The 288,358-nt window shown below is 41.2% G+C and overlaps 6 protein-coding genes and 1 long non-coding RNA gene across 23 annotated transcripts; 2 read left to right on the forward strand and 5 right to left on the reverse strand.

Moving 5' to 3' along the window:
- Window positions 1-767: 767 nt before the first annotated feature.
- On the reverse strand, window positions 768-6,734 carry LOC148055928 (uncharacterized). Its single transcript, XR_015705159.1, has 3 exons — window positions 6,499-6,734; window positions 5,573-5,714; window positions 768-3,254 (listed from the first exon to the last, which is right to left on the reverse strand). It is a non-coding gene; the product is annotated as an uncharacterized LOC148055928 (long non-coding RNA).
- A 3,821-nt stretch (window positions 6,735-10,555) lies between these two features.
- Window positions 10,556-90,339, reverse strand: ATM (ATM serine/threonine kinase). 7 transcript variants are annotated; one of them, XM_087759235.1, is made up of 63 exons: window positions 90,200-90,339; window positions 88,321-88,422; window positions 88,123-88,235; window positions 86,734-86,879; window positions 86,163-86,327; window positions 77,497-77,662; window positions 76,969-77,207; window positions 75,996-76,159; window positions 75,458-75,627; window positions 73,635-74,006; window positions 72,880-73,074; window positions 72,450-72,545; window positions 71,201-71,426; window positions 69,309-69,440; window positions 68,428-68,553; window positions 68,225-68,314; window positions 67,019-67,190; window positions 65,623-65,822; window positions 65,000-65,082; window positions 64,735-64,890; window positions 64,212-64,287; window positions 63,930-64,060; window positions 61,517-61,637; window positions 60,033-60,209; window positions 59,073-59,242; window positions 58,532-58,778; window positions 57,798-57,916; window positions 56,339-56,465; window positions 54,880-55,079; window positions 52,801-52,975; window positions 50,866-51,030; window positions 50,455-50,587; window positions 48,221-48,316; window positions 46,669-46,840; window positions 46,072-46,213; window positions 45,261-45,437; window positions 44,683-44,857; window positions 41,463-41,550; window positions 40,951-41,106; window positions 39,904-40,012; window positions 39,030-39,118; window positions 38,832-38,934; window positions 37,667-37,815; window positions 36,163-36,267; window positions 35,529-35,648; window positions 34,220-34,454; window positions 31,627-31,794; window positions 28,688-28,807; window positions 27,446-27,663; window positions 26,469-26,676; window positions 24,850-24,963; window positions 24,300-24,458; window positions 22,993-23,131; window positions 22,542-22,624; window positions 21,089-21,229; window positions 19,985-20,101; window positions 18,402-18,551; window positions 16,989-17,154; window positions 15,571-15,657; window positions 15,378-15,492; window positions 13,708-13,771; window positions 12,900-13,036; window positions 10,556-12,766 (listed from the first exon to the last, which is right to left on the reverse strand). In XM_087759235.1, exons 2-63 carry the CDS (start codon window positions 88,390-88,392, stop codon window positions 12,586-12,588), a joined length of 9,207 nt encoding a protein of 3,068 aa, XP_087615361.1. In that variant the 5' UTR covers window positions 88,393-88,422; window positions 90,200-90,339; the 3' UTR covers window positions 10,556-12,585. The 7 variants fall into 7 exon arrangements, with proteins under 7 accessions (XP_087615361.1, XP_087615359.1, XP_087615360.1 ...); XM_087759233.1 differs by having other exon boundaries at window positions 10,556-12,769; XM_087759234.1 differs by lacking the exon at window positions 90,200-90,339 and adding an exon at window positions 89,347-89,370 and having other exon boundaries at window positions 10,556-12,769.
- Window positions 90,340-90,343: 4 nt separating this feature from the next.
- Window positions 90,344-119,465, forward strand: NPAT (nuclear protein, coactivator of histone transcription). 3 transcript variants are annotated; one of them, XR_015705158.1, is made up of 19 exons: window positions 90,512-90,563; window positions 93,857-93,975; window positions 95,606-95,666; window positions 97,147-97,219; window positions 97,700-97,740; window positions 98,791-99,021; window positions 99,531-99,615; window positions 100,777-100,909; window positions 101,420-101,511; window positions 101,595-101,682; window positions 103,627-103,723; window positions 104,256-104,387; window positions 105,200-106,894; window positions 108,612-108,727; window positions 108,817-108,925; window positions 109,995-110,052; window positions 112,174-113,329; window positions 114,214-114,378; window positions 119,330-119,465. XR_015705158.1 is itself a non-coding variant. In XM_087759240.1 (18 exons), the coding sequence occupies exons 1-18, from the start codon at window positions 90,527-90,529 to the stop codon at window positions 114,289-114,291; spliced, it is 4,401 nt and encodes a 1,466-aa protein (XP_087615366.1). In that variant the 5' UTR covers window positions 90,344-90,526; the 3' UTR covers window positions 114,292-116,804. The 3 variants fall into 3 exon arrangements, 2 of the variants coding, with proteins under 2 accessions (XP_087615366.1, XP_087615367.1); XM_087759240.1 differs by lacking the exon at window positions 119,330-119,465 and having other exon boundaries at window positions 90,344-90,563; window positions 114,214-116,804; XM_087759241.1 differs by lacking the exon at window positions 119,330-119,465 and having other exon boundaries at window positions 90,344-90,563; window positions 99,534-99,615; window positions 114,214-116,804.
- On the reverse strand, window positions 116,920-136,488 carry ACAT1 (acetyl-CoA acetyltransferase 1). Of its 2 annotated transcripts, XM_087759242.1 has the most exons (12): window positions 136,391-136,488; window positions 131,843-131,890; window positions 128,584-128,701; window positions 127,545-127,640; window positions 126,126-126,226; window positions 123,464-123,607; window positions 121,454-121,604; window positions 120,789-120,884; window positions 119,877-119,990; window positions 119,413-119,477; window positions 118,620-118,777; window positions 116,920-117,294 (listed from the first exon to the last, which is right to left on the reverse strand). In XM_087759242.1, the coding sequence occupies exons 1-12, from the start codon at window positions 136,442-136,444 to the stop codon at window positions 117,174-117,176; spliced, it is 1,266 nt and encodes a 421-aa protein (XP_087615368.1). In that variant the 5' UTR covers window positions 136,445-136,488; the 3' UTR covers window positions 116,920-117,173. The 2 variants fall into 2 exon arrangements, with proteins under 2 accessions (XP_087615368.1, XP_087615369.1); XM_087759243.1 differs by lacking the exon at window positions 128,584-128,701 and having other exon boundaries at window positions 136,391-136,452.
- Window positions 136,489-142,159: 5,671 nt separating this feature from the next.
- On the reverse strand, window positions 142,160-176,636 carry CUL5 (cullin 5). Of its 6 annotated transcripts, XR_015704631.1 has the most exons (20): window positions 176,269-176,634; window positions 169,400-169,509; window positions 166,945-167,044; window positions 165,390-165,566; window positions 162,116-162,257; window positions 160,858-161,003; window positions 160,701-160,781; window positions 159,384-159,477; window positions 155,846-155,976; window positions 154,975-155,082; window positions 154,295-154,359; window positions 151,967-152,099; window positions 151,297-151,428; window positions 150,523-150,646; window positions 149,593-149,768; window positions 149,313-149,474; window positions 148,491-148,609; window positions 147,041-147,164; window positions 144,298-145,830; window positions 142,160-142,764 (listed from the first exon to the last, which is right to left on the reverse strand). XR_015704631.1 is itself a non-coding variant. In XM_087756938.1 (19 exons), the coding sequence occupies exons 1-19, from the start codon at window positions 176,290-176,292 to the stop codon at window positions 145,636-145,638; spliced, it is 2,343 nt and encodes a 780-aa protein (XP_087613064.1). In that variant the 5' UTR covers window positions 176,293-176,634; the 3' UTR covers window positions 142,160-145,635. The 6 variants fall into 6 exon arrangements, 5 of the variants coding, with proteins under 5 accessions (XP_087613064.1, XP_087613069.1, XP_087613065.1 ...); XM_087756938.1 differs by having other exon boundaries at window positions 142,160-145,830; XM_087756943.1 differs by lacking the exons at window positions 169,400-169,509; window positions 176,269-176,634 and adding an exon at window positions 169,259-169,277 and having other exon boundaries at window positions 142,160-145,830.
- A 9,636-nt stretch (window positions 176,637-186,272) lies between these two features.
- On the reverse strand, window positions 186,273-196,508 carry RAB39A (RAB39A, member RAS oncogene family). The gene is made up of 2 exons (XM_087757061.1): window positions 196,148-196,508; window positions 186,273-186,871 (listed from the first exon to the last, which is right to left on the reverse strand). Exons 1-2 carry the CDS (start codon window positions 196,468-196,470, stop codon window positions 186,445-186,447), a joined length of 750 nt encoding a protein of 249 aa, XP_087613187.1. The 5' UTR covers window positions 196,471-196,508; the 3' UTR covers window positions 186,273-186,444.
- A 27,018-nt stretch (window positions 196,509-223,526) lies between these two features.
- On the forward strand, window positions 223,527-245,092 carry SLC35F2 (solute carrier family 35 member F2). 3 transcript variants are annotated; one of them, XM_087758886.1, is made up of 9 exons: window positions 223,621-223,733; window positions 225,204-225,260; window positions 229,931-230,106; window positions 230,668-230,795; window positions 236,166-236,325; window positions 238,019-238,175; window positions 238,975-239,027; window positions 239,703-239,857; window positions 243,736-245,092. In XM_087758886.1, exons 3-9 carry the CDS (start codon window positions 229,962-229,964, stop codon window positions 243,952-243,954), a joined length of 1,017 nt encoding a protein of 338 aa, XP_087615012.1. In that variant the 5' UTR covers window positions 223,621-223,733; window positions 225,204-225,260; window positions 229,931-229,961; the 3' UTR covers window positions 243,955-245,092. The 3 variants fall into 3 exon arrangements, with proteins under 3 accessions (XP_087615013.1, XP_087615011.1, XP_087615012.1); XM_087758885.1 differs by lacking the exon at window positions 225,204-225,260 and having other exon boundaries at window positions 223,532-223,733; XM_087758887.1 differs by lacking the exons at window positions 225,204-225,260; window positions 238,019-238,175; window positions 238,975-239,027 and having other exon boundaries at window positions 223,527-223,733.
- The last annotated feature ends 43,266 nt before the right edge of the window (window positions 245,093-288,358 follow it).

Genomic DNA, 288,358 nt, shown 5'->3' on the forward strand with positions numbered 1-288,358 from the left:
CCTCCCCTGCTGGAAACCGCTGTTCCCACAGGCTGCCCGTCAGGGGCGGGAGAGCGGGAACAGCGACGCGAACACGCCGTGTTTACCGTGGGTTTGAACGCTTATTTAAACCATCCCTTTCCCGGAGAGGCTGTCAGCGCTCCTCTCACCAGCGGAGGACCGCCACGGTTCCCGAGAGCCGGCTGGCCCGGGGGCGGCGGGCCCTCAGGGAGCGCTTCCCCGCCGGAGGAGAAGGCCGCGCCCGGCCCGGCCCGGCCCGCCGTGCTTGGCGGCGGCTGCAGGCCCCTCCGCCTGCGGGTAGCTCTCACCCCTTCTCCCGCTGCCGCCCTGCCCTGCCCTGCCCTGCCCTGCCCTGCCGGTCGTGTTCCCCGGGAGGGGAGGGCGGCAGGCCCGCCCCGCCCGCCGCGTTGAGGCGCCTGAGGCGGGCAGAGGCCTCCGGAGCCCCCCGGAGCCCCCAGCCGAGCCAGCTGGCGGGAAGCGCGTTTGTCATGTAGTGGCGTGAAGTTCAGCGGGTGAAAATACCTGTCCGTCAGAGTGAGGGGGGGAATAAGCGCCGTGGAAAGACAGATGAATCCAGAAATGTAAAATGGAGGTTGTTTCATCGTTCAGGCGTTGGGATAGCCGCCTGTCGTCTTCATGAAAGCTGTTCAGATTTTTGCAGTACTGTGTTTGATAAACAAGGGTGAATGAGTGGACAACCCTGGGATTTGTCAGTAAATTTTGAGCTTTTAATACTGTACAAACATTTTAAAAAGCACCACCTTTTGTGTACTCAAAACTACAGACCAAAACGAGAGGTGGAAGCCATGGATCTTTGGGCTTTCTTAAACCAATTCATTTTGGAAAGTAAGCTGTTTTATAGATGAGCTGGTTTTATTTTTGTATATGGTAGAGTTCTGATCACATCTTAACAAAGAAAGATGAAAAATGAGTATGAAGGTGAAATAAATTTGTTGGCTAGAAATATTCCCCGAAGCTGGGTACTTGGATGGATGGTGACAGGCAATGTCTTTAGCCAGAAGGTCTAAGCATAGGTAATTAGCAACAAGAAATACTGACTCAGCATGCACACCATCTCATTAGTGTTTTGGATAATTTTCTACATGTAATTTTCTGATGTTTTGTTGTGGAGATGTTTACACATAGTAGAAAATCTTGTGTCTTTCCCCACATGAACCCTTATTCTTTTTCTCCCTCTGATAATGAGGTTTGTGTAGGTATCATCACTGACAAGGCTGTTCTCCGCTCACTGAAAATGTGTGATCTCATTAGCAAGAATGGAAACTGAGTTTATGCATCAAAACGAGAAAAGGTCATTAATCACTGCCTGTGATTAATCCTGCTGAAGCAGAAACATTGATAGCTTTTTCTTTTAATTAGAGGGTGTATCTTTTGTATTGCTCCAGAGATAATAGAAAGTATGTTCTATTTTATGAGGATCAGAATCACAGTATTTGGACACCTAAAAGACCCTTTAGCTCATGCTTTTTGTGCCACTGATAATGCAGATTTGTTCATTACTAGATACTTTTCCCAGTCTAGTGTTTAAGTCTTCCAGGAACTATTCTTGATTTTCAGTTTAAGCAGGTTTCGTTCTTGCTTCTTAGCTTTATTGCTGGTTTTAGCAATATTTTTTGTCTTAAGTAGTTCTTTTCCTCCCTGTACTGAGAAATGTGTATCCCATTTATCTTTTCAAGAAACCAAGATTTTATTCTGCAAGTCTTTCTGTCAATTTGAATCCTTCTGCTTTTTGGAAAAGATGCATTCCTGCTCCGATTAGTTTGTGTGATACAAGCCTTGGTCACGAAACGTGGCCACAGGCAGGAAGAGCACTATGTCCAGGTCTGTTTGTCTCAAGTCAGATTTGGTGAAAATGTGCGATAGGATTTTGTATTCCTTTAGCCATGTTATTTTCCTTGGTTTTTACTTGTGGGAGTCTGCAATGCCAGCTTGATCTCTGAAGAAAGGTTCAGAGGAGTGGTTTGCAGAGGCATTTATAACTGCAAGTCACTTGTGCAGCCAAACTAGTTTAATTGTACATGTTGTCATGGTGAGTGACTGTGGGAATGATCTGCTTGCAGTTACAAATGACCTTTAAAAATGAGGTCTTTATCTCACCTTGTATGACCTAAGAGTTGCAAGTATAGGAGGCATTATAAAAACATAGATATGTGGTACATTTATAGATGACAAGGGGTTCGTGTGGAACTAAAAAAAAAAGGTCTGTAATATGTAATTAAAGACCATGTCATTATATACAGGATAAAATAAGTTGAATTAACATTGGATAAGAAATCATGTGTATTCCAAGCGTAAGGATGGTCACAGAATTATTCCTGACTCCCACTGGTATCCTGTTCAGACTCGGGTCCACCTCTCGTCTCCTTTCTGCTGTCTAATGATACCTAAGTCTGTTTTCTGGATCAGCTCTAGTGAGAGGCCTCTGAGAGACCTGCTCCCTCCTGCTTTGCCTTCCGTTATCCCTGCTTGTTTCCTTCCTTGCACTTCTGCGTGTATGCTTTTTTCTTCTTCAGGGTCAGGTACTTACAGAGGTCATTCTTCCACAAGTAAGGACCTGTCCTACATGCTTGCTTGTCCAACAGGTGACTGTAATGCATCACTTACACGTGTATCCTCTGTTGTTGCTTAGAAAGCTGCATTCTCCGTCTGCAGTGTCAAACTCACTTTGTTGTCTTTGGATTATTGGTCGTTATGAGACAGAATACATGGAGCAGATGTCCTCTTGAAAACTGTCCAGAATCATCTACTCTACCTGTTACTTAGTATCTTTGAGTTTAACGTCAGTTTTTAATCTACTTTCCCTCCCATGGAAGATCTCAAGGTCCTTACAGAATTACATTGGTTTACAATACCATTGCAATACCGTTGTTTTTTGGCATTATAGCCATTGCTAAGAACTCACTGACAAGCATCAAGGAGGAGAAGAAAATAATCTGGAAGCTCAGGTCAGTTACCCTAATATGCTGCACTGCAGTGTTTGAAAACATCCTTGCTCTTCTACTAGCAGACACAGATCAACCCATGGATCAGTGGGGTTTATGGTGTTACATACCCTCCTTTTTGTCGCGGTACATAGCCTGTGGTGAAGGATCCATTATGGGGACTTCAGGTACACAGGGACAGCCCCCATCAGGGGGACAGCACTGTATTGCTGGAGGAAAGTGTTCTTCAAGAGTCACGAGTAGTTACTGATGGCTAGAAAAGAATTCAAGGAAGGATCTGGATATGATGACCTGATTTTATTAAAAAAAAAAAAAAAAAAAAGATGTTGGGTAGGATTAAAACATTATTTTTAGGAGTAGCTCTGTAAATCTAAGCTGGAGAAGAAGATTTGAGTTTTACTCGGTGAGTTTTTTCAGGACAAATAAATTGGGGGATGTAGGTGCTCTATTGCAACATCCTGTCTAAGTAATGAATGGGGGACTGTTCTTTATACTGATACGTATTTCTCTCTAAAAGCTCTTTCACTATTAGCTTATTCTAATATTGAAATAAACTATTTCTACTAACAATGTGTTCAGTTTCTCTTACACAAATACGATGTATTAGACCATTTCGAAGACTGATTCTTAAATTCTGTAAGGTTGGACATAGGAAAATCTGCTCACAGCTTTTTTCCAAAACTGTAAAATACAAAGACAGTGGCTTTTTTGGTGTATTTGCACTTCTCTACAGGATGTGCATATAAATCAATACAACAAAGAACTTGCAAGTTTTAGAGGAACAGATCCTCCTCTTCTGGTGAAGAGCATTTACTCTCAGGAGATAAGGGCTGTACAAGTTACACAGTACAGTGCAAAGTCAGATACTTACATTCTACTAGTGGCTTGTCTCACTGTTTTCTGTTTGTGGTGTAAAACAAGGCTCATTACAGTAACATAAATCAAACAGTATTTTTGATTGCCCCCAGTCTTTTCTGGGTCCCACAGTTACGGATGCACTGTGAGGTTGAAAACAACTGAAACTATGATCCAAGGGAAAACAAAGCTGAAGATCAAAGTAAAGGCAAACAAAACAACAGTGAAGAAAGAAAGGAAGAAACCAAGCACACAGAAGGCAGCTGTCTTTTAGAATTAATTATAATGGACTGGAACCGATTTCTTACAAGCCACTTGAAAGCTGTTTGCTAATTACACAAATATTTATAGGCCAAGTTGACTTCCTTTGCTTATTCCTGGGAGACTGTAGATGGTGTATTCTTTAAGCAGCTTTGTCTGCTTGCTAGACACCTCATTACGTTTTGCATGTTTTCTAGTTTCTCTAGTAAAGGACCTAAACCTGATCAAGAGCCTGTTTCTGCAAGTACTACCAAGTAATTGAAATAGAGTATTCCCAGTAATATACTGTTTCTGGCTTCATTTCTCAGTGGGATGGAAGCATTGTAGATTATGATTTTTCTACTTGCAGGCAGAGTTGCCAGGTGTTGCAGCAGGTGCTTTCATCAAATTCAGACTAGATCCTGTAAGTATCATTTTATGGTATGTGATATTCACTGTGGTATTCATTCTGGATGCACAAAATTGTCACTGCATTAAAGTATTAAGTGTATTTGCATACATTAAACATATTCAACTAAGCAAGTCAAGGTGGATGAAACTAGATTCCTAAATCCACAATCTCTGCAGTCCTAAGCACTTCTCAGTCTTACTGACTTGGAGATTTGTGGGTGGTCTGCTCCTACTAAGAGCACAGCTTTTTTATCTCAGTCGTAGTTTTTCTGTTGATTTCAGTTGAATCTGTTTTTTATGGCAGACTTTCAGTGGCCAGATTTATTCCACCTGTCTTTGGTCACTTAGCAGAGATATATCAGCAAGGACCATAGTTGTTCAAGGTCCCTGTGTAGTCAACAGGAAGAAATTGTTATCTGTATGGCAATTAGTATCTTAGCTGTTGTAAAATTGCTCTGGGGAAGTACCTTTCTAGCTCTGGTAGCTACAAAGCGAGCCTATGGTGCATAGGCTTCTGACGTAGGTACTACAGTGAGATTTGAAAAATGGTATGAAATGCTTAAATATTCTTCTACTTGGAATGTCTTGGTACACGCATCTGCTTCAATTTAGGCATAAAATACTTGCCTCTTGATTTTTGATATTTAAATGACTTTAAATATCATAGTCCTATGTAAATATCTCATGCTTTTAAGGTATTTAATTAAGAACTAAGAATTATGGCTACAACACCTGAAATTGCTGGAAGGAAGCTAATTTATTGCCAAAATTATTGCCTGGCTGTCTGGCATTTTTACTAAATTTCTGATTTTCTTCCATAATTATTTGGTTTCTGTTCCAAACCTCCTCCTCCTTATTTAACTTTGCCTTATGAACAAAACATCATTAGCATACCTCACATCAATTATACATGAGGGTAAGGAAGCGTTAGACGCTACTTAGACTTCTGTTCAAGTTGTAGTGTAGAGGCCAGGGTGAAAAGTTAATTTATTTTTTACAAGATGATTCCCTTCAGTAAGAGTTAGCATGAAGTCAGGAAAGAGTATGTAGGTAGGAATTACAGAACCATTTCATAACTTTCTAGAAAAAAAAAAAATACGTACCATCTGTGCAGTGAGTTAGAACTCCAGATGAAAGTACTTATGAAAGGCAAATATTTTGTGTCAGACTCTTCATTGCCAATCATGATTCAGCATTTGTTTCTGAAGTTCAGTGGTCGTCGCTCCAGACGCAGGTGGTATTCATCTTTAGAAAATAAGCAAATACTAGCCACTCTTATCATGTAGGTTGACACCGTCTAAGAAAACTGTCTTTCCACAGTAAGGTATCATACGCAATTATTGCCATGAACCCGCCTCTATAGCAATATGTAGCAAGGCAATCAGTCAGTTGAATCCCAAAGCCTTAAAAGTCCATTAAAGCATGGTTTGAAATATGCAACTGTTGCAGTCATCGAGATTTCTGTGTACTTCATCTATTCTTTTGAATTACTCTAAAGATTGACTAGTTTTATTGTCTTTTATTGTTGGCATATGGTTTTGTTAATCAAGGTTGTAACACAACTGCTGGTGTACTTAATGTAGTTTAGAATTAAGTTTATTTTGTTCTTGACTGTACTTTTTGAAGAGAAACAGACAATCTCATAACGGCAATTGTGGTTCTTTGCGGCGCTTTCTTTCTGTCTATATTTAGGACTTCCAGTATTAGGAAATGTGTGTCTTCTTGCACATAACAAAAAATGTCACAAAAGCCAGACATCAATGTGTGGGAGTGGTCTCATGTACCTTTCAGGATAAGCAGCTGGTTCATATTATTCCGCAAGGATATATCACTTGCAGAGCATAAAAAAATTGAGCGCTTTACGAAAGGAAGCCCTAATTTTCTTCTTAGTGGATGATAAAGCATTTTTCAGTAAATTCTAATTAGTTCATAGAGCAACTTGGAAGACCAGTATCAAAATAATGAGTTATTCATAAATTGGATATGTTAAATGCATTGTGACAGCAAGCATTTAAAGTAAATGACTTACTTTATATACGGAACATGTTGTAACAGCCTCCTCCTCCAGCTAAGAAATCCATTCAACTCCTCAGTGTATAGTCAATTGGATCACTTGCTTACTGAGACATTCATATTTCTAATAAAGAGTAATTGGACAATGCAATAGGACAGAAATGTAAAAAGAATTTTTCTTTTTATACCATCAGATTAATTTATAAAAATGATTTTACAGACATGCAATTTCTTAAAGCATTATTTAACTTTAAAAGCTTCAAGCACGCCTATAATTAAGTGATGAGTAGTTCTTTCACAGCAGCAAACTATAAAAAGACCCCTCAGCTACATCTTTAATGCAGATGCTGTAATGAAAACAGGAAACAATGAGTGAAGTACGGGAGATACAGGCTGAAAGTCGCATCCAGTAAGGGCTTTTGGAATAAAAAAAAGGATACTTTGAAACCATTAGAATCAAGACTCAAAAAATGGTGTGGGAGTGAGAAGGAAAGCGGGTGAGAAGGGCAGTGGGAACAGTGCAAACAGGGAGCCCACAAGCTTACTTATGTGTTTTAAATAAAGTAAAGCTGGTAATTTGGAACTGAATGATGACAGAACACTTTTGCTTTAAGTAATCGTTGTATATCCTGAGGAGAACCACAAAGGTCTGTTTATCTTTCTGTATATAATGTCTACCTTAACACAACACCTCATGTATTGTCATTGCTTTATGAGACCTTGTGTGTAAATGACAGAATTAAGATAAACAGATAAGAGATAATTGTAAACAGATGCGTGTCACATGGAGGTTTGCACCCACAGTGGTTTTCACAGACCTAAATAAATTGATTTAAAACTGGTTTTAATTACACCGGTAGGACTGCTGTGTGCTGATAGGGCATCAGTTAGGCCTCAGTTTCTGTGTTTTGACATAGCCAAGGGGCTTTTAGTGTGTATGATCTACTTACGTATTATGCAATGTATAGGTGTGTTAACATACATTATCAACTGATTAAGGTAGTGAGGCAAGTCAAAAAAACAAAACAAAATCATATAAAGAGCCAGATTCTCTTCTTATTTAGGGAGTGCAAACCAGAGTACTGGAATCGCACCCTACCTTCCCTGAGACAGGCCCAGCAGGCAGACAGGACGCGTGATGGGGAGGATTCCCGATCCTCTCTCCGCCCGGCTGAACACAGTGATTTAAGGGATAGGGGGCAATGGCGACAAGTTCCTGCCCGGCGCAGCAGGTCCGTCTCCTCTGTGACTGCCCCACCTTCCCAGGTGCCCTTGCATAATAGGTGTGAGGCTCTGCAAGTGGAACCGAACGAGGAGGATGGTTCATCTAGCTGGGAGGTGTCACCGAGGTTAAGTCAGCCTATGCCCTGCATCAAAACTGCTTCCATGAAGAAAAAAACACGGGTCATTGTCGTAGGAGACTCACTCCCTTCTGAAGGGAACAGAAGGCCCAGTATCCAGACTGGACCCACTTCTCAGGGAAGTCTGCTGCCTCCCTGGGGTCCAGGTTAAAGATGTGAAGAGACAGCTTCCTGCCCTGGTACGGCCCTCAGATTATTATCATTACTGATTTTTCAGCTAGGCAGCGATGAAGGTGCAACAAGAAGTCCGAGGGCAATCAAGAGTGACTTCAGGGCCTTGGGACGACTGGTTAAGGGATTGGGAGCACAAGTGGAGTCTCCTCTCTCCTTCCAGTTGCAGGGAATGATGAGGGAAGAAAGAGGAAGAGCCAGCAGATCAATACCTGGCTCCGAGCCTGGTGTTACCAGCAGGATTTTGGGTTTTTTGATCACGGGTCGGTCTACACAACACCAGGCCTGCTGGCAACAGCCAGTCTCAAAGGGGGAAAAGGATCTTTGCACAGGAGCTAGCAGGGCTCATTGAAAGAGCTTTAAACTAGATATGAAGGGGGAAAGGGATAAAACCAGGCTTACTAGAGATAAGCCTGGGGGCAGCACGCCAATGTTGTTTGAGGGATGGTGTTCTAGCAAGGTCCTTCGGTCTGCCATCTCAGTGGAGGTAGGGAATGGAGATCCATGCGACAGCAAAGACGCAAGGGCTATGGCTATGTTAGAAACCACGGATGCACCTGAGAATGGTCACATAGGAATTAGGGCTTCTCCTCCCCAAAAAGGTGGTGGGATCAATAGCCCAACTGAAGTGCATCCACACCAGTGCATTCAGCACGGGCAACAAACAAGAGGAGCTGGAAGCTACTGTGCAGCAGGAAAACTAGGATATAGTTGTCATCATGGAAACATGGTGGGATGACTCACACAACTGGAGTGCTGCAGTGGACGGCTATAAACTCTTCAGAAGGGATAGGCAAGGAAGGAGAGGCAGCAGGGTAGTCCCTGTATGTTAGGGAGTGTTTTGACTGTCTAGAGCTTGTTGATGGTGGTGATAGGGTTGAGTGCTTATGGGCAAGAATCAGGGGGAAGGCCAACAAGGCAGATACCATGGTGGGAGTCTGTTATAGACCACCCAACCAGGATGAAGAGGCAGACGAAATATTCTATAAGCAGCTGGGAGAAGTCTCACAATCACTAGCCCTTGTTCTCATGGAGGACTTCACCTTACCAGATGTCTACTGGAAATACAATACAACAGAGAGGAAACAGTCTAGGAGGCTCCTGGAGTGTGTGGACGATAACTGCCTGACACAGCTGGTGAGGGAGCCAATGAGGGAATGTGCCCCGCTGGACCTCTTGTTTGTGAACAGGGAAGGACTTGGGAGTGATGTGATGGTTGGAGGCCATCTTGGGCACAGCGATCACAAAATGATGGAGTTTTCGATTTTTGGAGAAGTAAGGAGGCAGGTCAGCAGAACTGCTGCCTTGGACTACTGGAGGGCAGAATTTGGCCTGTTCAGGAGCCTGGTTGACAGAGTACCTTGGGAGGCAGTCCTGAAGGGCAGAGGAGTCCAGGAAGGCTGGGCATTCTTGAAGAAGGAAATCTTACAGGCACAGGAGCAGGCTGTCCTCATGTGCCTAAAGACGAGCTGGCACAGGAGAAGACCGGCCTGGCTGAACAGAGAGCTTTGGCTGGAACTCAGGAAAAAAAGGAGAGTTTATGACCTTTGGAAGAAGGTCCACAGGGATGGACCGGGAGGACTACAAGGATGTCGTGAGGCTGCGCAGGGAGAAGATTAGAAGGGCCAAAGCCCAACTAGAACTTAATCTGGCTACTACTGTAAAAGACAACAAAAAATGTGTCTATAAATACATTAGCAACAAAAGGAGGGCTAAGGAGACGCTACAGCCTTTATTGGATGCGAGGGGAAATGTAGTGACAAAGGATGAGGAAAAGGCTGAGGTACTCAATGCCTTCTTTGCCTCAGTCTTCAATAGTCAGACCAGTTGTTCTCTGGGTACCCAGCCCCCTGAGCTGGAAGACAGGGAGAGGGAGCAGAATGAAGCCCCCATAATCCAAGGGGAAATGGTTAGCGACCTGCTACACCACATAGACACACACAAGTCTCTGGGGCTGGATGGGATCCACCCAAGGGCACTGAGGGAGCTGGTGGAAGTGCTCACCATGCCACTTTCCACCATTTATCAGCAGTCCTGGCTAACCAGGGAGGTTCCAGATGACTGGAAGTTAGCAAATGTGACACCCATCTACAAGAAGGGTCGGAACGAGGATCCGGGGAACTACAGGCCTGTCAGCCTGAACTTGGTGCCAGGGAAGGTCATGGAGCAGATCATCTTGAGTGCCATCATGCGGCACGTGTGGGACAACCGGGGGATCAGGCCCAGCCAGCGTGGGTTTATGAAAGGGACATCCTGCTTAACTAACCTGATCTCCTTCTATGACAAGGTGACCCGCTCAGTGGATGAGGGGAAGGCTGTGGATGTTGTCCACCTGGACTTTAGTAAGGCCTTTGACACTGTCTCCCACAGCATTCTCCTGGAGAAGCTGGCTGCTCGTGGCTTGGATGGGTGCACTCTGCGCTGGGTTAAAAACTGGCTGGATGGCCGAGCCCAGAGAGTGGTGGTGAATGGAGTCAAATCCAGTTGGCAGCCGGTCACAGGGGAGAGAATCGGAAGAGTAAAAGTGAGAAAACTCGTGGGTTGAGAAGAACAGTTTAATAACTGAAATAAAAGAAAGTAAAATAGTAGTGGTAGTAGTAAAAATAATAAAAATAATAGTAAAAATATACAAAGCAAGTGATGCACAACGCAGTTGCTCACCACCCGCTGACTGATGCCCAGCCTGTCCCCAAGCAGCGATCACTCCCGCTGGCCAGCTCCCCCCAGTTTATATACTGAGCATGATGTCATACGGTATGGAACAGCCCTGTGGCCAGTCTGGGTCAGCTGTCCTGGCTGTGCCCCCTCCCAGCTCCTTGTGCACCGGGCAGAGCATGGGAAGCTGAGAAGTCCTTGACTGGTGTAAGCACTACTTAGCGACAACTAAACCATCAGTGTGTTATCAACATTATTCTCATAATAAATCCAAAACACAGCACTATACCAGCTACTAGGAAGAAAATTAACTCTATCCCAGCTGAAACCAGGAGACAAGCACTTTTATGCAATATTCATTTATATGATAGCAAGAGTTCTAGTATTAAATAACCCAAAAAATGCCTAAATAACTTCCTCTGTAAGAAGCATGAGAAGAATTTCCAGAAATACTGTCAGATTTTTTTAAGTTTGTGCTTAAAAATAAAAATTCTTTAAGTGCTTTTTGTTTAGTCCTTTCCTACCTGCCATTCTGTAATTGCCTGGTAGGACTTTTCTCCCTTTCCTAAGCGTCATTTAAAACTCACATACACGGTGCGTGGTCCGTCAGTTAAGTTTCATTTTCAGAGAACAAATCACTGTATCCCTGGATGAGAGTTCTTCCCCACAGAAATGCCAGGATGCACTTTTGGTTCCAAGGATCAACAGAACTTTATGTCAGCTTCATGAAAACATAATACAAAAGACTCGTCTTGCCATGCTGACATTAACTTACAAAACAAAGATACAGCATAAAAATTGTGGGAACACTGTACAAATAAAAATCAGTGAAATGCTAATTAGAACAGAAATTCTTCATTGATACTACTGTAAAAATGCATAAAGTATAAACTAAGATAATGTGAGAGTACGCTAAATTTTATTCGCCTTTTTAAATACAAAGATGATTCGGGAAGATTTATTAAATGTACCAGTAACTGTTATTTGAGTGGTTTCTCCTATTACCTGTATTCACTGACTATCCAATTACAGTAGGTCTTTTTACTTAAGAAGGAGCAATGTCTTCTGTAAAACTGTGTGCACTCAGACTGAGATTTCTGTGCTCAAGATACAACTTTAATGTTTCCGACAGGCGTTTATTCCAGATACAGAATGACTGCTTTGGAGGCATACCTGGTACGCTAAGCTTCATTGTACAGTCAGTCTATTTTATCAAGGTCTGACCTACAAAAGCTAAATATTTTTTATTGTTTTATACTATTGAAGTAATGTTATAAAAATAAAGTACGAACATAATTTCATTTACAACAGGAAAACAAGCAGTCATGTTATACTTGGCTCAAAGTCCCTATCTATATAAAGAAGTGTCCATTTAACTAAGCTAAAAAAAAAGCAACCCCAAGAACCCTCAGTTCATTAAACCTGAGGTTCTCTGGTTTTCGTTTATATTCACTGTAGCACTATCTTTAAAGTATAACACCCCCCACTTTTGAAATGCACTTTAGCTAGTTATTTCACGACTCCTGGTTTTTAGATCATCCATTCTACATGCTGATGTTACCATACAGAATTATTATATACAAGACTCCAGCTATTTAACATATACACAGAAGTGATGAATCTTAGGCTTTAAGAATATTACGCATCCAGTGCGCCCAAGTGAAGTCCTTGCAGGACACAAGGAACATCAAAGCACTGGTTGGTGTTTTATACCGTATGGTGAACATAAGCGGACAAAAAATGTTTTCTCGGTAACAGGTTATTGAAAAAAAACCCAGAACATCCACCGAATACTAATTCGTATATGCCTTCACGGTTGCTCCTGGTATAAGTTTTAATTGTGAAATACCAATTTGAAATGTTAAGACGTTGCATAAAAATAGGTTTCTTCTAAAAACATGCTGGATCCTTCCAAGTCAGACCCAGGCTTTCCATCCAGGGAAGAGCTGGCTCAGATTCTTAGGGTCCATGGCCTGCTGTATGAGGAGGTTCACCTGCCCTCCCACACTGAGCACTGTTCCCTCCTCAACACCTTTCAGCTTCTCCTGAAGTCTCATCAGAACTCGCTCAGCCACTTTGTTAAAACTCTGGTCATCACTGCTGGCAGAATAAAAGAAGAAAATCAGGTGCACTAGGAATGGACCCTGAACAACACGAGCAACATTCAGTAAGAAAACCGTAAAGCAAGGCAACAGTGCAGTAGGCAGAGAGTAAGAAAAAAATCTTGCACCTGGCTTTTCTTTTACATGTTTGTGGATCAGTATTGAGTGTAGCGCTCATGTCAGCCTCATCCTCCGGTCTCTGCTGCAAATACAAAGCTTTCAAGGGGTTCATGGTCCAGTCGAAAAGAGGATCGTAGAGCAGCACCTACACAGTAAATAGAACTCTATTTAATTCAAACTGTTAATCACAGCTAGTCCAGTGCCCTAGCAGGAAGAGAAACACTCAGCTGGTAATGCTCATGCTAACCACAATATTAGGACCCCCCCCCCCTTTTTTTTTAATCCACTAGAATTGGGCTAAATTGCTTAGTAGACAATCCAACAATAAAACTGCATCTGATCATTTGCAAGTATTTGCGTTGTTCATACTTGACTCAGTTTTGCCACTCAGTACCATCTCAGCAATGAAAAGGTCATTTTTTAATACACTTCTAAGCACATAATTATTTTTTAATGCATAGTATAAGCTGCTTTAAAAATCAGTTTAATTCTCGTCTTTGTGACTTATGCAAAAAGGATTTAATTCAAATCGGCACTAGTCATGCTGGGAATGTTGCACTATGGCTAAGAAGCATTTAGATATTGAAGAGAGAAAACTGCATATGCCTGAAATGAATAGTTCCCATACAAAATGCAAACTGGTCTTGATTTTATGGGAGATTATACGAATTAACAAACCCGACCAACACTACTAAATTAAAATAGAACAAAAAACGCCTGCATGAATATTTGGTATAGTAATGCGTATGAAGACAAAGACAAGAAACTAAAGATATTCTGGCAGGTTATTATCAGAAAGAATGAAAAAATGCTTACCTCTACAATAGTCAGCAAAGCTTCTTGAGAATTTCTCATAACAGCCATTGTTTTCTCACAGCATCTAGAAAATATTTTGCTGTATTTTCAGGTTCTTTTCAGTAAAATGGAAGGGTATTTTCATCATTTAAATAATGGATATTTGTACCCTTGTTAAAGGTTAATTTCTAACAAATGAGTAACCTCTCTGATGTTTCCATTTTGGAAAAAAAAATGGAGACCTTTAGAAATGTGAGACCAGAAGGAGAGTGGGTAGTTCACTGATTATATTCCCTAGGGGAAAGAGATTACCTGTTTCACTGTCTGAAATGTTTCTATACGGAGACTTAACCACTGAGTTAACACTGACTGTCGAGGTACACCACGATGGCAGAACTGCTCGGCTGGATGAAAACGTGTGTGCCAGAGGCGCTCAGCAACGCGTCGGAGAATCTTGGTAGGGTTCCTTAACATGAAATGAGCAGATCCAGTAGCCAGAGACATCAAGCTATTTCTGAAATCTCTCCAATGAGTTTAGATGCAGAAATGGCTACCTACATTCACTCCCAAGTAAACTAAGCTCGTGGAACGAATACGAAACTTTCCTTATGGGACAGGTACTCCAGTGAAAAGAGGGATTAGGCCTCCTGTCTACTTCAGGATGAGAACACACACAACAAAGTTAACAATGTTCACACCCAATCCTGAGATGACTTGTTCAGACACTCACACCTATACTGTTAATTGCAAGCCAGTCTGGCTGAGGCAGAAACAGTATCTGCACCAGTGCCTCTCATACTGTATTTACTTCAGCTGGAGCCAAACAATTCATGTTTTTCTGTATCATGGGGCAAAAGTTTCAGAAGTAACACAGAACTGTGAATTTGACAGCAGCACATTTAGAATAGAAGTGGCAGTGACTGTTCCTTCACAGGACAAAGGTATATTAGGAACTACTTACTAACGTTAATTGCTACCTTACAAAGACAACACTTACACTATGTACTTTTTTAAAGACATGAAATTTGGGGGTTGCAAGCACTACGATCATGAACATGATGAAAGTCTTGAATGAGAGAAACGTCCTGCTTCTTAGAGTTCTCTTGGGTCATTCACAGGAGATAGGATGGAGGTTGACAGAAACTCAGGCCTTCTGGGACTTTTCTGTTTTGCAGGCTCAAATCTATTGTGGGATTTATATTTTGCACTTGCAAAGTGATATCAAATATATGATCCAAAAGAGGAAAAAGACTGCAAATTACTTACATAAAACTGAACAGAAATAAGAGACATAACAAAATGGTTCAAAGAAACTTAATAGCTCTGAATATATAGTAGAGCTCTGACAGAAATACATAGTTCTGAAGGAGCTATGTAATCCAACAGCCTAAATCAAGGGATGAAATTTAGCTGTGGAGTCTTTGGAAGCACTGAGACATCCCTGAATTCCACAAGAGGGTGACAATAACCCATTAGTTAGTGAAGAATATGAAAAGCTGAGCAACAGTAATGAACTTGTAATCGGTTATATAAATGAGAGCATATGAGTTAGAGGACAGCATTTAGGTTTGGATATTATCAGCAGAAATCTGAGTCTCCTCTCAAGCATCACAACTATTTAACATGTAGCAATCATAATGCCGGAAGTACTCTGCTGCCTCCTTACCCCTGTGCAATACAGGAGCACTTACCTTCTGAAGACTCCTTCAACGCCAGTAATACCCATTCCGTCCACAATGTCCCTGGTTAATCTAAATGGAACGGTCTCTGGTGTGGGAAGGATTTTGCCTTGCTCAAAAGCAACCCCTAAATGAAAGGATAATAAATGTTCTAAAAAGTGTTAAAGTAAAGAAAAATTAAGGTTCTCTTGCCTGTCCCACTTACCCAGATCTATATGCACTAGTTCTGCTGTTTGTTCATCTATCAAGATATTCTGAACATGTCTGTCTCCAAGTCCAACAATGTAGCCAACTAAAAGAAAAAGGTAAGTGCTGAAACCATATTTACGTGCCATAAAACCCAGGAAAAATTTAACAAAGAGAATATTATTAGAATCAGTGTAACACGTGCAAACAAATTAAAAGTGAGAATATTTCTTCCCTCATGCATACATATTACTCCAGAAAAGAGCAAAAGCCATTCCACAAATCCAAAAAGAAAAGGTTAACTGAATGCAATTGCAAAAAGGTTATTCTTATACAGATGTGTATTGTTTTATCTACTCCACAGACTTCTTGCCCATTTCTCTCTGTAGATAGGTTAACCGAACAACTTCACAGCTTTCAAAAAAAAAAAAAAAAGATAAAAGCAAGTGGACAATAAAATTAGGGTTTGCGATTACTACTATTTTTAAGAAAACCTTTTAATTCACAGTATCATATAATCCAGAAAACAGGACTGGACTTAATTCAGTCCATAATTCAGTTGGGGCAGCTCAACTACACCTAACTAGTTCCTGAGCAATTCTTGTCTAGAGTCAGTTTTAAAAGTCTCCAGTGATACAAATTTTAAGATCTTTCATGTAAGCCTATTTCAGTGCTTTACCGTCCTTAAATGTAGAAACTCTCCAAACTATATCTCCCTTGCTGCAATTTACACCTATTACTGTTCTTCTATTAGCTGATGGACGTGGATAGCAGTAGTATTTCCTACAAAATCTTTCATCTCAATTCTGCTGAATTGTGGAGTTACTTAATTTTTTTCAGCAAAAAAGGGGGTATATAAAAAACATGCTAACATCTAAAATAGGATCTACTGCAATGTATACAATCTGCTATCAAATGTCTTCCAGAGACTCAATACAGAACCGAGTCATCCAAAGGAAATCCACAATCCAAGTCCATATATTTCCTTATTAAGACAGAAAAATCAAAGGAAAAATGCCAAAGCTTAAAAAACCATTTCAGCCATGGCTAATGATGCCAGTACAAAGTAAAAGATTAAGCTTTTCAACTCAGGTAAAACATTTGAGGCTACAGATGAAATGAATAAACGTTAAATCGAAACAACAGAATTAGTCAGCAGAAATTTAAAAACACTACAAGAACCTAAAAATACAAACCACTATATAAAGCAAAGAAACAAAGAATTTCATTCTTTCTACTGCAGAAAGGGATGTGGGGAGGGCATGAATCAGAAATCTTAGTTACAAAAATAATGCTGGTGTTCTTGCTGGCATTTTTTGCCCCCTAATCCCCCTTTTCTGACATGTGACAAAAGCAGAATAGCCATTACCTCTGAAATGGTATAAATTCTTTGCCTACATAATCTAAAAAGTCAATGTTAATAATCCAATCGAATACCTATAGAAGATGTAGCCACACTGCGAGTGTACGCCAATCGTTTTTCAAACCACACAGCTGGATCCAGGAATTTTTCCATGCAGAAATAACGAAACACAGGCTGAAAGTTCTCACAGACTTCCATGAAGATGTTGCATTTCTCTTCAGAATGTTTCCTCTGTGCATCCTTTAAATAAATAAGAAATGTTTTCCCCACGACTGACTACTTTGAAAGGAAATTACCTCTTCCTATGAAAGAAATACATTCCCCCTTTCTACCCCTCTTCCCTCCATCAAATGCTGCTCTCACTCCTTTCTCTCTCTGAGCTATGAATTAATGTCTTTTTTACAGCAATCATTAATGCACCTATCTATCTGTTTTACTAAATAATTATATTTTCATACACAACTCATGGGCTACATGTAAAAAACATGCTCCCATTTCTTTGGCTCCAAGTGTATCTATTTTATATGCACGTACAGGTAAATTCATCTTGTCGGGAGATCCTTCCCCTTGCACTCTGTTCTGGTAGCTTTGCTTATCTGATGGCTCATGTCACTGTGAGAAACTCATTCTCACTTATTCACATGCAAAAACTTAACAAAGTGAAAATTAAATAGCCTCACATCCTGTTAGTGCTATACAGATTTAAAATGAAATAATTTCTTGCACAATCATGGTGATATAAAGTAAAATTTGCAAATTTTCTAAACATATGGTCAGGTGGTTTGTGGAACTAAATTAAACCAGCTGAATCCATCTAGCAGCTAGCTACCATCACAAGAACGAACCTTCCCCTACTTGTATCCACTGAAACAGATATTTTTCTGCCAGTTTACATAAGCTTAGTCTTTTTTTGCCTTAGCTCCCTGAACTGACTCACTGTGGGGGATGGAGGGTACCTGGCTGTCACGGTGGAGGAGAAGCCGGACCCCTTCACACTGTCTAACAGCAATTAAGACATTACATTAATCTCAGCTGCACTCTAAAACCATATTTTTATTTTCAAGGACTCGTATTTAGAATTTTGGTTTATTCATGAAAATAAAATGATTTTTCAATGCAATGAGAAACATGACAAATATAAATTAAATCTGTAAGACAACTTTATACTGACTCTGTTGGGTCTCTGTAATGATCAATTCCAATAGATTTATGTTCTAGAAAAGAGTTCACAGACTTCTTGGAGATTCAGCTGTATTAAAATCTTCCCTGCAACAGTCATTCATTTAGCAATTTTTGATTTTGTAAAAACTCTTCCCAGGCTGCATTCAGATTAGTCGGAAGAACTATTAATTCCATGCCACTGGCCATAGTCATTATTATATACTAAAAGCATAATATATAATTCTCTGCAAATACGTTAAAAAACCCCAAACCCTCTGTGTAAAAGAATGTAAGCCAGATATTTTTCTTTAATTATTTTGACTCACCATCATCATTTTCTGACACTGATAACCGGAGTAATCATTTGGCCTGTATCTCTTGTGAGCTCCCTCTTCGACATTCACCAGAAACTCCCCAATGGGGGTTGTTCCCGAGCACCACTCAAGAACACCACTTCTCTGAGAAAGGGGAACCACCTGTAAAAACAAACCCACTGCTGCATGGGGGAGGGTTACACACACACAACTACAAATACATGCATGCTGCAGAGCACAGGTGCATATTTGTGTTTGTTTAAAAAGAGCAAAGACCAAACCATACAGCTGACCACAATATAGCTTCTAAATATGCATGTATACATATATAAAATACACTCAAGGTTTTTCTATCAAATACTTGCAAATTTCTTCCTCGCCCAGAGAACTTTCCACTAAGTACTTCAGTACAACTTAATGATTATACTCAATTTGCATGTTTGCGCCAGTATTCTGGATGACCTGTGATTGTCAACGGCTTGCTATGCTTGAATGGGATAATACAAGCATTGGGCAAATTGCACATAAAAAGTAAAATCTGGAGCAAACACATGGTAGCTGCGTGAACGTGTTAGGCTTGTCTTTGCTTCCCATCCTAGAGAACAGGTTCTCACTTCATAACTGGCTGTAACAGTAACCTCAACTGCTGTAGCAGACAGAATTGGCCAGAATGAATGATCTCCTGTCCTTGGAGAAATAGCTACTGCCCGTTTCCTTCAATTTTCTTTTCTTATGAAAGTCTCTTTACCTCATAACACAACCCCCGTTCTCTTTTTCCCTGCTCTCGTTCATTTTTATACACATAAAAACCTGAGTCTTCATTGAAAATTATTCAAAAATGTGACTCTTAACTCTACCTGTGAATTCTTAAAACTATGCTAGCAATTCAGATAAGCTCCTTTAGAGACTCTGGAGTGCACATTTCTCATTTGTCAAAGACAAGAACTTTTACTTGGAGAGTACTTATTCAGAGGTCACCTTCACAGCTATTATTATAAACCCAGCACATAAAAAGGAAGGAGGAGAGGAAAGTTCCTGTTCAAATATGTTTTCTGCATTCACAGTAAGAATTTATTCCTGTATTCCCAATTCCAACAAAAGCAGCTCTGCAATTCAAATTCTGCATGAACAGACCCTAGATGGGACTTCTGGATTCAATTGTAAGGAATACTGCAAGACTAAAGTTAATTATTAACTAATTAAGGAATATCAGAAGACTAAAATTAATGAGAATTCATAAACAAACTCACATGCTCAAGTTTAACAACTAGCAACTTACAATTCAAGGACAGTGCATGACAATTTCTTTTCAATTATAAGTTCATATAAAGAAAACTTTGAAGAGTATTTAAATATATATTTGGCATCAGAATTCTTTTTAATGATTTGGAAAAAATTAAATTGTAATAATTGTTGTAATTGTAATAATTAAATTGTATTAATTATTTATTCCATACCTGAAGGAGCAGTGACTATTTTAATTACACATAAATAAAAACACAGTTCTATTGTCTTTGGGTTAAAAAGAGGACAGTGGGGAAATACGCTTTATCAGTAGCATTTATTCCTCTGCTGCAGCAGCTGTTCAGGGTTACCTTGTATCTTCGGATAGTTAATTTTCTCTTTCGTGTTTCCGTGTTCTGCTGGAGCAATGTATTGCACATCTGGAAAACCTGTTGCATAACAGCATCTTGTCTCAGGTCATCACGCCCCTTCAGCATAAACAGAAAAAGCAGTTAAAGAACACTTTCCAGCATCCGACTTCTTGTTCAGTAACTTTAAAAAAATACTTTAAAAAATTCCACAAAAGACAAGGTACTCTCCCACAATAATCACCTGTAATGAAATGTAATTAACAATTGCTTTTTCTCTGTATTTGGTTTTCTAATAGTGCTCAGCTGCTTAAGCAGAACCATCATTAACTTAAATCATCACCTTTTTCTCCTTTTTTTTGACAAATGTTATTTGATTAAGGTTTCAATCAACCTACAAGCCTTATGTACCCTTTTAAAAACCAGATGTTTCATTCACCGTATTTAGCAATCCAGCACACAGCTGAAGCAGCATCAGCTGGTACTGCAGTTCTGATTATTGGATGCAGACATAGTGATTCATGCTTCTCTCAAACTTTCAAAACTACCCCATACTTAACAATAAAACAGAATTCTCCCAGCAGCTGCTGAATGTTTACATTCAAAGACAGACAGAATGGAATCAATTGAGTTTAAAGAGAAATAAATTTCTTTTAGAGATTTGTGTTTCTATGTGCATGTTTTTGATTGTCTCTGAATTGTAATTCTTTTTATACGGGGAAGAAAGAAAAAAGGAGGTATTTCAGACAAAACGTTGATGGCTTTTATTTGCTGTACGCTCCAGGTCACTAGTTGAGACATGACCACGCAAGTTGCAGGTCTGGTAGTTGTCAGGTAAGCTACTGTATATTACATGCATTGTTGAAAAACAATTACAAAAATATTTAATATTATTACTTATTATTATATTATATTATTAATTATATTACTTATTATTACTTTGCAGTTTCCTTTGGTAAAGCATTCCTGAACTGAGAAAACTGACACTGAACTGTGAAAAGTCTGCTCATGGTACAGAAGTGATACATGAGAAAACTGACACGACAACTTCAAAAACATGCTAACATGTCAAGTGTCTGAGATGTCATGACAACCAACAGAACCTACCTTAACCAGCTGCCTCCTTTCTTTACCATCTGATCCTACACAATCTATTATTTTAGGCAGATTCACGCCTCCTGCTAACCGAAATTCTGGCTTAAAAGACCTTATTGTCACCAAATTTTCATATTGTCCTGTGGGATCCACCTGAAATTATAAATCAGTTTAAAATTAATATAAATATTGCCTCCATTTCACTCAGAGAAAGTGGTAATGAGTTGTTTGCAAACCTCGTCAGCAGACTATATGCTAAATGTTAATATGAGCGTTCCATCATCTACAAGGATAATACCCACAAAGGCTACAAAAATATCCTGAGCAAAGGAGTGAGTTTGATTCCTCTTCGTCTACTTCATTCGTAGAGGCGACCTGGTGCTGCAGACTGCCACTGAACAAGCTCTGACACAATTTCAGCCTGTCCCAAGTAGCACTCTCTCAACAAAATGTTCACATACAGCTGGGGGGCATTAGGCTTACATTAGGCTGCAAATGGACCCAATCTACAATCATAAAACTGTTGCGATCTATGGGATCTGTATCTTCAGCCATCCTCCATATCCTCATGCCACAAAGCAACCCTGCTCAGTTATCTGTAAGGAAATATTGCTCCAGCTGATTACATTACAGACCTCCAACTATTTCAGATAGTTTGTACTGGAGAAGAAGAAAGGCAAAGAAAACAACAATCAAGTTGTACAAAGAAGCAACACCTGGGGCCAACAAGAGCCCTACAAACAAATGCTATTTAGCACGGGTGGCAATTTCTGGCCTCTGAAGTCAAACGGCATAATGTCCCTTGGGTTGTTTTATTTAGCTTTATAGACATAGCTCGAGGGACTTCAACATAGGGAGGTTTGGCTTCGTAACATGTTAATTTTAGGTGGCTGGCCCAAAAAGCAACTCTACACTCCTGAAACTGGTAAGTTTCCGAGGTAGAGCATGTAGCATCTGAGTGCCGACACACCCATCCAATCAACCACTTATGCTAATGGTAATGGATCATTCACCATTACTGAATAGTAAAACCATATAAGCTGGCTATTTAGGAACAGCCAAAGAGGCGTATCTACTAATTCTCATAACTTTCTGGACATTAAGTTCCTCCCTGAAATTCTGAGCTTGACCTTACAAAATAAGATCCTCTCTGTGATTTAGGTAGCTCATCACCCCTTTTGATAATGAAAGCCTAGTTAGCGATAACAGTGGCAGTGACAAAGCCATCTTCATACAATACGCCACTACCCAGCAAATGCAAGCCTTGGGGTCGGGGTCTTCCAAAACCTAAGGACAGCATCTCACGCTGCATCTCCCACCTGACAGGAAAGTACCCCTGGTAGGCTGACCTGTAAAGAACACGGGAATTTCATGAAGAGATATATGCCCGGACTGCCATTTTAAAAATTTGAAGTTGATTCTAAGATTTGATATTATAGTGTATATTTATTTCAACTTCAGTCACCTTAATTTCCATGGTAGGAACAACAACATCCTCCAAGTTCTTCAGTTTAATAATTGGCTGGTCAGCTGGAATAGTTATTCCTTCTGTAATAAAAAGAAATTCATATTTTTAAATTCAGAACTATAAACGTACATCAAAGTTCACAAAAACCAGTTTACATTGCTTTTGAGACGCAAAACCTCACTGCACGCTTCTGTCGAGCTGATGAACATGACCACAGCACAACTGGAGTTTTCTGGAGTTTCGTACTCAGACAGCCTGAACCTTACAGTGCAAATAACTACTATGACCTTTAATCCAGACTAAGTTCTACATTTAACAAAAATAGGACACAGTGTTAGCACAGTATCTCCTTTAACTAAGTATCAATATTTAGAAATATACATTTTAATCCAAGAAAATAAAATATATCTTTGCTATTAAAAACAAAAATAATTTTTCCAAGACTTACTTCTTTCAGATTTCCATGGAGTAGCATCTACATTTGCTAACGTGATGTAAGCATCACAAAGTGCTTCAACGTCTCTAACCATACGAGCTCTCCTTTTTCTTACAATATTGATTATATTGCTAGCAGCCTCCATTCTGTCCTAAAAAAACCCAGTGGAATACAAATATCAGATCCTGCAAACTACACCTTGTAAGATTAAAGATGCATCATAATGTGCAGTCAAATAAGTACAATTGAGATATACCCTATGAAAACAGAGAAAATTGCAATAATGGACAGCCCTTCGTGATATGAACAGAAATAATTTGAAGAGAAGTTCTGTGTTGTCTAATCTGAGATAATGAATAAAGTGAAATATTATTGGGGATGGAGAGGGAGTAAATCTGTCCAGGCAGAGTGCAAAAAATCTGCAAAAATTCTTCAGAAAAAGGGATGGGCAGTTTTGGATGGTCTTCCACCACCTTCTTGCTTTTGTTATATCCTCCCAACTGAAGAAAAAAGCCTGTAAGCAAAAGGCGAAAATCTGACCATGCATCCCTTCTGTGCCTAACTCTGAGAGACTTAGTTGAGTTTAGCATAATCCTACTCCTAAGGGTGGGACCACAAAAGAACTACAAATCTGAGAGAAAGGCAAAAAAAAGGCCACAGAAAAATGTGGTGAAAAATTATCAGTGGGGGCAGTAAGAGGGTAATGACAACCAACCATGCCAGGCCAATAGTGACGGGGGCAAGAAGGGGCATTACTCTATAGATAAGATGATTCCAAAGACAGGTTCCAACAAAAATTAAGCAGTAACAACATTAACATGAAGCCACAGTTTGGTATTACCCATCATCATGGCTTTTAACATATAAAGGTCATATAAAAGAACAAAAGATATACTGCACAGGGCTAAATACTTAGAACAGATGTTATCACTCAAAGCAGAAAAAATACTCAATTCAAGATGTACTTTTAACAATAAAGCCACTCAAGTCTTTGTTGCATCTAAAATGCCTTTTACAGAATCACACATCAAGGACATTTATCCCAAAACTCTTCACAATAATTGCGGCTATTTATTGCAGGAAATGTTAACCATGTTTTGTTCAACCCCATAATTACTTCTTTCAATAATAATTACCAACGTATGCACAAAAGGAGGTGTTTTTTATTATTAAAAGTACTTTTTCCTCCTACTCTTTCTTAACAAAAGTCAGCTGATGAGCTCTACACTAAAATACCCTTTGACACAATTTTTTTTTTCATTTTTTAACAAAATGAAAGGACTGAATGTGAGTAATAGAATAGAATTTTTTGTAGTCACCACATCAAGCTGGGAGATTTCTTTCGGTGCATTTTTAATTAACTTATTTCTTCTTATTGTGTCTGGTTTTGTGAGGAGTTCATCTTTGTTAGCATTTGCCAAAGCTAATATTATAAACAAAGTATGATGTGGATGATCCAGTGAAATTCTAGACATTAGCTGTTAAGAAAAACAAAAAGATCCCATTATTGAAAACTGTACAGTAGAAAAAAAATTACTTAATTAACATTATTAATTCTTCTGAACTTCTAAAGTTCCTAATAAGAAATAAAAAGTAATACTTAGATGGTATTTCCACAACATTCAAAGTATATTCCTATACCAGCATAAGACTATTCTTATACAACAAGAAAATCAATTAAGTAGCAAGCAAAAAAGTCCCCAACCCTCTCCGCCCACTATACTGATTTTGCATCACTCATTTTTAATACACCTTTATCACCTACATAACTCATTCAGCCATAACTGCACAAAGGAAGATACACATTGTTTAGAAGTACACACTACTAAGCCAATTAAGATATCTTTAGATACGAAAAGCATAAATTACGTTATTCAGAACTTCATGAAATCCTAAACCACCCATCATCTTAGTTCCCATCCGAGCAGCCAGCTGGTACATCAGAGGCAAAAACTTGTATGAAGGGATCTTCTCTGCATTTTTCTGTAGTAGAGAAAATTCAATTAGAAAGCTGTACTAAACACCACAAAAAAATTGTAATCATAAAATACCAAAGAGCTAGCAATTTTGGTTTTGCATTTTTTTTTAAACTGAGAATAATCATTGATGTGTGATCAAATGGCAGTCTAGTGAGTATCACATCATCTTGGTCCATGTCTCCTGAATGCTGCAAGTCCTTCGTAAGTGTCGTGGTTTAACCCCAGCCGGCAACTAAGCACCACGCAGCCACTCGCTCGCTCCCCCCTGGTGGGATGGGGCTGAGAATCAGAAGAGTAAAAGTGAGAAAACTCATGGGTTGAGATAAAGACGGTTTAATAGGTAAAGCAAAAGGCACGCGCGCAAGCAAAGCAAAGCAAGGAATTCATTCGCTACTTCCCATCGGCAGGCAGGTGTTCAGCCATCCTCAGGAAAGCAGGGCTCCATCACGCGTAACGGTTACTTGGGAAGACAAACGCCATCACTCTGAACGTCCCCCCCCTTCCTTCTTCTTCCCCCAGCTTATATACTGAGCATGATGTCATACGGTATGGAACAGCCCTTTGGCCAGTCTGGGTCAGCTGTCCTAGCTATGCTCCCTCCCAGCTTCTTGTGCATGGGAAGCTGAAAAGTCCTTGACTGGTGTAAACTCTACTCAGCAAGAACCAAAACATCAGTGTGTTATCAACATTATTCTCATCCTAAATCCCAAACAGCACTATACCAGCTACTAAGAAGAAAACTAACTCTATCCCAGCTGAAACCAGGACAATAAGACAACTACTATTTTGTATTCTGTTAGAGCAGAGCTTAGATATATTGATTCAGAATTCATTTCCAGATTCTTTGTGGCAAGAGACAATCCTAATTAAAAAAAAATACAATCTTGTTTCAGGCAAGAAGCAATTATGTGGTAAAAATATGAGTAAAGGAACACTTTCTATTTTTCAAAGTTAATTATAACACAAAGTGAAGAATTCAATTATACAGATCTCTCTTATAAACAGATCATTCAGGTAAGAATTAACAGATTTCCTGCACAATCCTAGAAAGGATAGAACCAGCCTGAGAATGAGAACTTTACTGGTCCCTGGCTACTGTCTTATAGAGACAATCTAAAAGCACATCCTTTCACCTACGAGCTTATATAATATAAACTAGAATAACGTACTAAAGGATGTTGAAGATGGGTAGTATCCAAGGTATGTAAAGAACAAGGTGACAACAGTGAAAGATCATGAGATATGCTTAATCATACAGACTTGTGAAATTAAAATGCTAAATTAAATTAAGTTAAATAAAAATGCACTGAGAATTACAACTCTCACTGATGGAAAAACTAACCGATGAGCAACGATGACTGAAAAAAGCAAGTTTTGAGGGAAAAGTTAAGGAGATACATAGGAAGCATACTGCACAGCACTATAATTCATCTTCTAGAAACACAGAAGAAGAAAGACAGATAATTTAATGTCAAAGCATAATAAGGAAAAGCAACAGCAGACATATACCTTCATCATTTCATTGACTCCATCAACTCCAGAATTTTCAAGCCACAGGGAACAGAGTCGGAAGATCCACATATCATGTTCTTCTCCACTTAGTAAACAGCTGATGTAGTTCTCCACTGCTTTACACAAGAAACGTTTACAATCCTTAGTTAGGGCACGTATGGCACATTCATCCAGTTCAAGTTCTCGCTGAACCTTCACTGTATATCTATGTGAACAGACATTTTTAAACAACAAATTAATCTCTTAATGAACTTACAAGCAAGGCTGTCCCTACTTCTCTTGCTTACTAATTTAACATTTTTTTACTTGTTTTGTATGTACAAGCACAGTAAAATAAACAACTGAGAAACCAAATTGTGGAAGCTATTTCTTTGGTGTATGTCCACACAGACCCACCACTCTAAGTAAATTTTCAGTCAGTGTCTTTTTTCTTTTTTTATGATTTAATCTCAATACTGGTGTAAATGTGAATATGCAGTACAGATCATTGTGTAAGGACTTCAGTTTCCAACTGCTGAAGTTCAAATTTTTCTGCTCACTTGCAATTGCTCTTACTAAATCTTTGAGTTCTGTATTAAGATTAATTCTACACTTTCACCAAATGTGTGATGGAGAAAAATCTCAAACATTTATTTTTTACTCTGTAACGTTTTCTCTGTCAAATAAACTAAACAGATCTAGGGAATAAATGTGTATTCTGGCCCATGATCATCCATACTGTTTAACTGTTGTAACGCTCCTTGGCTTAGTTTTGGCCCACACTATCTAGCACTCTCCTAGACCATGTTCAGGCACAGTTCAGAAACTATTTGCAACAAGCACTACAGATTCGGCCACTATTTTGTGAAAAGAAGGAAAAATTCAGCTGTAGAGATGTGACCCGTGCTGTAGCACTTGCCCAGAAAGACAGAGAATTAGTAAAGATGGAGCCTTTGATGGCTCCATAGTAACCACCTCTTCATTTGAATCCTCACCTGTTTGTCTGAACTCTGCGCTCCCTTAGGAGGCCAACCTCCTCCTTGGCCTTCTTCAGTAATGCCTGCTTATTTTCAAACTCTGAGGATTTCATGTAATTCTCAATTCGCTGGTACTGATTATCTGAGAAACGAGCCAAAGACAGGAAAGCCTTCATCTTTCCTTTCTTCAGCTCATCACTGCTGTCTCCACTGTGGCTTGCAGCAATTTCTACAGCCTAAAAGGGAAGTTACAATAACGATAAGACTGATAATCAGATTAACAGTGCTGCATAATACTTGATTAAACTCTATTATCATGGAAAAACAGAATGGTTGAGGTTGGAAGGGACCTCTGGAGGTCACCTTGTCCAACCCCCCAGCTCAAGCAGGGTCATCGGCTTGACCAGATTATTTAATGTTGCCTATGATGGAATATATATACATACAAAATAAAACCTACCAAGCTGAATATTTTTCTCCTAAGTGAATTTCATCTTTGAGGAGTGTTTCAGTGCAAACAGTCAAAAAGATTATCCTGTATGAAACAGCTTTAATAACCATACAGGAGTCTCCTACAGATATCTATCTTTTAGAGTGACTAAGCATGAAGTTTTACAATAGTTTTACAACCTTCTATCATAAGATGGTGAGAAAAAAATACAGGACAGTCCAAAAAGTGCCAAAAAGAAAAGGAAATTATATGTGAAAGTTTAATCATCAGAGTGAAGAAACCATGTAGAGAATAACAGAGAAAAACAACTATGTAGAGTTTCACAAATTAGCAGGAAATAAAGAAATGCAGAGTAGGCAAATATTAATAAAAATGTTTCTACTACTGACAAAGAGTTTAAAAACAAATATAGTACTTTGAAACACTAGTACAAGACTTTGCAGCACCTGGAAAGAGACTGCTGCAAATACAATCCCCATACTGAAAACATGTTAAGTGACTGATCTGTCCTAAGAAGGAGAGGACGGGGATGGGGTGGAATAGGAAACAGGACTAGCAGTCATTATCACCGAACTTTTAAGCCAATATTACACAGAAGTTTCACTATGAATTCTGCAAAGCCATATTCTGAATATTTTATAAGATTACAATGTTATACAATACTACTTGAAACAATAATATTTTTATAAGAATCCGTATTTTCAATCCAGAAAAAGAAAAGCTGCATTGTAAAATTTACTTGTCATTTTAACAACATATTTTAGCAGAGCATTATCTTGAAGACTGCACATTTCTAAGACTGGATGCACCTTTTCTAAGTATTTCTGCATGATGACTGTAGGGTTTTCCAAGCACGTTTCTGCTAACCAGGTTCCACACAGCCTCAGACACTCTGTATACATCAATTTCAGATGAGGATCATTCTCAACCTTTGAGAAAGCAAGTTTTGGGAAAAAAAGAAAAAAGAAGGAGGCATCAAATAAAAATACTTTTTACATATGAGGTAGGGAATTTATAAAGCTTTTAAACCCTGAATATAATTCAATCACTCGAGTTTATTACACATAATATATCTACAGAGTCATTTACCATCCACATCTACAGTAGTCAATAACCTTAAATCACATTCACATTCTATGTTAGACTAAAGGAGAGCACACATTTTTAAATACCTGACAGTTTGAACAATGAAAAACAGAATAAAACAATGAAAAAATGTAATAAAAATTAAATAAGTTCACAGCATGTTTCCAGAATTGTATTTTCTAATATCCCCATTTAGTCTGAAGTACCATAGTACACTCTGTAGGAAACATTCAGGAATTGCGATAACTATGTGTGATCATTAAATTTTTCAGACAGACCTCTACATAGAAACTTGGTTAAAAGTGCTCCAAGAAGATGATGGACCAGGTTTCCAAAGGACTTATCTCCAGATTGGAAGCTCAGCTTCAACTGTATAGTATGACAAGTTTCCAAAATACTTTTAGTATAGGGTACATATTAAAGACCACCTAATCAAGATGGCAACAGTGACTGTGAAATACTGAAGGATATCATAAGCTGCAAAAACACAAAACCTCATTAGGTGGACAGGGTAAACATAACACTGGAAGGTGAGAGAAGGACTAAATTTTTGGAGGCCCTTGTCAACTGATTCACGGAGCAATCATGAAAATCAAAAGAGGAGCAGCAACTCTTGATTTTGCCCTGGTATGTATGGAGAACTTGGCCCAAAACTCTCCAGCTTTTCTGAAGTGTGATATTCTTTAATAATGTATCCAGTTTCAAAGAGAATGTTTATTACCCTCCAAAAAATACCCTAAGAAAGCCATCATGGCTACACAAAGGTAAGGATGATGAAGAAATTTTTACATCAGTACACAAAATGAGGTTTTGTCCAAGTGAAAAAGAAAATATATTAAAAAAATCATAAAATATCCTGTCAAATAAAAAAATAAAATCCCACCATCAAGCTGTCCAAAAAACCCAAACAACTTGAAGACAACTCAACAAATAATAAAAAAGCATTTTTTAAACATATGAGGAGCAGCTAGCCACCAGACAGCCCACTTAATAAAAAGACAACAGTTATAAAAAAACAGCACCCTGAGAAGATAAAGCAGAAAAGAAATTAAATTATTTGCATTTGTGTTCACTGCGGAGGAGCTTGAAGAGTCCCACTGCAAAGCCTTTCTTTAGGAGGGATTCAAAGGTCTGTCTGCTATTGAACTGTCAACAGCAAAGGCTACTGAAAAAACGGACAAAATGAAAACTATCAACTCACTAGGATCAGAATGTATTTTTCCGAAAGGTCTACAGCAATTCACAGATGAAATAACTGAACTACTAAAAGAGGTATAGAAGTTTTTGCTTAAAACTGCCTTAATATACGAGAAGTGGCAGGTGGCAGATGTGACATCAATATTTTAACAAGTTCCAGGGAAGCACAGGTCAGTAAGACTCTTAGCAGAAGCGGACAAATTAGCAACAAAAAACTTGGCAACTTCCAGGCAAAAACTTTGTGATACAGCTTCAGCCCCACTGAAATAGAAGCCTCAACTCATACTCCCACCTTTGCACAGACTCCCTACAGACATCAGGGAAATGCCTGCAACATAGGTATGCTTCTTTAGCATAATAGATACTATTAGTGTCTCCCTGTATTAGTCTTTTTTTACATGATAAGGACCAGAGATAAAATCTTCATTATTACTCTTCTTCTAACAAAAACGTGTACACCATTACAGTTCCCAGCATAATACGCATCAGGAATAGTGTGGCCAGCAGGACCAGGGAGGTGATCGTCCCCCTGTACTCAGCACTGGTGAGGCCGCACCTCGAGTACTGTGTTCAGTTTTGGGCCCCTCGCTACAAGAAGGACATCAACATGCTGGAGTGTGTCCAGAGAAGGGCAACGAAGTTGGTGAAGGGTCTGGAGCACAAGTGTTATGAGGAGCGGCTGAGGGAGCTGGGGTTGTTTAGCCTGGAGAAGAGGAGGCTGAGGCGGGACCTTATTGCTTTCTACAACTGCCTGAAAGGTGGTTGTAGCGAGGTGGGAGTCAGTCTCTTCTCCCTAGTAACAAGTGACAGGACAAGAGGAAACGGCCTCAAGCTGCACCAGGGGAAGTTTAGGTTGGATATTAGGAAAAACGTCTTCACTGAAAGGGTAGTCAGGCATTGGAACAGGCTGCCCAGCGAAGTGGTTGAGTCTCCATCCCTGGAGGTACTTAAAAGAGGTGTAGATGTGGTGCTTAGGGACAGGGTTTAGTGGTGGACTTGGCAGTGCTAGGTTAATGGTTGGACTTGATGATCTTAAGGGTCTCTTCCAACCTAAATGATTCTATGATTCTATGCCTAAATGATGCTGATTGGCCATTAGTTTCTTTAACTATTTGCACAGAACAAGATGATACACTTCTATGTAACAGTTTTGTTTAAAACAAGTTAATTTTTTATCAAGGGAAACAATCTCTGATTTTAAAAAGCTACATATTTCACAGTGGTGGCACTGGAGGCAAAATAATTAATTCTAACATTTGCCACTCTTACCGACTCGCTTTGAAAACCCCTGATAAGAATTGCTAATACAGATTTTTTTTGCTTTCAGACATTTTGAGAGTACAAAACAGATTTAGTAATATGGCAGACAGCCTTTTAATTTTCTTCCAAGGGAAAACTTCAGAAAGTGGAAACAAGATCTTAAATAATTTAATTCCCATAAGTATATACGTTCTATAACACATACCTGAAACCAATCTGCATCTAATTTTTTTATCATCCTTTTAAGAATATTCAGTGCAAGACTCTCTTCCTTTTTAGCCCAGAAAACCTGAGCTTCTTCTAGTTGCCATTCAGAAACTCCATATCCTGTTGGATTGTATTGCTTGATCTGAAACATAGCTCTTTCTGGAAGCTGAAATTGAAAAAACATAAACAATTATTTACGTCAAATACGTTTATCTCACAGCAAGTTTTGTTTTTAAACTCCATCTTCATTTGCTCTACTTGTGCAGCATATTCTGCCTATTCCAATGCTAAGAATTTATTTGCAGCAAAGAGATGAAGTTATTTTTCTATATACTTGCAGAAAATCCTGATTTACAACAAAAATAGACTATGGAACTAAACTTCACAAAACCCAAAATAAAGTATCAATGTTTAATATTTTAAATTACTTGAAGGTATAAAGTATAGAAATTCTACAATCAGTACCTACTGAAAAAATTAGCTTAGTGATTTTAGCTTAGTGATTATTATTACATCCTAAGAGACCGCAGAAAAATACTAAGAAAAATGGCACCACCATACAATAATTCTTTTGTATGCCTACTTCACCAGTGATATGAGTGAAGAGGTAACATTCTCATTATTTAGTAATCTAATATCACTGTGATAGTACAAAGAGCAAACTATCTTTTTAACAATGTCAAAGATCAAGACTAAAGTGTATTTTCACAAGTTGTCCAACCAATAGCTGAATCAATCAAACTTTTAAATAAGCAAGGTAAACAATTAAAATGTAAGAATGCCTGTAAATGACAATGTAAGTTTGGGTCCTTCAATTAGTGGTCAGTGTGATGATTCTGTATGGCACTCTATTCCTTCTCCTGATGGATGGTAGTGGCACCAAAGAGGAATAGAAGCCATTAGTTGCAAAGAGAGCTTCCTCAAGAACATTCCTACATCCAGACGCTTAGTGTTGTCAACTACTAGTGTGTCAAAAGGAAAGGGTTATCATCCTACGATTTGAAAGACTGATAAGACCCAGAAGTATGCTCCAGACATTGCACATGACCTACAACACTGGAGGGGCTGGAACAACAGTGTTTTCAGAAACACACTGGCTCAATCTTTCAGAACCTTCTAATCCTCCCCAAATATGGTGCTGCAATTTTAATTTCCTGTAACTAAAAAACAAAGTGAAAAAAATTAACCTCTGTTGAGGCTCTTACAGGACACTCATCACCACAGTGTTAGTGGCTGGGCAGGCATGAGATAAAAATATTCTGAAGAAGTAATTTTCCCAAACAATTCTGGAGGCACTGAGTAAACCTTGCAAATTTATGAAATCAAAGCCAGCTGTTCTACTGATTTCATCATTATTCACAAAAAGAGTTAGAACCTTCCTGAAATCAAACTTTAATACAGTTTCACAGATGTGAAGTGTTAAACATCTTTCTAGGTTATATATTTAGCTGGAACTATTTTCTGCAGAGGTCCTCAGAGGATATTGTTGCTCTATAAATTCTTGTTGAGTTACTCCTCCAGATGCATTACCTAGAACAAGCCAAGGCCTCTGGACCTTAAGTGCATTAGCAGCTGCAGAAACCATTGATAGTTCAAATCCCATTAAGTCATTCACAGAGAGAGATTTCCCACAGTGCAATGGTGCTTGGAGACTATAAAACCTTGAAGACAACACTAAATATACAGATGCAATGGAGTTCTTCTTGCAGCTTTACTCTGGAACACTACAACAGTATGATGCAAGTGAAAGCTGGATATATAAAACTGCACCAAAATACAGTAACAGAGCTGTAAGAGCATTCTTCACCAAAAATTTCATTTTTATATTATCTACATCATAGAGTAGCTTACAGTTATGAACAAAATTCAGAAAACATACCCATAAATACATTTTATGAGTAAGTTCTACATAGTTCAAGTACAACTAATTCATTCATTGAATAAACTTAGAATACAGTTAATCTTTAGTACTACTAAAAATGAAGTTCTTTTATAAACTAAAAAACTAAACATCCGTCATTGATGGATACTCTGCTCTTGTGAGGCTCCACTTGGAGTGCTGCGTCCAGCTCTGGGGCCCCCAACATAAGAAGGCCATGGACCTGTTGGAGCAAGTCCAGAGGAGGGCCACGAAGATGATCAGTGGGCTGGAGCACCCCTCCTATGAGGACAGGCTGACAGAGCTGGGGTTGTTCAGCCTGGAGAAGAGAAGGCTCCACGGAGACCTCATAGCAGCCCTCCAGTACCTGAAAAGGGCCTACAGGAAAGCTGGAGAGGGACTTTTTACAAAAGCATGTAGTGATAGGACAGGGGGTAATGGGTTTAAACTGAAAGATTTAGTTTAGATATAAGGAAGAAGTTCTTTACTGTGAGGGTGGGTGAGGCACTGGAACAGGTTGCCCAGAAAAGTTCTGGATGCCCAATCCCTGGAAATGTTCAAGGCCAGGTTGGATGGGGCTTTGAGCAACCTGGTCTAGTGGAAGGTGTCTCTGCTCATGGCAGGGAGGTTGGAACCAGATGATCTTTAAGGTGCCTTCCAACCCAAACCATTCTATGATTCTGATTCTATTATCTTTCCCAGAATTTGTTACCTGTGTATTTTTAGCAGTTCTTGCCAATCTAGAGAGCTCCACTAGATGTTTGGTCAGGATGTCTTTAATACATTCTCTTTTGGTATTTTCACCCTCTTTCTCAAGCAAGATCTCCAAAATTACAGTGCGCAGAGACATGATAGGTTCCTGGAAACGGAAGTCACTGTCCTTGAGAAGCTCGGACTGTTTCTGCCATTTCAAATAAACATCATTCAGTTGTTGAGTAGTAACAGATCTGCAATTGTTACCAAAAGAAAAAAGATCTGTTATTAATTCTTGCTAAATATTAGTGAAGTGCAAGATGAGTAACAAAAGTAAACTACCGAGGTAGTTCACAATCTACAGTTCAAAACCAAGAAACAGTCCATAAGACCTTACGATGATTAACGTGCAGAATAAATTCTCAGGCTTCTGGTTTTAACAAACATGAAGATTAAGAGATCAACGTCAGTAAGGTGAACAGCTCCACTGTAAACATTCTTGATTAAGCATCAAAAACTGTTGTGTTCAAGGTCCATCAGCAAAGGGAATCACATTCAAACATAGGGCTACTTAACAGATTAGAGACCAAGATTCCTATTTTATTATATAGGTTGCATATGGATTAATGTAAGAATAAATTCCAAACTGTGACACTGTAGCTGTGTAGGTTGTCGTTATATGTATTATTTTCTTAAGCAATTCATTAACTGCACATAGCAATGGTTCATAAGGTCCTGGACAAGCTAAATGATTGTAGGATGACTATAAGCTACCAAACTGATATCACTATAGCGGAAAAAATTCAATGTTAATAGCACTACAGAAATAAATACCTTCCTATGATTAAAAAGCAACGTTAAGAATTCAGGTAGAATACTGATGGTAATAGTGGTCCATGAAGAAAGCGATTCAAACTGAAACAACTTTCAATAGATCTATGGGTATCATCAAGGAAATGGAAAACATTTTTAGAAAGGAAACGAGAAGAGGATGACTCAGTTACTTTGGTAAACCAAAGGCTAGGAGATATGACTACCTTAGAGTATACCAGGGAACTCAAAACAAAGGAAAGAAAACAATTCTTTAAAATACAATATTGGCATAATATCAAAGAATTGAAACTAGACCACAAATAAATCCAGTCTCGAAATAAAGAGAATCTAGACTTGTCTTCACACAGTAAAGCTAAAATCCAGATGATTTTTAAGATGATATTTGAGACGTTCCTGAATAAAATTTGTTGAGATAATTTTATTTTTGTGCTAGACTTGATTACCAAAAATCCTGAGAACCGAGAAAGGAGTATGAAACAAGCTTAAAAAAATACCTGGAGAACAGCAGACCTATATTTTCCAACTCTCCAATTAGCTGTAGTCTGCAAAGAGTTGGATATAATGAATAAACAGACTCAAGACTGCCTTTGCACAGCTCTTCTACTTCATTCACTCTACGGATTTAACAGAGAAATAGTAAATTATTATTTTTTTTAATATCCACAAGTAATTCCAAATATCCATAAGATAATTTTGATACAGTGAACAGAATTTAATCAGCAAAACTATTCGGTTTGGAATTATTTTGTATTACCATTAAAGTTCAAAAATATAAGTTTGTCAATAAATGAAAACACAGTAAGCATATACAAACTCCAAAGCCTATGTCATAGCTTAGCTGAAGAAGAGCAGCCAGCATTCAAATCCACTTAAGAGGACTGGAAAGTAAGGGATGTATACTACAGGAAATGTATCTTCAGTTAGCACACAAATTGTATATGCACAAAAGACAAATTTAAGTTAAAAAACTTAGAAATGAAGTTGCAGTCCGGAAGTATTAATTATATTCTTTATTTAAGCCCATAAAACCCTATAATAGTCTTTTATACATAACTTGTGACTACAAACGCACACACACTCTCTGTCTCTCTCTCTCTCTCTAACAGCAGGATAGTTGCATAGAGTTACCTGGCATCTTTAAGACTGTCATAGAAAGCAGAGAATTCCTTATCTCGTAAAGACTGAAGAGCATCATACAATGATTCATGGTACCCTGGTCTTCCTGTTTCATTTCTTAAAAATAAAAGTAACATGAAAAAAAGGAAAATTAAATTTTTCTACAAAGAAGTTGATTTTATCTCTATGACAAATATTTTTAGTAGTACATTTTCTGCAGTTGGATGGATTGCTGTTTTGCATGATAAAAAATAATAATGCAACCCTTTAAATTTTAGATTAACTTAGTATTTTATAAATTCAAGCTGTTCTTTTAAAATACACAAAACAAACTGCACAATAAAAATTTAATCATAACACATTTCTCACAGTATTATGCTGAAAGATATATATTATGGTATGTATACAACTTCAGTTCAGAATCAATAATTTTTTACATTTGACTTCAGAACTATTTTTAAAAAGGAAAAAAATAAAGAAAATCAGAAGGCTGAAAAAACCCATCGTGTTCAATTTAATTTTCTCTTCTTTGCCCTTTTCTCTCTTCTTTCTTCTTCTCCTTGACCCTCCTCTTTCCTGCCATCTCATTCTCTCTTTTCATGGTACATGTTGTTTTTCTGCTCCTGTATTAAAGCTGAATATTCTGTTTACCCAAGAGGTTTATACAGACCCTAACCCAGGGACAAAGAGAGCCCACCTGTATGAAGTTTGTTTTAATTGTGGCATGGCATATGCCCTTCAACAGGATATGTCTGTGAAGTCCTCCAAGTGCTTCTAAACAATGATCTTAAGACAGTGCAGAAGAGAATGAACATACCAAGAGTATTTTCCCCAGACCCATCTCTCTGTAAGAGAGTCTTAGGAGAAAAATCCTCCATTCTTCTGACTACTAGAAGTTAATGTAGAAGGAGTTATTGAAGAATCCATCATGTAACTTCTGCTTTTGCCAAAATCTAGGCAATCTATTCTGTATTCCTCCTAAAATGTGCAATGATGTAGCTGTACTAGGAAGGGACAGAGTTCACACTATATCCTGGCCAGTCATATGAAATAACTAATGCCAGGCATCCAACATTACACAAGGAAGGAGATTACTCCTTATGAGGGCGTAGCCATGAATCAACACCGGTGTTTGCTTATCCAGGTCTTGATAACCTCTTGTGGCTTACCAAGTAATATTTTCCCTGTTTGCTTATAAATTAAACATTAAAAACTATCTGTCCCTCATATGTACTTAAGACACATCTACTACATGAGTCAAAAATGGAAAATTTCAGTTTATAGTTATAAGCAATCAAAAAGAAGAATCAACTCCATACAGTTTCCCAGGAAAATGAAAAGTGACGTGCATACAGAACAGACAGGTCTAAGTGAAAAAGACCGCTTTCCAATTCAATGATTAAGATAAATTAGGTGACCTGTTTCATAGAAATTATATTCTAATGCCATCTTTTTGCTTGGAACTGAAACCATTGCCTTTCACTTAAAGAACTAGCAAAAAAGTAAGTTAGTTTACTTGACAGAAGAGATGTGGCCCCACTGCATATTTCTCCATGCTGCCTGGTAGCGTATTTCCTGCAGTTCCGCACACCACTCAGTGTTTTCATGTTCCAGTCCTTTTAAATACGTGGAAAGAGTATGGCAAAGCCCAAAATTCTGCAAAGCCTGGAATTAACAAAATTACTGAAAGTTGGTTTTCCTTCTTTAATAAGCGGAACTGTTTTTTAAAAAGGCTTTGGTTTACCTTTGGAAACAAAGAAGCCTTTGCAGGTAAGGTAGAACCATAAGTATTTCTAAACTCAGCACTATATAAGAGGAAAACTTTTTAATAAGACTACTAATCACACTATTGATACCTGCAACCCCAGAAAAACAGTTTCATTACTACTGTGGCTGGCATTCTTTGAAACAAATTTCCATGGTGTGTTTCAAATGAACTATCTGCTCATATTTCTCCATTCCATCATTTCTGCGTAGTAAGCCAAAACTGGTTTTACTTCTTAATGAACTGTTTTTCCTGGTGGGGATTTGAAAAAGTTTCCTACAACTCCTAAACTCCTATCTGAAGACCATAATGACTTTACAATTGTGACCGCTTATCCAGGTATGTGTGCAGCCATTACGAAGGAGAAACACAACGGAATTTTAACAATGATACTAAAGAATTTGGGGTAGGAAAAGAAAAGTACCATAGGAAAATGAAATGACGGGAAACACATAGACCTGTGCTATGTTATTACAGAACTGGTATAAGCATTTTTAGGCTAAAAAAGCAACGTATTTTTAAGGGATGAAAATAAGACAACATCAATTCTATTTGTTTACTTATTTTATCAGAAATACCACAGTTTCAGTGAGATGGTTGCCATAATGGAGTCATTTTAGGAGCTGGCCAAATTCTGTATAAAATTAAATATATTTCTTTTGAAATATTTCACAAAATTCATTACCCAAGATAAGGATTACAGGTGAGTGACAAGAGGACTAGAAGCCTTACTGTTTTCAGGATAAATATTGCATTGTCTTACATTATACAGTTTGGATGCCTATGACAGTGGGCTGGACTGGATGACCAAAAAGATTTCTTTTAGTCCTAAAACAATTTTGCATTTACTACAAATGACTCTCAGTATGATGGATATCAAGTCCTACATTTATTTCCTATTATAAAATAAAATTACCTCTATTATTCCTGCCTGGCGAGTAGATGGAGAGAGGCTTGCCTCAAGGTCATATGTTACAAGGGCTTTCTCCCATACTGCTTCATGCTCATACGTCCTTATCCTGTTGTAAGTTAACAGGAAGTTTTCAACTTAAGTTCCTTACTAATAAATGAAAGCAATACCTTTAAAGAACATAAGAACATTAATAAATTATACCGTGCTAATGGCTGTAACATTCTTCCTCCACCGCAGCCATAGAGACTGTCAGGTTCTCCAATGCTTCTATATATGTCCATGAGAAGGTCCTAGAACATGCGCCATAAAACGAAGAATTATCTCTTTTGGAAATAGTTCAAGTGAGTTTTATACATATCGTGTAAGTTTATAAATACAAGTCCTTCCATGTAACATGTTGTTATCATTGCTTAATTTTCCTTTATGCAGTATCTGAGCCTGCTATCATCACAGGATGATAAACTACTAAAACTCTTCAGGACTACCTAACTTCTCTGGCAAGTTACTAAAAAAACAGCACTGGGCCTTAGGTGGACTGGTTGTGAAAAGCAAAAGGCAGTGGTACTGAATAAGCATCAGACATACCAGCTAAGCAATGCATTTTGAAGATATGCAAGCACAGTTCTTGAATAATGAACTATGGAAAGAAGTAACTTAGACAAGGCTACTGAATCAGATTTTATGTATCAAATAAACTTGTAGGAGATAATACTACTTTGGTTTTGATTATTACAACTTGCTACACCACTTGCTGATTTCTAATGAACATATCTCTCTGACAAAACAAACTGAAAAATACTTGGCTGGTTACCACCATGAGGTCACTTCTTTCAGGGAACAGTCTGCTTTGCTGCAATTTAAAATTTGCCAGTTAATTCGTGTTTCAGGTGAACGAATACTCAATTTAACTCGTCCAGCAAGGCCATTGAGTTCACTTTGAATTAGAGCATGAAGAGAACTTTCAAGTACAGTTTTTGAAGTTCAACTAGATCTGCCTTCAGCTCAGATAAAACCTACTGTTAATTGTAATTATATGAGAAGGTTTGCTTTCAGATGATGAAGCACACACACGTACCTGTAAACTTATGCCGGTTTCTTCTTTACTTTTTTCATTCAAAATAGTAATAGCTGTTCTTTGACTTTCTTCTTCAAACGTCAAACTCTTAGCTGCTTTAAAAGACGACCTAAAAGAAATGTTTCAACTGGTAAAGTTAAATGAAATTTCATACAAAGAACTAAAGAAATTCTGAAACAACACTTCAGAAGTAAGGGGCACAAACACCAAATGCAAGATCAGGCCATATCGCCACATTATTTAAAATGGCTTTCCACCAGAATGACAAAGTGATCAGCTGAACTGAGAATATCAACATCAAGGGATTTCAACATCAAGGGGGTTTTTCAGAGGAAAAAAGCCCCACCTCGTAATGTCTAATCTTTTATTAAATCAAACTGCTTTTGTGAATGCCTGAAGCAAGAATGCTCTCTTCTGGGAAAGAATAAAAGCAACTACATAATATATATGCTTACAACCATACCTTTGTTATACATTCACTGCCTTAGAGTTATCTGTTGTCAAAATGAAGCTAGTAAACTAGTTCCATATTTTGATCTTGCTAGACCAGAAGACAAAGATAATTGTCCATTATAGAAAAAAACTCCTTCTACAAGGATCATTCAGCTCTACCCACACAATTCTGGTCATCTTTCTGTGGTTTCTTTCTCCCCTTGATTCACTTCTGGCTGTAATTTAACCACTAGTATACTATTAATTATGAGAAACAGAATCTGAAAAGTGTTCACTTTAGAAAGTGAGATTCAATACATTTTAGTATTCAGAAGCATTAGCTTTAGTGAAGTTTCTCCAGAACACACACTATTAAGAAAGTTTTCTGGTTAGAAGTCAAAATGAGACTATTTTGAGTGTGTCACAGCTAACAAACTAGCAAGGTTAGGATCACATTCAAGGACTGGTAGAAGTATTTTCCAGGTCAATACACACACCTAAGGAATTTTTTTAAAGTTTCCTTGACTTTTCATGTAACACAACACTACTGGCACACACAAAACATGATCCATTTTACCAGAAATGTCAAGAAACTGCATTCCTCTAGCCTTGTACCTTTCTTGCTGTTTGTCTATATTTATCTTGTCTGCGTAGATCTCTGCATAGAGCAAGGCTGTGAAGTGAGCAGCACAAGACTGTGCTGCTATAGCAACCTCAAGATAATTCAGATCTAGCCAGAAGCTGTCATCAAAAACTGTACCTGAAACAGATCTGATTAAATAAAGACTTTAATATTGCTGTAACAGACCTTCTCTCTAACATTAAACAGAATAAATCCAATCAAACTATAAAGCCTTCCAAAGGCTCATTTTATCTTAGCCCCCACCAAAACCCATACCACAAAAAGTTTATCAGGCAAAAAGTTTTTAGAAAACTCTTTCAGCATAGTTAGAACCCTTTAAGGCTAGCCATATCACTTCTGTAACAAATGCAAGGCCACTACTATAACTTCATTCTTTTAACTGACATGTTCTCTACCACATCCTTCTTCCTTAATCTAGAGGATCAAGAGATCTTAGAACAGTCATAATTAAATTAAAGCAACGTTTTTGAAAGCTATAATTCACCTCTTTTGTCTTCTTAAGTAATCAACAACAGCAAGCATGGCCCGTCGAGGTACTTTATCCAAACTTCTTAAATTATGGGTTTCTTGCTCTGGGATGTATATTTCAAAAGAAAGAATATATTTAACTTTTATCAGAACATATCCATTTACAAAATAAAAACGTGTATTTTGTACTCCAGAAAATAACTAACAACCTCCTTGGACAGCATTTCCAAAATTAAATTAATAGTTTGTCACAAAATGTATTTCCCCTCCTGATATGATGTTAGTGACATTACAGTAGTTTATGCCGCAATTTTCTTTATCAAATTATCTTTGCATTAATAATTTGTGCATTCTATTTCTTCTTATAGAATTCAGAAATGATCCAACATCATTGCACGAAGCTCCATAACAGACCTATTCCCTTAGGCTTGAGCCATATAAAGTTATTCCAAAGCCACAGAAATACTTATTAGTAGCTTTATTGTAGATTTTATAGAGTGTGTATGCTTATACAAAAAACACTATCTCCCACACACAGACACATACTTTTAAAGAATTTATATTTCCATGCCTTGCTTCTGGATTTAAAAAAAAAAAAAAAATAAAAAAATCAGATGGCTACAGGTTGTATTCTGGTCATTGGGTTAATAACTTTTTCATTTTTCTGGACATTTTTAATTTATAAATTACAAGAAGCAAGAAATAGGGAAAGCATAAGCAAAGGTTTGATTACTACTACACTACAGTAAGATGCAGAACTAGAAATTTCTCCTAAAGAAAGCAAAAGCAACATAAAAAAAGAAGTATCTGGGCATTTTGTGTGTTCCAACAAACAGAAATGAACAACACTTACTTTCCACTGCTACCAAAGACCTTATAGAAGGAACACCAACTCCTTCTTTGTAAGTCATCTCCCACATGCTTAACTTTCAAAAGACATACAGTAGGGATATCTGACTCTCAGTTCCTAATGCACTATGACGTTTTGCTCTCCGGATCCATTCCCATGCACTGCATTACTTGCAAATGTTAAACATAGTGTCTCGCATGCAGGGTCCGTTCTGTTAGCACTGTACAGTCAACACCCCAAAGAGATTGCTACTTCCTCTTTCATAATTTGATCAGATGAATAATTGAAAATTTCTGAATGAATTATATTTGGGGACCAGAAAGTATTAATAAGTCAGGGGAAGAAAAAGGCACTGGCCAAGAAAACCAGAAGAAAAAACTTTATTCTTCAGGATTTGTTGAACAACAGACCAAATGACTACAATGGTAACTATAAGATGTCAGCATGGTGTTCATACTCACTTGCTAACAAGAAGTTTACAGACAGAAAATGAAAATGGTGTCTGTTTTTTCATGTCCTCAGATAGAAATTCTAAGGAGAAATAATGGAACAAGTATTTTGAAAGATACATTCAACAAAAAATTACATCTCTTCTGCAAAATAATAGATTCAACTGAGATATGATTCTGGCCAGACTGACATGCATGAAGTCCAAAATATTGTTCGTTTTCAGTTTGGTGGGTCTGACTCTTGTCAAGCAGTCGGCAATTTATGATTAGTTTTGGTTTCTCAGGCAGAGCAGTGATTGGCATGATGTTCACACTATTTATGCTTTAACTTGCCAAGATTAACAGCCAGTTCCTAGAACGTGCATGTCAAAATGGATCAACAGGAAGACTCTTGTTCAGAAGCACTCAACTCTCATGTCTAACTGCTTGGTCTTTGCCACAGTTTCGATCCTGATGGATTGGAATGAAATTTATCTAGGTGTTCTACGAAGATTTTTCTCCTTGTTCTGATAGGGTAAGAGTTTCTCCTTGAAGAAACTGGTAGTCACCAGATGTTTAAAATTTTTGTTTTGAATACTGCTGATGTTCTATTGTTCCAACTTTGTAATTAACATATCTTTCCTCTGTTGGCTAGTGCACCTCCAGTTTATCTGTAAAGAACTACACCGACAATGAGCTGTGACCTATCGTTTCCTCACTGGTGTCACTGAACTAACTGCGAGTTAATAAAACTTAGAAAAATCCCTTCATATTTTTCATAGAACATTTTGGGTTACTCTGTACACCTTAGATAAAGTTGTGCAGTAGTTTCCCTGGATGCTTACAGGAAGGAAATAGGAAATTGTTAATCCTTTTCTATCTTACAAAGTGGGACAATAATAAAAATACCCGGATTGGGGGAACAGCTTGTTACCTGACTTCAAAAATGTGAACCAACACTGCTCTAGTCTTTCTGGCCAGGCTAGTCAGCGTCTATAAAAATACCTTAAAATACACCTAGTATCATTAAGCTTATTTACACCATGCTTAATACAAGCTGCAATACTAAGGGTTCCTTTACCTCTCTGGCAACCTGAAGCTTGCATGACTTGCCTGTAAAGAGACTGCAAGACATGGTACAGACTCACTCATTTGGTGATTTGTCACTGAAGAAGGGAGTTGGAAGATATAGCAGAGTAGCTACTGCACAAAAAAATATTAACCTGAAATTACTGTATTTGTGTTACGTAAGGGACATGCACAAATGAGAAATACATTATTTCAGCTCCTGAAAATAAGTGCATGTACCATTCCCATAGACTAATAACAAAGATCTTATTTTTTACACAGATTTCTGCTAACTTCAATCACAATCTAATTGGAAAGGACAGCAGCCAGCTTGATTAGTAGGTGCTTTGTTTTTAATGGAACTTACTGCATTACTCATACTCAGCTGCAGTTCTTTTGGTTACCATTTCCTTTCATTCTGCTGCAATGGAACAGGTCTTTTGAATCTATAGGGAGACCATTATCAACATTAGGCAGAAGCTAAAGCAAGGGTTAGTCTTTTTCGCAAGGGGAAAATCCAGGTGAAAATTGCCTTTAATCGCTCTTGTTTAAGTAAGAGAGGAATTTAAGTGTCAATTAGTCATTTTAGAAGACAGTCCAAGACTCAGGTTTGTAACACACAACTCTGGATCACATCTGAATTCAGCAAGTAATAAACATTATCCAGTTGTGAATAAGGAAAGAAGCTATACAGAAGAGACTACTTGGGTGCTGCCAGGGAACAGCTTCAAAATTACGGGTATCTTCACAGAAAAAGATGAAACAATTGGACAGAAGCTTCTAAAATTCTGTCTGCCTACAAGTGTGCATCATACATTTCATGTCAGAAGATAATTTTTTTCATAGCCAGAATCCCTCTTTCAGTTGAAACAAAAACATTATGCCATTACCTGAATCGGAATTTGGAGGTGTAGTAGACCTACTAGAGGAGGCGAATTTGCAACAGGCTGTAAAAAACTTCTGGATATGAACTGACAAAAGATTTCTCCAAGATTCATCTGAGTCATGAAGAAGGATATCATGAATCAGGTATGGAAGCAAAGTTTGACACAAGTCTGTTTTCACCTAGAAAACAATCATGCACAGCAGCCGCTAAGAAAAACAACCAAAAGCCTTTCTTTCTCAGGTTATAACAAAACTGACAACTACTCAAACAAACATGTAATGCTTGAGAAAGAACACGTAAGATGAAAAATGTAAACCACTCAGTAGGGCTATGCTGGCATTCAGTTAAAGTAGTCGTATAAAGTTCATCTATGTTTACAATTATCTCTCAAATCTTGTATTTCAAGAGTGTGTTTTATAGGTATCTGCAATATCTGATTATGAAGAATCTGAATTACTGTTACAAAAAAGTAGTAACTTAATAGCAGAAATTACTATTTGCTATCAAGATAAGTAATCATATATTTTTGTGCATCACAGTGCACATACATACACATATACACATAAGTATAATTTAGCTCACCTCACATAGCGGCTTCATTAACTGGAGAATGTCATTTTGCACACCTCCGCTGTCCAGTATTGAACTAGTTAGGCGCTTGATCCAGGTCTCATGACTTTCTCCCAGAGGAATCCAGAGGTTTGTGTCATCCAAAGTTTCTAAAGAAGCCTCTGTATCATTAGCAGGTACTACAAAAAACTAGAAGAAAAATATATATATTGCAAATATAAACAAATTCTCCGGCATTTAAAAAAACATACTGCAATCTGCACAGATTAAAACATATTAAATATTAACTGTGCTTTAATTGATTGACAATATCAATTTTGTTCATGTAAATGTAAAGTTTTCCAAGAAAAATCTGAAAGTACTAAAAATAAAATTTTACTGGTTAACATCAACAAGGCCACATTACACATCACATTTAGGTTACAGATCAAAAGTTTGAAAATTAGGAAATATCTGATTTATGGTTAATTATGCAAGTTTTTTTCTGACCTATTTTCCACTAAGTTTTTGCATCAAATGATACTGGAGTCCTGAGAAAGAATGTATTAGATTACCAAGTAGGTAATCAAAAATTGTCTGTCTAATAATGAAAGTACACAGCTTTCTAATGTCAAATTGGTAATTTCCTATGTGAAGCTGCAAATGCTGAAACAGAAAGGAGAAACATATGTACAAAAGCAATCACATTTGCAGACTGATGAAAAGTCCAAATCTTGCATTCGTCAAAGCCTATCAAAAATATTTTCAAATTTACTTTTTAAAAAAATATTTATGTTTTCTCTACCCCATATGCCATATAAATAAGGCATATCAGAAGAAGTACCTTTTTCCTAGACATTCTGAAAGGCTGTAGATAGATTAACATGGGATCAGCTTTGTTTTTATAAACTTCCCAAAATTCACTGCCAGACTTGGTGGCTAATATATTTTTCAAACAGGAAACAGCAGCGGCTCTAACATCAATACTGAAAGAATAACATACACAACATCATTGTTATTCATTTCATTCAGATATTTTATTTTCAAAATCACATTTATAAATATACAAGGCAAATAATTCCACAACCTAAGAACGTGTGCATCAAATCAGAAAATTCTGGACTAGGATATGCCATTGCACATTTTGTTATAAAGCAGAGCCTTGGTATTTACTCCACAGCACTGCTATCCTCTATAGCACAGAAGACACTTTCTGGTTCGAGTCCAACTAGCGAATTTCTAGGAAACATCTAAGCTTGACTGAGTAAGTAATCTGAGCCTTGAAGAAGCACACGGTTGGACATTAACAGGTGTTATACAAAGAGTTACTAACAGGGGTTAGTAACACAGAGAGTTACCCTGAGGTGATTTGAACAATGTACAACTTAATGGCTCCTATTAAGCTCTGAACTAATTAAATCAAATAAGTAAGTATACTCACCAATTATCTGTTAAAGCAATATTTATTTGAGTTAACATTATGAAGACCCACTGAAGTTTTCTATCTTCAAGTATGTCCATTGCTTTAGAATCCAGTGCATTTTCAGCACGCTGAAGAGCTATGGTGGAGAAATCCACGGGACCTATTTCTCCCAAGCAACTTCCAACAGCCTCTGCAAATGCAGGTAATTTTATAGTTTCACGCACACTAAAACAAGGTCTCACCCTAAAAAGTTGCAGTTAATAGAAACTGCTTCTAGAACTGAGATTATTATGGGGTAAAAAGCTGCAAACATTTATAAATAATCACTTGAGGAGCCTTATGATTAAGATTACATGTATACAAATTTTGCAGCTTAAGAGTCATAAATAATACAGTTATGCTTTCTAACTCAATTTTCTATGAGTGCCTATGGCTCTGGATTTTGCAGTTTGAATCAGATATGGGTTTTATTTTTGCTTGTGTCAGAAACAGGTAAGTGCAAAAGGCCAGAATCACAGCCACTAGGAGACACTCATTTTCATTCCCTAAGGGTATGATAAATACAAACAGTAGCCTGTAAACTCAGTAAAAATTAACCTACGTTTTATGTAAAATGATATATATATGTATGTGTTCCTCATGTGCTTTCCAGACAAAATATTTTATAAAGACACAAGAATACATATAAGAAAAAACAAAACAAAATTGACCTTGAAAATAGTTTTGAGAGAGAGATGTTAACGTTTGTCAGAAAGAACCCAAAATCTATTTTCCTGCTCTTTCCTTCATACTCGGCATGTGTCTTGAAAACGTCTCCATTTTCTACAACACTGTTTTAACCATCAGAGCAAACAAAGAACAGACTGAAGATATACAGGTTGTGTTTTGAATTAAATTTAACAAATCATCTAAGAAAACACAATGCAGAAAAGACTGCAACTTACAGCTTGCAGAGGTGCTGAAGAATATATCATACTGAAGCCAATGTGAGCTTCAATTGCTCAGCATTTGTAATTATCAGTTATTAGTCTTTTAGACAAAAAACGCATTAAGGCAAATGTTCTCATTACTTGTGTTTCTGTCTAGTTTAGACATTTAATTTCAGTAAACATCACCTTCATGGAGGTTTGGATTTTAGCTTTGGTGCTTTGGATCAAACATTACTCTCGTGCTCAATGCAAACGATGAGAATAATTCTGATAATATGGAAGAGGTTTTAAGATGGAGAACAACTATTTTAATTTCCACCAAGACATGCCTTTCAAATTTTCAGATAAGCTCTTCAATTTTTCTTACTATTTTTCAACCTAATAAAGCGACCCATATAACAGCAGATGACTCCTTATTGAGTAGAGAAGAGACCAGAGTCTAAACTCACGACAATTTAAGTTATTAGTCAAAGCTGTAAAATACAGTGACTGAAGACATATTACCCATTTTAAGATTCCTGATGGCTACCTCTAGTAGCAAATGCACACTAGCAGTGGGAAGTAACATTGAGAACAGTTTCGGTTTCAATATGGGATTTGCAATGACAGTCCTGTGACGCCTGTGAGACAAATCAACTTACCCAGCACTGCTTTTTCGCCCGTATGGTTAACTGCCATCTTGCACAGCTGCAGTAAGCTCACCACCAATTTCACTACTACAGAATCTTCTGGCTTTTCTATTATTCAGAAAGAAAAATAAACCCCAAAAATGTCATTGTGTATTTGTAATGTGAACATATTAGAAGAAGCACTGCTTTAGTAATGTTTATCTACAAATGTCATCATGCATTATTAATGTTGAAGAAAGCTGGTATTAAACAGTACATTAAAAAATTATTCATTTTTCTTATTCAGCATGTCTTGAAAAAATTTCTATGCATTTGACTATGCCAAAGAATCCCCAAAACTAGAATACACAAATGCTATTATTTTCAGTGTTTTGATGTAGAAATGATAATCAAATACATGAAATATTAGCGTAAGTTAGTGTAAGAATGTTATTTGAAACAGTGAAGTCATACTATTGTGACTCCACTGACAGCACTTAAGCTAAGATCATCATTCTGTTCTAAATCCAAATCCAAGGAATATGCCAAAATAAGGCTTTCTGCCAGGAATTTCACAGAATTTGACTAGATTTCAGTTGCTTAATTGATTTTGCCAAATTATAAACTCTCGAGATGGATATTTCCTTACATATTTGCTGCCAGCCCAAGGTCTTTTTTTTTTTAAAATAAACATTCCAGACAAAATGGTTTTGCTATTTCCAGGAACAAGGTCTAGGAAAAAATATTATGATTTGCCAATGTAAAAAAGACCAAAAGCAGTATTTTCTTTTAAAAAAAGTCCTGCTGCCCTGTTGACAGGAATGGTAACCTGGAATCAGGCTTTACGCATGTTTACATTTTTATAAAAATGAATACACATATGGCCAAACTGCAGTAGTTATTTCTTAAATGTTATCTTTCAGCATACAGTTTTATAGCCTTTATCAATAACTGTTTTTTTACTTCTTTTTAACATCTAAAGTAATAATGATAATAAAGTTATTTGTAAGTGCCTAAGAGACTTTTAGTATGAGGCAAAATCAAGGCAACAGGCCCATCAAGCCTGCTAACCCACCTCCAACAGGCCCATCAAGCCTGCTAACCCACCTCCAACAGACCAAGAGTAAGCATTTCTTCTCAGGTTTTGCCGGTCAGCAGATTGGGAATTTCTGAGCAGATCTTCATACCTAATAATCTCTATGAGATATGTATAACTCCTTTTAAGGTCCATTATGCTTCTGATCTCCACAATAAGTGGCAGTAAGTTCTATGCTGTATATATTTCGTTTGAAAAAATACTTGGTTTCTCTTGTATAATTGCTGCCAGACAATTTTATCTGTTCTTGTACTGTGATAAAAGTGATAAAAGCTCCCTACTCAGTTTCATCATACCACTCACCAGTTCATACACCTCTCTGCATTCCTATTCAATTTCTTTTCCAAGCTCACAAGGCTCTCCTCTGATAGTTGTTCCACACAAGCTTGTTGCCCTTTTACTAACTCTCTTTTCAAGCAGCATTTCTAGACTAAAATTATAAATAATATTCAAGATGTGGGGACACAATGCACTTAACACCATGGCTTTATGACAGACTACTATTCTTCCCTGAATTTTACTTTGCACTTATTTACAATGAATTACATCAGCTCTTTTTATCTTCCCGTCATACACACAAGCTGATGAAGACTTAATATAGAGGAGAAAAGTGAAACGGTCTAGCACAAGCATCTGAAAACCAAAATAGGAAGGAACAGGGTCTGGACTGAGGGCTGAAACAGAATGCTGGGATGTGGCAAGGTTCAACTAAACTAAATCCTACCATTTTAAAACTTCTGTGAGCTTTACTTTCTAACATACTATGCCTTTAATAAAATCTAGCTTCATTACATTTAAAAGAGTAGGGAGATTCATATACAAGAAAACTCACTAAGCAGCCACAAAGCAATATACTCATATGATACGTCATCCTGGTCATTCACAATCATAAGTGCCCCATTCCAAAAGCTGGAAAGGCATTTTATCCTCTCTGCCATATAACACCTGATGTAATACTTATAATACACTCTGCTAAAGATACTTCAGATTTTGCATGAATAATATACGTCCTTCTACTCTGCATGTGAAATTATAATACGGTTACATTGTTAAACGTACAAAAAACAAGACACAAAAGAAAACATTCAATGTCATATTAGAATAGGGTTATGTCGCTAAACACCTAAATCCAGATACAAGAGAAATAAAATGCATAATCAGATGTCAGTACCCTGGAAATTTTTCAGGAGATCCTTCATCTGATCTTTATATTGTTCCAATTGTTTGCGTAAATCATACAGTCCTTCAAGTCGTGTTAAGGGCAGTGAATCACAAACACCAACTGAGAGAAAGTGATTAATTTCCTGCAAAACAACATTTTGTATTAAGCACATAAAGCATACAAATAAAGGCTTCAAGTAAAGAAGTGGCTCTCAGCAGTCCACAATGTGGATATTAAGAGATGCAAAATAAGAATGGAGACCTACAAATATCTCAGCGTCTGAAACTGGCAATCAAAAGAATCCACATGTCTAATTTAAATCTTTCTCAACTATACCTATAGCTAGAAAATTGTTTTTCTTTTGAAAGTTTGCATTACAAAAACCACTATGCCATGAGACATATTTTAAAATGTAATTACCTCCAAAAGAGAATATGGTCCTTTACTGTATTTTATCTCCTGTTGAGTTGCTCGTAAATCTTTAAAAGCAGGATATTCAGGAAAAGGATCTAAGCATTTGATTGCTTGGTACAGATTTTCATTATCCTTATTATCTATCACCAGATACTTCAACAAGCCTAGGACCTGAACATAAAAAGTAAATGAAAAACAAAAAAGAGAAACATTTTTGAGCCATATTTCTTGTTCAGGTTACAAAGTGTGTATTTCTCCAAGTTCTATTAAACTGAGAACTCTGTACTGGTCAATACAATCATTACAATATTGGCAATGATTTAGCAACACACTGCACCCAAGCAGCCCTTCTGATTTTATTAGGACTTTATTATTCTTACTAATTAAAGTGCCGGTAATTTGAAATCTGGACAAATGCCTAAATATCATAATTTACTGCTCAAATCACTGAACTCTGGCAGAATTCGTTTTATAACAGATCAACAACTTGAATAACTGCTTCCTAAAGGGGTATCATACTTTCTTTGCAAAAACGCTGCTTTCATGCTTTACTTACAAATCAATGCAATTGGATATTCAACCCAGGCAGCTTTGAGGAGTCTACAATCTAAATGATGAGGTTTTTATTCGGAGATTTGTATTTACCTGAAAATGATTAACTAGCCTCTATTCAATGCTAGAAGAAAAATAAAGAGAAGAAACTGAAAAGTGATCACTAGAGGAAGGACTTCCCTGCAGGAGTATGATATGAGAAGGTTTCATATTTGGTATCAGTTCCAATTCAGAGAAACTTCTGCCCAGGGATGCCTTGACATGTTGCCTTTGCAGTTTGTGCATGTACAACTGTTTGCATAGATATATTATAAATCTGATCATGATCATTAAACTGGGAAAAAGATTGCCAGGTTTGCAGCTGGATCAGCATATCCCTCCAGCTGAACTGGAAGTACAAGGAGGACAATGTAGGGCTACACTGCAGCCACGAAGGTGCCTATGGTACCATGGGATCAGATTAAGCCAGAAGGCAACCATGAGGACTAAAGTGCAACAGGCATTCCCTTCTCACCTTCAGCTACTAATTATAAGTCTCTGAATCTAAGTATATTTCCACCCCCAGCAGAATACACATACAAATCATCACCAGAAAGAAACAAGGCTTGTCACATGACAGAAACTGCTTCACTTCCCTTTTAAGGCCTATGTGCTACATTTATTTTTAATAATAATGTGTTAAATAAATAGCTGAACTACTGAAATCTGTTCTTTGCACATATTTCCTCTTTGTCCTCTAGATACCTTTCCCTTCCAAAGGTCTTCATCTTATTTCCTGTGAAATCATCCACAGAGCTTTGCAGGTAACTGCTTGGCTATGCGATGTGCTTGTACTGATTAGCTTGCTATCACCAGCAGTTTACCAACGCTTATCTTTGCTCTGTCTTTTCCTTAGTGGCACCACTGGTTTGCCGTCTCTACTCAACTAAGGTAACAATTTTTCTGAAACTTACCCTGAAGGTTTTAAATCTCTTTCAGATTTGGCTGAAAAAGGTGCACAGATTCAAAGCAGACATAAAAGACATTACACTACCATTAAAGCTCTTTAAGAAAACTTATTTTTTATAGACTAAGTAAATAGAGAATTAGAAAGTAAATGATACAGTAATCTCAGCAATTATGATACAAATATAACTCAATCACTGTTTAAAGCCACAGGAATTAAATATGGAACACAGGATTTGTCAAAATAGAAGTACCAAAAGTAAAGACACTTTTATTTAAAAAAATAAAGGTGTAGTGTTACATCCCAATTAATATTTTTATATAAATCTACAAAACATAGAAAAAAGGAATTAAAATTGAACATGAGTGTAGGTACAGCTTTTACAACAGTGAACATGAACTAAAAAGCTAACAGATAAGGAATAAGCAGAAACTCAAAACTACCTGTTCCTGAATCTCAGGCTGGTCCACAGCAAGAGGTATTAGGGTTCCTACAATAACATGAAGGTGGCTCTCTAGAGCATCTTTGCAACACGTAACCGCTGTGTGGCAAACATGATGAAGAAGATCACAACAGAGTGAAAAGCTGCGCATGGATATCTCTCTGATAATAACAGGTCTGTCACAGGAAACAAAAAAGTGAAATTGAAGAAATACAAATTGTCACTGTCTCAAGTGTTAACCTATTATGCAACAGGGAAGAATAGGGGAAAAAGGGAAATACAAATCAACTTTATAGGAGGAACTGATTCTAAACTTTAAAATTATCAACTCCATCAGCTCTAAGGATTTAGCTCAGGAGACATGGGAGAAATAAAACACACAGAAATTTGACTAATCACTTTAAGAAATGCAGTAAAAAGCTTGAAGAAAAATATATTCCAAAAAGGAAAAAAACCCAAGCCAACCCGAAAAGGCTTTTAGATTATTATTTGCCAGAACAATGTTGACAGAAACAAAGTAGAAAACGTTCTCTGAACCCTCCTCTCTCACATAACCATCAGTTTTAAAAAAAAGATTTAGGTTACAAAGGACACCTGGGGATTATCTAGTCCAGCTTCCTGCCTGAAGTAGGGTCAGCTTCAAAGTCAAATCTGGTTCTCAGGGTTTTGTCGAGCTGAATTCTGACACGTTCCTTGGATGGAGAATCAATAGCCTCTCTGAGCAACCTGCTCCAGTATTTGGTTATTCTCACTGTGAAAATCTTTTCCCTTATGTCCAACCAGAATTTCCCATATTGCGACTTGGTGGGTGCTACCTCTTGTCCTTTCACTGTGCACCTCTAGGAAAAGTCTGGCTCTACCTTCTCTACAAGGTATCTTCCCCTCCAGAAACTGGAGAACAGAAATTAGATCAGCTCCACTTACCCCCTTGGGGGGGTCTTCCACTCAACCCGTACCAGTTTGTCATTATATCTCATGTCCTGGCTGGAGCGGCCCCACACTGGACACAGTGGTCCTACTGCAGCTTCAAATGACTCAGAGGGGAATCACTACTTTCCTCAACTTGTTGGCTACACTCTTGCCAGCACAATCCAGTACACAGTCAGCCTTCAGTGATGAAAGGCACTCATCCAGCTTGTGCGCTAAGACTCCTGGGTCCTCTTCTGCAAAGCTACTTTCAAGACAGTCAGCTCCAAGCCTGCACTCACGCATGGGGTTATTCCATCCCAGGTGAAAGACTTAAGGTTGTCTCTGTTCAACTTCACAATGTACCTGTTGTCCCACTCCTACAGCTAGACAAGGTCCTTCTGAATGGCAGCCTTGCCCTCCAGTGCATCAACTGCCCCCATCCCAGTTTGGTGTTGATCGCAATAATAAGTCTCATCATGGCATAAAATCCACACCTCTCTTCAATATTTCAGGGTATGAAATGCTTCCAACAAGCAAAGCAATCAACTTGCACTTAAATTCAATGACATTTAGGTAAATAACTGTCTTGGAAATCCAAAGCTAAACCTCAAGTAAGAAAATATCTTTAGTCCTTATGAAAGAGAAGAATCTCTGTTTAAATCTTAAGGCTGATGAAGTTTTCTCAATCTGAAGACAAGCTAAGATAACACGTACCAATTCTCACTCATTTTGTTAGCTATTTATTGTTGAGAATGCAAATGTCAATAGTCTTTATTAACTCAATAAGCACATTTTATTTGACATGTGCTTACCTTGCACCTAACTCCACAATCTGAATTTTTCTCCCATATCCTTTAAATTCCCAAACATGCTTTCTGTTATCAAAATCTCCTGACGCTTCTTATTTCTACAATTTGATAGCCTATTATAGATACAAAATTCTGCAGTATAGCGAACATTTAAATACAAGGATAGCACAAAACATTCCACATTTCAGTAAGCTGTAAATTTACATTCTGAAATTATCAAAGAAAAGCAATTTAATTTTTTCTTTCAGCAAATTTCAATTATTTCTACAAATGAATCAACATCTACTAGCAATACTGAAATGTAAGGTTACAAGAAAAAGGAAGCACAGATGGGAAGAACAAGATATAATTACCATATTTACCTGCTATTGATGTGGTGAATCAGGGTGTAAATTACGTCTCGGAGTACAAAAGCCCATGCTCCTCCTAAACCATCTTTTATCTCTTTAAGTAACAGACTAACAAACAAGTGATAAATTATAAGAACTCTGTGTTTTTTGTAAACGTTGTTTGTATCTGATGCATGCTTACAAAGGGCTAGAAGGATTTTCTGGAATGAATCCTACAAATGAATAAACCATGAGTGAAAAAATAATTCACAATGCCAATACAGACATACCTTATATCAAGAAAAAATTTAAGCGATAGAAATATATATATGTGTGTGTGTGTGTGTGTGTGTGTGTGTGTGTGTGTATATTTTTAAAGGACATGGACCAAAAGGCTTTATTATTTTTACTGCTTTAAACAAACAAAAGATCTACATAGAAACCAATTCTCCAAGCAGGACTATAAACCCCATACCTCCTAATTTTCTTTTTTCTTTTTTTTTTTTTTTTTTTCCCTCCATGAGGACAGTCATGCACATTTTTCAGAAAACCAAGCAGTTATGGCAGTTTTCACTAACAGAAGAATCATCAAATAAAAACCTTTAAAACATCGGGTAGTGCTTCAATCTATATTCTTTCAAACATAATGTTCATACGTACAAAATGCATTATTTCATAGAATATATCAATACAGATTGTAGTTGTTAAAACTGTAAACTTAAAAAAAAAAAAGGAACTATCCTAAAGTATTAGGCAGGTTGTGTTACATTTTAAAGAATTTATTCCACTGGCTGGCAATATTAACTTTTACACTCAAAAGGTTTAGACAAACCTGGTCCAGAAAAAGTTTTTCTTCTTATTTTTAGATTGTTTATGGATAGGCAAAGTAAGTTGTTGACAACATATGCAATAAAATAGCATAAACTTTGAAAAGATAAATTTCTAAGGAATGATGTTACAAGACAGTAATATGTTTATGATTTATTGCAAGGGCTGCATAACTTTATATGCCTTCGTATTTGTCTTTAACAACTGAAAATCAAATGGCTAAAAATATCACAGACTGTAAAATCTCACACTGTCAGTAAGGGAAGCAAACTTTAATATCTTAATTGTAGATAGTATTCAGATAAAATTGTCCAAATATAATTATTTTAGAACGTTCTTCAGACATTGCCAAAGAAATAAACTGCATCTAAATTGTGTCTGGTACACACAGATTTTCCCAACCTTTAAAATAATCCTCTCTATTTATGCATTATTTTATATGTATTATATAATGCATGTAATAGATCAAGCATGCAATTTTTGTAAGGTTACTGTGTCCCTGAACTTAGGACTTCTTCCATGTCAGAAGGCAAACAAAAAAACAGAAATGTTTCTAAGGTTGTATTTTTTCCTCATATATACATGATGAAAATGTCTAATTAAACCACAACCTACCCATGAAAGAAATTTTATATTCTACAGAAAATCATCATTACATACTTACAGGGCTTTTAGAAAGAAGTGCTACAAGACTTTTAAATTTGCTTTTATGACAGTTGCTAATATAGTCCAAGGTTCCCTTAATCACATAAGATGGAAAATGAGGAGGATTAGGAGCAGGATCCAGTTCCCTAAATGAATAAAAAATAAATTTATCTTTTTTTCTTCCCAAAATCTAACCCCATGTATTAAACAAGTCTCATTGAATAAACACATAACTCCTAGGAAATCTTTTCTGCTTTCAGTAAGTAAGAAGCACCAAAAGCATCTAGCACAGTGACATACATCTTATTTTTAGTTGCCTGTTGTCCCCCTATGGCAGCTTTCTAAGTTGTAGTTTCTTAACATTCTTCTATTATTTTTTGAAAGCTCATATTGCTAAAAATCCACACATTTTTCTCATCTAAGGTACTTCGTAGGAAAATCTAATTGCAAGTCATGGATAAAGCTTCTGCATTTTGTAATTATGGGAACAATTTGGTTGAGAAAAAAGTAATCACAACTTTCCCCATTATAAAAAAAGGGTAGTCAACTTTTCTGGGGCCTCAAAAAGAAAAGAAATGCATCATGATAGTAACAAAACAGCAAAATCTAAGTTTCACCACTCTTATTCTTACTATTCCCTTCTTAGAAAGAAAAACTTTGGTTAAAAGCAGACACCACAGTCTGTTAATAAACTCACTGAAACAAATTTATAAAGTTCTGAAATCCTCAGCCATTTAACTTTTGGCAGATTTTCATAGAAATGCTTTGGTTTCTTTCAACTTTATAATTCTACAATAAAAATATCTTCTTCAATAACGTCAGAAAGTGTAATGGTTTTCCAAATAGTTTGTATGTAAACACAAAAATCTGGAAAATTATTTCCAGATATAATTATGCAAACAGTGATATTTTTAGGACAACAACAAAGACTGAAGAGCTCATAAAAATGAAAATATTTATGGCATTAGAATATTTCTATTAATTAGGAATTCATTTATTTGGCATTGCTTAAGCAATCTCCTTACCAAAGGCAAGAACTGCCACTGCAAGAACTGTTAAGAAATAGCTCACTTCACTTCTCAGTGACTTCTAAATATTTATAGACCTTTAAAAGAATCACTTTAATTTAGACATTAAAACCTGACCAATTTTACAGAGAGGGCAGTCCATCCAAATCTGAACTAATCTAAATTGGCATTTCCATAGTCCAGCTCACCAACATACAATGGCATTCTCTTGCCCACCCATTCATTCTTTCCATTAACTGAAGTACTACAGAGGTTCTCCTTACTGATACTGGGGAATAACTACGTGAGAGAGCATGCCTATGATACCTCATCACTAATGACAATAAAATCCTTTAATTCTTGACTTGTCTGAGTTGAAGGGCACATTCACTCATCTGCCCTGAAGGGCACATTTTAATGCACAATGTTATACAAACACACTCAACATTTAGAAAATGTACAAACACATACCTTATATATTTACTTAAATGAGCTCCTTCTTCTACCCTGGTATCAGGTGGTTCATGTAAGGTCATCAACAGTTCAACCACAATCTCTGGTAAGTTACTATGAGATAAATTGTCCATTTGCTAGAAGAAGAAAAATAGTGTTTTAATAAGAAAAAAATTTTTTAGCTAAAATAATTTAACTTTGCTTTTCCTTCTGAGAAAACCCATTTTTTCCTGTCTGGATTCTCTATTTGTTCAATTATCCATGACATACAATTCATTCAGAAATTAAGCCTCATTAAGTCTTATCTATGGCAGTCACAGGTAGAACAATTTACTTTCCTACAGTATTTGTTAAAAAAAAAAAAGTTTAATTTTACTGCTAGTTCTGAATATAGTCTGCCTCTGGGGAAAATGGCTCCTCATAAAGCATTAACAAAATACTTAAAGAAGAAAACATGACTTACTTAAACAGATATATGACAGGGAAACTCAGGGTTGTATAACGAATGGTAAAAAAAATTGTTATTACATTCTGAAAAAAATTATACCTCAAGTCAACTGTCTGCCTGAAAGTTTCTATTGAATAGCTACTTGAAAACTACTTGGGATAAAAATTTGGTTAGTTTGGCTTTATTAAAATAATAATTTTGTATCTATAAACTTGAACTATTTACATTTTTACAGAATATATAAAAGTTTCTTTCAGGTCTGTTAAATGCCATAGAGCTCAATTTACACATTTAAAACAGATACCTGTTTTCCTAAGCAGTTTTCATCCTTAAGCATGTCGTAGACTTTGGAAGCCGTATCTCTTTGCTCTGCTACTTCACTCTTTCCATGGCTTTGACAGGCAAAATACGGGAGGATATTCACAAGTATCTTTGGAAAACAGTCTGCTAGAACCTGCCTCCAGTCTTTTTCAATCTTGCTGGCAAGTGATTTCACATCTTCAAATTGACTTCTAATCACCAGGTGTGGAACCAAAACTTTATAACAAGACCTACACGTAGGAAATACATTTCCAGAATGTCCTTGAATTGGGTGTTTTACAAAATCTCAAGCATAATATAGCAAATACCATTCCTCTACTGTATAACTAAACTTGTAATTATTGTTTAGCTGCTGCTATATGAAAAAATCTTACCAGCATAAATCTAATATACAAGATATTGGGAATACATTTTAAAAGTTCTCAATATGTTCTCTTACAACAAAATTCTGATGCATTACTACATTTAGAAATTTGAAATCATGTCATAATTGTAAATAAACTGTTTTCATATAGCAAACTTACCTGTAGAATTCCTCAAGGCTAGTATAGTTCAGGAGAACATAAGGAAAAGCAGACAGGCTATATCCACTGTCATTTATTTTCAGCCACTCCATCACCAAATAGTCTAAATGTGATGTCATGAAGTCTTCTACACTTTTATAGCCGAAAATGTCAGATACTTTTTTCAAAACCTGTGCATGAAATAAGACTGCAGAAATAGCATGCAGAGTGCACGATACTATGGCAAACTGACAGTACTACATCTGCATGTCCCCTCCCAGCCTTTTAATGAATATTTGTATAACTCAGCTCCTATTTAGCATAAGCAATTTTTTTATTATTCGTATTGCTGTATCTTGAAAGAGTGCAATCAAGGAACTACAACTACCCCATATGAGGTGGTATGCAAAGAAAGAACAGCCAGTACACATTTTGCGAGGTAGAAATCATGTGTAAAAACAAGAGGCAATGAATACAAAGAAAGGATAAAATGGAGAGAATGTGCACTAAAAAAAGGACAGGCACAAAAGGCTGCAGTACAAACAGCAATTACTTTAGTATGCACTCATGAACGTCAAAATAAAAGTCCAGAAGACACATACCATCCTCCAATACCACTGGAATTCCAATACCGATTCCATTTATTTTACACATTTTCCACATTGGAAAACTCACTTTACTTCCACTGGGTAGAAAGATTTTTTTAAATGAGATCTGCAATCTTCAATGTATAAAAATTGTATTTCAGATCTGTGCTTTTAACATACAAGATTTACCATTAAAATCGCCTTTTATGATGTCATTATTTTTATGTAGGTCATTAAATAGAATTACAAATTCTTTTAGATATCTAAGTCCCACATTAGTCATGCTTTTACAAAATTTAACAACTTTCAATACTGACAAAAGCATTTTGTACCATTCCAATTTTAATCTAACCTTAATTTATAACCTAAATATAAAATGGAATTTTATACTTGCCTTTTTCACAAGGTGAGGTTCTAACCCATTCTCTTTCACAGACTGGCAAATAGCAAACAAAGCTTGCTTTTCACAGACAGGACTGCAGCACAGAACCATGGTTATAAGCATCAGCAAAACAGCTTTTCCATTACACTGTTTGTCCAAAAGATCTTCAGGACTTACATCACCCCTGACCTTAAATAACAAATAATGGAGAACTTGTACAAATACTCTGTTAAAGCAATCTCCTAGTTAATAAATGAGCATAAATAATTTAAAATTAAGGGCATTGACATAAATACTACTGAAAATCTTGCTTTGTTTGCTTAAAAATTAATTTCCCCAGCTGTATGTTCCACTCCTCAACCAGAAGTTACTGCCTCCAGCATGCCAGCACACATGCCAATACCTCATACACTCCAGTTCATGTTAGAGTATCAGCAGTTTAAACAAAGGCAACGCACTTAACAGAGACAAGATGGAAGCATTGACAAGACAAGTCGTCTTTTTGCTCCTCCCTGATGCATATAGGAAAGAACTGCCTTGTAATTCAAATGCAGTTCTTCCCTATTAAGGCATGGTATTGACAAGTGATGAATATTGAATAAAAGTAACAAGAAACTGCAATGAAAGGGCAGGAGCTAACAGACAACAGCAAGCTGAGGTGACAGAACAGGGAGCCAAGGCAACAGAGAAATGAGATGAGATGACAAAGAGCTGGAGGCAACAGTACAGAGAGATGAAATGAGATGACAGAGAGATGAGGCCTCAGCAGCGAGCCCAAGCTACACGACAGCAGGCAAAGGGAACAGAGAGAAAACATGGCAGCGATGACATGCAGAGAGATGATAGCGTGGCAGAAAAAAAATGGAAAATTTAGATGATGTAGATGACAGCATTATAGCAAGAAGGAGGACAAGTGAAAGACACCAATAGAAAAATTAATAGTTAAAGAAATTCCACAGTAATACACATTACTGATTTCCAGTCACTGCAGTAAAGTAAAATTTTTCCTTCACTTGAAGTTTCTTCTGAATAGCTTAATTTTTTTAAGCAAATTTTGGTTTTGTGAAAATCACTGCTCTAATACCACTGGAAACATGATCTTACTGCAATTTACAAATCTGTTTTTATACTATGTAAACACATAATTTGAATTTACATGGCCTTTTATTCACTATTTATATGTTGTCTAGAATACTGAGGCTCCATTTTTCTTTGATTCTTAAGTGTTACAGTACTGAAACCCGCAACAACCAATAGTATGATATAGAAGAGCAGTCTGGAACATGCAGTGAAAAAGTTTACAAACTTCTAATGTGGGCAAAACAGTGACTGACGGGATGTGTAAGGAATTTCCTGACTACCACCTTGTTTCACCATCTCAGATTATCAGAAGTCCAGAAGAATTAATGTTCTTGGAAAACTAAACACGATCATTTTAAAAGTCATCCTATTCATAAGATGAAAACTAGGCAAAACTAATGACAAGATGTTGGTACCAGATTTCTCATTCCTTCCTGAACTTGGAGATATGCATTCTCAAAAGCCTTTTGTTGGAGCTTCAAGGAAAGAGGTTTTGACATTCCAGAAGAATCTTTCTGTTTCACATCCTGAAACAAACTTCAAAAAAAGAACAATAATTATTAGGATAACATTTAGTCTACAGGTTTACTGCATATTGTATGTATCAAATAAGAAGATTTTTTGAGTATCATTATTTTCTTCTTAACTTTCTGGTACAGCAGTCTTTCCTTCCTCTCCCTCAAACATTATCAATAACACTAAGAATATCTGTTGGGACAAAATGGCGGAGACTAGCCTGAAAACATAAAAGTTTCCTGATCTCTGCTAGTGCAGAAAGACAAACTTCAGTTGGCCATCACAATGGAACATTTCATGTCATGAAGTACTTTGGGAATATATTTATTGAACAGGTGTATATGTAAAATGAGTTTCTCAAATAATTTCTTTTTTGTAGATAAAGGCCCAACCCACTTTGCTCGTTGTAACAAAAATGAGAACACCACAGCGGATTAGATGAAATGTTACTCTAGCCATTTCTAAGTGACTGTTAGCAAATACCTAAGAAAGATCACCATATGCTTGCCTTGTATGCATAATAATTCCTTGAATATAACATTTGACCACAGGTGACCTAGGCAGATCATGAGTTAGAAGTGGTGACTGTATTTAGTATCCTTCAATCATAGAATCATAGAATGCTTTGGGATGGAAAGGACCTTTCAAAGTCATCTAGTCCAACCCCCCTGCAATTGGCAGGGACATCTACAACTAGATCAGGTTGCTCAGAGCCCCATCCAGTCTCTCCTTGAATGTTTTCAAGGATAGGGCATCTACCACCTCTCTAGGCAACCTGTTGCAGTGTTTCACTACCCTCATTGTAAAGAATTTCTTCCTTATATCTAGGAATCTGAATTTACCCTCTTTTAGTTTAAAACCATTACCCCTTGTCTTATTGCTACTGGCCCTGCTAAAAAGTCCCTCTCCATCTTTCTTATAAGCCCCCTTTAAGTACTGAAAGGCTGCAGTAAGGTCACCCCACAGCCTTCTCTTCTCCAGGCTGAACAACCCCAGCTCTTTCAGCCTTTCCTCATAGAAGAGGTGCTCCAGCCCTCTGACCGTTTTTGTGGCCCTTCTCTGGACCCTCTCCAACAGGCCTATGTCCTTCTTGTACTGAGGACCCCAGAGCTGGACGCAGTACTGCAGGTGGGGTCTCACCAGAGCAAAGTGGAGGGGCAGAATCACCTCCCTCGACCTGCTGGCCACGCTTCTTTTGATGCAGCCCAGGATCCGGTTGGCCTTCTGGGCTGCGAGAGCACATTGCTGGCTCATGGCCAGCTTTTCATCTATCAGTACCCCCAAGTCCTCCTTGGCAGGGCTGCACACAATCCCTTCATCCCCCAGCCTGTACTGATACTGGGGATTACCCCAACCCAAGTGCAGGAGCCTGCACTTGTCCTTGTTGAACCTCATGAGATTCACACAGGCCCACCTCTCCAGCCTCTCCAGATCCCTCTGGATGGCATCCCATCCCTCAGGCGTGTCAACTGCACCACTCAGCTTGGTGTCACCTGCAAACTTGCTGAGGGTGCACTCGATCCCGCTGCCTATGTCATTGATGAAGATATTGAAGGCACTGGCCCCAGAATGGACACCTGAGGGACACCACTCGTCACTGTTCAATGTTCACTGTTCAATGATTTCCTCTTTTGTGAATTTGTTGCTTTTTGAACCCCTGTAAACATCCAGACAGTTGAAGGTAGTAGGACAACAGTCAGGATAACTGAATGTTGTACGAAGGAGTAAACCATATTTTCTTAGACTCTTGAACCTGTTAGCTTCACTTGATGTCCCCTAGTCTTTAAACTGGAAAAGACTGCCAATCTTCACTTTGTTCCGCTCCAGATTTTGTAGAGTTATGTTATACCTCCTGCAATTCAACTCTTTTTGTGCTGAAGGGCTCAGTTTATGCAACCAATAGCTGTGCATAAAGCGTTTCATGTTTTTCAACATCCCTCCTCTACTCCTATTCCAGTTCAATTACATCCTTTTGAAAAAGTTTTTATGCTGCACAATGTACCTTATCTATTTCTAGAGAATAAACAACTATTTCCTATTCAAGTTTTGCATAATAAATTTAGTGCAAAATTTGCTATTATATATATTTTACATATATTGTTTATCTCTCTCTCTCTCTCTCACACATCACAGAATAATTGAAATGTAGATAAAGTTTGTACACCTTAACCAAAGTAACTTGGTAGGCTTTTATATTCCATCAAGATTAAAGCCCCAGAAGTACTGAAAAGAGCAGCTAGACAGTAGCAGAACTAACACCCAATTAAGTGAAATTAAGCATTATTCTTATAAAAAAAAGATCTACATTATCACCTGGTAATCAACTTTGCAGCAAGAATGCGAACTTGATGGTGACTATCTGCGAGAAAATGTGGGAAAGCGTCACTCACAGGTAGATCTTTATTTATCACATTAAGGATCGCCCACTTGCAATGAGGATCAGCCTGAAGAAAATTAATATTGTGGTTTAAAATATACAGAAGACCTACAACAGAATATACACTGATGTATGCAAAAGACTTCTAGATACTATTTTTAAGTACACCTTAAGTATATACTTAACATGGTAATGAATGTCAGAAAATCTGGGATTACCTCAAGCAGGGCTTTCATGCAGTTTAAAAGGGCCACTCTGACTGGTGCTGTGCATTTCCCTTCTTGAGCTAAATGCCTAAAATAAGGAAGATTTGAATAAATGAAAAAGTTGCCAACAATTTTGAGAAAAAGTCTAACAAGTTCATTTCTGCTGCTCACAGTTCATTCTTTTATGCTCAAGAGGCACATTTGGGAGGATTTGACATTTTTATTGATAATTTACAATTGTAAACTATTAATTTTTGGTTGCTGAAGTTATGATTTGTTATAATTACTGATGCTATTCAGAGTACAATCAGTTTTTGTTAATATACAACAGTGTAGCATTTATTCTAGTATTATCTTAGGGATGATACGATTCTTTGCTATAAATACAACAGAAAATCTGGAAAGTTAAATGCTGGATAAAGATATCATAGGATACCAACAGCAAGACACACAACAGCACTACAGTCTTCACACTAATAGCAAAGCTAAAAATTTTATGCCCAACAGACTTCTGCATTAAATCGATAAAACATACCAAAAAGATCCAACAACTGTCAGAAATTGTCCTTGGGCATACCCCGTCTCTTCGGCATGTGTGTTGTACTGGGCCAACCCTACTGCTATAGGAAGCAAATTATTTAAAATTACTTTACAAACTTCTTGATCTCGACGGTACAAAGAACACATGGCACTGTGAAAGAAAGAAAGAAAAAAATATCTTGAAACACTAAACAGCCCCCAAATCCTCTAGCTGTTGAACTAAAATAGCTCTACTACATGCTGAATAGTTTCTCTCTTACAGAAGAGGCCTAAGAAGCTTACGAACATCGCCTGCAGGCAACAGGTGTTCTTCAATAGGGAGCTCCTTCAAAAGGACCAAGTACTGGGGAAATAAAAAAAAAAAAAAAAAAAAAAGGAACCAAAATGGAAAATAATACTTAAGAAAATAAGTAGACAGAAAGAAAAACTGTAACACATTTTCAGTAACTTATATGAAATCATGCAGCAAGGATACCTAATGTCATCTCCTACATGTTAGACTGACCATCTTTTCATGCAAAGACTGTTCCACAGTAATATGGCTCATGAAATTTTTAGTTTTGGCAGTCAAAAATATTTCCTTTGTGAACTAAAACACAGATCCTATTCTACTAGAGAGACCATTTCTAGCTGTTTAACAAATAATTAATGATAAAGGCAAGATGTTTATACTTCTCAACTCTTTTGTTTTCTAGCTTACAAATTCAAACTGCTCTTTCCCCAACTACAGCACACTTCAAAACACTAAAAGTAGCCATTTTAATGTCTTCTCAGAGGACCGATGACAAGAGAAAGACAAGAATATACAATTAACAAGAATATACAAATTTAAAAACAATACAAATATAGAAGTGGATCTGCTGTAAAAAAAGCTCACACTCACCACGTGCAGATGCAGTGGCTTAGCACTGTCAAAGTCACTGCCATCAGTAAGCATTAACAGATTCCTCCGTATATCAGAGGCTTGGAAGCTCACTGTCTGAATTTGGACTGTTGTTACACAAATACATAAGAACCTCAGAATTTCAAGGAGAAGTAAATCCTGCTTTGTCAACTGTTCTTCGGCTAACGGACTCAAAGCACCTGAAAATAAGATTTTCACGTAAGAAATGCTTCTCCAAGGACAATAAAGAAGTTGATAACATTTTAGGTCTTTACAAAGCTAATTTAAGTTCTCAGAATAGATAGAGTACTAGCAACCTTTAAGTTTATTTGTTATTGAGCAGTTACTGCATCAGGAACAGCTTCTTGAGTGTGTTTCCCACTTCTACAAAGGCCCTCTCTAAAACAGAAGCTTTTAATTTTATGTGCCCATACATATGGGTGATTTCTCCATCAAGATTACAGTGAACTCAGCAGAATCATCTGCAGCTGTGTTCTTTTGTATCGTTAACTATAACTTAGGATATATTTTAAACTACAGATTCAAAGCTTCCCCAAAATTGAAATGATGGCAATTACCACTATGTTAATATCCTCATTGAACTCTCAATTATAACCTAAACCAAACAGTGACAAATGCCATTCTCCTGTCACATTTAGAACTCTTGTAACTTTCTGCAATTGCAAACTTTATTTATTAGAATTACTTGTCAGATGGTTGGAGAAGATACTTCTAAAGACACTTATTCAACATGATGGGAAAATCAGAGCAGCTGCTGTTTATGGCATTAATATAACACCCTGACTTCCTTCTCATTCAGCAATAAACAGAAGACATAGTCCTGATTAAAAACTAAGATACACACCATTTTAAGAAAGAATTTAAAACAAAAGAGAACACCAGCACTTGTAGCTCCTAACAGGAATAAACAGACAGATTCATGCTCCTGTCCCGCTGCACGTCCACAAATATAAGAAAGCTGACCTTGTCAAGAATTACTGATCAGGAAAAGGAGAAAAGTTAAATAGGACTACTTTTAAGAAAATGAAGTACAGTCTAATGACAGAGAAAGGTATCCTACAGACACACTTTCTAGTCTCCTCTTTGCCAAAATTTCTGCCTGAGTTTGAACAAGTTAGCTAGCTTCTCTGCCTGCATTTTACTATTTATAAAATAAAAAACTTCTTTCCAAATGAGCTAGAACACTTCATTAACATCTTTAAAACACTAATGAGGTACAAAAGAATTATTATTGTTTATGAAGTACCTGGTTCAACCACTTCCTGCTTCAACTAATATTAAAGCAGCACAACTTTGCATCTCACTGTCATTCAAGCAAAGAGCAGTCTGTAGAAACAAGCTTTTGCAAATAGTTTTGGACACAGAGAAGACTTACCGGTTACATTTTGCGTCTCACCAGCTTCATTTGTATCACTGATGTCAGTCACGGAATGATCATCAAATAGATCATCAGATACCTGGTTATCTACTTCCATTATACTCTCCTCAGGATCATTCCCTGTTAGATCCACTTCTCCCAGTTCACTTGGTTTTCCAGTAAATCTCATCTGACAAAAACACCACACCCTTTTAAAGTTGGCTTTTAAGGACAGGAGAAACACCACAGGCATAACACAAGAAAAGACACTACAGTTTCCAGTGAACTAGAATGGGTGAAAACAGTAAGGGCTACACTGAATTGATGAATTTCATCCTTTGTGATAAACCTGTCTTCTACACATGTGAATTGTTTCATTTGAACTATTCTCTTTAGGACACAAGATTCCTAAGACAGATATTAGTCTCTGTGTTTTAGATGGTGCCAAGGACATCGTTAGTATTTGAAAAACAATTCTCTCTACAAGACTAACAGACTTCTCACTCCATAATTACAGAGAAATGAAAGGAAGGCATATAACCTTTTTGAGGGCACACTGATTACTACTTTCCCTACCAGATGACAAGTTAACAGAAGGTAAGACTCTCAGCTTCTCCTCACCTGAAAAAAACAAAGGATTTTGCCTACCTCGACCTGACTAGAGGACAGAGTGCCAAAAAGAGAAATTTTAAGAGTTGTGCTAAACACAGTGATGTGCCACCCTATTACTTTTCTCAGTGAGAAAGGAGAGTCATTTACAGTTAGAAGATTTAATATCTACATAATAAACACCTTTCAAGTGTTTTAAGGCACATAAGTCCATCAAACTACAAAATAAAAAGAAGCTTTTAGAATTTTACAAGTGCATTAAAGTTAAATGTCATGTGTCACAGAAATTCTTGCTGTGGCATAAAATCTGTATATACTTTTACTCTAATACAGTATTAAAAATTTCCAAAAATAAAATAATTTGTTTTTTAATGTGAGCTGGCATGCTGACCTCGATCAAATGTTATCCATCTGCTCTCATTTTTCCCCTACGCCTGTGTTCAAATGCTAAATAGAAATGTTTCCAGTTAGGAATTCTCTATATAACTCAATGTATTTTGATTTATTTTTTTCAGTAGTAAGTATCTCATTTGGTTTGCCTCCAAATTATTATATTGTAAAAACAATCCTCTCGTAGAAGAGCACTGCATTTAGAAACAGACAGAATATACTTACCAGATTTTTGCAAATATCTACGAGATCATTCATAAATTTTGATGTTAACAAATGCAGGAATATATTAGACAGCATCTTATTAGCACTGTTCTGCAAGAAAGCAAGATGTACAGATAGATTAAGTCATTTTTTTTCAGGTATGACATTCAACTTTGTGATCTCATTAATGTAGAAAGAAATATAAATTCCTTTATAAACTTTACCTTGGTACAATTGCATAAACATTTTGTACACTGCATTATTAGAGTCCTCAGTGAGTTGATGTGGGCATCTTCATTTAGTTTGTTTTTAGACTGAGAAATGCTTTCCCCGGCATAATGAATGAGAGACTAGTAAAAATACAACACAGTTAAAATACCTCAGTTAAATTCCTTTATACATTGGCACATACACAGCACACAGAGACAAAAGGACATGATTCTCATACTCATTCATACATTCTCATTCATACAGCTTTGATATTTACACTGTGTGTCAATGAGTTTGGACTTTTTTTTTTTCTTTGACTTTTGTTTCAGTCATTCTGCTCCAGAAGTGACAAAAAGATGGCCTAGACCTGCCTGAAACATTGATATTTTCATCACAAAAGAAAAATACAGCATCTCTCCATAATGTGTAAGTTTTGGGTTTCCATATTCAAGCAAGAAACCACCTCAGACAGTAGCAGTGATAATGATAATGATAATAATAGCTGTCTTCATACTGGTTTAAACCATCAAATGATCTTAACAAATTCCTGCATAAAAGACCTATAAATGAAATGATTTGTTATCCTCTAAGTAGTCCTTTGTCCACATGTCCACAATTATTTTATTTTTTTAAAAGAGGTGACTCAGAAATGGATCAATAGATAGAATACTCTCCACTGCAAAACTCGTGTTCGTGTACTGACAGAATTTCAGTGACTCCTCTCTTTCAGCAGCAGTAACACACTTAAGCCTCTCTCAACTTCCTTTTTTAAAGCAGAAACCAGTGGAAATATTCATGCTCTGAAAATGTGTCAATACGAGTAGAATTTTAAAAATTATTTTATATTTAATGCTTTATTTCATTTTTAATAGCTCCCAAACACACTGCTGCTTACCTTAGCCTTCTGGAACAACTCTGATTTGCAGGCGTCCTCTTCTTTAAATATGCCAGTGTAGCAATAGCAACCAAGAACACCAACGAAGAGACTGACACATCGGACAAGGTGTTCTGCAGCAACAACCTTAGACTAAATTGAACACACAGTATAAATACCAGTGGTTTATCATTAAACTTTTTCACCAAAATACAGAATTCTTTAGAGTCTTTTTAAACAGTTTTATGTACAGATTTCACCAAAATTAATGAAGACTGCATCCTAATGTTTTGCATTGCAGTTGCCTCAGCTCCCTAGCATGTCCTTTTGGCTCTCCATGTTATAATATTCTCTGTACGTCCCATGGCCCTTACACTTCCCTTACACTTCCTTCCTTCACAAGCTTACTGCAGGAGTGTTTGAGAGATCCCTTTTTACCTGTGTAAATTATTTGGATCAAAGGAGGAGAAAGAGCAGACAAATAATTATTTGTCTTACTTTCTCAGGAAGGGAGACCAAAAAGGATTGCTATCACATTCTTGAAAAGCAGGTATCTATAAAGAAAATGGGAAAACTTATGCATACACACCATTGTTACACATACAAAACCAGGGATAAGTTTTATAGCTCCTGGTTGCCAGTACCTTGTTTCAAACTTTGGTACTGCCTCTTTTGGCTCACCAAATATTACAGGACCTTAGCAGTGAACTGCAAGGAAGGCACACCACTATATTAAAACCAAAGCTAGCCTGTCAAAGGAACTGGAAGTTTAAAAAGTCGGCTGCTTTTGTTTTCACAAACTTTACCATTATGTAGCGGCTCTTCCTCTACAAGTCAAGATTTTTCTCCAAAGGAGAGATTCTGTGGTGTTTCAACAAGTAGAAGATACAAATAGAGTCACAGGATAATTTGGGCTGGAAGGGACCTCAGCAGGTCTCTGGTCCAACCTCCTGCTCACAGTAGGGTCAGGTCTGAGGTCAGAACAGGTTACTCAAGGCTTGATCCAGTCAGGGCTTGAAAACCTCCAAGGATGAAGACTGCACCACCTCTCAGGCAGGGCAACCTCTGCCACTGCCTGATTGTCCTCACGTAGATAAAATTCTCCTTGTATCCAGTGTGAACTTCTCTTGACTCTGCCTGCTGTCTCTCATCTTCCTGCAATACACCACTGTGAAGAGCCTGGCTCTGTCTTCTGGACAATCTTATAGGCACTGACAGGCTCCCCCAAAGCCTGTTAGGTGCCCCCAAAGCCACTCTGCTCCAGGCTGAACAAGCCCAGTTTCCTCTGCGTCTCCTCACAGGTCACGTGCTGGAGCCCCCACTGAATGCACTAAATGCATGTCTTGTACTGGGAGGCCGAAAATGGGATGCAGTATTTCAGATGCCGTCTAAAGGCACTGGGTAGAGGGGGATAATCAGTTCCCTTGAGCACTGGCTGTGCTCTTGTTAATATAGTCCATATTTGTAGCCTTCTTGACAATTAATCCTTTACAGAGCTGCCTCTTTTTACAAAACCTAACTATTTGAGACCTCGACGCCTCAGGCTATCGGCTATCGTGGCTGAAAACTGACAAGAGCTTAAAGCATTACAGGGGCACAGAAACTGAAACCAACATCACAAAAAGCAGGGTAACAGTGGTTTATGTGGCAACTTTGCAGACACTTCCACTTCTACACAGCTTCTAGAATGTAGAACGTGTATGTGTATTCCCCCATACTTCTGAAAACTATGGATATTTTGCAAATGATGTAAAGAAATACAGACTTCTCTATTTAGTATTATTGGATACAGTTTTTAAAATGTTTGCAGTTCATTTTTAGCAGCAAAAGGAATGAAAATCTATATACTTTGCCTTGAAAATATATTGTCTGGGAGCAGAAATATAAGGATGTAACAGTAATTTCTAACTTACCTTAGGAGCATAGCTGCTTAAAAGCTTTTCTGACATTGATAAAAGACAGTACTCCAGTGCTTCCCTAAGATTTTGGTCGATGGCAAGTCTTGAGCCAGTCACGTTTTTAGCTGCAACATTTACTGCAAAGTCAGTGAAAATATCCATTTCATCGAAGGTTGTCTGCAGATACAGCTCTTCAACATCAGAAAAATTGTTTTCTTCTTTCCCTTGCAAGTGTTGCATACTCGAAGAGGAGACATAATTTTTAATTTAGCAGCCAGTATACGACTTACAAGTCTTTAAAACTATCATTTAAATGCAAGAAATAAACAACAGCAGAACAAAACATTTTATCCTTTTGTGCTTCCAAACCCTGGTTGATCTTTAATTTCTGAGGTGACTTCCATTGTGGAATGGATGCTATCATTTTAGCTCTGTCTGAAGAAACTGCAAGGAAAAATGAAGCCTGCACACACATCATACGTTCTACAACAGTTCATATAGCAGCATCTGTTTTGTGTTAAGGTGGCTGACCTCAATCTACTTTACATAATTGGAGCAGAAATTCATGAAACTCCCCAAACCAGTATTTTTAACTTCTAGTAGGAAAGTCTTACCTTCCATCACAACAAGTTATACACATTTTAGTTTCATTAAAAGGAAACTGGACATAGTCCAAGAGCCTGAACATATGCATCAGTGTAAGATGCAACAGCCTTCACAGATTGACTCCAACAGACTCAAGTAACGTGTGGCTAGGGCCACAAACATAGGTGGAGTGGCATGAGGACATATGGACAGTAAGTATCTAGCCAACTTTCTACTTAGCATCTATCTTCAAAGAAACTCTTAAGATATATGCTTCCTTTGGAATAGAAGATAATGTTAGAAAGCACGAATACATATTTGTATAAAGTTACAACTTATTCAAAAAATACAATTGTAATGAGTTAAAAATACCTAATGTACTTATGGATAAAGAGCCATATATTTAGCTGTATTGCTGAAGAGAGATGATACACATATTCCTTATAAGGTATTCTGTTCAGTATCTGAAGCTTTGACTCTGTCAGCAAGAGACTATTTTAACATCTGCTTAAAGCACCTTAACAAATTGCAAAAGCCCTATTATTTTTATGGGGTCTGAAAGACATTGTACAGAAAGATGCGAAAGAGCTTGAGGAATTATGCATTTCATTATCTCTGCTTGTTAAAATGACAAATAGAAGAAGCTTAAGTATCTATAATGATTGATTTAAAAACATACCATTTAGCATCATTTCGGAAAAAAATCATGGCAGCTCTAGAGTTCTTCATTGTAAGGCTCACAAGAATTTTTTGTAACGTAAGATAAGGAAAATCACTGTAAAAAAAGAAAATTGTTTTGTATTTTCTTGCAATCAGACAAGCTCTTGGGATTCCTGAAGCGCACCCAAACATTAACCAGATTAACAGTGTAACTTCAAAGAAGCTTAAATATTCACTTAAGATTTCTAACACATATTTCATGTATCTGCTATGCTATGGACAGATAACTAAATTATGTCCCCAGAATGACATTCTACAGTAAGCTTAAAAACCCTGTACACTCTACCAAAGCATTAACATAATACAATTCTGCAAATCCACTTTTCCCTACCCAATTTTCTGTGTTATAGGGTGAGCTTACACATAAAATTATGCCACAAAGACTTTACCTGCAGAGCACAGGGGGCAACTCTGCACATTCTTCCATTTCTTCCTCCAAATAGCAGGACAGTAGCCATTTCATTATTGCCTCCTTTAGCAGAGAATCAAGATTTCTTTCACAATTATTCTGTTCCATTCCTATGTCCAAATTTTCTGGCACTGAATAGGCAGACATCACTAATGATAAACAATGTACAGCAGAACTGTAACAAAAATGGAACACGAGGCATTTGTGAGAAGCAATGTGGTATTTGTTGATCAGCACTCTAAAGCAAAGTCAGTATTTCTGCATGCTCAGGGAGCACCAAGTACATAAGCAAGTTAATAAGCACGCATACTGGAAAACTCCTTCATTAGAATCTTTGCATTTTCAAAAGCCACGTTTTGGCTATTACAGACATTTCCTATCTATTTTAAAGACTGTTTCAGAATACTCATTTCAAAATCAAAATATATTTAGAAGAAAACATACTTTTTAACTTCAAAAAGTCAACATCTCTTTCAGTCAGATTTTAAATTTTTAGTCCATTTTACATTTTTAGTCAATTTTAAATTTGAAGATGCTTGCCTCTCCTGCCTCTGCTTTCAGACTTAATGTATTTATGCCCGTTTCAAATGCTTAGAACACAAACGTCGTCAGTTCATAACTAGAAATACAGCCACAACAACAATAATATTATTTTGAATAATACAGTGGTTTTGGTTGCACAGTAAATAGCAATGTGAATCAGACACAAAATATTATCCTTGCTTCCCATTTTACCTTGAAGGCTTGCATGCAGGTCCTGAAAATATCTTCCAGAGTTCTTTATCTGTTACAACAAGGCTTCCTTGAATCATAGCTCCAAGTAGCCCAAAGCTCTCCACTTCAATTTGCTGGAAACTGACGCTACGAATGGTAAGGGACCAAATCTTTGCCCAGGTTCTTTGGAGCTCCAACTTGTGGGTGCTTTTCAAATCAGTTTTCTGGTTTTGACACAAAGCTACCTCTGTGAGACACTTCAGCACGTATGGGGTCCTTTCTCCTCGGCGCTGCTGAGGCAGTAACTGGTGAAGTACATTGAGTAAGGGAGGTAGCTCACTGTTAGGAAGACTCATGGGATACTTTGATATTAATTGAGCTGTAATCTGTAACCTTGAAAACACAAAGTGAAGCAATTAATATCAAGCATACATAAATTTGCATCTTCAAAAGTAAATGAACAAACAAAGCGTTCTCCGATTGTCATTTCACATTTATACTTTCCAGTATTAAGCGGATTTGTTTATTATCAAAGGTTAAAGATTCAGTATTTCTGTTGTTTTTACTGGTAAAGTCTGCTCATTTAGCCTCATTATCACTAACAATTTCTTACAAGCTGATTTTGCTGATTTCTAATTTCTTGCAAGCTGAGTTCATTGATTTCTGACCACAAGGAAAGAAAATAGCAGGAAAAAAAATTACTTTTCTCCTTCTTCTGGACTAGCCTGTTATACACTCTGACCCAGGGAGTGACCTCAAGGGTGAAATTACATAAACAGGAAACATTACAACAACATCTCTGCAGGTAAGAAAAATAATATTTATCAAATCAACAAAATGTTAAGCTGGGAATGGTGAGTTGGAAGGGTTTTCCTGATAGCAATGGCTGCAACTCTCCTCAAATTAGTAAATTACACTACTCACAGTATTTCTTGGAGATTGCCACCTCCACACAGAATGGCATATTAACTTCTCAACTGGATCCTAAATAGCCACTTTGTCTCAATACTGTGAACAATAAACACACACACATACACACACACAAACCTGCCACCCCAGCTCAGGACCCAATTCACAAGCAGCTACACTGTTCTGGTATCTTGTACAGCAGTTTCCAAGAAAAGTCAGAAAGACAGAGAGGAACAGTAACAGCAAAAAACATCCGGTGTAATCTATCTTAGATAAAGTCAACATTCTTGGGCTTTTAACAACGACTTGACTCCCTGCTACGCTCTCTGCTACCGAGTCCTTCTCCTGCGGCAGTCAGTGGAAGAAGACGTGCAGCTATACCTCCAGTTCAGAAGTCCCTCATGTCAAACAAAACAGCCCTCAGTCAAGGTCCAAGCTAAGATACCAGGCCTTGCACTTCAACAGTTCTCAGGCCCGGTATTAGGGCAAATTGTGTGAACGAGTCCAAAATGGCCAAACTGTTAATGGTTGCCGTCCTATGACACAGCCAGCTTAAGACAGCAGTAAATCTCACGTTAATATCCTAATACTCATAAGCTGGATCACACACACAACACTTACATAAAGACTGGTAATACCTAGCACAAATGACAGGTAAAAAAAACAGAAGCAGTAATATCTTTTACACTACAAGACAGTTTACCAGACCTCATTTGTTATTTCTTAGGAAACCAAAGATATAAAGTTTTTAAAGCAAGAGTGCCAAGAACACTACTCGCTACTTTCCAAATACTGTGAGACTCTAACCTTAGTGCTTAGATATACAATTACAGCACGTGCAGACACCTAATTTGAAAGCACAACATATTCAGGAGAACACTTAAATGTACAAAGATGTCTGTAGTGATATTTGTTTCATGTAAAGGTGTTATTACCAAGGTATGACATCAAAGTCCTTCTGGGATCTTTGCAGGTTGTCTCGAATTACCTCCCAGCCTAGTTCAATCCTCCTGCGCTTGCTTGGTACTGTTCCATCACCGGGCTCTCTTTGTGAAATGGCATAAGGCTGGGCAATTTCCAGAACTTTGGTATCCTCTGTAAAAACCTTTTATAAAGAGAAATTTAAAAGTATGCAAATAAAGCAAAGTAGTATTTACAGGAAAACAGAAATGTTAAACTGGTCCATTTTTTACTGTGTATAAAGCCTCTTAAGAGGCAACCAGAATTATTAATTATTCTTTACTATAACAGAACCTCTGCTTATAGTCTAATAAACAACACTAGTGAAACCCAGCAAAATTTAGCAGTCCACAGATTTCTAAACTGCACAAAAACTAACAACTAAACACAACAGAACACAGACAAAAGGTACTAATAGTTCAGTAAATGATTTTGAGGAAATGCTATAGCTGTATTACTTTAATACAGCACAGTAAATATACAGTCAACTTTATATTCAAATAAAAATGTTACCTGATGACAAATATCAGCCATCAACTCAATCAAATTTTCCTTTACAACAATATTACGTGAGCTTGAAGAATACTTTCCTCTGCTACTGATGAGATTTATTTCATTCACCAGCAGATCATATAGATTATGTAAGATACTTTGCCATTTTGTCGAGTCATATGCACCTGTACATGCAAAAACAATTAAAAGATAACTTGTACCACCCACTTGATACAATATGTAAACCTACCTAGACAACGCAAAATACGGTCAAAATCAGAGTAAAGCACACAAAGCTTAACAAATACAGGCCTGCAAAACAAGTCTTATAATGGAGAATGAATAAAGTAAAAAAGTGAAAAAAGTTAAGAGAAAATTTAATCAGTGTATACAAGTAATTAGGGTAGGAACGACTACAGTTACAGACTACAGTTAAATGCAATGGATAAATTTGGACTAATTATAAACTCTTTGCCATTTGTAGACAAAGTAAAAAAAAATAAAACTTTTAAAAAAAATTATGCTATAGCTGAAATAAGCCATGACAGACAAACACAATTACTGAGTGATGTTCTCTGGCAGTTTTATACAGTAAGTCAGACTCAGACCACAGTAGTAGTTTCTGGGCTTAAATAAACCTGGTAAAATAAGAATACATGTGGCAATCTAAACTCAATCTCAACTATTATTTCCCTTCCACAAAGACTTTGTGTTTTGATTTAGTAATTAAAATGACCTTCTGATAAAAAAAAAAAAAAAAAATCAGTCTTTACAGGACTTAATACAATTAATATTCTCTTAGTGCATACAATTTGAAAACTTATTTTCACTTTCACTCAATATTAACCTATAGCATAAAACTACTGACAAGTAATCATCGCTCCCATTAATGTTTCCAAGACTCAGTATCAAAATTCAGAAAGTTGGCACAATAATTCGAACAATCACATACAGTGATAGGAAAGAAAAAAAAACAGGGAGCTTTTTATTGTACCTTTTCCCTGCGTTTTTGCACCCTTTGGATGATGAATACGAACTTGGAGACGAAATAACTCAATTATTGACTCCTTCAGGGAATCCTTTGGTCTATACTGAGTCCATATATAAAGCACTGTAGGCAAAATTTCTTCTCCTACTTTACAAATTCGTATGCGACAGTTGACAGCAAACTTATTGCAGATGATGTTAATTGCTCCAACAATATGATCCAGGCCTGCAGTATTTCTCTCCTGCCTGCAACATAAACCAAACACTCAAACTTCCATAAGAAATAATCCTATTTCTTTTTACAGATATTTTTTAAATGTAAATACTAGCAAGTAACTATATTCAGAATATTATTTGCCTAACAAATGCAGAAGTTATTAATATTTTAAAGAATTTATTAAATTGGTGTTCAAAGAGAACAAAACATGTCTAAAGAAGTATTACCTGCTGTTACTCAAGTCTAATCCCAAATATGTAAAATAAGTTATTCTCTAAAAGTAGGTATTAGCATACAAAAGGAGCACTTGCAACGTACCTTGCACACTGCATTGCTTTTGAAAAGAAGATAAGCATATCAGAACTCAACCCATCAGTTTGGAAGCAGTACCCCCTCGTAAGTGTGTGAATTATCCTTGCCACCAAGACTCTATTAATCTTGCCAGAAGGTTTGAGGTATAATTGGCCATACAGGATCAGCAATTCTGCAAATGTATTAAAAAAAAAAAGTATATATGATATAGTTTGTATATATGTTGTAAATATACAAATATATATATAAACATATATATTACAGAGGATTACATAAAAAATGCTTGAAGCAAAATATTGCATTAAATATACAGAAACCACCATTCTGAATTCAGCTGCATGTCATTATTCACAGAAGTTAACTGGGGCAAAAAAACCAAAATGTGGTCTTGCCTACACTGGAAGTAAAGTTATATTCATTCTGAGCTGCGATACAATCTGCTTTGTGTTACACTGAGCAAAGTGGCTATAGCCACACGATCAACTTTCACAACTACTCCCACACTCAGCTTCCGCTCTACATTGATTGCTCAGCACGGTGGGCTCCATTTGTTGCAGAATACACAATAAAAGTACTCAGAAACAATTTATAGCCACACATACATTAACAAAGAATTTGGTGCAGCAGGAACAGGTAAACCGATCAGAACAGTTGGTACTGAGGCTGCCCGTATTTCCATCACAAGCAGTTCGGCTAGTTCACTCCAGCCTGCAGACCAACACATCCATGCTTTGCACTCATTTACCAGTTTTCTGAAGGAAAGGCCCCTTCCTCAGATTTTTGCTTTCTTATCTGAAGGCCCATTTAGGAATCACCACACTGTCCTTTCAGCAGCCTCATATAAATCACGGTAGCACATTACTGATCCAACCACCACTATCAGTTTAACACAATACATATGAAAGCCTTGCTGCTATTCCATTTATGCCACCTACAAGTGACATGATACTGTCCCTCAGTGATGTCCTCACCAATGGACAATATCCACTGCAAAGAACCACAGTGGGAAGAAATACTGATTCAGTCCTATGACCTCAGCAGCCATTCTGGGATAATACCTTGAATGAATGGACAGCCACCTCTCAGGCCTCCTCTCTAAGGAAAAATATAGGTAGAATGACCAGTTACTTTACTTTTGCTCTGTAGAGTGACTACGACCTAAAAGAGCCTGACAACCCTCAGCTCTATTGGTCAGTAGCTCATCAGTTTGGGGTGAGTAAGCTCTCCACAGACAGTCAGGATCAAGGCCTCTGAGGCACTCTCTCAGAATCTCTTCTTTTGAATACTCTGCATGGGTGACATTTATGGCATCACCCAGGGCCTTAAGCTCTGGATTCCTGCACTGTGGAAAAGCCAGCTTGGGACAACTATAGATAAATAAATTGCAATGCTACTGCTTCATTGTTGTGTGGGCCTTGGTAGATTTATGGACATCTTGGACTCCAGCAGGACTCTTAATGCCACCTTCACCAAGTCTTTCATAACTCTGGCCTCAGATTCAATAGAGATACCAGCACCTTCTTTCCAAGCAGGCATAGGGTCATTTGCAGAATCTGGGTAACTCTCTGAATCATGGGAATCAGAAACAGTTCATACCCCTATATTACTGGGTCACAAAGCTTTAAGTTGGTGACAAGTGCCCAAGCCTGGTTTAACTGTGTCCCTTCTGCATAAAGGATGGAAGTGGAATGTGCATCAGTGACCTCCCAGCACCCTCAGAACAGTGGGCCCTACACAACTGCAAGTGTGCAACAGCCCACAGCCAATGCTCTCTGTCCCTGGAGGGGATTCTTATACTGGGACCTCCTCAGGTTGGGAAACCACTCCTGCTCACACCTGCAGAGCTGGCTGAACTCTTTTCACATCTACTCTCCATGCTCTCTGCTGACCTTCCCTCAAAGAACACACGTGGCAAGGAAAGCACACAGCTTTACACGAAGTCTAGAATGCAAGCAAAACCTGCAGCAGAACAAGCACATGAACAAAAAAAATAAGAAAACTTGATCCCACAATACCAGTTGATCTCTTCTCACAGCTAAGCCTGCTTCAAGCAGGGGATTGGACTAGAAATCTCCTGAGATTCCTTCCAATGCGAATTATTCTCTAATTCCCTGAGAGAGGCAATACAGCTATAATATATACAGAGATGAACAGGGAAGAAAGGAAATACTGCATTTGATTTTTAAAACCAGGGTCTTAACATAGGAAAAGTATAGCATCCAGCAATATGATCCTTCTGAAGGCAAACAAGGTCTACTGGAAACTAACAAAATCTGGTTGACCTGGCTGAACTAAAAGAGCAGGTACATCACTTCTTTTCTCCATGGAGGAAAAAAAGGCCCAAAAAGTCATAATGATCTCTAAACCCTGCCGTCATGCCTTATCCTCCATGCTCCATTTAGACACCTGAATAGACACTTTGTGGACCAGGCCCCCACACAAGTTGTTGGAAGAGTTGAAAACTCCTTCCCTGCTTGACTGAGCTTCCTCTTTTTTCTCCAAGTCCAACTGCCTGCACATCAGTCACTACTTAAGAGCACAGTCTGCCACCTCTCCAGCACTTCATGTTCCCAAGCCTCTGTCAAGCCTCATCTAAGCGAGCCAAGACCTGCTATCAGTCCTGCTTATAAAGCCTCATGATCCTCTCAAACACAGCTTTCATGCTGTCCTCCATCTCCTCCCCCGTTCAGTGTTGCAGCATCCTCTCTGGGATGCCTGCAACAACATGGGGACCAGATAGGAGGTGAAGAGGGAGGGGAAAGAAGCTGCTGTGGCATCCTCCCCTTCAGAAGAATATGCAGAAGAAAGAAAAGCAAGTCTGTTGGTCCTTGAATATACGTGACAATGCAGTTTTGTTGTTTATTGCCATCCTTCCCACAGTTCTTAGGGTATCAAAGACACAGTTTTCCGTATGTGGTAGCAATACTGGGATAGATCCAGTTCTGCCCTAATTCCTATAGCAGACAGGTGAAATCAAGCTCTGAAAACCCTAAGATGTGCTAACTTCAGTACCAGGGGGTGGCACAGCAAATAGAGCATCTGGACACTTAGATTAAGGAGGACGCAGTGTAATTTGTTAAGCAGCAAAAGTGGAAAGAGGCCTCCTTGGCAGTATCAATTCCTCCTTGTTTTGGTGGCTGGTGTTTACCGGAAGATGGATCGAGAATCTGCTGCTGCTTTGAGTGCCTGAGAGGGTACTGGATGAGGTCTTTGAGCACTAATGGACTATCTCATCCATTGTTGCTATGAATGTGCTCTGAACAAAGCAACTACCTTCCTAGATTAAGGAACAGTTTAGGCTTGCATCCTATGGAGATCACACAAACTGCCCACATTAGTAATCGGCTACCTGGAATTTCTGGCGATGCAAAAGTTTACTTATACATCTGTCTCATCCTGGATGATGACTTGGCATGCCATGATCTTAGTGCACCCTGGGCAACAACAGCATATCAGCAAGCGGAACAGAACATCCTTTTCATCCTCTCCCCCTGTTGGTGACCCCCTCGTTCCAGACTACCTGATGAATAAGAGTGCTTCTCAACTCTACGTGTTATATTCTTATGAACTGCCGGTGCTGTGAAATAAAAGTCACTGTTTAGCACCACACAGAGTCTCTGCACTGGAACATTCATGACCGGCAGAGGTTTAAGGAGCAAGGCTGAACATGCAGCCTTGTCAGTATGCATACGGGTGCATAGGCGAAGGGGCAGTCACCACAGCTGCCTGCTAACTCACTCGATAACAGACATGCTGAATAACTAGAAACCTTTCAACCTACTGTCATGGTTTAGGTCAGGACAGACTAAATGCACACATTTAATTACGCACAGTAATTTGCATATTTATTGCCTCTGAGAAACTACAAACAGAACACTATAGAGTTGCAGAAAAATGGTTCTCTCTCCTTCCCCTCTCCTTGCTGACAAGAGCAGCGGTTGTAAGTGGTCAGGAGCAGCAGAGTGTTAAGCGTGCTGGTTCTGGCTATGCGAGCTTGGTCCCAGGCAGCCCTACAGGTCCTCCACAGTCTAAAGGTAGAACCGTGCTGACACACCACCACCCCTCGGCCCCTTCAAGCTGAGGTAGACAAGTTTTATGAGGTGGAGAGCACCTTCCAGATTGTTTTGTGTTTACTGGTCAGCGGAGTGCTCTGAGCTGTTGTTCATTGATTGGTGCAGCAAGTCACTGCATCATTTAAGCAGGCTCAGCTATGAGATCAGACCAGCCACTGTTGTCAGATCACTCATTCTTGTATGAGTTTGGTTCTGCCATTTCTGCCAGTTACATTGTTTTTTCCCCCGCAACACCTGCCTAACTGTGCTTTATCTGCCAAAAAGTTAGATCCCTAACGCCTGCACAGCAGCATACCAAAGGTCAAATTGTGGGCTCTCTGACATTTGCCTCATTATTCAAGTTATATCAGCCCAGTAGGCCATGACACTTTCTACCCCTTGCTGTACACCCCCCTAGCACTCACTCATTTAATGGTACATGGTGGGAGGTTACTTGCATCATAAGTTACATCCTTTGCGACAGTCTCCAGACTCAAGGCTTGGAGATAATAGAAGATATGGTGTATCTAGTCAATCCCATGTTCATCTGTCCATAATTTCATCATTTTGTGTTTGAAGCGAGATCCATTACCAGATTCAATTACTTCTGGTGTACCATATCTCCACAAAATTTCTTTTTCAAGACCTACTACAGTGCTTTTAGCAGTGGCACAAGCTGTGGGGCAAGCCTCCAGCCAGCTTGCAGTCATTTCTTTAAAATAGCAAGGACATATTGATTCCCCCTACTAGGCCTGTACAAAGATCCAATGTAGTCTACTTACCGCACATCTCCAATCTGGCAGTTTAAATGACAGCTATCACACTCCAACACCTTTTGTGGTTTAGCTTTTTTCACTAATGAACAAATTTCAAATACCTTTATTACTTGTAGAATGGCATGTTTAGACAAATCACTCCTCAGTCTCTTGCCCAGAGACAGGTGGAATCTCATCTCAGATGTTTCATGAGCCCATAAAATTACAAATAGGTCCACTCTACATTCCCAGTCCAGGACTTTGTTGACTGCAGCAACTTGAGTAGCTTGGTCTGACTGATAGGTTTTGATTTGTTCTTTGGCGGCTCTTCTTTTTGGGACATAGCTAATGACGTGTCATACCCATACACTGAGTTTTTTTGCAAATCCCATGTGATGTCTTTCCACAAAGTAGCTATCCAAATAGGCCTCCCTTATCTCTGCCAATTCCTGTTTCCACTGTGTAAGCCAGTCCCAGAGGGCTCTGGCCACCATCCAAGAGTCAGGTAAAATCTCTGCTGTTTCCTCTGTAATGCTGCATCAATGGCCAGGCTTATGCCTTGGACTTCTACATATTGACTTGTCTGTCCTTCACTTTCATCAGCTTCTATCACCTGTTTGTCAGGATTCCAAATGACAGCTTTCCGTCTTTGCCAATGGCCAACAATTAGGCAAGAACCGTTAGCCAATAGGGCATATTATTAATTTTTTGAAAGCCTGTCATATTCCAGGTCTTCTTGAGCATGTGGTAATACCTTGGGTGACACCCCAAAAGTCACGACATTTGGACCAATCCATCAACTCCTCCAGTACGCCAGAGCCTACTCCCTGTTTCCCTTTATGAGTCCATTTATTCCAGGTCACACTTGTGTGGGAAGTCAAAGGCATTTCTCCTTTCAGCAAACAGTGAAGTACCAGCAAGTGAGGAGCCAGCAGCATTTCTGATTCCATTGCCACTACTTCAAATGCTGCCTAGATTCCTTCATTATTGCCAATATTTCTTCTTCTGACAGGGTATAGTTGGTAGCATATAGTCGGATCTTATTGTTGCTCGGGTTGTCACTCAAACGAGCCCATTTTCCTAGTGACTTGGTACAGTGGATTTATGAGCAGACTGTATCCAGGGATGTGTATTTGCCACAATCTCACCATTCCAAGAAAAACTTGTGTTTCCTTTTTATTGATCAGTGGTGCCATTGCTGCGACGCTGTAAATCACGTCAGTAGGAATGCAACAGCACCCATCTTGCCATGTGACACCAAGAAACTATTTCCTGCACAGGTCTCTTCACCTTATCTCTTTTGAGCAGAAACCTTGCATTTAGTAAAATTCTAATTATCTCTTTCCTTTTGTTACACACCTCATGGGCAGTGTTTCCCCATACTACAATGTCATCAATGTACTGTAAGTGTTCTGGGGCACTGCCCTCTTCCAAAACCTTTTGTACAAGTCCATGACAGATGGGCTATGCTTCCATCCTTGTGGCAGAAGGTTCTAGGCATACTGCACTCCTCTCCAGGTAAAGACAAACTGTGCTCTACACGCAGGGGCCAGGGAAACGGAAAAAAATGCATCAGCTGTGTCAGTGGTCATCTACTGGGTAGTGCTCTTTGCTTTGAGTTCCTACTGTAGTTCTAGTATACCTGATACTGCAGTGTTCAAGGGTGATATTACCTCATTCAAATATCAATTATCTCTGATTAATCTCTAGTCCCCACTGGATTTTCACACGAGCCTGATGGGATTGTCAAACAGTGAATGAGTTTGAGCAACTACCCCTCAACTTTCCAGTCCTTTGATAAGACCATGTACAGGACTGAGTTAATCTGTGTTGGTCCAACACTGTCACTAGTGCACTGAGTTGCAACCAGCACCAACTGAGGTGATGTCTGTTGCAGCCCTGACACCTCCTCCTTCTGAGAGAGTCAGGCAGCTGAGCAAAGAAGTGTCCTCATTCATTACTACAGTGGCAATACCAAACACCCACTGATGTCCTCATGGGTCCCTACAATATCTATTCATTAAAAAGTTAGTGCCTAAGATGCAAGAGGCACATGGTCCTAGGTGCTTCCCACGTGGTCCCAGGTCACAGGGCTTCCAGCTTCCTTTAGTAAGACTGAGTTCAGCTTCTACTACATACAGCTTCCACTGGCCTCATGTGACTCCTTTGATGATGCAGCCAATATATACCAATATGATGGCTCCTCATAATTTTTAAGAGTATGACTATCAACATTCAGAAGCTCAGAACTTCCAGCAGATAAGAGTGCCTCATGAAGTATGATCTAACATCACAATTGCTTCTGTCACACTTCCAGGTTCAGTCCATACACAAAGAGACTGAGCTCACTTCCGTGTTCCTAAACTACCTAACTACCACACAACAACTCCCATAGGCTCCTCAGGTAACCTGTATGTACCCTTCCAGTGACACTCAGTCTCAGTTTTCCTTCTCTGCCTTCTTTAGTATCTCTCTTCAACATTCCTGGCTTCTTGTCCCATTCCCTACCTCAGTCCTACCTGAGTACCTGGCTCTTCTTCAGATGCCTTTCCCGGTTATTGCTCTGCACTCCAGCTCCCAGCCTCCTTATCTGCTTAGTCCATGCCTTTGCATTCTGCTCCAGCTTGGAGGCTGACAGCCCTTTCTGTTCTCCCCCGCTCACTGGCTCCTAGGCTCAGGCAGCTTCCCCATACGCTTCCAGCTTCCCCTTCAATCTTCAACTTCCAGTTCTATCTCCATTGCCATATGATACCAACTTCTTTAACTTCTGAGACCCCACCCTCAGGCTCTCCAATCACATTTCCCATCCTGAACTGTTCCAGTTCAGGCACTTCACTTTGACAGTCTTCTGCAGGTTGATTTTGCCTTCCCTTTCACTCCCAGTATCACCAGACCCCTCTTCTGAGTTCTTTGCAGGTTTATTCCCATTCTGTAGTTAAGCAACTCTCTTCAAGCTACAGAGCATTGTCTCATAAAGTGCTTTTCAGAAATCCAAACTTAGACTTCAAAGCACTACATTACGCAAATAAAGGTTTTTATGCTTTCTCCAGAATTGCACATGCAACATTCAATAAACTAGACTGTAAAACTTCTAATACCTTTGCTTTTTTTTTTTTTTTAAATTATGGTGCTATTCCATCAACAAATGAAAACAGATGGGTTGAGAGCTTACTTCATGTCAGTTAGATGATTCAAAATACATAACATTCTTCTCCATGCTAAGTAAGTTACCTGTCTTGGAGGCAAATCCAATCCTCTGAAAAGTGAAAAATTATGCTTGCATTTCCACTCAGTTCAGGTTGCACGCTATACCATTAGTCAACTTTTTAATCTGTTTTTGTCTATTTAAATCTTAAGCTTTCTATTTTTCCTTTATATGGACTTTGTGCATATAACAACAATGAATCAATGCTTTTTTAGGACCTTCATGAGCCCACGAAACTCAGATAATAAAATTTAACAGTAACACATTAACTATATCAAAACTATACCAGCCAATACCTAATAACTTGCAAACAACTGCACACCAACACCAGTTTTACTGAGGCTATTTCCAGCACACACATTGCACGGATTTGTTATACGTGTCAAGCCCTGTGGAGATGATGCACACATAACCTGATTCTATATAAGTACATATGTTTCAGTAAGCAACAGACAAACAGTATGGAGAAAGAAAAAAAAAAAAACAGTTCCTAATCCTTGCTGCTTTGTTTATTTCAACTGTAAGTCTTCAAGGCTGACACTAGTTTACTCCACGGTTTGTGTAGCACCTCACACAACAAGCCATCAAACAAATTAATATGCACCTAAACATGCTTCTATAATAGCAAAAGACATTTGTAAGTAGGCTTAAAAATTTTACCTGACCACTGCTGCTGGGATATCTCACACCAGTATTTCCTTACTGAGAGGATATCTTTTAGGAGTATACCACTACAGTCAGATCCATAAGCAGCACAACTTGTTGGATCTCTTATAATTTCCATGACATAAATCAGAAGTTCCTGACATTTCAGTCTGGGTCCTCCTACATGAAGAAATAATGTGAGACTGTAATTAATCCAAAGTGTGCCAAATAAATCTGGAATTAATTATTTGTAAATGTTTACTTAAAAATAAAAACACCCACCCCACAGTTCAGAAACAGTTCTGTTACGAATCATCTCTTAAACTGTTTCTAAGAAAGAAATTACTTACGAGAGGAGACATCAGTTATAGACACATTGAATAATAAGAAAAAGGCACTGTGAGCATCAACAAGGACAGAGAAGGAGCACAAAGGACTGATTCACGTGAAGATATTTAAATTGTAAACACCTGGAAGCGAGCAAGATGATCCCCACCCTGGTAACTTACTTCAGAGTAAAAATTCAAAGATGAAAGCAAAGTATCAAAACAAAACAGTAATTACTACATGAATACATATTACTAACTTTTATTAGCACATCTGATGAAATACTTGACCAAACTTCCAATTTCTTGCATCTTTTTTTGTCTGGTAGTTTGAGTTGAAGCAGATGCATTTGGTTTTGTCAGCTGGAGGGTTTTCATTTCTTTCTGGAAAGATTTCTGCAGGACACTTCAAAAATAAAAGATATTGATCAAGGATCTGCACATTTATGACTAAAGTAAAATACGTAAATGTCGTTTTAGCCTAGAATGTCAGAGCTTGTTCTTCTTGCAGTTGTAATTATCAAAGACTAAAACCAACTGAAACAGATTACAATCTAAGCATGATGGAAATAGTCTATAAAAGGAGCTATTAGTTTTAAAGATAATCCAGAAGCAACTTGAATAGGAACCAAACTTTCCTTTAAACTTTGCATACTGCTAAACATACAATTTCTAATTAGGAAAAAAAGCAATGCTGTCTTTTTATTTATACTGCAACATTATACAACAAAATAATAAGTACTCTTTATTATTTTTATTGGCGAAAACCTTCAAGTTCTATTTCTCCATCATTTAAAATTAACATATAGATTAGATTTTAGATCTAACAATAGATTAAATTTTTCACTGGCTTCATTGCTGGCAATTACTGGACATTTTCTGGCCTACTATTTGTATTCAGTTTAGAGTCCCTATTTTTGTATTCCTCCTATCTATTTCCAATATATAATTGGCCATCTCAAAAGCAACATAAAAATTTATCAAATACTTCTTACGATATTTTTGGGGCAGCCACAAAACAAGAACTATTCCAATGCTGTCCAATTAAAAAACATAATGGAAAGCTGACCAGACACCAGCCTATGAAAACTAATACTTCAGATGCGCTTTTAACATGTAATTTTACACTGGTCCCAGCTGCTCTAAGAACTTATCACGCTCATGCTCAGTCCAATCTTGTAGTACACCTAGAGGAGATTATATCAAAGATGGGCCTCTACAAACCTCAGCACAGCTTTTTTAATTCACAAGCCACAGTCCTTCTATTGTGTCCTGAAGAACTCAGTAACACAAAAAATTCTAATGAGCTATCTATAATCTACATATGAACTATATGTTGAAAATCAGGTGCAGAGGATAATTTTCAATAAAAGAAAGTAACTATTATTTTTGCAAGTAAAAATGAGCACTCAATTAATGATCAGCTTCCTAGCAGTTAAGTTTTCTGTATGTTACAATTGTTGCATTTTTGACTATTTTAAATTTACTCCCTTTAGAGACGAACATAAGTAACTTCTTGTTTACAAGCTGACAAGAAGTCTAAATCAATCTGCAGAAACATAAGCATTAAAATACACCCAATAAACAAAAGAATGATGTTCCATGTAAGAAAATTGCGACCATTCACAAAGGAAAAAAAAAGAAACTACCTAAATAGAGCATCCCAGTTGAGCTGCTTTGCTTGTTTAGAATCAGAATTCCGGTCCAGCTGGAGAACTGTTTCAGAATCACGGAGAAGTCGCTTGAAATTTTCAATTTCCTTCTGAAAATGTATTTCAAGAAAAAGAATTATTAATGATTCCCTTCATTGCTAATTGAGGCACACACACCAAAAGAACACTTGTTACCCTTCGCTCCACAGCCTTCTCATTTTCAAGGCGTCGACAACAAATGAGCAGATCATGTAATACAAGACTCATGGTTCAGTTTAACAGAAGAGTCATTTGTATCTGCAAACAGAAGAAAAGGATAAACCAGTAATTATTTTACTTAATACAAGTCAAGTCAACCAATCCAAAAGTTGGCAATGCAATATATTGAAAATCCAGTATCAAACAAAACCACAGTATTATTTCACTGAAAAGCTCATTCATCTCTGGGTTAGTCTTATTGGTCATAAGACTGAAGCAAAGTCTCACGTCAAGAATGTAATCCATTCCTACAGGCAGCAATCATGAAGAATAACAGCAGAGACACACACACACGCCCCTTCACATGACTCTTGATTTCCTCCCTTTTCATGAGTGATAACAGAGTAGAGTTGGTCAGATGACATGGAGTGAAATTATAATAAGATTAAAATGACACAGAGCTGAATACGTTCAGGCAAACAGCACGAACTTTCAGTAGCTAGCTGTTTTCAGTAGCTGAACCTGATGCTGCCAGGGGAAGGTAGCGAATTCTCTTGAAAACTCTCTTCCTCTCTCACATCCTACATTTTCATAGGTATGCGCCATCATATTGACAAATCCCTCTGGACTCAACATGTCAAGGGATGCTCGAGTATTACTCATAAGAGGAAACAACTTTTTCCTTCTGTGACCACTTAAAATTATGCCTCATCTCCTTCCACAGAGGTTGGAATCAGCTAGACCTTGCGTTTCTGGTTTACATGAAGTTATGCTGATGCAGATCACGACAATGACATTGTATACAACTCCCATGCTTCTCCTTCTACCCCTTGAAAGCAGCCCCAAGAGAAACTCTGTCTGAAAAAGATAAGTTGGAAGTAACTCCAACCATATGCTGCTGAGGCTGCAATAAGCAATTGAGAATGGGCGTTCATGATGCATGGCACTGCATCATGAGCACTTTAATGAGAATATAAAAATATCCATTCAGACAGGTAAAACTTTAAACATCTATGGTCTTACTTATTTCCTTTGGCTTCAGTCAAGACCAGGCTGGGACTAAGTATGATCAGAGATACGGTGACTGACCAGGTGTGTATGAAAAGGAAAACGTTGTAAGCAGGAAGGCTGGCTGCAGTGTACAGCCGAACTCATTCAGATGATGAGCTGCTCCAGTAACTCGCTGCTTTTGCTGAAGAAGAAACTGAAAGGAGGAAGAAACTCCAATGGCTTCTGAAATGCCGACAGACTGAAAAATGGTCGACAGAGAAACGTGACAACATGGGTTGCATGTTGTAGGGACTGGGTATCAAAGGGGAAGAAGCCAGTTCTCTCGTTCGTATTTAATGGTGTTTCAAGTGCCATAACAACAACAGTGAAGAATTCCTAAGACTGAATCCATCTACTATTTCTCACTAGTTACATAGTTCTCCAACTATTATATTACGACCACGTTCGTCCCCTATAAAAATTACACAGGGCAAGGAAAGAGCATACCCACAAAAGAAACCCAAACAAACGACACACGCCCACGGAGAGGCGTTTACTAACAGGCGTGCAGGGCAATTACAACTAACGGGCGCCCTCCAGCCGCTCCCACCGGAGGAGCTCCGGCTCCCCGACGCCTCCGAGGCCGCCCCCGGCACGCGTGGAGCCCCTCAGGGCTCTGCAGCCGCGGCCGCCGCCCCAACAGCCGCACGCCCGCCTCGCCGAGCCCGGGCCCCTCAGCGCGGCCGCCCTCACCACCCTCCCCCGGGCAAGGGAAGGGAAGGGAAGGCCGAGCAGCCCCTCAGGACCACGAGCCTCGGGCGGGCAGGGGCCGTGTCGCCAGCGCGGCCCGGCGCGGGTCGGAAGGGGAGGGCAGGAGCGGGCCCACCTCCAAGCGGCGTGGCGGGCGGCGGGAGCCGGCCGGGGAGAAGGAACGGCCGCCCGCGGCTGCGGCGCGCACCCTCCCCGCCTCCCGGCGGCGTGGAGCGGCGCGGCGCGGTCCGGTCCGGTCCGGCGCGGGCGGGCGGCGGCTGCGGGCGGACCTGGAAGCGGATGCGCGGCAGCGGCGGGTTCCGGCGGAAGGGGCCGGGCGCGGCGCTGGCTGGCGGAGTTTCCGCGCCTTCCCCTCGGTGGCGGGGCGGCCGCGCTGCGCCTGCGGGAGCTGTGTCCCGCTGCCTGCCTCCCGCCTGTCCCCGTTCCTCTGCCGCCTCGGGCCATGCTGCTGCCGTCCGACGTGGCCCGGCTGGTGCTGGGTGAGTGAGCGAGCGACTGAGGGCGGGCGGGGCGGGGTCGCCGCTCGCCCCTGAGGCGCGGCGGGGGCTCCCGGGGCGGCGGCGGCGCCAGCGGGGCTCTGCTGGGGGCTGTCAGCCGCCGGCAGCGCCCTGGGCGCGGCAGAAGAATGAAGCGGCTGCGCCCTTGATCCTCGGCCGCGTCGCGCTCGTCCCCCCAGGCTGGCGTTGTCACTGCCTCTGCCGCCGGGGCGTAGCCCTGGTCCAGGCGGTCTCCGAGCCGTCCCCCGGCCCCCTCCGGCCCGGTCTCTAGCGGGAAGCAAACGCAGCTCGATCTTGAGGGACTTGGGGCCTCCGGAGCCGCGGCGGGCGCAGGGGGGGCCGCCAGGCCGGGCTGTGCTGCTCCCCGGCCCTGTCCTGACTCGGGTTGTCCCTGAGTTCAGGAAAACGTGGTGGTCTCCGGTGTCCGCCTACAGACAGGTGCCTGGTGAATGGGGTTTCATAAAGCATCCGATTACAGGAGGAATACAAGGATGAGCCAAAATACCAGAGGAGGCTAGGTTAAGGTTCAGCTGGTTTTTCTTTCCCTCCCTGTTTCGGTCACCTGTGAGGCTGCATTGAGAGTTCAGGTTTGCTCAGTGTCTGTGGAAAGCGCAGAGTAAGCGTGTTCGGGATGTCGGCAGCAGACAGTGAATTTTTTAAATGATGTTACGCTTCGGATTATCTGGATACTGCCAAAGATAAGAACAAATAGATGGTAGTCAAAATTATGACCCACGTACTTAAGTCCCACACGTAAGCACCTGTTGGCACAGGTTTCCTGGCAGCTTACATTGTGAGATTCAGTTTTCAGTTGTCCACAGTTTTTTTGAATCCAAAGCCATTAAAGCTGAATCTTTTCTTCAGTGTTCCTCCAGCACAATTTACTTTTTAAATACTACCTGAAATGTTTCTTGCTACTGTCTTGAGAAACAAGGATAGTAAGAGATGCAGTGTTTTTATTACTGTGAAGTAATAGAGGATTTTTAGAAACTGCATGCATTGTAAAAGAAGATTTAAAATCATGCAAGGGAGATCTCTTGCTGTACTTCTCTATAAAAAATGGGTTGTTAGAAGTTTCTGGGTAGAAAGCTGATCTCATGGGCTTACCAGAGACTTGCAGACATAGCATACGAGCGTGGCAACGTCATGTGTACTAGGGATGATCCATCCTATCTTGTGTCTCTTGTGGCATGGTGCATGCATCATGTATAGAAAACTTCTGAGCAGCCTAAGGTTGTAGAACAGGATATTCCTTGTAGCTATTTCTGTCTTCTAATAGGGATTCCTCTTCCATGAGGCATCTCTGAATTTGGGTGGATAAACAGGCTTCCCAGTGCAGTTCTTCCATCTTTTTTTTTTTTTTTTTTATATTTTTTGGTTTTTTGCCCCTCTCTAGATCAGTCTTTCTGGTGCTGTGAAGGTTGATGAATATTGGTTTAAGAAACAAAACTAAAATTGTAAGATGAGCTCACCCATAGAAAAATACATAAGAAAATTTATCTTTTTCTAATTAATGTAAGAGTGAATGTGTACTATGAGTTAGATGTGTGTCTTTACATTTCTTAAGGTAGAACAAAATATTGAATCATTCCTAGTTCAGAAGGTACTGTACCTTTTCTGCCTTTAATTTGGTTTTGGTGATATTAAAGATTATGTACTCATGTCATTACACAGTGTGTGCACAAGCAGTTCAGTTCAGTTGCACAGAAGATCCTAATCCAGGCATTTTTAAACTTTGGAATGCCTTTTTTTGCAGGAAATTGGTGTATGTGCCAAATGTGCCTGTATGCAAGCATTCAGTCATCCCTTGCAATACTGTAGTAGTAGGTTCAAGAAAGAAAATTTGAAACTTTTTACGTAAATGGCCAGATGAGTAAGAGCAGCCATATCAGCACAGATCAAAGCTCCACCTAGCATAATACCCCATCGTCCATTCTGGCTGACAGTGGATGGTATAGTAGATAGGAATAAGACTGGCATAGAATTGTGTTTCCCCAAAGTACACTTTCAGCTTCCAGCAATTTGTGGCTTGAGAATTTTATAGCAAAATGTATTTGAAAAATTAAATAGGACAGCCCTTTCCTTTCCCCAGGTACCACTAATGTTTGCTGTCGGATAGGCCAACTCCTACATCATGATTAAACTCACAGTGGTTATTCCCAAACTGTGTTTAACTTCCAAGTTCGCATATGTGTTGAAGACCTGAACAAGGGCTTATGTGTCTGAAACATAATCTGTTTTTTCCGGCTGCACTTGGGTCTGCTGAAAGATATTTGTCTTCATGCAAACTTAAAGGCCGCATTTTTCTGTAGACATTCCTGAACTGAGGTGGACCATTTTGGGGTCCATTGAAATAGAATGTATCTATCCTGTATGGTGTAATTAGACACATATTTTATCCTTCCTTTAAAACATTGCATGTTCAGATCTGCTACAAGCAAGAAAGAAGAAACATTTTCTTTTGTGGTTCTTTGTTCTAGAATCCTTCATTCAGATTGGTCAATTTCTATCTTTTAATGTTTAGAGTATTTGAAGATTAAAGCAGGGCTTAAGAAGTTTGATTAAAGCAGAACATATTTGCTGCAGAATGGAATTTTGGAAAAGTAAACTTTTTCAGTATATTTCCTGTTAAGGTAACTACTGAGTCTTGGGGTGTGTACAGAGCACAAGTTGCAGCTAGTACATCTATTTGAAATGAAAATTACAGTGGGGGGGGGGGGGGCAATCTTTTCCTGTTATTAATTTTTGTACAATGCCAATTTTTGTAATAAATCTTATACACTGTCGTCCCAGCTGCACAGGTTTTGCCTGTTTTGAAACACAACGATGTGTGGAGAGCTGTTGTTACATAGCAATGCGTTTTATTAACAAAGTATTGTAGAATTCCATTTAATTATCAGACTGGGTTGTTCAGCCCATGTGAGAATTAGTTTGTCAGCCTCCTGAGCCAAGAACTTTTATTTTCTTGTCTGTACAGTACTGTCTGTACTAAAGATAAATCAGAAATTGTTCATATTGCCTCACTTCCAATCTTGAATAGTTTGTAAATACAGTGTAATATCAATAATATTTTGTGCTCTTTCTAGTTTTAACTATTAAAGAAATATTTTGCAAGATATATGTTCTTTCAAGATAACTTCACTTTCCTGGTCTAACATACAAATCTTTACCTGATTATTTCAACACTGTGTGCAGCTGGTTATGTTAATGCTTTGGTACCTATCGAGCAGAAGTAACAAATGAAATAGCAAAATTTTCCATCTGATTTGTTGCAGGGTATTTACAACAGGAAAAACTTCTAGCTACCTGCCGTGAATTTATTTTGGAAAGCTCAGATTTGAAAGAATATGCAGAGCACTGTACAGAGGATGGGTTTATTCCAGCCTGCTTGCTGGTGAGTTTGTATTTGCAAAGCAGAAAGTTAGATTGTCTTGTATCCATGGAAAAGAAAATTGAGATTTCTCAGTGTAACAGTTACTTCTCGAATACTGCTTAAAATGTTTAGTTAGATCGTCCCCTCTGGTTTTGGGGGGTTGTTTTGCATCATGTGGTATTAGCAGTTATTTGGTTTCTAGTATTTAATCTTACTATGAAACATTTAAGTGTAAAATATGCAAATTCATTTCAGCGTATTATGTTTAGTCTGCTTTATAGCTTTGAGGTTGATTTATGGAAGGGTGTTGCAAGGGTTTTATTGATTGCAGGGCTGCTCTTGTAATTTATTGGACATTGCTTTCCTATCCTAGACACGGCAGCTGGTAATGTTCCATTTCAAGTACATATTAACTATTTTGTTAAGGTACCTCAGCTTTATCTAAGGCTACTAAATTTTGTTGACAAAAACTGTGTTTCAGTTCAGCTTCCTCTTTGATCAGTATCGTCTGCTTTGTCCCAGGTGAAATGTGGGACTTTGGGTGTGCATAAATACAGTGTGTAGCTACTTATGTAGATATGTGCATATAGCTACAGGGTAATTAGATACTTTGTTTTTTTTTTTAACATACACAAAATGGGGGTTTTAATATAGTATGCAAATTACAGGGTTTAGATATTGCTATGTATCAACATTTTAATGTTTATATGTGCATCTTCTTCCTTTTTTCTGTTTCATTCTTCTAATATAACAGTTAATTATATTGTCTGGGATTTTGTCCACAGTATTCAAAATTTGTGGAAATCTTTTCTGAGATCCGAAGTCTTGATGCACCTATTCAAAACAGACCATTGAACTTATTTCATTTACAAATGTTTAGTCATCTGTATTTTGGGGGTAGGGAATTGAGAACCAAGCTACGGCCAGCAAAAATTAGAAAAACCAAATGTAAATAGATTATGCAGATTCTTAAAGCTTTTAATTATCTTCCTTTTCTCAGTAGAAACATTTTTCCTGTTTTTCATAGAAAGGTGATGATAGGATAGTGTCTAAGAAAAAATTTTCACTGTACCTCAAAGTACTTGCAATAAAGGGCTGTATTTGTCATACCCTGTTGAGTTCCCACTAGAAAACAAGGCAAGAAGGTACAACAAATAGTGGTAACTTTAAAATCTTAATTCTTTTTGTTTCACCTAAAATAACAGAAAAAATAAATATGATATGAAGGTTAATTCTGTGTGACTTAAGAATTTTACTTCAGACAGAAGTTCTCGTCATGTTTGCATCTTAACGCACGTTGTGTTCCAGGATGATACATACTCATTACTGTTACAGCTGTTCATCATCTTATTTTTGTGGGTTTATTCCATAATAACAAAGGTGAATGGAGGTCATGCAGCTCTAACTGCTGTACCAGTGTTGTGCAATGAGATCAAGCACTTCACGTCTTGTGTTCATAATGGCATTTTGTTCCATAGATAGCTCTCTATCTAGTTTGAGACAACTCAGCACCAGCAGCACAAAGTACAGTTCCTCGTGTTCAGGGTCAGCATGGTATGGTCCTCTAAAGAACTGCTTAAACATAATGTGAACTAGCAGATGAAGTATAAGTTATTAGTGAAGATTCTGAGATCAGTATTTTTTTTTCCAGTCCCTGTGTGGAAAAAACTTGACAACTATTCTTAATGAATATGTAGCCATGAAAACAAAAGGTAAGCCTTCAGAATGAGATTTTATTTTATTTTTCTTATTTATCTGTTGTGAACTCCTTGAGAAAGAGGTAATATCTCCACCTATATATGGACTTAAAGCAATCCCCCATCTATGCTGTAAGTTGAAGGTTTCCATATTATGTAGACAACGGCCAATTAGATCAGCATTTTGTGAGCAAAATTAGTTGATTATCTTAGTTTGGTTTTGCCAACCTGTATTTTCACTTCAAATTTGAGCAGAACTTTTAATGTAATAAAGCACAAAGATATAATAAAGTTTGCCAAATGTATGGGTTTATACTGTTTATTGTTTATACTATAAATAGGAGGGGGGAGTACTGATGTCCTCTCTCTGGTGACCAGCGATAGGACAAGCAGACGTGGAATGAAGCTGTCAGGGGAAGTTCAGATTGGACATTAGGAAAAGGTTCTTCACTGAGAGGGTGGTCAGTCACTGCAGCAGGCTCCCCAGGGAAGTGGTCACGGCACCAAGCCTGTTCAAGGAGCGTCTGGACAACGCTTTTAGTCATATGGTTTAGTTTTAGGTAGTCCTGCAAGGAGCAGGGAGTTGGACTCGATGATCCTTATGGATCCTTTCTGACTTGAGATATTCTGTGAAATAACCAGGAGGGGTCTTACGGTGTGAAATGTTTCTTGTCTTGTTTTTAAAAATAACTAAAATGATTTTCAGAATAACTTAATATTTTGTATGAACATTAGAGACGGAGTTAGAGCATTTCCTGTTTTTAAAAGCAGTTACTGAGCATCTGAATGTTGCCAAGTCTTGCAATTTTTTAATACGTGTTGTACGATCAGATTTTAGTGGTGCTTGGTTCTAAGACTTGCAGTTTAAGACATACCATGTTTGGAACATTTCTGAATATTTTTTTGTTTTCACACTAGGTTTAATTGAAATGCTAACTAAGACACAAACATACTTTCTTCAAAATACTTCGTACTTGGCACCTTGAAAAACTTTATAAATTGATCTGCTTGCATCTTTCCATTTGTACTTAAATGTTCCATGCTTCAAAAATACCAAGTGTTTTTACCTGTTTGGGTGACATCTTAAAATAAAACATTACTTTTAAAGGCCTGTCTGCCAGGTTACAATTTTCAAAAGCACACAAGTGACTTGGGAGTATGAATACCATTTCCAGAAGTGAGTTAGGTTGGGTTAGCCCAGGAGTCAACACCATGTGCAGATTCCATTGAGAATTATCACCATAAATGTTTCTGCCTCAGTTTCATTTAGGCTTCTAAAACTGAGAACTGTATCCATGATGAGTCTGTGTTCATATCAATCAAAGTTCTTTAATTAGGAGTTAGGGCTCTCTAACTGACAGACTATTAAGAAGGCAACTAGACACCTAAAGTTAGATGATCACCCCATGATAATTATTTTGCTTGTGATTTTACTTTTTCTCAATATGTATCTGTTTTAGGCATCTAAATTTGTTTTTTTTATGGTTTATTTTAGAAACAACAAATGAAGTTCCAGCAATGATGTCATCTCTGTGGAAAAAATTAGACTATACACTTTCTCAGATCAGGTAACATAGTTTTGAAATCAAGAAAGTAAAATTTCACTCTAAGAGTGAGTCCCTATGTTGATCAACTCCCCTTATCATTGTATGAGAATGGTTTTGCTCTCTATTGCCTCTGAGAGATGGTGAAAAAGATAGGTATGTGAGAGTTGAGTAGACATTTTAAGATTTTAAGGCAGGACTAGCAGATAAGGAGGGCATTACTGGAGCATGTGGCCTTCCTGTAATAAAACAGCGTACTATGACTCATTTAGAATCTGATGCCATTGTGGTTACTTGATCAAAAATGTAACAGTAAGCTTCGTTTGAAGGATCTGTGACCATTGTTTGAAAAAATAAAAATAACAATCAGTAGATTGAAGCTTTCTGAAGTAATATGTGGTTGGGACCGGACTGACGTTAACCATATGATAGATACCATCACACTGTGTAGCTGAGTGTTTCCGTTGTGCTCCTTTTATTTATGTCACCTGCTTTATTTTTTAGGAGCATGCAGAATTCCACAGGATTTTCTGCTAATCAAAGGAGTAAGTAACTGAGCCAGTTCCATGTGGTCAGTAGGCTTTATGTTCTGTTTATCTGTTTTGGCAAAAAATGGGGGAATGCTGCAGCAATCAATAACGCATCCTTACTCTTACAATGTTGTCAAATCTCTTCTGCAGTGGTTTTTCAGCATGTCTGTGGTCTTCAGTGCAGTCTGTGGATTGCTGTAATGATCAAGAAAGGAAAATGAGAAAAGCTGAGCTTTTTGCAAGGGGCTTAAATTCTCTATATAGCATCTTCTCTGCTGAAAACTTTTTAGAAGTTTACACGGTTAGAAGTTTTAAAAACGGCTGCTTCAGTCCTGAAGCTGTTGAGTTAATTTGTGGTTCATAGAGGAACTGAAAACATAACCAGTCTAATTATGATGCAGTTTCATTTCTGTAGAAGGGGAATATATCAATGTGTTACAATCTTGAAACAATTATTTTTTATGCATACAAACATATATCTAAGCAAAATATGAGAAGATACTTGTTCTATCTAAAATTGTTTCTTTCATTACAAAAACTGCCAAATGAACTCTCAGAAAAGTTATTTTACTTAAAAATAATTTTTTCTCTCTATAGTACTTCTACTGAGTAACCTGTGTGAGAAAAGAGAATGTGAAATATAGGTAGTGATTGTTCTTGGATCTGAGATTCGCTGGACTGGGTGGTGTTCTGTTGTTTAAATTTGTCAGAGTTAGTCTGATAAATAAATGCAAACTTACACAGCCATTCCAGTTAAGGTCAATTATATGAGTGGTATATTATGTTATGAAATACCATTTTGGTATGATTTATTCCTGTAAATATTTAAGCAGTGATACAACCATGGTTACATTGTCTATGTAAGTTGGCTGTACTTCAATTAATTAGGCTCAAATGTGTAACACAGAAGACAAAGATGGATGTTGCTTAGTTTTTGAGTTTCATGAATTAGTTGTTTAAGCACAAAAACGTTTTAGTGGAGCATTCTTAAGTAGGTCTTGGAAAATCAGCAACCTTTTAAAATTCCTTTATCATATATTTTCATCTTGTCTTTGTTATCTCCAGCACGTACAAGAAGTGGAATTGTAGAAATGAAAAGACAGAGAATGCTTCAGCAATCAGCTCCTGCAAACTCAGGATTGTTGTCAGTAGCCCATCAGTCAGGGCTGCAGAATTCCTCTTCCATTGTATCTCCTCAAGTTATTCACAGGCCAACAATAAATCAAAGCATGTCACAGACAAGACTGAATACGTTGTTTATGCACCAGTCACAAACCCAAGAAAACAAGATCACCAGTAAGCTGCACACTTTTTTAAACCTTTTTTTCTGTGAAAAATCTATGGATATAGATGGAAGTTTTCTAAAATCAGGGCTAATCATCTTCCACCAAAAAAGTTTCAGAAAATTCATGCTTTGTTCCCCTAGCTCTTCAAACTGGTTCAGGTGATTAAAATAAAAGGAGCGCCCAAAAGAGAAATGGCTCTTGCATACTTGCTTGCTAATGTGAGTTCAGAGATCAGAAGTGCATTAATTTATCATTATTCTATCCTGTGTTCTCACCCTCACCTAAAACACTTGTTTCAGCAGGTAGGGGTGATCCACATCAAGTGGATGTTTTTCTCAGGATATATTTAAAAGGAATGGTTCTCATTTTCATGATAGTACCAAATTATTTTGTATGAATTCCCAGGAATTGATTGGAACATAATAAGTAATGTGTAGATTTCTGTAGTACTTCAGCAATGTTACTGGAAAAAGTACTGGCATCATGATCTTTTTTTTTCTTTTATTTTCCTTTATAAAGCAGGAGATTTCATACACATTCAAGTTCCAGCATCACAAGAACGAAAGCTTAATTCAAACTTGCTTTCTCCAGGAAGACGAAAAAGGTAAACATGGGGTGGGTTTGGTTTTTTGGTGGGTTTTTTTGGGTTTTTGTTTTGGTTTGGTTTGGGTTTTTTTAAGATCATTTAGAGATTATGCGGTGTTCTGACCTCTAGTGTAAATTTTCTTAGATGGCGGAGTGTTTCACATTTAAGGTCCACTGAGAGTGGCTGGTGTGTGATGTTTCACAAATGAAAGGAAAATCAAAGAACTTAAAATCAGACTGATAGGAGGCTACTTGTGCTTCTTTATTGTATATAGCCGGTCTTTACGTTATTCCAGTATTAGGCATAGGCAAATGATCTTGGAGCCTGAGATTTAGTATTCCTTCCAAAATATCCTTATCAATTATGAATATTCTCAATATTGATATAAATATGCATTTTGTCTGTTTTTTGTCTGCAAAAATTTTCACATTGGCATTAAAAGTGGTGTGAAAAACTGTTCTTACACTAGTTTTGCATTTTTTATTCTTTGATTCCAATGTCGTTTCGTTTTTAATGAGTTGACTGGTCTCTTTGTGTTCCGTTTGTTGTCTTTATCCCTGACTAAATCCCAGTCGGTGGTTTTGCTTACCATTTTTCCAGATCCTTATTCATTTATACCTTTTCCAAGTCCTCTCTATTCCTGCATGATTTTTTTGTATATAAGTGATTTTAGTGCTGATTGATGGTTTCAGAAGACCCTACACCATGATTTCATATAAAAGCATTACATTTCCTATTCATCATCTAAATTCTTATGCAACCTAACATTTGTTTGCTTCTTTGACAACAGCTGCTTCTTCAGAGGTCTTTATTTTCAGTGGTGATGCCCAAATCTTTTTCTTGAGTGGCAGTTAGTTAGAACCTGTACCACTGGTTAAAGTAATGTGTACTGGAGGGGGAAAAATACTGAATAGTGAGCATGGAATTCAATTTGCCGTTGTGCTGTTTACCCACAGTCTGTATATTTGTTTGCAACTTCTATGAAGTCAGACACAATATATGCATATGAAATAATGGAAGAGGTATTGGCTTTTATTGTATTTCCAGTATGTAGTTAATTTTCTGTTGATTAAAATCTTTCGTTTGCTAAGAAGGAAGAGAAACACTTGATTTACCTACCATTAGGTCTGTTGTATTGTATAAGACCATAGCAAACATAAATTTCCTGGAATGTTTCAGTGAATCTCAGAAGAGGAAAAGCATTGCAACATCTGGACCTCTTTCAGCAACTAGAAGTTCTCAAGACCCTGATGAAGTAATAATAGAAAAAGAAAGTGAGCCGCTTGAAGAATTCATAGATGGTAACTTCCCAGTGAGTATATACTTCTGGAAGGTATTTACATTTAAGAAACAAATTCAGACTAAGGAAAACTAGTCTTTTACATGTTGTTTGTCTTGGGTATTATAGAAATTTACTTTAGAAGATAAATTTATAGTTTTGTATTTGAACTAGCTCTTCTATGTACTAAACTAGTGAGGATAGCATGGCTACGTAGAGTGGTTTTTTTCCTCGATTTATTGGCTTTGCTAAGATACCTGTAAGCTGTCAGAATACGGTAATTTTTTAGAGAATGGAAACCAGAAAGCACAGTAAGCCTTGCTGTACTTTAGGAGAGTAGAAGTATGGGAATGTTTTGGGATGATTTTCATAGCAACGTCATGCAGTCACAGACTGGCTGTCTCTCTGTTATAAAGTGTGTTCTTTGTGTTGAATTGATTTTTTTTTTTTTTTTTTTTTTTTACCAGTAAGTTGGAAATTCATGCTCCTTTTCTAGTGATGATAAAAATAGAAACCTGACCACTTTAAAACTGTGTTTTCCAGCAACTGGTTATTGAAAATGCCAGAGAAAAAATCTTGAGCAACAAATCTCTTCAGGAGAAGCTTGCTGAGAACATTAACAAAATCCTGGGCAGGTAATAAAAGGAGCCTCTAAACTTCATATGTATTCTTATTTGATTTATTTTTGAGTTCTGAACTAATGAGTAATGTGTTCCAGTGATGGCAGTGTCGCTCAGGCCCCTAAACAGACAGACAGCGGTCCCACAGAACAGGAGACTTCAATTGATGAAATCCTTGGACTTCAGGTAGGTGTGGATGGCCCTGTTTACATTTTTTGAAGACCAGGCGCATGCGATCAGTTATGGAAACTGTGCTGAACCTGTTTACTGTCTGATACCTGAGATTGCTCTCCTCTTTCCTTTCTTTCCTTTTATTTGTTTGTTTGGTTTACAATACAGCTAAGCCTATCTAATGGCTAGCTTCTGCCCAGGGGCAGTTTCACTATGCCAGTTCCCTGGCATAGGCATTAACTCTTATCTTGTTGTACGGTGGTGGGCAGGTTCGAGGAGCTGAACTGACAGGATACTAGTATTTTGCTGGGGTTGATTTTGAGCCAGTTTAGCACTCTGCATTCTTTCCCAGTGCCTGTACAAGGCAGCATAAGCATGCAGCAGGGTCAAAAGCCAAGGGAGTAGGACAGCTTCTGGCAGTGGTTAGTTGTTAATGTTACCCACAGACTGAGATATAAATACACTGTCCCACAGTCACCAGCTGTCTGCTTGTCACTGGATCTTTGGTACCAGTAATTGGGTACCAACTTCTGACTGGGGATCTGATCAATAGCTTTGTAAAAAAAAAAGGAATTTAAAATATCTTGTGGTTGCCAAACATGTTTAGTCTGATCTGATTTTCTGATTTGCTGTAAGATAAGCATGGATTGTCTAGTATAGCAAGAGAAATTGTCTTTGGAGCCTAAATAAGGATGCTTTTTCTTCAAATTTAATATTTTCTTGCTTTTGGAGGTGATATACATTCTACTTCTACAGGCTAAACTTTTAGTGTTCTCCCTTCGTTCTTCTAGAACCCTCGAGCTGGCAATCACAGGGTTATAAAGGGGTCTTAATGAGGGAATTATAATGTTCATGGCCCTCGTGAAAAGGGCAAGAGAGTAGAGGCAGTTGCCTGTTTACAAAGTAGAGGTGTCTGGTTTTTAAAAGCTGTTCTTCTGTCACTTGGTGATTTTTAGGTCAATTTTTGTCAAAATATGGAGCTGAAAAGCTGTATTCCATTTTTCTGAGCAGAAGAAAATCAAAGCAGCTTCTTGGTTCAGTTAGAGTAGCTAAGACAAAATAATCAAGCATATCACATGGGATATCCACCCTTACAACCACCACATCAAAAGCTGCAGAGTACTTAAGAGGGTCTCCGGGAAGTCAGACTTTGTATTTCAACATTTGAATATGTATTGAACGGCCTGCTCATTTTCTTCCTGGGCTGCTACCAAACAAGTCAGCTTGAAACAGGAACCTTAGAGCAGTGTCCTGTGTAGCTGTGCCTTCCAACTGCCTTCCGCAGAAAAGTAGTTGGAAGTTATATTATAGAACATGTAATAGGTAAATGAAATAAAACTTCCCTTTGCTTAGCCTTGTATTCTAGATATGTACAAACCCAAGAAATGAGGGTTAATTTGGGGATTTTTTTTTTTTACCAGTGGTTGGCTAGTGCAGGCTCACAGCATTCATACCATCTCCATAAGCTTCCAGCGTAGCCCGAGATTTAGTCCTTCTTAAACAATGCTCCTTCTTAAACAATTACTCCGCTATGCTGAACACGTTTCAGACTCAGCAGGACATGGTGCTGGGCCACCTCGTCTAGATTGTGCTAGAAAGGTTGGACCAGATGAGCCTTGAGGTCCCTTCCAACCTGGTATTCTATGATTCTATGAATGCTGGTCATTATGTGGAGAATACTCCTATGTGCATGTGCAGGGTGCAATGTCTGAGAAAGATGTTTGGATTTCGGGAGACTTTATTTCATAGAATCATAGAATACATTTCTTCAATCACTGATATTTTTTAACAGACATTAAAGTTGTGGCAGAAATGTTCCCAGCATTAGTCTTTATGTTTCTGTGCTGAGCAGAAGTAATACAACTAAAGACAATTTGAAAAGAAAACAATTCTTGTCTGTTTTTCTTTAAGTTATTAAAGTAGCTGTCTAACCATTCTGTATGTCTTGTCTTTTCTCAGGGTGAAATTCATATGTCAGAAGAGGCTATACAGGACATTCTAGAACAGACAGAATCAGATCCAGCTTTTCAGGCACTCTTTGACTTGTTTGATTATGGTAGGGTATATTGTTCTCAATTGTACCATTACTATAAAGCATCATGAATGATGAGTTTTCCTAAGTATTGCTTGAAGAAGCCAAAGGTAGTTCAGCTGGCCTCCTTTGCAAGAAAAATGGACTGTATGGCATCTGTGTCCCTCCATTCAGAATTAGATTTTTATATACGTTTATACGTGATTATCAAGTACAGCATTTTATTGTGGCTGAAATTCTGGTTTTGTGCTGGCTCAGTGATCGTTTTATTGCTGTTATTTTAGACTCTTCTGGTCTAAAGGATGGTTGTTCATACTTGTTTTTCTATTCTGTTGTAAAGTTTTTCTATTTGTCTGATCAGGGATATCCTGACATAAAATCCAAGGATGTTTTTATGCTATTTCTGGATTTGTAATGAATATAGAAAAATAGTTCTTTGAGTTTAGGATGGCATTTCTTGAATTTGAAATCTCCATGCTTCATTTAAAATATAATAATCACATTTGTGTGTAAAATGACATATTTAGTCATTCTTTATGCTTTATTTTGAAAATAGGAAAGAGCAAAGTAAACAAGAACTTACCTGCTGGTATTTCTGGTCAGAGTGGAGTAGAAAATACAATCCTCGTGGATGAGGATAACCTGGAAACACTTGAAAGTTCTTTGGGAACAGAAGAAACTAGTAGATGTAGGTTGTTCTCTTTTTCTCTAAGGTTTCTTCTAGTATATTCACGTTTCACTATGAAAGTATTTTCAGACAATTTGTATGTTTCAAAATCTTTCTGTTTTCAGTGGTAATATCCAATTTGACATTTACATTGCATGAACATACAGATACACCTAGTCTGTTAGAAGGTTTCAGTCTATTAAATTCAACAGTATTCCATCAGTGTACTTCCAAGTTGTACTTGATAAGCTCCTAAATGAAATAAGAATATCTGCAAAACTGTTTTCTCATTCAAAACAGAGATACTTGGCAATTTTCACTGCGGAACACGTAAATGTAAATATAAATATAATATTTTACATCTAACCATACTAATCTTTTCTCTCTAGTCTGTAATGTATTGGTTAATTAATACACAAAAAGAGTCTTACTCTGGACAAAAGGTATGTTCAGTCTGTCTACCCCATTCTTAACAGTGGTCAGTCAGTAGCAGATATTTAGAGAAAGTATATGAGAAATAGAGCTGAGAGGTCTTTATCCTGAGGTGGTTTTTGTGCTTCTGGAAATCTGATTTAGTGACTTGAGCCATTTGCTTATTATGTGTATGCTTATTATTTACGTACAAAATGATTTGCCAGATTGCCTAATCTATGTAAACTAACCATACATTTCATATACTTTCCACTCAGCTTGAAAGTAAGGATGAGTAGCATTATTCGTGCTTAGTTTCATGTGAAACGGTTTTCCATTCAACTGATAAGTTGCTTCTAAAACGTTGTGAAAGGACCATCTGTTCTAATTACTACGGAACTTACTTATTCTCTGTTTTACAGGTGATAATTCTAGAGAATCACTATCCTGTAAAAGCTTTCAGTTAGGAGAAGCATCATGTGCCTTGAAGACCAGCATTAATGATGAGGATGTGGCTAAGAAAAATACAACCAACGAACAGTTGCATGGAAGTTGTAGACCAAGGAAGCCAACTGAAGTATTTAAAACCGTTACCCCTGAACACATTGGAGAGCTTGAAATCGCTTTTGACTCTGTGCCGGGTTTGACTGAACCTAACAAGAGACAGACTTCTGATAGCGAATGTAATGAACACTGTGGAGATTCTTATGATAAAAAAGAGTTGTCTGCATTAGTATCTGAAAGTGAAAGAGCTATGGAAATTGAAAAAGGCCCACTAAGTCATAGTGCTCAAAGTAGTCCTAATTTAGAATATGTTCATTCTGATAGTCCGCAGATTTCTTTGATATCATTGGCGGAAGGTACTACAACCAGTGAAAACAAAACACATTCTGGAAGTAAATGTCACTTATCACCAGATACATCACTATCTGAAAAAACACTTATGAAAAGCCCTTCTGATGGGAGCCCTGGCCACAGTGTACTGCTGAGAAAAAACAATTCATCAATTTCTAGCCCATCAGCAGGTGGAGGAAAAGAACAGGCTGTAACAAACGATGCAGTTGCCTTACCTGGTATGTTACAGGAAAACTCTAGCCACCACTCTAACCATCAGGAACAGAGTACGCAGGCAGACTGTGCTGCAAGATCTGCAGTGAAGATTTCGGATCTTGACAAAACAGAGTTGCAGCTTGAAGCTGTTGATACTTCTAACAAACCTTATTCAAATGATCAGCATACAGTTGATAAGCCTTGTAAGAAAGACTTTAACCTCCCTTCAGGACTGTCAAACTCAGAGGGAACACAAGGGGAAATGCAAGAACCTTCATCTTCTACAAAAGTAGATGCTGATAATGTATATTTCTCTTCTGGTGACAGTGCATGTACAGAAATTTCTGTAGTTTCCACTGAAAATAATCTTACTACATCTGAAATATGCCACTCTCCTCTCCCAGAAACTGCATCCTCAACAGATGAGTCAGGTACCGAGGCCAAAAGTATAAGCCGTGTATCTTCTAGTAGTCAACCAATGGATGTCGATCCTTCTAATATAATGTCCCTCAAGATCATCATCAGCGATGATCCGTTTATTTCATCAGACACAGAGTTAAATAATGCTGTTTCCAGCATCACAGGAGAAAATTTGCCAACTATAATACTGTCTTCTCCAGCCAAATCCCCAACCAAAACTGCAGGCCTGTCCAAATGTCTCTCTTCAGAAGACACAGAAAAAAATGTGGATTCAGCTTTGGCAGAGCAGAATCTTCTTGTGCTTAGACCTAAGGATCCTGTGGTCACCTCAGTTAACACTCAGAATGAAGACTGCACCGTTTTTTCAGTTGCAGGTACAACTAATCTTTCCAAGGAAGGGGGATTTATACAGTTGATGCCAACAACAAGCACAGCTTTTGGGAATTCAAACAACCTTTATATAGCCACCTGTATGACTGATCCAGCTACCTTGGGCACAGCTGTAACACCATCAAATGTAGTTGTATTGCCCGGCAGCTCTATGCCACTTGCTGCCCAAGCTCCAGCTGTACAACAGTTACGGACTCCTCCTAGATCCAGCAATACATTTGCAGCAAACCAGACTGTCTCCCCAAATTTCTCACAAGGTAATCTCATTCTTAGAAATAGATGGAAAATGTGTTGTTTATATAGCATTTTTATTCTTTTTTTTGCAAGTGCATTAAAAGTAAACTGAATTTTTAAAAACTGCTCTATCTGCCCCTTAAAACTAGCCAGGAGTTACGTATTTTTTGAGTATATTAGTTGCCACTAAAAATGAAATAAAAATTATGAAGAGTCATTGACGAGGCTGCTTTGAAAAAAATAGCCTCATATTTCAGAAGCTTAAATTATTTAATTTTAGCAGTGATAAATTTAGGAAGCATATTTTTGGTTTACACTAGAAGAGATTCCACTGTTTCAGCTAAATAAAGCAGTTCTTTTGCTTTTGTTTTAATAAGATTCCTGTTAGAAATAGAATGTTATGTGTCATAGGTATCCATATTTAGTTCAGATAAGTGGCTAGATGCAGAGAGTCCTTCCAAGTTACTTCCTTGGTTTGTTTTGTTTCATTTTCCAAAAACCTGTTCTACAGTAGAAGTGCATTCAGACAAATATAAAAGTATAACTTTATTTCTTTCCATAATATAAAATCTCTCCTTGTTCAAGCATTTTTATTACTACAGCAATAAAAAAAATTAAGTGCTTTTTAAAATGTTAAACCTAACTATAAACCAGCTGTAATCAACACATTTAGATTTCTTTCCAAAACTAAAAACTCGTTTCAGTTATCCTTGAACTTCTGTGTGTAGTCATTTTGTTGCGGTCAGAGGCCAGTGCAACAGCATGTGCAAGATCTTGGAGTGCTGGCCTTTTCTATGGTTTGGATTTCTTTACGCAACTGCTATCTTCGGGTTTTTGTCATAGAGGGGGAAGCAGAAGTTTGCCCATTCTTCTGCACTTGATGTTTTTCCTGGTAGTGCTCATCTAAGTGAAGAACTATATGGCATAAATTTTTCTTTCACGTTTGATTTTTTTTTTTCCACTTTTCAATTAATGTGCTATAATAGTTTCCCTACTTTATAATTCCTGTATGTCTGGCAGCCGGACACTCTTACAACGTGTTAGAATAACCGTTTTAAAACAACTGTGTTAACAATGATTGAAATAGTTACATAGGAAACTTTGGCTTAAATATTCCAAATTAGTCTTATTGTGCTTTATTTTATTTTTTTAAAATAAGTAATCTCAAACCCACTAATTAACTAGAGCCTTTGTGTACTATGTTTAACACCTCCTACCAGCCAGGAATATACGTTAGATCTCTACATACAGACAAAGCTAGCCTTTCCCAGCTTGTTGTGTGCTTGTAAGGGGAAGGTGTTATGGGTGCACTGGAAGGGAAAAAAAAAATACTGCTGGTGACTTTTGAGCATGCTAATTGTAGAGAATAGGATGCAAATAATAGGTTGTTTTTACTAAGCAGCAAAATGAGCTATTTGATGTTACTGTTACTGGTTTTTATAAATCACTTTATCTTAAGGCTTGAACTTTGAATTAGGTTTGTCATACTTCAAGCTTAATTTTGAACTATTTCTTAAAAAGGAAAACTGACTTTAACTAAAGAATTAGATATAAGCTAAAAATAACACTGGTACTTACCCTGTTTTCTAGTAGTCATGTATAGTAAGGACAGTGAAGCTTTTGTAAAAAGCCAGTTTTTCTTGTCTCAGGTTTGACCATGCATAATTTTAAGAAATCCTGTCTTGAAGCACTGAAGTATTTTTAGTTTCTGTACAGTTTTAACACTTCGATATTTTTTAGGTTCTGCCATTATAATTGCATCTCCGGTGCAACCTGTTTTGCAAGGAATGGTGGGAATGATACCTCTCTCAGTAGTAGGACAAAATGGAAATACATTCTCGGCACCTGCCCGCCAGGTAGCACATCACAAATAAAGCTCTTCTTAAAGCTGAAGTGATAAGGAGCCTTTTGGTAAACTGTAATGGACTATTTTGATTCTTTCAAGGTTCTACATATGCCTGTGGCTAATCCAGTGTGCAACAGAAGTGTCCCAAAACTTCCCATCCCTCCCAAATCACAAAAGATTCCTGGAGCAAGAAACAAGACTAATACAGGTACCCGCCTTGCATTCTTGAGAAGGGCAGAAGAAAAGTGAGGGTTCTAAAGACATGTCAGTTCTGAGTAATAAAGTTTTGTAAATACTGGTGCTCCTCTGCCAGGTAACTGCTGGGGTGGCTTTGAGAGAGGCCTGTACCTGCACTTAGTAACTGTATTTGCTCAGTTTACAAAGAACTCCCAGCATATAAAATAATTCCAGATTTGGGATCAAGCTTATTTCCAAAATGTAATGTTTCAAGGCTCTAATGCAGTTTTAAAAGTTTACTTTTCTTTATATTTCTGGTTATTTTTCATCTCGTTGGTTGTAAGTACAGTTTACTGCTGCCGTTGAAACCAAGCCACATGGGAACAAAGAAGTTATTAGAAGAGTCAGCAATTCTAAACGTGTATTAAGGAAAATACTTAATAGAAATGTTGCATATTTATACAAAAAATGCACTCTGCTATCTGTTTTCCCTTTGCCATTTCAGGCATACTCTTCTGTATTTTCATTTCATTGAGACCTTGCTTCTTTAGTAGTAAATTGAAACAAGACTGGAGTTACATTCATTTCTCAGTGTTGGGAGGGGGTAAAGAAAAATAATTGAAAATAGAAAATAAGTTGAGTTACAAGAACAACTTGTGCTCTAGCCTGTCTACCTTTTTCAAAAAGAGTAGCCTGACACATAAAAATGAAAACAGAATGAAGTTGCAAATTAAGAAAAAAGCTAGGATTGTATAGTTAGTCTGCATTCTGTTTTGCTGATGGATAACTGAGAGTTCCCTGTGGTTATTTCCCTTCTACTTGGAAATCCCTGCTGTGCATTTATAAGTCCAGCATAGTTGGTTTTGTCTTGCCAGGCCTACGTATTATCTAAGTGTAGACAGCAAGCTGCTTGTTTATGCTTAGATGGTGACCTTTGCTAATCTATTAATCTGTAAACTTTAAAATTATGAAAAAATTGCAGAGTTTTGTTGCTGGATTTTTCTTTATTGATTCTCTGTCAGGTGAACTGTCATTGTACTAACTGCGAGATGATTTATTTGGAATATTGTAGTTTATTAATACTTCATCTGTTGTTCCAGGAAAACTGGTACCAAGTGTAGCTGAGCCTTTGAACCATACAAATTCTCGAACACAAAGGTCAGTAGTGCTAGGTATTCAAACATGCTTTGTTTTCCCTGGCATGAATTTCTTCGTACAGTATCGGTGGAGAGGAGAGCAGCTTTTTTTAACAATAGCATAAGCAGTACCCCCTTTATTTCCTCCTGTCTGTCTGCTAGGAGTACTGATACAGATGTGCGCTAGTACTGGTGCAGCCTGTGCTAGAATTTTGTGTTACTGTTCCAATGTTAATTTTGTATGGCTTTGTGTTTATTTTCTCCTGTCTCAATTGTCAAATAAAAATTGTTTGAGCGGAGTCCAAACTAGGAGAAATTGCCTGTTACATTTGCTGGGAGATTTTAATGACTAAAACTTTTTTTTTTTTTTTTTCTTTCCAGATGAGTGGTACCCATGGTTTTGTAGCATAGCCTCATTGCCTTTACCACTCTCTGGCCCAAATCCAGTAGAACTTGTTAGCTTGGGTTTTGCATCTGTGTTTCAGCTCTGCGGATTAGAACACTGCTCGGTCATTTATAAAGTGAAGAGTCAAAGGAAAGATGGCGAGGAGAACAGCTTGCTAACTTTATATTGATGAATATAACTTAATTGCTAATTGGGATAGGTGCTAGTTTTCTGTTGGGCAAGTGAGAAAGAAGAAAGCAAGGCTTCAGTAGTGGCTCTCCTTATTGTTAATGGACTTAAGAAACAGAAGGATGTTGGAATGAGCAAAAGAGTGTAGGAGGAGATAAGATGTTCAGTTTAAATATTAGAGGTGAAACATTCTTTTATTGTAAAAATAAAACATACTTAGAAAAAAAATAATCTACCTATTCAGAACTCAGTTGATATGTTGGAAAAGTGGAGGAGAACAGGAACAATAAAGTTAACTCATTAAAAACCCCCAAAACGTATACCAAGGTATACAGCATACATGCATGCAAAAAATAGTGATTTTTAAAAAGCCACAGAAGCAAGACTTTGGATAGCATCACTTTGATAATTCAGCTTTCTGTTAATTTTAGTCGATCTCCAGGCATATATTTTGCATTGCAAAGAGAGCAAAATGTTCCCTGTAAAGAGGTGTAATTTCTCATTTCTGCTCTCTACCCTCTGTCTCATCTCAAATTCGTGGAAATAAAACAAACTGCTACCACCTATACCTTCTTTACCATCCCAAAGGTACCAAAGTTACCATCCCAAAGTTAGCTTGACTTTTCCCCTTACAAACCATACAGGCTTATCTGCATGGGGAGAGTCTTACTAGCATAGGTGAATATGCAGAAGCTTCTCTTGTAAATGCAGCCTAAGTCAGGAGAAGGGCACAGACGTAACAGTGGTATGAGCTGACAGAGCAGAAGCGTTTTTCTTTTGACATCGCTACAGTGCCGTGGTGGCTTTTTCATGCTCACGTGGCTGGTTGTCAGGTGGAGACCAAGCCCTAGGGAGTTTCTATGTTCTCTTCCAGATGCCTGCTGAATACTTTTTGTCTTGCGCTGTATACCGCCACCTACAGCAAATGCATAGGGGAGAGCACAAGGCACGTGCATGATGATATTGCCCAGAATATTCTGGCAGCCTCTTAGCCGTTTCAGCTCCGACGACTTCCAGAGCCACAACCAGTATTCTGGGATGGACTATCCTGTCGTGAATGTGCTCAGTTTCTTTTTGAACTTAAGTAAACTACCAGCATCCACAAATATCCCAGGGTAAAAAAGTTCCCAGGCTTAATTACATGCAGCGTCCAAACCTCCTTGTTTTGTTTTGAACTTGATACTAGTTTTACTTGATGCCCCTAGTTCTTCCGCTGGAAGATACAGCAAATACTTTTCTTTTTGTTGGCTTTTTTTTCCCAGACCTCTGTTGCATTTCCCCTCAGTCATCTCTTTCCAGGCTGAAGAGCCCCAGTCTACCTAATTGTTCTTTATACAGGCTCTGTTTCATGCCTTTTTGTCATCCTTTTTGGCCTTCTCTGAGCTTCCTGCAGTTGTCGTCCCTTACTCTTGGTCTTTGTGTGTCAATAAAACACTTAACGTTTAGAGAATGGAGAGAGCTTTAAACAAACAGCTGTTTTGAGGGGCAGGTGGGGACTTCCAGCCAGCTGAAATGAACTCGCCTAGTAAGAACAAGTGTGTTGCTGAAGTGTTTTCATCTCATTTTCAGGACTGGAAATTTGGACAAGCTTATCACTGCAGAACTAGGAAGGAAAGCTGAGGAGAACTTACCTGTTGCACCAGTAGAGAGCACAAGCTCAAATTCAAGACAAAGTGAAAGTCACAGGAGGGTGCTTTGCTTTGATAATGTCCTACCCACTCCAGGAGGGAACACCCAAATTCAGGCTACTAAGAGTTTATCCCAAAAAGAAAGAAACGAAAATGCTTTATTTGCTGTTGACTCTGCATCATCCTCTGCTAAGGCACAGGTAGCAAAGAGAGAGAAAGATAAAACGTTGCCTAGAATTCTGTGTAAGCCAGAAATTGGTAGCAACAGAAGTGCATCCGCGAAGGAGCCACAGCCCGAGCGGAAGGTGGCAACTGCAGGGCTTCCATTAGATCCCTTCCACAAGACTACAGCAAATAAAGAAAATGAACTACGAAGGGATACTGATGAAAAACAGAAGAACCAGGACACTGCCAAACTCTCAAATGGCCAACAAAGTGTTGGCTTATGGAATGAGAAGACAGTCGCTTCAGTGCAAGAGCTGAACAAAAAGCAAGGGTCGCTGTCGAATGGGAACGGCAAATCTTCAGTGTCCGTTTCTTTGTCTTCGAAGGAGCCAAAGCGAGAACCAGCTAAAGTTTCCAACCAAGGCCTTTGCCTGTCAAGTCCGTTCACTAAGCAATGTGTGGAAATGTTGCAAGACATTCAGTGGCATAGCCCGACTAGTAAAACAGTTGAAAACGGAGAATTACCAGTACCCCGTACGCCGTCTGGAGTTGGGGACAGGCACGCAGATGATACTACAGATAGTGTACGGACACCGACCTGTCGGCGCTTCAACGAGGACAGCACGACCCCTAGAATAATGGTGCCCCCCGCTACGCCAGACTTGCCTGCCTGCAGCCCGGCTAGTGAAACAGGTAGCGAAAACAGCGTCAGTATGGCTGCTCACACGCTGATGATCCTGTCACGGGCGGCTATTGCAAGGACTAGCACTGCAACCCCCCTGAAGGACAATACTCAACAGTTCAGGTCTTTAAGGAGCACAGTAAAGAAAAGGAAACTAGAGGACTTGAATGAGGGTGAGAGAAATTCTCGTTCTGCAAATAAAAAAGACCTTCAAAGCTCTCCAACACCATCAAAAAAGAAGAAAATAAAGGCAAGTACAGGCATTTACTTTTTAATTTAAAATTCTAAATATTTATTAGACATCTCTCTATATATTATTTATAATGGGATGGTTCAGAGGTGCTAGTCCAAATCCCCAACATCCTATTTATATTTGTCAGTTCTACTAACTTTGCCTCTTGAGCCTACTCTGAACTAACAGTTTTAAGATCAGGACGGTCTTAAGATACACACAAGTCACTCCTGCTGACTCTCTGCACATACCTATGAAAATCAAAGTATTTCTCGTAAAACATGAAGGAGTTTCTAAATTCTAACTGCAGAGTAAGTTTCTAGGTGGAATGTAGGAATTAGGCCAAACTCAAACTAGGCCTTACGAGAATTCAAGCTGTTCCTGCATCCTTGTTTACCACCCGGACTAGGAATGCACGTTTTCTGTATTCCCGGTCTCTCTAGTTACAGCACCACGCCTCTGACTTGGGGATTTAGTGGCATATAGCAAAGGTGTGAGACGTGAAAAGGTGACGTACATAATTAATCAAAAAGGAGACACAGTATAACTTTGTAATTCACCATACTTAGGTTACAGCATGCTCCTGAAATATTAGAACTGAAAAACGCTCGCTTACTCGTACTGCGTATGTGGCGAGAGCTGAGCGGCTGTGCCTGGCTGAAGGCCCGGTGGGCTGCTGCTGAAGCTGCGAGCTCAGCTACTCCTGGCCGGTAACCGTGCCATTTGTACCCCGGGGGCACACGTGAGTGTGGCTGCGTTTCCGCGGCCGATTTCTAGGTGAGCTTTGCGCGGTTACATCTGCAAGGTAAATGGAAGGATGAGAAAGAAAGGCGTGCGTACAGACTCTTCAGTATCCCCGGGTTCTGAGTATTTGACAGAACTGTTCTTTTCCTCTCCCACAGAAAAAGAAGCTACCAAATGCTTTTCCAGCAGGAATGGACGTGGACAAGTTCTTGTTGTCTTTGCATTATGATGAATGAAAAAAAAAAAAAGTTGAACTGTGACTGTCCAAAGCTAGGTGTCGTTATGCTGAGGTTTTGCATGGGAAGAGAAGTTAATTCTAAAGGGTGAGTTGCACTTTCAGTGCACTGAAGTTTCACTTTATGGCAAAATCATGCTGTTTCTGAAGCAGGTTGCTAAGTGTAAATATCATTGAGTTGGTGTATGTTTATTTTTGAAAAAGCACTTGCATAATTATAGAGCCATTTAATTTGCAAAATTGTAAATTTGTATAAATGTAATGTAACAGAAGTTGTATGTTTCCTGTTACACCACGTTGTCTGTGTTCTGCTGCATTCTCTACTTACCCATCTGAGCCGCTCAGCCAGTTTGTGAAAAGGTGGTGGATTGGAAGGCGGTGTTTGTAGTTCACCGTTCTAAGACAGGGGCAGCTGACCCGGCCCCTTCCCGTTGTCTTCTTCAATCCGAAAGGGACTTAATCCTCAGATGTGACTGGCTCAGACTGACACTCTCTTCTCTCACAACTGTCAAACCCACGTGTAAGGCTTTGAACGAGTTAACAAAAATACCGGTAACTAAACGTAAGGCCAACAAAACCTCCAGAAGTATTTCTCATCTAATGAGTCTTTTCCCAACCAGTGATTCAGGTAAGAACTTTAATTTGGATAGGCCTCATCTGTTTACAGTATCTGCTGCATAGGATGTCGTTTGAATGCAAAAGCTGTTTTCAAAGAGTGTACTTTGTTGTGGGTTAACCCCCGTGTTCATACCTCGGTAGGAATACGTAAACCGTAGCAACAGCCAGACAAGAGTTTCAGCCTGTTCTATTGCAAAAGGCAATTCTTTTAACTGTCATTTGTACTGTTGAGAAAGCGTTCGTTAGTATCACCTATGCTTTTAGTCAGACACGGGAAAATCTGCATCTGATCTTTCTGTTTAACGTAGAATTTGACATAGCTATTATACAAACTTTCTTCAAAACAGGCACAGGAGCAGCTCGGCCTGCATTGTAGGAATAATTAGCATGGGTAAAAATTACCACACTAAGCCTTGCTCCAGTACTGCAGAATTTTCTCTACTGGTATTCCCTATTTCCTCCTTTGTTCTCAAATTGTTGAGGTCTTAAAAAACGCAAGTTTTCTTCTGAGAGATCTGTACAGCAACAGGGCAATGTTTCAGATAGTATACAAGGATTCCTAAGGAACCAATATTATGCAGTAGATGTTTATATTAAACCCATCCAATAACTAAATACTGCATAGCATTTACAGCTTGAATAAATATTTTTGTTTTAATAAAAAGTTCTGTGTCTTGCTTCATATTTTGTAAGTCCACTAAGCAGCTTTGTGGATATTATATAGAAAAGTCATGTTCATCGGTCATTTTTTAAGACAAAGAGTTCAGTATTAAACACTAAGTTCTAGTAGCAGCCGTTGCCAGCGTGGCAAAAACAATTGTCTCTTTGCTACATGGTGGCATTTGAGGCTTAACAGTATTCTGACCGTTGATATGTGATATTTTAAAATTTGCTATTTATTTGAGACATAGCGTAGCTCTTTCATGGGACAGCCGATATCCACCACATTTCTTTTTCAATTCAGGTGATCTGGTAATACTAAAGGTGTGAATTATCAGTTCATTTACGCTTTCAAAGGAAGAAGCATCTTCAGTTCCAAGCTGCTGTCATATGGCAAATAATTTTTGGAAGAACAGGCATCAGAGCATGCCTGGAGGTTCATTTTCTGAGTGTGTAGCATCTAAACCCCACTGTTCACGTGCTACCTCTACAAGTACCTTCCTTCCCAGAAAAAACAGATCCCACTACTCCCCAGTCAAAGTATCTATTCCCCCTGCTTTATGGAGGAAAATGTAAGGACAATCAAGCGGTAAAGATGACTTCCTCAGGAAGCTGATGTCAAAATAAGAAAGAAGTTGTCCTAAATCCCAGCTGAGAAACTGAAGCGTTTGATGTTTATCCCTTGTGAAAAGGGTGAGGTGGGAACAGGCTTTATACTGGTGCAATAGCCAGGTTTTGCCCTCTGGTAAAAAGCCCGCTGCAGACACCGCGTGAACTTCTCATTGAAGCCCTGAACGAGATTCACTCCAGGAAGGTCCTTTCCTGTCCCCTGTCCTTGCAATAGGGTGCCTAACCCTGCACTCTGAGGACTTCACTGCGAATTCAGGAGCCCAGGCAGGGGCTGGCAGCTCCTCGCGCAGCAGCAGTCACAGCAGCTGCGTTGTTTCGGTCCTGAAGCTGCCTCTACTTAAAAGCATATTGACAAACCTGTACGTCACAGGGGCTCAAATGAGCAAAAAAGGAGCAGTGGCAGTTTGAGGCCGCATTAGCGCTTGCACGTGGAAGTTACGCCACCATCTCCTTCAGTTTGCTTTGATACTGCAGCCCAAGCCAGGGTCAGCGAGTGCTACGGCAAGGCTCCTTTCTTGCATTTGACCTGGCTTCGAGGTACACAACCGCAGAAACCCAACCTTTGAGTAAAGGTTTTTCCATGAAAATCCCTCAGCAGTTAGGAAAATTAAGCAACAAAACAGTAAGAAACGAGCTGCCTCTAGGAGCAGCACCATGCGAGGTACCAAGAGAATTCCTTTTCAGTGGCGTTTGAGAAACCATACGTCAGGGACAGAGGAGCCACAGTTAACAAACATTCTTTATTGTCAAGACATTCTCATAATTTGACATTTTTTATTTGTACTGTATAAAAACTTGCACTAAGTCAAAGTAATAAAAGCCCAGTTGTTTGTATCAATAATCAATGATGTTTTAAGAAGTTTTGGAGTAGCAGTTAAGGAATTTATCCACTTATTGATAAATAAGATGTAACAGGTACCACTCATCATTTTGATCAAAGAGCATTTAAGGCTTTGATTCCAACGCTATTTGGGCCTACAACTTCTCTATTAATATTGCAGAAGCGCCTCCTCCTCCATTGCAAATTCCTGCAAGACCATATTGTCCTTGTTTCAACGCGTGGGCCATGTGAACAACAATTCTTGCTCCCGACATTCTAAATAAAAGAAAAAAAAAAATGTATAAACTTAGTTTAAAGGAAATTCTTAATTTGACCCACACAGGATAGTTGGCAGAATATAGTATTGACCCTGTGGCTGGGAAAAAAACCACACCAACAAGAAGACCAAACCAACCCTTTTATCTACGCTTAGATGCAATGCAGGTTATTTTTCTCTAGCTACAGTACTTAACAAACAGAGAGGTTCTTAGCCATACACAAACAAAACCTCCGTGTTTATCTAAAGTTTCTTCTGGAAAAGGAAATTTCCTCTAAGTCAGTCTGCATATTACAAAGTATCTCTACGTGTAGCAAAGCTCTTTCAAAGAAGGTAATACATCTACCACGAAAACCAAATCGATAGTAATGATTAATTTCAAACAGTTTCTTATTTGCTTACAACTTGATATACCGCAGTATGCTACTTTGGTCCAGCTACTGTGCAAAATCAGACATTTAAATTCTGTCATTAGACTGTCGAAATTAACTTTTAAAGACAAAAAATTCATATTCCCTTAAGGAGCTGATATTGCAAAGATGTCGGCATGTCTTGCGGGATTATGCCTTGATTAGAGCTTTTTAGGAACCATGAAGTACCCCTACTTGTTCCTGATGTACAACGTTGTTACTTCACATCCATATTTACGCAGAGGTTTTGAAATGGGTTTTCCTCATAGACCCGGACTGTGCAACATCATCACCCTTAGGGAGGATTAATGGGATAGACCGAAGCCGTGAGTAAGTTACAGCGGCTGGGGAGCACGGCCGGTGATCCGACTCCTCAAACCAGATGACCGAACTTCAAACAAAAGACCCCCCAACACCCCCAGACGATCCCCGCCTGCTGCATCAGGTGCTTGGGGACTTTGGGATTCACGGCCAAAAACGCTTTGACGAGACCTGGAATTTCATTTTGCTCATGTAAGAAATATAAAAGCCCCTGTACCATATCCTTCGCTATTTTCATAAGTTTACCTGTAAATATCTTTAGCTTAACTACTCGATTAATTATTATTGTTTATTCTGTCATGTTAATAGTGATTTGGTTTTAATACTTCATAAATCCATATAGCTGCGGTAACAAGCAAGCTCTTTATAAAAGTAGGTGATTCCTAACTGTGAAGAGAAAAATGGGATCGTGCTCTTTTCAAGGTACCCTGAAATTTAACACCTGAATTAAGTCCCTATGCGCCTGATTGATAACAAATTTCTGTTACCGTTCCTCCTTGTGTTAAATTTGAGAATAAAGGTAAATGCGTTAGCAGTATGTCTAGAAACCAATGCCTCTGTGTGCAACACAAACCAGCGCTGCTTTTCCTTACCCTATGGGATGCCCAAGAGAGACGGCACCTCCGTTGATGTTGACTTTTTGTGGATCAATACCCAGCATTTTAATATTGGCCAGCACCACAACGCTGAATGCTTCGTTGATTTCCCACATTGCAATATCTTCTTTTTTCATGCCTGTCTCACTTAGAATCTAGAAATAATAATAAAAACAATTACTATTGTGAAAAGATTAGGAAGCTAATTATAGAAATAATTAGGTCTGTTTTGAAGTCGGTGACTCAGGCTGCCCATAGGGTGACTGAAGTTCACATTTCGGAACCTCTTTGTCAGATGGGAAACAGCAAAACTGGGCTACTGAAGCACAGACTTGAGCTTTCACAAAAGAAATGAGCGTACCCTATGCCAAGAATACGTTTTCATCACACTTACACTAAGACCGCTGCCGCAGTAAGTACATTTAAACTGATACGGTATTGCCTCATGCCGTACGCTTGTCTTCAGTTCCTTTTTGAACGAGTCTATACTCATATAACCACATTTATTTTGCCTTTAGCCATACTAGCTGCAAAGCTTCAAAAGTGTAAACAAGCACAAAGTTGGTGAAAGCAGTATAAAACAATATTCTCTTTCAAAATAGGTGTGAGAAATTTGTTACCCTGAAAATCTGCATTCTAGCCTTGATCCTCTGAAAAACGTGTTCTTTGTATTCATGATGTAATTATAATTTCGATCCTAATTACAGGAAGATCCACCGAGGGATGAACCAATGATCCAGTGCTAGGGAAGTTTGTTGTTTTTCAAAAATCACCTCAATTCTTTTCCTACCTTGGGAACAGCGTGTGCAGGTGCAATTGGGAAGTCAATGGGATCAACAGCAGCATCTGCAAAAGCTGTAAAAATCGCAAAAGCTGTTTAAAGACCTTTGTTTTTACTACACGTGATTTTTATTCGCGCAAGCAGCAAACCCAGCCAAGATAGAAAAATTCTGAATGTAACGGTCCATGAAATATCCGTGAAATCCAAAATTTAGTGCCTTAAGGGAGCCACATAACAACATTTTTGTATTTTTAATATTATTCCACATAGAAAACTCCATTTATGATCCAAAGCCTGCTGGTACGACACTTGAAATTTCAAGGACTGTATCAAGAAGGAGCAGCCATAATGCCTAGGGGCTCCCCTTTTCTGTCCCGCAAATGTCAGATGACCGGCCAAACAGGACTCCCAGTCTGAGAGCATACCACGGGCGTATTCTCCAGGACTGTACTCGAAGCTATGAAAAACCGTACCTACTACCCGTGCCAATGGTTTGACTTTCAGTCTCTTGGCTGCCTCTGTAGTCATCAGAATCAAGGCCGCTGCTCCATCGTTCAGAGTACTGGCATTGGCAGCTGTAACTGTTCCTAGAAAAGGTAAAGCATTGTTTAAACAGAGGGGAAAAGCGGGATATAGCTCAGGGATATCCTGTCAATGAGGTTTTTTTACCTTAGGCCCTTGAACATAAGTTCTCAACAATATGGTGATAGCTGTGGTACCGAGTTAACTAAAAATGAGTTATTCTTTTAAATCGGTTTGAGTAAACACGTACAATCATCACATGTACTCCTGTCTATCCAGGTGGCGGTTTAGAGCATGCCTTCCCTGTCGGCTGCACGGCTGGCATTCACGCAGAATTCCAGCTCAAAAAGGGATGTGAATGAGAGGCAACTTTGCTTTAGCCAGAGAGACGTATCAAGGACAGATTCGGGGAAGTCACAGGTAACTATGTAAGGGCACTCCAGCTCCCACCGACGCCAGAGCTGACACCTGGCAGAGACCAAGGCAATAGCTAAACCGAAACCAAGCTGTTTCCGTCGTCTTAAAGTAAATGTCCAAAACAGAGGTTTTCACTGGTTTAAGGTTCTTGGACCATCTTTTAATCCAAGCCAGTTCATGCTGTTGTGAAGCATGTTTCTTTATCTTAGCAGACGTTTAAAAGCTAAGGGACTACTGTTGGGCATTCAAGCTCTTGTGAACAGGACTCCTCACTACAACAACGTATCACAGAATCACAGAATCGTTTAGGTTGGAAAAGACCTTCAAGATCATCAGGTCCAACCGTTAACCCAGCACTGCCAAGTCCACCACTAAACCATGTCCCTAAGCACCGCATCATCCTTGCACTTGGTAGAAAATTAAGCAGTTAATTCAACAATATTTACCATTTTCTTTTTGGAAAACAGCTTTCAGCTTTGGAACTTTACTAAAATCAACACGTTTGTATTCTTCATCTTCTTTCACTTCTGTATCTGGCTTTCCTGAAATTCAGATTTGGTTTAGTATTTTATAGTACAGTCCATTCTTAAGACATTCTAACACAGTACTTTGATTAAATGCTGCCTTATTTAAACAATTTATTTCATTAAAAAAATGTAAACACATGTAAAATGCATGTCAAGAACTGTGCTTATGAAAACTGGAAAAAAAATTATTCCCTAATCCAATTTATTCACAGCAAATCCATTTATACTTCCTGGTGGCTGAATGAAAGGGACAAAGAACATATCTTTAAGGTAATTAATAGGGAAATTAAAACACAGATGTCCTCAAGCCATACTATTTAAGTTCAGTAGCTAGTCTTCCACTTACATAAAAAAGGAAGAAGATACGGTGCATAACATTAAAGGAAAATTAAAAACCAAAACCAGATCACAGGTCACTGACTGCTGTTCACCAGAAAGTCTGCAGAACAGAAAATTCTTAGCTCATTTAAAATTAGCGTTCCTGATATCTGCATGTTTAAACAACACAAGTTGCACTGAACACGGACAATGTTACAGCTTTCAATGAGAAACACAATTCATTTTATCACACCTTTCCATAATACCTTTTTTTGAAATAGTGACAGGAACTATTTCATTTTTCAATATTCCTGAATCCCAGGCTGTTTTGCTCTTTGTGTAAGAGCCTATGGCGTAAGTGTCTTGTTCCTCGCGCGAAATAGTAAACTTCTTCGCAGTATTCTCGGCACAGTTGCCCTTGGAGAAAACCAGGCACGTTAGGTTTGGCATTTGTGGAGATGTGAACTACAAATGTAGCTGAAAAAAACTCAGCCAGCAGATTTCCAGAATTGAATGTGACTAATGTGTGTCCATTTCTAATTTACACAGTTGTGATCAAATAGTAACTTCTGGTTTTGGAATATGAACTTCAGATTTAGCAAACGTTTTCTGGATCCAGCCATGAGGGAACATTCATTACAAGGCTTTTCTTTTAAGTTAAAAAACTGCATGCCAAAGTAAGTTTTAAAGTGCTTAGGGCTGATGTCTTCTGAGACTGAAGATCATTGTTCAGCCACAGAACAGCATGTTCACATCATCTTACTAGTGTTGTCATGTCATTATCAGCTTGTCTGTTCCACAGGTTACAAGAACAGGTCAACACACAGGGCTTATTTAGCCTTCAGGATCTGATACTCTAAAAACTGTACAAATAAAAGTATGTATACCTTTTGTCTAATCACTGGAATGAAATAAGTAGAATGAAATAATCCATTTTTTATATAGGTCAATCATAATCATAATTACATAATTATACAATCATAATTCATTACCAACACTAAATACCTGGTGACAAAATAAAAAAAAAGGATACTCATGTAGTCAACCTGAAAGATTTGTTCTTAAACAGGTTTTGTTCCACCTCTCATTTCTGTAGAAAACTCAATGAATCAACACAAACCCCTTTAGTACTGTGTCCCTCCAGTGCTTCAAACAAGCAAGTTCACTTCTATGCAGTTAAAGAATTTAAAGTCTTCATAGCACCAGCAACTTAGTCTGTTGCCAAAACACAGACAAGAGTAAGTTCCTAAAGCCATCGGATGGGCCTTCCTGTGTATTCTCACACAGAGTGGTACGGTTTTCCAAGCAACCTACAGCTGCTATAATAAAGACAAAAGGCTCTACAATATTGTCCCAGTCTCTGAAAACTTTGTGCATTATAACCAACTCCTAGAGTTTTTCCCCACACAGAGGAACTAGCAAAGCCACTATTTACATTCCTATAAAAATCCTCAAAAATCCATTTTGGCTGGAATGTGGGAGTGGATTTCAACCAACAGCCTAAGCAGAGTGCGCTGGACTGCAAAAAGAATAAATCACACACAGAAGGAGCGAGGTCCGTATCAAATATATGGATCACAGTAGAATATTCTTCACGACATGTTTTCCTGTACACCAGCAAGAACACTAACTGATCAGTCAGTAATACCCTACAGTTGTGAATTACCCTAGGCAAAGGTCAGAAATATTCATAAACGGAAAGTAGTCATTCTCTTTTCAAACTCTTCTTCCCTGATGCTTGTTCTTCACTATCTTCCTATCAGTTGTTTTCCAAACCCACCCTAAGTTTGCAGTTGTTTGTCCAATTTAAGTTACCATGCTGATGAGTAAGCATATCAGCTGACTCAAACCTTCCAACAGAAGATATGCGATATGTACATTGGGGGAGGGAAAACAAACCTGAGAGCCTGCTGAACCGTACAGAGTAGGTACCCTCAAAGACATCAAGTAACTCAATTGCTCTTTCCCACAGATGGAGCAACAGCAATCTATCAGCAGCAGATTTTTTTTTTTTTAAATCCCTGCTCTAGGCAATTCAGACTTCAATCAGAGACAGATAAACATTAACACGCAATTTGCAATTCGGTTTTGGTCTTCTGTCTAGCCCCTCCATTACAGTTACTACAGGACGGACGCCTGGAAATGGAAGACTTTTTCCTCCTCCGTTTATGTTATTCCTCATTTCTAGGTTTGCTACATGAAGCAGTTTCATAATAATTATTAGCAAGCTCTTCAAAGCTATGGTTGATACTTCAGTACTGTGCAGGAATATTTACCATATGGATATGGTTATAAGCGTCCGTCAGCCCATCTTTCACTATCAGGTCTTCCAGCTTTACTCCTCCATAGGGCGTCGATCCTCTGCTCATTGTATAGGGAACATTAGACATGCTCTCCATTCCACCAGCAACCATTACGTCCTGCTCAAAGGAAACAAGTTAAAATTATTAATAATGCAGTGTGTTCTCTATGACTTCTTGTAGGAACAAATATTAGCAAAAGCTTAAGCATGGACGCTTTATATTTCTGAGGAGTCCTAGAGAAAGAGGAAAAAAAAATCTTTATGCATTTAAAAAGCAAGCAGCAGGAACAACAGCTGAAGAGAGTTAATCCACCCCGACAGAACAACTGGACTCTTGTCTTGTATGCAGTTCTAGAAAGCTGCAAGGGCCGTGTCAGTCTCTTGCACTTTTACTTCAAAAGCTTGGGAGATCAAATTACAAATTTTAATTTAAACAGTTTCTTTTTCTTTAAATTTCTCATTTTTGTTCTTCATTCGCAGCTCCATATCCCTACGCAACAAGCAACAGTCAGAATCTAAGAGACTAATAAGAAGAGACAGAGATTTACAAGTACCTGCAGTTTTACATAATATTGTTTCATCTTACTATGTAAAGAGAGATGACTTACAATATGGTTTTATTATCTGGAAAGGCCAGCAAAAAAAGAGATGTTAACAATTAATCATTACTGAATTAAGCTGAATCGTTATGGGCATTTCTAAATTAGTATACTTTTCAAGCTGAGACAAAGCAAACAAACAGAAAAGCTATAAGGACCAGAAGTATACCTACTGTTCATCAGGCTATACCCCCAAAATCCCTAGGACCTCAGGATGTGAAGAATAGACACAGTTGTGTTTAACGGCATATTTGAAATATGGATAAATGTAAGAAAAATACACACACAGCAGTGTGAGTCTTTGAGAATTCAACCATGCTGTTAATATAAATTCAAAAAGATTTTACATCATAACAGCAATAAGAAACAGATGAAAGCTTTTTTGGTTTCTTTAAATTAAGACTCAGAGAAATAATGGTTTGGTTCAGAACAGATTATAAACTAGATCCAGGAACAGTGACATGAAGTAATGAAGAAAAGAAAGAAGGCTGGAGACAAACTGGAAAGGCAGATAAATCGGAAAGGCAGCTGAGATATGGAAGCAGCAACAGATCAGAGGAACAAGAGTCCCTGGCATTTCAATTCCCTAAAGTGAAAGACTCGGAGACAGAGTTAATACAGTTGTTTATACGATGAGGTACACTGACTCAAGCCACTGGGAACCATCGCTGACTTTCATACCGCAGATACCTCACAGCCCGCAGCCAGGAAAAACAAACAAATACAAAAAAAATCCATAATTTATAGCTCTAAGAGACTAATAGCTGGCTGAGTCTGCTTTTGCTGAGACTGGCAGCACAGCGGGTATGACTAGCTCAGCTGAAAACTCCAGTTCTCTTCAGAGCTCATGGCCTGCATCTGTCAAACCAGCCAAATGCACAGCCACTCTCATGAAGTCACTGGACGTAAATTCCTAAATCCAAATGCAGCTTTTACACAGACATGCTGGGCCTGGTTCAAAGTCCAGTGACAAGACTTCCACCGACTTCAGCAGACACTGGACAAAGTGCTGCTCTCTGCAGAGCAAGGCCAAAGCAATAAGTAGTTCCTTAACTCAGCTATACTGTTATTTCCACAGAAGGGATAATGAAACTTAAATATTAAAAAAAAACCCACACTCTTTACTTTTGTTCTTAAAAAAAAATAAAATAAAAAAGAATAATAAGTACATTTCTCACTAATGAGCCACTTACTTTGTAAACCAAAAATATATATTGAACTGACAATATTTTCACTTCAGAGATGGGGAGATGTTGCCAAAATGCTTTAAGTATGCAATTAAAAACAAAATTGAAATGTCTTTCTTCACGTTCACACATCTCCCATATTCTTTGCTGCGTAGCATTTAACAGCTTGCTGAAGATGGTGTATTCTTGCATCCTCCCGTTAAGTGATACTGTTTTCCCCATCATACAGAGAATATTAGAACACTGTTGACAGAGATGAGCAATTCCCCTCTATCAAGCTCTCTTCAATGAAAACACTTATTCAGCAACAATTCTTCTAAAACAATTAAAAAAAAAACCTGAACCATCTTTAATGTACTTGGAAACAACATTGCTTTAATATGTACATTTAATCCATTTAAGTGTTAAAAGTGTCTGAAAGTCAAGATTGAATGTGTTTCAGCAAAAACTAAGTCTATAAAAAGTTCTTCAATTTTTCAAACCAGAAAGCTTGAAAATTCCCTTAATTATTTTTTGGGGGTGAGGGAGGAGGTGGGGTGGGGGAAGAGCAGTAGGGAGAAGATGTAAACACCCCACCCCACCCCCCAAAAAAATCCACCTTATTTGCCTAGCTCTAAAAATACATCTGACAATTTCCTAACTATAATACTTACAATTTTCTGTTTTAAACCAAAACACACTTAAGTGACTATAAAACTAAGGTTGCATAAGCAAAACAAACCTTGCTAATTAGCTTTATTATCCCAAGTCAAAACACAGTCCCAAATCAAAGAGCACAGTCATCAGTAGGACAGGATCTACAACATTAGTTGTGTGTTTCTTCCATAAAACAGCACTCAAATTCACATACCTGACTCCCACACATCAGGCTTTGTGCTGCCATCATGATCGATTTCATCCCTGAAGCACAGACTTTATTGACAGTTGTAGTAGGAGTGGAGATTGGCAGACCTGAGTCAAAGAAGTTGTACAAACTGTATTACTTAAAGGACAGACAGTCTTGGTGTTTCAGCAATATTTCGTATGGGACCAGTTTTTACCTAAGCCCAGGGTGCCCAGCTTGCACTATTTAGCCTGCCAAAGCAATTTATCTACCCTCGCCCCTAGTTGCTATCCTTCTTGGAGACTCTTGTTGTCTCTCCCCTTCAGACAACAGACTTGTGATAAGGGAGCAAGCAAATGAGGAATCAGAGACAGAAGATCAGGGAAACGACTCCAGAACTATTCCTCCTCCTGACACCCCAATCCCTGCCTCTAAGAAGCATTCAAGATTGAAAAGGCATAAACAAGCTGTAGAATTTAGCAGCTGGCAACAAGACAGACCCCAGAAGTACAGGACTCTAAACACAAGCAATACTGAACAAGACCAAAAGCGCTAGGTGTCAGTGTCATTCACACAGTTGTTATTGAGTTCTGACTGTCATTGAGTGTTCATGGCAACAGCTTTGGGCTCTGCTGTGTGCAGCTCGACTCAAGACCATTGCGTCACTGCCTCTACCCTAGGCTTGCTCTCTAGCATTATGGCTTGGCTACCAGCACAACTCCATCCCAGCAGCGAGATGGAGAAATTCGCCAGGGGAAAGAAGAGAGCCATATTCATCCCCTTGCCTCACATGGAAACAGTTCCTTCTTTTTCAAAAAAGTACAGGGACAGAGCAAAGAAAGTATCCAGTTCTTCCCTGACCCACAGACCTTCCTAGCATCATGCTAAGGCATAGAATCCCATCCCTACAGCAAAAGGGAGAAGAACATAACTCCTGCACCCCAATAACATTTGTGCTGCAGTTAACATTATAGAGCGAATCCTTCCAGTGACAGCTCCAGACTCCACGGGAAGATGAGCGTAATGACATACTCATATCTGCAGTTCATGGAAACTCACTGACCCCTTATCCAATAAGGCTTAAGAGTAATGATACACTGAAGAAAAAAAGTCTGTTTCATGAAAGATTCAAAGAGCAGCATCCATCATTAGCATCAAGTGTTCTGGAAGTAGCAGCCTGGTCTCCAATATCATCTTCTCCAGGTTCTACAAACGCTGTAGGCAGTAACACCCATTGTGCATATGAAAATTGATTCCCGAGGACGCACAATTAGGCCCACTTACTTGAGTACAACACACACCATTCGCCCACCATGCAGAAAAAAGCATACGCAGACTGTCTTGATGAAAGGCTGGGCACCACTCTGCTTTAACTCATAGCTCAATAATCTACACTGTCTACATAAAGACAGAAAACCTTAACCCCAGAATCAAGAGAATTAATACCTGCACCCAGGACTGCTTGTCTTGCTGGAGCTTGTCCTTGCCCAGCCTGCAAGACATTACCCATATACGCTTCTTTCACTTCTTCTGCAGGGATACCTACAAAACAAAATTGTTTCCATTCAGGAGTCTTTGCACGGAAGATGTAACTCCCTTTTACGAACCTTCCCACTGAAGTTTCCTATCAAAGACTGATGCAACGTGCCATGTCCAACCCCTGTGCCAAAAGCAGCACACAGGCCCCTGCTGGGCGCATCCCAGACCTCTCCTCTCATATGCACGGCACACGATGAACTGGTGACCCCCACAGAAGAGAATTCCCTTGTTACCCTGCAGAACAAGCTACAGTTAGCTAACCAAAGCAAACATTTCCAAGTCTCGCTAGTCTCCCTGAGAAGCTCAATTTCCACGGATGGTTCAATGCATAAAACTTTCTACCTGCCACAATTATGTCTAAAGAATGAGTTCTGCTTGTTTGTTTAACAGGGGCGAGCCAAGGCCACAGCTAGCTACCACCAGACAGAAGAGGCCTGCTCACCCACTGCATCTCTTGCAACGTTCAAGTTCTTGCAATATGCTGTTTCAAGAAGCCAAATTTGTAGAAAACTAACCCTCCTCCCCCCAAAAGACTTTTTTGCTAATTCAAATCCATCAATAGACTCACAAGGGTGTCCTACAAGCATAAGTGCCCATGTGAAAAATGGGCAGGGAAAGGAAGGGCCACAGGTTTCAGCAACAAGTAGCCTTTGCATCAGCTTAGGTGTGTCATAAAACCCCACCCCAGAAAAACAATCAGCATCTTCAATCGGATTTGGATTAGCACGGATACCCCTAAGTAATATTCTGCTCCTAGAAGCAGCACTTAACTTAATTCAGATCGAAACTTCACTTAAATACCATTTGTGGATAAAGACTTAGGAGTGCCACAACAGCAAAAAAATACAGGATCTTTTGTTTACCAAGCAACTTAAAAGACAGAGACTGATACTGTTCTGAGCCACTTGAGGTTTTCTTTGTTGCAGAAAAAAATATTTACATATACCTGCTCTGTCAATTGCTCCCTTAATTGCAATGGAACCAAGTTTAGTGGCTGGCAATGATGAAAGAGATCCTTGGAAAGATCCAATCGGTGTCCTTACAGCACTTGCTATCACCACCTCCTAAGAGGAGAAGCATGGAGTAAAAGTCACGGTCTCTCTCACAAATGCACACATATACCAGTATTTTTTAAATTTATCCACTTCTGCTCTTTCATTCATGTCACAGCTTCCCTTTCATCCTGCAAGTGTTTCAGAGCACTAAAATAATCTTTATTAATGCATGCAGCATGGAGAATAAACATAAGGAATTAGAGATTGGTGTGCAGTTGCAAGACTACAATCTTGTTGGGATCATGAAGGCGTGGTGGGATGGCTCCCATGGCTGGAGTGCTGGAGGGATATGGGCTCTTTGGAAGGATGGGCCAAGGTGACAAGGAGGGGGGGTTGCCCTTTAGGTGACAGAACAGCTGAAGTGCACTGAGCTCAGCCTTGGGATGGATGCTGCTTGAAAGAGTCCCAAGGCCCTGGAGGGAGGAGGGGTCAAAGCAAGCTGGTTAATATTTGATGATTACCCCTTCCAAGCTCAAGAGCAGTCCATTCCAACAAGTGGGATGTCAGGTTAAAATGCCAGGAGGTCTGCATGGATGACCAAAACTCATACACAAAAAGGAAGCATACAGAAGGTGGAAGTAGGGACAGGGAACGTGGGAGACACTGTCCAATCCTGCAGTGACAAGGTTACGAAAGCCAAAGCCCAACTGCAATTGAATCTGGCAAGGGATGTCAAAGGTAAGAAGAAGGGCTTCCAAAAGCAGCTAGGAGGCAAAAGGAAGTCTAGGGAAAATGTGAGCCTGCTGCTGAATGGGGCAGGGGACCTGGTGACACAGGACATGGAAAAGGCGGAGGTACTAAATGCTCTCTTTGCCTCAGTCTTCACTAGTAAGACTGGCCTTCAGGAATCCCAGGCCCCAGAGACCAGGAGGGAAACTTGGAGCAAGGAAGACGTACCCTTGGTGGAAGAGGATGAGGTCAGGGAATACTTAAGCGAACTGGACATACGTAAATCCACAGGCCCTGCTGTGATGCACCCACGAGTGCTGAGGGAGCTGGCAGATGTCTTTGTAAGGTCCCTCTCGATAATCTTGCAATGGTCATGGCAATTGTGAGAGATGCCTGAGGACTGGAGGAAAGCAAATGTCACTCCTGTCTTCAAGAAGGGCAAGAAGGAGGACTTGGGGAACTACGGGCTGGTCAGCCTCACCTCAGTTCCTGAGAAGGTGATGAAACAAGCTAATCCTGGAAATCATTTCCAGGCACATGAACAAGAAAATGATCAGGAGTCATCAGCATGGACTCATCAAAGGGAAGTCATGCTCAACCAACCCAATAACCTTCTACAGGGAAATGATTGGCTTGGTAGATGCAGGCAGAGGAGTGGACACTGTCTGCCTAGACTTTGGTAAGGCTTTCAACACTGTCTCCCATGAGATCCTCACAGAGAAGCTGTTGATATATGGGCTGGATGAGCAGCGAGGTGGACTGAAAACTGGCTGAATGGCCAGGCCCAGAGGGTGGTGACCAGTGGCACGAAGTCTGGTTGGAGGCCATTAACTAGTGGTGTACCCCAGGGGTCAATACTGGGTCCAATCCTGCTTAACATCTTCATTAATGATCTGGATGATGGGGCAGAGTATACCCTCAGAAAGTTTGCTGGTGACACCAAACTGGGAGGAGTGGCTGATACACCAGATGATTGTGCTGCCATCCAGAGGGACCTGGACAGGCTGGAGAAATGGGCCAACAGGAACCTCATGACATGCAACAAGGAGAAGGGCAAAGTCCCATATCTGAGAAAGAAGAACCCCAGGCCCCAGGACATGCTGGTGGATATCCAGCTGGAAAGCAGCTTTGCAGGAAAGGACCTGCAGGTCCTGGTGGACACCAAGTTGAACATGAGCCAGCAATGGGTCCTTGCAGCAAAGAAGGCAAATGGCATCCTGGGCTGCATTAGACAAAGTACTGGCAGCAGGTCAAGGGAGGTGATCGTTTCCCTCCACTCAGCACTGGTGAGGCCACACCTGGAGTGCTGTGTCCAGTGCTGGGCTTCCCAGTACAAGAGAGACATGGACATACCAGGGAGAGTCCAGCGAAGGGCCATGAAGATGATTAAAGGACTGGAGCACCTGACACACAAGGAAAGGCTGAGAGAGCTGGAACTGCTCAGCCTGGAGAAGAGAAGGTTCAGGGGGACCTCATCCGTGTATATTAATACCTGAAGGGAGGGTGCAAAAGGAATGGATCCAGGCTCTTTTCAGTGGTGCCCAGGCACAGGACCAGGGGCAACGGGCACAAACCGACACACAGGAGGTTCCCTCTGAACATCAGGAAACACTTTTTCACTGTGAGGGTGACCAAGCACTGGAACAGGTTGCCCAGACAGTCTCCATCCTTGGAGATAATCAAAAGCACCCAGGTCGCAGCATAATGCATAAGCAGTAGTTTAAGACATGGTATGACATTCAGCTCTATACCTAGCAGCCCCTCAAAAGAGATTTACTCTTATTTCGCCTCTTAGCTTCAGTGCTACAACAACATACCTACCTGCTAAAACCATGAGAGCAGCATGAGGACCTGGCACCAAAAAGATGCACACTTCAGACCTCTGGCTGCCCCTGGACAGCTACTGAGAAGAAGCAATGAATGCCTCCAGCTCTGCTGGTTTCAGCGGAAGTCAGACACAAAGCTTTACAGGGTCTCACCACAAGTTCTTTATTTAGAGACACAAGCAAAGAAACAAAACACTAGAAAATATCTGAACCAAAAAAAAAAAAGACAAATTATACTTGTTTAAAACTCAGGTCTGTTTCTGTAACCCCTTCTTCATCATGATTGACTTCAGTGACAGTAACACGCTTGTTCTCATCTTTTATGTTGCAACAGCAAGTTGCAGAATAACATACAAATAACCTCAAAGGGAGAAGTTGGCATCAGCTGTATTTTCCAATAAGGGATAAATAGTTGCATTAAGCTAGCTGACACACTTCTAACCAATTTTGTCCCACAGTACCTAACAATTAGCAAAACAAAATAAAAAAGAAAATCTGACTTTTATTCCAGATTTTGCAGTCAGGTGTGACTTGGGGACAAGTCGCATTGTCTACAACGCAGATTTTTTTGTGGTAACTTTTTTAAAAAGTTCAGTGATTAAGAAAGAGATATAAAACAGTGATTTATTGCAGTTGGATGGTGCTTTATACTTACATTTAAAGTGCGCTGTGATGCATAGCCACGGCTTGTATACTTCAAAGCCTGAAAATAAGAAAGTCCTCAGAATTTCATATCGAGAAAGTCAATACCATGACATTTGAGAAATGTACCATTTATGTAGAAGTCATTACTTTAAAAAATAATATCTAAGAAACACTGGAAAAATATTAAATTAAAAATCATAAAATGCCTTTTAAAAAAGTGAAGTCTCACCATAACATCTGTGATAAAATATTTTCTGAAAAATAAACAAATACTCCTTTAAAAACAAAACCCAACTCATTTGGCCAAGTCTGTTATGTACACATACAACACATGGCTAAACCAGGGAGTGAGTGGTGCTATCTTGAAAAAGTTTACTAGTCCCTCTGTCTGCTTCTCTGGACTTTGGTTCACTCATTGACACATAACCTCCTGACACAGCTGGTGAGGGAGCCAACGAGGGAACGTGCCCCGCTGGACCTCTTGTTTGTGAACAGGGAAGGACTTGGGAGTGACGTGATGGCTGGAGGCCATCTTGGGCACAGCGATCATGAAATGATAGAGTTTTCAATTCTTGGAGAAGTAAGGAGGCGGGTCAGCAGACCTGCTGCCTTGGACTTTCAGAGGGCAGAATTTGGCCTGTCCAGGAGCCTGGCTGACAGAGTCCCTTGGGAACCAGTCCTGAAGGGCAGAGGAGTCTGGGAAGGCTGGGCATTCTTCAAGAAGGAAATCTTAAAGATGCAGGAGAAGGCCCTCCCCATGTAACGAAAGACAAGCCAGTGGGGGACAAGACCGGCCTGGCTGAACAGAGAGCTTTGGCTGGAATTCAGGGGGGAAAAAAGAAGAGTTTACGACCTTTGGAAGAAGGGTCAGGCAACTCAGGAGGACTAAAAGGATGTCGTGAGGTTGTACAGGGAGAAAATTAGAAGGGCCAAAGTCCAACTAGAACTTAATCTGGCTACTGCTGTAAAAGACAACAAAAAATGTTTCTATAAATACATTAGCAACAAAAGGAGGGCTAAGGAGACTCTCCATCCTTTATTGGATGCAGGGGGAAACGTAGTGACAAAGGATGAGGAAAAGGCTGAGGTACTCAATGCCTTCTTTGCCTCAGTCTTCAATAGTCAGACCAGTTGTTCTCCAGGTACGCAGCCCCCTGAGCTGGAAGACAGGGAGAGGGAGCAGAATGAAGCCCCCATAATCCAAGGGGAAATGGTTAGCGACCTGCTACACCACATAGACACACACAAGTCTCTGGGGCTGGATGGGATCCACCCAAGGGCACTGAGGGGGCTGACAGAAGTGCTCACCAAGCCACTTTCCACCATTTATCAGCAGTCCTGGCTAACCGGGGAGGTCCCAGTTGACTGGAGGTCAGCAAGTGTGACCCCCATCTACAAGAAGGGCCGGAAGGAGGATCCGGGGAACTACAGGCCTGTCAGCCTGACCTTGGTGCCAGGGAAGGTTACGGAGCAGATCATCCTGAATGCCATCGTGCTGCATGTACAGGACAACCAGGGGATCAGGCTCAGCCAGCATGGGTTTATGAAAGGCAGGTCCTGCTTGACTAACCTGATCTCCTTCTATGATAAGGTGACCCGCTCAGTGGATGAGGGAAAGGCTGTGGATGTTGTCTACCTGGACTTCAGTAAGGCTTTTGACACCATTTCCCACAGTATTCTCCTGGAGAAACTGGCTGCTCATGGGTTGGACAGGCATACTCTTTGCTGGGTAAAAAACTGGCTGAATGGCCAGGCCCAAAGAGTTGTGGTGAATGGAGTTAAATCCAGTTGGTGGCTGATCACAAGTGGTGTTCCCTAGGGCTCAGTATTGGGGCTGGTCCTATTTAATATTTTTATCAGTGATCTGGATGAGGGGATTGAGTGCCCCCTCAGTACATTTGCAGATGACACCATGTCAGGTGGAAGTGTCGATCTGCTGGAGGGTAGGAAGGCCCTACAGAGGGATCTGGACAGGCTGGATCGATGGGCCGGGGCCAACTGTATGATGTTCAACAAGGCTCAGTGCTGAGTCCTCCACTTTGGTCCCAACAACCCCATGCAACGCTACAGGCTTGGGGAGGAGTGGCTGGAGAGCTGCCTGGGGGAAAAGGACCTGGGGGTGTTGGTCCACAGCTGGCTGAACATGAGCCAGCAGTGTGCCCAGGTGGCCACGAAGGCCAATGGCATCCTGGCTTGTATCAGGAACAGCGTGGCCAGCAGGACCAGGGAGGTGATAGTGCCCCTGTACTCGGCACTGGTGAGGCCGCACCTCGAGTACTGTGTTCAGTTTTGGGCCCCTCACTACAAGAAGGACATCGAGGTGCTGGAGCCCTCCCCAGAGAAGGGCAACGAAGCTGGTGAAGGGTCTGGAGCACAAGTCTTATGAGGAGCGGCTGAGGGAGCTGGGGCTGTTTAGTGTGGAGAAAAGGAGGCTGAGGGGAGACCTTATTGCTCTCTACAACTGTGTGAAAGGAGGTTGCAGCCAGGTGGGGGTCAGTCTTTTCTCCCAAGTAACAAACGATAGGACAAGAGAAAATGGCCTCAAGTTGTGCCAGGGGAGGTTTAGATTGGATATTAGGAAAAATTTCTTCACCAAAAGGGCTGTCAAGCATTAGAACAGGATGCCCAGGCTGAGTCCCCACCCCTAGAGATATTTGAAAGACACATAGATGTGGTGCTTAGGGACATGGTTTAGTGGTGGACCTGGCAGTGTTATGTTAATGGTTGGACTTGGTGATCTTAAGGGTCTTTTCCAACCTAAACAATTCTATGATTCTTCGATTCTGTGATTAACTTTACTGCTTTTTAAACAGTGGCACTTTGTGTCTACAGCTTCATTTCATTGGTGTTTCATGAACCAAAATGAGGATAATGAATTCAGAATGCTAAAACAAAATATTAAAAAAAAAAACAACAAAAACAAAACCAAGAAAAAGAAAAAGGTATGACCTGAGTAGGCTAATTCACCAGCTACTAGCTTCATCTAATTAATCAGTGTAAAGATACAAAGATACATCTGTAGGTATTATTTCATATATTAAGAGAATTATCTTTCTATTAGTGGTTTAAAATATCAAGAGTTTAAGCCATTTCTTTAGACAACATTTCAATACACTGGAGACTTCTGGTTATTACTGACTGAGAGCTAAATAAATACTAATTAAAAATAATAACTACTTAAGGACACTGCGAAAACACCATCAATTTTATAAATCAACAAATGCCTTCTGGTTTTGTGTCTACCATATGAAAATCTAGTCTGTTTCTCTCTTCATTTGACAACCTTCAACTATCAAAAGACAGTTTCTTTCCTACTACTTTTCAATTGGTTATTTTTTTTTCTATCTCAGGTTGTAATAGCCAGTGGAAAGTTTAAGTTAAACCTCTCTCTGAAAATGAATTATGTTCCTGCAGGGCTCTAATAAGAGGGCTTTCAAGGGTTAGCGTCAAAAAAAAAAAAAAAAAAAAAAACAACAACAGCAAAGTAACATGCCCTTACTGTGCTACACCTGAAGGTTACTTTTGTAGTAAACTGGACAAACCAGACAATACGCTTCTAAGTGTAACTGGCATCTGCTAGTAGCATTCATGCTCTGTGTTAATTACAGGCCTGCGTTATTTTTAAAGGAAAAGAAAAAACCCAAACCACTTTCTACTGCTAGTAAGACACAACCTTCAGCTCTGCATATAGCAATAAGGCCAATCCACATGCAGTCCAATGCAATGTGGATGCTTCACCTGCTCTTTTCTTCCTCGTACAGCTCTCTACACCAGTGCCAGGATCCCCAGCGCTCCGGGCAGACCAGGCACCCCCACCAATAAAGTCAGTGCTGCCTCAGAGTAATCGGGTACTGTGGCTCTTCGGGCAGGGGCACTCAGCATCTCACCTCCCAGCCATCTGTGTTTCTGATGAACCTACCTCACGCACACCGAGTCAGTACATTTGCTACCTGCTTCCCCTCCCAGCCCTGGTTAGAGAAAGCCTTGACAGCCGCCACACATCCTCATGGCCGAAGCGAGTACCAGATGGATACAGGGGCTTTGCAGGGCAGCGAATTACGCAGGAAGGAGCTGCAGAGCCGGGCGAGGGCCCTGGCCAGCCCGCCGCCCTCCCAGCGCTGGCAGGCGGTTATGAGGCAAGGGAAAAAGCCGCTCTCAAGATCGCGGGTAAAGGTCCCGCCGGGCTTAGCGCCGTACCCGGCCCGGGGCTGTCGCGGCGGGGGGAGCCGCCCTTCACCGACCAGGCGGCTCCGGGGCGGCGCGGCCCGCCCGGCCCTGCGGACCACGGCGGACCCCGGCCCCCGCTCCCCCAGCCGAGGGCCCCGCCGCAGGAGGCGGCCCGGGATCTGCTCCGGCTCCTCAGCGCCTTCCCGGGCCGGGGGCTCCCTCCCGCCGCGCCGCAGGGGCAAGGGGAGGGGGGCGCCGCCTTCCCCGCCGCAGCCGCGGGTGTGACCTTGGCCAAGCGTTCCCGGGCCCCGCGGTGGGGCCGGGGCTGCGCAGGGAGGGAGGGAGAGAGAGGGGAAGGGCTGGGGCCCGCCCCGCGCGCCGCCCGCCTCACCCGCAGCAGCTCCTTGGCCGGGCGCCGTCGGCCCAGCATCGCCACCGCCGCCATGTTCCCGCCGGCCGCCCCCGTCACCTTCACCGCCACCGCCCCCACCTCGGCCTATAGACGGCGACTCCCGCCCCCTCCCAGCTCCCATTGGCCCTGGGGCAGAGGGCGGTGCCAAATCCGTCCCTGCCATTGGCTGGGCTGGAGGGCGGGCCGCAGCGTCACGGGGTTGCGCCGGGAGAGGGCGGTGGCCGCCCTGCGCTCGCGCGGCCCCTGAGGCGGTCGGGGCGGGCGGCTCGGTAGCCCGGCGCCGAGGGGTGGGCGTACGGCCGGTGCCCGGCAGCTCCTGCCGCCGCCGCGGGACCTCCGCCTTCTGTGGGAACGCTTTCTGCAGTGACAGGCGCGTTTCTTTCGTCGCCGGGGCCGCCGCTTGGGGACGGGAGGGGCGGGGCGGCAGCGCAGCCCGCCTTGAGGAGAGGGAAGGGGGCTGCGGAGGGACAGCCGCGGGCGCCGGACGGACAACCTTGGCTTCCCTGCGGAGCGGAAAAATAACTAGGAACGAACGGTAGGAAGAGGGCGTGGAAGATGCTTGCGGGGGGAGAACCCGCTCCCAGGGCTGCCTCCTCTCCTCCGCCGCGCCTGGGCCCAGCCCCTCGCCCAACCCTCTCCTCAGTGTCAAGCTGAAATAAGCAAAATAAAGCTGCACAGAAGTTCATCCCCGTGTGGAAGCCGTATCAGAAACATACCTGCGCACTTACCCGGGCTGTGGGGATGCAGGTGCTGCAGTACTGCTCAGTCTGGGGCGCTTTGCATCTGGCGTGCCCTTGGGCTGCAGCTGCATGCTGTTTTCACAAAAGTCAGCAACTTAATTCCCCTTAAAGTCTTTCCCGTCTAGCCCTAGGCATAGACATCTAAAGGTGTTACCTCAGAATTCAGTCCTGGCTGAGAACCGTCTCAGCAGCTGCCTTTACAGAAAGATTGGTACCAGCTCCACCCCAGCTTGATTTCAGGACGCCCATACTGGTTCCACAGTCTTCCCTGCATTTTGTTTCTCCTCTCAAGTTCTCTGCCTCCAAATCTAGATTTCTAAATGAAGGCCAGTATTAAATCTCTACAGCTGTCTGTCTGTCTGGCAGTGCCTCTTTCCACTCTGTCTATCCAACATGCATGGAGCTAGGCTAGGAAAAGCCTGGTCCCTCCTGGTCTTGAGCTTTATATCTCAAAAGAAGAGGCTCAAAAGACAAGGTGACATTCTCTGTGAATTGTGCTGCTGCCCACTGTCTAGGACAAGCAGTTCCATATTTGTTTCTGATCAGTCCTGCTTGCCTTCTCCTCAGCCACTTTTTTTAATTCCTGAAGGAGTTAGCATCCCATCTGTTACAGTATCCCATGGCTGACTGCTGCATTCCCTGGAGTTGATGCCTACAAGCCAGGTAAGGCGTTTATTTGCAGCCTTCCTTCCCTTCCCTTAGGACCACAAACTGGAACAAATGCCAAGAGGCATCCTTTCAATATACCATCTGGAAAGCAGGAATATCTCAACAACTTGTTACCGCCCACTTGCTATCCTGACTAATTTTTTTAAATTATTATTTTTTCTTCATGTTGTAAAACTAACACTCATCAACGTTGCTTCAGTTCATTTTCTGTTCTACATCTCATTCACTTCCCTTTAAGATAACTTTCTGTCTGTCTGCTCTCAAAAGTAAAATACTTGTTGCTTTCCATACATGCCTAAAGATTCTCCAGACACGCAGTAAGGGGGGGCTGATTGGGACTGGCACAGATGAGGGAAGAATTTGTACTCTTTTGCCTCCTTGACTGTCAGTAGCTGATGTTTTGAGAGTTTGACCAATCTAATCTAGACCTTTGATTTAGAGCCAAAGTTTTCAAGTACAAACCAGAGATAGCACAGGAATTGACAAATATTGACTCACGAAGAAGTGAAGATTTTACCCTGAAAATACATATGTACCATATAGGAAAGACATCCAGCTTGGTTGGATAAGGATGTTTTTCAGAAATGAGTAATGCCAAAAACATATAGAGCAAAAAAAGGGAAAGCTCTTATTCAAGTTACCCTTTGCTCCTGCAGTATAAGGCCCTTTTTCTGGGATGCAGCCTGCTAATGCACCAGGACTACTGTTCATATCATGCCAGCCAGAAAGGCACTTGGACTCCCAGACATATTGATTAATAGGCCCTTTATTGGAGCTCACACGAGAAGGAAAAAGAGGGCAGTAAAGATAATCTTACCTCCCTTCGGACGCTGGGAACCCCGAGCTGCGCAGCATCAGGCACGCCTCCAGTTGGGGCATGGCCCGTGGTGCAGATCCCGTCCGTGGAGAGGTTGCCCAACGTTTTGGTCTTTAGAGCTCTTGTAGGATCTTCTGAGAAGAAAACAATTCTGGTCATCATTTCTACTGTCAAACAAGAGGATGTTCACACGAGAACATGCTGCCTTGCTTTGAGATGAAGACAACATGCAGGTGGTGTAATTGCCAATGCCAGGAGGGAGCTCCTACAGGTTCCTTCGTTACAATTAGCTGCCCAAGTATCTCCTGTGGCTGGGGGATCCCTGCAGCACAGGACAGGACAGAAGGCCAAGCTGCACCTGTGCCACAGCACAGCATAGCCTGCGCTGTAAGTAACCCGTGTCTTCTCAGGTTAAATGGTATGTAGGTTGTTAACTCCGTGATGTACGATGGTCTTCTAGTTAGGACATGGCTGAAATATGACTGTTGTAACATACAGAGCACCACGTCCCTGGCCTAAAGGGCAAGCAGGGTTATGGGGTAATGTACCAGTTTTCAACAACGTAAGTATTAACTCTGTGGGAATTTGGAAGATACAACATAGCACTATAATAAAATTATTTAATTATTCTGCAACTTCAAGTCTCCAACCAGACGACAGATATTCTTGAAATAACACTAGTGTAAATGTCTGGAGCTGTGTAAGAACTCCAGTGCATAGAGAAGCTAAGTGAAGAAAAAAGAAATGTCCCTTCCCATGAGTTAATAAATATATTTCAGGATACAAACCTTCTAATGCAGTATCAAAAAATACAGAAAGAACTCCTTTAACAGGTAAGCCAAAAATCCATCGCAGCCAGCGTTCCCTCGTGCGCATGAGTGCCCTGGGACACGCTCTGGTGCGGTCCCTTGCCCGGTGGTTTGGGCTGCGCTTTCCCCCACATCTGCTTATTTCACCCTCCCAGTCCCAACCCCACGCCAGTGGCAGGATGCCCTCGCCAGCCGCCTCCTAGCCCTGGCCAAATGGCCACCGGTGGGGGGAAGCTGGAGGAGGAGGAGGGAAGAAACCCTTTTTTCCGTGGGATCTGCGTCCCTCCCCAGGAGGCAGTGGCCAGGGGCTGCCTGGACACCCTCAGGAGATGGTGGGCACTGGCAAGGGTGCTCTGCTGGGTGCCCCCCCACGTTTTAAGTTTTTGGTCCTGTGATCATCGTTCATCATCTTCGCCCCCTCCTGCAGCTGTTGCTTCCTCCTGTCAATCGGTTGCTTTTTAAATTCTTTTTTTTTATTTCCCCTTTCCCTCTTTAGCCCTTTTCCTCAGGATAATTCATTTTTTCAGGATAATTCATATTTAAGAGAATTCAAGGAGAGTTCAGTAGGGACTGTAGCAGCGCAGCACCCCCTACAAGCACTGCTTGAGGCTGAGCAGAGGAGCCAGGGCGCTTTCTCTAGACTTCCCCAGCATCCACCTTCACTGTTTGGTGATGTTAGAGGGTCTATCCTTGCCTTTGTTATCTACTTTTGGTCTTGTTGCCCATGAATTTGTCTAAGCCTCTTGGAACGTGCCGATACCTGTGATCTGCAGCCCCGGCTTTGCCTGGAACAAGTCCTCTTTTAGTGTTTTAAACCAATCTTCTGCTGGTTTTATCAAGTAGCCCTAGTGCTGGTGTTACAGGATTCCATGAAAATAGTTCTGCCTTACTCTCTGCCTTTCTGCTTTTGTAAAGCTCAGCCACATCCACCCTTGAATGCTCCTCTCCCAGCTGAAGCCGGCAATTTGGTTTTCTTCACACCATTTGGTGTGGAACCTAGCCAAACGGTGCTGGCGCCCCGCCAGCCCCCTGGCACGGAAGCTGAGTGCCGTGGTAGGTGACACACCTTGGCCAGCAGTTCGGCTTCGCACCTCCGTTCCTTCAGAAGCAATGGCTGAATGCCATCTGGGCCGGGGGGCTTACTGACATCTAGAGTACCTGTTTGGTGCAATAAATCCCGCATATTTACCTCAGCTTGAGCCAAGGTCCAACTGCCTGCTACAAAAAATGCAGGTGTGGCAATTTTCTGAATACCTCCAGTAGCAGAAATCACTGACTGCAAGAGATGGCAAATCCCGAGCTGTACATACATAATATTAGAAAACCATAATATAAATAAACCATAATATAAAAAAACCCATAGTGCATTCCCTTTAAGTCTTTCAGCATCTCTTCTCACCAAGAACAACTATAATGCACTAATTTCAAAGTCGCTGATTTTCGGTGTTCAGTCTGTTAGACTACTAAAAGCAACCACACCGTGCTGCTCTTCCTTAGCTCGGGAGATGAGGTTTGCTTTGACCGTGCCCCAGATCAGCAGACCGAAGCAGCAGCCTATGTGCCCCAACCGTTCTCTCTTACGGGTGTTTCAGATCGCACGCAGGACCCGGAGCGCGTATCCAGCTGAAGTTACATAGTGGATCTCCATCACATCTGAATAAACAGAGATGAAATGCAGGCACCATGCCTACAGCTAGAGAGAGACGTTTACACATAAAGCAGGAAAGAATGAAATAAACCCAGGTTTTTAGTTTATCAGAAGAACGAAGCAGGTTTAGCGCCTTTCATATTTAGGTCAGTGATTCTACCTGAACGATGATCAATTTAAACTGGTAGGAGTCGATGCAGCTAAGCAACTCCCGTGATAAGTGGCTTATTTCTAGAGAGCACCTCCACCAGGAAAACCATTGTTGTGAAAGACTGCGCTTTGCCCTAACAGAGGAAAAAAAAGTTTGGAAGTAATGGCAGCATACTATCAAAGTTCTGCCTTAAGAACTGCCAGTTTGAGAATTGCCGCGCGCGCTGAATAGTCACTCAAAAACAGTTATTTATTCCATACAAATAGTTCTAACCTTTGCGCGTACCAGAAAGCACAAAACACTGATGTCAGCTGGTGCACTTAAAGAAAAAAGGAGCTGAAATGTAAAAAGAGATTCACATTAAAGGGCAAGGGCAATCGGAGAAGAAAAGCCATTACAGTAAAAGCACTCCTTCGGGCGATCCGCTGTTCCCACATCGCTGTTTACCGCAGGAGCAGGTACACGAAGGTCCCAACAATCTGGCGACACCACCAGTAATGTTCAGTGACACTGTAAGTAATTTCAGAGACAAATCAACCAGAAGATTCAGTGACCCCAGTACATCCCAGTAAGCTACACAGAGACATAACCCTGTGTAAAAAATGCCATGAACACAAAGTCAGGCACCCTCAGCCACTTTTGGCCTGGCAGGCTTTGATAAATTCAAATTGAAAGACTACAGCTCATCTTTAAATAGAATTTGGAAGACTAAATAGCTCTACATATAACTTTAAGTATTTGAAAAATAATAACAAAAGAAAGAACTGGAAGTCTTTACCTTTCTTTTTTTTTTTAAGTACTCTGATCATAGCAGACTTTGGGACTTGGAACCAGGCAAATTTCATACAGTGGCATTTTTCAGGAGCAGCACCTTAAAAATTTTGCAGGGGAAGACACCAAAATACCTTGCTAAATGAGTAGTCTTTTATATTACATTTTTATTTTGCAAGAAAATAAATTATACAACTTAAAAAATAAAATTCAAAAATTAAGCAGTACATCAAAATAGTTCAGCTGGACTGCCATACAGAAACTACCACCATTCAAAATTGTACAGCATTATTAATCTTCGTAGTGGCACACATTCAAAATTGGAAATACCATACGTAGATAGATATTACAACTCAGGAACTCAAGTTTGCTCAACACTCCAGACTACATATAGTGTATATGACAGGAAAGCTTTCATGTATTGTTTATTTCACAAATATGACCTCAAAGAATTACAAAGATAGCATCCCAGTCATTTAGATGAAAATAGAAAACAGTTTGAGTTTAAGATAGCAAATCTTTCTGTAAAACTATCAAATCTTTTTGCCAATTGTATTTTTAAAATTTGCACTTTACAGGACAATGGCATCCCAATGCAAATAAATGCAACATGTGAACATTCAGAACATTTATATTAAGTTTAAAAAGGTGAAAACGAGAAAGTCACATTGTCTTTTGGAAATGTAATTGCATTACAGTCATAACAAATGAAAGATAGATGAGTGAAAATAGAAGCTAGGGACACCAACTGTGGAAAGAGGAAAATGGAAGACTTCAGAATTGAAACCGAGATCCTCATCACGTTGTTGGGACAGAGAAAGATTTAACAGTATTTCTTAATTAAACCCATTAAGAGTGATTTTTCCCCCCCTCTTCTACACCAGATTTCATTCCATAGCTATTCACCGTGGCAGTGTGTGTGGCAACATGTTTTTCAGATGCAGCACCTCTTTAAGCTAGGTCTTTGGACATATATATTCATAGCTAAAAATTGCAGCCTTAAAAGTGCGTTGTTGCCATATTGCAAGTGAAGAATAGTTCATTTTCATTTAGAACTGAACTCTACCCTCCCCAAAAGAACAGTTTACCCCAGGTATCTCCCTGTGCCCCAGGTGATACTAGTTTTAAGTGCATATTGGTGAAAGTGACCTGATGAAGGATGCTAACGTGATTCTGCATCTTGAACAAATTTGCTGGTGTGAGTCTCAGATTTAATAAAAAACCCGACATCCATTTCCAGTATATATTTAAAGAAAAATGACCATGTCACAGGCACATTACCAATTATATTTCTGCATACCAGGTATTGAGAAATATATAGATAACATTTAGGTTGTATCATTTTATATTTATTAGTTGAGGGAAGGTGCAGCTCCTTAGCTTTTAGCAGCCTGTTGCTTTCTGCATACGCTCTGGCTTCCTGAACAGTTGTATCTGAGATGCCATCTCTTAAACCTCTCTCTCAAATCTAAGTCAATGGCTTCAAAATCAGCATTACCCCCTTTGCAGCTCTTTCTGTGTGACAATTTCACACCTCTTCTTCTCTGCTTAAGGGCTGGAATTTTTTATGTTGGAAAAGAGTGTGCTCAGACTGACATATTTTCCCCCAATTATCCCAAGCGAGCATTTATTACTTTTAAGTTACAAAGACTGAAAGTCTTGCAGGACGAAGTTTTTTATTAGAATTTTGTTTTCTAATGTTCAAATAGTTTTACTGATTAACTACACAGAGCACCACTTGCTTTTGATTCTGAATCGCAACACCACAGGGCCAACATAAAAGATGCAATATTTTTAAACAGCATCTACTTTTGAGTATCAGTAAAAGCATATAAGATAAGCTGCGGGATTTCAATCAATTGTCATCATCCAGGTCTCAGTTTCTCCCCATCTCTTGTTGATGAAACCCTCACTGCTGAAAATGTCTTACTCAAATAGATGTCCAAGTACACACTGTTCTCAGGCAGTCACACTGGCATTTATATTAGTAACAGAGCATGCAGCCTGCTTAAGGGTGCAAACAGCCATTCTTGTAGTTTGCTTTTAAACCACTCTATGCTTTACTGCAACCATGTGAAAGCAAAACTCCTCCTCTTACTTACTGAAAGGTTTTCCTTTTTGACTAAAGTGAATTGTATCCTCTTCCCCCCTTTCAATCATCAAAGAAGATGAGACCTTTACATGTTGTACTTGAACTGGTTAATTAAAAAAAAAAAAAAAATCCACACACTTGCAATTTATAGAAGAATATTCATACAGAACTGAGTAAAACGCAACTTACCTTTTGTCCCAAGACAGGCACTCTGCTCCAGTGATTCATGTTATCAGTCCAGTACATGCTGGGACATTTCAGAGAGGCAGGCAGTGCCAAACGACTACTTAAGATGATTGAAAACAGAAGAGGTAACATTAAAAAGTTAAAATTCCTGATGTGTATTTGGCACTCTCTCTGCATACACTAAACAAGGTATTTTTCCTTGGCTTTTTACCATCTTGGTTAGAATTGTATTTCCTACCCTGCCAGTTTAAAAATAAAAAGCAGAGGGTTTGTTTTTCACAAAAAGACGTTGACTTCTAAGCAACAAACCAGTCCAATTGAATTACCCTTGCACGTATATATAAAGTTACCAATGAGGAATTAGTACAGGGATCTTCAAGTGTTATTTTCTTTCTGGGGGAGTTGTGTATCAATTACTCTTTAATGCATTCAGATATATGTAGTCATACTTAAATATTTGGAATACAAATATTAAATGTACAAGGAAATACACTTAATATTTCTGTTCAGTGTAACAGACCCACCCATGAAAACTGCTTTTAGAGTAAAGTATCATTCAAGAAAGCTTCACCTTCTCAACGAGGATTGTAGCAAATCATCCGTCCAAATAAGGTGAGAAATAACCTACATCCACTTGTTTACAGCAAACAATTTAAAAACAATGATCTCTTGCTTAAGGAAAAATATCACCCATGACTTGGAATTATTTTATGTCACTTATGTGTCAATTATTAAAATCCAGTTACTAGATTGAAGCACTGCTCTAGCCAACAGGTTTTAACTGTAACAAATACGTATCAGTTGTGATGCATGTGTTTGTGTCTCTCCAATGTCATTACATAAAAAGGATCAAAGGTGGACAGTACATTACTCTGTTGATCCAAAACACAAAAGTGAAAGTGCTACTTCTAGTCCTAATTGCATTTAAAAAAACAAAACCAAAAAACCCCCAAAACCCAAACCCAAAACAAAACTAATAGCAGTTCCTCAGTGCATGAATATTTGAATATTTTTTCCTTGTGCAAGTACTGGTCATCTAAAAACCCAAACCTGTATTCTTCCTGGTGGGTGTAAATCAAATCTACTTTAAAAAGTTCACAATGGGCTCTTCATGAATGCAAGTTTCCCACAAAACAGCATGCTGTTAAAAGTGTGCAACATGAAGGGAATGCCATCATGCTAGCTGAATGAGATTGGCAAAATATAGTCCTCTGTAAGGTAAGGCAGGGATTTTAATACGTAACGAAAGTCAAAACAAGTCCTTCTGCAGCACAAACTGTTGCAGCTGTCTGTCCAAGCACCCTTCCATTTATGTTCTCAGCATCCTGCAGAGTCCTCAAATTATGCCATATATATGAAGGTGTTGATATCCGACTCATCTCTTCTGATATATTTGTGCTCTATAAGCCATTCGATTTGCTCTTTTATCATTTTCTTTTGTGGCAAGAACATGTTTTTCAATATTTCTACCAGTTCAGTCTGAAGCTGGGCATTAGTAATTTTCTTCCGCATTTTCATTATTTGGATGATAGCCTCCTGGGGGGGCACAAGAGAAAAAAAAAAAATTTTTTTTAAATGCCTGTGTGAAGTGACAGAGTAAACACAGCATTAATAGGGGGCTCCTGGTAAGGCAAGACAGCAAAGAAATCTGTATTTTTTCCTTAAAAATAATTTCTCTCTGTCTCTCTCTCTCTCATATATATATATATGCTGCATTTCTGTAGGCTAAGTAGATACTGAACTGCTTTTACAAAGAAGTTGATAAAGGAAAAGAACGAAGCACTGGCAAGATGCAAGAGAGATCAGACAAGTCCAGTCAAAGGAGAATCTGCAGTTAAATCTTGTATCTAGAGTGTGAATTACTCACTAAAACCTAATGTTCATTCGCTCTCTGAGCAGAAGTCGCCACTTCCAGGGTGACTTGTGATATACCTTGTGAGTACCTCATGAAATGCACACTTGATATCAAATTGGAACTCAAAAGGAGTTCTCATTTCATAAATATGACCAGGCATTAATCCTTCTGCTGGAAGTATGGCCAAGACATTAAGTCAGGTGGTACAGTTCGCAATGTACATGGCCTGGAATCTAATCTGACTGATAGACCTGCAATTTGAAGGTAAAATGGGATTTTTGAGACTCCATCATAGGTAATGATCTCTGATGCCCGAAAAAATTCAGGTTTTTTTAGAACTGTCAGCTCAGAAGACGTAACATGACTGAAGGACAACCAACCACAGAGCGGGAAGCTGCAGTTTGTACATCTAAGATGTACTTATAAACTTTCCCTCTAAAGAGAAAGCCTCTCAGAAAGTCATACTGCTATTACTAAAGTGTGATCCCATCTCTGAGATTACTCTACTCTCTTCATACAGAGCAGTCAAAGAGATCTCAAGATCAATAGCACTGTTTGGTCATGTTGGTGGCTGAAGTCAGCCAACTTTACCATCTGCTGCCACCCCCCACTACGCAGTTATGCCTTCACCACTTGCTTAATACCTGCTTTGTCCTCTTTAAAAATGATGACCTGGGACACCAGAACAGGAGGCTGATAACTACAAGTGCCCAAGCACCCGTGCAAAATCCTGTATTCACAAAGGATCTAAGCCAAATAGCAAACGTAAGTTCCAATGGGATTCAAAAGTATTCATTTCATACATTGACATCCAAATGTGGACAGCATGCAGTAGTGATAATACAACAAAAGCAATAGAGTAGTTTGATATTCTTCTGGCCATTTACTTGCCTGGGTTCGTAATATTCTTAGCTGGACTATTCCTTCATTTTCCTCCTCCCGCATTCTCTCTGTAGTAAGTTGCAATCGACCAATCAAATTTATCTTGCCCCTTTTCTGAACTTTAGCGTTTTTTCTGAAAAAGTTGTATTGTATGAAAATAAGCAAAAAATATGTTTTCAATTAAGGAATGCCTGTTAAACTTCAATTACAGCAGCAAGGAGTACCATCACGTATCAGATATTTATAGGCTATTAGCATTGCAGCAGTGAGATAGCTGGCTGACAAATCAAAACTCAGTGCCATTGTCTCTGCACAATAAAACTGAATATACTGCATTACAAAAAAATCCATCAGCCAAAACTGACAGTGTCCAAAGTTGAAAAGTTATCAGTACTATTTTAAAGAATAAATATTTCAGAGAAATGTATTTCAGTTTAATTATATAAAACTAGGGTTCTTTAGAGGAAGTTTTTACAACAAAGTCCAGGAAATTGGACTAGTTCATTTTCCATCAAAAGAAATGTCTGTCTAGCAGGGAAAAAAAAGGATGAATAACAGCTATTGTAACAAAGAAAGCTGATGGCATTCTTCAGTGGTCACCCACGAACTTTCTGTACAGCCTGTCTCTTGTCATGCCCGCTCATAATTTCCCAAAGCTCATGATCCTGATGACAGGAACAAACATCATGGCCCTGGGCAAGAAACTAAGCCCCAGGAAAGCAGATTCGTCACCTCCCTCTCTCTTCACAGATCCAGATGTCCAGCTGCTACTGAGAATGAGGCCCAGAATCTGAAATTACTAGCAAGGAGCCACTTCTAATCATAGTCACTGATAATAGAGAGAGGCAAAAACCAAAGTAAAACATGCTGAATGCAGTATATACCATGTAGATAGTCTCTCTTTATACTATCTTATGCTCTGAAGGATTTCAAAGCACCAGTAAAAGAGCACTGCAGTTCTCACTGAAATAAAGACACTCCTCTCTGGTGAAAGCCACACCAAAAATCCCAGCTTGTAACAGTATACCATATTATTAAGCAGTTTCACTTCCTTTTTTAACTTATCATTCTGCTTTTGAAGCTGTGTGTGTGTGTAGTGATCAATACAGCACTAGCGCTCCGCTTACATGCTGTTCTTCCTGTATGAAATTTCATGGGCTCATTAGCTACAGGAAGATAGCAAAGCCTCCAATTCTGCACCTCATCCCTAGGTGTTTAAGAAATTTAATTTCACAGAAATCAGAATCATAGAAACATTTGTCTGAAGGGGCTGCTGGAGGTCATCTAGTCCCACCACCTACTTGAAGCATGACTATCACCAAAACTAAGTGAGGATAGGGCAGCAAAGCATGTGTCTAGCTGAATCTTGAAAACTTTCAAGGACAAAGGTTAACTTAAAGTGAATTCCTTTAATTATAAAACAGTACATTGTTATTTTACTTTTCAAACATCATCTTACATTAAACTGAACTCCTGGTTCACCGAGAAGAGGGTTCCTTCTGTAAAGTCTTTGGGTGAATTGACTTGAGGTTCATACAATAAAACCTGACGTTTCAGCTTTGGGAAGGCTACGAGAGACTACAGAGAAAAGGGGTGGGGGGAAGAATGAAAATAAAACACCAGACTTTCTAAATGAAAACAGTTACATTTTAAGAACACAGTTCACTGCTGTGCAGACTGTAGTGAGGGAACCACAGAGCCTTGTTTCAAGCTGCTAGAGGGCAATGTAAAGATACTAATAAAACCAGAGAGGGGACACAGTTTACCAAATCTCCTTCTGAAATGGGTTAGCGTAAGTAAAATCATACAAAGTAGTAAAATGCATGAACTCACAGCTACAGAAGTGGCATTAAGTCTGATTTATGTGATTTCTCTCTTTATTCTTGAGCTAAATAATTAAAAGTCTGATAGACCAAACACTGAAGTTATTTTTAAGCAACATAAAATTATCAGGTGCCACTGATTTCCTAGAATTAGACCTGTCCCACTCCAAAAACCACAATCATAACTATGTGCTTTAGGCAGTATATGGTCAAAAAGATACTGCTGTTTCCAAAAGCTCAAGTTAGATAACATTGGGTAGAGAGAATGTGTTAATGTAAAGGCTGTGTGTGCTCAACAGTAGTGCAAGGAGCCAGCATTACAACTGATTAATTAGCAAGAAAGGTGTTCACATTTCAGTTTCAAAGTGTTATCTGACAGCACTTTAAAAATACTAATCCAGTATTTCTGAGTACAAAGAAAATCAAGAAGAAATCTGTTTCAAGAGAAAGGGAAATACCCATAAAGTCCTCCTAAGTTCTGCATCAGGGAGTTCAGTTGCCAGTTTAAGATTCTCAAAGCTGATCTTCTCTCTGGGTCTTTGGTTCCACGCAAACAGCACAGCTAGCTGAAATGTTGTTACCTCCAAGTCATACTGGCCAACCTCGTTCTTAAATGTTATCTGTGAACAGAGTGACAATTTTACTTATAAGCCTTTCTGGGTCACAAGCTTTCTTACTATTATAAATACACAGAAGATACAGTCATTGAGATTGATACACCCAAAACTATATGCTTACAATTCCATTGGACATGAGGTGGTGCCAGTGCAGTTTTCTGCCACTGTGATTCTTTTTATAAAATTCTTCAACTTCTGGGATTAGATCTTCTAACTCCGTGGGCAGCGAGACAAACACTTTTTCAGAACTTCGGGACCAGGCACCAGCATTTAAAATTTTAATATTCACAGAGTCAGCTGTAAGACAATATTGGATTATATGAATATCTCCAGGTATAACAGATAGATAAACAAAATGCATTTTTTTTTTCTTCTCGAAATACAATTATGGAGGACTGAATTTTCAGAAAGTGGCAGGGTGTCTACCTATTTAAACATTAAGGTACTGTATTGATGCACCACTGGCTTTCTGCCAGCAACACTGATTGAAACCTCTGGATTTTTGGCTTGCCTCTGCAGAGCTCCTTAAGCCCTGATGCAGCTTTATAGCTGATGCTTGTAAGCACCACACTCAACGGTTTTCAACAACAGCAGGTCCAAACCTGGATGTTTCTCAGCCTCTCTCATCAGTGAAATTTAATCTCAGAAATTTGAGCTCTTCATACCGTGCATCCGGCTCTCCTGCTGGCAGGTAAAGGAGGAGCACAGCATGAAGCACTCATGAAGAATGATGAGGGGATAAAAGAAGGAGTTAGTGCAGGCATTCACCTGGTTGATACCGATTCAAGCCCCTGCTTGGAATTTAACTACAAGAGTAGGGAGTCTGTATCTACAAGATTGCTCATAATGAAAACCCACAATAACCTACAGAATGATATAACTCCAGTGCCAACTCTAAGAGAAAGTAGTCTACAGACACTTCCAATCCAGGGGTAACAATGCCCTGAAGACTATGTTCAACCTGCAGTTGATATCATTTTTAACTCAAGATTCAACAGAATCATTTTTCACTAAGAGAAATGAAAAACAGCAAATCGTTTGAAAACAATACCTGGTAAAGCAAGTTTATTATTTTTGTGCATTTCTTTGAAGGCCTGGTTCAAGTCTTCAGACACTTTGATATCCTGGAACATTCTAGCCAGCTTGTTTACATAGTCTGCTGGCATTCCTACTTCCTGTATAAATAAACAGAACACTAAACTGTGACATAGACAACTGTGAACAAAAAGCTTTATTTTTAAAATAATAACAAAATTAAGAGCATTAAAGTACGGAGGTATCATCACTTTACAGTAACAGTTAATCTGCAATGCAATATGAAGTTTTTTTGCATGAATCATAAGTAGTTACCCCTTAAGGGCATATGATGATTCTTTTAAAGAAATCCAAGCGCTGAAGAACACATGCATGCATTAATCCATGAATTCTGAGATTTGAAGGAATGTTTAAGGCATGCAAATAATATTCTAATCTACATAAAATTTCACAATTAGAACACATCTCAAATTATTTACATACCTAAACAACAAGTACACTGCATTTTGCTCATTTGCATATGGAATATATGAAGGCTTCAGATAACCATATGTGAAATATTTTTAAATCTATCACTACCACTATTAGGATCAACATTTCTCTTCGAAAAGCGCTAAACTGTTCTACTTGCACAAAGTATTGCAATAAAACAGAAGTATAAGATGTCCTGAGTGGCCTGCAATTTAACATAGAACTCACCTAAGCAAGAAGGATATCTAAGTTCAAGAGTGGGAATTAATACCACAAGCAAGAGGCACAACCAAAGAAAGAAAGATGTCAGGCTACTTACTCTGAGCCATTCCACCATATTCTCCTCAATTTCACTATCAGCCGATATATCTAATATCAGGCGTCTTGTTAAGTGAGCTTTGTGATATCGCATGAAAACATCTTTATTCTGTACATATTTAAGTACCAAAAGCTGTCAAAAAAGTAGATTTTAATATATTTATTTGCATTGTCAATCAGACAAGTCTCTGAATGCTGATTTAATGCCACTGTAGACTACAAAGTAGAAAAAGGCTACTTGACTTTGCCTTAAGAGCAACTGTGAAGTACTATCACAGACATCAGTTATGAATCTTTCGTAATATCACACCTCCAATTTCTTCATTTGTCAACCATCAAGAGCCTTCTCTTAAATCAGCAAAGACATTGACATCGGTATGTAAAAGTCTCCTGTATTATTATTTTCTAGACTAACATTAGCTACTGTAATACAGTACAGTCTGGTATGGGCATTAATTTGCATACCAATTTTGTGAACTGACAGAGACATGAAACACTGCATGGCTTACAAGATTTAAACACACACACACTTGATGACATAATAAACTCTTTTCCCTGTTATTACACCTTGCACAACTGTTTTTGAAGATCAAGGCCTCAACCCACATAAGGAAATAAAACAAATAAATTCATTCTTCAGAATAATTGAGAAGTAGAAAGCAAAAACATACCACTTCTTTAAGCTTTGCTTCAATTTCTTCAGAGGTTAGTTTTTTGCTTAGTGGTGTTTTTCTTAGCAACATGTCACAGTAATTAGCAAGAAGCTCAGGGCATTTGGATTCAGGCTGTGTTTTCAATCCAACACTAAATAAAAGAAGAAAAACGTATCTTCAAACCGTATAGAATCCTGCTATTCTGGAGTAGTCACACTGTTAACAAGACAAACCACTCTTTCCTGATCCCCTTAGCAAGGATCCTGGTGGTGAATTCATATCCTTGTTGAACTAATGAAAAATTAGGGATAACTCCCTTGCTGCTTGAAAGAATAAATACTACCAAACATTTTCAGACAGCTTCTACAGCTTGATCATTCCAACTGCTTTTAATTTTAGAACTCTAACAATGAAGAATTACATTCAAACTACAGCTTGAAACAAACTAAATCTTGCATGGTAATAAGTAAAGAATTAACTGCTGCAGTGAAATGTTTCACTCATCTTGGCAGTATGCTCTAATGACAGTCTCAAGAAGAGCCTCCTGCACTGCATTTCACAGACTGCAAAACCCGACACATCTATCGCACAGTAACAGGATAAAATTATTTTATAACAGGTATAAACAGTGGACTAACAGCTTGGAATTAAAAGCAGATTGAAGCTGAACAAGAAGACAGACTGTAGTTCTTCAAAAGGCATGCAACCACAAGGTCGCTTTCTGAATCTGTGTCTAGACAGGTAAATAAAATAGTGCCAAGGACCAAACCCTATTTCTAAAGTCAGATGGCACCAACTTGATTGCTAGTCTCAGGGGCCCAAAACAAAGGCAGTGAGTAAGACAGCAGGTAAGAAGCTGTGGGGATGCTCAGGAATACGGTGTTCTTGCTTATTCTCCCACCCTCTCATCAACTAGTGTAGACACTGCTAAAACTCTGTTCAGACAACTTGTCCTTTTAATTCATGAAGGAGCTTGCAGGCTAGTGTCTCCTACCCTCCTAAAGACCATCTGGAGCAAAAGCAGATCACTAGTCTTTTGGTTATTACAAGACAGAACCCTTATTTAATCCCTGTGTTCCCAGGTATTTCTGAACAGGAGTCTTCAAGATTCTGACAGCAATGAAAAATTACCAAATTCCATGTTCTTAGGCTGAACGTAATGGCACAAGTTAAGCAGGATGAGGTTTCATTTTACTTAAACCAGGCTGCATCTGTAGACAACTTGAAAGAGCTTGGGAAGAAGAATGCTGAACAGAAGACCATCGCCATCATGGTGGTTTCTAAGAAATCACTAGGCAGGTTTAGCTTTAGGAGTGAAACACAGTTTGAATGAGGTATTGATTTGGATGCTCCCAGGGGAAATGAAAACATTGGCAGAGACCTAAAAAACTCCTCTACCTTGCCTACATCTATACAGAGTACACAAAGCAGGGATCCAGTCTTCTGTGAAGGTGTTCCTCTAATAACATAAAACCAGTAAGGCTAATCCCTGTCCAGCCTTATCATTAGTCCAAAAACCAAACACAGAGTAAGAACCAGAATGCTGAACAGATATTGATACCCATCCACCCCTAACTAGAAGTAATTGGAAAGGAAAGCTGGCAGCTCAGCTACACAAGCTTTGTTTCCGTAGTAAATCAGACTACAAACTGTATATAAGCAATCCCAACCATTTAAATACATACAGATTCCTACTCAAGTGGCACATCACATGTTAAATGTTAACAACCAATTAATTGACTGCTACCTTCTCTTGGCTGACTGAGCAGAGTGGCTACCGTAAGCATGGTTTTTCTTCTTGAGTCACACAGGTCTGCTTAATCTACTGGAAGTTGTTTAAACTAACCTGGTTAATCCTGCACTGAAACAAAAATGTAACACCCAGACAGGTCACACTGACAGCTGGCACAACAGGAGGTAGTAAACAGCCTGTGGATGGTTATACCTTAATCAGCCGCGGTTACTCCCATGAAGATTACTGCCTCAGTTTTCCCCAGGACTTCTACTGAAGTTGCAGCAGAGTTACACAACTCAGGTTTTTGGAATTAATAACCCAGGAAGGTATTATTAAATTCAGATAACAAATTGACTCATTACTCTACTATAAAAGAATAGATCCCCAATCACTACAAATAAATTTGAGTTTACACAGGCTGCTATTCACTGATCCACTGCCATGTGAAGAGTGTCTTCCCAGAGGCTGACAAGCAATCTGAAATTCCATAATGCAAAGCACACAAAGCACTTTTAAACACAGTGTTACTTTTTTAAGAGATCTTTTAAAAGGGAAGCTCAATCTTTTAACAATTTAAAAACCTTGATTCACATAAAATTTATATGGCTCACCCCTTTTGCTTCAATGGCAATTCAAGTTTAAATATTGTAGCATCATTCACAACTGCTTTGTACGCCTGAAAAATAATTACAGATTATTAGTGCTTCACTCAATTTCTCTCTTTAACATATGAATCACAAAGGTTTTCTCTCTCTTTTTAGATTATTGTAACAAGAAATTAATCAGTTTTTTTAAATTAACCCAAAGTTTGCAGATTTGATTTTCAATATGGGAGTTCAAATCCTATGACTCAATTTCCCATTAACTGATGTTTTGCGTTTTCCTCTTTTCCATTAACATACTACTTCCCTTTAAGCAACGGCTTAGGAAGGTATTGCACAGAGCAGGTTGCATATCTGAAGTCATGAGACTACACCCAAATATGTAGTAAATTCTCAACATAAATATATTGCTGAACGAGACATTAAGGTGCTCAACACAAAGATCATCATCTGCTGTGGTCTACAACATTATAAAGCTGAACACAAATACAACTTTCTGCATGACTACAACACAAATTAAAAGCTAATCAGTTGGCAGTGAGTTTCATCGATATTTTAGTCTGCATATTTACTAGAGGTCAAGCAGCTTCTAGATTTAACAGTGAATGGGCAAAAAGATTTCAGAGACATCATAATATGAATTACAACAATTCTTAAACTGAAAACAAATGATCAGCAGAAACACATACCTTATCTCTTGCAGTAAGAAATCTTGGATCATCTTGAAAAGCTTCTTTAACCAACTTACTAAATCGATTAAATAGTGTGAGCAATTGCTCTACGTATTTCTCAGAATCCTAAAGAGGCAAAAAATCAAATTAAAAAAAGAGGCTCCACAGAATTCAGTGTGAGCTTACATGTAATTATCTGTAATAATGTAGTATCCTCAAGCCTGCATACTATGAATGAGCATTTTACCTTTATTCTCTGTACTGAAGAGCTCTACAGCATGTGAGCCTCAACACAGACTTCCAGGATAGTATTTCCAATATACAAACATATATATATATATATATATATACACACACACACAGAGAAAAAAAAATTTCAAATACTGTATAATACATTCTCAATAAAAAAAAGTTTTCAAGGACCAGTAAGAGGCACATCCTAATTGCTGCAGATACTCAGGCCTCCTAGACCCAGAGAAAAAGATGATAAAAAGCTGAAAAAGAACAGTAGGAAAAAAGCTTTTCATTTCCACACTGAACAACCACTCTTAGATTGAAAGCAAATTTCAAATCTCATCAGGAAGTTAGAATTCTGAAAAAATTGATTATGCCGTTTTAAGATGCTAACACAATCCTACTAAGTATCCCATGCACTTAATTTATAAGTTACTTTACTGCAAATTGGATTCACGTTTTAAAGCTACAACAGAAAATGTAAGGAATAAAAAATTAAGGACATTTAAAACTTTCAGTGGATCAAAATCTGATGTTTAAACATAAATTCTTCAAAAATTATTTCCATTCACATGTGTGTCTCACAATTAGAGAGTATTTAACTTCTGCAAAGTTGTTTTTTCATTGTTATTTTATTAAAAAGCAATACACTTACAGTAGTAATAGTTTCAGCAGCTGCTACCATATCTGCAAGTCCAGCACTAACAATATGTTCTTCCAAGTCTTTTAGCATAGGCTCTATGCCATTCGGAACTTTATCCATCAGTGAAAACATTAAATGCAACTCTGAAAGATACAAATACTGATAAAGCCACAGGTCAAAGACCTGTATAAAAACCAAATATACTGCATTTCTGCTAGGGATATCTCAATGGAACACTGAATATGTAAAGAACAGATAATCCAATTCATCCCTTAAAAGGAAAGATGATTTGAATATTGTTCTAATTCTGGTCCCACAAGGAGATTCTTCTTAAGGCAAAAAGAGATTATTTATTGCAATATAATACTTGCTTATGCATATAATATCACAAGCTTGAATAAAACCCCCTAAAGTCAATGGCAACTTGGATTAAGTCCAGGTTCTCAGTATAACTGCCTTAAAATCCCTGGCAAAAACGTGATTCCAATTTCAGGTGGAAGCCTACAGGAGTTTACGCAGGAAATTGTACAGATTCAAGATTTTTTTTTTAAATTAAAGCCAAAACAGAGCTGTCTTTGTGTATCTTCCAATGCCATCTATAATGTTTTGGTTTAATTAAAAGCATGCCAAATTCTAAAGTAACCAAAACTGACTAAGGTAAACAGCGTTTTTTCCTTTCCATTTTCCTAAAGAGCTTGTTTAGTTTTTCTGAAAGTTACCTGTTCAAAAACTTTAAAAACTGATATAGTTTATTTTTCTACTTTTTGTGAAGCTATTTCAACACTGCTGGGGGGGGGGGGGGGAGGGGGGAGAGTACTGGAACATCAATAATCATCTTGACAAACTTGTCCACAAAGAAACACCTGGATTAAGGCCACCAGATTGTTTGAGAGAGACCACAGAGATTTGAACACAGCAAAGGGCTCTGCTTAATGAAGGAGAACAAACTGATCGTGGACTCTTGTTTCTTTTTATGACAGAAAAAAAATTGACAGATTTGCTTAGTTCCTCAATGCTATATCTATGTTATATATCTTAGTCTATATCTTAGTTCCTCAATGCTATATCTACTGTGAAAGGGGACAAAAGCCAGAGGCCCTGTCTTTGTTTTCTCCTCCGTAATACTTTTGTCAGCAACAGCAAGGTCCCGTCACCAGTGAGGATGACATATGTGTTACCAACTTCTGTATACCAACAACTGTTGCAGAACCAAATAGAAAAGCAATGCACAGAGAAGAAAAAAAAAAAATCTTTTTAGAACATAACAATGCAAATTAAAGAATGGAAACTGCCAACAACCTTCAACAAGAACCTGCAATGCTACTAGAGACAACTCACAATGGGCTAAATGATGGGGTTTCAGGAACCAGAAAAAAAATGGAGTCAGAGGTATTCTCAGTGCAATTTAGATGTATTGTAAGTGATGGCAGCACTATTTTACATAGGGGAAGTCCAAAAAGCTCACTCAACTTTTACTGGATCTTTTCATTTGTCCTTTAAAAAAGGGTGAGAGGGAGGAAGAGATGGTGGAAAAAAGGAAACAAAAAGATCTATTAAAGGGTTCTACAGCTGATTCTGTAAACTGGTGATGGCACGAATAATTCAAGAAAAAAAATTCAGTGGTTGCTCCTAATAAACGGTGGCAAAGGAAGACTTCAGGTGCATCCCTAAAACTGTAGGAACCCGAAAAAAAGATTCTTCAAAGGAAGATTTCAAAATAACAAAACCAAAAGGAACATTTCACTGAAATTTCTCTCAGAACACGTTATGACACTGAAAAGTAAAGAAAACCTTATTGTAGTTGTTGGGGCACTTAAACAAGTTCTGTTTTCATTTTGTATTCACAAAAGCCAAGTTTGCTTTTTATTTCTGTTATGAAATACTTCAAGAATAAAATTTAGGCCTCCCATCCCAACACTATGAGCAAACAAAAACACACTAATCCAATTCTGAAGCGTGTTTATAAGTTATGACATCTTTGATAGTTTTTAGTTGGAAAACATTATGCCTTCCTTCCTTTGCATGGCATGTAAATATTAAGTACTTACTAGTAACAGAGTATTTTACAGTAATGCCAGCTCCTAGCCAAAAAATACAGCCCTTTTTTGTCATATGCTGTTTAATAAAGAAAACATAATGAAATTCTTTGGGGTGAATACTATCAGAAAGAGACATGCATAAGCGAAGTACAGCAGAGGATACTATCAGATGTATATATTACTATGTGTAGCTCCCATCTTTAAATAAATTTTTAATCATCTGCACCAGCATCCTTCATTAAAACACTTTAAACAGCATAGGTAGGTCTAGAAAAAAAGATGTGAAAGAGATGCTTGGAGTTCTTATAGACTAAATGGAAGTATTTTGCAACCAAGCAGTATCACAGGGCAGACATAGCTGCAAGGAAAGAGGACTGTGTGAATACTTCAACAAGTTTCTAAAGAAAGATGCTTTGGATGCTATAGATGAACCCTTCTGAAGCTCTGCATTTAAATAAGCCTCCTGTATTCTCCCAAAGGCTGTAACATATACTCATAAGAAGTCTGGTGGCTTTCTAGATTTAGCTCTGGACTACTGCCACAAATCATGCTGCTAGATGAACAGATCAGTATGACATAGTTTTGAGGTCAAATATTTTCTGAAATGCTAGCTTTAGAAGTGATTATTTTCTACACTGTTCTAAGTCATAAAACAGTTTTCGCATTTGCATAGAAATGAAAACTTCATGTAGATGTAGTAAATATTCCCTGGCTTCAGGATACCAAGACTTAAAAAAAAAAAAAAAAAATTAACCTGTGATTTCAGCTTTTATTTTTTCAAAATCCCTACCTGAATGATGACATTTTAATAACTGACTTGGTTTGATTTATCACACAGGACCAACACAAGACTTTTCAGTCACACTAACCTCTCAAATTATGGCAGCAGAGTTCAAAAAACTTTTGAAAACTTGAAAGAGGCATGCAGAGCTAACGTTCAATACTCACAGTGACACACTGGCTGTAAAACCAGACAAAAAATTTGCAGAGCTTTTGTTCATTGACCTATTGGTCCTGCACTAATAATCAGAATAAGAAAAATTTCTCCCTGCTTTTCAGAAAAACAGCTTTGTAAAGAGATGCTTCACTTTTTTTCCAGGTGGAAGGGGGTAAGGGGGTGGAATGAAGTGGGAGTGTTTTATCTGAACTATTCAAATAGAAAATAAGACACATGCAACATTTACCAGAGTTGGTCAACACAAGATAAGTAAGTTGTAGGAAAGATAAAGAAAACAGAGCACAAAATATTCTTTTCTTTCAATTAAGATGAGAGCTATCCAGTCATTCAAATTAGGGTATTGTACATACAGATTTCAGAAGCGATATTAAAAAATACTAACCAATTATGGTCTTTTTTTTGTGGGATAAAATTGCCCACATGCAGTAATATTTTATCTACAAAACACTGCCACCATCTATTAAAAACAGTAATTTGATATATCTACAAACAAATCTATTTATATGCAGTTGATGCTGAGTTCATACTGCACTATTCTTGAAGCTTCACTTACTTTCTGTTTCATTTCGTTTGATCATGCCTTGGCATTCAGCTAAAATAGTCTCTTTAAAAGACGTCACCAGGGCATTGACGCAGCACTCCATTAGCTGAAATATATTAAACACAGAATTAGCTCATTTAGCCATCTGAACACCAAAGTCTGATCTGTCTCAAGTTTGCCATGACACAAAATCTAGCCTGTTCTCAACAACTGTGCTCTATAAAATAATTAATTCACTGATTCATAGAAGTATGTGTAGTTTGAATAAAAGCTATACAGGAAACCACATTTCTTCAAAATGTGTATGCTAGTAAATGTGGTAAACTCTCTTCCAAACCAGTAATGAGCTTAATATTTCTGTCGCCTCTTTTCTCTCAAGGGAGCCATCACTTTTGGAACACCAACTACCCTACTTAGTTTCCAAGTATACATCCAAGAGCTAAGAATAGTTCTCATTCCAGCATACCCTATTTGGACCAGGCTGGTTGGCTTGAACAAGACACTATGGCTAGATCTAGAACAGAAACTGCTTGTACATGTCAGGACCACCTCTCTTTTGTCAGCCTCTTTATACAGGTTACAATTTATAGCTCTGCAAAATGAATGAGTTACAGCTTAACAAAAGACATAAAATACATTCTGATCCACTGCAGAAAATTCAGATTTAAAGGGTATTTATTTAAAATAACCTGTTTCCTGAACTAATTTCACCACAGACAATTATGAACTATTCAGTGCAGTTAAATCTGCCTCCAGAATTTGAACTGTGTAAAATATTGCTCGAGGTGGGGAAAAGGAAAGAAAAAAAGAAAAACAACCCCATCCTTTATATTAAATAGCCATATTTCAGCCTAAGAGCAAATCTGTAACAGTTTCAATGAAATTTCTATTGCTCCTTTTGATTGCAATGAGCAATAACTCTTTCAGGTATTCTAAATGAGCACTGAGAAACCCTTTACCTGCTAGACTGGCCAGCTTATTTTCTAACATCATTCTCATCCACTGTTAAGCATAGAAAAAAAAAAATCATACCTAACTCAAAATGAAAGAATAAAAATCACCTTGATTAAAAGCCTGCCCTTCAATCTGAACTATCTATCTCCATTTACTATTAAAACATCTGTAGAAATTGTAAATTGGCAGACTGGAAAGTAATACAGATTTTTGCAAGAAAAAAATATAACAGATGATTAAAAAACATAAAATCAACAGTTTCACATTAATCTACTGCTACCAAATAATACTGTAACACACACAAAAATCAAAACTGCAATGTAATAATACTATATAAATATAAAACACGTCGATTTTTCTACACATTATACTTACTGCTTCTACAGAGTTACATTCACGCCTTGTTTCTAAATATCGTAGTGCTCTTTTCTCTTCTTCTTTTAGTTTAGCATCTGCCTGTGCAAAAGTAGAACAGCAATCATTTTAAGTACTAACACTTTAAGAACAAAGTTACAACAGAATTTTTACTTACATATTTCATATAATTCTGTACACCGTTTTGTTGTAAATAAGAAGGAGCCTGTGTTCTATAAAATCTCTCTGTTGAATCCAAATATGCCTTTTCAAAGTTATCCCGATATATCTGAAGCTTATCTTCAGGATTAGAACAAAGGTTAACTGCAAAGAGAAAGTCCAAACTTGATCTCAAGTCTTGGAAACTTATGTGGCTAATAGTAAGCAAATCTCTCTCATTAAAGCAAGTCTTGTATTAAAAGGTTGCATTGAACAATTTGAAGTATCCTATAAATGCACTCTGATCCCTAAAGGTAACTAAAATTGTCCAGTCTTTGCTCCAAAAACATTTAGATTAACTATAGGGAACTGGAAAGAACTACATACTTATCTCCGGAATTTTAGACATTCAAACATGGTAACCAGAAATATACATGCAACTGCAAAACTGGAAAGGGAAAAAAAAAAAAAAAAAGAAAAAAGAAAAAAGGAAAAAAAAAAGCAGCTCAGCATAATGCCTAATTAAGTGCAAACTTCTCCACCTGACTGAGGAAACAGCTTTTCTTAGACACTGTTCTTAGAATCCCAGTGTCTTCATTTTAGACATTTTTTTTCACAGTTTTTTTTTCTGTTTTACAAGAACGGAGACAGTGAGCTCACTGCTACCCAGCAGTGCTTTGCACTATTTGGAAAAAAGTTTCCACCCTCCTCTCAACTGTTACAGAGAAATAAATAAATGAATAAATAAAGTCCTTAAACGGAATATGCTTTACAAAAACAATTAGAATTGGACATCTATAAAGCCAGCTAAATGAGCATTAGCCATAAGTTTAATTCAACGGGCTGCAGAGCTTTGAAGAAGAGGCAGGCAATGGTGAAATGTCATAGAAGTTTCAGATACACCAATCTGTTTTGCAAAGACGACAATGACCGGGAGTCTTAGATGCAGCCTGTTCAGCATTTCTTCTTCAAACTGTCTGAAGAATCAGAAACAGTACAGAAAGGAGCACAAACATCAGGTTATATCTGCAACCCTAAAAGGTCAAAAAGTAGTTTGAAAACACTGATTTTGCAGTAACGGATACGTAGCTAAATCACTTAGAAGTTAAAAATTTGAAACAGAATTTAATTGGTATCACATAATAACAACAACAAAATAAATAAAAAATGTCAAGATAATCATTCCAACCCTACCACCACAACAGCCAACTTTGTATGATGAAAATTCATTTACTAAAAGTGAGGAGGCAACAGAGATTGGTCTGTGCAAGACATACCATATGATTCTCGAACTCCAATAACAAGCTGAGAGTCGAAAGCTTCTCCTAGTCTTTCAGCATGAACTAGCTTCATTGCACTATCCTGAAGTCTATTTTTTATATTTGAAAATATGGATTCATTCCATGTATCTAGCATGAGCTGTGTATCAAGAAGAAAAAAAATCCTGTCAGAAAGGTACACACACAGACCTAAGTTTGTGCAAAAGAAATACAAGCGATCAGAAACAGAAATCAAGCAACTCAATGTAATTTTCAGGTTATATACAGCAGTTCAGCTACCTTAGCGCTTGATCTTGCTCTGAATTTGTTATAGAAGCAATATTCGGCTTACATTCTAAGCTTACTTTATGTAACTGGACAGCTAGGGGAAGCAGTATTTGATTCAGGTATTAATTCCATAATTCTGTGTTACTTCTACAGTTCTCAGTAATCACCCAAGTAACTTCTCCAGCAAAGCAACGTGTCAGGAGTTGCAATATCAGGGGGTGCTTTTGAGCCAAACATCCAAATATAGTTCACTATTTGGCAGGCTGAGTCTTAAACAAAATGAAAACCTCAATTAATATCACAGTTATGTAAAGAAAAAAAACCTTGATGGCTTTGGATTTATCTAACATGGAAGTTCAATGTGCAAGTAATGCACATATAATTTGTAAAAAACTCCAAACCTCATCTAAGCACTGCAAAGTTTTAAGATTAGTTATGGAGGCTCCTAACAAAACACTCATTACTCGGACAGTCCCTTCATATTCCATTGTGTGATTTTTTTTTTTTTTTTTTTGGGGGGGTGGGGTGGGGTGATTGCTACTGACACTGCTGCAAATGTCTTGCATTACACCTGATCACCAGACCCAATGTGCTGCAGCTGAGCAACACAAAAAGCTTACTGGCAGGCCAGGCCATCCTTATGTCCACCTAAGCTCCACGAGCTGTTCAGCAGTAAATACTCAAAGCCTGCTACATGTTTGTTAAAAATCTTAATTTGCTTTAGAATTCAAGGTACTGTGGTCACTTCTTTTGCCCTTAGACACTGGATCTGGCTCTTTCTATATGCCACTGACTACCTAATGAAATTATGCCAAAACTTAAAAGATAATTTTTATTTTTTCTATCCAACTCATGCCATTTCATTGCTTTAGTAGAAAGCTCAAACTTCCAGTATCTTCAAACTTGACAGTAACTGCTATGAATGTAATTTAAACATGCCAATTGTCAGTCTACACTGGCAGTGGAAAGCAGGTTGGAATCATAAAATTTACCAATTCAAACTTTACCTCATGACTGTGAATAAGCTTACTAAAAATGAGCTTAGGACGACTTGACAAAGTTGTATGGCAAAGTTAATAGCAAAGGTAAGATGGTCTTACTCCATTCTTGCTTTGTAAGTTTTAGATTTTAATACAGCAAGCACCTAATAAAACTCAGGTATCCTTTCAAGAGAGTTAAGTTTGCCACCCTTTATTCTTAGCTTCTCCATAAACTGTCTCTCAATTTCAGCTAAATTTCCATTTCCAACACATATTACTTCAGTGTCAGAAGAGAACTATTGTTCAAAACCCTGGAACATTCTTAGAAGCAAAGCTTTATTTGATTACACTTCCTCAATTACTTTTTTCGTTATTTTAACATTACCGATATGCACATTATGGTTGCACTGTACAATTATAGAATTGGTTTACAAGAGCTGAAACGAGTGAAAAATGGAGAAGAAAACAGTGAGAATGTCAAGCAACCTGGCAGGCACATTAACAGCTTTGTCATGGTCAAACTGCTTTTAGACACTATGCATAAGGAAGTTTTATGGAGATACCTGAAGGAAAACACACATACCACTTTGAATGACTGTATGAAGAACTTCTCAAGCATGGGAGAAGTTTTCACAAGGCGCTTTTCAGAAAACTACAGAGAATAATGCCAGAAACAGGAAGTATTCAGCATTGAATATGAAATAATAAGATAGGTTAGGGACTCTGGGCTCTGATGTCCCAATCATGAGATGGTCCTAACTGGACTGCATATGAGAGATAAGACTCATCTCCCTCAGCTTCAGTCCTGAACAAAATCTGAATTGTTAGACACCAGTTCTTTCTCCCAGCTTCTCCTCACTACTTTCTCCACTCCACCTTGTTTTTTTCTTTCATTTCTTAGTTCTCCTGCCTTCTGCATACAGCAGCGTTAAGAGTTCAAGTTTGCCAGATCTTGGAGAGTCTAGTAAGATCACATGCTTTCTCCAATAAACAACGAAAACAAAAAAGGTAACTTGAGGTGGCAATTCCTCTCTTTGCTGCTGTTCTCTCTTCCCTTTCTTCAAGAGGTACAGAGGATCAGGTGTCAAAATAGGAGGGTGAAGAAAAAAACCTTGCCCAAAGTAATGCATTCGAACTATTTTGTTCTTCCCATCCTGGAGGTAGGGGGACAGTTAAAATGATCTTTAGTACCAAATGAAAGACTGCTAAAGAAATTTGATTTCCCTACAGACACTTTCTGCAATGAAAAGGGATAATGAATGACATTAAACTAAAGGACTTAACACTTTACAACTGATATGCTCTGCTTTTCTTACAATAAAAGACTAAAGCAATTTCAAAGACCATTATTCATGGGACTCGGAACACTGAGTAACCCATACTCAAAACCCTAGACTTTCTTTAGGTGTTTGATAGTAAAAAGATTGTATTCACGAGATTCTACGTGTCCAATCTTTTCATTGATATGACTGACAGTTTGGAGAAAAAGGAGGAAATTAGGAGATCAACAGCTGTATTTCACTTGAGATGACAGTATTTAATTGGTCATTTATAAAATGCAGAGATGTGCGCCCGTTAAGATCTTGGCCTAGGGAAATAAACTAGGAGTAGAAAAACTACTCACTTACATATACAAGTACACTTGCTACTCACAAGTATAGAAACAGTAGGTGAATTTACAACTGCCTCCTATCCCAGGATTCAAGTCATAATTAAAAAAAAACAACTAAACAAACCCAAAGCCCAACAAAGAAGTGCTTTTATCACCTGAACAAAACTGTTAAGAGCCAAAGCAAAACTGGAGAAACAGAGTGAAATTATTGTGGAGAGGAAAAAAAAAAAAAAGTTGCAGGGTTGTTCTGACCCTCACACTGAAGCAAAGTGATGTGTCTTATTACATTATCGGTGCACGTTTTCATCTTCAGCTACAGAATCTCTTCTGTACTATTACAGTAGGCAGAACAGTGTGCAACAAAACTCTTAACACCCTTAAGAGGGTATTACTTAAGGGTATTATCACTTACCTTTCGAACAATACTGTCTTCTACATTAGACTTCTTGTTGCTGCCCTGCTTGCCCATTAAAGTAATCTCTAACTGACAAAATGGCTTGGGCAAAATATCACACTGTGTGAAGAACTTGCGCCACTCCACTATATATGCTTTTAGTAAAGCTGTATCATCTTGATGACTCAGCACTCTCTGGAGGAGGGAGGGAGAAGAGGAGGTAGTTTATAAACAATTTTCTGCACAAAATACGGATTGACTGTGCTTATACTGAAAATATCTGTATATTTGAATTTTATACGGGAAGTTATCAGAATAAGAAAGTCTACATATTTAAGTGCCATTTAATTTAGGGCAGTAGTTATCAACCCATGGCATACGGACCATTTCTAAAGGGTAAAGAAAGCCAACAGCAAACAAGTAGTCAGTACGTTCAAATTTTCCAGATGAACCATTTTTTTTTTCTTTTATGCCATCTGCAAGTCAAAAAGATTAAAACTTTTGGTCCAAAGGCATGTACTGGTAAAACCATATGTAAAAAATAAAAAACAACCCAAAAACGTGTAAAGACTATGTTATATTATACACAGTGAGAACTTTAATTCAGTGGCATCTACTAACCTTTCATTAGACCCAGACAGCCAGTTAACATGTATATTTTATTAATGCCTGGAAACTACAACTACATTGTACAATGGCTATTATAGTGCCTAAGAAGATGCCCCTCAAACAACAGCCAACGCAGACCATATCGAAGGCCCCAGTTCAGCATAGCATTTACGCATGTAAGCAAGCAAGCTGACGGAACTTAAAAATCAACATTTATATACCTGGCTATACAAAGGCCTATATAAGAAACTATTTTCCTGCAAGCAAAGCCTTAGCGGTGTAAATCTCTTCAGTAAAGAAAGATTTTTATAGACTTTCATTTTCTTTTTTCCAAATCTTTGTCATAGAATTTTTAATTTTTTTTAATCTCACAACAACCCCCTCTTTTAAATCCCTTATTACAGAAAACATCTTTTGCTATACATTTTACAAACACAAAAATTTCCTTTGAACCTATTGATGATTTCAGTCATTTGGGGGAAGCCCATAAAACTGGACAGCTAAGCTTGCTGAGTCAATAGCATTGACATTTCTAGTATGCCATACATATGGCTTATTTTAAAGCCATCCATGAACATGTCAGCATAGAACTGAAGCTAGACAAAAATTTTTTTTTTCAGACAGTAATTTCTTATAGAAAATTTTGCCTCAAGAAGTTTTCAAGTGGAGGAAGAGTCCATAAGTACTGTTGGATAAACAAAAATAATGCTGTGTTTTGGGGTTTTTTTAGTATAACACAAAAATCATTGCCCACCCCAGTTTCAGGACTGTGAGAAAACAATGAGGCAAATGCTCAAGGCTAAGTCTTCTTCTTGTCAATAGAAGTTCACAGGGCAATTATGATCTCCAGAACATCACAGAATTTCAAACAAAAAAGCAACCCATTTAGATCCAATGAAAGTCAGAACTATTTGGTTATTTTCCTAATGATATGAATAGAAGTTATGAAACGTTAAAAACTTACTGCTTGTGCCTGTTTAATAAAATCAAGGATGTCTTCCTTCAGAGCCTGATGGATTTTTGCTGGACCTTTATCATCCCACAAGCAAACTGCATGTACATCTCTAGAAAATAATTTATCCGTCTTTTAGTAACAGCTACTCAAAGTTTAATGTCATTATGTATGAGGCTTAAACATTCATCATTTAAGTACAGCTAAGAAATTAATACACTTCTTATCTATCATTGTCAAACAATACACAGCTAGATCCCAGTGACACATGCAAGAAAATATGTTTGGAGAAGAGACTGAAGCTATAAGAAAGTCTTGGAAGCAAGTAACAGCAACCTATCTAGGAAAAGGTTATGGTCAAGAAGGAGATGTAGAAGCCAATTCTGTTTTCTGTATCTATTCAATAATCCTTATCGCATTAAGGACAATTTTTAAAGCTTTTCTTTGACAAAGACAGAAATCACTTGCCAATAGAAGCGTTACTGCTCAGACAATATTATTCTGAAATACTCTCATTAACATGCAGCCTTCACTCACAGTTTCACAATTCAAGCACTACAACATCCTTGTACTATAAAGGAAACAGACCTTTCTTGTGAGAAATGTAAGCTTAGGGGCACCAGGTAATTTAAAAGACATTTTAATTAGTTTAATAAGATCAATTAAATGTTTCATGACAGTGGTAGCATTTTACAGTGAAACTCTACTGCAGAAAAGCTACCAAACAGTATCGCAAAGCAAAATTGTATTAATGAGTTTTAATCAACATTCAAATGAATTCCTGTTTTTCCTAGCTGACAGACCAGCAAGAGTAACTTAATTCCTATTTTCTTTCCATACAAAAGACTAAATAAAGCAAGTTACACTCCTAACCATACATCATATATAATGTGGCCTAGCAAGCCTTTTTTTGACTCATTACGTTCCTCTGGTTCTTCTTCCTCTCAATAATAAGGCCACATCTTTGCAGGACAGCAACTATATTATCTAAAGGTATGACTTTGCTCCTATTAAATCAATGCCATTATTTCAATACAAAAGCATCTTTTTAGTTTAAGTAAAAAGACAAAACGTACAAGGTAAAAAGTTCCTTTGACACAGGTCAAAGGTGCTCGCCCAGGATTTACAGAGGTCTACCTAACTTGTGAGACTTACGCAACTTTCACATGCAGAAAAGGTGTTACTGTATTTAGAATGCCACTGTTTCCTGACAGCAGTGAAAAAAGCAATACTGTATAATTATACTCAAAGGGCAGGTAGAAGACACCTACAGATTTTAAAATTTTGTTAAAAAGCTTAACAAAGAGCACTGTCCAAAAATAGGAACCTAGGAGAGCGGGATCCTTTCCCTCAATATCCTTAATTTAGCCGTAAAGTTACCTAAGTTCTATTCAATAACTCAGCTACGAGAAAAATAATACATGGAAAATTTCAATACCAATGCAGAATTATTGAACTAGTTATTAAAAATTAAAGCAACAACTCACAACTGAATTTGTATCTTAACTACACCATGTTTCTGGCAACTACTATAGCCGTGACATCATAAGATATTAAAACTCATTACATGATAAACTACCTTTCCTTTTGGTTGGCAGAAAAGTGTGACAGGTGCAGTAAGATGGGTGTAAAAAGAAGCACTGCACTGTACTCAACGAAAAGAGCAATAAAGATACAGACTGCAACAAGACTGTGTTTAAATAAAAAATACTTTTGTGACAGATCTTAAAAAGCAGAAGGAGAGACTGCAGATTTAAGCTACAACTGTATTTGACGGAAAATAACTATGTTGAGACAAAGATTATTTTAGATATTCTTTCAATGTTTATGTTGTAACTCACTTCCATATTATGCTGGCAAAGGTCACATGATACATTTTAAGCAAAAAATCATCACCTAACAGGAAGCAACTTCTGGGTTTTGGAAGGAGGAAAATGTCAGGGTTTTTAGAAAGTACAATAATGCAAACATTGTCTGAAAAATATTATAGATATTATTTTTAGTGTATAAAACTATTCAAATTATACCAGCTAAACTGCATTACCCTGTTACTTCAGTAGCATTCTTAAGTTATTTTATTCTGATTTGAATTACTTTCTTCTAATGTAACATTTAGCAAACTGCCTTTAAATGAATTTACTGCCAAAGCAGTAAACAACATTTTCTCTCTAATTCTAACAAAAGCTTTGTGGGCAGGTACAAAACTTGTTTACTATGATCAGCTGAAGTCAAAAGCTCTGCTGTTCTTTCTCCACCCTATTTGCAAAGATCTGAATCTCAGTAAAACTCTACTTTTGCACATTTACAGTGATGTAGGCACACTTACCACTTAATAAAACTTCAACTAGTACTTTTGTTCTGCGTGATCTCACATAGTCCATGTCACACGTGACTTCTGTATCAGAAGTAGTACAATAACTGTGTTCCCATCATGCAGAAGGATGTAAGATACTAAAACATTACTTACGAAAACAGATCAAACCATTGCTGTTTTGTCACAGACTCCTGACGAAGAAGTTTCAGAACGATAGGGCGCATGAAATCCCATTTGTCTTCAAATTGAAGTGAACCTTTATTCTAAAAGGAACAAAAAAATTACTGTTAATAAAACAGTTTCTTATTTAAAGTTATCTTTAAGGATTGCAGTTTCTGTGGTTAACGGAAAAATATCTTCTTCTCAGAGTTGTCTCGTAAGCTAGCATTTGAGCTACAACACCATAGCTGAACAGCACTTTTCACAGGAATTATTATTTTTAAAAGTGACAGAGCTATTATTTGTTTCTTAGACAAGCAGATTGACAACTTCTTCCTTTATTCACTACATTAGCTACAAATGCAACAAATTCTACCAAGTGTTTTTCACCTGTTAATGGAGCTACACATGGGCAACGTGAACGATCCTTGGTCAGCTTCACCGCCCCAGCCAAGATACATGCGATTAAAGTCACGAGGCAGAGTTGCAAATCCATCTTGAATAAATTACCATGACCAAAATGGCAGCCAGGAATCAGGAACAGTACCTGTGGATGCTGCCACGTACGTTTTTTTCTCCGCTGGGCATTTGGCATCAGCAGCAGAGAGGGAGGAAGGAAGGAGAGTAACGCAGGAGCTGTTGTATCACAGACTCCCTTCCTGTGGGTTAACTGGCCATACGCAGTTTGACAGCCAACACTACAGTTGGTGCAGATAATTATTTACACCATGCTGAAAAATCTAATCCAAGGTGAAGTTTTTCAAACTTACGATACAAATTAAGAGGAAAGCTAAAGAAATTAAGTGCTCCCATATCGTTCTGATTATTCTGAAAAATCTCACTGTAGTATACAGGCTGACTTCCATTATTAAAAAATAATAACTTCAAGAGAAAAATACTACTTCTATTGCATATGTTGTAATCCTATTCGCTTACAGCTCCACATTTTAAAAAGAAAAACCCGCAATTAAAAAGAACTGTTGATTGAGAGTTCTGTGGCAGAAAGACTACTGGTTATCTGCAGTGTTGTGTCCCAATGCACTGTTTATTTTTGAACAGATCATTGTCTTGGCTAGTAATACTATGTTTGACACAATTCACTTCAAATACAGCAAATAATACAGTCTAACTACTTGAAATTCTGACAAGTGCACTGTTCTGCCACTAACATCTCTTCAAACAAACAAGCACAACCAGCACGCCACGTTCTCTCAACCATCTCCTTCCGATTAATTTCTGCATGGAAATTTACAATTAAATCTGTTATTTAATATTCAGAATAAGCACAGTTTGGAAACTGTATCCTCTGCTGCTCTTAAATGCAAAGATGTCTCATCTTCAAGTTATAAAGATGCAACAGGCATCACAGTAACTATTTTTACAGCAACAGCACCTGGAGGCCTCACAGCATTATCAAACCACTGCGGTAGGTACTGAATATGGGTTTCATGGAAGCAGCCTCTGTTCAATAAACTTTAGAATTCTTTCAACATTAAAAAAAAAATAGAAAAAAAGTGTTTTACAATTCAGAGAGAGAGATTTGCCTGTTCTCTTCCACTGTAAAGAAAAAAATAAATAAAAAATAATTTGAATGCATCATCTTTGAAAATCATCATCTACATGCTTCCCCCACATAGAGCTAGTTTTACCATTATTCCCTGAACTTTGATGAGTTGCTCTCATCTTTCCTATTCCTGTGAAAATGATTAGTTTCTACTTGCAGATATTTCTGGTTCCAGCCCCTCTTTGCAGGATAATGAACTTGAACGACCAGCTGCTGAACAGTTAAAAGTTCCAGAAAAAGCATTATAAAATAAGTAAAACCAACTTCCTCAAAAGTTTTCCTTTGGAGTGAAATTTCAGAGTAGATCCCATAAGTTTTCTGGAAAAAGTAAAAAGCCTGTTCTGCAATCCTGGAGAAGTGCGATTCAGCCCTTCGCTGAAAACAGCTGAAGATAAAAAAAACTAACGCTCTATCTTTGTGAATAAGACTAGTTTCACTGTAAAACATGGGGGGAGGGAATTGCAAACACTAGTGTTTATATGATTTAGATTGTGATTACCTAGTTCGTGCTAAGAAGCATACATAAAACTCCATTTCAGTTGTAAAAACTGCATGTCCACTTGTAATGAACACGTGCCTACTTGAAAAGAATTCCCCAAATAAAGCTTGGCAGAAAATACCATGAGGGAAGTTTAGAATTTTGTTTCCTATACATAGGAGTAAAAACTTTTTTTTTTTTTACACTTCCTCTTTTACTCCTAAATTAAGCAGAAGAGGAAATAAAATTAATGGATTAGAAATCCCACTCAACTAAACTATTCTTTAATTTCAATAAACAATTCAACATCATCTAGATAGATTCAGGCTTCCGTGACCATTGATCTTACGCTCTTGTACTGAAATCACAAGAAGAAAGGGTGCATAATACCATCTACTGTGTGTCATTCACATTCATTAATTCTACCCCTATCGGTGCACGAGAAAACCCAATTGTATAGTAGGAGGTCAAACAGTGGTAATTCTTAGTTGTTCCCAAAGTCACACATACACCAGTGACCCAGACAACATGAGGAACGCATTTCCCACTTTGTTGAGCCACCCACAAACCTAAGGAATTTCTGAGCAATATCTCCTGGGTAACTTTTTTTTTCCAAGCTTGTTGCCTCAAACCACAGTTCCCAAGGGAAGGTAAGTAGAAAGGTAAGTCACACCTTTGACAAAATAAAATTATTCCACTTATCAAATCTTCTCTGAAAACATGGATTACAATTGATAACCACACCCTGTCTAAGTAACCATTCTAGGAGTTTAAAATTTAATGGTTTGAAAAATAACTCCACTTACGAAATATTTTATGTTTCAAAAGTCACTTCACTAAATTTCTCCACAGAGATTTAAAGTTCCATTTTAACACTAAACTTTATTGAAACATGTACTACTTCACACACTATATTGAAATATATACTGCAACTTTGCTCTTCAAACTTACTTTTTCCTGTTCTTCACTTCTGTGCATAAGCACCGAAACACAGTATTTTAGGACAGCAGGTGAAAAACCTTCCAGACTATGTTGGTGGATATTATGTAGAATTAGTACAATAATGCAAGTGGAAGCATTCCGCTAACCAGTTTTCCTGATTTGGCTATCATCACAAAACACAAAATTCCTCTCCTTAACTGTAAACAAGTTTAAGAAAAGCGCAGAAGAAGCAGGCACAGAATATGGTATAAGAGCCTAAATAAACATGGAATATAACAAGGCAAGGCAATATAACAAGACCGCCATGCTACTGTCCCTCTGAACCTTGAAATGTCTATTTGGACATTGAGCTCTCTTTGCAGTGTAATCTATGTATTTCAGGCCACATACAAATTAGCCCTGATCTCTGACAGATACTCTAAACAGTACTGTAAAAAAGCAACATCCTCTACATCTTTTTGTACCTCTTATCTACATATGAGTAACATCTTCATCTTTACTACTTCACTCTTTTCAGACACTATATATATTAAGGCTAGTTCACAGAGGGATGAAGTGCGAAATATGAGGTCCTAGACTGAAACAAGCATGAAAATTCACTGTCTGATTAATCTCTGCTACCAGCAGCTCTAAAAAAACCAGTGTAATCATTGTAGCAGTTACTACACAAAGCAGAAAAGTAGCCAGAGGGAAAGACTTGCTATGTAACTAACTAGTGTGCAACATTCCCTAACTTCTACGGATATCCTAATTGGAAATAGCCTGGAAGAAACAGACAAACTTAAAATACAGATCTGGAAATACATACTTTAAGTTGAAGAATTCAAAAACTTCAGGTATGTTTCCAGTTGTCAGTGACAGGCGCAAGATCAAAAAAAAAAAAAATAGTTGAAACCAACACAAAGCTAAATAATGGTTCTCATTTCACTTGAAGTCTACGGAAAATCTACTGCTTGCTTTGCTTCTTCCCTCCTAACACCAGGCTCAAGCTGCAATTCATTTTGTAAGGACAGACTCTTGCATTTGCTGGCAGCTCCAGTAAAGCTCCACAGAAGTGTCAAGATCTGCTATCATTGACGCAGCTACAGGTTTTCTTTGTGCTGCAATAAGCTGAGGTGCTTTCTGCTCCAGAAACTGCAGAAAAACTCAGGCATCTTCACGTCATGTGAGTGAATTGGTTTAGACTATCTTGTCACTGCAAAGAGAACAGGTGACAAGTCCAACACCCCCTCTGAAACAAAGCACCCCACTTTAAAAAGTGCCAGTCACACTTACGTTGAGAGAAAAAAAACTCTAGGGCACTCACCTAGTAATGGCTCAGTCACCTACAGGAAAGCCACGGCCTCAACGTGGGAGAGCAGTTCTGCTACAGGTAGGGTACGCACCAGCTTACCACGTAACGGCTATCTCTTACTGAGTACTTCAATATTTCCGTCACGTTACCATTTGTTGTATCTCATCAGGATTCAACATATGATTGGTCATTCTAATTTTGCATTTAAAGAAGGCTCTCTGAGAATATGCTTCTCACTAAAAAAATAATTAGGAAAATTACGCACTAGTGGAGTTTAAACGATGCCCTTTAAAATTACGACAGCCAGTCAGATTTGGATTCAGCTAGTATCTGTTACTAGAATAAGAAAAGAATATTTCGCTTCATTTTCTCAACTATGTAGAAAGTCGAACGAGGATGGGGCAAAACCAGAGAAAACTCTTAGTTCCTGTTTATCCTAGCAAAAACAAGACCTGCCTAAACCCAACTTAGATTTGATTATGCAGGCTTACTTGGAAAAGATATGGAAAAACCTTATAGATTTTTAACACCCCTCCTTTCTTACCCAGGGATTTTTACTGTGCTGAGACATTGCTTTTTTTCCCCTAAACATTAAAGCAGAAGTACGTTTCACAGCCTCACGGCATGAGGCGCTGCCAGTCAACACTAACCTGGAATCAACAGTTTGCTTCTCTGAGAGCACTCTGATGAGCAGAACCGGGGAACAAAAGACCTTATCTAGTTCCAACTCTTGCATTGGTTTATTGTGTCATTATAAACAAAGTCAAATCACTGAACAATCTTTCCTTTTGTAATGCAGGACTCATACTTCATTGTCTTTAGAAAACTCACTAATTAGTAAGTTACAATTCTTCAAAACACTCCAAGTCACCAGAAAGGACTATTTTAGGATACATATGTAATAGGATCTAACAGGTATCTAGGTAGCATTTTTCCTAAAACGCACTGTGCATATGTATCTTGTTGTCAATATAAAATATTAACGATACAAAGGCCAGTTGCAAAAACATCAACAGCCAACACAAAGGCTTCAGTTCAGCAAGAGTCAGCTCGCAGAATCAAGTCCTTTGACTCTATTTTGACTTACGGTACACCTACTATTCTTTCAAAACAGCTGAAGTGGAATGCTGACAAATCCCATAGGACTATGTTTCTTCTGTCTACTACGGGCTGTACGACCACATGTCTCGTCAAAGCACGCATCGGTCTTTCCAGAGATCCTTAAACATACAGAAAAGAGATGGACTAAAACATTAACAAGCAGATAAGACTGTCTGAGCCCTGCTCTAAAACCACGCTCTTCCACAGAAAGCACATTTGTTCTTATGGGACATTTTTCACCAGTGTTCTTGGATTCTTCAATTTTAGACTTTTATTTAAGTCTTGTCTGCTTAAAAATCTAACTACCCACTTAGGCATACAAATACAGACAAATGAATTAAAATTAATTTCAATTACATTTCAATTTCAAGAAAGATTAATTTAAAAAAATTATCTTTTCAATACTAAAACCTTTTTTTTTTTTGGATACCTGGAAGAAACAAGTCTATCAATTATTTCTCATTTCTTCACACTGAGTATCTCAGAGTAATACAACCAGCAGTTTCAAGCCAAATCTATACATGCAAAATAGGTCAGATTGCTGAAATGTAAGCAGCGCTTCTTCAGAACCACGTTTAACTATAATACATAGTGCTGAACACGTGTATACTTCTAGATTTAGATATATTTTAAATCGCTAACTGATAAAAGTTAAGCAGCCAGCCTTCCCAAGGCCTTTCACCCTAACTACGCTGATGTTCTAGAAACACTTACTGGAGGCATTAGTAGCAGTTGTTTAAAGTAGGCCCCTCTTCCATGTGCTGGCATGGCCTCAAAGGCCCCATACGGTCTTCTCCACACACATGCCGCAAATATCAGGACAGACAGTCCTGCGCTCAAATACTGGACTGTCACACGGAAAGCTTCTCTTCAAACCTGCAGCCGCTCGGGGTGACTGACATCTGTCATCAAACACCGGGAAAGTGCTTGAAAACATCTGACTACAGAAGCAAAGCTGCTTAACGTAAGCAAAAGGCCTCCAGGAGTTTTTCTCTGCAGGAAACCTGTAGTTAGGAGAACGGTGGCAACCCAGACAACGACACCTGCCCACTGCGAAGACGCTTTTCAACTCTTTGTTTAACTTAAAACTCATTTTCCGTACACTTAGGTCTTCTTAAATAAACAAAGGGAGGACACCGTGCCCTGCCTAAGAGCACGACGCAACGCTCCTTCCCCACGACGCGCGCCTGGGAAGGGAGAGCCGGGGCGGGGGTGCTGGCAGCCCGGAGCCCACCGGCCGGGCCGGGCCGGGCCGAGGCCAGCGGTCCCGCACCCAGGCGGCGCGGCGCCAAGGCCCTTCACCTGAGGCGGGCCGCCGGCCCCCCGCGCCCGGGGAACGCCAACTCCGGGGAGCGGCGCCCGCGGCCTGCCCCCGCCGGCCGCCCCAGCCGCCCGCAGGGCCCAGCCGCCGGCGGGGCAGCCCCGGCCGCCCGGCCCCCGCCGCCTCTCTCCTGACGCCGGGCCCGGCCAGGCCCCGCTCTCACCTTTAAGAGATTAGACGTCGCCATGATCCCCCCCGCGGGGCCTCCCCGGCCGGCGCCGGCGGCGGCTCCTCTCCCCGAGCGCGGCTCGGCTCCCCGCGGCCGCTGCCGCTTTACATGGCCCCGGGCCGCCCGCCCGCCCGGCCGGACCCGCGGCGGCGGCAGTAGCGGCGGCAGTAGCAGCGGCCGCAGCGCTGGGCTCCCCTGCCCGGGGGCGAGGCCGGCGCCAGGCTCGGGGCGCTCCGCAGCGCGACCGGCTGGGTCCTCGGCACGCAGCCGCCCCTCAGAGCCTCATGGCGGCGTCCGCCCAGGAGGCGCTCGGCAGCAGCCCCGGCTCCATGGAGGGGGCCGGCCCACATGATGCGGCTCGGAAGAGCCGGCCCCGCCGCCAAGCGCGGGCGCTCGGGCTGCGGGCTCCGCCGGCAGCGCCCCCTGGCGGCCCGCCGCCGCGCCGCGCCGGGGAACCCCCGCCGCCCCGTCCCGCCCCGCTCCGTTCCTCGCTGCCCCTCGCTGGCCAGCTCGCCCCGCCGCGGGGAGGCCTTCGCCTTCACGGCCCCGCGGGGACGGGCCCTGGCGGGAAGCCCCTTCGGCGGGGGGCGGCCGCCGGGCAGCTGCCGGGAAGCCAGCGGGCGGCGGCTGTGCACGGCTGCTCTCCCTGGCGGCCCCGCGGCCATCCCCGCCTCAGAGACGCCCGCGCCCCCTCCCTCGCCTTCCTAAGCCCCCGGACCTTCTCCCCGCAAGCACCCGCGAAGCTGAGCCACATAAACAGAGGAGCAAATTCAACGTGGTTTATAAGCAGAGAAATAAATCTCCTTCCCCCTCGGCGGAGGTTGGCGAGCGTGGGCCTCCGCGCCGGCTCGCCGCCCACGGGTGACGGCGGGGGCGCTGACGGCCGAGAGCACCGCGCCGTCCCCGGCAGCGGCCCGCGTTTCCCGCGGCCGCGTCCCTCCCTGCGCCAGCCCTCGGGCGGAGCGGCCGCCCTGCCAGCCGCGCGGGCCTCGCCTCCCGCGTCCTCTGCTCGCCAGAGACGCGTGGGTTTAGGTACCTTTTAGGAGGGGTTTGGAAACTTTCAGGTTTTATTTAGAGACAGCAGAATTTTACTTTTCTGTCAAAACGCTTAGCCTTCATCTAAAATGCGTCTCGAAGAAAACGTCAAGGAGCTTTTCTCACAGGTTAGGAAACCTGAGAGTCGATGCCACCGGTTGGGCCTGGCCTGCTGCACGTCCCTGCGCGGCCGGCCGCGCCGCCCGCCGCAAAAATTCGTATTACAGAGCATTGGGACCCTGAAGTGTTAGGAAAGGTGTCATAAAATACTCAATAAATCTGTACAGTGAGGAAGTTTTGATAATGCTGACTAAATACGGCCTGCAGCCCTATTAGCTTAATAAAAAATAGCCATATTAAGGCCTTCTCTTAATTGGGAAGTAAAAAGCAGCTACTGAATAATTTCCTATTTTGACAAAGTTGCCAGCTTCTGAATGCTTCAATTAGTCTATAATTGTTTTCTTTGCTGTTATTTAGATATTGTGTATCCTATAGTATAAATAAGTACACAGTATTCATTGTACATACAGTGCATGCAGTTATACAGTTGTATGTATAGTATATAATTATGCCATATAGATCAAATGGTATTACATACTGTCCATTGCATATATATTCTACAACAGTGCTGAAGTTACGAGGCCTCCAGCAGGGCCAGTATAACGTGTGCATTGTGTATTTGTGCATCAGTCACTCCGCTCCATAGTCTGCACATTACGTTACAGGTATATAAGCACCAGAGAAGCTGAGATAGAGGCAAATATTCTATAGGCTGCGATACAGAGGCAGTCATTTCTGGGAGCCACTACGCCATGAACTGATTTATCTTGTTTCCCCAAATCCTTCTAAAATGTGATTATTTCCAATTATTTGAGAATTTTTGTTCTTTTCAGTTTCTACTGCATCTATTACTTTTTAATATATGCTTGCTATTAATGCCATAATTCAGTGATGTTTTTAAACTGCTTTTGAGAAATAATGTAGGCATCATTCAGCAAATGGAAGGGTCAGCAATGAAAGTACTGAGTCTAAGAGTTCTTGCATCTTGCCCCGATATGCTTTTGCGCAGTAGTTACGAGTAGTGCTAGCCAAGGAATAAAGAGAACTGGAACAACTGAGAAGCAGTGAGACAAGGAAAGAGTGGTACTTTTTACTGATATTAAAAATAATGTGTATCTCATTTTGCATGGCTTACATAATGCCTTTAATTTTTTTCTAAAGATCTGTGCATTAATTTTCTGGGAAGTAAAGACATCCATGAGCCTCAAGGTTTTGCGGTATTTTAGTACCACTTCAGGGTGCTTTCAAAGTACAGAGTGTTACATAATCTTGTTTTATTTGCTTTAATTCTATTGCAAATGGATTATTACTAAATTCTGATGGTAATGAAGATATTAATTATTGATTAGTATATGGTACTACATTGGCCTACAGTTTTATATCCTTTGCATGGATTGTAAAAGACAGAGTGAATGACACTTAATTCCAGAGCTGTCCATGGGTTCAAAGTGATTTGCAAGCAACAGCTCATTAAGATTTGGATGATCAGTGAAATTAACACCGTGCATAACATCCCAGATGTCTCAGAGTGAATTGATTCCAAGCACAGGTCTGTGGACTTTGAATGAGTTGCATCAGAGAGAAATATGCGCTGCTATGTTCTCTTCTAATGCCCTGAAACACATGGTGCAAATAAGACATAGCTAGTTTCTTCTAATCTTCGCTTAGTCCACGATGGAAAAAAGCCTTTGATGGTTGATTAGTCAGTTTTAGACTCCTCTCCATTAAAACTAGATATATTCAGTAGGGATACTAAAACTTATGTGTTTTCCTTCTGTGGGAAAGCCTTGTTTATCACTGCTGTGGACAGTCAGGATGAGCCTATGCACAAACCGTGCCATGAGAGTCTCTGAAGACAACGCTTTGAAAAGGGCAAGGGCACACGGACGCCTACCTGTAGCTGAAAAAGGAAGCACCGTCAGTGGCCAAACGTTTCACATGAAACAACTTATTCTATGTTTGTTTCTACTTCAACAAGAAACCAAACACTTTTATTTCTGGTGCTTACTATCTGGGCTTCATGTCACCCTTTCAGTTAATAACAATAGCATTCTGGAGAAATTGCCCATGTATGGGAGTAAAGATTACTGTTTCTTTCACTTAAAGTTGTTTAAGATTTTGGTATCTCAGCATCACCAGAACCACTTATCCTGTGCATCTCAGGATGACCTGTTTGTTCTTAGGCCAACATTGTCCTTTAGCTTAAATAACTTCTCTCTCCCTGATGTTTATTCTTCTCTGATGTGTTTTTGGACAATAGTACTATTCCCTCGCAGTTTCCTTGCTGGAAAACTTTGCGCTTTTTGCCCTGAGTTACTCTGAGGATGACGTGGGGTGGTGCAGAGCGACTTTGCAGGCAGAACCTGCAGGAGGGTTTTTGCTGAGGCCGAATTCCTCCCGGGACACGGAGAAGCACGTGGCGTGCGTTAGGCAAAATGTGGCCATTGTTCCGTGCCCAGGCCCAGAGCTGCAGAGAACCGCTGCGGGGAATTACATCTGATCTATTTTTTCCTCTCCTAGCCTTTTTCAAACAGCTAGAAATTCACTGTTCCGTTCACTCTGTGTACTCAGGGAGTTACAGTTGGTCTGTGAAGCATGGTAGAGTGAAAGAGGATACAACATGAAAAATTACAATTTCATGTTCTGCTTTTCTGACACTTGTTCATATATGCAGCTCTTTTTCAGTGCTCAGCAAGCTTTGTCTCTCCTTTGTTTTAAAAGTTTCTCTGAGAATCAGACTCTGTTTTCCACAGAGAACTGGGCAGAGAAAAATCCCAATAAAATGAACAGTGTTACTGTGAATTTCAATGGTCTGACTGACCGGAATTGAGACTTACTTCTTCTAAACTTATGACCTGGCATAGCTTGCTCTTTTAATGCATATAACACTGGCTATATGTCAGGGAAATGAGAAAAATGATCTGCACAGAGGAGACTTTTTCCCCCGAATAATAAGGAGTAATTATTTTAAAATAGCAAATTAATATAAATTATGACTATGTAGCTAAACTATTTGCTTGGCACTGAGAACTTAACCAAAACGGACAATTCTCAGAAGTGCTGCAGAGCAGTGCCAGCCCTGCAAGGTTTTTATTACTAAGATTATGACCGAAATATTTTCCACAGTTCCTCCCCTCAGTGTTAGTACCTTAATACTTAGCAACTACCGCTAACATTTTAAAGTATCACCCTGCTCACTGTCAGACCTCGGTGCCAAATACGGCTTCTGGCAGTCCCTTCCTGCAAAGAAACCATGCAGGGGAGAAGGTGAAAGGGGAAGAAGGCTGCAACGTAGATGTAGTGCCGGCGTCGTTATACCCAACCGTTCCTCTCGGGCGGCTGTCCCACAGAATTAACCGATCCTTAGGGAGCCGCTGGAGTTGGGAAGTCAATAGCCTCTCTCTCTGTGCTGACTCCGGGTCTTTGGCACGTCCCTTCATCCAGCAAGTCCCATAACAGTGATGGAAATTTCTGTAGGATCTTAAGGGCTCTGGCAGTGGTTCGTCTCTCTGCTCTCCTGGGGCTGTGCAGGGAGGGAAGAAATGATCTGTGTCTTCCTTGCCATCCTTATCTTGTGCATTCATTTCCCTGGTGACTGAGTTTATTGCTACAGGAGGCTCAGTCTGTCCCTCCACCCTTTTCATGGAGCAGGAAAAATCAGTTTGCACAGAAGCAGATTTGAAACCACAGCAATGAGGAATCACAGTAACTGAACTATAGCTGAAGCTTCAGCTTGTTTACCTAAGCATTGATTTTCTTTACAATGCATAGAATTTCTTTTTGTTACTCTTAAGTTTCTGGAGAAGATCTTTAGCTGCAAGGTGGGCCTTTAGCAACCTGCGAAGGTAATCAGGGTTATGCTTCGTCTGAGCTGCCCTTGTAGCCTGTGAGGCTGCCAAAGGTTGGCGTCAGCTGGTTCACAGCGCGGCTCCCACGGAGCAGTGGTCTCTCAGCAGATTACACGCTGAGTGTCCATCTCCGAGTAGCTCAGGCCTAGCTTAAAACATGACTTTCTCTGAGAAATGAGTGACTGAAATACTTTCAAAGATGGTGATCCGTTCTAGCAGGTTGGGACTGGGATTTTGGATTCCTCAGTTTGAGTTTAAATGAAGATTTACCTCCCCCTCCATGAAGAGCCTGCTACTCCCCATTCCTGTCTGGCCTCTGTGGGCGATGGGCAGTCGTGGTAGGAGATCTCATGCAAGTGCTGTGGTGGCGTTGGCTGCCAACAACTGTTCCCTGTCTCCCCAGGGGTAAAAAGCCCACAGTGTGTATATTATATTTTGGGGGATTTGTGCTATCGAGTTCTTTTCCTGGAAGCATTTTAGCTGCGTGTTTGCTGTTCCCCTGGTTGCTTGTGGGAGCAGCAACTCCATGAAGAGAAATGATTGCTCTGTGGAGTCCTGTGCCTATAGAGCCAGCTCTTCCATGTCAAAAGTGCTGCTTAGGAAAGTATTTTTTGGTTTGCAGAACCAACTTTGTTTTCTTCACACATATGCTACGTTCCCACTAATTAAGTATTATGCAAGGCAAATTGTCTTTGGGAACCTGTACAACTTCATAGTCTTTATATTATGCTCAACTGGCACGTCTTCAATTGCATTACTTTAATCAGATTTGCACATTCATTGAAACGCGATAAACAATTCTGCCATACTCAAAAGTAAAATTCAGCTTTTCCACAGCTGTATTCACTTTGCAGAGGAGGAAATACTGCTGAGTAAAATGACAGCATATGTAGGTAGTCGGTTTTCAGAGGGGAGCCTCACACAACATAGCACTTAACCCAGATGAAATGCTGCTAGAAATGAGCTGGGAAGTAAGTATACAGGCATTCATGAGATACGGTAATTTTTTTTTTCTCTGAGGATCAGGCAGATGAATTTTTGGTTGAATTTTTCTAGTTTTAAATACATTCAATGATACCATCATTATTCTTAAGAAACCTAGGCATCGTTAAGTGCTACCACATACAGGTAAGTACTAGAGCAAAGGATCATTACACAAATGCTTGGACTTTTTCTCATTTAGAATCTGTGTATTTTGTTGTGCAGTCCTACCCCTTAGGCTTTTTAGAGAGATTTATATTTTACAGATTCCTCTTTTAATTTCATTCACTTATTTACAAGATTGTCTTTGGACTCTGAGAAATGAGAAATGAGCAATGCAAGTGTTTGCTCGTGACAATTGTGTTTTGATGTTTAATGATTTCTTAAGCAGTCCGCCATGTTTGTGGTATGGTTCCATGCCCATGTAGAAAGTAAACCTTCAGCCCTCCTTCTTTCTGTCTTGACGCTGAATAAAGGCTGCTGAGATTGCTGTGCCAGCTCTGGGCGAAAGGCAAGGGTGGAGGCTTGGAGGGGCTGATGTGCCGGGGTCTACAGCTGGGGAAAAGTGCTCTCCCTGGTTGTTAATTATGTAAAAGGAGGACAACGAAGCATGTCTTCTCTAAGGGAGCTGAAACACTGAGACTGACATATCTGTAAGCACGGTGCATCCACATATCTTTGCTTTAAGTTAGGCAGCTTGGGTTCCGGTAACGGTTTGGCTGTGGCACAGGGCAACTGCAGTGTACTTGGGTGCTCAGTCAAGCCTGCTTTATTTTCTGTGAGCACAGGAATTGAGTCACCTAGATTGAAGTTAGATTGGTAAGTCTGTCACATACCAAAGGCATAAATGAATAGTATGAACATACGCTACCTCAACATTTTTTCCTTGGTCGATTCCTAAGGTGTGCGGCTAGGTTCTGCTTCTTACACAGGACCGATGCAATTATAAGCAAGCCAAAATATCTGAAGAATTCATGTGTAAAATATTTAAATGAGTAGAGGAAGGTTTTTATTCTTCTTTATCCAACTTAAAATAAAAGCAATGAAAATTTAAACATTTTAGGAGTCCAAACCAATACTTGGTATCCATTTGTTTGCCAGGCCTATGAATCCAAATACAAACTGTTTACTATTTCAACAGTTTTTCCTTTTCCTAACTGGGATTTACCAAACTTTAATTTGCAAAAGTTGTGGGGTTTTCTTAATAAATAATTTCTACTTACTAATTTGGCTGCCAAATGAGATTTCTCTAATTTCTGTAATTTCTGGAAATGTCATTCTGGTATCAACAGTAAGCGTCGTATTTGCCCTTCCTTGGGAGAAAAAAAGAATATACGTGCACTGAACTAGAATCCGTTCTACAGCCTATTCAAGCTGTTACTTATATACTGTACTGCAAAGCATCTGAAAACAAAACGATGTATTTCAGCAAATCATCTGTTTATCAGACATTTCTATTAACTGCAAGTGTGTAGTGAGAAGGTACAGTAGTGGTTTAATATATCATCAAGAGAGACAATGTTTGAATGTACATGTTAATCTACATTTTTAGGAATGACAAGTAAGACAACTATGTGCACAGTACTTTAAAATGCAGTGAACTTCTCTTCTAGTTGCATTGACAGTACCAGTTCCTTACACAGTTGAATCTGGTTAAAAGCTCTATTCCCAGTGTAATAAATGTGACACTACAGGTACAACATTGACGGCAGAGATCATTAAGGCTCTGTTCTGATGATTGTTTATTTCTCTGTGTGTACCTCCCCTCCACGCCACTCTTCTCCCAGTCCCCTTCCCCTCCAACGCACCCGATTTTTTTCATACAGAATGAAAAGCTCATTGGCTCCAGAATATTCAGGAAGAAAAGTTTAAGATAAAAAGATTTTAAGCTGAAAGTAATGAAATGTGTCATGAAATGTAGATTCATAGTAATAGCATTACCTGGTACTTATAAAGCTGTTGTAATATTTTTAATTTTTTTTTTTTTGGTATGGCAGAAGAAACCAGTATCCACATCCCATGGTGCTAAACACTCTACAACAGGTAGCACACAGAGAAAAGAGTCCAGACTGAAGATCGTAGAGTCAGATTGGGTCTCAGCAGTCCTTGTGAATTCGAGGAAGAACGATCATCTCTATTTTTGAGATACAGAAGGTGAGGCACATAAAACGTAAATGCCTTGCTCAGAAACGCACAGTGAACCAGTGGTAGACTTTGGGTCTGTTTACTCCCCAGCTACCAATTTATTCATTGGCCCATTCTGTCCTCTTAAACAACTAAGAGAAGATCTTCTGAGATACACAACATGGGCCTAGTATCATAGGGGGATCCGTGTGAAATGCACACAGCCCGATTCTGCACTACCTTTTGGCATCTGTAGTCACTTAGTTTACGCAAAGAGGGCCTAAAATGCCCTCAAATCAAAATTGATTTGGTGTAAACGACTAATATATGTAGTTCAATAGAGAATCAGGCTCACAGCAATTACATTTTGGCATGCTGAGACTAGAATTAACTAACTGTTTTAATTGCTAATGAATTAAGGCTGATTCCTGTTTATGTTAAGGCCTCTGTATCCTTCTATGACAGTGTAACTGTGCCTCAGTGCAAGAGAGACTCAGGCTATTGAAAAAAATTAACCTTTCCGTTCCTGTTGAAGTCAATAATTTTAGTGGCCCTAAATCAATAAAATAACTGGAACCAAACAACCTGTCTTTTTACTATGGAATATTTACATTGTAAATTGTAAAAGGACCTGAAAGTAACCTGAGAGAAAACCAATTACATGTTTGTTGAAGAAAAAGGTTAGATTAGATAGACTTGTTGAAAATGGAGAATTGTAACACGAGAACACACCTTTATATGAAGATAACTGGCTTGATGTTCGGTGGTTATGAGTATGCCCAGATAAGCTGTAGATGCTTATCAACTCTGGAGATCAAGTCATCTTGTTACACTACTACAATAAAATAGAAGTAGACTTATTTGGTATTTAAGTGCTAGACATATAGGGCATAGTTTGCATAAAGCTAGTGTGTGTTATATTCAGAGGAGCAGGAAGATGACCTCAAGCTCAGTAAAATGCTACGTGATCACAGATTTCTCCTATTATTATTGTTATTAAAAGCTATTATGTGTTGCTTTCTTGGAATAGGGGTTCTCCAACTTTGCTCTCCATAGCCAAGCATTATTTTAGAAATTCTCTTCTCTCCAAACACTCTATTCATAACGGTTTTGGTTTTAAAACCTTCATTTTTTAGACAACAGTTTAACATTTTCTGGCTGAGAATAAAACAATCCTTGCTCTATTCAAATTTAAGGCCTGGGTCCCCATGGGTTGCAGCACTTTTTAACTTATTTTTACTTCTAGTTAGAAGTAGATTTATTTTTTAAAGCTAATATGGAATTTGTTTGTGTAAATTAACATAATTCCCTAGGCATCAGTGTGGCTATGATAATTACCCAGCTGAGGATCCGGCCTCCGAAATATAACTCCAGTGGTTGGGAAATCTGTTTTGTATACAAGTCAAATAACAGCTGGATCATATGTGATGTTACATTTAGTTTCATTGGCAATTCAGAAAATATTTAATAATAAATTTCATTGCTTCTATTCCCCATTTTCGTATACAAATAAATCATCTTTTCTAAAACATTCTTTTTCTTTAGTAAGGCTTGTAGTCATAGTCATATCAAAAGTGTTTGCTATTGGAGCAATCTTTCAGCTTGCTTTCTTTAGAGTTATCTTTTATTATGAAATTCTACAGCATTCTAAACTTTAATGGTCATTAGCAACCCTGCACTTGAGTAAAGAATCACATTAAAAAAGTATAAGGTATACTACTTCCTTGTCCAAAACTAAGGCAGGATGAACAAAAGTAATGAGCTCATCTGATCCTCACCTAGCAAGCCTTGATTTTAAACAGTATTCAAAATACAAAGCCCAAGAGAGGATGTTGTCACGATGATTATTGCGCTTTCTCAGTGTCTTGCTATAGGATTAGTTTTTCCTTTAGCAATACATAATTTCTTTTCCCGAAGACCACACAAAGTTATTGTACTCTGACAAGAAAAAAAGCACTTAAAGTTTTATGAAGTTATGACCTAGACAGAAGGATACAAAAACAAATTACCGTTCTATGATTCAGCTACGTCATGATCTAATATTGTTTCAAAATTATTATTCTGTTATTTAGGTTGGCATCATCTTTTGAACACCCGATGTGCTCTTTGGCATGCTACAGATTCAGCAGATGCACTGTCTTCTGGGCTTTACAGCTTCTTCTGACGAATGTACAACATTTGGAACAAAGCCGCTCTTGACACCTTCCCATCCATCTTGTATTGAGATTTCTCCTTTTTTTACAAGTTCATAGATGTCTCGTGTAAGAATTGTAAAGGACTCCTCAACATTCGTGGCATCTTTTGCTGAAGTTTCTATATATTTCATACCACAGTCAGATGACAGTTTTTCAGCTTCTTCTCTCGTAACCTCACGCTGTGACACTAAGTCACATTTATGTCCTACTAACAGGAACACAATCTGAAAGGGCTGCACGTGCATTTTTGCCTCTTCTAGCCAGTCCTTCACATGTTCAAAAGATCGTCGATTTGTGATGTCAAACACTAGTAAGCCACCCACAGAATTGCGATAATAAGAGCGTGTTATTGATCTGTGAAGGAAAAAAATAAAACGGAAAAAGGAAAATTAAAATACATTTTCACTTTATTTGCAAATTGATTACTTTTCCATGTGGCAATGTGTATTTATTTACTGTAAGTTTTATGAAATATCTTTGCTTTTTTAAAACTAATTGGATTGATTAATTTACCTTCTACACACAAAAATGTTCCTTTTTCATTTTTTTCTTACGTTCAAGAGTCACTTTCTAAGCATTCTTGAAGCCAACATCTCTAGTGTGAATTTTGAATGCTGAATTATTCTGCAAAGTACTCTTTATTAGCAAACTGTGGCACATGTTCACAGAATAAACTATATTTATTTGTCAAATACTTGTTGGTGTTAAAGTCTGAGTCCTTCAGTTTTATACAAACACGCACTTCGCTTTGTTCTAATCAATTATTTCAAACTGAAATATGTAGGCAGATGTCGAGAAGCCTGGAGCCTAAGCTTGCCAATGTACAAGCGTATCCTTTTGCATTCCTTGCAGAAAAATTCTTTGATAGAAACGTTTGTACAGATAATCATAATTCTTTGTGCTTGCAGAAGTCAACAGGTAACAGACTAAGAAAGGAAACTCCCTGACGAGAACTGTCCAAAAGTAACTGAGCTGGGCAAACACACACTTGTTACAGTCTTGGCAAGGAACACTTCTACCTCCAGCATCTCTCTCACACAGAGGTTGAAAAGCTCTTTATAACGCATTTATTCTTTTTTGGCATGAGACTTCCAGGACTGGCAACAGATATTTTCTACTTTTGAGCCCCCTACGTTCCAGAGCATTCACTGGAAGGAATTTTGGAACTCCCTCCTCTGGTTGAAAAGGTTTTTAATTGCTCTAGAAGAAGAAAAAATGTTTGTTAGAATGGAAAGAGAGAAAGAAACGGGGACTAAAAAATGATTGTAAGTCTCTAATCATGAGCAATAGGGGAAGATGGAGAAGGTGAGAAGAGACATTTTAAAGGAAGCGACACCCTACCAAGGACTGGACGCAGGCACTCGTTACCAGCATAAATATATAGCTATATGTAAGTATTCTCCAACTGAAATGAGATGCACAATCTCTGTTAACAGTCATTATTTGAAATTATAATTTAGCCAAGAGTTAATTCCATTTTATCTTATGATTATAAAGAGGATGCAGCCTCAAAACTTTTGGAATTGGGATGAACTGTACAGAGTGACATATCTTTCCATAACAGTAGCTCCCTCTGATTTTCAGTTCATCACATTTCATATAGTGTTTTATAACAATTTGAACATAGAGGTATAATTAGCAGCAGTAGTCACATTACAGTAGGTAAGTGCACAGCTAGATAAGGCTGAGGTTTCTTGGCATGTCTAAATTCATTTAGCCACAGCAAACAGCATTTGAAATGGTTTTATTTAGATAACAGGGAGGCATTGTTTGTCCTAATGTTTAGAAAGATCTTTTCTACGTTCCCAGCAATAGAGTCCATGGAGCGTCTCTCTGAACAGTTCGAATGCGAAGACAATAGGATCTTACCCTCAGATTAATTCAAATAGCCTGGATATGAAAAATGACCCATGGTTTCGCAAAATTATCTAAGACCATAAAGGAGGGGTGTCACATTTTGTGAAGTATTAAATAAAGGTGCCATAAAGATCTGTTTCAGGTTTTCTTAAGCGTCTTTTTGCTGTAAAGCAGCTGCAAACACAAATGAGTACATTAAAATAATTCACGTGGTTCTAGAAAGAGCAGAAGTGGGTGACAAAAATGGGATTCAATTTGGAGAAGTAGAAGCTAGTACAACCTATTTTCTTTAAAAAATAATCTTGAAAACAGTTATGCCAAAGAAATGCATTAGCCAGGGAAGGAAGTAGGTTAGTATTGAAAATGCAGTGCATCATTTACCAAGCACTTCTATATAGAACGATGTCATAGAGTGTATCTATGAACTGGAGTACTGAAAAACAGCCCTCCATGTGTTACTGGGTGCTTATACACAGCAGTCAGTACCCTCATCTGTTGTAACTCACTTCTGCAGAGATATGCTAATTTATACTAGCTGATGATTGAAGCCATTATATTTAATTATCTGTATGTATTCCCTGTAATGGAGATGATTAAAAAGCATCTGTAACTTTGGGCTGTACCTCACAAAAACTGGGTGAATATATGGGAGAGACAGCAGTCATTTTTTCTGTATGTTTGGTATCTATAATTTGAAATTTGTTTTCTCATTACCAAAAAAAGGTTGATATACTAGAGAGGCTTTAGAAAACAGCAACAAAAGAAAAAAGTAACACAAAAAGTTCTAAAGATACATATGATACATATGATATCATGTTATGTGATTGTCTAACATCTGAGAAAAGGATGATATTTGTTAAAATATGGTCTACAAATATTTGAATAGTTTTACTATTAAGGTGAGTTATTATTTCCAGTCATATTTTAAAAGAAAGTATTCCTGACAAATAAGACAAAATTTTGAAGCAGAAAGTTTAGGCCATCAACTGGGTAAAACTTCTGGGCATGTGAATGTGGTAGGTTGTTCACCAGCACCTGAAACGTCTTACAGATGCAAAATATTTGACTTAAATATGACAGTCAGAGTAGATTAAGGATTAGACATATATTTTTAGTAGACAGCTCAGAGTTATTTGGAAAATGAACTGCGTGAAGTGGATGTACTTCTGCTCACTTATGCCCTGTATCACACCTAGAAAGAATGAAAGAGCATTGACTTAGATGGTCTGTTAGGTCTCTGCATTTGTTTTGGTTTGTTCTTTTCTCTATAAAACTAAGTGCAAGGGCAATTTTTGCCTCTTATTAATAGTATCGCTAAAGATTATAGGACTTTCAAGTGCCTTCAGCAAGGCTTAGGCAGAACTACAACACCAACATCTAAAGCTGTGCTCCACTCAGCTGTGTATCTAACCACGGTGCCTGAACAAGTTCCCCCGGGGACCTGAGCGCTCTGCCTCCGCGCCGGCTGCGAGCGGCTCAGCGGGGACAGCCCTGCCTTCCCTCTTAGCTCAGATCTGAGCTGGAAATAAACCATTGCTCCAGGTGAGCTCCCGGAAGGGTTCTGCTTGGGAGGGCTTCCCAAGAGCATGCCAACACCCTCAGATGGGTTCAAGCTCCTCACAAAATGCAGAGGAACTTTCTTTTAACACAGTGGAGGTACTTTCACACAGATTCCGAGGTACTTTCACATAGATTCCTTGTGCACTTCTTCACAAGGCGCAGGTCAGTGTTCACAGAGCCCATGGTAGAGGTCACTCGAGGGGTTCTGCTCAGAAGACGTACAGCTTTATAGACTTCACAGCCCATGTCAATGTACTGCATATGTCTTCACTGAAAAGCTGGATGATGAGAGTGCATGGTAGCCAACAAAAGACAAGGAGGGCTGACAGTAAAAGGCTCTTTGTGCAACAGCTGGTAGACTTGTAGATCTCCTTGGGAAAGATGTTACGGATACAAAGAGTTTATCTGTATTCCATGGAAGACTGAACAAGTACTGAACAAGAGACTGAGTGAGGTTTAGAATAGAATCAGAATCATAGAATCGTTAAGGTTGGAAAAGACCCTTAAGATCATCGAGTCCAACCGTTAAGCTAGCACTGCCAAGTCCACCACTAAACCATGTCCCCATCTACCCGTCTTTTAAATACCTCCAGGGATGGGGACTCCACCACTTCCCTCGGCCGCCTGTTCCAGTGCCTGACTATTCTTTTGGTGAAGAAGTTTTTCCTAATATCCAACCCAACCTGGCCTGGTGCAACTTGAGGCCATTTCCTCTTTTCCTGTCACTTGTTACTTGGGAGAAGAGACTGACCCCCACCTCACTACAGCCTCCTTTCAGGCAGTTGTACAGAGCAATAAGGTCCCTGAGCCTCCTCTTCTCCAGGCTAAACAACCCCACTTCCCTCAGCCGCTCCTCATATGACCTGTTCTCTAGACCCTTCACCAGCTTTGTTGCCCTTCTCTGGACACGCTCCAGCACCTCGATGTCCTTCTTGTAGTGAGGGGCCCAAAACTGAACACAGTACTCGAGGTGCGGCCTCACCAGTGCCGAGTACAGGGGGACAATCACTTCCCTGGTCCTGCTGGCCACACTATTCCTGATGCAACCCAGGATGCTGTTGGCCTTCTTGGCCACCTGGGCACACTGCTGGCTCATGTTTAGCCAGCTGGTCACCAACACCGTCAGGTCCTTTTAGTAAACAGACAAACTGCATCAGTCTCCAGACGTCCCTCAAGTTGAAGGTACAGGATAGCAGAGTACTCAGGAGAATTCAAAGACTCTATCATCAGAGACAAGATATCCAAGTATGGACCACAGACAAAACCAGACTGGCCTTTCTTGTGTTCTTTCACAAGCAGGGAATCCACTTACATGATTATACACACTTTGGTAAAAGTGCTGCAAGATGAGACTATAAAAGCAAAACGAAGTTTTTAACTCCCTTATTGTTGTTACTTTTTGAACAGAAGGAAAAAAAAAATAGGGTCTTGCAAGTTTTTCAAGTCAGGATGAGGAACTGGCGACAGGTCAGGCTTGATGTAGTCCAACTTATTCATAGAGGATGTTCAAATTTCCATTTCTCAAATTATCCCCATGCAGATCCTAAATTCTTGTTGAAATGATGGCTTCTCGTATAGGGTAAACTTTGGTTCAGCTAATTCATGTCATTAAACTAGCATTATGGAAGGGAATGTGTTACTTGCAGCACCATGATTAATTTTCGGTGGGGAAGGAGGGAGAGGGGAGTACTTCCTTTAGTAAGGAAAGCCTTAAGTTAGGGACAGGGTGGGATTAGGGCAAAAAGTAATGGCCAAAGAGCCGCCTTTCTTCTAAAACTGGGGAGACAGCAATGAAGCCTGCCATCTCCTGCCAGGAAACCATTCAGAGGAGGTGCTGGTTGGAAGTGGGAAGCAGAACTTAATTCAGATTTAGAATCTGGCAAATCTGTCTGTGACTTTGAATGAAAGGGGGACTGAACTATTAAATCCATCCCTGCATCTGTCTTTATTCACGTGTCATCTCTCTGCCTAGAACACTTTTTTTTTCTTCTGTCCCTTTGTGCCCAGTACTTCATTGCTGCCTCCTCTCTCAGCTTCTCTCTCACAGAAGGCTCTGAACCCTCCTCAAAGCGATGGCTAATGGAAGTGCCCAGACCTATGTGTCTGCCTGAGTCTTTGTTCAAGGTGCAAGCTGATATTTGAGGAGGGAGTTTGCCTGCTTCTTACGGCTACACTAAATGAAAGGCAACAACCCTCCTACTTCATAGAGATGACTGTAACCCCTTGGTGACCGGAGGCCTATGTGGCTGTGCAGCTCCTCCTCTTTCAGGCTGGAGCATGCATGCCACGCCAGCCGCTGATGATGGGTGTGCTACAGCCTCCAGTCGGTCCACACTAAATATGTGAATTATTATACCATCTTTGCCTGAGAGTTACAAAAATTGACGTAAGCATTATTGAAAAGGTAATTCTTATTTTCTCCCCCACTCCATATAAATAAATTAGAGATTACAAAGCTCCTTATCTATGCTGTTGTTAAATATGGACCGTCCTAGCATCCTCAAGACCATCCTAAGTTTTTATTTTCAGCAAGAATACTTGCATGAATAATATTTTTGCCCATTTCGTATAGTGCTTGGCATTTGTAATAAATGAAAAGTAAATACAGATAAAGGGTTGGAGAAAATCAGTTTTTCCCTATTAGACCATGCTAAAGAGGTAAGACTGCACTAAGTATTAAAAGGGAACCACAACACGTTGGTACTGAATGCTGTAAGGTTCCTCCAGATGGTTCTGTATTTGAAATTGCTGGAGGTGAGACTGCTCCTCAAGAAGCTATATGTTGTGATGTACAACAATGATACGTTAGAATGTTTTTCCAAAGGATAACTTTGAAGTCTTTAGTTTTAATTGGGAATATTTGTTAAATGCAGATCCTAAATTCTTTTTGAAATTATGACTTCCTGTGTAGAATGCGCATTGGTTCTGCTAATTAATTCTGCCTAAACTAGCATTATGGAAGGGGAAAATACTGTCTAGAACAGAAGTCATCCTCTTAGCTTAGTCTAAATATTAGGTTAAAGATGTAAGAGCCTAATTAATAGTCTCAAGAAAAGCCTTGGTAAGATGATGGCCACTGAACGATTGTTTCTGAAAATGAATTAGAAGATGTATTAATCACATCAGACTATGGCTTTAGGGTGACTTTAAAACAGCCACGGTGTTTCTTTCTCATTATGATCCTGCTGATCTTTACCAGATGAACCAAACTTTCACTAAAAGCTGTATCGCATTTTGAAGGCTTGTTTTTATACTACGAGTAAAGACGACGTTGTAATGGTATTAATTCTGAAAATACATATTGCTTACTCAAAAAGAAGAATAAGGATAATGTTTTATTTTCAAGCCATGTATTGGAAACAGAATGTATCTAACATCATAGTCTACTGAAACGTGGGTTAATGTAATTGGGGCATCCCCACAATATTTTGCCCCCGTGTTCTTGAAATGAACTGTCAGCACCACTACCAAGCACTTTATAGCCTTGGAAGTTTCATGATTTAAATATATTTTTGGATTTAAATATATTGTTGGATTTAAATACGGGAAAATTAAATAAACAAACAAAATCACGGCAAAGTAGGCAATGTGAAACTCAGCCAAGGCAGCAGATTGCTCTAAATGACAACTAATCTCAAGACAGAAAGAAACCTAGGATGTACCCCTCATTTACCTTAGTCTGCATTACGGACCTGAGCCTATACTAAGCAAGGCTGTAGATTCTTGTTCTACCGAAGTGTTAAAGTCATTGATTATGTTGTTGTTGTCCATATGGCACCTAGCACAATGGGAGATTCTGCTTAGTGATGCCTTACTGACGTCAAAGTAAACACAGTCAGTAACTGCCCTGTCTGAGCTCAAAATAAGTACGCTGTCCGGCAGCAGTGTTTGCAGCTTGCTCACCCTTCTTGTGGAAGTGGTAAGAATGACTTCATTTGAGAAGCAATGCAAACAGTGAGTTTTAAAGATGATTTCTAAGACCACGCATGAAATCCACTTCAAACACAGCAGCATCAATGAACTAGAGACATGTAAGAATTTTTCCAAAACAATTTCTCCAAGAAAATAAGTGCCATCTTTCAAGGTGTGTCACACCTTATGTTTCCCCTGGGAATGTCCCTAATGCCTGGGACCAAAGCGGGGTTATTCTGCAGCCAGTAGCTTGCCCTGCACGCAGGGAACTCCCCAGGGAACTTTAAAGCCAGGTTTTACCTCCTCTAAAGTACCAATGCAAGCGAACCAGAGCAGAACTGGGAATCAGAACTGCAAACTGCCTGGCGTTCCACAAAATTAGATTACTTCCTGGAATAATCAGTTCTTCCCCAAGACCATCTTTGCTTGTGATCTGTAGTCTTGTCCATTAGCAGAGAACAGAATGGGCAAGATTTTAAACTGTGGTGTATAACTTAGTAAAATATTTATAATTCACTTGAGTAAGTGTAAAACAGACTACACAATAAATGCTATGATATTTGGTGCAGCAGCTGACAAGAAACTCCTAGCAGAAAACCAAACACAAATGTTTAAAACTACTTCCTTCAGTTTGTATCTTCTGGGTATTAGAAAAAAGACAGATGTATACTAATGGTAAATTTAAAAGCAGCTGAATGCATGACTCATCACTGTACATCCCCTGAGCATTCCCGGGTTAAAGGATGGCTATCATTTGAGTTAACATGTATGCAAAACTCTCTGCATTTGCATTCCTTTCAGTCAAGTGCCTTGTCATTGGCCATCCCAGCTATTTGTCAGCAAATTCAAAATAAAGGGATTATACATTCTTAGTCACTTGTTTACAAGTATTTGATGTTCTTTGCTGGAAAGCACAAGGAGGATGAAAAATGCTAAGAGCTTGCCATTATCACTGTTAATTTCTTTGCTAACCCTTCAGAGGCCTGCCTGCAAAAATACGTATAAAGTTGTGACTCATGCCAGCCCAGGAAAGTTTTTTGTCATTTCACTGTAATGCTTGTTATTGAAAAAAAAGGGCTGGTGTCCCCTGGTAAGACAGTGAAATCCCACCTCTTCAGCCGAGTGCAAGAATCTGCACAACTGTTGCAGCAGAGGGCAGGGAACGTGGAAGAATCGATTCTGGCGCGTGAAAAGACCCATTCCAGTAACAAGAAGTGTGTGGGTCAGGGACCAGGCAGATGGGCTATGCATTAGCCTCCCGCCTGAGTTCATACCCACTGAACTCCACGTCCAAACCAAAATCCATACACAACTTGCCTGGAGTGGCAAGCACTACGGATACGACAGAGCCACAAGAGTGAGTGAGTGATAGTAGCAGTTTGTATGTTGGGGAATGACCGTGACTCTCATTGAGGCAGGAAAAGAGGGTAGTTTTGCTACTTGTTTGTGACAGCGAGGAGAAAGGAGAGGATTTAATAGTGCAGCATTTGAGCTAGTTTAGCTGCACTATAAATGATAGAGGTATTAGTGAAGGCTCCTGGCAACCATCAGTGCAGAGCAGGTGCAGAAGGCAGATAAAACACTAATAAGGGACTGCAGCTGGCCGCCCGGTGGCCTCCGCACTGCCAAGGCTGCACTGGTGCTCGTGGTGCTGCTGTGCTGGAGGGAGGGAGAGCAGGGAGGTGGCCTGGTCTCTCCAGATTGCATGGGAGGGAGAGTTATGGCATGGGAAAATACTGCAGGGGAGGATGAGTTCGGAGGTGATGACAAAGTAAGAAATGCAGAGTGAAGCAGGGGCCTGCTGCTGCAAAGAAGGGAAAAAATGCGGAGGAGGGATTGCTGCCCTAGGTCCAGGGCTTCAGGGCAAAGATGAGGGAGGGAAGGAGAAAGGCGACAAGGCCACTTGTTACCCCCCAGCGTGAGCTGGAAGGGGAAGGGCAGCTGTTCCCTGGTGGGTGTGCAGGGGAAGGCTGGGGAAGGAGGAAGCTCCTGGGGGGGAACTGGTGGGCAGCGGGGCGAGAGGGATGGCTGGCCACGGGGCTGGGGGGCACCGGCAGGCAATGGGGAGGTGAGGCTGGATGGCAATGGGGCGGAGGGCTCTTTGGGGCACAGCGGCCAGGTGGGTGCAGAGTGAGACGTGCTGGGGGCAAGGCAAACTCCTTGGGGCAGGAGACGGGTCGGAGGATGAGGGCAGGGTGCCGGGAGGGCGGCGGGGGCCGGGGCTGCGGGGCAGGGTGTGCCCGGGGGCCGGCAGGGTTGGGGGGCGGACGGGAGGGGTTGGGGAGATGCCGGGTCCTGTACCTGAACCGCTCCTGCCCCGCCGTGTCCCAGAGCTGCAGCTTGACCCTCTTGCCGGGCTCGATCTCCACCAGCCGGGAGAAGAAGTCCACCCCCACCGTGGGGTCGGAGTGCAGCGGCCCCGGGAAGCGGCCCTCGGTGAAGCGGTGCAGGAGGCAGGACTTGCCCACGGTGGAGTCGCCCAGCACGATCAGCCGGAACTGGTAGATCCAAATCGCCGCGTCCATGGCGGCCCCGGCCTGGCCCGGCTCCGCCTTGGGGCTCTTCCTGGGGCTCCTGCGCGGCCGGTGCCTGCACCGCGCTCCGATCGCCCCAACGCCCGGCATCGGCGCAGCGGGCGGGCGGCGGCGGGGGGTGCGCGGGGCCCGGGGAGCCGCTCCCGCGGGTGCCGGCCGCGCCGGGCAGGGCGGCGGCGGCGGCGGGCGGAGGCCGGGTCCCCCCGCCCCGCTCCCGGGGCGCCGCGCCGGGCTCCCGGAGGCGGCCCCGGGCGGGGGGGGGCGGGGCGGGGCGGGGCGGGGCGGGCGGCGCCCGCGGGCGCTGTCCCTTCAGCACCGCGCTGCCCCGCTCCCGCCGCCGGCCCCGGCCCTCGGGCCCCGGCTCCGCGCCCCCGGCCCGCCCGCCCCGGCCCGCCCGCCGCGGGGTGATCGCCGCGGCCCGCCCCTCCCGCCCGCGCTGCGGTGGCGCGGCCCAGCCGCCCGCCGGGGCCTCCCACCCTGCCGTCATGTGCGCGGCCAGACCGGCCCTCCCCGCGGCGGGCAGGGCGGGCAGGGCGGGCAGGGCGGGCAGGAGGAGGGCGCCCTGCGGCTACAGCCCCTCCCGGGGCCCCCCTCAGCCGCCAGAGCCGCTCCGCCGGTGGGCAACGAGTGCAGGGGTGGGCAACGAGTGCAGGGGTGGGCCAGCAGAAGGGGGGTGCTAGGGGCAGGGCGAAGCAGGCCGGCCTGGAAGATCGGCTGAGAGAGAAGCGGGCTGCTAAAGCCCGAGATTTGCAAAGAAAAGGGGGAGCAGAGAGGAGATGCCGGGGAGGAGCGGAGGAACCAGATCAGCGGGTGAAAAGGGGGGAAGGAGGCAGGCCGGTGGGGTGGGGGCTGGCAGGGGCCGGCCGGCGCGGGTGAGCTGGAAAAGAGACAGACCAACAGGTAGCTGTGCCCAGTGGTAAAGCTGGGCTGGGCAAGTGGCGAAAGGGAAAAGGAGAGCTAGCGACCTAGATATTCCCAGAGAGAGCCACGCAAACTGTCCTGAGAAAAGGCATAATACTGGAAATGATGGGGACGTACGCTCTTCATTTCCCGGTGGCACAAACTGCGTGTATTGGGCCGTTGTGAAAGTACCGTTACCTACGGTAACAGAACAATTCTGTCACTAGAGATGCCCACCGGAGAAATTTCTTTACCCCGCTGGGATCTTCAGCTAAGTATCATGTTATGATAAATCTGCTGAGCAATAGATTCCTCAGATTTCTTTTAAAGTCTCAGAACCACATGGGATCACACACTAACAGGCCTCCGATGGCTGGTAAGGGCATTAGAGCCAAATAAGCAGAAATCCTAGGACTTCTGGTCAGCAGAATTGCAGCAGCTTCTGCAGACTGGGCCGGGTGAGGGAGCCGGGGCAGAGAGCCGGCGAACCCAGCAGAGTAGGCCGGGTGAGCTGGGAGCAGGGTGCTGCTGGCAGAAGGGCAGCAGCAAGTGGGTACTCATGAATGGGCACTTCGACAGTGAAAAGGACAGGGAGAGGAGACGGGCAATGTTTTATTTCATGCAGCCTGCTGTTTTCCTCTGTTAATGTCAGGCACAGATGCAGCTAAAACCAAAACTGCCTGTGGCTGGTTAGGGGCGTATCTGAAACCACATTTCTTTTGTAACTCTGTGGGGCAATTTGCTATGATGAGTGTTCTCATTGCCCGAGCCTGGTTTTGTTATTCCAGTGTGTGTTTCGTGGTCACCAGTGTGAGACCAGCATGTTTCCCCCTGTAGGCTTGGGTAGACCTTGCAGCTCCACAGCGTGGAGTGAGACCAAGGGCAGGGTGAAGTCAGAAGAGGGGTTTGCAGGCACCGCTCGGGAGATCGCGGCCTCCAGCCCCCAGATGAGTCTGGCTGGGATGTGCAAGCGTGGCTGGCCCTGGGAGACTCGTCCGGGCAACCCCAGAAGCTTCCAGCAGAGCCTTGGCCTGGCAGCCCAGACTATAAAAGGCACAGCCAGGAGCTGCCAGAGGGATTTATCTTGCTGCACACGCTGAGCTGAAGCTGCAGGATGCCGCCAGCTCCAAGAATCTGGACTCTCCAGGGGCCTTTTGGGCTGGCCGGCCAGTCAGTCCCCAGGACTTAGCGATTGTGTCTGTGTGTGTCTCTGAGTGTGTTTCCTCCTGAGCCCTGCACATTTCTCCCCTCTACTTGCACCAGCTATTCTTGTAAAAAATAAATTGCACATAGCTTGTACTTGACTAGTTGCTCCTTTGAGTAACAATTAAAATAAAACAACATTAACTCAGATAAATGAACATTCAGAAGGGTAAAATCAGTCCAGTCCTTGCAGTTCTACATGGGACGTGATTATGGATGATTCCTAGGGATCTTTTCCAAGTGTTCTGACAAAAGTGGCACTTAGATGCAAGAAGCATTTGCATGTGAAACAGAGACCCACAGGTCCTCAGAGCCTAAAGTACGTGCTCACTAGCTTAGATGCACAGCAGATTGCTGTCCTCTGCACATCTGGGATGGAAGAACCTTGCCCTAATGAGTTACACAGCTCATTTAATTCCTAACAGGTGAGCAAAGTCAATTTGCCTACAGCATTTACAGTTGAGCTAAATATGTTTGCAAATATTTTCAGGCTTCCAGAGTCTGGTCTGTCTAGTGAAGCTTGTCATTGTAGAAAGACAGTGGTATATAAATTCACATATATCCAAAGCACAACCTTATACCTTAATTTGGGACCTTTTGAGTTAAATGCTACCTAGGGACCCTGCGTTTGTCATGTCTGCTGTGGAGTGGACAAGGTGGGTGAATTTTATCTCCAAGTCATTCAGTTTTTGTTAGTTCACCAGTCAGTAGAGAGGCCCTGACAGCACGCAGTCCATCACAAGGATCTCTGACCAGCAGTTAGAAGAACCGATCAAAAATGGGTGTGCTTTGAGGAGCTGGAATGGCTAAAGCGGAGGTTAAAGCAGCAATATGAACCTGACTTTCCCTCAGACAGTTTCCACCACTTGGGCACTGGCAGCTTGAATCTGCTCTTCCCAGAAAGGGTGAACCAAACCTAAATTCTGGGAAATAATAAAAAACCCAAACAACCCCAAACTTCCAAATCTACTGCATTATTAGCTAGATGACTGCACTAAGCCGTAAATCCTAGACCTTGCAATCTAAAAATTCCTCATTTCTTTTCACATTTTTGACTTGGCATGGATTTTTCTCAACCTTTGGTAAGTGGGTAGGTCACCAGGGACTACATAGATCACGATGGTCCTGAGGAATGTGCACACGCGATTACATGGAAGCTTAGAGAAGCACAGACAAAAGTAGTTGATTCTCAACCCCAGTCAACCTAAGACTGAGAAACTATGCCTTCTGCTGCCACCCAAGAACCTAAGAGAACTGAGGGACCAGTCTGGAGGCACGATGCCATCCCTGCCTGTTTTAATTGCCTAGGCTATTGGCCTGGAGGCTGATACAGCTGCTCATTTTATCACAGAGAAAGTTTCAACAGATGTAAGCTGCTGGAAGATGCTGCCAGCTGGCTTTTTTTTTTTTTTTTGATAGAGTAGTACTGGAGGTGGGATGCTCCCTACTAATGAGCAATGACTCTCCGTCGTCTAAGATGTCATCAAGCCAGGTAGGTTTCACCCGATGGCAGGAAGGACATTTCTTAAACCACAACATTCTGGTAATGTTTCTTCCACAGACTTCTTTGACGCACACATATAAATTTAGTATCCAAGTAGCAGAACAGCACTATGATGAAATGATCAGTCTGCCCCAAAATGTCATAAGTGGTATGAGAACAAATCTACTGCCCTTCTTGCTTTTTGCAGTTCATAGTATTTGATAGGTTTCACACTTCCTCCTGTGGTGTTCATTAGTGAGTCACTCCAACTCTTGCTGAAGCTAACACCTCTGCTGCTGGCTGGGAGGGCTGAGGTGGGTTGGCAGGAGTGGTAGGCTGAGGCTGAGATTTTAATGCCACTCTTGGTGTAAGCGAGCCTTCCCTTCCGAAAGTTTCCAAGAGTGCTCGTATCTCCTCAGACACCGAAGGCAATTGGGTAGGCAGAAAACCTGCAGTACACCAGGCCTGCTAACCGTGGTCCACAGAAATCCTCCCCAGCACCCACAGGAGCAATGGGATGTTCCAGCTGCCCAGGTTCAAGTTCTTGATCTCGCACCCACATGCCAGGGTTCACCTCCGAGCTGGCTGTGGTTAACAGCTCCATGTTATGCTGGGGCTCATCTCACTATTCCAGTTTTACAGTGGTAAGAAGTGATGGGTTAGCAAAGAAGTGCAGAGAGAATATTCACCTGGCAAGATGGTGAAGAAGACCCTCAGTAAAGGGAAATGTGTTGGAAAGTTTTATGTTTATTGCTTAGCATCATCTTATTGCATTTGTTATTTGTTGCTGGAAGTTTATTTCTGATATCGTGTCTGGAACACCTGGAGATCTTCACAGGTGAAGGAGAAAGGAATATTCTAGGAAGACATGACAGGAGTTATAAGCTTCTTTCAGTTTATGATATTATTAATAATTTCCTGTATAGATTTTAATAAATAAATGGTTGGTGAGGGTATTTTTATAGTGTCCCAAATCTCTGTGTGGTAATGCGGTTGTTCATTCAAAAGTACACTCTAACCTCTTAGAAAATGCCCTTGTTTGATGAGGGTGTTCCTTTTGTTTTTGAGATAGATATGTGCATGGTAGAACATCAGTATAAACATTGAAAAAGAAAAAAAAGCTGCACAACTGAGTCATCAGAATCCACGGATGGATTTATAAATAAATACATACATACGTACGTACATACATACATACATACATAAAATCTACCCACAGATCCACTTTGTTCATGAGGCATTAAAATGGCTCTGTGAAGATGATGCAAGTGGAACTACTCCACAGCAGAATGAACTCACAGAGGCAGTCAGTGAGGAAGAGAAACACCCAGCTGGGACAAGGAAAACCTCTCCTAACTCCTCAGACCTGATCTTCCAGAAGGACCTACAACATAACTTCAAAGACAAGCCTGGGAACTGAAAGTCGTAACTTTTCAGAATATTAAAAACCAAGGACTGAGTATTTACTCAATAAACGTTTTATAACCATTAAATATTTTTATACTTTTCCTCACATCTCACCAACTGTTAAGCCATCCCTGTTCCCACACAAGTAAACAACCTGTATCTGATCTATAGGCCCAGCATTATCTCACCCCTCTTTGCCAACTATCTCCTCCCTCAAAATGTTGGTAATATTATGTTATACTCAGAGCAATCACTCCCAGCTTGATGTTTGCTGTGTCTAGATGAGAGAAGGAGAATTGTATTTCCCTCCCAAATGTCTGTTTACTCCAAGTGTAATAGATGGTATCGGTCTCTGCAAATCTTGCCATCTTAGACATCTAAGATGGCATCTTAGACAGGCACAGTTACAGAAGCACATCTAACTCAGTAAAGTGTCAGGAAAATACAGGAACATGCAACCTGCTCCACTAAAATACTGAACTGAATTCACGCATGTTGACATTTCAGAGCTAATGCCTAAACTGCACGAGAATCTGTCTTTAGGTGGGATTAAGATTGCCTTTAGGTGAGATTAAGAACCAAACTCAAAATGGCAATTTATTCTACTATGTAGAACAAGTGAAGTATTTGTTCTCATGCCTTCCTTTTTGTCATTTGTCAATCCTACACCTCACCCTTCCATTTTTCATTTGGAACGACTCCTTCTAGGATTCTGTGCATTCTTTGCTCTGATGAAGTCCTTCTCCTACATCTCTTTTCTGTTTGGGAAATGCTGATGTGTGAAACAATATAGATTTTCGCTAACAAAGAACGCTCTTTGTTTGAGCTTTGTGCCATGGACCCTTTGGGTACACTGATCAAAGAGGTACTTTTTTCTGTAAGCATTGCATCTCTGAAGGAACCCCACAATTCATTGCCCACTGTCATGGTCATCTGTTTTTCCCAGATTGTCAGTTTTGCTCCAGACGTATTCTCTGATAATTTCTTAAGAGGAGTATTATTTCTAACTGCCTTCCCAATGTCTCTGTCCTATCCAGTGCCTGCAACTTTTCTCATGCTTTATGCTGTTGCAGGCCTCACAAAGGCATGGAAGACACTGATACGTAGATGTAATTGCTGAGCTAATTCAGGACGGGCAGACAAGTGTCCCTGCGCTGTTTGCAAAAATTAAACAAAGAACTTCCGTGTATGGTACGTGCCACTGAGTTTAGCCTACCTGGAAGAACTGCCAGACAAATGAGCTGTGATTACATCTGCTAAGCTTGAACTGTCTAGATTAATCCAGTATGAGCTGGTAACATAGGTAATGTTTCTTTCCTTGTAAATTACTTGGGTGGGAGGCTGGAGCGTTATAGAAACTGTGGTGACAACTATTAATTGGCCTCAGGGATGGAGGACATAAAAGAGATTGGGCCTCAGGCCATGTGATTAGCAGAGCCATTGCCAGGTTATATCAATGATCAGGTAATACATATCAATTAACAGGTAATAAATAGTTAAGATGATAGCCCTTCGGGGGTGACCACCATACATGGGCATCTGATACCATGTAGAAGCTGAAGCCCAAGAACTGCAACACACAGAAGCTAAGCTGTCATCATAGACCCAGCATATCAACCAGTCCGAATGAGTGACCTGTTCCTCTGGGGTTACTGGTATAGGACCTGGTCTGAACTAGACTGGTGGGACTGAAGCTGTGATCTGTTGTGTGATATGCATGTTTGCAGAACAGGAATCATTCCACTTGCTATACCCATCATCCTAGGCAAATAAATGTTAGACTGTGTATCACTGAGTACAGCACTACACCAGTAGTAGGTCCCATGGTCTTTCACCCTGAACACCATCCCCTATGCTTCCAGTTGGAGCCTCACCTTGTTTACACTGGAGGTAGACTGAGTGCCTGTAGGGCAGGAAGTCTTCCCTCTACCCATGGGAATTTAAAGCCACTTAGAATCAGAGAATGATAGAATGGTTTGGACTGGAAGGAACCTTAAAGATCATCTGGTTCCAACCCCCCTGCCATGGGCAGAGACACCTTCCACTAGACCAGGTTGCTCAAAGCCCCATCCAACCTGGCCTTGAACACTTCCAGGGATGGAGCATCCACAGCTTCTCTGGGCAACCTGTTCCAGTGCCTCACCATTCTCATTGTGAAGAACTTCTTCCTTATATCTAATCTAAATCTACCCACTTTCAGTTTATAGCCATTACCCCTTGTCCTATCACTATGCTCCCTTGTAAAAAGTCCCTCTCCATCTTTCTTGTAGGCCCCCTTCAGGTACTGGAAGGCTGCTATGAGGTCTCCCCAGAGCCTTCTCTTCTCCAGGCTGAACAACCCCAGCTCTCTCAGCCTGTCCTCATAGGAGAGGTGCTCCAGCCCTCTGATCATCTTCATGGCCCTCCTCTGGACTCACTCCAACAGGTCCATGTCCTTCTTATGTTGGGGGCCCCACAGCTGAACACAGTACTCCAGGTGGGGCCTCACCAGAGCAGAATAGAGGGGCAGAATCACCTCCCTCGACCTGCTGGTCACGCTTCTTTTGATGCAGCCCAGGATACAGTTGACTTTCTGGGCTGCAAGCGCACATTGCCGGGTCATGTTGAGCTTCTCATCAACCAACACCCCCAAGTCCTTCTCGTCAGAGCTACTCCCTATCCATTCTCTGCCCAGCCTGTATGTGTGCTTGGGATTGCGCCGACCCATGTGCAGGACCTTGCACTTGGCCTTGTTGGACTTCATGAGGTTTGCATGGGCCCACCTCTCCAGCCTGTCAAGGTCCCTCTGGATGGCACTTAAAAGTGAATAAAGTTTCTTAAAAATTTAAGAGACTATGCCTCTGTTCAAAAAGCATGCATCACCTGAGGCTATTTAGAACAAATAAGACGTTTGTAAGAGTGTTAGCAGAAATGAAATTTTCATAGTAGATGAAATCATCAGAAGGGGTTAGATACCCTTCCCTTGCACTGCTTAAAAGACTACTGTCACAGGGACCTTTTACCCCAAAGAACTTCAAGAAGTGAGCCTAAATGAGGATAGAGTTTACAGACTGGGTTATGTGACTGAAGGCTCATCCCCATGAACACAAAGGAGCAGAGGCACAATAACAGGCAGGGGAACCCCAGTAACCGCACCAGAGCCAGCTGAGCCCCTGATGGGGTTGCTCCAAGGGCTGTCACAGGGGAGCCATCAGCCCCATGGGTTGGGGGGACACCCCTGGCTGAGTCAATGGAAGACACTCCCCATCCACTCCCAATCAATCCCATTACAGACTCAGAGAGAGTTACTGCCTACAGGAGCATGGGACTCACTATGGGAAGTTGGAAAGAACATTTTGGGGTTGTGCAAGACTTACTATGGGATGTTTAGGGGAAAAACCAAAGACAGGGGACGGGAAAGATTGACTGGGGAGGAACAAGTGTGGAAGAATACAGAAGAAAGGGGATAAAAGGAGCTGGACATATGTGAACAGGTTACTGGTCAGTATGCTTGTGCTGAAGTGCAGCAAGGGCCGGGGCCTTTGCCAGCCAGCGCTACATCCCTGGGGATGATGATGTTGCTGTGCTCAAGGACACAGATAGCAAAGCTGTGCAAACGACCTGTTGATCATCAAGAAGTGCAAAAGTGTCCAGAAGTAACTGAAGCAAAAATCAGAAAGCAACAACAACAAATCAGAAAACAAATGGCGTAATCATCACTGAGGTATTCTCTAACCAATCCTGTAACTAAGGACATGGAAAAGTACTGGGGTAACTGGAGGTGGCTGGAGAGGGAGGACCTATGACCCTGCTCCAGGATGCAGGACCATCTCTGCAACCTCTGCGGAATTCAGGGAGCAGAAAGGAGCTCAGGGAAATGCATGACCCACCCATGACCCTCTGCTAGGATGACACAGCATGGCAGGAACCACCACACTGACCCACCCAGCCTCCCTCCAGCATTGCACCATCCCTCACGCAGAACAAGGAGCTTGTGAAAGAAATCACAATGCCAGCCTGCGCAGCTTCTCTGCCTTGCTGCACCATCTCTCCCATGGCACAGGGAAGTAATGTGATTTGTAAAATTGCATACATCTTTGTATTGAGCATAATTGGCAGGGGCAGGGTTTTTTTTTTGAGGGGGGGCTGCAGGGGTGACCTGGGAAGGTCACAGCTGCACTGGACACAGCCACTTTCAGCTGGCTCCAGCAGACCCACCACAGGACACAGCTGAGCACATCAGCCAAGCTGGTGGTGCCTCTGAGCCCATCAGATGAGTTTATAGCACCTCTGGAAGAGATGTATTTAAGAAAGGGTAGAAACTGCCAGCACAAAAGAAAAAACCACCAGGCTGGAGGAGGAGGAAAGAGAAGACCATACCTGAGCACGGGCCGGAGCGATGCAGCTGCCTGAGCAGGGCCCACAAGGCATGACTCTAAAGGGACTGCTACTGATGGAGGAACCACCACTGACCCCACTCTCCTGCGCTGCCCATTGCCTCACCAAAGGGACTGAGTGCAATGTGCGGTGAGGGGATGGGAGAACAAAAAGAGGGGGAGAGGTGCGCAGAGGGAAGAAGGGGTGGTTTTTCTGAGGGTTTGTTTGCACTCCATTACAGAATCAGCTCTCTAAACTCCCTCCCAAGAAGGGAGAGTTTCACTTCCACTACCCCTTCTGAGTCATTCTGTGTTACTGTCAGGGATACTACTGTCCTTCCAAACTAGACTGTTCTGGTTCAGAAAGAAATACAGACAAGCCTTCCACCAGTGAAGCCCTGCTCCTGATCCCAGCTAAAACATACATTGAATTGAAACAGAACTCGGCAGATCTTCTGACCTCAGGACTGAAAATGAAAACTATTATCAACAGGTCAAATCCTCACCCTAACACCTGTCTGAGATATCTCAAAGACCATTTGAGCATCTTTGCTCTCAGCTCTTCAGTTCTTATGCCCCAGAATGTGTCTGGGTTCAAAAGGAAAGCTCTCTGGTTTTGTAGCAATCAAAGATGTTTAGGGATTCTCAATGTTCAAATCCTGGAATGCCGCTACTCACATGCTATGCTGGTTCAAGCCAATATATTGACGCTAACCGGTATGTTGCTCTCTTTTTATCTGCTGAAGGATACGGTGTTGCAGGAAAAGAAGCTCCTTAAACCTGCCTGATGAGCCACAGCAGTCAAATCTGACAAGCAGCACTATCCACCGGAGGGCAGAGAGAGGCCAGGGAAATTTGGCCAGTAGAGCAGCTGAGGTCAGGCTGAAAATGCTTCTGCCTAAATACGACCCCGAACTAGAAAGATCCTGGGTTGCCCAAGACAGAAGGAAACTGGTACATTGGGAATAACTGGCAGAGTTTTGGTAGGGGGGGGCTAGAGGGGTGACCTGTGTAGGAGAAGGTCATGGACTGCCCTTCAGTCACAGCTGGTTCCAGCTGGCTTGGCAGCAGACAACGCCAACCCACCACGTGCCAAAACTTGAACCAGAGAAGCATATAGCACCTCTGTGAAAACGTATTTAATAATGAAGAGCAGCTGCTGGGAGGAGATGTGTGAGGATACACATGATGACACACAGAAGACACAGGAGCAGATACATACTGAGGGCACTGCAGCCCATGAAGGAATCCCTGCAGAAGCAGGTACTACCCTGAAGGGGACTGCAGTCTGGGGAGGAGTCCACACCGGGGCAGGTGAAAAGTGTAAGAAACGTGAAGTGGCAAGAAAAGAAACCACTACACACTGATGCCAACCTCCTGTGCTGCCTGGTGCTTCGCTGAAGGGACTGAGCCTAACATTTGGCGAAAGCAAGGGGAGTGGAGACTAGAAGGGGGGAGGAGAGGTGTCTGGATTGAAGTTGAGGTGTTTTCCCTAGGCATTTAATTTTTATCTTGTTTCTCAGTACCCCTGAATCAGTAATTAGAAAATATGTAGTTGGCAATAAATTAAAAATCAGTGAAACTTCCCAACATGAGACTGCTTTGTCCACAACAACTAGACAGATTAGAAAAGACAAGTGCTGGTCTTTCTTAAGATTATGCTCTGTTTAGGAGCCATCCTGGATGCAAAGGTGTACTTTGGTGCAGAATGTGGATCCTTGAGCTAAGATCTGCCCTGGAATGGTTCCTAGCAAATTCAGCCCTTAGAAGAAATGATAGAGAACAAATGTTAAAGGCAGTAAGAGTGAGAAGCTCTTGCATTTTGTTCTTCCAGATAAGGAGGTGTAAGAGACCTGTTCTGGTGTGAGGTCCATCTAGGCCATTATCTTTCCCGAGATGGTAGGTGAAAGTATGTTAGCACTGGAAGATGTGGTGGAGGACACTGCATCTACCTTCAAAGACATCACACTGAGTCCTTATTTGATGCTGTATGCGAAAGGTAACTCCTGTTCCAGTGGTCTTTGAAAAGTTCACCTGACAGGTATGATTTGAGCAAGTGCAGGTGAAATAATTTTGGATTGAGGGAGGATGCTTCTTTTTTGGAGAAGACTGCATACTGTGCAGGGGTGTATGTCAGTGTGTGCACACCTGCAAATATCAAGTTGGATTAGCCAGTGAGTAGGGTAAGAGGCTTGGGAGCCCTGTGTTGGAGCTGCCATAGGTCTGGGCTGGATACTGGCCACACCAGAGTGGTCTGACAGTTGGCTCCTGGAGGCACCAGGAGGTCCAAGCCAATTACTGGAGAGACCGTGAGGTCAGGTGTCAACTGAGACCAATCTGCAGGTATATGTCTCTGTGCATGAGTCAAGGGGAGAGCAGGGGATCCAGGGACAGTTACTGGGGAGATCCATAGTGCATATGTGTAGATGTTGGTCTGTGTGGGGGCATGCAAAGTAAACTGGAAGGCCAAGGGTCCAGGGTCAGTTACTGGACAGACTGAGTATCTAAGGCCAACTACTGGAGGGATCCATATACATATATCCATATATATGTACACATTTCACACTAACAAACCTTTAACTGCCAAAGAGGGGGACAGGATTAGGCCGTTTGTGCCACCTATGTTTGTGTGGTCAGCTGTATATATGTGTATATGTATCTGTGGGCCTACTGGGAATATGTGTAATAGGCCACCTCACTACTGACTGCACGTGGCAACATGGAGCTGTGGCAGCCTTGCTTCTGTTGGGCTATCAGATTCAGCAAACCTCAAGCCAATGAGTTTCTCTCACAATATAGAAAGAAGCTCCAGCATTTGCAGATGACTGACTCTGCACAAAGTACACCATTCTCACCACACCCTTCCCAAACCCTCCAAGTCCCAAGCCCAACAGAGGTCTTCAAGCTTTCTCAGGTGATGTACTGCCCAGTGAGACAAGGAAGACGTGACCATTCCTTCCTGGGATTTGATGCACCAGTTACGGAAGGCAGATGAGCACCTCACTGCCTGGCAAGCAGCAGCATCTCAGGCCCTCTGTGACAACTGGCCAAACCTATCAACTGGATCGTTGGGCCGGGGCCAACTGTATGAGGTTCAACAAGGCTCAGTGCCGGGTCCTGCACTTGGGTCACAACAACCCCATGCAACGCTACAGGCTGGGGAAGGAGTGGCTGGAGAGCTGCCTGGGGGAAAAGGACCTGGGGGTGTTGGTTGACAGCTGGCTGAACATGAGCCAGCAGTGTGCCCAGGTGGCCAAGGCAGCCAATGGGATCCTGGCTGTGGCCAGTAGGACCAGGGAGGTGATAGTGCCCTGTACTCAGCACTGGTAAGACCACACCTCGAGTACTGTGTTCAGTTTTGGGCCACTCACTACAAGAAGGACATTGAGGTGCTGGAGCATGTCCAGAGAAGGGCAACAAAGCTGGTGAAGGGTCTGGAGCACAAGTCTTATGAGGAGCAGCTGAGGGAGCTGGGGTTGTTTAGCCTGGAGAAGAGGAGGCTGAGGGGAGACCTTATTGCTCTCTACAACTACCTGAAAGGAGGTTGTAGCCAGGTGGGGGTCAGTCTCTTCTCCCTAGTAACGAATGATAGAACGAGAGGAAACGGCCTGAAGCTGCGCCAGGGGAGGTTTAGGTTAGACATTAGGAAAAACTTCTTCACCAAAAGGGTGGTCAAGCATTGGAACAGGCTGCCCAGGGAAGTGGTTGAGTCTCCATCCCTGGAGGTATTTAAAGAACGGATAGATGTGATGCTCGAGGACATGGTATAGATGGACTTGGCAGTGCTAGCTTAACGGTTGGACTCGATGATCTTAAGGGTCTTTTCCAACCTTGACGATTCTATGATTCTATGATCCTATGAACTGCTTACAATAATCGGAGGTCATCAAAGAGCACTTCTCCCTGAAACATGGGGAATCAAAAAGTCAAACGGGTAAGAAAATGGCAACCAGTGCTGGGCAGTGGGCCAACTGCATTACCACTGGGCCAGTGCAGTAAACAAGTTGGATTATAATGCATTGCCAGTGCGGGAGAAGGCTGGATGAGCCCTTGGCTGATGCAGGGATGCTGCGCTGGTAGAGAACAGGCTGTTCCTGTAACGCATTTGAGCTGTCTCTGTGGGGACAGGAGTGACACAGGGGACTGTTTACCTTAATGATTTAACACTACAAGGTGGGCAGATGATTCCAGGGTCTATTTCTCTACAGTGCTTCTGTTTGCTATTGCCAGTTTTTCTTAAGTTCACAATAGCAGCCTCAGGTCATTGCTGGGTGACCCGGCTCTGGTTTCTGGCCTGCCTGGCTGTTGGTGGGGGCTTGCTCTAGCAAAGCCTGAGGAAGAACTAGAGTGGAAGGAAAGCATGTTTTAATTTCCAAACCCCACAGAGGCTGCAGTGGACAACAGCAGCACTATTGTGTTCTCTGCAAAACCTGTTTTCCTGCCAAGTCTAGAAGGGAGCGAGGAGCTGCTTGCCCCCTGTGGGGAAACAGCGCAGACCACACGTAAGCTAGGATTGACTAGAAAGACCTCAGAGTTCCCTTCTCAGCCATACAAAAAGTACAGTGCGAGTCTGAAGAGATGTATGCAGGGGGGCAGAGGAAGGGATAAAATAGGCAGAATTGGAAGGAAGCCATACATAACTTTCTAGAGTACCAACGCTAGAAGTGGATGCACCCGAGCCTCTATTCAGATGAGTATTTGTCTGTGTTGCATGTGCAATGGCCATTTAATCCACCAACAAAAGGTCACTATGAATGCAATGCAGAATAGTGCTGAAACTTCAACTCACAAAATTTATTTATAGTGTGGAAGTGCAGGAACAGAATTTGTAATTTTAGCTAACTTGCGAAATTAAAGAAACATTTCTGGAGTATGTCCAATATCCTCACGGTTCTTGAAATGTACTTACTCCATAAAACAAAAGTGTAACATCTGTATATCTGTAATGTTTCCGTGTGTGTGTATTACTGATTTGGCAGAATTCACATTTTAACATTTAGAGTATGACGATGAATGTTAAAAGATTTTCCTGGATAAGCAAACAATGAAACTACTTTTCCTTCAAGACATATGCTGAACAAGTGTGATACCTGCTGAGGAAATTGCTCTTTACTCTTTAAAAATCAAACATTACCAATGAAATAGTTATTATTTACTCAGAATATCAGAGAGAGCTTTTTAACAGAACAGCATTTGCCTCCTTCCCCCCCAGTGATTGTTATAGGAACTTTTGGGCTTTTATCGTCTTAATTATCACTTAAGTTGCCATGCACATCGTCTCTCTTGCTTGGAAGGAAAAGTGGTTTCTTTGAAACTGTTAAGAACCTTTGCAATTTCATAGTTTGGTTGGTGCTTATTTCACTGCTGCCTCAAACTTGTCTTATTGCCAGAGAAAAAGAATTCAAAACACAAGCAGTTAAAATACCCAACTAACAATGTTTTTCCTTTCTCCCTTTGAATCTGAGCAGCCCTCCTCTACACAGATCATAGTCCAATAGGGCTGCTAGTGTAGCCAAAGCAGAGAAACATGGCACTGTCTAGAAATGCAAACATCTTATAAAACTACAAGATCCCAAATTTGCTGGGAGGTGGGAAGATGAAGCCCATTTTGGTTTTCAGCATTTCTCATTAGAGAGCTCTTCAACCTCATCACTTCCACCTTGGTGACGAAGGCCATTGATGACTGTGGTCATCAGTGCTTACAATACAGTATCAGTTTCACAAGATTGTATACCGATACCTAATTTTGGATATACTGCTGAAGATAGTTTTGACTATTTAGTGATAATAATCAGTAAGAACTAACCATTAGCGTGGAATGTATTAACAAATATTAATTGGATAAAGTTTTAAGTTTATAACTTACCTATCGATTTTCTAAATACCCTTAGTGAACCCTAGCACACACGAATATGTATATTTGTGTATTAGGAGATATCGCGTATTAGGAAAAACTTCTTCACCGAAAGGGTAGTCAGGCACTGGAACAGGCTGCCCAGGGAAGTGGTGGAGTCCCCATCCCTGGAGGTATTTAAAAGCCGGGTAGATGTGGTGCTTGAGGACATGGTTTAGTGGTGGACTTGGCAGTGCTAGGTTAACGGTTGGACTTGATGATCTTAAAGGTCTTTTCCAACCTGAACAATTCTATGATTCGATTCTATGACTCTATATAAATACATATATACACATTCAGCTGCAAAGCAAGTGGCAATGTTTCCATACGTATTAGTGTATCTGTATTAGTGTATTAGTGTTTCAGTTCACCATAGGCAGCACTTCCCATAAGCAGCCCACCAACCCTTGCGCACACATGCGCACCTGGAACAGCGCGTTGGTGAGGAAAGCGTTTTGCATCGTCGAGGTGCACGGGCACAGCAGGCCACTTCGGACCAAGCAGGCCTGCACGCATGCCCTGCGCAGGAGCCTGGCTTTGCTTCTGACCTTACTTTTATCAGGCCTGCAGGACTCCCGCTGCCCGACGGCAGGCCAGGGCGCGGGCACTGCACCCGCACCCGCCGCACGAACGCGGGGGCTGGGCACCAGGCCAGCCGCGCAGGGGCCCCCCGCGCCGCGGCGCCCGGGCTGCCCGCTGAACCGCGCCCTGCGCGGCGCCCACGGCCGCGGGGAGCCCCGCTCGGGTAGGGCCGGCAGCGACCCACCCGACCGCCGCACCCGCGCCTCCGGGCCGAGAAGCGCAGCTAGTCGGCGTCACGATTCAAGCGTCACGACTCAAGCGTCACGACTCAAACGTCACGACTCACGCGGCGCGCGGAGCGCCCGGGCGCCCACCGCCGGCGGGCAGCCGAGGGCGAAGCGCGGGGGGGCGGCGGAGGCGCCATGTTAGCGCGAGGGGGCGCCCGCGCCGCGCTGAGGGGAGGCCGCCGCCTCCGCCGGCGGGGGTGGGGGGGGTCGGCGTGGGCCCGGAGCCGGAGTTCCCGGAACACGTAAGTAAGTTCAAGTAGAGCTTTTTAAAACAAACATTTTAACACGGAAGAGTAGAAAAAGTCCATGTTTTACCTGCCAAAATCGATACCTCGCCTTAAAAACGTTGTGTTTAGCCCGCTCTGTCTCTTGTGGAACACCCTGGGTTTATGTGGATGCCTTAGCAATAATTAAACTTCGTAAGAGGTTGTGATGATGCGTTGTGCTAGGGGTGTGCTATGCCAGAGATGTGTCCGCGTGTTTGTGGCCAATGGCATTTTAAGGTGGAAAAAACACTCCGACAGAAGTATTTGTTTGCTGAAGCCAACGGGAAAACCCTTGGTGCCGAGGAGATTCTCAGTGGTTTTCAGGATCAGACCCACAGACAGGTTTATAGATGGATCATTTTTATAAAAAAAACCACTTTTTCCAGAAATAAATTCCAATTGCTGCGGTTAAGATGTGCTACCCCCACTGTCTCCTCTGAAGTCCCCTCAAATGACAGCATCACGCATCACGTTCGCTGCCCTGACAGAAACACCATAATGAATGTTTTTTAGCACAAGCAGCTGTCCGTATGAGGCTATCAAACAGTTCGGAAGACAACTGCCCAGCTGCTTTTAAGAAGGTGATTTTATGAGCACAGGCGGGAGGAGAGCCAGCTCTCCTCGTGGCTTTACAGGTCAATCACCAGTTCTCTTCGAGCCAGACCTGAAGCTAAAAACTAGCTTACCTTGTTCAACACTTATTACGCCTCATTAGTCTTATCAAACATTCCGGTTTTCATATTTCATTCAAGCAGACGCATTTATGCCAAACATTTTTTGTTAGATCTTTTTTTGCCTACATCCAGTGGTTAGAGCTAGCCAAAGCCAGCTGGCAAGCCCAGCTACCTGGTCCTTTGATGCAGGTCATTTTTCTGTGGAAGCCTTCATGATGATCCTGAAGTGTGACTAGATCAAAGTTCGAGTTCAGATGTATATGTGCAGTTTTGGCAGTCACTCTGAATTTATTCCAGTGTAACTCTAACCAAAACCTGGCTTGTGACTTTCAAACAGCAGAATGCCGCCTTCTTTCTTTTGGTAAAGTTCTGACTTACTTGTAAGGAAATGGGAAAAGGTCTGACAGTTCCAGGTGGGTCAAAATACAAGTAAATACATTTTTGACTGCAAATCTAGAAAGTTCTTCTTCAGTATGTATTGTCTAATATATTGTACTGTTTACAACTCCAGGAAGCACAATGGTCTTTTCACAATGCAAAAGTAATTGGAGCTCTTTTTGAAAAAATTTTAACTCACCATTAACGCACTGCAGATAACAGGAGGGCGTACCTTAGCTTGCTGAGAGAATTGAACAACCATTGATTTCTACAGATTGCTTATAGAAACAGAAGGTGTCTTGGAAGTAATCACTGTAATACTAAGGTATCATGATGTGACTGCTGAAGTTGTGGCTGATACCACTGTCTGGTTTGGTAGGCTGGGTAATGGTGGCAAGGGGTTTGGTGGTGTCAGTGGTCTGAGTGGTAGTGGTGGACTAAGGGATATTGGTGGATCAGGTGGTTGTTGGGGGGGGAATTTGTAAGCCAGAGACATCACACAGAAAAAAATTGTAAACAAAAGAAACAGGACACATGAAAAAAATTACAGTTTTCATAAAATTGTTTCCTTGTAATAAAATCATGCAAGTGATTCCTGTAAATCAGCCTAGCCATTCTTTTTCTTCTTTCACAGATGTAATAATAAGTCGTTTTCTTGCATGGGATATTACATTTATCATACCCGAACAGAAGCACAAAGCAACAATCATACTACTCTGTTACGTGGTCATTCCGTCATGGATATCAACTTTGCCTGTGTATTTCCTGTGGAAAGACCTAACTTGTAGTTTCTAGGACTGAAGGCCAAGAGTGTAAGGAAAAGTTGTAAGAAAAAACGCAAACAAAATTCTGGTCAACATTATAAGTTGCATATCTTTGGATAAGATTAGCAAATTTCATAGACTTATTGCTACCTTACACTGTTATAAATGAGATAAAATTCTGAAATGTAGAGAACATTTTACCATGAAACAGCTAAGCTTTCGGATAAGAACATATTTCATTTTTGTAAACTCTCCCCCAACAAATCTCCAAGAATAATTCCTCTATCATTAATTTATTTTTCAACATAACATTGATTTTAATAAGGTTGCATATATATTAAGACTGTCAGATAAAGAGAATTCTGTGATCACTCCTAGTCCTAATGGAATCGTAATAGGAATAGGAATTGCTAAAACTATCTGGTTACATTTCTTAGTAAAAATGTTTAGGAAAGCGTTTCAGTGCATGAAGTTAAGTGGGTACTTACCATTTTCCTAACCTGGCAACAAAGTTCTGCAAGTGTCTGGAAGACTGATATTTTCTGACACTCATATTGACAAAAAAAAAGTGAATTAACATCGCTTATTTTGTGTTCATTTATGTGAACAACTAAACAATTTCCCTTTGAACGTATATTAAACTGTAGGTTCAAAATGTCTTTCACTATCTTCCCACATGGTGAAAGTTCAACTAAAGTAATGCTATGTTAAAGGTGCAGCTTACATCGTTTATGCATTAGTGGAATATCTTGCCAAGATTAAAACAGAGAGTGGAATGCTGTTCCACAGGTCTGGTTGACATCTAACCTCTTTAACTTTTATTCTACTCTTACAAAACATTTTCCTCTCTCTCCTCACTTAAAGAAAGTGTTTAGGAACTGTTCAGAATAAAAATACCAAGACCTAAATTCCAACATGGATAAAAGAACAGACATATTTAAAAAATATCTTTAAATACTTAATACCGAAATAGAATGTTCTTGAGAAAAGGTAATTATTTTTCTAAGAAGGAATTGATATGAAACATAAACATGCTATTTAACTAAAATTTCTTCAAGCAGGAGATTTTAATGAAATGGCTTTTGTATATGTAGGAATTTTAGGAAAAAGAATTTAAAGCTGTTTACCTCTGCATTATTGGTATAACCATATAGTATCTGTTTTCGACAGTATCTTTTTATATGTAGAATAGTTTTATTTTACACCATTCAAATGTCTGGTATTACTCGTGGTTTGTTGATATTGACAAAAACTAAAATGAAGAAAAATTAATGTGATCTTAGTTCCACATTGAAGTTGATACTCAATTTCTGCTTTTTCTTGTGTAACACCTAATATGCTTCTACAGAGTGCTTTTCCTCCAAGTATGGCTTAAAATGTCAGAAGGCATGTTTTGATTTTAAGAATAATGCCTTTCCTAAGAGTAAGTAACGCTTCTTTCAATATAGATATGAAGAGCAAAAAGAATGAAGAAACAGTAGATAAGTAGGACAATGTAAGACTTCAGAAAGGAACTGGCAGAAACCATGCTTCTGAGACATTAAATGTTAAAACTACTGAAATCACCCTGCATGATCACCTTAATAAGCATTACTGTGTTCCGGTTTGGGCTCTCCAGTGCAAGAAAGAAAATGGCATATATGAGGGTGTCCAGCGGAGGCCACCAAGATGGTCAGGGGTCTGCAGCATAGGATATCCAAGAAGAAGCTGAGGGAACCTGGAGAAGAGAAGGCTAACGGGGATCTTCTTGCAGCCTTCACCTTCCTGATGGGAGGATGTAGAGAAGACACAGCCTGACTTTTCTTGGAAGCACACAGCAGGACAAAGGCCGACAATCACAATTTGCAACGAGGAAATTTCTGAATAGGTATAAGGATTTTTTTTTTTTTTTTACCATGAGGGTGCTTACACACTGAAACAGGGACCCAGAGAGTTGTGGAATCTTCAGCCTTGGAGATATTCAAGCTTAACAGGACGTAGCCCTGAACAACCTGCTCTAGCTGACCCTGCTCTAAGCAGGGGGCTGGGCCAGATGGCCTCCAGAGATCCCTTCCAACCGAAATTATTCTGCAGTTCTAGGAATATTTTTTGATAAACCCTAAGAAACACTTTGAAAGGAACATTCATTATTGGAAATTTAATGATATAGCTGGGTTCTTGGGAATAATATAAACCTCACAAGTACTACACAGAGCATTTCAGGGTAGGCAGATTCTTTAAAGGGAACCAGTCATGCCTTAAATACATACAATATAGAGGTACTGTATTTGATACTTGAAAATAAGAATATGGCAAAAATGGACAGGAATGAAAGAACTAGCTTTTCTTCAGTTCTTCTCTCAGACATGACCATTTATCTGTGCATCACAGACTGCATGGCTGCATGATACACTACCTCACATCCAGTCTTTCGCTGATGAGGTAAAATATGCTGGTGCAAGCTCTTTCAGAAAACCACTTTCTCAGTTCCCTATCTTAATAATATCACATTGACGCAGCCCAAGTTTGCAACACTGCAAATCCAATTGGATGAACTGCCCGTGCGTCAGGCTAAACTGTCTTCAAATTATACTAGTTGATCTAATGAAACAATTTCTTCTGCCTGGAAATGACGTTTTGTTTGTGGTGGACCATCACAGTGCTGCCTTAGACATTCTTACCTGCAACTCTTTCATCAAGGTGTGAAGGAAAAGTGCCAGTGCCAGTAAAGTGTAAAAACAACCCTTGAAAGACTGTCCCAACTCTTCTGCTAGGTTGGGAGTGGAGACAGGGGTCTCATCTGCCTGTAAAATACTATCCTACCCTTAAGCCTGGTTTTGGCAGCGCCTAATTAGTCTCTTCTCAGCCCTAGTCTGTGCACAAGTGGTAAAATTTAAAGATAAACCACACAATACAAAGTCTGGCATTCATACACATGCAGGGTGGATTCTTCACCACCGTGAGTTTAGTCTCGATCGTTATGACAATATCCCACCACAGAGAAGCAAGTAATCTGAAATGAACACTACAGAAACAGTGCAGCCTTAGTTAAGAGAGATCTCAGAATGGCAAGTTTTGCAATTAAATATACACTGAGTGTATTTTTCCTGTAATATCAAGGCTGAGTGCAGTGTCACAGGGTATTTTGATTAAAAAAATGGGATCAACATAGTAAACAGACTACTTCGTTAGTGATTTTCTTTTAAAGACTAGAATTCCTAATCTGGTTATATTAAAAATAGGGTGGCGGCAGAGCTCAAATGTGCTTCCCCAAGAAGAACCCAATCCTGACAAAATGGATGTACATCACAGCTTTCCCCGATATGCCTCTGCCTTTGCACTGGAACTGGAGGTCCTCCCCTTGACAGGAATCTGATTCAGAGAGATAAATCAATAAAACACTGATCTTATTTAAGAAAAAAATAACAACCCCCCAAATCCCAAGATGCTTTCTGGTGGCTCAACCAGCTGCACGGGCTCCCTGCAGGATTACATCAATACCAGAGAAGGGGCAGGAGCACGCTGTCAGAGGTGGAAGGCTCAGCATAGTGGTTCATCCTCGAAAAGGAAAGCCAGTCAGTCCCCTGGAGGGCACGACTCCCAGCATCCCGTACCAGGGCGGGAGGGATCCCATGCGGAAGGCATGAACAGAATGGCGGACACAACGCACAGCGGATTATCAGATTCCAGGCCTATAGTGCAGGCCAGAATAACCATTCTGCGTGCTCTGCCCAGTCTGCAGAAATGCAGCCAAGTGCACCCGCTTGATCCCCACCAAATTCGTATTGCCAGGATTTTCTCCCGGAAAAACAAAACGCAAAGTCTTCCCAAACTTTGGGAATATCCATTGGGTTATAATTCCTAAATCATGTGGAAAGGTTTCAGGTGGGGTTGTACCCCAGTCTGTATAGAGGAAACTCTAGGCAATTTGCTGGGTCATTTCAAATATTATTTGCATAGTCATCAGGGTGATCAACTAAAAAGAATGAAAACTATTCTGTGTAGTCCAAAGAGCAGAAGATGCCTCTTGAAGAGGTCTTATTGTAGGCTGCAGCTGCACAGAGGTGTGAAATGAAACCACTGGGAGAATATGATTCTCTTAAGAGAAAGAAATCTGTCTGAGGATTGGAGAGCAATTTCCTTCATTTCAGGGACGAGTGTTTGGAAAAAAAATGTCATGCTATCAACATGGGCTAAGTAGATTCAAATTTTGATGGTCCTTGGGTTTTCTTATGTCTGCTTTTCTGAGACATAGCTCATGGTTTGAAGCTGTCATCTCCAGCTTTCCCATTATTTCAATATCATCTACGTTGGTGTCAGTGCTGGAAGACTAAAGATTTGAGAGAGCTGTGTTTGGACTGGGTGCGAAGCCACTGTCCTTGGAGATTTTACTAGTTATTACTGAAATTTGCACCCACATCGGTTTACTCAGGCCTCAGAGGCGCTATGTTTGCAACAAAACCCCAGTTTTTTTCCAGGGTACAGTTCCAAGTAGGGGGTCACACCTCAGATGAACGGGAAGTGAGGGTGGTATGTGAGACCAGAATTAGTGATGATTAAAGACTCGTGTGACCTGGTATTAATCACCCCCCTAATGCCACCCTCTGTCTTACCATTTCTTACCACTTTTTTTATGGCCAATTTTAGAGAACATTAGAATATTTTAATTTTAAAATAGTGATTTTCTTTGTCTGCAAATCCTTTTTTTCTACAGATAGAGAATGGGGAGGAATCTCTTGGCTATCAGGGCTAATGCCCTGCTGCCAGGTAGTTATTTTCTTGTTTCTGCTACTCCTATGGACAATCTGTTCCAGCGCCTGATGGTCCTAATAGAGACAGCTGTATTGCAAATATTAGTAAGGAACTGCCTTCTCATTTTCAGCCTAAAACTAATAATATTTGTATACGTGTTTGTGCTTGTACTAACATTGTCTTTTATTTTAAAAAGTTTCTTTCTTTTTCTAGGGTTTGCTCTCGGTGCATTTTTTGACAGCAGTCCTGTCCCATCTCAGTGTCCTTTGCTGGACTAATAAGCCAAGCTCCTGTGGTTCCCTACTGATCCTTTTGCATCTTTCTGCACAATTTTCTTGAATATGAGTAACCAGCACATACACTGTATTTCAGAAAAAGTCTTTCCAGGACTTTGTACAGAGTCTAACACATCTCTGTCTTGGTTCCAGCTGATGCATCCTAGGATTACATTTGCCCTTTGTGCAGCTATTGGGCCTTTTCAGCTCATGGCCATCCTGCAAACACCAAGTATTTCTTTGCCTTTGTTCCTAATAATTTCCAAATCATGAGCTTATGCTACAAATCTTTGTTACTAGTTTCCTGATAAATGACGTTGTGTTCTGTAGCGATAAGTTCAATCTCAGTCTTATCAGTCAAGTTCCCAAGGCTGCACAGTTCTTCCAAATAGTTTTCAAACATTTTTAACTGTCTTCTAACTAGGAAAAATAAGAAGAAAATAATGAGGCAGCAGAGAAAAACTAACTTACATTGTTTTATTGTTCCAGTTGTGTATCCTAATTTCGCTCATTAGTTTGACCTTTGCTTTCTTCCTTTAATTTTCTAAGAGAAAAGTGGTTACGTTGGAGAGGTGGTGTAAGATGACGAAAAATTGGAAATGTGAAAATGTGCAATTGTTGAATTAAAAAATAAATAACATTTCATAATAAAACAGGAGCTTTTATTAAAGAAATTCTATTTGAAAAATCCTTATCTTGATATTCTTCCTGAAAAAGCCTAATCAAGGAAAAATTACTCTATTATTCTAAGAATGTATTACATTAAACAAAATAAATTTCTTTAGAGACAGTTATTCTTGTATGTAGCATGGATAAAGAAATAGGAAAAAAAACCACTGTGGAGGAAATGATAATCTGACCATGAAGGACCTCTAGTGGCATAAATACTTCCAATTAAAAAACCCTTAAGGAAATCACCTCTGCAGTTTCAGATTCTAAATTCAATTTGTGCGATATTTTTTCTTTCCTTTCATCGATAAGGTAAATGCAGAAAATATAATTTTGCCATAGTAATATACAGTAAAGTGTCTAGGTGTACAATGGCATTGCACTCTAAGTTCCCTGAAACTTAAAGCAGATGCTGTCAACTTAAACATTATGTTCTGTGTTTTTACTTCATTGTTATCTACTTTTATCACCTACTCAAACTTACGATTTTCTTAGCAGGAGGAACAGCCTGATAGGACACACTGAAATAAAACTGTTTAACAAAAAGGAGTTGAAAGCAGATGAAGATAAGAGAGCTGTGTCTGTGTCTCATTTGTTATGGCTGTGCTAATTCTTTTATTTGTTCTCAGCTCAAAAAGTAATTTTTTTTAAAAGCAGCAGAAAAAGCTATACTGTTACTTTTGGGTTATCCTTCAACCATTCTAGAAGTTAACCAACTGTAAGAAATATTTAGATTCTTAGTTCCTTTCAATCACACTTCAAAATAGTTTGAGATTTAGATACAAATTTTGAATAGAAAGAATTCATTTTTGAAGAATTCTACAAATGGTTTGCTAATAGTTCTTTGTCAACCATTTTTCTAAGTTAAAAAGAGGTATATGCCTACTAGTCTGGAGGCCCATTAAGCATCCAAATACATCCTGCATGGAGATCAACTATAGCCACTCCCAGGGATTTCACTCACCCTGGAAAAGACACAGTAAACCACCTTACAGCAAAGCTAGTTACTTGTGTAGAGCACCACGAACAGAGTTTCTGTATCTGAAAGGGGATGCACAGCCTTGGATGCACACACTCCCAAGTTTCCCGCGGTGAGACAGCACGGGGGAGCGACAATCCCAATCCGGGGCTGGATGGAGGGCGTCTGCGGAGGCTCCGACAGGCTCCAGGCAGCTGCACTGCTTCACTGTGGCACCCGGCACACGCTGACAAAAATCCAGAAGCACACAGACATGGGCACACTTGAGGTGAACCCTGAATCGTAGTAAAAGCAGGAGCCTGGAGCAGGAGTAGCTGAACACAAAGTCATGTTCAGACGTCTCGGGTATCTCTGCATTCACGGCCATGTTGTCCACAAGCCATAAAAATCTCCTGAGAGAGCAAAGTATCACACTCTGAAATGAACTTAGTCCCCAAAGTCTAACAAAGGGCACTTTTAAAAATTGTTGCTGTTGGTTTTGTTTTTTTAAAAACCTTCAATATTTGTTTTTGTTAAAGAAATTAAAAGAGGTCCCTGCCTGTTTAAACTCTCATTACTTTGTTGCATGTTTTAGCGGTACACGGATACCCTCTGGGACTGCAGTCCTCCCGCAGCTGAGCAGCAGCCCGCAGTGGCTTTCTGGCGTGAGGCTGCTGCAGCCTGCCTATAGCAAGGGATTCCAAGAGCTGAGCTTAAATGGAGACAAAAAGCACCAAAGACACGATTCTCCATCTTTGCAGAATCGGCAGCAGATTGCAGGTATAGGATAAATAAAATTAAAGGCGAAGATAATAGTACCACAGTTGTGGAGCTCAGATATGATGAAATGTGCAGGGTCGGATAGTTCTGCTTCTTTTTTTTTTTTTTTTTTTATCTTGTTTTTATTTTAGGTTATGGAAATTTGTGACCAGCACGACCTGACTCATAACTATCACAACACTGAAATTAATCTTCACAGACTGATTTCTTGGCGGGAGTCACAGGAGGATTTTTATTGGATTAGGAATTCAAAATAAAAGAATCCATAAAGTGTGCTGTTATACAAGTGAAGGAAAAATACATAAAATCTCAATATAATGTAGAAATGGGTATGTATATACATAAATATAGAAGTATATTTATGAATGCTCTTTTAAGGCATGTAATTATCCAGCTTTTCTCTCATATTGACCTACAGCTTTAATATTACATGATCACAGAGTCAAAGAGGGGATCTGAGGACCAATTCTTTCCCACATAGCCAATACCTTAGTGCTTAGGGCCTGGCCCTTGGGAAGTGGGAGACTAAAATTCACCTTTCTGCTGAAAAGGGACTGGCAGGCACACGAAGTTATAAAACTGACCTGAAAATGGCAGACTAATGCCTCTTTTACACTCCTAAATCAAATCCTACGAAGATGAATTTGGGTAATTGCACAGGGAGATAAACACAGCTTGAATGAGAGAAGTGTGATAGAGGAAAAACATGTCTGAAAAAACCTTGTAGTGCTGGGGGGAGAAAGATCAAACCACAGTGCTTGTGGGGGGCAGGTGAGGGTAGAGAGAAGCAGCGTCTGGTGGCAGAAGGGATGCTGGCACAGCCAGGACAGGGACCGACATTTGCGCCGACGAGGTTGCTCTTCCTGGAGGCACCGCTGGGGTTTGATTCCATCGCCGGTGACGCAGAAAGAGCATCATTAAAAGTGAGAGTCATTAAAAAACCCACCAGGGTATGCAAAATGCCAGCAGGTTCTCCAGGTGAGTTCATCTGAGACGTGGGTGAAGACAAACAGGACGAGGTAAATCAGACATAGGAGTTGTCAGCAGAAAGGTGGGAGTTGAAGCCTTAGAAGTAGAGGAGCTCAAGGCTGCGCGCAAAGCTGGGAGAAATTCAAATTTAAGGGTTTAGAGTAACTTTGACTCATGTAACTGGAAGAAAGGTGAGACTTGAGGCCTCCACACGTCCGGGGGGGGTCAAAGCCTGCGGCGGGGCTGGGGCCACAGTGGCCTTGCAGGGACCGGCAGCAGGGCCGGGGAGCCCCCGCAGGCTGCCCGAGCTGGAGAGCAGCACCAGGAACGTGGCGCCGGCGCTTCTGGACCAGCGCTGCGCTGCGCTGCTCCCCGGCTCGGCTCGGCTCGGCTCGGCTCGGCTCGGCTCCCACCGGCGCCCAGCGCGGGGAAGGGAAGCTGCGCCGCGGGGCGGGGGCTCGCCCCGGGGCAGGACCACGAGGCGCATCCCGGGGCAGCCAGCACAGCTCCGTCCCCCGCCCCCGGGCGCGCCGTGCCCCTCCCGGGGGCGGCCCCTCGGCGGGCACAAAGCTCGGCTCCCACGCCCCTGGCGGAGCTCCGTCCCGCCGCCGCTCATCCCTCCCTCCCTGCCTGCCTGCCGCGGAGCGCCGCCCGCCGCCTCCGCAGCGCCCGCCTTCCCTCCCCCCCTGCCGGCGGGCGCAGCGCGGCGGGATGGAGGCGGCTGCTGCCGGAGCCCCGGCGGCGGCGGCCGCTGCGCCCGGGGCCGAGACGCCGCCCGGGGCTGCCGCCCCCCCTCCGCGCCGGCTGCTGGCGCTGCTGAGGGCCAAGCTCTGCACCTGGTGAGTCCCGGCCGCGGCCCCCCCCGGCCTCCACGTGGAGCCGGGCAGCGCCGGCCTCCCTGCCCGCCTGCCCCCGGGCCGCGACCGCGCTCGGCGGGAGGGAGGGAAGGGGAAGCGGCCCTGCCGCGCTCGGCGCGGTGCCCGGTAGCGCGGTGCCGATAGCGCGGTCAGGATGCGGTGCCTTGTCCGCGCCGCCGGGAGAGGCCGTGCGGCGCCCGGCCCGGAGCCAGCGCCGCCGTGGGGCCCCCGTCGCGGGGGGACGCCTCGCCGCCGGCCCGGCGCTACCGCGGGGAGCGGGGCCGAGCCAGGCTTTGGTCCTGCGGGCGAGGCTGGGGCCGTCGCCCTGGCAGAGGTGAGAGCGGCGGGGTGCGGCAGCAGGAGGGAGAGTTTCGGGTTCCGCTGCCGGGGGGCTGCGCGGAGCGGGTGTCCGGGCACCGGGGCTGCTGCGGCCGCGCAGCCACGCCGCAGCCGGTACCTGCTGCTCTGCGGGCGTGTGAAGAGTCACTTCAGCCAAGATAAGCGTAGAGTTAGCGAGTGATGTATTTGATTTTGTTAAACCAGGAGTGTAATCTCATATATGCACACATGCCCTTGATTTTTTTTTTTTAGTAATTCTGGCTTAAGACTTCTCTGTTTTCCTGCTTTTTCTGTATTTTTATCTGTTCTGTACTCTTTTATCAACATTGTAGGGAAGAACAGGTCATGGGGGAGGGGGACAGAGAAGATGACAGAACGAAATAGCTGAGATGAGGTGTGGAGTCCAGAAAGAGCAGTATTGCCTTTCCCTCCTTCCTTGAATCAGCTTAGGACAGAGACCCGTTCAAGTATATCCCTTAAAATGCAAGCGTTGGTTAAGCATGGAAAACTTGGGGACAGAAATCTGCCAAGTTGTGCAGGCATCGCGCGCGTCCCAAGGCTGGTACTTGCCAAGTGCTGCCTTCAGTGAGAGCAGAGCCCCCTCCTCCCGCTTCCAGGCTGCAAGAGCAGCCATTCACTTACATCTTCAGTTTCTGTCTGGGGGAAAAAAAAAAAAGCCTGCTTAAAAAGCTTTTTTGAGGCTCTAGGTTTGGTTTCTAATAACTATTGCATCAGATATCCTCCGCTGACAAATAGGAGGTGCTGGCTCTCCTGCCACCCTCGCGCTCGTAGGCTCGAGTGCCGCTGCGTGGAGGTGTGCGCTGGCCAGGCAGAGTCATATGTTCTTAGCCTGCTTTTCTCCTTTGGTTATAAGTGGTTTTTTGTTTTTGGTTTTTTTTTTCTCTTTTCATTCCTCGTGCCTGTAAGGAATGCCTAAAAAGACAAGACAGGGACTTGTTCCACTGTTCAGTGACCTCACCTGTGCTAGTACTTTTGCCACATGTTGCCAGAGGGCTAAGTGAGTTTACTGATGGTACTTGAAAGAAAATAAAGAGCTCTTGCTGATTTTTGCTGAATTGATTTCTTTTTTTTTTTTTCTTTTTGTTTCCCCAGGTGGCTGGAGGCTCAGCCACTTCAGCTTTCTTAGAGGCCTTTCTGAGTCATAGGAAGGTTTGTAATTAACTAGATTTTTTTTTTTTTGAGTAAAACTAGTAGAAAGTATGCTTTCTGGTTCTTGAAACAAAACAAGTTTTTCTTTTCTGTTTCTTACCTTTTACAACTTGAGTTGACCTCAGTTTCAAAGCAGAACATTGAAACACTGACTTCTGAAAATATTACTTGTTAAAAATGTTTTCTTCCTGTCTGGAGCTATCTGCTAATCATGTTGAAACATGGCTTGAGTCTAAACCTGCATTTTCCTTTAACTACTCGCATGAAAATGTGAGATTATTCAAATGAAGCGGTCTCTTCCCCCTCCATTCAGGAAGGGTTCAGTAGTTAAAGCTGAAGTGCAAGTAAACTGTCTACATGAAGAGCGTTGCCAGGCTCTGCCTGTTAGTGTTTAACTGGTGGCATAAAAAAATACAGCTTTTCAAAAATGAAATTTATTTTCATGAAAAAAATCACATTAAAATTATAGGATTTATTAAACTAATAGCCAATAAAATTGTTAACTGTGGGCTTATTAGATTTTCTTTAACTTCCTGAGATATAGACTCTGATTGTATTTTAATATCTTGGGGTATTTTTCTTCTGCATTTCACATGGAGCCAAAGAAAGACAGCCTGACTTTCTCAAGGTGTCAAGAGCTGCACGTAGTTCAGCGTTATCTTTAGACCAATCTGTGGCAAACTTTCATGTTCTAAAAAATCCCAAAATGACTTCTAGTTTTGCTCATAGCCATAGATGTAGCTAGCTAAGATATGGTGGCTGAAGGGGGAGGAGGAGTAATTACTTAGTAGCTGACTACCAAGCAGTAAAAAACACCAACAAACCCCCCCCCATACTATAAAACTAAAAAGGCCATTTCAGACCACTTACCTTGTGTCATCTGAGAGTCCAAAGTGGTTTAGTCCTTACCAATGCATTTTAAAAAAGAGCAGAGAGGATCAGGTTCTGGCATGGAAAAGTTAATAATTAATATATTTTTAAAAATGATGATAAATTATTAATAAGAAAATCACAGTCATCGATACTCATGTCAATACCGGAATGAATGGAAACTCATGTCTTTGAAGCATTTTTTTAATAAGAAATTGTCTTGTGAAATGAAACCAGTAGGATTTAAAGTTTACTCTCAAGTTTTACGGAGGGCAAAACAGGTTTTTTAATGTACTATGTGGGCATTGAAATAATAAGGCTCTCGAGGCCACGTTTAACGAGGGTCATCTTACTCTGTTCGGATCGCCTTGAGCGCAGTGGGTTGCACCGGCAGCGTGGCATCACCTTCGCAATTTGGAGAAATTAATTTTGCACTTTGGCAGACGGCGTGAGGGAAACCATCGGTGCGTCCTGCTGAGGCTCCCACCCGGCGCGGGCGTCGGGCAAGAGGCTGTTAGTCCGCACGCAGCCCAGAAAGTTGCGAGAAACGTAGTGTTTTGGGATTCCAAAGGACGTTTTTGAGGGCAGCCTTCCACTGTCAGTGAACAGGGTCTTTATTTGGCTCTTTTGATCTTAACATTTTGAGGCTCTTCAGCAGAGGGAAGAAAAAAAATCCCTGAATTAAAATACAGAAAAATAAAGGAGGGAATGAGGCAGGGTGAAGACTGACTGCTTGCCTTGTCAGATGCCTTTGGTACTGTAGACGTAAATGCTGTAGGACTGCCTAGATCTACAGTAACTAAACAGCAATGAGTGCTGGTGCAGAAACCACTAAGCAAACAGTTCTGTAGATTCTGCAGCTGCATCTCTTCCCATATGCAAAAACGCAAGGAGATAATTCCTTATGTACTTTAAACCGGAGAAACTTAATTGTTAGAAAAGTTGAGGATCAGCTTAGTGGAGTTATTCCACTGCACGAGGGCAACCAGGTCATTCTTGTTTTTAATAAATGATGGTTGAAGCTGATCAATCATTAGCAAATGTGAAGGGCAGCAGATTTTCCCCCTTTTACCCTCTCGCTGGAACACGGTCGCTATGCAGTTTGCCAGTGCATGTAGGGTCCCAGCCTGTGCTATAGAAAGAGAAGCAAAGCTACTCCTTGCATATCATATCCTGGGGAAAATAGTTAAAACCTTGCCCCACAGAAGTCCATGTTAAACAGGCCAGATGCTTGCGGAGCAGTATTACCGGTGCTTCTGCCCGTCTCTGTGGCACCACCTAGGAGATGGGCGGAGGGGAATTTGCATCCAGGAGAGCAGGGCTTCTACCAGCCAAAGCAGCTGTAACCTCTCCTGGTGTGTATTGACAAGTGCAATTCATTTTGTGGACTACGCAGGCTTCACAGCTGTGCCCCAGTAAAATTGCAGTGGTTTTGTCTGGTCACATAGGTATTTTTTTAAATGCCTGCAACCACGTTTTTTGCGTGTTGTTCACTGCATTATTTCTCCCTTGAAATTTCAATGTGTCTTCTGTCATTTTATCTCCTGCAAAGGAGCCGGAGTTCACAGGGCTGGCAAAGGGCGAGCTGGGCCCATTGCCCATGCCTGCGTGAGAGAAGAGGTAGTCTCATCCTGGAAATTTTAGCTAACCTATGTTACATCCTTCTTAATGGCACCTGATTAAATTAATTCTTCATATGAACATAAAAAGACGTTTCTGCGTCAGTCAGAATAATTAGCCAGAATGTGTCACAATCATTGCTGATTTGTTCACCAAATAGTGCAATCGGATCTTTGACCAGAATAAAAAGAAATTCAATATAACAGAAGTGAGGTAGCTTCAAAGGTTTTTTTTTTTTCCTCTTTCTTTTTGCATACAAATACATATATAAAAATATGTATGTATTTTACAGCACTGTTTACAGTTAATGCTGTGCCACAAAGTAGCCATGATAAATTCCTAGCTGAAACATGGTCTCTGCTTACTTCAGCATTCAAAATGCTAGAAATGAGAACGTTCGTTCTTTCGGACACCAGAAAGAGTTATTGACACGGGGCTGGATAGGACCTTAGGAGGTTGTCACATGATACACGAATACTTAAATGTGAATGTGCACCATTGCTGGGATGGGCGAGGCAAACTGTAGCAAAACGTGGGGCTTGAATCTCTTGGAAGTGCAGCATGGCTGGACTTTGCAGAGATTTGCTGTCTCATTGAGATGGACTTGGAGAGAAAAATGTGCCTAGCAGCATTTTTAAAGTCAGAAGAGCTTTGGTGTCAGGCTGAACTGAAAACGAGATTGACGCAGCTGAAGTAGAATCTGTGCAAAGAAGATGTCTCCCTTCCAAGAGGAGGGATTGACTGTGTGATTGTAGTTGGCTCTAGCACCCTGGAACACACCCTTCTCATTGCCGGACAGCTGGATTGCACAGCATAGCTGGGCCAGCTGGCATTTACTACATTAAACTCAGCCACCTTGGGAAAACAGGCGGTGTTACTGGCACGTGGTGCACCTGGCACGTGGGTGCCCTGCCAGAAAGCATCAGGGAGAGACGTGGGCACAGGGTAGGTGCAGAATCCTAATGGGATGCTTTCTTCCCTTGCTCAATTTCTTTGGGTAGGAACAAATGAATCAGTTGTGCAGACAGTTAAATTCTCATCAGTAGTCTTCAGAGTAAACAAATTAGATGTGAACTCTGCAGACCTGTGCAGAGAGCACAGCACTGAGCCCCTTTCACTGTATATTGCGAGTATGCAGGCAGACACTGGGGTGGTACAAATCTGCATAGCTCCACTGGCAGGAAAACCAGCAAGCCAAAAGGTACACAGCAATCTAGGTGTACTCCTGTTTGTCTAGGAGCATCTGGAATAGTTCACTTAATATAAAGTGAAGAATTGCTACTAAAAGAGCGTGAGCTTCTTCCCCCCCCCCAGCTGTGGGTTGGACTTAAAAGGAGTTGTAAACGCTAACGTGATCTTTGGCCAAAATGTATTCTTAACTCCATCCTCAATTACGGCCGGACGTCATGGAGTATAGCAGAAAAAAATCCACAATAAATATTAATTATAACAATTCTTATTGTAAGAAAGATGATTTTTTTTTTTTTTTACAGTGAGAGCGATCAATCACTGGAACAACCTCCCCAGGGACGTGGTAAAGTCCCCATCACTGGAGGTTTTCACGATGTGACTGGACAGGGTGCTAGATAATCTCACTCAGGCTCCCTTTCCCATGAAAGGTTGGACCAGATGATCTTTTGAGGTCTTTCTGACTTGGGCTGTTCTATGATTCTGTGGTTAATACTTCTGTATTTCCTTAGCGCTGCTCAGCTTAGGATCTTGGCTCACTTTCAAAGACTCAGGTCTTGGAAGAGCCTGAAGGCAGTCGTGCCTTATCTCCATGTTGTAGATTTGTGTTGACCAAAGTCAGAATGGGATTCAGTGGAGGATGAAGGATTTAACTCAGGCCGTGTGCATCAAAACCTCTCTTGATGAGAACAGATCCTGCCGTTGGTTTGAGCCTGCCCAAAGCTGCTTGAAGATCCTTGCAACTATTGCAGTCCCTATGACTGGTGGTTTGAACTGGCTTCACTTCTTATGGCTGTCATGAGGTTAGACTAGATCTTCTGTGTAGACAAAACCCTGCTTACTGGTAAATCAGAACAACATTAATAGGGAATCGAAAAAGAAGAAAGTGTCAATCTAAGAAATGGCATTTTCCCTGTACAACTAGCAAATATTTTTTTTTAAAACTTGACTGTTTAATTCCAAGCTTACTGTGTTGTCTTTTATATTCACAGGCATATTTTGAAAACGATAATTCTGGGCCAGATGCTCTCCTTGTTTATCTGTGGGACTGCTGTTACAAGCCAGTACCTAGCAGAACAATACCAAGTGAATACTCCAATGTTTCAAAGTTTTATCAACTATTCTTTGCTTCTTCTAGTTTATACAACAATGCTGGCATTTAGGACTGGTATGTGAAATATGGGATGGGAGATTCTGGTTCATCTTTTTTTTTTTTTTTTTTTGTCCTCCTACATTTTCCTTTCAGATTTTGAAACTAAAATACTTAATACTTGTCATGTTTTTTTTAAAGTTCCTGCTGAAATTCCTGTCTTGTAATAACACATGGAAATGAATTTCACAGGTTAAATGTGCATTTAGTTCGATTTCATTTCACTTCTGTTTAAAATTACGTGCTCTTTGGTTTCAAGGCCTGTGTTATATTAGGGAAAATAGGCTTTGTTATAACAAGCTTCTTTACCAGAGGCTATTTAATATTCCTCCTATTCTTATTAATTTACTCTTTAAACAACTCCAGTGTTGTGGGTTTTTTCCTCATGTGGAAGAATTTCTGTGCTTTTCACCATTTGCATTGTCTCCTCCCAGGCTGCATTTTGCTGTTACTGTATCTTTCTTAAGCAGGGGCAACCAAAATCTAACGTCTCAGTTTTTATACTTCTAAAAAGCAAGATTCCTGTGCAACATTTGGTTGAAAGGAAACGCATATTGATTGCTGCTTTCTTCTAAACAGGCAGTGACAGTCTTTGGCAAATTTTGAAACAGCGGTGGTGGAAGTATATTTTTTTGGGACTGGCTGATGTTGAAGCCAATTACATGATTGTAAAAGCCTACCAATACACGACCCTCACAAGTGTGCAGGTAAGGACCGATCTCTCGTTTTGAACTATTGCTTTTATTACAGTTTTGGACCTGTTTCTGAAAAGAGATTCATAGGATAGACAGGGAAGCTATTTAAGCCTGAAAAAGCTTTCCAATATCTATTTTCTCTCTACAGTATAGAGAAGAGCATCCTGCATCATGAATAACATTTCCAGGAAGCAGAGAAAATTGGCTGGTGTTACCCAGTGCCAGCTCTTGAGTTGAACTCTAATTATTTTGATAGAAAGCACTTCTAAGAGTTTGCCGACAGCCACTCAGGTTTTTCTCCTGACACAAAGTATAGACTTAGGACCCGATAACACTCACTCAGCGCAGGGTCTTGCTGTTGAGAGCGAGGTAGATCTCTTGCCTGGTCCTAGAAGCTGGGAGGCATTGAGAGACATAACCCCACACGTGAGGACATACTGATAGCTGGTGGTGCTGACCGTGCAGTGAGGGACCAGCCCTATGGCTTTTGGATGTGGCACTTCAGTTCAGGTCCCTCTCTGGAAGAGGTGGAAGGGGGGTCAGCATGCCAGGCTCCTGAAGTGCCAGTAGACATCCTCTGCAATGCCAGTGCTTGGTGCTGCACTGTTGCACTAGGATAAATCTTGTGTCCTGAAATAGCTCTACGAGCAGGAGCGCTAAGGCTGGGGTTTCTGTGTTACCCTACACAAACATAGGCTGCTGCAAGAGTTCCTGCTTCCAGCTGCATGCTCCTGAGCTTGCACGGCCAAATCCCTTGAGGAAACTGGCTCAGGGCACTGAGCAGAGTCAGAGTAAACCCTGTCTTTTGTTGGACTATTGGTGAGCCGTGTCAGGCCCAAGTTAGCTCCCTGTGGGGCTCCACAGCTGCTGCTGCTGCTGGAACAAGGGAGGGGATGGGGCAGAAGCAAGGAGGGAGTGAGTCCGGGGCTGTGCCAGCCTACGCCTGCTCTTACCCATGGTGGATCTGTGGCCAGGGTCATGGCCCCACTTACCTGAATAAAAAAATAATGTATCATACAGAATTGGCCCTTAGTTGGAAAGGAGTGTTTAGGTGTCAGCATTTTACAGAGTCAAAGTAACAAGGGTTAATATTTAAAAGAATTACCTGTAAAGCAATAAACTCCTGTGGTCTGGGCTCCCTTTAGAGAACCGCAGTAACTTTTCCTTGCACTATTTAAAGGCCAGTAACATGTGCCTGATGGATCATTATTGCCACATTTCCAGTTCATACTTATGTATTATGACTCATTAGGCCTTTAATTTCCTTACAAATAATGCTTAAGAAATCAAAGCTTTAAAAGTGACACATTTCAGTCTCAAGATCAAATTAAGCTGATAATTGAGACACTGTTTGATCATATACTTTACAGCTGAAAATGCCAGGACTTTGATCCATATTCTCAGTAGTGGTAAAGCTATTCCCATGATTTCTTTCATAGAAATTAAGAAAGAACAGATACAGTAGGTTGTCCTTTCCAATTGCCAAACTCGAGCATTTGCTGAAGCTTCTTGCCATGTGGTAACCTTCAGAGTGATGCTTCTTTCAGTGTCAGTTTAGTAATTGTGAATTTGTTGTAACTGCCTGTTGCAGTAAGGTTTCTTGCACATTCTCTGAAGTCACCAGTTTCTCACCGCTGTCAGAAATGAGATACAGGACCAAAAAAGCCTGTGATTTGCTCCAGTACAAGGCATTTGGTCTCTGTCAGTAGCAAGCGGTTCTGCAGCTACATCCGAACCTGTGGTTCGGAGCACCCAGCCTGATGGCCTGTCTGCAGTGCTGGCTGTGAGAGGATGCCCAGGGAGCATATGAGGCACGCAGGAGTATATGGCACCTTCCAGAATGCAGGGTAATTACTGTTAAAGTGCTGGCTGGCTCGAGCTTCAGCTCAGCCCTATGAAACTTATCTTCAAAGATAAGTTTTCTCAGCTCAGCAAGGAACTTCCACGTATTTTCTCACACACGCATACAAAAGCAAAACAGATTTTCCTTTAGTTATCAAATACCAGCATTGCACGGAAGGGCTTGGGAGATTTTTACAGAGATAACATTGGGATGGCATCTCTCATTTCTCTGTAAATAAAGAAAAAGGCTTTGGTCCACAACCGAGCTCTTTCTGTTTGGCTGTGGCTGAATCAATGCCAGGGAGACTTCTTGGTGACAGCATGCTTCTGTCTTGTGGCAGGACTTGACTGTGCTGCCGTGTAAGCACATATTTCATAGCAAAAAACCAAGCAGTATAGCTGTGGTTTCATGTTGTCAGCATGTTTTTAGGCACGATTACCATTTGCTCCATAGATAATTTGACTGGAGGCATTTTATAGGCAGCTATTGACAGAATATCAGCTGATGGAAGAGTGTTAACCTCAATAGGAGAAACAGCAGGATGAGCCCCTGGGGCTCAGCTGGAGGCTGCCCTAAGGGAGCCTTGCGGGGAAGCGAGCAGGAGGGGCTGTTGAGCTTTCTTGCTCACAGAGCTGTCTGGAGCTGGCAATTATAAGCAAACCAGTGACCTCCAACAGTCTGTGATAATTTATTAACCATATATTAAAACGTCTTTTAATAATTTACTCGCCCTACTTTTAAAACCTCCTATAAACAGTGTGGCCAAAGCCTGGCTTGAGTGAAAACATTTGTAAATCAAATCACCAAGTTATCTGCTTTTTCCCTTTGTAAAAATACAGGCTAGAATTGAATAAGACGAGAGTTTGCTGAGGCTTTACTGGCAATAGTAATCAGTACCACAGTAAATGTCATAAAACCTGAATAAATAAATTTTATTCTTTTAAATGGCTCCATTGACACAATTCATTGTGATATTATATCTGCTTTGCACCTCTTTGATCTTCATCCTGTGCAGAAGAGAACATTTTCCACCAAAGAGCTCTGTAACATAGTAGATGAAGGGAAGGCAGGATCCAGTAGTTGGAAATCAGATTTCTTCTGTCTGTAATTGAGGGTAATTGCCCCCTGGAACGGATTACCAGGGCGTGTTCGTCATCATTTGGTGCCTGTGTGTCCTGGCTACGAGTCCTCTAACCAGGATGCTGTAGCTCTACAGCATGTTATTGGTCTGGATACAGCAATTCCCCATCTGGTGTTACTGAAAGAGCTTCTGGCTCATTATGTACTACTCCCTTACATCTTAATTAAGATTTTTTTTTTTTTAAAAGGGTTTTTGTTCCTCTCTTTCTATTTGGGTTGAAAAACTGCTTGGAGGCTGGAAAGCTACATGGCAGCATCTCAAGTAACAGGGAAGTGAAAGCTTACATATTAATAGATGTCTGCTACTAGGGGAGTAAAATTTTTCCTTTTTAATTTTTGTAATATTTCTTAGTTTCCGTGATTGCAACTTCACACTAGAGAGATCAAGTACATTTCCATACTCAGGACAGAACTGGTTCAGACCAAAGATGGAAAAACAGTTACAAGAGCTAAATTGTATGTTTTGCAGAAAGAGATAAATGACAGTTGTTTGATACTAGTCAAAACAGTCAAATTTGGAGGAAATGTTAGAAAGGGTTTTTTTTGAGCATAAACAAAAGGTAAGATAGAGAAAAAGGCCTGTGACTAGATAAAAACTCACAGCATGATACTTTTTTGTATTGAAATACGTGGTATCACACATTAGGACTTGTGTGGCTCTAATGTCTAAGCTCCCAGTGCAGTCTAGGCAAGTGATTTTGCACAGACTTCTCAAACTGGACAAACTGGAGGCAATCCAAGGAATGAAGACAAATAGGTAGAAGGATTAGAATTTAATCTGTAATAACTCCCCTAAATGCTGTGCTGGTAAGACTTTAATATGTGTAGTTAGGAACAAGTAAAACCAAACTTACCATGAAAGTCTTACAAGTTTGGTTAAAACCCTTGGGGACGATGGGTGACCTAGCAGAAGCCAGCACAGCAGAAGACTGGTGGTGCACTTAGGCAGGCAGAAGCTGGCAATGAACATTAAGGACTAAGGGCTCTTGTCTTGATTGTAACGATTATGCTCCAGTCCTGTTGACCTGGACCTAATACTTCGTAGTGACTTCAAGAGGCCAGGTTTTAAGGGCTGACATTTAAGAGTAATTTGTGAGCAGTCTTTGGAAGGCTGACTATATGTTCTGCTGTAGACTGTTACCTTATATAGTTTCATGGTACTCTACTGAGGCAGGTCAGAAAATACACCTTTTTTTTTTTTTCCTCCAGACAAATTCAGAAACAAAGTCTATTTTGTTGATTTAAATACTAAACCAATTATGGTTAGCTCAATGTTTTTGGTATTACTTGGTTATTCTAGGACATTGTGCCTATCTTATGCTGCAGCTTACTTTTCTGTATTAAGTACATAGCTAACTCTTGATAGTTTCTGTAATAACGAAGAATGAGTAGGAGATGGGTGGGTCTAACAGCAAGGCAAAGATACGTAGGATTTTAGAAACACACAGAGAGGGGATAATGAAGAAAGGAAAGAGAAGTTGGTGTCACTGCTTGTTGTGGAGTACAGACGTCCTTGAACCTTAGCTATTAAGTCTGCTTGGGGCAGTGTCTGCAAACACATCCAAAGTTCTTCGGAACTGCAGCTGCCTTGTGTGTCTCTGCTGCTGGGGCATGGGTGAATTAGAGTGGGTGACCTCCTTCTGACTAATTGAGAGTCAGCTCTAACAGAGTAATGAAGATGCATCAGTGGCTTCTACATGCTTTTGTGGGAAGCTAGAAGATTGGGAAGGTGACTTTAGGAAGGTTGTTCTTCCCTTCCTGCTTTCCTTCTACTAATTTTGCATGTGGTTCCCAGCACATGTACCTTTTTTTTTTTTTTTTTTTTTTCCAGTAGGATCCAGTTGGGGAAAAGAAAAACCCAAAACCACAGGGTCAGATTCTTGCCCTATTCACTTCAATGTAAAATCAGATCACTTTTATCCTTTAATAGTTCCAGATTTTTCTTTTGTGTACATGGAGCCCTAAACTCTTAACTGCAGACTTGAGGAGGAGTGAAAAGACGAGCTAGACAAAACCTGCTGGGGAGAAAAGGAAATGGCGGTGAACTGCCTCCTTGTATTGGTGTCATGGGGAGCAATGCAATTTCAGAGCAGCATCCTAGCATTAGTTTGTGAAGCTGCAAAGATTGATTAGATCCGTCATTAGAAGAGTTTCTAGATCAATGCCTTCCTACCAGGAGAGAGTGGACCCTCGCTCCAGCTCCTCTCTCACATGCAAAATGCTTTTTGTGGTAAAATGTGGGTCTGACCCCTCTTTTAAGTGAATCCACTGGGGTTGCTGTGTGGCTTCATTAACATCTGATAGCAACAGAAAGTAAGATCCTGTACATTTGCTTTCAGGATAGTGCAATCCACACTTGGGGTGGGTTTCTAATTCAAACCATTTCTCTGTACACACAGCTGCTGGACTGTTTCGGGATTCCTGTGCTGATGGCTTTGTCATGGTTCATTCTCCGTGCAAGATACAGGCTGATCCATTTTCTTGCTGTTGCTGTCTGTTTGCTGGGTGTAGGAACAATGGTGGGTGCAGACATTTTGGCAGGGAGGCAGGACAGCGAAGGTAAGGAGTCCTTCATCGTGGGGGGGACGAGCGGAGAGACGGTTCCCGTGGTGGGCTAACTTGTGAAGGAGAAAGAGGAGCAAATGCAGGGGGAGTGAATATAGTTTTATTTTAAAAGAGAAAAGGAGAAGACATGCTGCTATTTGTATTTCTTGTCCAAGACGACAGTGGCTGAGAAGATGCTGAATTATAGGGAGCTGTGGAATTTCTTTGCTTGTAGGTTTGGATTATTTCTTCCACCTTAAAAGAGAAACACTTGCATTAAGCTTAAATTTTGCTGCTGCTCATCAGACCTGATGAAAGGCCTCATTCTTGAAAGCTTATTCACTTTTACTAATCATGCGAGATGATCTAATAAAAGATGCTGCCTCTCCCTGCAAACCTTGTGTTGCTTACACTGTATCGGCCTGCTGGCAGCCAGACTTCTCTGATTTGCAGTTTTCTATGAGCACAGATAGCAACTCAAAAGTTACTTACGAGCAAGCAGACTTCTCCGAGTTATCTTTGGCAGACCCAACAGAAATGGTACACGTATGCCCGAGGCCCACAGGCCACCGCCTGGAAAGCAGGGGCTTAGGACAGGAGAGCAAGAGGAGACGTGGGCAAGATGCCGGGATTCCAGGGACCTCTGGGGGGAGGCTGGGCTCTGGGGTCCAGGATCCATCTGGATGCAGATGAGGGCAGGTCTCGTCTTCTCTACGGCAGATGCCTAACTCAACCCATACCATAGCAATCTTATTTTGAATAAGAATTTTGAATTTCCAGAGCCAGAGGGTATGAGGCAAGGTAAATTTCAGGGGGAGAGGAATGGGGCATTGCCTTCATCAGGCAGTATAGAGATAAGCCTGTTTGGCATTATTGTGGGGCCTTACTGTAGGTGAGGCATCAAGACAAACTGAGGTTTAGCTTTAATGCTATGTGGTACAAGTATCTCAGTCCTGAGGGAGAAAAATCTTCTTTCCCTGAGACTTTGGCAGTTGTGCTTTATTCGCTGACCTGGATATCGTTACTATTGCTTACCCTCATATTTCAGACATATTTTCTTAGTGATGGCCAAGTGGCTCAGGGAAGGAAATTTTAAATCAATTCAAGGATTTAAACAACAGCGATCCTCTTGCTCTTTAGCTGATGCGTAATGGCATTTACTTGCTGAGTGATTGTATCACAGGGAGTCCCATTTGCACAGTATAAATAAATCACAGCAGGACACACGATACCACCCATCTGCAGTGCCCACTTAAGACCTGTTGTAAACCTGAAGCTGAGTCCAGATCCCACTGAAATCAACAGACTGATTTTAGCAAGACTTGAATCAGGCCTTACTGCAAAAGTGGGGGCAATATTCAGAAAGGCAGAGAGCATCTCTAACCGGGAATTTTCTCAAGTCCATACAGTGCCTAAGGTCAGCAGAAGTAGAATTGGACCGGACTATGCAGCAGTGGCTTGGTCAGGATGAGATTTCAGTGCCGGGTTTAGCTCATTCCAGGCTGTGCCGGGTGAGGTGAGCGGGTAGCAGAGTCTGTGCGCAGACACCAAGCCGCTCATCTGCACACACAGGGGGTGTTTCCTTTCCCCTCACCCTTCAAGGTGCTAGGAAGGTAGAGATGTTAGAGATAAATTTGCTTGTCTTTTTAAGGAAAGTTAAAAAGTGTTTGCAGCATTACCCTTATTGTGGATTAATATTTCTGTACAGGTAGTGACGTGGTGATTGGAGATGTCTTAGTGCTTCTTGGTGCTTCTTTGTATGCCATTTCTAATGTGAGTGAGGAATACATTGTGAAAAATCTGAGCAGAGTGGAGTTTCTAGGAATGGTGGGCTTGTTTGGGACTATTATCAGCGGTCTACAGCTGTAAGGATCTAATATTTATTTTAAAACTAATTAAGAATATTCTGCAGATGATTGCTTGTCTACCATGAAATGATGATGTTGCTATTAATTAATTCTTTGTTATGTCTGCATTTGGCCTGTATGGGAGTCCTTCCACTTGAATTCTATTTTTGTTGCTGATCAGCATCCATTTTATACCCTCTTTATTTGCACTATTATTACAGCAATTCTAAAGCTGAAATCCTGCAATCGAACACATACGGTACTTGGTTGTATTTTTGATTTTGTTGATCTTCATGAGGACACTCAGTATGCTGAGGACTGTTCACAGGAGTGTATTTCTTAATGGATTTTCTCTGTGGAAAAGTTTAGGAGATAATCATTAGCAGGAGGTCTTCCATATTAAACTTCAGTTTAAAATGAAGCCATGCATACTCTTACAAATAACCACGTTAGAGTAACAGACCACATGCACTTAAGTCGATCTAATGAATTTTATGTTCCTCATTTCTCATCATTATAGTTAATAATTTCCTCAAATGGTATATCAAATAAAACTGAATCTCCAAAGGATGAAAAAGCCTGGGAAGAAGGCATAAGAATTAAATAAAAGTGCTCTTGACTTTCAGGCACTTTAATTTTCAAGTCTTTTTTCATGCTTGTTAGGTGTTGGGAGTTAGTGTCATTCAATAAAATTTCAAACAAAAAATTAAGGAATTATAAATCAAAATGCTTCTTATATATTTTGGTAATTGAATTATCTATTTGAATATGATTTTTTTTTCTTTTTTACTGTATTATATCTTTTCTCTAACTCTAGAGCCATTGTGGAACATAGGGAGATAATGAGAATTCAGTGGAACTGGAAAATTGGTATGTGTATGACAAAGTGATGTGCATTTTTACAGAACACTGGAAAATTATAATCATTTAGACTTCGAATGCTGGGGTTTTCATTTTCTTTCTCTGGATATTAAGCAGCATTCATATTGTCACAAATTTATTTTCTGCAAACTTTGCAGCTCAGTAAAGGATAAGGTTTGCAGGATTGAACATTAAAACCTCTGAGCTCAGGTTTTGCATTTTACATATAACATGAAATAATTTTTCAAAACAAATTGAAATAAATAAAAATTAAACCTGTTTAATTACAGACATGTTTGGTGTTGGAGCGTTACAAGAACGTTTTTCTGTTGTCCTTCCTAAATGAAATACTGGGGAAATGGATTTTGTGACACATTTTGACCTCAACAGAACTGTACGTTACTAAGAAATGTGGCTCTAAATTTCTTCAGCCAGCTGTTACGTTAACTAGGAAAGAACGAGAACTTTCTTGTATAGATATAGTAATTTTTGCAACACAGGGTAGTCTTGGAAAAAAAGTATTTCTGCCATGTTTTTCTTAAATTTACATTCCCATATCTTTTAGGAGACCTTATCCTAAAAGATAAAAATGCATAGTTTTAAAGCATCTGAAGAATATTGGTGTTCTTTAAAGTCAATATTCCATGTCGTGCCTTAGAACTAAATTGTCACCTTGTTTTACAGCATTACTGTTCACAGTCTTTGCCCTCTGTATGTTTGGGCTGTATAGCTTCATGCCAGTAGTGATTAAAGTTACCAGCGCAACCTCGGTCAACCTGGGCATTCTGACTGCAGATCTCTACAGTCTGTTCTTTGGGCTTTTCCTCTTTTTCTATAAGGTAAGTATCTTCATTCTTTCACTATAATTTCAGTTATGGCTTTACTCTAAAATGATAAATAAAGCATAGTGTTCGTAAAAGCCCCTGAACAGTCATTTGCACTTATACGTTTCTACAGCTTGTTATCGTTCGCTGTTGGCAGGTGTCAATCAGGAGGAGTCATACTTAGTTGATTACATAGCATGCACCATTAGGCAGATAGTGATTTTCAAACAGTTTCACACTTGATGGAATATGTTAAGAGTTAATGTAAAGAGATAGTAAATAATTTGCTGAGGTGTTCAAATTGTAGAGTTCTTGCTGTAAGCCCTGTGTGGAACTGTATGTTAGATTTGGTTCATCTTTCCAAGTGTCCAAAGAGAGCGTGTGAATTTCCCTGTCCTGAAAAGCATCTGGTGTCTGAGAGAGGAGCATTTTGGCTTGATTTCCAGAAATTAGTGTTTTCTTTTAGAAACTTAATCTATTCATTACCAACATCTTGGGATAAGAATCTCTCTGTGTTACTGCTAAGGAGAGACTAAAGGAACTGAAAAAAATGCAGATAAATATATTATTCTGTATGCTCTCCAAAAGGCAGTTACTTTTATTGTGCTCTAAAATATCTTTGGTAGTGTCTGTTCAAGCTAAATGACAGTGTTAAAAGGTTTCATTCCACCCTACGCTCTTTATCCAGAATAATTTGTGGGAACCTAGCTCATTACAGCAATTGGAGCAATTGAGTCAGTCGCTCGGTGACTGGAAGGGGCTTAGTGAGATGCTCGTGAACTTTGCTTAAGAACTTGATTTGTATTATTCCATGTCGTTGCTTTCTCTCCAGCATTATGGAGAGCCAGAAACTTTTAGGTCAGGTTTGTTTCTGAAAATGAAGGCCAATTTATTTTACAGTGTGGAGGTCTGGCAGTGGTAGGGTCCAACAGCAGCTAGGTTTTCCTTTTCAAGAGTCTCTTAGCTCAGCTTTCCTCCCTGTTTTGGGTTCCAAAATTTGCTCCAAGCTACAAAGCATCCATTAAAAATGAATGTAGGAAGTGAACCATACTTACATTCTAACAATCAAAAAAATGCTCTCTAAGTCGCTTCCAAACATGTATTTTGGCACCCAGACAGCTTAACTCAAGAAAGGATTATAAATTTATATTCATAATAGTAAAGAGGAAGAAGTAAGCAAGAGCTTTGGAAGGAATATAATAAAGTTTTATTCTTCAGGATTTTTAGCTTATTTTGGGGAGAGGTTTTGCTGGGAGCAGATCATCCCATAATTACTAACTGCGGGGTATTCTGGTAATAAAAAGGAAAAATGAATTAGAGGAGACTTTGGGATTGTATTATGAGAGCGTTTCAGATATTTATTAATATAGGAACTTGCATCTGTGGTTAGAAACAATGAAATAGCAAAAAGGGGAGCAATAATAATGCCACATCTTTAGTAATCAGAGTTCTGAGATAGCTTAGGAACCAAGAACTGAGAGCGTCTGATCTTGACATGGCTTTTAACGTAACACTTAGCAGTAGAAAATCTTATTGCCAACTTAGCCATATAGTTTCTTTACCTATGGGGCAAAGAAACCAGGCAGGACATTTCCTGAATGAAAAAGCACCCTGGATACAGGAATCTACAAATAAAAATGCAAGGAGTTGCTCTGTATTCCCCACTACCCGATGATATTTCACAGCAAGCCACCGAAGGCTTGGCTGGGCTGCAGAGGAGCCAGCCGTGGAGAGCTCTGAATTACTGCGGTCTGAGCCTGCTCTGGAACAAGCAGCACAAACATACGGTGGCTACAGCAGACACCGGGCCCAGGGATTTCTGAGGTTTTGACTTGAGTGCATTAGCAAAAAACACTGTGCACAACTTTTCAGCCCCAACCATGTCTGTTTAAGGTGAAATGCAAATTTTGCATACCTGTTTTGATGAGCTCTTTTTTTTTTTCCTTTTGCTCCATACCGAATCTTTGCTGTGCTTGTTCCTAATGAGCTCATTATATACAGATACCTGTAATCCCTCAAGAGGTATTAAAAAAGGTCTCTTTTGTTGTATAAACTCCTATGGAAGGGAGTATACTGTAAGTACAGACACTAGATGGAGTTACAGTCCTCCAGTAACATTTAAAGTAGTCTTTAGGCTTGATGGTGAGTATGGGGATATAAGCTGCACAAGTATGACCGAAAGCAGTGTCTGAAGCAATGAAGTTGCTGCAATATTTGAAATGAGAAAAAAAAACAGGAAGAAAACACAAGAAAAGACCACTGAGCCCTCCCCAAAAATGAAAGAAAGTGGATGGGGGGAGCATAGGCCTGTTGGAGCAGTATGGTTAAGGTTCACCTGTCTCAATAGCTGCAAACACATAGGCAGGCCTTGAATCGCAGCTACGCTGCAACGGCTTTGGCACCCTGGCTCGGTGATTGTGTATCCACTCATGGAAGAATCCATTCTGAGCAGGATCAGAGACACCTACTGCCTTGTACGCACTACAGGAGGGGCTCTGGCAGTTGCTGTGACTGCCCAGTCTCGCCCGCCAGCCACATGTCCTTGCATGCAAGCACATGTTCCCTCATGGCCTTAGGTTGCACTCTGGAGAAGTTGTCCAGGTGCCTTGGTGCAGAGCTGGGCTCTGCCTGTCTGATGGGAATGGGTCAGTCACAGGTAGGGCCATGGACGCTGCTGCCGCTGCCTCCATCAGGACGTCTTCAGAGCTTGGTGCTTCCTCCTGTGCGGAGTGAACGCTTGGGTCCAAGCTCCTCCAGGCAAACAGCCAGCAAGGTGAGGAGAGAGGGCACGTATCACAAGGCCACTGTGTTGCAGCCTGCTTTTGCTTTTGCATGGTGCCATCCAAGGGTTTCCGAGCCAACTGACTACCAGCTAGGAACTGCAATGCCTTAATTGTAGATGCTTCAGTCTTTTTTGCATCAGAGTCCACTGTCCAGGTCCTACCATTCATTTCATCCAGCTCTGCTGCTTAAGAAGCTAGAACATACTTTTCAAGCACATCTAAAGAAGCTAAGGAGGTTAGGGAGTACTGACGGTAGGATATAGGATGTGCTGTGTCTTTCATCCTACTGTTTAATCAGTGTAGTTTGGCAAAGCCAATATGGAGGACTTCAACAAATCTGCTGAAAAAGTGTTCCTGGCTGTGGATAACTTAAACACTTTGTATTATTGCATCTGGTGTTAAGAAGCAAGCGTGCATTTTTCTGTCAAGGTGGATGAATCTCAACAATTGGACTTTTAACAGGCAAGTGAATGATAGTGAATCAAATGCCTGATGTACCTTGGCAGTTCATACTCTTACCTCACACCACTCTTAACAGAGCACAAATGCTGATCTTGTAAAAGGAGCCCCAGTCTCCCTCTCTTCAAGGACTTGCTGGGTGTGAGAGCAAACCAGTTTTGGTCCAGTAATAACATTTGTCTAGCCCTGCAGATGGTTAAGAGCTGTGCAGAGAACCAGCTGCTCTGGTGACTTGCAGTAGGATGGAGAGATTCATGTCTTGCCAGGACCTGAAATATTTGGCTGTGCTGAAGCAAAATTCTCTTAAGGGTACAGTGTTTCAGCATTCATGTGTGTAAACAGCTATCCTTCAGTATCACCATATTTACAGCCATTTGTTCTCTCTGCTAAGATTCTTGTATGTAGACCTAAGGAAACTCCCTGTCCAACAGTGTTGAGGATGAGATGCAGAGAAAACCAGCCAGCAGCTTGAGTCTATCAGTGAACGGGGCTGCTGAATTTTGATTTTCAGACCTGAATACAGATTGTGGTGATAATCCTCATTAAAATATTTTTAAAAAGAAAGGGTACCTTTCACATTCTTAAAACAAGGCAGCATTGACTTTTTTTTATATGAGATGACTTAACATGTTTCTTTCTTTCCTCTGCCAGTTTTCAGGTCTTTATATCCTGTCCTTCGTTATCATCATGGTGGGCTTCATCTTGTATTGCTCCACTCCGACTCAGACGGCAGAGCCCACTGCCTTGCCACAGCCTGGCAGCACCGGCTTGGACAACGCTGCACTGAAGCTCGATGAGAACGACAGTGAAACTCCAGCTGTAACCGTACAGTTCACAAGAGAAGAAACTGTGGTGGTCAGCACTGATTAAACAAACGGCAGCATTTCAAAATAGAGCTTTTTTTTTTTTTTTTACTGCCAAATTTCCCTCAAATATTAACCTGGAGAATTGTTCTACTGCCAAGGCATATATCATGCTGCGCTGATTTTAATGCACTGGATAGACTTTTAAGGCCAGATCCTCAATCAGTGAAACTATTGATTTGCCCTTGCAGAAAATCTGGCCCTTAGAAGAAGAGAGAGTAGTATTTATGTGGAGTCTCTGGAAGGTGAGAGACTGTTATTTTTACATGCTTAATTAACTTAAGAGCAAATGCTTGGGGGAAAAACTAACCCAAAGCAAGTTCTCAGGTCACTAACTGGAGCAAATACGTTTTATATTGCATTAGGGACCCAAATCTGCAATATGCTATCTGGGGGCTTCATGGTTCCCACACCTCAGTGCCGGATACCCTCAAATAGCATCTTGCAAAAGCCACTCAGCTTCTCACAGGATCTGGTTCTGCAAGCCGTATTACATACCTACACCTTCCACCTGCCGATGGACTTCATTCCTCCACTGGAGGATATGCTTCTTACATTCCACCCAAATATTCATCTCTTCATATTGCTGCACTCCCTGTTGCAGCTGAGGCTGCTACAGGTATTTTATTTTGAATTCTACTAGTAAGGGAAGTTTGAATATGTTTTTTTGTAATCCCTTCTTTATCTCTCAGTGGCCTGCTGTTTGGTGCATTCCCACTAGATGGAGGAGACAAAGTCAGGCCCTTGCTCTGTTCAGTAAGAACTGAAGGATTTTTTTTCTGGATGAGACAGCAAAAGGGTTTGAACTGAAGTTCACTTTTCAGTGAATTTCTCCCTGAAATGGGGCACACTTCTGCAGAAAGATTTGAATAAAATTGGCGTTTCTTAAAAAAATTGAAGCATCTTAGACAATCCTCATTGCAATCCTAGTGACATACACTCGAAAAGGTTAAGTGCTTTCAGTAGATTCATTGGCAGTTTTTCTCCCCCTCTTCATATGTACAGTAAATGATTAAAAAATATGAGGCTGCAGTTTTAACATCAGTAAAACCATACTGGGATTTTATTTTATTTTATTTTTTTGTACAAGCCTTCATAGCTCAGGTGTATGAAGTAACAAAAGAATAAAGTTTTCAGCAGCTGAAGAGTTGGCTCTTGGTTTGTTTATTTTTTTAAGCTAGAATTTCTTTATTGCTCAAAATTATATTCATTGTTTTTACTGACCAAATGATTCTTTCAGTGTCTGAGCTTTGCCATAAGAAGTAAATGGGACATTTTCTGAAGATACTGGTGATCAGATGACACAGACTGGTTTTGTGTACTTCTGGTGTCATTTATTCAAGCAAAATAATTCAGCAAAACTCTTACCTGATTTTATTTAGCAATAGCAAAACAAACGTTCAGCAGATACTACAGTAACGAACATTGCCTTTTCACTGAGTAGTTCGTGAATGGAAGGGTGAAGAGGTGCTGATGTTATGAAAAGCATTTGGGCCCAGTTACCTTTTGCTTTACTACTGGAGTAAGATTCAGGTCAGGGATTAAGACACCTAAACTGGTGCATCTATAGACATCTGTACATCTAAAGCTGAACAAGCAGCTGGAGAGCAGTAAGGAAGTCTGACGGCAGTAGATACCTAAGAGAGGCCATCTGGATGAAGTTGTAGTTCTCCATACCAAATTTTAGTTGCCTACAGCCTGGAGGTAAGTCCCACCCGCTGTTACCTGTGTGATTAGTTAACTACGTGCAGTAATGAAGCAAACAGCAAGCAAACCTATAGGTCTATAGATGAATGTTCCAGAACTCTGCACCTCTTGGCGCACAATGGGATTCAGCTCCTAAATGTAGCTAGTTAAATATTTTGTGCAAAAAAGTTGCTGAGGTCCTATCTCAAGTGCCTCTCCGTGGGGCATGATTGCGTTGCCTCGGTGTCAACTGAGAGACCTTATGGAGTCTGTAGCATCTCTAGGGGCTGGCAGATAGGACCCAGGATCTAGAGGAGACCTGTGACCTGGAGCAGATTGTGGAGGCCAGATGAGATACCTTACGACCTCTGAAATGGCGCTGCAGCCTGTGGTTGAGGCACTCAGCCCTTCCCTGATGACTGTGCGGGGCCATATGCAATTACTTTAGATGCTTAACCTTTACACAGCTAAAACTGGATGAGATGAATCCCAGATGAAGCTTATGGCCCAACCTTCTTTCTGTGGTCACTGGATGGCATTTCAGCATCTCTGTGGTGTTTGCTAAAACAGCTGTGTGTGTCCAGTGGTTGAGAGAGCGCTTTGGTGTGCCTGCATGTCACATACGCAGTGCGGCACGAAAATCAGTCTCATTTTGTGCACCTCAGGAAAAATAGCAGGGCCCTTTGCACAGGGCCCACGGTGACTGTGAATTGCTATGCAAAGAAGAGAAAGCACGAGGCAGCAGCTGGAGTTATAATAGAAGTGCGGTGGAAATTGTGGTCAGTCAAAGGCTGGCGTCAGCGGGTGAAAGCATTACCTTGGCAGATGGAAAAAGTAAAGCTAATTTAGCTCGTAAGTTCACAGCATCCCTTCTGATAGTTCCCATTGAGTGAAAAGCAGGGGGAGGTTTTTCCTTTGTGCCAAAGCAAGGAATAAAAGCCCACCAGCTTGCTAACGTTGTAGCAGCTCCACCAGAGGATGATGTTTCGCTGGTGTCCCGTAGTGCTGGCATGAACAGGAGGGGACGTGGCAGCTTCCCCAGGGACAATCCTGGAGGTTTTCCATTAGCACCAAGTAGCACAAGCTCTTACAGTGCATTTGGGGTGGACCAAGCGGGGTCAGGTGCCTGCAGCGGTGCAGATCTGAGGCAACCTGTGCCCGGAGGAGGGAAGAGGTGACAGCCCAAAAGGCGTTCGGAAGTGGCAGAACAAATGCCAAAGGCAGGGACCCAAGTCAGTGAGCAACTGAAAGAAACGGCTAAAAAGGGAGGCCATCCCATGGCTTCTACCCCTTTTACAGGCAAGGGGTGGGCCGCACGTTGAGGCTGTTTTGAGGAGAAACTGCTGACGGCAGCAGGAAGCTTTGGGGAAATCCTCTTTATTGATGAAGAAGGCACCGAGTCCTGTTGTTCTGAAAATGGTGGATCCTTCGCTTCCCACCAGGGCCACCCCAGCTGCCAGGCTCCCCCAGCAGGTCCCACTGTGGGGCTGTGCCTCCCCTGCCCGTACCTGCTCCCCCCTGGACCCCAGCAGCGCTCCCGGCACCTGGAGCGGAGCCTGGCCCTGCCCCGCGGGCAGGAAGGACGTTAGGGGTGGTTCGGCAGCTGTCTTCAGCGAGGCCTTGCCTCGCCCAAGAACATTTTTTAGTGAGATTTCCACATGAGAGGTAGAAATCACATTTGCCTATTTGGGATGTTTTTGACCCAACTTGCTGGTCTTTGTCTCATTGCTGAGTTGTGGTGGGGTCGCTGCACTCATTTCAAATGAGCGATCTATTAAATGGTAGAGCAGGTATTGGAAAACGTCAGGAGAACTTAGGAGCTTTTCTGTGCCAAAAAATAAAAGCGCACCTGGTTCAAATGTTAATTTACAATATTACTTTGATTGGGCAATAATCTTGCTAAATTAGATAACCACTAGTTGTTGTGTTTTTGTCTGGGACTGAAAATGCTACGGCTGTCCAGACGTGAGGAATGGCAGTTATCCCACCTTACGGATCTGAATTAAAGTAAGGATTAGATCTTGATGATATGTCAAGAAATAGTGTATCCTTGACAAGGCCTTCTGAGAATTTGTAGATATATTATTTAGGGGTTATATTTTTGAGGGATTGTGAAAAAAATACAAATTTCACCCCTCAGATCTCTTTGCTGTAGGTGATTATTGCATGACCAGTTCACTAAAGGTTTTGTGTTTCTTAAACCCGTCAGCATCAACAGGCTGTGTTTAAAGACTATTAACTCTCCGTTGCAGCAGAATCAAGGGGGAAATGACGACATTTGATTATTGAAGTCTGGATGCCACTGTATATGTAGTGCAACCACAAAAAATGTTTTAATTAGGGGATTATTCCATACTGGCACTACAACAGGACAAAGATCATGCTTGTGGCAGTGTAGTATGTTATATTTCTAAACACGGTATTATATCCGGGTTTGCATTCATTTTAATTTTAATTTGGGTACTCAGTCCTCTCCCATGTAGAATGCTCTCTTCAAGGGGGGGATGGTATTTTATTCTCTATAATTAGTGATATAGTCAGCGGTAACAATGTAGGTTTTATCTGCAAGTACGTAGAAGCGTGCATTGACTCAGACTTTGGCTGGTCTTCAAAACGCAGGACCATCTTGTGGCGTGGTGTGAGTGCACAGGCAGTAACTAATCTTCTCAATACATAGACCACTGAAATCAAAATTGTGTAAAACACGTGTAAGATTGCAAACACATCCCATTAACTATGGATTTGTTCTTCCAAGGCTTTTAAAATATGGCTCTAATAGTAGATTGTAATCTGATTCAAATGAATTGGGCCGGACAGGACTGCTGCTGAGCTGCAAGGAGAGGGGAGCAGCGCAGGGCAGCATGCCAGCTCAGATTCCCCATCGCTTACACTGGGACAGCTTGGTGATCTGGCTAGCTTACATTCTGAACTGAAAACTTAAAAACTCTGTTTCACAGACACAGGCTGTGATTTAACTTCATACAAAAGTTTTTCGTGCCACATTGTCGATAACTAATGTTAAGATGTGTATTAATGCCACCAAGAAGCTCTGGAAGGTCTTTCAAGCTTTCAGCGAGGACAAGGTTGATATTTTTTGTCAATCCTGTCAATGACCCCATGTCCTTGCCATCCCCATGATGCAAGGCCCTTGTTTCTCTCCTTGTGACCCCACTGGATGCAGGGGGCTCCTCTGGCAGCCCAGGAGGGTGGCCAGCCGCACGCCAAGGATTGTGCACACCTGGTGTCCTACCCTTCCTCACCGTACATTCCTATTCCTGTCCCTGTGGAGCAGCTACCTGGGCGAAGAGGAGACAAAGCTGACGTGCCGAAGGGCTCTGAATCGCAAAATGGCACTGTGGTGTGGTCCAGGCTCTGGACAGAGGAGGTACTTGAAGCCTGGCCTTACAAAGTCCTAAGCACAGGGCGCTGGTACCCTGAACCTCCTCTGCGTGGGATGGGGGTGAGATATACCACCCCTACGCGCTGTCTGTCTGCGGATCGGGAGGAAGTAGGTGCAGATCCTTTAAGAAAGATGCATCGCTTCAGAGCACAAGTGACACATGTATTGCTCCCAGGGAAACAAATGTTCCATTAATGAATTGCATATGCCAGATCATCTGGTACCTCTGAGAGAAGGTGCATGGATGAGTCTTTAACATGTATCTTTTTAACACTGGAACAAGCTGGAGAAAAAAATCCCGCTGTCACTTGCATTAAACCCAAGTATCCAAATAAAAATGTGTGACATCCAGCCTCCCTCCAAGGTTTGGTTAAAAGCCATCAAAAATTATCTGGCATCAGAATGTCATGATGTGCTGGAAAAAGAAAAAATTAGTGCAACAGTAATTGAGTGGTGACATTATCTGTGCTAGAGTTCGAGGGAGAGGATGAGCTTTTGGACATCAGCTATTTTTAAGACTTTTGACCTTTCCTAAGTCACACACACTCAGTTCTATATGATGTGATGTCTGGGACAAGCATATCAGTTCTTGTCAGCACCATTCACTCACACTTTATGTATTGTGGGATATTTCATTGAATTATACATCTCTGTCTTGTAAATATATATTTCAGTCAATTTAGGAAGTTTGACAGAGAGAAGCTGCACAAGGTCAATCATGGACAATTTTGAGCAAGCAGACAGAGATTCCTAAAAATGCAAAGTGAAGGATCCTAGGAGTGTCTTGTTCTTCCACCAAAATTCAAGTGTTAAGCAATTTAAGTGTTAGACCTGATGAGAATCTGATGAGCTGCGATGTTGTAGCATTTAATTTTTAACTTGGGGCTACACCTAAACCTGCACTCGTCAGACAAACAGCATCCGGGGTGTTGGAGTCTCGCCCTCCTGAGCTCTCTCTTTGCAGTCCTTGGAGGGAGCAATTCAGCTCTCCCTTGGAGATGCCAGTATTTGTTTATTGAGATTTCTTGGTTTGGGTGCTTAGTTTTAGGTGGAACCAAGCCAAGTCTAGAGACCCCAGCCAAGCACAATGCCCCATTCTTATGGGCATTGGTGTCTACTAAGGGACTAGCCAAGCTGGAAGTTTTACAATTTATGTGAGAGATGAAAGAGGCACGCAGAGATTTGCTTAGCAACTATGGGAAGCCCGTGGCTGGTTCAACAAGATTTGTGTGCATCCAAAGTGTGTATCCAAAGTGTGCATCCTTCACTCCTCTCCAGATACAATTTAATTGTTCTCTTGTATAAGAGCATTCAAGACTGAAAGTTATAGATTTTTATAGAAAAGAGCCAAAAGGAAAAATCAGATTTCTTGTATAACACAGGACAACACATTGCATCCGATTGCTCAGAATTGAATGTGTAGGTTTTAGTGAAGTTGCAGCATCCCTTTAAAATCTTGACATTAAATTCCCAAAGCAATATCGAATTAATGTCTTCTGGAAGTAGGAGAATTTAACTTTTGCTTGAGCCATGTCTTGGATATATAAAGAGTGAAGAGAGAAAGTTACAGTTAGAGCTCTCTCAGAGCACACAGCCTCCAAGAGCAGGTTCCCATGCCCTTTGAGATTGATGTATTTTTGTTAAGCTACCAGCTGGGAACAGTTGTGATATTTTAATCTTAAATGTATGGCCTAGGGTCAGTATCACCAAATTCAAGCCCATGACATCACCCTATTCAAAATAGACTTTATTTCACCAGCTCATCTCCAGCCGGTCTCCCTAGCTGTCAATACCATGAGCAGAGTTTGCGCAGCAAGGCAGAAAGATCGCTGGCACTACAGGTGAAAGGTGTGTTTTGTTCTCAGAAATCACAGTGTCAGAGTGTCCAGAGTACTCCAAAAGAACAGACAATGTATACTGAAACTACATTACAGAGTAGCAATGCCTTCCAAAGAAGGCATTAAAGAAGATGGCTAAAAAAATGAGAGACACATATTATTATTGTACCAAATGAAATTTTCATGTCTGTTTAAGAATGTTAAGATGTTTTTATAGAAATACCAAATTTTATTATGTACTGATGGCTGGAAACAGTGCAATATCTCCAGAAGTACAGGTCACTGAAAGTTTATGTAAACAGCAGCTAGTGACGGCAGTTGCAATTCTTCAGGAATATTCTTGATGCTACAGCAGTCCACGGAGATGTTGCTGCTCTTCAGCACCATCTATTGACACCATATCTAATTATTTTAATCAGGAACAGCGTGCTGATAGGCAAAAGTGCACCTTCCACAACACAACAACGTAACTCAGTAAACGCCTGACCAAGGGGGTGGTTGGAAATAGGGTAAATGTGGCAGGAAGAGGACTGCGCGAGAGTCTGGCTGCTTGCCCATAGTCCAGAAAAGACAGGCTTTGCTTTAACTCATTTTTATTTAAATAAATACTATTTAATAAACCAGATACCTCATCCATGCACAGATCTTTGTAAAAAAGTGGGGAATGTTTTAGGTTTTAGCTTCAAACTATTGAGCCAATAAAACACCCCCTCCTTGAAAAATTAACCAAAACCATGACAAAAATTCAAACTGACTGAAAAAGCCTTCTTAGGGTGGAAAGGTGCGGCCAACCTCAAACAAGCCACCACTTCATGTTCTGCTAATAATATGTGTGTGCGCATAATATTTGTGCCCATGAAATATCAGTGAGTACTTAAAAACCCATAGAGGTACAGGATACTACTGGTGTTCTTGCTTTGCGGTATTGTTTGTAGCAGAGCTCCTTCAAATCAGTTGCAAGGAGACTGCGATGCTCCTTGAAGCTCAAAAGTTTTTGTAATTTGTCTCCTTCTGCCATTCGTGTAAGTGCCTGTTGGACTTCCCTGAAGAAATTACTTTCATTTGATAAAGTTTATACATTGCATGAGTTAAAAAAAAGAAATCCTGCTGGGTAATCCTATCTCTTGTAACATCTGTAAATTAATCTGTTTCTTGAGAGCAAGAATGTTTTATAACTCACAACAAAGCTCAAGTAGCATGACTAAATTAAGAGGAGCATTCAGGCAGCTGGAATGCAATTATAGCATAAATGCACACACTGTATTAATGTGATATTAAGGTTATGAATTAAGGGAAACAGGAATCGGCATGCACAAAGATACAGTTCCTTCCTTCCTACCGTGTTTGTCTCGTCGTGCTAACATGAGAAATGTCTGCATTAGCTAGATACAATCTGAAGGCTACCTATGGATTTCATGCATGCAGATGTGAGATGCTATCTTATCTCTGTGTTGCACCAGCTCGTGGATGGCGACACACAGTGTGCTCTGTCAGAGAGATTTTGCTCTTATTCTGGTTGTTTTCCTTAGTCTAAGGAAGCGCGTGGTTACTCTGTTTGCACAGAAACACGGGGAGGCAGGGCAGGGTGCCAGGCACCCCTTGCCCACCCCTAACCCTTGCAGGAGCTGCTGTGGGGCTTTCCCCAGGGCAGCAGGGAGGACCTGCGGGAGCCCGGCCCTCCACTGGGATGTGTTGCAGCCGGGGTGGTTTTCTCAGGATCTCAGCTTCCAGTGGAGCAGCATCTGCCAAAGGTGGGTGTCCCTTGGTCTCTGCAAAGAGTGTCCACTGTGGCAATGGGCTGTCATGGGCTCTCCAGCAGCATCGGTCTGTGCTCATGAGGACAGGGTGAAGGTACGGGCCCCCAGATCATCTTAACTGCAGTGAAACCTGTGTCCAGCCTCACTTTTTGGGGCTCACTTTGAAATACAGAGGTGATGAGTTTTCCTGGAAGGGATTTGCAGCAGGGGATGAGGAACACACAGGAGGATTTGCAGCCACCTCAACCCTCTATCCTGGTGAGGACCTTCTACAGACGCAAGGTGCAGGGTTGCTACATAAGTCTGACAGACTGGCTTCTGTCTGGGAGCCATCGACTCTGGATGCAAAACACTGTACGAGACATATTGTCCCAGATCCCGGTCACTGGCACAACCTTATGGCTGTGTCCGTACTGGTAAATAAGGAGAGTGTTTTCTGGCCCCTAAGCCAAGGGCACAGTGGCAGAGATGGAGCTGCAGGTTCAACCACAGCTGAGGTCTTGCTTCTGCAAAGAGGAAGGCATTCCCAGCTTCACTGCAACTCATATATAGAGGGATCTGACAAACACCAGAAAAACACTGAATTTAACCTGTACCTTGTATTTGCTTTTTTTTTTTTTTCCTGTTTTGCTTGCTGTGAATATATTTCTCTGCTTTTCTTGCCCAAATAATATAAAAATCATCTTCTTTGGCAGGTTGGTCTAGCAGAAAGGAGAAGGGAGCAGGACCAAAAGGAACCCTCCAGCAAGGTGCACTTCCTCACACACAGACTTGCAGTAACTGTTTTTCTGAGAAACTGTGAATCATCGTGTAATTTGGCTGGTGTTCAAGCTCTGGCCTCCCAGAGTGGTGTGGAGCAGAGCCTGCCCAAGGCAGGGGGCTGGAGGGGGCGGCAATATGTCCCTGGGTGTTCACCAAAGCCTGAGAAAAGCAGGTCTCTGAATGGGAATGGCAGCAGTTGGAGGAGACACTGCGCCGGGTGAGCCCTTCAGCCATTTCAGCACAGCAAACAGCATCCGTGGCCACACTGCTGTGGCCTGGCTGTGCCTACAGCCAGCGGCTTCGTCCCCTTTGCATAGTACTCATCCCTCATCTTCCCTGGGCTCTGTGGAAATCCCTGGTGGCTCTAAGATGATGTTGTTTTTTATTTTGGGGTTTTCTTTAGTTGCAAAGAGTCTGAAAAGGTGTGAAGGGTGAGTTGCAGTCCACCAGCAGAATGGTTTTCTCTCCTGAAATTGAGGATGCATCTCACAGGTGGCATGGGGGGTCTGTCTGATGGCTGAAGTCCCCCAGGAGGGTGCTGGGAGGCTGCAGAGGGCAGTGGGAGCCCAGCCTGGGGCAGCCTTGTCCATGCTGCCCACCTGGAGTGGCCCTTCCAAAGAACCACACGCCGGTTTGGTTTCAGCAGAGGCTGACTGATTCAATCCCAAGAGACTGTCTGGAAGGGAAATGACCTTTTAGCAACATGGATGATCAGGACAGCAGGATCGAGGAGCCAGTGAGGAAGGTAAAATATCCAAGACCCATTGACTGGCCCTGCGCGCAGGTGGTGTGACACAGCTCACGTCCCTACAGCTACACTCCCTTCCTTAAAGCTGAGGCCTCATGGATCTGCCTTCCAGGATGAGCTGCTGGTCTGTGCTGGTCTTCCCCAAATTTGTCTGGGGAAGTCCAGCCAGCACAGGCCACGATTTGCCGACCTTTATTTTATTTTCTATTTTTCATCCAGGGAAAGCTGTGGCAGAAGTTAGCCGCACCATCACATAGCTTTGGCAATGTCAGTGGGGGAGGACGCAGCAATTCTTCCACGTCCCCAGGTCTGGATGCGCGACACGATCCTGTTGTAACACCATTTCAGGAGACTGAGCAGGGGTAAAGGTATCAGGCCTACCTCACTCATGCTTCAGGTTCCTTTTATAATGTCCTTTGCTCCCTTCTGCTGTGTGCTTTCTGCAACAAATCGTTTGGCTGCCAGGAATCTGCACGTACTTCATCCAGGAACAACCGGTGATGAGCATTAGTGCAAACTTCATTAATGCCAGTGTGATGACAGTCTCTTAAATGTCAAGCCCGTGCGCATGCCTGGGCCCTGCTTCTTTTCAGCAAGGTCTATTTTTGTTAGATGGCAGCCCGTGAATTTGCAGAGCGCACACTCTTCATCCCTTAATGCTGCTCTGCAAAGTTAGTATTGTCCACCATGATGGGCTGCAGCGTTTGGGATGAGGGAGAGACAAGTCACCCAGAGGAGTGAGCGGGTCACTTCAGAGGCTCCAGTGAGCTACTATGACTGTTGCTAATAAAACATAAAATGTTGCATCAAACACCCGTCTGGGGGTTCTGTAGGTTACCCCTTACAATTACTCCTTATAATTTCCAGGTGTCTGTTTTCTCTCCCATCTACAGTTCCTTCACAGATGTTTTGATTGCTTTTGAATGACTTGGGGGGGGGAAAAAAGATACTGCATTGAGGTAGGGGAGTGATTTATCCAAGCATGAAAGACATTTCAAAAGACAAATGCCCCAACCCAGGCTGTTAACCTTAAGACTCCAACATGAGGATTATGGTCTACTGAGAGCTAGCAACTTTTTTGTAAAGAAAAGGACCTTTCATCTCAGTATTGAACAAGGAGAACTGAAGAATTGTTACCCTTTCTTTCTGCAAAAGAGTACAACTGTCTTTTAGTAGCATTATCAGGCTGCTGGCAGAACTCAGAGTCAGGTTTGTAACAAACTGAATTAAGATTGTTTTAAAGAATACCTGCATTTTGCTTTTTAATTTGCTGGTAGTGTTGTGAAGTTTCCTACAGGGACCGTCTCAATTTGCCCCAGGTCGTTTAACAACCGTTCAGTTAGCAGAAGTGACAGATCAGAGAAGTTTCATTAAAATGATCCAATATTCAGTTTGGATTATAATTTGGGGATGCTGCGTGTTGAGTTACTTGTTACTGGATCAACTGTTAGCCTCAAGGAAGAGCTCCTCTGAGGATTGTGCCCCATGTCCTCCAGACACAGCTGATGGATTCGTGTCCATGAGGTACCAACCACATGCCAAAACCAAGCCTGGTCATGGCCTTAAAGGTCAGTGCAGGACAGGTGCTGGCCTGTGACCAAATCCTTCATGCTCTTCCCTTAAAAAAGGGAAGAAAGAGCAGATGACAGATGCCAATCTGACTTCTCTCAGTAAGGGATTGTCCTATGAATGCTTTTGCTGGATGAATTTTGGTCACATTCCTGCTTTGATTGACTAACGCTGGCTAAAATGAACTTGTATGCATTGGTCTCTGCTTTCTATGATCAACCATAGCAAGGTTAGTCCTGCCTGACTATGGACATGCCCCTCTGCTGTGGCTTCTGGCATCATCGTCTGGCAGATGGGATGCAGTCCTGAGCGGCCCTGTGGGCCCCAGGAATGAGGGTCACGAGCGTGGTGCCCACCCCCAGCCTCACCGCCTTCCCCCTCTGCTGCTGAAGGCCACACGGACAAGGGTTGTTTGCAAGGACGCCGTGGTGTGATGGGGCAATTTGGAGCCACCCAAGCAAGAGCTATGGGATCCAGCCCTGGGGATGTGCCCTGCATAGGCAGACCTGAGGCTCACTGACATCCCAGCATGGACATGGTGCTGTTGAACACCTGACCATCCTGTTGCTGAGATGCAATCCTGCCTGCTTCGGTGATGCGAAGCTGATTAAAACCCGTCTTCGTTATGAAGGACACACACTCCTGTGCATGCTCCGATGCTTGCAACAAGAGCCCCACCACCAGCAAAGCATCGCAACTTCGTTTGCACAAGCTCACACGGTTCCAGCTCTGCCCGGCCCACGGCAGCCTTCGATCCGGCACAGCATCAAGATGCAGCGGAGTTGTGTCCTTCTGGGACTTCTTCCCACCCCATTAAGCTTCTGTGTGCTGTGATCTCTGTCTCAGTAGTAAGTTGATCCTCTGGCAGGGTATTCAGTCAGAAATTAATTAGTGGGAGCAAAATGTTGGGAATACATACAGCGTTAAGTTTTTATTCTAATAACCTAGTTAATAATTTTGTTTCTTCAAGCAAGGAAGGAAAGTAGTGTGAATTCTAGCACTTTGATCAGGTGGTGACATTTTGATGCTAAGTTTCTAAGATAAGAATCTAGACCAATAGTGTTATACAAAAGCAATTTGAAAGTGCTTTGGTAGTTTTGAAAGTGCCCTTTTTGGAAGATGGACCAGCCACTTAGAAAAAGGTCTGTGCCCCAACATGATGCCACTGAAGGTTGGTGCTGTATGAGGTGGGGGGCAAGCTATGCACACCCTTCTTTGTAGAGGTAAATGGATTGAGCTACGAAGCCCTTAAGACTTTGATTATTCTGCTTAGGCTCTGTCATGAGTGGAGGCTGCTGGGAATTTCAGTGATGCAGGCAGGACCATGACTTAGGGCAGGCTGCAGGAGAACATCCCCTCTGACGCCACTGCTCCTTGCTCTGCTATTCCTGCCCAGCTGAGGCAGCACATGCCCCAGAAAACCTCATTTCTGCTCCAAGGTCTAGCAACATTTCAGTTTTATCTGTTTATTCTTCTCATTTATATTCCCCAAAAATGTATGTAGACTTTTATCTATTTAGTACAGAGCTTCACCATCTGCCAGTGACATTCAATATTCCCTTTTTATTTTGAAATGGCCTAATTGACTTGAGGTCATGTTGCTATGACAGGTCTGCAGGCAAACCTTGCTCCGGGTGTCTGATGAAGCCTTTGGAGTCAACAGAAGCACTTCCTTCTCATTTTGAAATGGAGAGCGCACATTCCTAGGAGGGAATAATGAGTTTGACCATTTACACTGGTACTTACGTGAACCCATTTAACATAAACACCAGAGCAGGCGAGCTCCAGCATACCAATGCCCTGCAGTTGTGTGCAGCGCTGGCGTCTGTGCTCTGCAGATAATAACACAAACAACAGCTTCCTGCGTTCAGTACAACAGATTAGTAATGCTCGTCTGCAGGTTTGCTGCAGTAACAGGAGGCAATTTAATTTTGGCATTTTGAAAGTGGTTATTTTACTGCTTTGGCACAAAGGCAAGGATGTGAGGGGTGCTTTTCCATATCTGGACTCTACTTATAAGCTAGCAGAAGATTTTTTGATCCTGTACTTCATTTTCTCTGTTTCCTTTAATATAAACTTTCTTTCCTTGACATGAAATCCTTAGTGTTCAGTACAAGCCACTGGGACACTTGCTTTTACTGGGCTGCCATCATCAAGAAACAGCACAGAAATATTAGTGATGTATAGGTTCGGAGCTGCTAGGAGCAGAGGGCATGTGGCGCACAACAGAAGTTGCTCATGGCCAAGTGGGATCATTCTTAGAAGAGTGAGCTTAGACAGATATTTAACTGATAAAGCTGGCACCAGAGCTGTGGCATTTGTGCCCTCTGCTTGGTGGAGTGTCGAGCCTGGAATACTCCAGATTCCTCTCTGCACCCCCTCATCAGCTGATTGGAAACCTCAAATCTTTCTGAACAAAAAAATAATTGTAAAATCTTTGTCACATTTCTCCAAGTTTAAAAATGCAGTTCTAATTATCTGCAACATCGCGACTGGCTCCAGAAACTGGGATAGTATTCATCTGTTAGATAGATACCATCAGCCTTGATACCCATAAGCTCTTCCTAAATGGAAGGGAACTATAACAAGGAAAGTGATGTACTACAGTCTGTTATCTGATTTCTCAGCACTGAAGCATCTTGAATAACCTCTTCTGGTATTAGTTAGTTTGGAAATAATGTCCATTATTGCTTCAGATCATCTCTACTTAGACTAGCTTAGTTCTGGAAGTGGCCTTATGGAGTCAAACTTCTGTCATCTGTAAGTGGCTGGCATTAGTCGGTCAAACACCAAATAGATTTGTCTGCAGCGACTTTACTGTGCTCTGTTTTGATCTTTAGATCTTTCTCCTTAGGAGTGCTGCCTTGCAGACAGCACACTTCAGTTAAAAGTCCCCGTCTGGAGAAAGACTTTCAACTGCAAAGGTGTTAGACTATTTTCAAAGCTTTTTTTCATCAGAGATAAGATGTATACTTGCCTACAGTCAACATCTTTGAAACACCATAAGCAAAACAGAAGCCATCAACAAACTGCTTTAATATTTTAGAAAGATATTTAATTATTTATGGTGAAGCTTCAGCATATTCTTGATATAAAACTTTAGTGTAAAGGAGTTGCCTTGAGATACACTTCTCCCTGATCAGTACTGTACCACTGGGAACAGTTTACAGGGCTTTTATTTATCAGAGAACATTAGCAACATTTAGTTAACTTAGAAGTGCATTAAAGACACTTTGCATACTGAGGCTATGGTATTGTTTGGTTGCTGTTTGGTTATGCAAGAGTTGGCACAGGCTTATTGGGTTTCTGCCTGCAATACTGGCACAACGGGGGTGCGTGAAGTACAGGTGACTTAGAAAGCATGGAAATAAGCTATTTTATTACAGCTTCTCAGATAACACAATGAAACTGCCATGGGCTGAGCAGCTCTGCTGATAGCTGGGACCCCAGGAGCTGAGCCAGGAGACTCAGTCTGCCACAGGACTGTTAGGTGGCTGGGGAAAGTCATTTGATCTTCCAAACTCAAGTTTCCCAGGTATTAGAGGGGGAGAGGAAGACACCAGCTTCCTTTGTAAATGCTTCTGGAGTTAGAGATAAGAAGTAGCTTTTGAGTGGTGTGGTTCTCAACAATCTTAAAGGACGGTGAGTTAGAGATGTGCTGGGAATGTAGTTAATTTTTAAAAATTAATTTATCTAGCCGGACAAGAGTGAGATTTCCTTCTTGATGTCCATTAAAGTGTCCTTTAATGTGCAACATTGATTTTATGTTGTAGCACCAACGAATCCGGCACTATAATTTGCCCTACCAGAACAGGTGGCTGTGTGTCACTCTCCTCTGCATACCCGGCTTTCTTGGGGAAGCTGGAGGTGGCATTAGAGAGTCGGGGACACAGACCTGAGATTGAGCTTCTCTCCTTGGCTTGCCCCAGGTTTAAATTAGAGTGAGAACTTGCGGTTGGCATGAGGGCAAAGGAAGAATATGGGCTAAAATGGTAATACAGATTTGCAGGAAATAAAAGCAGATTTCTCAGAAACACTCGTCACCACCAGCCTCTCTGCTGGTACCTGGCCTGGATGCTTACCCTGCCTTTCCAGGTTAATTTTTCCCCTTCTGCAAAAGAACCTTAGCATTTCCTGCATTCATAGTATTGCATCCAAATGTGTAATTCCACAGAATATCAATGAACTTTCCCAAAATCTTAGATTTACCAAAGCAGAAGATGTTAAATGCTCACTGATGCAGCAGAAGATCATTGCTTGTATTGGGTTTGCATGGCAAGGTTTTGGTAGCAGGGGAGGCTGCAGGGGGGGGCTGCAGGGGTGGCTTCTGTGAGAAGCTGCTGGAAGCTTCCCCTGTGTCTGATACAGCCAATGCTGGCCGGCTTCAAGACGGACCCGCTGCTGGCCAAGGCCAAGCCCATCAGCAACAGTGGTAGTGCCTCTGGGATAACATATTTAAGAAGGGAAAAAAAAAAAAAACAACCCTGTGCAATTGCAGCTGGAGAGGGGAGTGAGAAAATGTGAGAGGCACAACCCTGCAGACACCCAGGTCAGTGAAGAAGGAGGGCAGGAGGTGCTCCAGGCACCGGAGCAGAGATTCCCCTACAGCCCGGGGTGAAGACCATGGTGAGGCAGGCTGTCCCCTGCAGCCCATGGAGGTCCACAGTGGAGCAGATATCCACCTGCAGCCCGTGGAGGACCCCACGCCAGAGCAGGTGGATGCCCGAAGGAGGCTGTGACTCCATGGGAAGCCCACGCTGGAGCAGGCTCCTGGCAGGACCTGTGGCCCCATGGAGAGAGGAGCCCAGGCTGGAGCAGGTTTGCTGGCAGAACTTGTGACCCCGCGGGGGACCCATGCTGGAGCAGTCTGTTCCTGAAGGACTGCACCCCGTGGAAGGGACCCACGCTGGAGCAGTTCGTGAAGAACTGCAGCCCATGGGAAGGACTCATGTTGGAGAAGTTTGTGGAGGACTGTCTCCCATGGGAGGGACCCCACGCTGGAGCAGGGGAAGAGTGTGAGGAGTCCTCCCCTGCAGAGGAAGGAGTGGCAGAGACAACATGTGATGAACTGACCGCAACCCCCATTCCCTGTACCCCTGCGCTGGCCAGGGAAGGATGTAGAGAAAATCGGGAGTAAAGTTGAGACCAGGAAGAAGGGAGGGGTGGGGGGAAGGTGTTTTAAGATTTAAGTTTTATTTTCTCATTACCTTACTCTGATTTTACTAGCTATAAATTAAACTGATTTCTCCAAGTTGCGTCGGCTTTGCCCGTGATGGTAACTGGTGAATGATCTCTCCCTGCCCTTATCTCAACTCACAAGCTTTTCATTCTGTTTTCTCTCCCCTGTCCAGCTGAGGATGGGGAGTGATAGAGCGGCTTTGATGGGCACCTGGCATCTAGCCAAGGTCAGCCCACCACATTGCTAAACCTGGAAGCTGAAAATCGCCTTCCTAAGGTCCAGGTTGGTGCCTGCTCCAGCAGCCGTGGGGTGTGCTCCAACTGCTGCAGAGGCATCCAGATGTGTCACCTCTTGATGGAGCTTGGGTTACTGCATGAAATGTTCGGTGGTCTAAGTCCGGTTCTCAGGGAAAACATCATAAAGAGCAGGATAATTAGACTAGAAAGGCAGATTCACAGGCAGATTTATTGCACATTTATTGGTACAGCCAGTGGATAGAAAAAAAATAGTTTAGAAATAGAGAATGGTTTAGTCTTATACAGTAGCAGAACTAGAGGGAGTGAATTTCACAGCTTCTGCTGGGAGTTCATCTTTTCTTTGACTACTGCTAGCCTATGCCTGCTGGGCATCACTTTTATCTTTGACTCAAAGGACACTTCTGAAGAATTTTTTAACTTGAAAATATCTCATAATCTAAGGCATTTCAAAGAGGAAGAGAGACTCTGGACCTACTTGCAAGGATGTTATCACACTACCCTCTGAGAAAGCACTGTTTTTCACCCTGTATGTGAAACAAAAGAGCACTGAAGAAAAGAGAAGAAACCCAATGCTTACCCAGGTGTAATGCACTTGGAAACCAAAGCAGCATTTGGAGACAGGTTTGTTTAGTACTCTGCCTGTGATATTTTTTGTCACCTTGGGAGCTTTTTAGACCTGTGGGTCCTGGAGATCTGAGATGAGGTGAGGGTCTTGCCTTTTACAAAATGTAAGTTCCTTGCCCTTGTGCTTGCAGAGGAAATGTGATCCAAAGGAACAGTAATGGCTTAAGTCAAGAGAGCTTCGTAGTTGCTGCTATTTAAAGAAAATTGTTTGTTTGGATTTGGGGCAATCTGACTTATGATATTTAAATATTTGAAGCTGGCAGTAGTGACCCAACTCTTTGTTTCTCCACTTAAAACTTCCACAGAGTCTTTGCAAAGTAATCATGATGCTGACAACACACGGGGACCTGAGTCTTCCCTATTTGTGCAGGAATTCACAGTAATGGCACACCTTTGACCTTTGCTGTTTTGAAACCAGAACAAGAGGAAAAATAAAACCGAGCTCCAAATCCAATTGTACGTTGATTTAACTGGCTTGGAGCCCTTCTCCAAGGAAAATCCTGTGAGAGCAGAGAGAGATGGACTTGATGATCAGAAGGATTTATTCATGTTTCAAATTGAGATCCAGCTCTTCTAGCAACAGATCTACTTTGTAGGTAGGAAATGGGAAGTTTCTCACATTGTTTTCAGCCCGAGAGAGTAGAAGGAAGGAAAATTATTTGTCATTTTGCAGATTCCTTATTTTGGTGCTACCAGAAATGTGTACCATTGAAATTATTACTGCATTAAAAAGTCACTAAAGTATCATATTGAGGCATGGCAAGATCCAAGCTTCTTGAGCAGGCTTTTGCTTCTGATATGGAAAGCCCATATGGAGAACGGGGTTGTTATGGAAGTCTTTCCTTTAGGTAGAACATGTGAGCTCTTGAAAACTTTTGTCTTACGTGGCAAATTGACTATCACTGTTCTAGGCAAATAAGCTATTCCAGAACAGCACTCTGTATTCCTAAATAAAAATCACCTTTCCCATACGGGCAAGTACAACAGTACAAAGGGAAGGTCAACTGCCTTTCTATTCACTGTGCACCTTGTGCATGTACACAGCAATTCTTCTGCATGTGTGAATTTGCTCCAGAGCCCCTTATCAGCTCGGGGACAAGTTTTTAGACCAGTACTGCTACCATGAACCCAGTAGATGTCCATGCACATCCACCTCAATTCCTGGGGCGCTTACTTGTCATCTTGTTGTGAGAGGCAGCCTGGTTAAATTAAAAAGGGAGCAAGAGCATTAGCACAAGCACACTTCAGCACTCCTGCAAGAAACTGTTGCCTCTCTCAATGTCGTCACGCTTGGGCAGAGGAGTGGGGGGTGTCTGTGGCTCAGCTGAGCTGCTGCAAAACACGGTGCAGAATGTGAGGTTATAAATGAATTTTAATCTATGTTGACAATTGTGTGCATCCCTGCCTTTCCTCTAAACTGCAGAAGCAAGAACAATTAGTCTGATTACAAACATGATTATAGACCGGGCAATATGGCCTCTAATAATGCAAGCATGCTTTTCCATTAAAACAATTTGCATAATGTAATTCTATGAAACATTTTTCTTCATTTTTCAATGTTGTTTTCATTCACTGATATCCGTATTAATTGCTAATAAAATCCACATTAATTGCTAATAAAAAACAGAGCAAGAGTTTTCATTTTAAGGGCTTCCTCTGCCTTTTTGAAGTAAGAAGTTCAAAGCAAAATACAATTTGGTAGCTTACATTCTGATATACCTCAGTGCAGACCTCCTTCCTATCAATCAATATCAGAGGTGTTTGATAGCTTGGAGGACACTGTCATTGTGGAGTGGGCACAGGGGATATGCAGCCTGTGAGATAGCCCTCTGGTTACCATGCTCTTAAGTGCACAGATGCCTATCTAAAGCTCAATGGCTGAGTTATCCATTCCCTGCTTATCCTGAGTTGGCTCTGTCTTGTTCTGGAACCAAAGTAGCCTCCAGCCACGTCAAAACTGATGTGGCAGAAGTAGTAAAGATAATGTTGCGTTTCTTTGGTGTCCCACACCTTCTGCTCTGAGCGGCCAATGCCTTACCCAAGGACTGGACGTGTGCCTGTTCTGTGTGTTTTGATTTCATGCATTCAAAACCGCACCAAACAGAAGGAGAATGAATGAATCCTTGGTGTGCTGGGGGCTGAGCAGTCGTATCAACACACAGAAGCTTTTGGCCATGGCAGCTGCCTTCCTTTTTGGGGAACAAGGGAAGACTGAATGCCCCCCTTGATTAGACGTAGTGGAAAACTACTGCATGTGGGCCAGGTGATGAGGGTGGTAGGACACTGGAACAGGTTGCCGAGAGAAGTTGTGGATGCCCCATCATTGGAAGTGTTCAAAGTCAGGTTGGACAAGGCTTTGAGCAACTTGATCTAGTGAAAGATGTCCCTGCCCATGGTTAGGGGCTTGGACTAGATCTTTGAAGGTCTCTTACAACCCAAACCATTCTATGATTCTATGGTTCTATGGTTCTATGGTTCTATGATTCTATGATTCTGTGATTCTATGATAAAGTGATGAGTTTGGACCCTGGGGTCCAAGATGTTTCCTAATGCTGTGATGGAGAAACCTCAGGAGGAAGGAAAGGCATGGTAGCTGCTGTGTATTTGTGAGAGAAAGAGGGAAACCACCCAGGTTCAGCTCTGTAGACAACCAGAGAGGTGCTTTCTGTGAAACCATGAGAAAAAAACAACAAAGCATGAAACTTTGGGTGGAAGGAGTCATGGCCAGAGACAATGTGTGTTGCTGGTGGTCTCTTTCTTACTATGCTCAGGGGAAAAAAAATGCTTTGTGTACTTGGAAAGTAACATACCCCTCAATTTTTCTTCCTTGTAAAAACAGTTTGCAATTTTGTTCAATTCCTTGGGTCAAAAGAAGCAACTATCCAGCCAATTCAGACCAGGCTACAGTTCACAGCCCTGGTTTCCTTGTGCATCACCGTGGCAGGGTGGTGAGTGCTCCGGTGCTGGGGTGGGATGGAGCACATTGTCCTGAAGATGAGAACTGGGTAAACAGAGCAAAACAAAAACAACATGGAGAATATTATTATCAGTACACATCAAGTGAGTCGCAATTTTCCAGGTGTTTGAATGCGCAAGTTTTCTCTGCTGGATAATTTGAATGAAGCACATTATATTTGATTGTGTCAATCGAAATGTTTTTTCTCCCAGTAGCATCCTTAGTTTTCTTGTGTTTCCTCATGCATTTATTTGCATTAAGTGCAAGTAAAATCTACATGTTTAGCTACCTCTTTTTATACTGTTGTGCATAGATACAAGTTCTTTAAGGTAGGGATATTATTGTTATTTAACTGCTCGGTGCTTTCTGGTGGTGTTCTGAGCTTTAGACACTCCCATTGTAGTAATAAAATATAATCATGATAATAATGTCTTTGAGAAGGCACTTCCTGAAATTGCTTTTTGGGTGTTGTGAAGAACTTTTATTACAAAATGATTAAGAGAATATAAATTAGAGGTAGTCATTAAAAATTTGAACTTATCTGCATGTACTTCTCAAGGAGATAAGGGGAATCCTGTTCATAAAATCCACAGTGTTCAGTCAGGAAGATGGCAATATCGTGTGTGTTTCAAGTGATCTATGATATCCAAAAGCAGCAAATCACGAAGCCATGGCAGTTGGTAACAGCAATCAGGTGACAAAGAATGATGGATCAAAACGTGTTTCTGCAAAACTTGTCCATTATGAGTGACAAGTATTAATAAATATCACTGGTTTCATGCAGATAAATACCACATTAATAAACATCATATTCCGCTGAGGAGCTCTTCATATTTTAAATACAGTCTGTCTGTCTTGACATTGTCTCAAAGGCTGAGAGCATATAGATCTTAAATCATTTAAGTTTCAGGCTCTCAGTCAGGATCAGTTTTTGGCCATGGCCTACCAACACATGACCTTGGGCACCCATAGTCTCCACAAACAGCAGCAGAAGCAAGAAGAAAAAGGCGATGGAGCCCCACGCTCCAGCTCCTGCCTTCAGGAAATGTCTGCATCGGGTCAGATAGATCCTATCCTCAGTCTCCAAAGGTCTGGGGAATGGAGAGGTTGGGTCTAGCTTTCCATTAGACACCTAGTGTAAACTGTTGCACAGCGGGGTAGTGGTTTGGGTGGCCATGAGAGAAAGGGCTTGGTGTGCGTCTCAGAGGCTGCAGGGGAGAGGATGCCTCAGAGCCACGCTTCATGGTGAAAAGCTGGCCAGCGGTGATCAAAACAAGATTTGACTAGCTGGGGGCCCAGGCTTGCCGCAGTGAAAGTCCCACTCGGTCCTGTGCTTGAGAGGGGAAAATTACTATCTCACAGCAAACTGGAAGGTGAACCTGTGGGAAGCAGTGATCCTGTAGCCGGGGAGGGAGACAGCCCTGGCGCAGGGCCGGTGGCAGGAGAGGCTCTGCCTGGGCTGGTCAGGGAGGACAGCTCTCCTCTCCCACGCAGGGCTGCCCAGGGGATGACAGTCACTTCTCCCTTAGCTCAGCTTGGCCCTCACCACTCACCAAGGCACTGGGATCTGTGGGCTGTGGTCTAATGCACCATGAGGCATTTTTCCCAGGCCAGGAGCACGGGTGTTCATGCAGTGAAGACCCCCATGGGGACTCCTCTATGATTTCCCTTGCTCTACTCCCCAACATGCCCTGGGGAAAAAGACCATTTGGGTCTTCAATAGCAGCACCGAAGCACAGGTTTTCTCCCCAAGACCTATCAGCTGCTCCCAGTGGGGAGGAATGTGCAATGTAATTAGCCCTCAGCATCCAAGAAGCACCAAAGGGCAGCCCTTGATGGTGGCTCTGGTGCTGGGTGGGATGCTATGACTCACTGGGAAAGTCCTGCCCGCAACTGGGGAGCTGCTGTCTGCTTATTGCTGCAGCCCTCATACCCAGCTTTGCCCTCGCTGGGGCTTGTAGCCCTGCCGCAAACTGCTGCAGCTTAGCACTCACGCGCGGGCTGTCTGCACCTTGCAAACCCTGGTGATAAATCCTCCAGGGGATTAGTCTCCAGCAGCCCCGGCTGCTGCCATTCCTGCTCAGATCCCCGTGCAGAGTCGGCCCTGTGGTGCATGGAGAGAGCTGAGGTGCCCGTGGGTCCGTGGTGCCGTGGGGAGGGCACGCCGCGGCCAGGCGGCTCAGCGAAAGTCCAACCAGCCACACAGCCTGGAGGCTCCAGCCACAGCACAAGCCAGGGCAGCGCCGCAGCCTGCCCAGCGCAGCAGGGCACAGAGGCAGGGGCATGCTGGAGGCTGCTTTTGGCCTCCCTTGCACCCCTGGGAAATGCACCAAGGGAATTGCATGGACTTCACCACCCTTCGCCTGAGAAGGAGCTGAGGTTCCTCCTTTGCTTTCTTTCAAATATGAATTCAAGCCTTATTCTTTGCCCTCTCTGCCTCCCCCCAGCTCCTAATTCCAGCAATTAGTTATTTTTCAGTCTCAGTTTTTGTAAAATACAAGTGTTTCACAGGGAGAGAAATCTGACAGCTTTTACCCAGAAGGTGCTGTATAATCCCAAAGGTAGGAAAAAATTAAAGTTAAAAATAAAAGAAAAAAAAAAATCAAAGACATTTAGTTGTCACCAGAAACCTCTGAGTGCACTTGATCTCTGGAAAAATACATTAGAATGAAGCTGAAAACCCAGAAAAGGATAACGGAAAGACAGGTGTAAAATTAGGGCCTGATACAGCCCGCGGTGAGCCAGCGGGAGCTGAATCCTGAGCACCACGAAATGGTGGGCTGAGAGCTGCTGAGCAGTGCTGCAGGGAGAGGAAGGGCGGCTTTTTGCAGGGCTGTTTTTAGGTCACAATTACTTTGAAATTAATATTTTTTTTCCTGTCAGTAAGTGAAACCTAAAAAAGGCAAAAGGCATCTTGTAGATCTCCTTAAGTGGAAAACACCCTTTAAAGTATGTTTGATAGTGATCTCCGAAACAGCTGCCAGTCCTGGCAGGCAGCAGCAGCCCGAACACGCTATTCTTAGACCAAGAAAGCGTAAGTAGGTTGAGTTACAACTGGTTCTTGTAAACACCATCCACACTAAAATCAGAAATCAATACGAGGTCAGAAATTTGTAGTATGCTGAATCAGAGAGATAAAATGGACGGGGTTCATTTAGTCTCCAAATACCTGTTCTTTTGGTTCATCTCCATTTTTACCAAATGCATTTTGCTCCATACAGTGTCAGTGGTCAGAGACTTCTCTCTGGTGGGGGAGGTACCATGAGCCCTCCTGAAGGTCTGGCAGAAATAAGACAGCGGTACAGTTTAGGGATGCCTTTTTATTTACGCATCCCAAGGTAAAGCTAAATAGTTAATGAGACTAAAAAGGAAGTTGCAACTTGATAAGTGCTTAGCACCTGCTAATAAAACACACCGTATGTGTGAGTGGAGTGACTCCAGTCACAGTGCCACCGTCTTGATTTCCAGAGCTGAGATGGATGCGCAGGTTGTGCCAGTCCACCCGGGCGCCTGACTCCTGGAAATGTAGCTCTTCAGCTCATGCCTGCCCCCAGCCAGCGCAGGCCCCCCGCAGGTCCTGGAAGCAGGTCGGAGCGACCACCTCCAGGCCATGTTGGCTGAACATGAATTTCAGGTCACATTCTTCACTGGCTGCACCAAGGGCTTCCCAGGGAGCGGGGCCTCAACGGCGACCAGAGGCGCAGCGGGAGGCAGAGGTGCCTGGAGCGGAGCTTCCCCAAGGTGCCCTAGAGGAATTATCATTCCTGCTCTCCTGTGAACTCCTGTGTGAGTTTTGGAGCTACTAACGTCTGGTTGACACCACACCAAGCAGCAGTGGGCTGCTTTTGTGGTGCTGCTGGCTGGAAAGGAGGGATGAGGAGCAGCAGAGGTGGATGGAGTTGGGCAGTCGAGGTGGCCTCGCAGGGTGCTGGCTCTTTGAGAGGGCTGTGCAAGGCTCCTGCCTCCTCCTGAGGGTGGCCGTGCCTCCACCAGTGTCTGCGATGCTGCAGGAGACCTCGGTGGGGTCCCGGCTTCCCCAAAGTCATTGCTCTCTCCTCTGTGCTCTCGCCTCTCTCCCTTTCTGGGATGGAAATATTTAGACATGGGGGGAGTTCATTTATAGGCTAAAAAGAAGCTTTGGGGTAAAATGTGGGTAGTAAATCCAATGTGGACTTTAATCCTGCACTTTTTTTTTAACTGCCCAATTTTATTCTGTATTTCATCTGCTTTTTTGGACTGGCATTATAAATTTGTTTCTGCTTTTATTCCACACATGTATTACGTTACAGCTCAGGGACCTCCTCCACATCCAGTTGAGCACTGCCTAATTATAGCTCAAACTGGCCTTTTAAATAGGCATAGCATCTTTTCCAAATAACGTTCTTCTCTGCCTTTTTCCCTAGGAAGGTAGATGTGCTACAGCTGTTTACAGCCACCTTGACAGAGGAACCGAGACCAAAACTTCTTTAGCAGCATTGAGCTCATTCTGATCACGAGAAAAACTTCTGTGCTTGATTGCAGAGGATGAGAAGGAAAGAGTACACCAAAAGGAGGTTTCCAAATAAGCTTGGTGGGCAGGGCAACATGAGGAGACTGATCTGTGAGCTCTCACCATAAAAGACTGAGGCTTAGCTGAACCTGAAATGAAAGAGGGTTGTCTTAATTGTGAGTCTGAGCCCTTTCCTAGAAACTGCGGCAGAGTCAGTGTACTGATTTAATTCCTTGCCCTTGTTAAAACAGATTAAAAAATTCTGACATGGTTGGGATTCTATTATCAGCCAAAAGCCAGGTTGAATCTTTAAGAACTTGGGTTTTTAATTGGGCTAGACTTGCCAAGTCTTGTGATTTGTAATGATTTTCACAGTATCTTTGAATTCGTTCTTGCAGCTCCAGCACCTGGAAGCATCTTAGCAAACAAGAATACTCCACTTTTTAACTGAAAAGCGAATGTGCATCTACCGTAGTTAGAAGAGCTTGAAAATAGGACTCCTGAGGTGCAAAGCCATCAGGCAACTGACCTCCTGCCCCAGCAATTTGTGTTTCATCTTTCAAGCGAATGTTCTGCTTTCCAGGTCCTAAATCAAAGGGCAGCAATAATATCACTGGTAAGTTCATAAGTAGCCATTGGCTACACTGCAGCTTTTAATGTGGGAATAAAATTGTACTTATATATAGCTGACACAAGATACAGTTGCAGCGTGGGTAGGTCATGCCTGTGTAACTGAATATATCTTTCATTATATCAGCTAGGCTACTAGAGACCACTGATGGGAGTGTTTAGAAGACTAGCAAATCACACCAACTTTATAACTAAATTGCCTGCTAAATTCATTCATCAGCAACACACTTTGTAATAGGTAATTCTTACACAATATTAAGCATTGTCACTACATAGAGAAAACTCTTAGTCCCTAACAGTCGCACTCTTAATTAGCTGTGAGTACACAATACCATGAAGCTAACAGTTTGCACTGCTGGCTGCAGTCTTGGTCACTCATAATCACCAAGGTCCAGGTCATCAGCCCTGAGACCTCACCAGTAAGAGAACTCAGGGCCCAAGTGGTCTTTTTTCTTTGGTTTTCCTTGTTTATGCCTAATGTTTTCATGCTACTGCCCCCCTTCAAAAAGGGCCAGAAGGTCTCCTCTGCTCCTGATACCGCTTATCTTAATTTCTTTTGTCTTGCCATCAGTCCTTCTTGTCCTACCTACTCCTGGGCCTTTGCACTTCTCTTGTCCTCTCTGTGGCAACTTTTGCTACTTGGATGCCTCCAATGTGCAACTACAGCCATCTTTGCCCCTTTGGTGATCACTTCGCTTCCATATTTTTGAAAAATTGTGCCTGGCTATACTATCACAGTGTTACAAAATACTTGCATGCTGTTGTTAATTACACTATTTTAGCATCCAGGTTGAAGGCAAGTTAATATTGATGATATCCTGATTAGTGCACTTCTATAGGTGTCAGGCGCCTTTTTTGGCTACAAAGTACCGATATGGAAAAATACAACTAATACTCCATCTGCAAGAGCACGCAATTCTATAACTGAAGTATTAAAGAAGATGACACTGAAGTAGACATCACAGCAATCTAAATAAACAGAACCCAAAGAACCAGATTAGCAAAAAACTTAGCAGGGGTTAAATCAATTAGAAACCATGATCAGTCTGTTTTGGTAGCAAGTTCAACCTCCTGCTTCTGGCAAGGCCAGCCTGGCTGCAGGACTTCTGAGGCTCAGCAAGGACTCCTGGGAGCCTTTTCTCTGTATGTCTTTCTGGAGCACTTCTTTGCCCTCAGAGAGAGCCCTTTGATTGACTTCTGACATGCTCCTGGTGTTTCCAGCAGGTACCAATGCTACAACAGGCAAAGCAGTGGTCCAAATAGCAACCGCTTCCTTTACTGTCCCACTGCCAGAACGAGACTCTCTGAACAAAGAATGACATTGCATGCCTGTGGGAAAATGGTCAGTGATCCCCAAATTAAATCTGGCAGGCTAGCTGTGGTAATGATCATTGGGATCTGAAGAGGGACTGAGACAGAACTGAGTCACCATAGACCCAAGGTGTCCCTCCAAATGATCAAACCATGCAACAGTAAGTGCTTACACATTGCCCACGCTCACCATGCATCATCATGTTTGGCTCCAGGGTCTGAACAGGGAACATGGGTTGGTACTGCATCTCGCTTGGAGGTCTCCAGAGGTCCCACGTGGTTCCCTTGGGGCCCATACATTGGTCTCTGCACCCGTGTCCCACACCTCCAGGAGCAGGGTCCTCACTAAATTCAGCAGTGACACTGGTGGCTGCTGTGCAGCCATATACCTGGAGTGTAATAAGAAATGACTACAGCATTTCCCTGGGAAATGAAAGACATGGATTAAATTCCCTCAGCCTAGGGAAGAGAAGGCTTGCATCTCCCAACACTGCTTGTGGGGCACATTTTTCACTCAGCAATGTAAAACAAGGCTCATGGGACGATAGGGACTAGGGGGAAGTCAGGAGAGTAAACAAGTAATGAAGTGTCCTTAACCTGGCTTGGCTAAATATCTGACAGAGCATGGGACCAGACTGCTGGGACACAGGGTTATGTTCCCTCTCTTTGGCTCTGGGGACCACGCTGCATAGTACCTCTCTGCTATACACAGAGCAAGGGTTACGTACTTGTCATTACCATTTTGTGTAGTGCCTACGCATGAAGTTTCTGGCTAATTAAATGGAAAGAGCTTTTAAAATGTTGAAACTGGTTACACTTTAGCTGTATTTTCATTTCCCTGATACTTCTTGGACTTCAGAGAGCCCCTCTATTGGTCAGTGGCAAAATCTCTAATCTCTAATTCATCTTTTCATTAAGAAGGTCACTATTTGAATATAACATGTCTGCATGACAATTTGCCTGCAGCCTGATTCAGCAAAACTCCTCAAACGCATTCAACTCTAAGTGAAAAGAGCTAGTCTGAAATCAGCAGCTGACTCATGCACAGCTAAACACGCACTTAAACACTGCATAGGATGCTGCAGTGTGGCTCATCGTCTCTGGGTAGCTCGGCACCCAGCCAGGCTGTGGGTGCATAGAACAGCCACCCCCCAGAGTTGTATATTTATTTTATTATTAATTTTTTGCCACTAGGCAGAAAAGAGGTTGGGATCTAGAAGCCACTGGCACTGTTGAGCTTTCCTTCTCTTGTCCCAGCTCCTTCAATTTCAAATAGGTGTGCAGCTCTCAGAAGACACTCAAGGGAAAGTGCCCTCCCGTGGGGCATTTAAATGTAATCGTTAGTGTCTGCTTGGCTGCAAGCACCCACATGCACATTTCTTCCACTGAATAATTAAGGCACTTTTAAAATCTCTTAAGACACCTTTCCTTCTATGTGAAGAGATGTTTCTTTCAGGTCCAGACCACTTACAGGGTTATTTTTTGTTGTTTAGTCTGATTTCACCAGCTGTGTCCATTTGGGGTTGCCTCTTGGTAGCCAGACAAGGGCTTTCTTCACCTGAACGTGACAGTGGATTATTTAACCAGTCCCCTCAGTCAAGAGTCATCTAATCCTTCTAATCCTTCTTGATGTGTTCTCTTGCTTTCCATGCCTGGAAGAGTAAGGACATCAAACTTTAGCTGAAACATACTGCAGGATCCTCACTGCAGAAATAATTCATCCAAACAAGTCCTTCTGGGATCAGATAATGCCCAGCCATTCCCTAATGAGATTTTGAAGCAAGAGCTGGCAGGTGTCCTGCGGCAGGGCTGGGTACACATGCCAGGGATGGCTACGGGGGGAACTTCAGAGCCCCAGACCCCACGGCAGCGGCGGCACGGCTCTGCCCTGGCTGCGCTGTTGACAGCGGGCTCCGGCTGTACGTTGTACCTCGGTTGTTTGAGACAGCACAACAATGATCTGGGAAACCTGCCAAGCCTCAAGCCTATGCTGGAACGGGGCTGGTGTGAATATATACAACTGCAAGCTGTAAAGAATACTTTAAATGCTGCTCTAGCAAGGACTAATGATTGAAAAGCCAAACTCTCCCTGGAATTCTGCGTCCATGAAGATTAGCTTTCATCCCTCTATAAATTATTGGAATCTGTCCTTTACCTCTCTGAAAACACCAAGGGCTTCAGATTATCTACTCACAGCCTGTGACAAGCTCCGAAGCTCTGGTAGAAGACCCAAATACACAAACATAAAAGAGCCACAGTACCAATATAATAGGGAAATCAAAGTTGCCACCTAGAGCAAGGGCAGGGAATTTGTGGATGGTATGTTTCTTTTTAAAACATAATTTTGAAATAGACTTTTTAAAAAAGCTTTATTAGATTGTTACAGAAGATATTTACAGTACATAAAGTATATGCACAATACAAGTATTTTGTAACATATATCTTTGACAAGTGAGACCGATGCCTGCTGCTTTGGATTGCAATTTTGAAGCAAATTTATTTCAGTCACAACAAAGGGGTTAGCGGTGAATTCTGCATGACCTCCCAGGCTTCATATCTAGACCTCCTTCCCTCCTTGCTGCGAGCATCTTGCTCCATGGCTGTGGTCTTTCTGTGCTCAGGGAACAAGTGTTTATTGGAATAAAATGCTTATAACAGGCAGCTGAGTGCTATTTTGGTGTCCTTAACAGTGTCCAGTACATGAAAATATTCCTTCAGGTTCTTCTCCATCTCCAAGAGCAGCAAGAAAAGCTACTTGTCTATTTCTTTGGACTAAGGCAGCCAGAAATTTGAATGTCTTGGGCTCATACATACCCACACAGATGCCCTTTATCTATTCATCTCCACCTGAGACTGAAGCAGATGGTCTGTGAAAGCTGGAGAACTCAAGCTGTATTAAGAAAAAGCTGCCCCAGCCCTTCAGCACTCTCAGGAATTTCTTCTTGGCTTTTCTGGCCTCTGAAGACTTCACCAAAGCTTTCCCAGATCTGCATAGAGTCAAACCGCAGCAAGACTCTTCCTTCCTTGAAACTGTCAGGCATGCAGGGAGCCTCGTGCCCCTGCAAAGGGCTCAGGCAGGCACCATTGCCGACAAGGCGCGCTCAGAAAACCCCCTCCCCGTTCCTAAGGGGGTGCATGTTAGACCCTCGCAACCAGGGGTGGTTGGGACCAAGGCTACCATCTGCCCTAGCACCACCCCTCTGCGCACCACCTCCCTGTCCACGGTGGCCTGCACCTGCTGAGACCCCGTGGAGGGGGATCCAAAGAGGCTGAGTTATATCTCTCTGTCCACTGACTGCTGGGGGATCTCAGAAAGATTGGCCTTGTTAGGCTGAAGATGCGCTTTGGCTGTATACCCCTAAGTCTTAATCATACAGACAGGTGAGCAAAGAAAATATCACGCTGGTTTTCTGTACATGTCTTTTTCATCTTTTTTTCCCCTCTCTCCTCTGGAATTATCTAGGAATAAAGAAGAGCCAATGCAACGGTTTCATTGTCCTTGAACTATTTATAGCAAACAGCTTTCCAGTATGCCATTTATCAAATGGAAAAATTATAGCTTGGTCTTTAGTAATACTCAGAAGCTTTGAAATTCAAAGAAAAGAACTTGCTGTATATAAAGTAAACAAATAACAGGCTTTTGAATGGAAAAAAAAAATCTTTTTTTTTTTAGAAGTAATTGTTCCAAGCTTTCCTCCTTCTGTCTCTTTGCAATAAAGCATTCAACACCCTATTTCAAAGATTTTTGTCCAAAGGAAATAAGTAGACCTGAAAATATTTTCCATTTTTTGCCATGTCTTGGCCTGCATGTCTATCCAATTTTTACAAGAGTATAAGAGGTCCAAGAGATGGGCAGAATAAGTATTGCTTGAACTAAAAAGCATGGAAGAGTCTCTCTGACTTTCCTGGGGTTTAAATCAGGCCCTAGAGGGAGGTTATTTTGCCAGCTGTGCTGTTTCTCTCTGAGCACACTGCAGCTACAATTTGCAGTAAACATTAGCTGCTTCTCTACTGAAATTTTCACATTTGCCCATGAATATATTATAGGAAAACTAAGATATAGTACAGTACTTACAGATCAGATAAATTTATGTAAATGTTCATCACCTCAGTGAACAGCTCTTATGAAAGGTAGTGAGAAATAAACTGTGAATAATTCCTCTCCAGTCCTAACGAAAGGGAGATGGGAGAAGAGACATTTTAAAATCTCACTCAAGGTGTCGGTGATTTTCTCCAGGGCTTTCTTGGCTCAAATGGTTTTCAGCAAAATAAAACAGTGTTAAAAAAAAATAGTCTATACCAAAAGTTTGGAGAGAACATTCCTAATGGAAAATGGTGTATCCAAACCTCAGTGCAGCCAATTTAACACTCCTGACATTTTCTGGTAGCTGGGATTATGCAGAATGAGGAATCTGGGATGTACCATAGCCAGGTGAAAACCATGCAAGCACATGGACTTGCCTCCTCTTACTGCCTTCTTGCCACCAAGCTAAAGGTCATAATGTACGAGCTAGGCTGAATGGCTGGTGGGAATTGGCTTTTTGGTTCACAAAGTAGGGGTCGTCACACTGCTTGCATTAGCTTTCTGTGGCAGAAGCCAGGATATTCCTGTGGTGCAGTATCTGTGTGCCTCCTAGCACAATTTTCCACCTGTATAACACTATTTATAAACACTTGAAATCAGGAGAGGAGCTATTAATGATTTGCCTCCTCGGATATGCATTGATTAGCATATCTACATTGCAAGCAGGAAAATGCCATAAGATTCCCATAGTCTGGCTGCCTGAACTTGCCTAACTAGGTTTTGACTTTCATCACCATGAAAGCATAGCATAGGCTCCTCAGCTACTGGGCAATTCTGCAGGGTCCCATTTTCACGCTGCTTCCAAAGGGCACTGCAATGTCATCTGAATTATTGAATACCTTCTTTTGTTGGGGTGGTGTGTCAGTAGTGTGGGTGCTGGCATCGGTGCGATGCTCTGTCTGTGCTCAGCCCAGTGGTGCTGTTTGCCTGTCGTGCACCACAGCAAAACAGGCCATGAGGATGCTGGTGCCGTGACATGCTCCATCTTGTGCTGCTCCGGCTGCCCCAGCCACGAGTGTCTTTTCTGCCTGCCCTGGGAAGTGGATATTAAACATCAACATGGCATGGGAGGCTGGACAAATCCACAGTCCAGCTTAGGAAGAGGGAATGCTCTTGTAGCCTGCATGGATGTACAATAGCCAGGAGCATGCAAGCCCCCTAACGATTTCCTCAGTGAGGACAAGCCTCTGTCTGTCCTTCTGAGTGACTGGGGAGACCTGGCTGGGTTCGGCACCTATTTCCCCAGGTCTGCACATGGGTCCGCTGCTAAACCTGTGTCTGAAAGGCGCTTGGCACAAAGGGCTTCTTGACTACGTGCTTACGTACTACACAACAAAGCAGCCGAAGAGAGTGGTGGCTTTCCTTCAGAGCCACTCTTTGCCGCAGGACTGTGACCTTACAGTTCTTCTAGTGCTTCATTAATCCCAGGAGGTGACATCCTATTAAATGTCCTTATCACGTTCCAGAAGTTTATTTTGTAAATATTTCATGGACTCTAAGTGGAACAGCTGTTCCCTTATGGCACCGTTAATAGCATGGGTCCCCTCTGCCGGGAGTCCTGGTCTCCGCTGTGCCACCGTGGCTGTCTCAACCCTGCCCCTCTCCTGCGTCACCAATGCTGCTCTCCCAGGCACAATTTAATGCTGTGATTTATATCTCAGCCTGAAAGCACCCAAATAAAGGTCCAATAAGGTCTACTGGGGAGGAGACCTGGGGAGCGGGGCAGGGAACAGGAGCGAGGGCAGGTCAGGCTAACCTCTCACATGGCTAAGCTCTCTTCCCTCTTAAAATGGGGCAATATCACATCCAAACTGCCTCCGGTGAAGGGTCCTGGCGTCACACTGCCCCGAGCCGTGCATGGGCACAGTCTGATACAGCATCCATGGGGCTCAGCCAAATGTGTGCCCTGGGTGTGGTTTTTTTTGTTTTTTAACTAGTACAGATGGGACCTCTGGGACTGGTGGGGAGCATGGAAGCAGGGGGCATCCTGGCAGGGGAGAAATCCCTGGGGTCTCAGGGGAGCAGAGCCCTCCACTCTCTCTGTGTGCCTGAGGGCTTTGTTGAGAAGAGAAGGAGGAGCAGAGACACAGGCCTGACAAATTTATGGGTAGGTGAATCCTGTCCCAGTTTTGGTTTTGTGTTGTTTTTTTTTTTAAACTGGAGCTTAGCTAAAGTTTCAGCAAGCCAGTAAATAGGGATTTGCACCTAGCCATGTGGGAAGATGAAGGTCAGGTGTGGCAAGCTGTGCTTTGTCCTAAAAATGATGCTAAAACCAAGCTGATGTTGCCAACCTATGCTATGGGATTAAGACCTCCTGCCAAAGGAATCAGTGTAACAGCTGGGCTGTCACATCAGTTCCAAATGCTTAGATCATGACATGGTCAAAGAGCTTGTCTCCTACAGGAGATACTTTTGGTTTTATGCTAAGCCTGGTGGGACTGAGATTGAATAATGCAACACGTCTTTTCCCTCGTTTGCTGTGTCATGTGCAACCTGCTAACCTGGGATGGGAATCTGAAATTTAATCAAACACAATGAAAAGGAATAAAAAATATAGAGCAGTGACCCTGGCAGAAGTGCAGAGCTGGTGGGCACTGAGTCTTGAAAAAGAACTTTTTGATTTCATAAAGCCAAATCTCCTTCCTCCATGGGGACAGGAGTTGGTGAGTACTAGGTACTCCCTGGAGACACTCAGGGTGGGTGCTGGGGATGCTGCAGACAGACGGCTGCAATTTTCATCTTTGTTGTGCACTAAGAAGGCCGGTCAGAAAACTCATCACCTCCTGCGTGGCTTCTGCGATGTGTTTTGGACAAGACATGCAGTACTGCGATTGCAACCCAAGTCCAAGGTTAGATTTGTAGGTGGGATCAGCAATATTTCTTACTCAGATTACAGTTATTTTACAGGCATGGGTCTGCTAAAGTGCCAAAAGCATTTATGAAATTCATAGCTTGGACAATTAAGATAACCTGAATCTGGGCTGAGTGTTTATGGACTGAAGAAAAGAGGAGTGTTGTGAGGGAAGGAAAGCAGCACAAATAACCCTGATTTTAGAAAGAGTCTCTGCAGACTGAAACTGGGGTGGGCTTTTTGTGCTTTTACCTGCTACACTTCTAAATCTGTAATAGTCTGAATTTCTGCTGAAGAAGGGATTTTGAGATTAGTTGGTAAAAAACAGTTATTTACACAATCGTGGTTTTATTTGCAGTTTTCTGACCCAAATTGCATGCATTTCCCTGACATTTCCAAACTGGCTCTGTTTTGCCTGGATAGAAGTACTAGCCCTGGCCAGACATAACGGTAAATCCCATTTTAGGTACCACTGCTGACCAAGTGAAAACTGACGGTGGGGTCAATCCTGTTCAAAAATATTTGTGGCTGGATGCAGAAAGCTCTATTGCCTGCACCTATCTCCAGACATGTTCACCCCTGTTCTCTCTGGACATGGTTCCTGAGTGCTACTAACCTCTTTCTAAGTACTTTGGGCACAACACCATTTTCTAAGGTACTGTGACTTCTCTGTCACCAGTTTCCCTGAGTATGTCTAGGCCTCTGCTTGGCCACTTTTCCTTGCAACCAGGTTTAACACACTCTCTTTCTTAGGGCACTGCCAGGTCAAGACCTTCTTTTTCTTCCAAGTCAAATGCCTTGGCAGAGAGTAGGCAGGCAAGGGCATGCACAGTCATGCCTCCAGGGGGGAGCAGGCAAGCTCCTTGGCTCAGAGTATCCCTCGCATCCTACCCTCACTTCTATACACGTACACACACACACGCTTCTCCATTGCTCCTTGGCTGACATTTCCCCAGCACCTCCCCTTCTCTCAGGCTGGTCATACCCAAGCTACATGCTGGCAAACCTCAGAAAATAATTGGCGCAGAACCAATAATTTCTTATTACAAGGAGGACTGCACATAGAAAACAACAAGAACTAGCAAGGTTTGCGTGCCCTCATTGCCCAGGTAATCATCAACAACATCAACCCCTGCCAGTGTGTTGGGGTGGAAAAACTGAACTTCAGCTCAAGATAATGAAGCAACATCCCTCTAATGTTTCCTGGGATAACAAGTTTCTTGTTTGACCTGGCACAGATTGACACTTCTCTGCAAGAGCGTAGCGAGCCCCACAGGAGCTCTGCAGAGGATCAGAGCATGCTTCCCTGGCTGTTCCTGCTGGATTAAGAGATACTTCTGTTAGCCAGGGTTGACAGAGGTCAATGTCATGTCATCCAGCCTCAGCAGTCTATTAGGTGTCAGATGGTTGCTAGGTCCTAAGGGCAAAGTACTGATTTTGTTAATATTTTCAAGCCAAGCCAAAGAGGGTACTGACCTGCGTCCCTGAACCTCTCTGGCAGGGAAGAGTTATGATGGAGTAGGAATTCATGCTTGCTGCTACTTTAGCCAGACCTCCTGTCTGGAAGGTGTCTTCTGTGATCCACAAAGATCTGGAAGATGGCAGATAACACCTCTTCCAATCAAGAAGAACTGGAAGACACTTCAGAGGGGCAGATGCCAGAAGTGCATTCAGCCAATGCTTTCAACACAGCACTTTGAAGCAGAGCATCTTGTAACCACCTGTGCAAGCATTTGCACTGTGCAAAATGGCCAGCACAGAGCAGTGCACCCAGGGGTGGAGGGAAGGTGGGGTGCCTGGCTCCAGCTGCCATAAGCACCGACGGTGCACTGGCAGGTCAGCTGTTATGTCCATGATTATGTCCAAGATTATGTCCATGGCCTAATCAGGAGAAAGTCACGCTAACATCTGGTTTGGTAGTGCCCAGGTTTGATATTAGTGGTTGCCTAATCAAGCCCTGGGAGAGAAAAACAGGTAGTTTCCTGTTTCAGAGAAGGGAATGCATGAGAATTTGTTAGTAGAGGGTATGATGCTCCCAAGGAAAGGTAAGATAGCTGAGCAGAGTGGCTGTGGTTGTTTTTTTTCCCTTAGCCGTATCACACTCAAGTCTGTAGGCATAAACGTAGGTGTCTGTGTACTGCTCCCTTGCTGCTATCTGTCTGCAGTTGTATACCCTCAGGTAACGAAGCCTCCATCTGCTCGTGCCGAGACGTGTTAATTGATTTTGTAGAAAGCAAAAAGTGGATTTAACTGTTTATCAGTGATGCACAAAGTGTGATTGCTAAGACAAGAAGAGGGCAAGGAATTCATTGCAAACAAAAGAGGAAGCTTAACCTTAGTGTTGTAACTATCTAGTGTTAAAAGACTTTGCTCCCAATATGCCACTGGCCAGTAGTCCTGTTAAAAGCTTTTGTTCACTCTTAACGCTTGTCTTGCAAAGAGCCCAGACAAACATATGTCTAGCATAACAGATTGGGAGAGCAACCTCCAAATGGCTAATTATAACAGATGTGGATTTTCACCAAGCAAGAGGAAAGAAGCGCTGGGGGAGCCCAGACTGAGCATGCTGGTTTGGGCTGTTCCACAATTTGGCTGTTCAACTGTTTTTTTCTGGGTTAGATGCCGTCAGTCCCTAAAGCTCAGCTGCATTTTGTAGCCTGGAGCAAGCATCTGGGTCCTGGAGAGGGAGGGAGTTGCTGGATTGTTGAGAGTATCTATGTCTGACTTCTTCTCATTTATTCCATGATAGTACAGTGCACTGAGAAAGAATAATAATTTCTTTTTATTAGTCAGATACAAAACTCAGGTCTGCATTGTCTTGAGCCAAGGTTCATTTCAGATTTCATTCTACTCACCCAGGGTCAATGACCGATGTGATTAGAAAGTCATTAGAGACCTCTTGACTCCTTTGGCTGTGTATAAACACCTCAAAGATGAAGGGTGAACCAGTGCTGAGTGGGGATCTGCTCCTGCCTTCCCTCCCCATCATGTCACTCCAGCCCTTACTGGCTCTGTTTGTCCTAACGAATGCAAAGCAATGCCACCATGTGCTTAGGGCTCAGTCCAGCCCTGGTTAAAACCCATAGCAAGACTCCTCTTGAATTCAGCGAAAGAAGGATGAGGTCCTTTGTGGCCTGGCTAGCACCATGCACCCCTGGGTAGGAAGGAAAGTTGATTAGAACATGGCTACTTAAATTAAGATCGTGTTTGCTATTCTAGTTCATACTTTCCTCAGGAATCAATGACTTATTTGGGTTGCTACGGTTACTTGGTACTGTTATGCAAACCCAGCTCAGCTTATCACTGGAATGCTGGATGCGGGTGAAAAAGAAACACTACAAATACTGTGTTAATCATGCCAGAGTTCCTCTGACTGCCTCAAACCCATAAAATCAATACTGCTTGTGCTGAGGGGTGTCACTCACTTGGTTTTGGTTCATGGAATAAAATGTTTTAATAAGAGGATTGTAGCTTTTCTCACTGGAGTGAGGCTAATTAATACTAGCCTCGTATTTGGTTCAATAGATAAAACAGAAATGTGAGTGTCAGCATCTCTCTGCAGAGGGCCTTTGTGGGTGTGGTCGGCCAGCAGAGATGTATTTTAGGTACTGTTTAGTGGCAGTTTATCTATTCATTATCCCCATGTACATTTGTAGAGCACACCTAAATCTTGCAAAAGCATTAGGTCTTCCAGCCCTGTTGGCTTCCTCCTGTCCCAGGCATCACCTGAGGGTTCTTGTCTACAGCATCCAGGAACTCAAACTACTGTAAAAACCAGTATCTAACTGGTGACCGCTAAACTACACTCATACTAGGTCATGCTATGAAGCATTTATAGAGATAAGCTTCCTTTTTTGTTTAAGTTCAACAATATTCCTGGTGCTGATACAGATACCCAGCTTCGTGTGGCTTCCTCTCTACCAGTCATGGGCTGGACCCAGCGCTCACCCCCACACATCGTGTCTGCAGGCCCTCATCCTTCCTTTAGGTGGTTCCTGGCTGGAAGTGTGCTGCTTCCTATCCACCTCTGGGCTTCATAATTCCAGAAGCAGGGCAGGTGCTTTCTATCTGTTGTTTTTGTCTTTTTTTCCCCAGACAGGTTCCAGGCTATGGCTTCAGCTTGCTGGTTCTGTTCGTATGCTGCTCTGAGTGTCCCTAGGGACATTCCTTTCCATGTTCCCAGGGATGGGCTCTGTCTTCTCACGGTGAATGCTGGACTATGTAAACTGCCCACTGCTGGTAGTTACTTCCTCATGATCTTCTAGCTGAGGAGCATGATGTCCCATCACTGTGTTTTATGTTTTGGGTTTTTTTTTAATTGAACAAAGCTCCACCGTTTTTTCAAGGAGTTTGCTGTTGGCATGTGTAAAGTGGTGAGAATGGGAGGGAATCAAAGCTCATACGAACAGGTAGAGCATCACACAGGGTTTGTTGCATATTTGGCTTCCCAAAGGTATCTGAGGGCCCAATTTGGCCAAGGTTTAGCCAGAATTTCAGAGTTTTTCCTTTGCTGGACTCAGGTGGGGGTGTCAAAGGATTCATTTCCCAGGTGCACACAGAGAGAGTGCCCCCCCTCCACTCCTTTCAGATGGTGCGTGCACAGGCTGCTCCATTGCAGCACTCTCTTCAATAGTCCCTATCCTTCAGGTCAGCCCCCATTACCCCACTGGGGCATACCCTTCTCTGGGTCTTTATAGCCAACCAGGAATGGTTAACACTTCTCTGTGGCTGCCACAGCTTTGTCATGAGGATTTGGGCAGGATGATATCTGTCTGAGGAGAAATCGCCCTGCTTTCTTGAGATGCAGCACCTGCTCCATGGCATCTGTGTTTGTTGTTCTGTGGTAAATATGAAGCATCTTCTCCCACAGAGAAGGAGGAACCACACACCGCACCTGAGGTAAGGGCATCCATGCAAGCAAGTAGCCGTGCAGCTTGCACATTATGGCAGAGCTGGGCTGTGAGCTTTCAGAAACAAGTTCATCGGCCCATAGCCCTGTAAAACCACACAAACACCGTAGGTTGAAAGTACCAGGGTGTGTTGGCACAACAGCTGGTGGCTACCTAGTAACTAAAGGCAAACCTTCCTCACAGGGAGTATTTACAGGCTGCCTTATAAATGACTGGAGATTTAAGAACTTACACGACAGCTGTATGAGTTAGAGCTGAAAGCTTCTCACATAGCAGTAGTGCTGATACAGTTGTTCACAGAGATAAAAATTGTATTTCTACATGGTGCCAGGACATAGTTTATTAAAGACTCACTTCTTCTCATGTAAGAGAACTAAGCCAGGCTGTGGGCACACAGACACCTCACGCTGGGGTAGAGTAAGAGGAGAACCTGCCTGACATCAGTGGCAGCTCGTGGCCAAACTCCTACTCAGAAATAACTTTACAGTAACTTGCCCTTTTTCTGCAGAGATAAGCAGCCTGTCTTTGCTTATACAACCAGTAACCAAGCTGCAAACAACAGGCTGTAAGTTCACAGCCGCCCTTGTTGCTTTATGTCCATTCCTGTTCCAGGCTGGCTGGACCCTTTGCTGGAGACTTTTGACATGTTGATAGCTACAAGGGTACTTGGTAGCTACATCAGTCTTGATGCAAGAGCACTGAACATCAAGGCCTGAGTACAGAAAGCTGCACTTCTCTGCCTATGCCTCTGACCCTGCTGCACCAAAGTCTTTCTTCTGCCACCTGTAGAAATTTCCTCCACCACTCAGAAATGAGTTAAAAAAAGAAGACTGATGGTGTTTCTGATGTGAATGTGCTCTTCTTCCACTACAGCTTCTACCATCAATCCCTCTCATGTATTTCTGTACTAGTTTGCAGGCTGTTTTTACTTTGACCAAATGCTGACTAGATTTTTTCTCTGTTACCTTAGCACCCTGTGTGTGTGGGCAGAAATCTGCTCGTTCAAGCATACGACCCAGAAATGGCATCCATTGCAATAAGGAACTTTTAGTGATGTTGCAAAGGTCATGACTGCTTTGCCCCTGAAGATGTTGCGGGTGCGGGGGCCCATAGTCGCAAGGATTTATCATGCACTTGCCTGCCCAAACTGCAGCTCCAGCCAGCAGTGCATTTTAAGCTCTAACAGTGTGGAAGAGTGTGGCCACAGTAATCTGCACCTCTGTGACCTTGACCCTGATTACTGAAATTAGCTTTACAGACGGTTAAGCTCAAAAGCCTCTCCATAGCTTCCGCCAATACTGGCCGGACAAGGGAGTGTGGTGAGAGCATATCCCAGCACATAGTCCTGAATCCCCTGCTAGCTTTTAGTTATCTTCCAGGAGAAACTCATTAACTGCAAGGTCTGATGCTTAGCATCACAGGCAGAAGTTGCCTTTTGATACTTTTCTTTAAAGTCCAGTGAAAGATGAAGGCTGTGTCCCAGAATTCAGCTCCATTCAGAACAAGTGGGAGCACATAAAAGCTGAGATGTAAAATACATCCATTTTGGCTAACTTTCTACAGCATTGCTTCATTTTCACCTCTGATATTTAATGTCCTAAATGCTATTCACTGTCTTGATTGTCCCTGGGGTGACTGGGTCACTGCTGTTGCAGGTGAATTGATGTTTTCTTCACTCTTGACCTGACATTTAAAGTAGTTTGGAAGCAGCCAGCTATAAAAGACTAAGATTGAGGTCTCCCTCTCTTTATCCTTCTTGTCTTACCTCTAATTTGTGGTGCCTCAGAAGCGATTTTAAGTTGCCTTCTTTCTCCATTGTGTTCAGCGCTATACGTGATCTTTTCTGGGTCAGAAATGCTTAATTGGTCTAACTGCATTACATGTGGGTTTGTAGTTTGGCTCATAGTACTGCAGCTTTTGTCCAGTTGAAAATGTTGCACAGAAATGAGAGGAGTATTTTCTGACTCTAGGCTTGTTGTGAAAAGAAGTCTAAAATTCATAAAACTAAAAATGAAAACAATAAAATAAGCCTAATAAAAATATGATAACAACAAGTCTAATGATAAATGAACTCTGAAAGAACAAAAGTCTATGATCTGGCAACAATTACAAATGTTCGTGTGACTTGTGGCCCATACTTTGGCTATTGTAATCTTCTCTGAAACATTTTTCCTTGTTATTCTGGACTTTTCTGGTCATATTCATCTTGCATAACTGTGGAGATATAAAAGCCAAATACCTTCCAGAGAACTGTAAATGTCTATTTTATGTCAAATAAATTTCTAGTTGGAGGACCCTTCCTCCCCACTGACTATAGTGTGATGCTTGAAGTTGGAAGAGATTAATCAGACATCATTTTTCAGTGATTTCTAGAAGGATGAGATTGGTAAACAGCAAATATCAACAATATGGGGCAAGATATTCTACTTTTGCTCTCCACACCCAGAATGTAAGTCCTCAAGATCCTCACTGTGCTGACATCCATCCTGGAGACACTGTTCATAAGGCCGCATTTTTCATCACTGAAGCTCCCTAAGAGCTGAAAGACCTGTGGTGGCAGGCAGATAGCTCTCTGCCTCGTGCCTCTGTTGCTGTGCAGTCCTTTGTCCCTCTGCCCCAAGGGAGAGCAGACCTGAATCCAGATCTTCATCTCCCATGTGTGTCTATCCCAGCGGTCCTGCTGGGGAAATGGAGGTTTAGTTTGCTGTGGTTTGAAGAAACGATGCCTGTGGCATCTGAAGATTTGTTCAAAGCATCTAGTTTGCTGGCAAGGGTTAAATGCATGCAAATGCACTTGGTGACTACTTTTGTGACTGGGTGCTCTGAGTATCTACTGATTTCTCCTTTGCTTCTGCTGACCTGCTGATCTGATGTCCCTGCCCATTTTGGGACCTGTTTTATACTTCAGCAAGCCCAAAAGTCATACTGATGCTAATGTAAATGTCATATGGACAGTCTGTCAGACTCTCCTGATCTGTTGGATAGGCAGCTTTACATAGAGATAATACGTGGCATCTCTGGGCAGGGACCCTGGGCACTGTTGGCTTTGGAGGATGAAAAATCCTATTCCTTGCAATGAGGAAGGAACTTGACAGTGCCAGCCCATTTACCTTTCAAAATAAAAGGCTTAACTCGGAGAGAAGGCTAAACCCACCAGTGTCTAAGTAGACTGAGGTGTCTCTCTGCAGCCCCAGGAAAGGTACCTGCCTCTCAGACAATGACAGCATTTAAGACTTGCTTTGACCCACAGTATCCTCTATCAGCTAACTCAAGCAACTGCCTACTCACCCCATGGCTGGTGTGGATCTCGTTCTTGGGAATTCAGTAGGTTCATCTGCTAAAAATATAGACCTCTGCCATCTGACCAAGTCCAGCCTCCCTAGCCCTGCAAAACTCCCTTTGGAGGTAGTCAGTACAATCTGTGGAGTTTAGGAAGGCTGACTGTACAGCAGACAACTACAACAGGTGGATGGCTTGCATGTATTAAGTGCCTGTTTTTCCTTCACTAACTCTTTAAGGAAGCCTGTGCTGGTTGGTTCTGTGGGAGGCTCTGTGCTGCCGTCACGCAGCCATCATGCTGAGAGCCGTGGGTCTCACACCTACCTGGCAGGTGGGATCCTGCTGCGGCAGTGGTGAATTCTGCCAGGAGCCTAAAATCAAGATGCGGCAATGTTCAGACACCTTCGTATGTCTTCTGCCCAGTGGCTCTTCGCAGAGTGGTGGTGCCTGTTTAGAAGTCCTGTGTATCACCAGATTTAAGACCTGCTGAGCAATTTTAAGTGATGGTTGTCTTCACTTCCCATAGTGAGACATGATAGTTATGTGAAAAACATACTGTGATTACAAGTACAGTACATTGCTGCAAACTTGGGTTCATACAGATAAGATATCCATGCTTCAAGTGGGTCTTCTAAGAAAATACTCATGATTACACTAGAGAGTAGGTGACAATTTAAAAATGAACCAATTATTAGCAGATTTAAAAATATATATACTGCGCTTAGTGAGAAAGGTAATGATGAGAGCAAAAATTAACACAATCTGCTCTAATTATGTAAGAATGCCTTTGAAAGATTATGTGCTACTTGATTAGTAGGCTGGGAAGAACTTGAGATAGTCACAGTAACTTTAAATATAGACTAGAGCCTTAAGTTTGAGTATGCGAGGCATGAAGAAGGAGCTTTGGCACGGGCCACGTGAAAGCTGAGAACATCCAGATCTGTCAGAAAAAAGAAGAAAAAATAAAAGTGCCAACAAGAAAAATATTCAGCACGGTATCTAAACCTCTGGGTTAGCACTTTAAGTAAAACCATTTAGTTAATTCTCCTCTTTCTCTTCTTTCCACTTTCCTAATCAGTGTTAGATCACTTGGTTGAATAAACCATCCTTTTATAGATACGGCCTTTAAGGTCTTTGGGCTCTTCGTTCGTAATCAGCAGGAGTATGGTTTGTTGAGGTGGGTCAGAAGTTTCAGCCTCTGGCAACTGCAGACTCTAGTCGATGGCCTAGTGAAGTCAGATGTTCAGACGCTGGCTGGATTTACAGTTATGCCCAGGCGCATTCCACAGCTCAGGCGTGTTTATTGGTACCCCCTGTTCAGTGCTAAGTCCTTTTTTTTTTTCACAAGTCTTTGTGTGTGTAGCTATATATATTCTGTCAGATGCCATCAAAAGTAAATGTAACATAGTTTGCCTCTTCTAAAGGTACTAGGGACTAGCTCTGTCAATCAAAAAGTGTTTCTCAGGTAGCTGGTCTCAGTTCTAGCAAATGAGCTGCCTTCAAATTGCTAATAGGCTGAGGAAAGTTACTTTCTCTGTTGTATGGAATATTTGAATTTGCTATTTTTTGTAATACTGAAAGTATGCGGGATGTTGTGTAGAGAAGCTGAACTAAGAACAAGTTGCCTGGTCTGGAACTATTCACAGAACGAGCTATCATAGCTGCAGGAACAGACCCTTGTACTGAAGGGACACCCTGACAATACGAGCAACAGGGAGTCATAAAGCCAACCTTGTTTTTAGTCCCAGTCTAGCTGTCCCAATAGGCTGAATCCTAGAAATTTGAGGATAGCTGGGCAAAGATCATATTACATTTGCTCTGTTTCTATATCCTTTCCCTGGATTCCCCTACCAGCCATTATGCTGTGTTAGGTTTCTGGTCTACTAATGAACTTCTTGTGATCCAATATGCTCTTCCATGGTCTCCTGTAAGATCCTCAGCACAAAAATGAGGGAAACCTCTCTGCCTGTAGAGGGAAAGGAAGGGTATGCAGGAGCTAGGGTGCTTATGAAGTGTGCTCATTAATGACATTTATGGTGCTGTTTCCCTACTTCGAAGAAGAGAAGTTTTCTGCCTGTCAT

The sequence above is a fragment of the Nipponia nippon genome, unplaced genomic scaffold (genome assembly GCF_047370975.1).
Source record: "Nipponia nippon isolate SJK-2023a ecotype South Korea unplaced genomic scaffold, ASM4737097v1 scaffold_2, whole genome shotgun sequence".
Taxonomy (NCBI): domain Eukaryota; kingdom Metazoa; phylum Chordata; class Aves; order Pelecaniformes; family Threskiornithidae; genus Nipponia; species Nipponia nippon.

Excerpts from the sequence above, each read along its gene's own strand:
- ACAT1 (XM_087759242.1), bottom strand. The coding sequence starts at position 136,444 with ATGGCGGCGGTGGCGATGCTGGGCCGACGGCGCCCGGCCAAGGAGCTG. Across the intron at positions 127,641-128,583 it reads GGGAGCAATTGACAGAGCAG|GTATCCCTGCAGAAGAAGTG; the intron begins GTATATGTAAAT and ends TTTGTTTTGTAG. Across the intron at positions 121,605-123,463 it reads CTTATAACCATATCCATATG|GGCAACTGTGCCGAGAATAC; the intron begins GTAAATATTCCT and ends GTTTTCTCCAAG.
- NPAT (XM_087759240.1), top strand. The coding sequence starts at position 90,527 with ATGCTGCTGCCGTCCGACGTGGCCCGGCTGGTGCTGG. Across the intron at positions 95,667-97,146 it reads TGTAGCCATGAAAACAAAAG|AAACAACAAATGAAGTTCCA; the intron begins GTAAGCCTTCAG and ends GGTTTATTTTAG. Across the intron at positions 108,728-108,816 it reads TCTCGGCACCTGCCCGCCAG|GTTCTACATATGCCTGTGGC; the intron begins GTAGCACATCAC and ends GATTCTTTCAAG.
- ATM (XM_087759233.1), bottom strand. The coding sequence starts at position 88,392 with ATGAGTCTTGTATTACATGATCTGCTCATTTGTTGTCGACGCCTTGAA. Across the intron at positions 74,007-75,457 it reads GACTTTGATGTCATACCTTG|GTTACAGATTACAGCTCAAT; the intron begins GTAATAACACCT and ends TGTGTTTTCAAG. Across the intron at positions 22,625-22,992 it reads TCCATGGAAATCTGAAAGAA|AAGGAATAACTATTCCAGCT; the intron begins GTAAGTCTTGGA and ends TTTTTATTACAG.
- CUL5 (XM_087756938.1), bottom strand. The coding sequence starts at position 176,292 with ATGGCGACGTCTAATCTCTTAAAG. Across the intron at positions 162,258-165,389 it reads AAGACAGTATTGTTCGAAAG|CTCATGCTAGATACATGGAA; the intron begins GTAAGTGATAAT and ends CTTGATACACAG. Across the intron at positions 155,977-159,383 it reads CAAACGAAATGAAACAGAAA|AGTTGCATTTAATGTTTTCA; the intron begins GTAAGTGAAGCT and ends TGTATCTTTCAG.
- RAB39A (XM_087757061.1), bottom strand. The coding sequence starts at position 196,470 with ATGCCGGGCGTTGGGGCGATCGGAGCGCGGTGCAGGCACCGGCCGCGC. Across the intron at positions 186,872-196,147 it reads GCGGGGCAGGAGCGGTTCAG|ATCAATAACACGCTCTTATT; the intron begins GTACAGGACCCG and ends TTTCCTTCACAG.
- SLC35F2 (XM_087758885.1), top strand. The coding sequence starts at position 223,606 with ATGGAGGCGGCTGCTGCCGGAGCCCCGGCGGCGGCGGCCGCTGCGCCC. Across the intron at positions 239,028-239,702 it reads TCAGTGGAACTGGAAAATTG|CATTACTGTTCACAGTCTTT; the intron begins GTATGTGTATGA and ends CTTGTTTTACAG. Across the intron at positions 239,858-243,735 it reads TTTTCCTCTTTTTCTATAAG|TTTTCAGGTCTTTATATCCT; the intron begins GTAAGTATCTTC and ends TTCCTCTGCCAG.